We start from the raw sequence: 288,358 nt of genomic DNA, 5'->3' as shown, positions 1-288,358 counted from the left end.
ATTAGTACATCAACGGGGCAGTTGGAGAAGTATGGGAGCGGCCTTTGCCCTGCAGTGGGCGTAACCAGGCTGCTGCTGCTGCTGCTGATGATGATGATGATGATGTCTGGGGCAACACAACAAGGTCAAACATTACTAAGCTTTGTCTACCACAAAAAAGGCTGTGCGTGCGATTAGCAACTCATCCTATGACGAATACACTGAATCCATTTTTAAGAAACTTTAAGTTTGTCCTGTTAACGTACTATTCAACGAATTACTCTTGCAATGCTGCCTTGGGGAAACAAAGCGAGGAAGACACTTTATTGAACACCAATGCAACTTATCCAAAAGCAAAAAAACACAATACTCGTCATAATGCGACCTCGTTCATACCCCGCACACGCACCAATTATGGAAGGCAACTACTTTCCTACTCATTACCGTCCTTGTTAAATTCACTTGGTTTTTCATTATAGTCAATGTGTTCTTTATGTTTCTGCAACAATGATAATTGTCAATTGTATTACATTGCTTTGATTACAGTTCTTCACTGTGTATATTTATATTCTGCTTTTGTTATAGTTAAAATGCTACCTAACAATGTCCGATTGGTGTTTCGAATTCTTTTTTTTTTCTGTGCAACAATGATGATTGTCCTTGTATTTCACTGCTTGAATAACACTTCTTTTCCATCTCATTGCGTACATTTAGGTTATCCTCTTGCCTTTGTATAATGCTACCTATCAATGTCAACAATTGATATTTAGAGAGAGGTTCTATACCTATGATCATTAGAGGATGAAGTGGAATTTGTTGCCGGTGTGGTAATGAGAAATGCTTTTTCCTATTAGCGTCTAATTCAGTGCATTGCAGCAGGATGTGAAGCACGGTAAGTGGCTCACCACATTTATCACACGTGGGTGGATCGCCACCGGACAAGAGGTATGCGTGTGTGCTGTATGTGTGTCCTATCCTGAGTCTGCAAAGTGTTACTTCTGTATGGCAGTTTTTTGATAACCGCGGCCACTTGCCAAAATACGGCTTGATAACATGTAATTTATTTTCTGTTTCTTTATCCCACAAGCGCTGCCAGAAATCCCTTAGCTTTCTTCTTATTGAGTGCTTGAGGTCCATTACAGGGACAGTCGTGGACGTGTCTGCAGCGTTCGTGTGGACGGATGTGGCTAGCTGGTCAGCTAACACGTTTCCCTCTATCTCTCGGTGCCCCGGCACCCAGCATAAGACGATATGCTGCTTGGACGCATATGTGGTTAGTAATGCTCAGTAAAGAGAAATAATTACAGGGTTTTGATATTTCTTGACAGTTTTCAAAGTATGTACGACGCTCAAAGAGTCTGTGTATATAACTGCCTTTGGGATATTAAGTTCTTTAATGTGTTTAACGGCGGCCAATATCGCGTAGGCCTCTGCTGTGAAAATACTTGTGTTAGGGTGCAGAAAACCGTCATCCGAAAAGGATGGACCGACCGCTGCGTAAGATACGCCAGAATTACACTTCGATGCGTCTGTAAAGAAGAGGAGTATCTGTGCTGTAATTCGAGGAAATTCATTCGTATATGCGAGACAGGCGCGCGCTTTGTAACAGCTACGAAAGATATATCATACTCTATTGGTTACCACTGCCACGGCGGGGGCAGTGTAGCAGGGGACGTAAGGTGGTATTCAAGCAGTGGAACCCTCTGACACGCAGTGAGAAAGGCTTTGCCACTGTGGGCCGGTTGCGAAAAAGTTGACAACAGGACAAATTGTTTATGGTGTAATACGCGGGGTGCTGACTGTTTCCGTTGACTCTAAGAAAATACATGAAGGACGAATATGTTCTCTGCAGTTGAAGGGACCATTCATCCGATTCAACGTACAGGCTTTCCACTGGGCTTGTTCTAAAGGCGCCTGTGGACAGGCGAATTCCTAAATGGTGGACAGGGTCTAGCATCTTTAGAGTAGATGGAGTAGCCGACTGGTAAACTATGGCTCCATAGTCTAGTCGTGTGCGTATGAGGCTTTTATACAAGTTCATGAGACATTTTCTATCACTGCCCCAGGTTGTGCGTGAGAGCACCTTTAAGATATTCATTGTTTTCATACATTTATTTTTACGATATATTAAGTTCTGTACAAATGTTAGTTTCGCGTCTAAGATTATGCCTAAAAATTTATGTTCCCTATTTACAGGCAGATGCCCACCATGCACCACAATTTCGGGATCAGGGTGCAGGCCTCTTTTCTAGAGAAAACGGTACATGTGCTTTTTTGTTGGTTCAGTCTGAACCCGTTCTCGTCAGCCCATTTGGAGACCTTGTTAAGACCAAGCTGGACCTGTCGCTCACAAATTGCGAGAGAACTCGATTGAAATCCTATCTGCACATCGTCAACATATGTTGAATAGAAGATGTTACGTGGTGTATGTAGACGAAGAGAATTCATTTTTACTATAAAGAGCGTGCAGCTGAGCACCCCGCCCTGCGGCACTCCAGTTTTCTGCACAAATTTCCGTGACAGAACATTGCCCCCTCGAACACGGAATGTGCGATTTGACAGGCAGCTTTCGATAACGTTAAACATATTTCCGTGTATACCTAACTGTGAGAGGTCTCTCAATATCCCAAACCGCCACGTAGTATCATAGGCTTTCTCCATATCTAAGAATACTGATACGAAAAACTGCCTATGAACAAAAGCTTCACGGATGCGTGCCTCGATACGTATGAGATGGTCATTGGTGGATCGACCCTCCCGAAACCCGCACTGGTATGGGTCGAGTAATTTGTTTGATTCGAGGAAGTGTAGTAGGCGACAGTTGATAATTTTTTCGAAAACTTTGCAGAGGAAACTTGTTAATGCTGTAAGTCTGTAACTTGATACAGAGGAAGGATTCCGTGCTTTAGAATTGGAATTATAATATCCTCCTTCCAGACAGAAGGAATCTCGCCGGAAAACCAGATAACGTTGTAAAGGTAAAGGAGGGTTTTTTGTGTTTCGGAGGGTAGTTGTTTCAACATCTCATATATTACGCGGTCTGAACCTGGGGCGGATGTATTACAACAGGTCAGTGCTGCCTGCAGTTCTTCTATGCAGAACGGTTCGTTGTACGCCATACTTTTAGTACATTTCCTTTGTAACTTTTGCGGTTCTATTCGCGTTTTGTATTTTACGAAGGTTTCGGAGTAGTGCGAGGAGCTCGATATGCATTCAAAATGCGCACCAAGAAAGTTGGCTTGGTCTTCCAGGCTTTCCCCGTGGCTATTTACTAAAGGTAAAGCATACGTTTGTTGCCCGTTAACTTTCTTCACTCTATTCCAGACTTTTCTTTCATCTGTGTAAGAGTCGATGCTTGATATAAACTTTGCCCAACTCTCTCGTCTGGCTTGTCAGTGCTTTCTCCTTGCCTGCGATTTGACATGCTTAAAGTTTTCCAGGTTTTGTGCTGTTGGCGAATCGCGAAGCAGCACCCACGCTTTGTTCTGGTTCCTTCGTGCTTGCCTACATGCATCGTTCTACCAGGGAACACGCCGCTTGGAACCAGTGCCGCTCGCTTGAGTAACACACTTAGAGGCGGCATCAAGTATAAAAGGTGTAAAATATGTGACAGCATCATCTATGGTTATACCGGACATCTCAGTCCACGTCATGTGAGTAAGAGCTCGGCACCGTTCCCAATCGGCTGAGTCAACCTTCCACCGAGGGACCTGCGGGAGAAGTTGATCTTGTACCGTCGTACTTAAAATTATTGGGAAGTGGTCACTCCGATGTATACGGGTTATTAAGCACACTCCATTTAAAATGAGGTAAAAGCGTCGGCGATAAAATGCTAAGATCTATGGCAGAATATGACTTGTTAGCCAGGTTAAAATACGTGGGCTCCTTTGTATTCAAGAGACATGCTCCAGAAGAAAAAAGCAGCTGTTCAATAACGCGACCTCGCGAATCACAGCGTGAATTGCCCCACAAACTACTGTGTGCATTAAAATCACCAAGAATCAGATAGGGCTCCGGGAGCTCATCTATTAATGATTCTATGTCGCGTCTGTGAAGGTGATAATGTGGTGGTATATACAAGGAGCAGATGGTTATGAGTTTATTTAAAAGTACGGCTCGAATGGCCACTGCCTCAAGGGCCGTTTGGAGCTTGAAATGCTGACATGCTATACTTCTATCAGCAATGATCGCTACACCGCCAGATGATGCGACAGCATCCTCGCGGTCCCTCCGGAATGTCATGTATTGTCGGAGGAAGTTGGTATGCTTGCAAGTTAGATGAGTTTCTTGCACACACAGCATTTTAGGTTTAAACTTGGAGATAATTTCTTGGACATCATCTAGGTTTCTTAATAGTCCTCTAACATTCCACTGCATAATGGTATGCATGTTGAAAAGAAAATTGTGCTGTGTGTCTCTAGAGAAAGGAGAATGACGTTACCTTACAGAGCCTTTGTTAGGCCCTGTAATTGGTGTTTTTTTTCTTTTCTGGAGCGGTCAAGAGAGCCTCGCCGCTCCTTCGACGCTACCTGCGCCGTTTGGCTTGGACTGGTGTCCATAGCCTCTTGCGAGGCACTGGACACCCGCTCCAGAGAGCAATGTGTGCGTCGCGTAGACTTTATCTCAAGCGACGAAGTCTTCGTCCCCACCGGGCCGGAGGTCGACAGGACTCCTGTGGCCTCTGCGGTGCCCTGGCTGCTGCCGGAGCTTCAAGAGGGAACTGGTGTGGACACTTTGAGAGATGGCAGGGCAGCGTTGGCTGCTCCCACCGTAGGGGCGGGTGGCGCTAGCCTCGCACGCTAGGCGTTGTCCGGGCTGCCGCCAGAAGCCGTTGTGGTGCCGCCCCCCGTTGCACCATTTAAGCGAAATATGTTTTCAGTGAAAATAACGAGGAGACCCTTTGTCGTGCCTCACGGAATGTTATGTTCTCCGTAAATTTTACGGTAATTATTTCCTTTTCTTTCTTCCAGGCTGGACAAGCTCTGGAGTATGCAGGGTGACTGCCGTCGCAGTTCGCACAATGTACCTCATCATTATTGCAGTCATCAGCAGAGTGACCGGTTGTGCCGCACTTTGCGCACATAAGCTGTCCTCGGCAACCCTGGGATGCGTGACCAAATCTCTGACATTTGAAACAATGTCGCGGGTTAGGAATGTAGGGTCGAACATGAAGTTTTACATAGCCGGTTTCAAGAGACTCGGGTAAAGTAGTTGAACTGAAATTGAGTATTAAATGCTTCGTTGGGATTTCGTTGTCATTCCGTCTAATTTTGATGCGCTGCACATGGATTACGCCTTGGTCCTACCATCCATCCAGGAGTTCTTCTTCATTCAATGCCATTAAATCTTCATCTGATGCTAAGCCTTTGACTGTGTTCATAGTACGATGTGCACTCACAGAAACAGCAATATTACCAACGGCTACGAGGTGTGCGAGTCTGTTGTATTGTTCTTTGTCTTTTAGTTAGAGGAGCAAGTCCCCACTTGCCATCTTTGTTACCTTATAACCAGCTCCAACGGTCTCTTTTAGGCGCTTGGCCACAAGGAATGGTGAAATTGCTCTAGCTTTTGTGGATGTTTGTTCCCAGTGAAGGACGGGGAATTTCGGGCACGTTTCTTTGTTTTTGGGCAAGAACTGCGAGGTTGCGTCGGTGCGTACCCTTTTCGAGGCACGATCAGGTGAAAACGGGTTCGGGGATCCCATAGAAATAAGTGATTTGTTCGGCAAAGGCGTGTGCCACCCACCACGGAGCCCAACCAGGGGACGTGGCAGAACATGTAAACAAGTCTGCACAGCGCAGCAGTATACCGTTACTATAAACCAATATAGTATACGCAAGGTAGGACAGCCACACCATGTTAACCCTTGCCGCCAGGAAAAGTCGAAGTGAATGGAAAAGATGAGAGGACAGAAAAGATTAAAAGTAGAAGAGAAAGACGAAGATGAAGGCAGAGAGAGACAGGAAAAGGCGACTGCCGGTTTCCTCCAGGCCGTCTATGTGAAGCAGAGGCCGAAGGGGTGTGTTGCCTCCGCCAGGAGGCCTTAAAGGTCCAAACACCCAGCATCGGCTCAACCCCCAGGATCCCCCTTTCCCCAGGCGCGGCTAAGCCACGCACGGCTACACGCGGGAGGGTCCAACCCCCATGTGCTCGGGTACATGGTGTCGCAACACATCAAACGCCTGCGGACGCAGACGCCCCTGCGGGGTGCAGCGTACATGTATACATGGGTCGGGAAGGCAGCCCTAACGCTGGCGCTGAACCACTGACACGTCACGATTTATGCGCCGGCCATGGGAACAATATCTGGACAATGCAAAAACAAGCACTGTGCAGTGCAACTTCACAGTGTCATATCCTTCACATGAAAAGACCTATGAAATAGGGCTGCTGCAGAGGGCTGCGGGAACCGGAAGCCCAGTTCTAACGCGTTGATATCTGCTCGACGCTGCGTGCCGTCGCTTTCCAGATTCGCCAGAAGCGAGTCCGCGAAACGGCGCTCGTCCTGTCTGCTTTTAGTCTTCGTCGGTGTCCTTTGGCGCTATAAACTAAACATACGCGAGTTGATGTAAGCGCAGTCATGTCGGGCTCGGTCAGCCTGATTTAGGGGTCTACCCGCTGGCGTGGATCTATTGTAAACGTAGCCATAGTTATATCCGACGCGATGTTAAGTACGTATGTAGCGAAACTGTGTTGTTATAAGTCACGCGGCATCACGCGCGTGTACCCATGTACATGTTCAAAGATGGGCACACGCATGGAAATGGTGATGATTATGATTATGATGATGATGACTTACTGGCACCCTCTTTAAAACGGGGTGGTGACAAATAGTCACCTAGCCTGCTGTGGTTACTGAGTATGCTTTACATGCTTTTCATTCTAGCGTTCTTGTTACAAATCTTTAATCTTTTTTCTGTTCGTTAAGACTTCTCTGTCTAGGTCGTGCCGCTAGCTATGCCTGTAAGGGATCTGGTCCTATAAATCTCTTCCCTGCTTTTTTCCCATCAATGCTCCAAATGACTCTTGCTTATCGCGACTGCTGACCGGTTGATGCTTCCGTCCACTTTAAATTCAAGCGCTTCTGGAAAATGTACGCTACTTACGGATCTGACTGGGTGAAACCATCTACATTCTATTAGGATGTGCTCAGTGGTCTCTTGATTTTTGGTGGAGCATACACATGCCTCCTCTAGTTGCCAATATTTGCTGTGGAATGTTTTTGTCCTTAGACAATCAGCTGGAGCCTCAAATAGCAAGGCACTTCATTTCCTGTTATCCGACTGATTTTCCCTTTTAATTTCTTTCTTCTCAGTCTTGTAAATCTCCATTGCCTTTTTTTCTTTTTTATTCCATTCTTTGCATTCAATTCACTGTCTCTGTCACTTTCTTTCTCATGACTCTTAGTTGTCTATTTACACATACCCTGTACTTGGTTGCCAACTTTCTTGACCTCGTCCTTCGTTCTGTTTTTGGCTTTTCAGGTATGGATACCTGCTAACACTAGCCACCCATTTATTTAGATTCATGTTCCTGAGTCTCTCTTCAAAAATAATTTTGCTCTGCCCTTCTCTGACTTCAGTCGAGGCCCAACCCATGTCTCCCTACAATGCACGTTTGTGATTTAGCCGTAGGCTATCAAAGCCAACCGGCCTACGGATATTTTGTTAATTTACAGTCCGGAAAATATATTCGATTTTAAGCGCAGAATAGCATCTGCAAGCGTTAGCGCTGGCACCATTACTCCTTTCTAGATTCTGCGCACCACTTCATGTTTGCTGTGGCCCCAAATGCTCTGTGTCTCAGTATGGATGAATTCCGCTTCCCCTTTATTTACGAATTATCATGGCGGGGGCTTGAGTCTTTCCTTCATTTATGCAAATAGTGAGGCATTTATATACGTCGTGAGCCGCTCCAGAGCTACCATGCGGTGACACTAGTTAGCGATCACCTTAAAAAAAATGCCATGAACTGGCGAGTAAATCCGTCGCCCGTTGACGTCTACGTAGACGGGAAGGCGCTTCCAAGCATTACCATCTATAATACCTTATAGATATCCAGAGAGCCGGCGTCGTTTTTTGGAAAATTACACAATGTTAAAGCAACTGATACCTAAAATCCTCATTGTAACAAATATACGACACAAAGTGAATGATTCATTTAAGAAAGCTAGCCTTTTTAGCATTTTCATGCATAGTTTTTAAACGTTAGGCTGGCACAAAATTACAACGTATAGCCATCTCACACATCGGCGTAATGATGGTTGCGTGACGTAAGTACATGGGATACATTTTCAGTGGAGCTCGGAGCAAAACATGTTCGTTTGAAAGCTTTTCTCAATCATACCTCCCAGTGGTACGTATCTTTAACATCACCGAACACATTGTGTTTTCACCTATTTCGACTGTTTGCTGCTCGACAAATTCTCAATACTTACTAAGTTCAGTTATTTGTTTGATAACATAATGTAATCCTTCTTTAAGAAAAGACGAATTCACTGGAAGCATGGAAATACTGTCAAAATCCATGACATCATAACAAACCCGTGCGGGGAACTGCAAAATCACATCCACACCTGTCCTTTTTTTTTGTCGCTTCACCAGACCAATTCTCCTCAAATAAAAATGTCTACTTTGTCGTCGCTTCAGCGGACTTCAGTAATACAGCTTAAAATATTTCTTTATTGTCGTTTGAGATATTCAAACCATCCAGTTTACATCGTAGAGATGATATGAAGTGCTGTGCTAACACGTGTCAAACATGATTCGTTCTTTTATGTTACGTCATAGGCAAGCAGCCTATATATATAGTTTGCTGTCACTGAAATAAAAGTTGTGCGTTGATCTTGGGTCGTCTCCGTCACTTCGGCGACTTCGGCACCAGTTTGGACCGCATGTTACGGGACCGCATTGTTTGTGGCATCCGAAATCGGGCGGTGCAGCAGACGCTGCTTAAAAAAACTGAGCTCACACGTGCCCAAGCTGAAACTATTGCCACAGCGGCAGAGACAGCCGCACTGGAAGTAAGCGCCATGACTAGACCTGATAATGAGGCAGCGGTGTGCACTGTAGCGAGTAAATCGCGCCGATATCAGACCTTCACCAAAGATAAGCAAAGCCATACTGAGTGCGCACGCTGCGGAAACTACGATCACGAAGCAAGTGACTGTCCGCACAAAAAGGAGCAGTGTTTTCGCTTTCCGAAGACTGGTCATTTCGCAAGAAAATGCCGCTCCCAATCGGGGCTCCAGGCTGGTCGTAGGCGCGATGGCGTTGCTAACGCAGTTCAGTATGAGAGCGCTGTATCCGAAACGGAGGAAGGCGATATTTCATCAGCCTTCACATTGCAGGAATCACGGGAAAAGAAATCTTTGCTCCAAGCGTTCGGCAGAGTTATCCGCTGGGGTGGCGTGCCCTTGAACATGGTTGACACGGGATCACCGTTTTCTATCATTCTGCAGGAGGTATATCTAAAGCACCGTCTGAGTTAGCCACGCTTATCGAAATGCAAACCCACGCTCAGCTGTTACTTGGGCAAGCTACCCATTGTCGGAGAACTGCACCTGGAAGCCCATTTTTCAGGCAAGACTGTACCTGCCACATTGATAGGTATAGGCTGTTCGGGTCCCAGCCTTTGCGGAACGGACTTAATCCAAGCGTTCTCGCTTTTGCCATCCGGTTTTCTCGCTATGGTTCTATCGACGTCAGCAGATCCCGACAGCCTCAGGACCAAGTTTCCTGCCCTTTTTGAGCCAGGACTTGGAAACATTCAGGAGCCACTTGTGAAATTCCACATTCGAGAAGGCGCCCAACCAAAGTTCCACAAGGTGCGGTCAATCCCTTATGCTCTTAGTGCAAAAGTGGAAACTGAGCTGGACCGTTTAGTTGAGCAAGGCATATTATCGGCCATAGCACATTCTGAGTGGGCGGCGCCAATCGTACCAGTATTGAAGAAAGACGGGTCCCTTCGCATCTGCGGCGATTTCAAAACCACAATCAATGCTGCCTGCATAACTGAGCAGTACCCTTTACCAAACATTGAAGACATTTTCGCGTCCCTACGTGGAGGAGCATTTTTCACAACACTGGACCTTAAGGATGCATATAACCAACTCCCTTTGGATGAGGAGGCGAGGAAGTTGGCCGTGATAAACACTCATAATGGGTTCTTCTGATACAGCCGTCTTCCGTTTGGAGTTGCCTCGGCTCCCGCGATTCTTCAGCGGCGCATGGAAACGGTCCTGGCCGGTCTTCCAGCCGTGCAGGTGTATTTGGACGATGTATTGATAGCGTAACGTCAAGACCGTAATGGCTCAGTGCTCCGGGACGTTTTGCGCAGGCTTCATGAAAGTGGTATCTAGCTGAAGGCCGAAAAATGCCATTTTCGCAAAGACTCAATCGTCTACCTGGGCCATCGCATTGACAAAGACGGCTTGCATCCGCTTGAGAAGAACCTAGCCGCAATACGCGACTCGCCCCGGCCTATGTATGTGAGCGAACTGCGCTCGTTTTTGGGTCTGTTGACTTATTATCACCGGTTCTTGCTACACATGTCAACGATGTTGGCCCCGTTGTATCTTCTGCTTGAAAAAGAGCATAAATGGCACTGGGGAATGGCGCAGGAAAATTCATATCTCAAGGCTAAACAAACACTTCTGAGTTCGTCTGTTCTGACGTATTTCGATCCCAACCAACCAGTGCGCTTGGAATGCGATGCGTCACCTTCGGGTTTAGGTGGCGTAATCTCGCACCGAATTGGGAAATTGGATAAGCTCAGTGCCATCCGTTCACGCACGTTAACACACGCCGAAAAGAATTATTGGCAGCTCGAGAAAGAAGCGCTCGCACTGGTGTTCTGAGTATCAAAGTTTCGAGACTACCTGCTGGGCCGCGAGCTTGTATTGGTCACGGACCACCAGCCACTGGTGGGACTTCAACGAGAAGATCGATCTGTGCCGCCAATGGCGTCGCGATGTATTCAGAGGTGGGCTCTGTTTCTAAGCCAATATAGGTACCGCATAGAGTACATGGCCGGCAAAGAAAACGCCAACGTGGACGCATCAGCCGCTTGCCCGTGCCGATAACAGATGCTTGTCGGTCGGGCACCTTACCAGAATACATATTGTCTTCAGAGACCCTTGACAGTTCATTTGTGCCAGCGGATGCCTTACGGGCGCTGACGAACCCAGATGAAAACCTCAGCGTTGTGCAGCACCTTGTACTGAATGGATGGCCTAAACGCTTGTCACCGTGTCACAGTCACCTTCAACCTTATTTTTGCTGAAGACTGGAGCTGTCAAGCGTGGAAGGCCTGCTCTACTGGGGTCAACGCATCGTCGTAACCTGAAAAGCGCGAGTCTCCATGCTCGCTGAGCTACATCGGTCACACCAGGATGCATCTGCGATGAAAAGACTGGCTCGGACGCTGTTCTGGTGGCCTGAGTTGGATGGTGAGATCGAAAGCCTTGCACGTTCGTGCATCTCATGTGTACAAGCTCAGCCAATGCCTCATCGACAGGTTCCTTTCTGTTGACCAGAAACTGGGACCAAAGGGTCACGGCTCCACATTGATTATGTCGGACCAATAGAGGGACGCATGCTGTTGATAGTCGTCGACTCGCATGCTAAATGGATCGAGGCACTTCCCGTCAGGTCGGCGAACACAGAAGTCACAATCGCGCGGCTTCGCGAGTTGTTCGCTTGTTTTGGCTTGCCGCAAACAGTTGTACCAGATAACGGGCCTCAGTTTGCAAGTCAGCAGTTTTCCGAGTTCATGAATGTCAACAACATAACTCATCTACGTAGTGCGCCGTACCACCCACAATCTAATGGTATGGCAGAGCGCGCGGTCCGCACAATAAAGGATGGCCTTCTTAAGCACTAGATGGTGAACGAACTCGAAACAAAACTAGCGCAAGTGCTGCTAGGCTATCGACGTACCCCACTACCGTGCCACAAGTCTCCTTCAGAGATGCTGCTGAACTACCAAATTCGTTCGCGCTTGGATACTTGCGTCCCTTCTCTACCTCGAAGTTACTCGCAGCCTCCCAGATTCCAGTCCGGCGACCAGGTGTGGGTGCGCAACTTTGGCCAAGGCAGGCGTTGGCGTCCAGGCATCGTCAAGAGCACAGAGGGTTCACGGCTGGTAACGGTCGACACTCCAGATGGCCTAGCCAGGCGTCACTTCGACCAAAATTTTCCGTCGCGTGCCTGTGTCACCCGTGACCCCAAAAGCGGAGGCTCCCGACTCGCTTCAACCCAGCCCGGACAACAAGCATCGGCCGACGTCAGCGCAAGAAGGCCGGTGCAGCCTGGCCACTCCAGAACCAACTGGCGCCGCGCCTGTTCCTTCGACAACACCTCCAACTTCCCTTCCAGCCAAACAGGCTCTCTGTCCCACAAGGCCGCTGGTCTTACGGAGGTCTACCGCCAACGAAGACCCGTACAAAGACTGCAGTTTTAAAAGAAAGGGAGAAGTGATATGAAGTGCTGTGCTAACACGTGTCAAACATGATTCGTTCTTTTATGTTACGTCATAGGCAAGCAGCCTATATATATAGTTTGCTGTCACTGAAATAAACGCTGTTGTGCGTTGCTCTTGGGTCGTCTCCGTCACTCTGTCACCCGCTACAACACTAGAGAATGGAATTATTTGCCTGAAGGAAACATGCACTCTACAAGTGCATCGAGTCTAGGTCAGCACTCAGGCAGCATGGCACGATTAGACGGCAGCATGGAGGCCTTTCGTATAAAGTAATAAATTTCCAGAGAATTCAGGAACTCCTGCGAAGGTTTTCTTGTTAGAATGAGACTGAAGGCAAACGTCTTGCGTTGAATACAATTACTAGCAGAACTATTTCTGAATGAAAGATGGGAGGGGGGGATCACTGATATGAATATACTGGATAAGGCGCTTGCTTTATACTTAGAGAACGCAGGCACGGTGTATGTGTTTAGAAAAAGTTTATTTAAACAAGGGACGATACGATCACTGAGTCACAATCACGGCAAACTGGCACCAGGACGATAAAATGTACAAGAAACGAAGGATTGTATACATGCCACGTTCCCAAAGTAGTGTGCGAGTCCTCACTCATTAACATATAACAACATAGACTCACGGAAAAGCACAGTTATAGTTTAAACGCGAGAGCGTTAAAGGCCCCGTGTCGCAGAAAATCCGAAATCGGCGTCCCGCGTCCAGCGCTTCCCAGCCACGCTACCCAGCCACGCCACCCAGCCATGCAGGCCCACCATGTGGCGCAAGGAAATTACTGTACTAATTGAATTTCTCAAGGTAAAATGCCTAGAAAAATCGTAAAGTACGACTTACAAACAACCTGCAGACATGATAGAGTCGGATTGTAATTTGAATATACGGAAAAACATAATTCTGTTACGCGCAAACTCAAACACAAACCACTTTTAACGCGATAGCGTTTTCCAGCTGCCGTTTCAGGTCTGTCTTAGTAGGAGCGGCGCAGCCCCCTTCGCTCCTTGCACACCATCAAAAAAAAAAAAAGAAAGCACAAAGCTCGCCTTTGTGCATACGTTGAGCGCGCGCGTTTCCCGGGGAGCATTACGATTACATAAGCTGCAGGTGCCGGGAAGCGTGAGAAGTACTCAGGGATCTTTGAATCTTCTAGGAAAATCCTTTACAAAATTTCCCATATACTCACTGTCGTTTCCGCAATATCGGAGTTCACATGCACCTTCACTTTCTCTGGGGACACTGACAAATTTCGTTCTGTTGGCTACCTAGACGTCTATGGAGTGAATTATTCGTGAGATCCCCCCCCCCCCCCAAACGCGCTGCAGAAGTTCCAGCATTTACATTTGTACTCAGGCGCAACAGTCGAGATGATGGGATGTGCAAACAGCGATAGAGTGGAAGTAAGAAGAGGAGTCAGAGAATGTGGAGAGCCGACCGTGTCACGAAACACCCTTGCCATTATTCGCTCTTGACAGCTCGCATACATCGAAGAAGCGCGGAAGAGGGGTAAACCGATGTGAGAAAGCATGCTTCGTTTGGAGTCCATTTCACTAAAGGATCGCTGCCCCTAGACATGACCGAAGTTGCGGACAAACTGGATAAATATAAAGTCAAGGTGCGCTACTATGCAGTAGGGTACGCTTCCCCCATTTTCTGACAAACTCCGGTGAATTTTCTCCAGCAGACAAATGACGCTGGACGTGCTGTCGTAAATGCGCATTAAAGCATCGCCGCGTCAAGAGAACACTACGCAAGCGGCCACCCCGCTATTCAAAACTTCTTTGCCCTTCGCGGCATCTAACTGCCTATGGCATTGCTCGAGGTTGCGGGTTCGATCCCAACAAGGGGCGGCCGCTTATTCAGAGGGGAGAAAGGAAAAATATGCTCATGTGCTTTGATTTAGATGCACAATACATAACCGCGGCTGGAAAAACTAATCCGCAGTCCGCGTGCATCATAATCCGATTGCTGGTTTGGCATGCACAGCCCTGTAATTCGGTTGAAGTATAGCACTTGTGCCACTTTGCCATATGGCGTGTGAGGCAATGGCCCTGCAAACCTTCTCGGGATCTATGAAGAACAGCGCGCAGCTACGCCTCAAGCAAACACGTCTCGCTGTGTATTCTCTGCACTATATATACGCGGACAAAAAGCTGTGGTGCACGCAAAGATACGCTTAACATGAACTACCCGCACTCGCATCGCGCTAAATGCTGAAGAACTTGAAAATTTGGCAGCAACATCACCGTAATGATCGTTAATCAACGCAAACAGCAATCTTCTATTCCATCGACTCCCAGAGTGCGTTGGAACCGCATGATTTTTATGAACACAGAACAAACGAGAAAAGACTTTCTTCTTTTGTAAAATTTTTTTTCAACTCTCACGCCTCTGTCAGCAAGTGAAGTGCATTTGAGATTCAACAGTGGGCCCTGTTCATTCGGCCTATTTACTTTCTCAGTCGCTTGAAGTGACAGTGCAATGCCGTCGTTTAATTGTCAAAAGTTCTCGAGGCGCTGGTTCCCACATGAAGCTGAGTACTCGTGAAGCCTGGGAACGTAGCATGACAATCGGATTTCTCGTCTGTATTGTTTTACCATTTGAACTAGCGTTGGGTTGTGCGAATTACTTGGTTGCAGGCACAAATTTTTCGAAAATCAGATTACTTGCGAAACCCACGCCACATTAATGTTCTGCTTCAAGTGTACCAAGTCCCTCCGTTTTTGAACCCTCTTTTAACAATGATCGTTTTCAGTTGTGCTCCCAGGCAAAGTTACTTCTCGAGCTTTTTAAATTATCGCACTGCATTTCTGAAAATTTCCGGCTACAGATTTGCCGTATATTACGTTATTTAGTGTTTGCACATTGAGTACACCAATTGAAATCTAAGTTAGGTCCCCAGGACAAGATCAGGGACTGCTTTAGAAAAACGAAATTCCAAATATAGCCATGGTTAATGAAACTTGAGGGAGAGGAACTTCCAGTCAAAACAGGGCCTCTAATGTTATTTGTTTGACGCTTAAATATTTGATAACTATACCGTGTCATTTGATCACTACCTACTCCAATCTGTAGCTGTTCGAATTGTCTGTGGGGATTTCGGGAAATCTTGTTCAGTTAATACTGGTAGCCCTATCCGACAATGCAGTGTTACCGTGCCAGAAACAGCATACTTTCCCTTCGTTTCAACGCAGGTGACTGCTAAGCAGGTTCAGCCGTGTCAAAGCTTACCTAGAAAAATGGGAGCGGGGGAGGGGCCATATATAATGCAATAAGTGTATTAACTTCAAGACCTACAGTATACGTTCCTGTAAAGGGGACATTCAAGCCCAAGAATGTTACGTTTCAGCTGAACAGAGTAATTCCAAGCAATTTGTCTCAGTGAAGCAGTAATATTTTCCAAATGTTTGCAGCAACTGAAGCCACATCAAAATAGTGCAATATTTATTGCGGCGCTTTGAAAGCAACAGTAAGAACGAATGAGTTGGCAATATTTACTACGCACTTGAAAAAAGTAGGTAAAAGCTGCTCCTAACTTACCAGAGCAGTCAGGTCTTCGTGTTCTTGCCAAACGTCGGTGAAGAAAGACTCAAAATTGACATCAGGGATCAGAGCGTCCTTGACACATGACTTCACGACGCCCTCTTCAATGATCACCGATACCCTGGAGGTTAAGTCTTTACCTTCGGGTGGACTTGACGCCCGGGGTAACGAAGCTTGCAATGACATTCTTTTCTGTATGATGTATAGGCCGACGCTTTTGCTTTACTAGTTTTGTTTTGAAAATATTCCGTGAATAGGGCTATAAAAATTCGCTACTAGCAGACGCCTCTAGATACAACCTCTGAAAGCGTGACCTTTTAATAGGTGAAAAAAAAAGCTTTTGGTCCACCGGCGAACCTTCTTTGGGAAAATGTAATCAGCGTGCCGCATTTATACAGCTGAAAGAGCCCACCAAAATTTGTGTCTATTTGTCTCAGCCATGTATCTGCAATATTACCAGCTGTCGCTGTCCACAATACGTACTTTATGGACCTTCAAAAATGCGAAACTCCAAATTTGATGCACAGTCTCAATGTAGAGTCTGTTATCTACGCTGATAAAGCGTATAAAACATGCGTTACAGCGCGTAAAGCTTCCTGTCTAACAGATTACGTTATCATTCCTTGGCTGCTCTCCAGCCCGTGTTTTCCCCACTAAGCGTGCATGCCGCGCCAGCAGTATCAGAGCCATGTCTGTCGTTGATGTTGCTATGCGGAAGAATAAAAATTGTTCTAATCATGGCGTGTTTCAATTGCAGGCACAACAGTTTCGAACATACATGTCATCTTCAAATGCCAGCGCATACTAGGTAGCAGAGCTTCCTATCTGTAGAGCAATTTCAAAAGAAGCAAACAAACACTGACACCAAGTAGAACATATGGGAAACTACTTGTGCTTAATATATGAAAGAAAGAAACAATAAATTATGGGAAATGAAAGTGGATGAAGAAACAACTTGCTGCAGGTGGGAATGATCCCACAACCTTCGATCACGTTCTCGTCATGCCTGCAGCAGAAAGAATTTTGTACATCCACCGCCAAGGTGTGCGAGTGGTGGCGCTGGCTAACACTCCCAGGGTACTACTAGGAAGCATAAATACCCAAGAAAGTGGAGGGGGGGGGGGGGGGAGACGGCGCCACGGTAGCTCAATTGGTAGAGCATCGCACGCGGAATGCGAAGGTTGTGGGATCGTTCCCCACCTGGGGCAAGTTGTCTTTTCATCCACTTTCATTTCCATTATTTATCGTTTCTTTCTTTCATATCTCAAGCACAAGTAATTTCCTCTATGTTGTCCTTGGTGCCAGCGTTTGTTGTTGGCTTCTTATGATACGACTAATAAAAATCAGGCCCACCGATTAGCCCCCTTTCTTCTCGTTTATCTGTAGAGCAAGTAACTTAGCGTTCTATAATTGAAACGGAACAGTTATCGTGTCTAAATACAATTTCGTTGCTTCACCACTCTTATCTTTGCGCATGTGCACTTTCCATGAAATTTGCGGCAGAACTCATGTCCTGGTGAAAGAAAAAATTGACGTCCACTCGTATGTAGCAAGAAGCTACAAAGGAGATATATAATGCAAATGTATATTCCTTTGTAGCTTCGTGCTACCTACGAGTGGATGTAAACTTTTCCTTAAAAAATTAAATTATGGGGTATTACGTTCCAAAACCACTTTCTGATTATGGGGACTCTGGAAATTTGGACCATCTGTGGTTCTTTACCGTGCACCTAAATCTAAGTACACGGGAAACTTTTCCTTGCATGAGCGTTCCTGCGCCTTTCGGAATTGCACAGAACTAATTTGCCATATTCAATGGCCTTGTGCTGCGAGTTCTCGTTTACTTCGCTCATAGGCGGCGAGTTTTCATACTTACGGGGGGGGAGGGGCTGTGGCCCGACCGGCTTTCCGAACCCAATATATATATATATATATATATATATATATATATATATATATATATATATATATATATATATATATATATATATATATATATATATATATATATATATGCGCGCTGAAGTGACGGCGTTGTGTGATTGTATACAAGACCGTATAGTAGGCTACAGTTCAATTTGACAGCCTGAGTGCTGTCGGTGATATATTCCTTCGTGTAATTGTGAAAAACGAGAACAAGGTGAAAGCAGGAGCCAACGTTTCGACAAGTGGACTTGTCTTCTTCAAGGCGACATATACTTTCCTCGCCACAGAAGAAAAGCCCACTTGTCGAAACGTTGGCTCCTGCTTTCACCTTGTTCTCATTTTGCTCATCGTCTTGAATTTTCATCTCCCGCCCTCCCCATGTTTTCTTCTAATTTTCGCATACTTGGCTATTACTAATACTGCTTTGTCTTTCTGGCGAAACTGCAGCCTCTTTCTCTCTACATCGCTTTTTTTATGTGAGTCCGAGTACGATAGCTGCGGCCCATGACTGCTGTTGATTCTGATTTCGAGTGAACCCGGCTGGGTCTCATTTCGGTTACTCAGTGAATTATACAGTGTTCCCCAACTACCATGCACCAAGACTTTAAAAAAAGAATATTTCCGTTACTCGAAGAAAACCTAGTGCATATTATTTCCAGTACAGTGGAATAGCCGCCAGTAATTCTTTCGTTATTGAGATGTAATTCGGCAATTGCATTTAATTATGTAACTCCAGAAGTACTGTCCTAATTTTCAAAGCGCCAATGAGGCATATGTAGGCACCCAAAATGACGTCTAACTGAGGTGTTTTGAGCGACGCACTAATCGCGTATTAATTTTTTCTGACTGGTAAAGAAACCCCACGAAATATGAAAAGTATCACCTGACTACGCAGCCACCCACATCATAATGTAGCGCCCTCAAACAAGTTGATTGAATGCAACTGAATTCACAAGTCACAAACCCGAAGAGACAGTGCATCACCTTGATAGTGGTATACGGAAGGAGGACCAAGAGCAGGTTTCGCGGCTTAGCAGCTATTCCTTCCTCTCATTTCTACGTCACAGTTATTATCCCTCCCCCGCAGGGGCATCTGCGTCGGCAGGCCTTTGGTGTGTTGCGACACCACGGACCCGAGCAGACGAGGGTTGGACCCTCCCACGTTTAACCGTGCGTGGCTTAGCTGTGTCCGGGGAAAAGGGGATCCTGGTGGATAAGCCGATGTCGGGGGTTGGACCTTTACGGCCCTTCGGCGGAGGCAACACACCTCTTTGGCCTCGGCTTCAGGTAGACGGCACCCCCGGACTGACCCACACAGGCGAAATCGGTAGTTGCCTTTTCCTGCCTCTCCCTCCCTCCAGCCTTCGTCTTTCTCTTACTTTTCATCTTTCCTATCTTCTCCTAGCTTCCAATTACTTCCACTTCTTCCAGGCAGCAAGGGTTAACCTTGTGTGAATAGCAAACCTAGGTTATCTCATATTTGGTTATAGTGATAACGTACAGCCGGCGTTTGCAGGACCTGTTTTTACAGTCCCTGTAGCGTCCCCTTGTAAGGCTCCACGGTGGGTGGCTGGCGTTATTGCTGAAAATTACATTATTCTATGGCTAGTTCCTTTCCTCACCTTCCCGATCGCCCTCAGAAAAGAGGGCGCACCGAGGATGTTTTGCAGTTCATTGGACGTCAAAGACTTCCACGGTACCAACTTCCCACGGTACCATGTGATTCACTCAGAAAAATCCGATAAACAAGTACGAAACATTTCCCCTTTTCTAGTTTCCAAGTCCTTAACTGATGTCTTTGGTCCAGGCTACAAGGTATCAATGCTGGCAAGTGGTGATCTCCTGTTAGAGCTGCATGATCAGAAACAATACGAAAAGTTGCCCAGTCTAGCATCATTTGGGGATGTTCCATTGACAGTAACTCCACACCGCACTCTGAACACCGCCCGCGGCGTTGTCTCGGATGATGATTTGCTCCAGCTGACAGAGGCTGAGCTCTTGGAGGGCTTCAGTGAGCAGAATGTTGTCAATGTCAGAAGAATTAAGATGAGAAGGGATGGTAAAGAAATTCAAACGAAGCACCTAATACTCACATTCGGTTAAAGTATTCTGCCCGAGTCTGTAGAGGCCGGGTACATCAAGCTCCGTGTCGGACCATATGTGCCAAGTCCCCTAAGATGTTTCCAATGCCAGCGTTTCGGCCACAGTTCGCAGAGCTGCCGGGGCCGCAAAACATGTGCGAAATGCCGTGCCCATGAACACGCCACTGAAGCTTGTAAGAACGCTCTCCACTGTGTAAGCTGTGATGGCGAGCACGCCGCGTACTCGCGGTCGTGCCCATCCTGGAAAAAAGAAAAGCAAATTGTACCAACAAAAGTAAAGGAAAATATAAGTTTCAAGGAGGCACGCAGGCGGGTATCCTACCTGCCCAAGAAAACCTTTGCCGATGTGGCGCGTCAGGGGGCCGCGCTACAACGGTCTCCGGCGGCTGTCCGACCCACACCCAGTCAGGCAGCAGTGACGCCATCCGCCCCCCCCCCCCGGCGGCTGCAGCTAGCGCTGCTACGCCAACAGCAGACGGGGCCATCGAACCCGAAGGTGGGCGCAGTCGAGGCTGCCCCAACCTCCCCGGGCCCTTTCAGCGCTGGCAACAACCGGCGCAGCCAAATCCCTCAGGGAGCCCCATCGACCTCCGGGCTAATGGGCGCAGGGGTCTTGCCCTCCAAGGCGGGACTCTCTCGGGTAACTTCTCGCTCGCAAGAGCACGTGTCCGGCGCCTCACAAGAGGCAATGGACACTACACCTACCCTCAAGGCGCACCAAGCGCCTAAGGAGCGCCGAGGCTCCCTCGAACGCTTCAGAAAGGACAAAACCCCGGTTACAGGGCCTCGAAAGAGCTCTGTAATCTAATCTCTGAAATCTCTGTAATTATTACTTCTGTTTCTGTACACACAGCACCTATTTACTTCCAATATGGGTACACAAATAATTCAATGGAACGTCACAGGTCTTCTTAGGAACCTAGATGATGTGCAAGATCTTATCCAAAAACACAATCCAAAAGTGCTGTGTCTACAGGAAACACACCTAAAACCCCAACACACAAACTTTCTCCGACCGTATGTCACGTTTCGCAAAGATCGCGATGATGCTGTCGTATCATCAGGCGGTGTCGCCATTTTTATTCATAAAAGCATTTCGTGTCAGCGTTTACAGCTACAACGCCCCTTGAAGCAGTGGCGGTTCGAGTTGTTAGCCTAAATAAACCCTTCACCATTTGCTCGCTTTACGTACCCCCACACTACAAGTTAAACAAACATGAATTTCAGTCATTTTATAGACGAATCGCCAGAACCTTATGTTGTTCTTGGCGATTTCAATGCGCTCAGCTGCCTGTGGGGCGACACGTATAGACGCGCGAGGTCGTATTGTTGAAAAGTTGCATTTTTCTTCAGGTGCGTGCTTGCTGAATAAGAAGGAACCCACATATTACTCTCAAACAGAACATTTTCTTCAATAGATCTTAGTATTGTTTCCCCGTCTATACTGCCCGAACTCGAATGGGAAGTTACGAACAATCCGTACGGGAGCGACCAATTCCCCATACTGCTAAGAACATCTAAAGAATCTTTTAAATCACACAACTATTAACAACTATTAATTCTTTTGTTAGATTTAAATAGTTGTTCATCATCCCCGATTTTTGCAGATAGCCGGGTTTCCGTGAGCACAATGACGTAAGCCAAGCATGTGCCTACAACAAGAGAAAAGGATCGTGTTTCCTTAGAATACTCCTAATATTAGTGAATAAAAGACAAACCTGTGTAAGGAGTATTGTGCTGCGCATTGTTAGAATAAAAATGTGTCACTACTGTCAAGCGAAGAGGCTGACGTGCTCTCGTCTGTGCGCAGGTCATGCCTTTGACGAAGTTCACACACGCTCTCAGTAGATTGAGAGCATACGTAGCATTTCTTATTTATTTGCAGTTTATTATATCGCACGGGCAACTGCTGACTACTGGCTTTACCGTAATCAAAAAGCTTTTTTTACTCAAATTTCTGGGTGTCCGACAGTAATATTGATTTATTTATTTCTATTTATTTTCACACTCACAGGACCCGAGGGTATAACAGAGCGGAGTGTTCTAACAATAAATTGTAAATCACAACTTCAAAGGCCGCAATGTCTTCGAGCGCAGCGACGGAGGCGGGGAGGTGGTTCCAGTGACTGATTGTTTGCGGCCAAAAAGAGGCGTGGCAAGTGTTAGTGCGGCATAAAGAAATTTGAACCTTGAGTTTATGATTGATCGGTGAGGACGCGTAATCCGGAGAGATAAAAAGATCGTTTTTAAGTGTTGGGTTGTAGAAGTTCTTCTAGAAGTTTTCAGCTTGCTGTGTGATGAAAGTATAGGCTATTTCTGAATTTGAAAAATAGAAACTTAACCATTCGTGGCTGATATTTCTAGGAACAAATTTTCCCAATGAATGCGCGCCAGATATGCTGTCGTCGCAACTGCTCAGATTCAGGTTTAGTGCGATGTTAAGGGCTGCGCATAATTTCTGCTCATACGGCGCCCACGTTTCTGAAGGACTGTCAGCGATACCGTAGAAGATAGGTTTTATTTGCCTGATCAATCTTCCATCTCGCCGAGACGGTGGTTCAGATTAATAACCTGAGGGACGAGGCTTCCGCATACTTTGTCTTCAGACGGCCGGACAGTGTTTTCAACTGCCGACAGCCTATTGTCAATTTCAGCAACCTGTTGCTCGAGATCATTTTGGGCACGCTTGACCTCGTTAACAGAAGTTATAACACGTCCTGTTTCACGACAACCTTGACATGCAAACCATTTAGCAGCGATAACAGCTCGGTATTTTGTTTCTCGGTATCCTCTTTAGCAGGATTAGCGCCACGATTGAGCTCTACATCACCAGATGTAACACTGCATCACCGCAACCCTTCTTACACATGACTACATTCGTAAGCAAGGCAAAACAACACTTGCGGCAATGGAAGTGACAGCGAAAAAACATGATTTTTTTTGTTACAAAAGAGTTGAGCAGCTAAACCCACTTGCACCAAGAATCAAACAGGATGCTATGTCTCAAAACGGCAAAGGGCATTCCTTAGGTGCTGCCCACGAGGGAGCCATTTTCATCAGCACCCGGCCAGACGTCGACGCAGCACTGCTGCCGACTGTTGACGGCTCAACAAAGAAGCTCCCCTCAAGGTGACAACGGCCACCGAATTTTCTAATTGCGGTAACCGCCGTCAAGGCCTGGCTTCCCGGGTCGCTGCAAACTGACCGTCACGGAGTGCCTACTAATTGATGCAAGGGACCAATGCCGACGACTTCCGTGGGAACTGCCTTGACTTCAGGTTCCCAAATTGCCACGTGGTTGTCTCGTATGCAGCGGCAAACGCGCAGAATTGGAGACGGATTCCTGCGAAACCATGCGACGTCATGGCAGGGATTTTGGGAGAGGTTCGACGGTTATGATTGGGCCGAGACACAGTCATCAGGTTCTCTAGTCTAGTCATCTAGGGAAGGCGACTCTTTTAAATGTAGGCACCTTTGTTGCAGTGAGAGCCTGACGTCTCCGGATGCGTGCACAAATATTTCAACGGCTCCTACATAGAGTGGGCTTCCATATCTGGAGCCAGTGCAAATATGTAAAATAAACCCTTTTTCTTTCGCTCCTACTCCCGGACGTACTCATCCTTGTGCCTGGCGGATTCTTGGCCTAAACGCTACACCAAGCCGGAACAAGGCCAGTCAGGGGTCTGTATTCTTGCTGTTCTTCCATGCCCACTTAACGGGCGCGAGGACTGACAACTGCTCATAAGGCACGTTGGGGATGCACATGGCGATGCCAGTAGCCATGTCCAGGTAAGCTGAAGGTGGTGCTCTACAAAACGCTGTGATCCGTGGAACTGGGTTTGGCCATCTAGTAATGACGCCTGGCAACATGTGATCGTTGTCTCCCTCGGTGAGGGCTGTACCAGTTGTACCAGCTGTACAGAGGCAGCATCGGATGATTCATTCTACGTGGCAGCGATAATCAGTATCTGCATCAAGAAGCGAAAAGGCGTGTTCGAGGTCTGCATTGTTGCTGTTCTTCCGTGCACATTGACTGCTCGTCACTATATGCACATCACTCTCAATCTGAAGTGGGGCATCATACGAAGCTTACCCGATCGCTCTATATTTCTTCACTGAAACAACGCCTCTGGCTTTAGCAAGGTAAGACGAAAGGCATGCGCAGAGGAAGAAAGGTACTGTCTTTGCAGCAAATACCTCCTGTTTCTGACATTTCATAGTGGCAAATTTGAATCCACCATTTTATGACAGCCTCATACGAACTGTTTAAATTAATTAAGCGGATTTCACGATTCCGATAAAATTTTAGTGACATCTGAACTCGAAAATGCTGGAAAATCATATGCACGACAACTTAGCTATCCCTCCTTGTACCAATTGTAGCAAGGTACTGAGCATGTGCTTTACCGAATCCAAATCACGAAGCATTTAGCGTGTCAGAATAATATCTTTGTGTAATTACGTACTGCAGTCACGCAAGATATTAACATCAATGCAGTTTTTGCTCGCAGCTCATCTAACACCAGCTGCAACCACATGTCCTGGATACGAGTAGAGGTCAATTTGCAAACACTAGTGCAGGAAAAGCGGGAGCTTGACGGTCATTTGACATGCTCATTTTGAAACAGCCCTATGTAATTTCGTACTGCGCTGCAAACGCAATCAACTTGAGGGACATCCTTTACAGCGACGCAGCAGCTGTGCATACAGTGCGGCAGAAATAAGGCTCATCTGTTTGATATAAATGTGGACGTAAAGGCCAACTGCAACGAAATTCCACTCTGGCTAAATTGCCTATAAATGCTTATCGTATACTATCAATGTAATCTTGACAAATACGAAGGGCTGGTAATTGTAAATATTTCTTATTAGCAGCCTTTAATTAGAGCGTAAGCAGACGACGCATGCACCTGGCGGCGAGTGGCAGCGATGTGGAAATGGCGATAGTTTCAGAACCGTGCAAGGCTGCCGATCTTTCAGCTGCGCCTACGCGCCTAGGCGCTTCACTCGCTAAACATGCGCAATTTGATGCGTATCTCTCTGGGCGTGCTTCCTCGTTGCGCACGTGATTTGACCTGTTACAAGAAGGCCGACGCATTGCGTGGCCGTCGGATGCTGCAACACGTACTCGAACACGAACGATGGTTGTGCAGTACACAACGCTGGGTAGAGGAAGGTCGAACACCTCTTAGCTGTCCTGGTTTTCAGAGCGCAAGCGTACCCCACGCCGCAGCAGGCAAATGCGACTTGGGCCGGCCAACGCGCATAAAGGATGCGAACTGCAGTTGATGAAGCTGCACAAGCTGTATTTTCACAGCACAGTGACTTTCCCATGCGAGATCTGCTTGGCAAACGATTTCTCGCGATGACTATAACTACCATAAGCCGCAATGACGCACTAAAACCAAAGTTGTATTCAGGAGCGATAGGCTCGAGCGATCATTTGCGGTTTTGCATCATCTTCGACACACTTTACGCGTCTCTACATCGGACGCGTTGAAGTAGACAAACAAAAGCCTTTCTGACACAGCGCTAGGAACGGTGCCAGCGGGAAGCGGATGCTGCATTTGTCACGAAGGAGAACGCGACGCGGCGGCCGTAGTGTAGATGCGGCGGCAAGCCATACACGAATGCAATGCCGCCAGAGCGAACTTGGCCACACACTTTCACGGACGGAGTCTGGCTTGCTTGACCGGGAGTTCACGCGCACTTTGCACCAACCCAAGGCCGGACTACAGTGTAGACGGTAGATTCAAGGTAAACGTACGCATGATAGCGAAGCGGTCATAGAAGCCCGTGCGTCCCATACTGGCGGAAAAGGGGCACGCCACCGCAATCTACATCTTACGGTGCAATGTATTTAACGGAAACGACGCCACGTTCTTTGCGGAAGTGACATCGCATTAAGTGTGACACACTACGACCTCAAAATTAAGCGCTTCCCTTCGCCACGCCAGTAAAACCGCTGCCCGCGATTGGATGTAGCGCTGAGGCTGAGGCAGCCGTCACACCGTCGTCTCTTTAGCGGATTCAGTTAGCAGAAGTACTTACTGGGGTAGGAAATTCCAGTCATAAGCAGCAGATTTGTTGCAGGCCACAAGAACATTGCTAAAATTTAGAAAAGTAAGAGCGACAGGATCGCTACGTACGCATAGCGCTGCGTAGATGGTAAGCGGAGTCGGAAAGTCAGCAGGTACGATGGAAGCGCTCCAATGACGTGGTCGAACGTGACCAACTGCGAACTGAGGTGGTAGCGACGGAACAAAGATTCGATGGTAAGTAAGCAAAGTTCCGAGTCCGACGACCAGAACACCGGGAGCTTGAGAGCGGAGACCTCGGGCTCGCGAGGTGCGGCGCTCACGCCAGTACTTGATCGGGAGAATCAGATGCCGTGGCTTACTGGATAGAAGGAGGACTGCGAAGGCTACGGGACTCGAGCTGCTGCCGGTGGTAGGCCCCGCCAAGCAGCTGAGGCACCCGGAGCACACGATGATGACGCGAAATCCGGAGTTACCAATTTGTGGGATAAGAAAAACCAGACAGACCAGGTGCCACCGGATACAATGAACAGTTTCCGCTAACTCAGGGCAATACTGTGTTCTTCCGTGCGTCGCTCAGTAACCCCTTGTGGCCTGAGCTTGCGCCCAGCGGCACTAGAGGCTGACGGCTGAAGGGGCCCTGTGGCTTGCTACGCTGGAACCCACGGTGGTCAGTACTCCTGTTAGACACGATGACCCCACAAACTTGACCTCATGCCTGCCCTCAAAGCTATAAAATTTTCAAGTGCCTTATTAGGGCCACACTTACGCTGAATTATAGCAAGACGATTTTCTAGTTTGACCCGATTTAGGTGACATGCAATAACATACTAAAAGCTACGGTGCAACATTAGACGGTCACACAAGAATTTCATTGACCTTATAGTTAACCAACGAATGGATGCAGGCTCCCATAAACACCATAACCACCTGAAGGTTTTCAAAAGACGATATGCAGATCATTAAGAAAACTCCGTAGATGGAGTTATGCATTTGTGATAAATATGTTGTCTTACAGCTTATATGAACCATATAGCTTCTCAAAAAGGTGGCCATTTCTTTCAAATTCATGGATGTATGAATAACATCAGCAGAGGCTAGCTGAAAAGTTACCTAAGCGAACATTGTGACAGCAAAATGGCTAATGAAAACCCAGCTGCTAGCCTCATAGGCGTATCAGGTAATCAATAACAGGGGAAGTTGAAACCCCATGCAATCATGTGCAAACTAACCAAACCAGCATTGTTAGCTTGATATACAGGTATACCAGCACCACTCCTCAAATCAAGAAGCTATATCATGCTTCTTGCTTCTCATGCAAGAGAAAATGTAATGCTGCATGGACAAACCCAAGAAATTTGACTAAACACCAGCCCTATACCGGCGAGACCCTGGAATACTGTAAATGAAGTAAATTATTCTCCGCCATACAAAAGACCACCAAAGTGCTTAGCATTGCACTCCTGAAATAAACCCTACCAGCCACATTCTTTACCAAATACACCTCCAACCAAGCCCATTCCATGTCTGGGCCTTGCGCCAGTAAAACCCATATATCATCATCATCATCAACCAAACCGATAACGCACCAGTACACAAATGCTAAAACCAACCAAGGGGCACTAGCAGTCGCAACGCAGACACACACAGACGCGGACTACTGGTCAGAGCTAGAGAACTCTTCTCTTGCTTTACAGTGTCTCTATGCTTCTTTAAAATAAACCAGACTAGGTTACATGAAATGCGCAAACATCACCACACTGTGGACACACAAGGCATATCCAGAGGATATTGAAGGAAGTGTCCAACAGGCATTTTTCACAGGATTGCGTGTAGAACAACCTCACTTTCAAGCACGAAATCAGGATATGCTGTAATCACGTAGCAGAAGGGAAAAACAGCAAATCCCACACCTTTACCTCACTATGTATAATGAATTGCCTGTAGCAGAAGAAAACCCATGAATAGTAAACCATGAAGAACATGAGTTTTTCGTGCAGCCAAAGCACACTCTTTAAGCAAGCAGAAGTTACAACCCTCCCCTTGATTACACGATAGCATCAACGTCAAACAGAGGCAAGTATTCAATATCCCACGAACATGCCAACATTCCAGTCACGCTTAAACAGAACCACATCCTGCGAATGTGCAATATACCAAAAACTACGATTACTACAAGCAGAACCCCTTCTGCTCCTACGATCAAGAGTGGCTGACATTTGTCACCAGCTCAACGGACAAATACCAGACTGCCTGCATAGCTCCTATGAAGATTATCAGTGAGCATCTGTACTTGGGGTTTTGAACTATGCAACCTACAAAACAGCAATGTCTTTCATTGCTTAGCTCAGCATATGACCACCTGCAAAGTGCGATTTATAATTGAAGGGTTTCAAAGCCATGGGATACTATTAATTTCTTACTACTTGTAGAAGCAAGTGGCAAATATAGCTGACAATAGACATTGGGAACAGAGACGTAGGGCAAAAAGAAGCACTGCCTTAAGTCGCACGAGCCCTTGAAATTAGGCTATGCTCTCAGGGGGCGCGACGCAAATTTTACAGAAACGAGCTATTTCATTTTCACAAGGTTATTGCCTCACTTCGATTGAGACACATTACATACACATTGAACACCTATTTGTGACATCAAAATTCAGATATGGCAAAACAGAAAAGCCTTCTGTGCCCATTTATCAGCATCACCATCATCATCATCACCCTATTTTATGTCCATTGCAGGACGAACGCCCCTCCCTGCGATCTTCAATTACCCCTGTCGTGCGCCAACCGATTCCAACTAGCGTCCGTGAATTTCCTAATTTCGTCGCCCCGCCTAGTCTTCTGCCGTCTTCGACTGTGCTTTGCTTCTCTCGACACCCATTCTGTAATCCTAATGGTCCACCGGTTATTTGACACCGCGGTGTCAATCAATACTTCTGTGCCAGCCGCGGTAGTTTTGCGACTGTGGCATTGCTAAAGGTCGCGGATTTGATCCCGACCGCGGGAGCCGTATTTCGACTGGGACCACTTAAAAAACAATTGCGCATTACATGACCTTCCCAGCTCCATTTATTTTAAAGCGAAGCTTTCTTTGACTCTTCCTTCGACTCTCCCACTGCTGCTTCTGCTGCTGCTGCTGTCTGGCACACCGCGTCGGGGGGTGGTTCAGAGCGTGTGCATACATGACAGGAGCGAGTCAGAGAGGAAAGACGACACGAGAGACTCGTTTGGACCTCGTTCGACGTCGGATGTGCACAAAGCTTTCGGGCGCTCCCTGGGCGTCGCCACATTAGCCTCTTGACAGCTGTAATTATCCGTGAGGCCCTTGAAAGAATTGCAGAAACTTCAGCGCTTCCATTTCTACAAACGTGCAGTCCATAGGGCACGTAGATAGAACTGTAGAGAGGAGAAGAGGCACTTACCATACAGGGGGGGGGGGAGCTGACGTGAAAAGACAGAGAAACCCTACTGCTGTACGACCGTGGTTGAGGGAAAACTCGATGAGCTTAAGTTCAAAACACGGTACAATACGTGCCTGTTATTTCTGAAAACTAAATACCATGCAAAGATGTCAAGCGGACAAATTACGCAGAGCGTGCAGAAGCAGAGCCACATTAATTAAAGCGCGCCGCAGGGTCCAGGCCACGCTACGGAAGCGGTCGACGGTGACATCAATACTTCTGTGCCAGCAGCGGTAGTATTGCGACTGTGGCATTGCTAAAGGTCGCGGATTCAATCCCGACCCAAGCAGCCGTATTTCGACAGAGAAAAAAATGCTCCTGCACTTAGATTTTGGGAGACGTTAAAGGACAACACGGTGTCAAAATTAATCGGGAGTCCGCCACTATGGCGTGCCTGACAATCTGATTGTGGTTTCGGCACGTACAGCGCCATATTCCAATTCAAGTTTAATACTTCTGCCACGATGTTAGATGCCACGTGACGCAATGACAATTCTCAACCAGCAGAAGTTATTAAATATGGCGCATAACAACGCTTCAAGCAAACACTTCTTCCTGTGGTTTCTTTGTACTACGCAGACAAAAAGCAGTGGCGCACGCAATGTAACGTTTAACATCAACTCACCACTCTCGTGTTAGTTGAAGTTGAAAAAAGTTGATAAAAGTTGAAGAAATTAAGCTTTAGCCGTCAATATTGTCACCCAGCTATTGCAACTAAAACAGTTTACCACCGACAGATTGGGAAAAAACATCTGCCTTTAGCGATGGCTGGTCCTCGGAGAGTACGCGCGCAACCTCGAACTTCGTCGTTCTCGCCTTAGTGTCCCGTGTCATGACGTGCAAAATTATTTCGCGTCATTGCTCCCCTCTCAAAAGCGACCGGCCCGGTCGCTTCAAGGGCAGCGGGCGCGCACTATGCGCAAGAGTGCCAACGTGAAAAGACAAAAAAAAAGCATACAGGAATGTACACAATGCTGAAGCGGTTTATGAGGGTTGCTTAGCCCTCGCGTGCGTAGTACGGCTTCATCCGTACTACGTGGACGACTTGAGCAAGGGGACGGCGTCGGTTCGAACCAGAATCAGAGCTTTGAGGCACCATTTCGTAGTTCACATCACTGAGGCGGCGTACAACTTCATAGGGGCCGAAATAGCGGCGCAACAATTTCTCTGAGAGCCCACGGTGTCGGATAGGTGTCCACACCCACACGCGGTCGCCTGGTAAGTACTGGACATTCCGCCAGGTCCGGTTGTAACGGTAGGCGTCGGTATTCTGCTGGGTGCGGATGCGATTCCGAGCAAGCTGGCGAGCGTCCTCGGCTTTCTCGATGAAATCCTCAGTGGTGTCATACCTTGTGGTTCCGCGGTCTACCGGGAGCATGGCGCCTAAGAGGGTTGTAACGCGACGTCCGTAAACAAGCTCGAATGATGTAAACTCCGTGGTCTCCTGCACAGCGGTATTGTAAGCAAACGTGACGTATGGCAAAAGTTCATCCCATGTTTTGTGTTCCACATCAATGTACATGGAGAGCATGTCGGCTAATGTTCTGTTTAGGCGCTCTGTTAAGCCGTTAGTTTGGGGATGATAGGCTGTGGTCTTTCGGTGGTCGGCGTGCGCCAGTGTGACGACTTGTTGCAATAACTCCGCTGTAAACGCTGCACCGCGGCCAGTAATGAGTACAGCGGGTGCACCGTGGCGAAGCACGATGTTGTGGACGAAGAAGCTGGCGACTTCAGCAGCAGTTCCCCGCGGCACAGCTTTCGTCTCCGCATAGCGAGTTAAATAGTCAGTTGCCACGATTATCCACTTATTTTGCAAGGATGACGTGGGGAACGGCCCAAGAAGGTCCATTCCCACTTACTGGAACGGCGCCGGAGGCGGATCCAAAGGCTGAAGGAGGCCGGCAGGCTTGACGGGTGGAACTTTACGCCTCTGACAGTCACGGCACGTACGCGCATAGCGCTGAACCGACGAAAATATTTGTGGCCAATAGTATTTTTGCCGTATGCGCGCTAATGTCCTCGCGAAGCCTAAGTGGCCGGCACAGGGATCGTCGTGACAAGTCTGTAAAACTTCCTCGCGCAGTGCCATCGGAACGACAAGAAGGAACGTTTCCTGGCTGTTCTCGAAATTTTTCTTGTACAGGACATCGTTTCGCAGGCAGTACCACGTCAATCCTCGTGAAAGTGGGCGTGGGACAACAACGTCAGCTCCCTCGAGATATCGGATGACTGGAAGCAGCTCAGAGTCTGCAGCTTGATAGTCAGCCATGCGCACCACGTCGATAACACCAAGAAACGGCAAATCTAGCTCCAAGTCGGAGGATGTCAAGGGAATAGGAGAACGTGACAAACAGTCAGCGTCGCTATGCTTATGGACGGATCTGTAGACAACAGTTATGTCGTATTCCTGAAGGCAGAGGCTCCAACGAGCGAGGCGACTTGGCGGGTCTAGTAGATTGGCAAGCCAGCAGAGCGAGTGGCGATCACTGATCGCTCGAAATGGCCGGCCGTATAAGTAGGGTCGGAACTTGCTGATGGCCCACACGACTGCTAAGCATTCTTTTTCGGTCGTTGAATAATTAGCTTCTGCTTTTGTCAGACTACGACTCGCGTACGCAATTACATGTTCTGTGCCATCTTGCCATTGAACCAGAATGGCCCCGAGTCCTACGTCGCTGGCGTCAGTGTGTATTTCAGTTGCCGCAGTGTGATCAAAATGCGCCAGCACTGGAGCGGATTGAAGGCGTTTACGCAATTCGGTGAAGGCTTGCTCTTGTTCTTCCGTCCACGCAAAGCGAACATCTTGTCGCGTCAGTCTCGTGAGCGGTTCAGCAATCCTTGAGAAACCTTCATTGAAACGACGGTAGTAAGCGCAGAGGCCCAGGACCGCTGAACAGCCTTTTTGTCTTTAGGACGAGGAAACTTGGCAACGGCAGCGAGTTTTTCTGGTTTGATCGTACTCCTTGGGAGCTGACCACGTGGCCTAGAAACTTGAGTTCCTGGAAGCCAAAGTAACATTTTTCAGGTTTGACGGTGAGGTTGGCCTTGCGTATTGCGGTAAGGACACTTCGTAGCCGGGCGAGATGTTCATCGAACGTGCTGGAAAACACAACAACGTCGTCTGGGTACACTAGACACGTCTGCCACTTTAGTCCAACGAGTACAGTGTGCGTCATTCGTTGGAACGTAGCAGGAGCGGAAGAGAGACCGAAAGGCGGCACTTTAAATTTGTACAGCCCATCGGGAGTCACGAAGGCGTTTTTTTCAGGGTCACGCTCGTCCACTTCGATTTGCCAGTAGCCTGACTTTAGGTCTAACGAAGTAAAGAACTGAGCATGACGCAGATGGTCCAAAGCGTCATCGATCCGTGGCAGGGGATAAACGTCGCGTTTGGTGACTCGGTTAAGCCGTCTGTAGTCAACACAGAAGCGGAGTGTGTTGTCTTTCTTTTTTACTAGTACGACAGGCGATGCCCACGGACTTGTCGACGGCTGGATGACGTCATCATTTAGCATTTCTTGAACTTGACGCTTAATCGCCTCCCGCTCCATAGGTGACACGCGATACGGATGCTGACGAACAGGCCGCGCCGACTCCTCTGTAACGATCCGGTGTTGCGTAACGGAAGTGCGCTGGACTTTGGATTCCGTGGAAAAACAGCCGGAGAATTCTGTCAGTAGGCCCAGCAGCTGATCCTTCTGTACATTTGCTAAGTCAGCATTAATGTGGATGCGGGTATTCAGGCTGGCGTGAGGTGTTGCATCCGGTGAAGTCACTTGTAACGGAGAAGTCAGCAATGTCGTTCAGGAATGCCACAGCTGTACCTTGAGGGACGTGCTGATACTCATGGCTGAAGTTTGTCAACAAAACTTGTCAGCATTTATGCTATATTCGAACAAGGCCCCGGGCGATGCAGATCTGTCTTTCGAGCAGCAGCGGGATATTTGCCTCGGCAATACCCTCATAACCGTCGAATGCGTCGCAGGTGACGAGGGTCACTACGCTGCTCCTTGGCGGCACCGTGAGGTTCTCGTCAACAATCCTCAAGGCGTTGACATACGTGTCGTCAGTGCTGCTCCCTGCTAAGGCCAGCGCCGTCGAAAACGTTACCCGCGACTTTTGTAAGTTAATCACAGCTCCATTAGCCTGCAGAAAGTCCATTCCCAGAGTTAGGTCCCTCGAACAGCTTGGGAGGATAACGAAATCTCCGAGGTACGTAAACCCACGAATGCTCACGCGCGCTATGCATCTTCCTACCGGGGTTAGCAGAGGGCCTTCTGCAGTGCGAATCTGCGACCCAGTCCACTCGGTAGAAACTCTTCAGCTTGCAGGCACGGTCCATGCTCATAACTGAGGTGTCCGCTCCAGTGCCGATTAACGCCGTTATTTCTTCGTCGTCTATGGGGTCGGGAATGTTCGACGTTACTACCTCTCGTAAGGTGTTTGACTCCGTCTGTACGTCTGCGTCGTTCTGTTTTCGTCGTTGTTGTCGTAGTGGAGGATCTTGCGTACGGTCGTCGTCAGCGGCCTCACCTCCGAAGGTCGCTGAACTCAGTTTTCCCGAGCCGCCGGGCTAGGCTTGCGGCGTCTCAGAGCGCCGCGAGTAAAGGCTTGGCTTGGTGATGGTGGCCTGTAACGAGCCGGAGACGACGAACGGGGCTCCTGCCATCGCTGATCAACATTTCGACGATTCGCGACGAAACTCTCTATTTCCGGCGGCCGCTCACCAGGTCGTGGACGAGGTGCATTTGGCGAGAATCCACGAGCCCCACATGACGATAACGACACATTCTGTAGATGTGTCCGGCTTCGCCACAATGAAAACAAAGGGGCTTGTAGTCTATCGTGCGCCAGACGTCGCTCTTCCTAGTCCTTGCTTCGGCGATGTGCGGTGGGCTGCGAGGCGGCCTGAAGCTTACGTCCATTTGTTGAGTGGGGTGTACCATGCTGCACGCACTTGAGGGTGGCAGACGGCGTACTGCTTCCGCGTAACTCATTTCGGCGTGCAGTCCCTGCTGTGGTGCCTCGTACTGTCCCGGAATATGGACGGCCTGTCGGACCTCCGCGCGCACCATTTCCGCAATGGAAAGTTGTCCCACAGGGGCAGTGGTCGTCTGCATTTTCTGCAGTTCCTCCTTGACGACAGCCCTGATTAGTTCTCGCAAGGCGCCAACGTCGTTACCGAGAAAAACGGCAGAGAGCTCCCTTGAAATCATGGCATCGCGGTTGTTTTGCCTGGCCCGCTGTTGAAGGGCCTTTTCCATAGTAGTGGCTTCGTCATGGAATTCTGCAAGTGTCGTCGGCGGATTTCGAATGAGGCCAGCAAAGATTTCCTCTTTGACGTCACACATGAGATGGCGCACCTTCTTTGTTTCAGTCATCAAAGGGTCCGCACGTCTGAAAAGCCGATTCATGTCTTCTACGTCCGCCGTCACTCGCTCCTTCGGGCCTTGAATTCTTGCCTCCAACGCAAACTCCGGCCTCTCCTTCCTGTCCGCCCTGGCGAAGGCATTGAGGCACTGCCTATGAAATTCTTCCCATGACGTCAGTGTCTCCTCGTGGTTCTCAAACCATGTTTTCGCAGAATCCTCAAGAGCGCAGTACACGTAACGTAGCTTACGTTCGTGGTTCCAGTCGTTGAGGTTAGCAACCCGGTCAATATGGTCAAGCCAGTCGTCAGCGTCCTCTGAAGCACTTCCGTGGAACAGATTCGGCGTCCGGATGTGATTGACGACAATGTGCGATGCTGCAGGAGTGCCAGGATGTGGTTGGTTCGTCATTCTAGTTCGTTCGGGTAGCAGACCGTGCTGTGGCTGGAGTCCCTGGAGACGTCGGCTGGCACGTACGTGCCCAGGGGTAAGCTCGGTTGAACTACTCGCCGGGCTTCACAGCCGGACCTAGGTAAACCTACTCCTTCACAGACTCTAGAAGCTGACTGGTGATCCTGAACTCTTGTTTCCTTGCCTGGCTATTAATCATTATCTTTGCCTTCTGCATAATAATCTTCAACCACATTCTTACACTCTCTCTGCTAAGGTTCTGAGTCATTTATTGTAACTCGTCTCCAGTGTTGCCGAACAGGACAATGTCATTTGCAAACCAAATGTTGCTGAGATATTCGCCGTTGATCCTTACTCCTAAGCCTTCCCAATTTAATAGCTTGCATGATTCTTCGAGCACACAGTGAATAGCATTGGAGAGATTGTGTCTCCTTGTCTGACCCCTTTCTTTATATGTATCTTCTCACTCTTCTTGTGGAGAATTAAGGTAGCTGTGTAATCTCTGTAGATATTTTCCAAGATATTTACGTAAGCGGTCTGTACTACTTAATTACGTAATGCTTCTATGACTGCTGGTATCTCTAATGAATAAAATGCCTTTTCCTAATGTATGAAAGCCATGTAGAGAGGCTTATTGGATTTTGCGGATTTCTCGATAATATGAATAACGACTTGCATGCGAACCATTGTAGAGTGTCCCTCCATGAAGCCAGCCTGTTCCCTTGGTCCAGTGTTGCCCTTATTCTATTTTATATTATCTTGGTGAATATTTCATATATTACTGGGAGTAAGCTGATGGGCCTATGATTTTTCTATACTTTAACGTCCCCCTTTTTGGGGATTAGTATAATGTTGGCATTCTTGCAGTTCTCTGGCACCCTTGAAGTCTATAAACACTTCGTATAGAGAGCTGCCAGTTTTTCAAGCTATATGTCTCTTCCATGTTTGAATAAATGGACTGTTATTTCATCTTCTCCTGCCGCTTTTCCCCTTTTCATGCCTTCCAAGGCCCTTCTGACCTCATCGTTAGTTATAGAAGGTGCCTCTGCAACCTGTTCATTACTGCTTCGAATGGACGTATCGTGGCTCCTCTGGGTCAGTACGGAATTCTTGCGCTGCTTTACTATACCTTCGAGATTGCTGATGATATTACCCGACTTATTTTTCAGTGCACAGATCTTGTTTTGTCCTATGCCAAGTCTCCTTCTCACTGATTTCATGTTGCGTCCATTTGTTACGGTTTCCCTAGTCTTTCTCACGTTATAATTTCAAATATGCCGTATTTTCTCCTTCTTATCTCCTTCTTATCTCTTTATTATCTCTTCAGTTGGACATTTCCATTTTTTGTCGTTTCTTTATTAGGTCCTTTGTTACGTGGGAGAGCTTGCCAATTGGTTGCCTTGATGCCTTACATCCAACTTCATTTGCTGCCTCCGAACCTAGTCTTGTTGCGGTTTCATACATTACCTCTATTTCATCTTCATTTCTCTGTTCTAAGGCTGCCTATTTGTTTGCTAGTAGCAACCTGAATTAGTCTGCTCTTACCTGTACTGCATCTAGGTTGGCCTGTTTCTGTCTGACCTATTTTACTCTTTCTCTCTTTAAATTGAAATGAATCGTAGACCTCAGCAACCTATGATCACTGCACTTTACCTAACTCTTCAACATCCTTCACTATGCTGAGATCGGCAGAAAGTATGAAATCTATTTCATTTCTTGTTTTATCATTTAGGGTTTTCCAGTTCTGCTTTCTGTTGCTACGCTTCCTGAAGAAGGTGTTCAATATACGCAGCTTATTCCTTTCTGCTAATTCTATAAGCATCTCTCTACCGTTCCTACAATCGACGTTCTAGTTGCCAATTTCATGCTCACCAGACTCCTTTTCCCCCATTTTGCATTGTAGTCACCCGTTACTTTAGTATACTGAGTTTACACTTTTTTTCCTCGCTAATTTCACAAGTCTTCATAAAACTTATCTACTTCCTCATTGTCGTCACTGGATGTTGAAGCGTAGGTTTCTACTACCTTTAATCTATACCTCTTATTAAGTGTGATTACGACTACTGCTACTCTCTCATTAATGCTGTAGAATTCGTCAATGTTGCCCGCTATGTCCTTATGGATTAGGAATCCTACCTCGTATTGCTTCTCATCTGGGAGACCGCTGTAGCAGAAGACGCGGCCGTTATTCAGCACTGTATAAGCCTCAGCAGTTCTAATCACGCTAAGGCCAATGATATTCCAAGGAATGACTTATATTTCCTCAAAAAGTCCTGTTAAACTAGCTTTGTTGGAAAGAGTTCGGGTGTTAAAGGGTCAGTTACAATAGAAACTGATCCGCGCACATTAGGTACACATAAATCTAATACAGTAAATACTATTGAAAATGCGTTACGGTCAAGGAGCAGCTTTAGGACAAATTGCCACATGGAAGTTGTCCATAAAAGTTCCAGCTGATTCGAGGAACTAAGTTTATGGACCTGCTGTCTTGCTTTGCGCTTCGCAGAAGCACTGGTAAGTTCAGCATCTTTTTTGCGGGACAACCAGTGTAGCCTTACTCTACAAAATAAAAAATAAGTCATCATAAATATTTTGAGTGCACTAACTTCATAATTGTTCAACTGTGTTGTGCAGAATAGTAAACAGCTTATCCTAAACATTGTCCTGTGCAGCGAGGCCTTCAACCTTCTCAATAAAAACTTGCTTGCAAGCTTGAACAAAAGAAACAAGTGCTGCGAATGGGACTGTTCTACTTGCAAAGTCACCTTCATTGTCTCCCTTCACACTAAAGTGCAGACGCATCTGGCTCCTATCAGAAAAGATGCCATTGTATATTTTCAACTGGCGAGGCTTACACAATGCAGGGGAGTGTGAACTTCAAAATCTTTCATGCAAGCCACCCCACAAAGTATGCTATATTGTTCAGTGCTGCAGGTGATGGATAGTCACTAGGCACAGCGTGAGTAGTCCCAGAACAACTTGCTGTAGCACAGCCGAGAGGTGCAAGAGACCTAGGCCAGCAATCAGGATGAAACACGGAAAAAGCTCCCACATCTGCCACACAATTGCCTTTTCCCGAAAGCTTAAAGAGGCTGCTCAAAAGGAGATGCCGAAAGGCAGCTAGAAACTGCGGGCAATCGCAGTTTGCATTTGAACAACTGTTGGAGCGGATAACAGCGAAACAATTTTGTACTGGGTCCATGTTTAGTAGCCTGTTAAAGCATACTGAAAACTGCAGTTGGAAGCTAAATATTTGCAACGACAGCATCGTCGACTTAATAGTTAAGATGAACCCACGAATCTGGCAGCCGTAGGCACCCAACTAACACAAGGTTTGCAAAAAAGATATGCAGTATCTTAAGACTTCTCCGTGCATGGAGTTCTTATGCATTCCTGACATATTAGGTGTCTTACACCTTTTGTGTGAGCTATCTAGTCTATCAAATGGTGGTTGAGTCTTTCAATAAATCTGGCTGCCTGAACAGCCTCACTTGGGAACGGCACCAAAGTTATCATAGCAAGCATTGTGGCAGTGCAATATTGAAAAAACCTGAGTTGATACTATTACGGACATCTCATAGGGACAGATCAAACAAATTTGTTTATCACTGAGTATAGACATAGAGCGGATCTCAAGGTTGCCGTCTTTTTGATGAGGTTCCTTTAAATATGAACTTTTCAACGCGTGTTGTTGAACCTCAAAGCCGTATTTAAAAAACATATTCCTCAAACAATTCTACAGATAAAAAGAATCAAAAATCAAGAAGATTGGCAGGTTAGTTATATTTATATGACTCCTCAGGTGTGACAAGCCTATAAGAAGCAGTCGCAGTTTCGCCCATAAAGAGAAGCCTCGATTGCGTTAGCAAATTTGTAAACAGCTAGCTACACGATGAAACGATAGTAGTTTTATCGGGCGTATATAGTTGCAAACACAGGCATACTAACTAAATTAAGGAGCATGGTGTCACGCCCGCAAAAGCAAATATGAGCACATCTGGCTCGATGACCGCGGCAGCTCGCTGTCAATATGCTGGAGCGAGGAAGCGCGTTAGCTGCAGCGAGTGAATTGATCTTCTTGCTGCGTCTCGCATTAACGTGAACGAAGTCCCCAAAACGCAGTGCGCGATTGGACTACCTACGTCCTCGTCGCAAATGACTTTCAAGTTACAGCGGCCCCGCCGGGCGGCATGGCCGCCTGGGCAGCCCGGAGTAGAACACGCCCCTACCCCGCTGCACCCTCCCTGGATCCTTGCGCGAGACAGGAGATGGCGTCCTTCCTGCCCGCTCTACACGTTTGCGTGAGCGAAATTGGGCCGAGACTGCCGGCTTACCCTAGCACACTTTCACCTGCACATACTGCACAAGATGCGCGGCGACGATTTCATCGCTCTTGGACTTTTTACGTAACCTCACAGTCACGTGGATGGCAGAAATGGGCCTGGAGTGTCCATACAAATGCTATCGCAATAAAAGGGCAATATTCTGGTTCCCCTAGTCATAGATAGCTGAAACTGGCTCAAGTGCTGTCTTTGCAAGTAAACTATGCCACTCGAACAAGAGCTCATGCAGTGCATCTGCAGATGTCCAGGTCCCAGCAAAAAATATCGCAGAAGCTGCTGTCATTGTTTCGTAATAGCGTTCGCCATCAAGACACGAGCTTTGTTTGCCAAATGTCTCCCTTGTCCACGACGAAATCTTCAAGTCCATCAAACCTTTCAGAGGAGGGGTTGTAAGACAGCTCTTCCCTATGTGCATCTCAACAAACATGATAGCATAAACCTTGTCTGCTTCACTAAGAGAAGCTGTACGCATATTGACCAGCTCAAAGATATCAGGGCAGAATCCAACACTTCAGGGGACTCGGTGAAGCCACATCTGTAGGGATTTAATTGAACGAAGAATAAGCAGACGACTGCAATATTGATAACCCGTAGGATTATGAAATAGCTGGCTACATCGCAGACACAGAGTGGAGACCTCGATGGCATTCCCATTCGCCACCGCCGGGATGCTACCTGTCACCGCAGCGCCGATCATATACTGGCCCGGCCCGGGGCCGGTCCGTAAGCCCATATTCGAAAAAATAAAACCAGCAACCCATAGAGGTTTTGTTGATGTTCGTTGCAATGCCAAAGAACCGGCGCCACAACGACACGCCAGCTTTCCGACGAAGCTTGGAAGCCAAGAATACGCCCACGAAAGACGACCTGATGACGCGACGTACTGGCCACAGGTCAACGTGACGCAGCCGTGATCCGACGCCAAGACCTAAATGCAAAGCAAAACAACGAACCACCGACCTCGACGTGCCTCTCGACGGCCACGAAGTCACTGCTCTTGTGCACCCTAGATCCGATTACTCCAACATCAGTGGATTATTTGCCGCCAAATTGAAGTTAAGACTGCATGAAACAGCCCTGAAATTTGGACATCTTGAGGAGACCTGATAACTCCGAGGAGAACCTGCATGCCAAGAATTACAGTTCATGGCCGGACCTTCCCTGAGAGGTTCGTTGTCCTGCAGCAGTGCGGGCGAGATGTAATTCTCGGCGTTGACTTCGTTAAACAACACGGCGTAATCATCGACCTGAGGTTGAATTCGATAAAGCCATCCACAGACCAAGCGATGCCGCCGGAGAGGACTTTTAGTCGGCGTGCTTGAAGTGTACTTGAGAACGAAGTAAACATGCCGCCTCGTAACAACATCAAAATTTTTGTGTGAGCATAAAGAGCCGCGAACTTCGAAGCCATCGTAGAGAACGAGCAGCACCTGATAGTTGACTGTGAAATCGTCGTCGTGAGGGGTATTGTCCAGTTACGCGGAGAAAAAGCGGAGGCCCTGGTGTCGAAGTTCTGCCTTGAAAACACATACTATGTGTTTGGGGATATTACCTGCAAAAGAAGTGCATGGAACCGCGATTGGTGCTTCAATTTCAGTTACGGCGGCTGACCTTGCGATGGAGTCAATGGATACATGGGCTTTGACTTTCTCCGATTCCCCCCCCCCTCCCCACAGATTTTCCGGCGCTGCATTAATGACTGTTTTTCCATCATCAAGAAGGAATCTTTAAAGCCATTTTCGGCGTATCTGGACAGCATAGAGACATCCACTCAGTTTACAACTTTTCTAGACATGCGGGTAGAGAGGAAAAACGGCTGCCTTTCTTTTGATGTCTTCAGGAAGAACACGCACACCGGTCGCTACGTCAATTATGAGTCTATTCACCCGGCCTACCACAAATGCTCAGTTGCCTCTTCCCTCATACAAGGAGCGCATAGGATTTGCTCCAGCAAAGATGACTGTGCCTATAACCTCTCCAAGGTACGCTGCAAATTTTCTGGTTGTGCCTACCCTGTTAGTTTATTCATTCCGTGGAATAGCGCCCACGCAACGGTGCTTCGTCGCTGGTGGTGCTACGGGGCCTACGCAGCCGTCCCCCACGTGCTGGGGTCAGTGAGGCGTTGGCACGGGTTCTGAGAATATTTGACGTACACCTGGCGCATGGTACCGCCCGTAAGCTGATGCAGGAACTGGTGCAGGTGAAAGACGGGCTCAAGAAAGAAAAGTTTCCAGGCGTTGTTTATAAAATTCCGTGCGCAGCCTGTAACTATGTTTATTTCGGCGAGAGAGGAAATTTTGAAAGAAAGCTAAAAGAATATATGAATGACGTCAGAAAGAAGAATGTTGTCTCCAACGCACTTGCAGAACACGTGGTAACTTCTAATCATGAGGTTGACTCGCAAAAGAAAGGAACTGGTTTTCCCGTCCGTACCTGGAATCGCTTCTTATCCAGACTACAAAAAAAAAAAACACTAAACAGGAATGATGGCAATCTTCCACCTGCGTACGCTAGGCGCTTCGGTCACATAATAAAACGGATATCAGGTCGCTTCCTCTAGCCGCTTTTTTGTGAACAAGGCTACCGTACGGAAGCCGAAATGTCTTGAAGATTTTTAACATTTTCATTTTTGGTCGGCGTTTCTCTGTTTTACCTTTTCATTATGGTGGTAAAATTCAGCTAAGAGTATAAACATCTGAACAAGGGCACGAAGATCGCATACGTTGAGGACGTTGCCAGCGATGCGATCGTCCTCTGCTTCTACTGAAGCTACAACGAGGGTCCAAATCTCCCCTGATATATTATACCGAGTCTCCCCTGGGATAAGCAAGAAAAGCGCAAGGTATCCTCCAGAAATTCAGGGACTGCTTTTCATCGTCATTCAGGTTTGGACAAATACCCGCTGCTATAAGCATCGCAAATAACCAAGGAATCTATCCGGCCACTCCTTCAAAGCCTGCACGGGGTTTCTATTGCGGGCTGCCGCGCGCGCCCGCTGTAGCTTGAAAGCCATCTACCGCGGGCCCGCCAGGACCAGTGTTTTCGCGGCTTAGTTCGCCTTAAAGGGAAGCTGAAACGGTTTTCAATTTCCATGAATTGCTGGGATTGGGAAGAACAGACCTAATAATTTACGGTTCCGAAATTTTTTTCTTCGTTTTGTCAATATAAGGGGCGGAAATCGCTTTCTAAATCACCCCCGCGGACACGCCCCCATCGCTGCCCGGAGCGCCGGGTGAGGTGGTTGCCAGAGGAGAGTGACGCCATTCGCGGGGACCGAGCTGCCGGACCGGCGTGCTGGCATGTACTGGCATGCCTCTTTCAGTCCTGCGCTTTACTGAACGGCGCTACGAGAGATCTGCCGCCGCCGCCGCTCACGTTTGCTTTCTTTTGCTATTTTCGTAAACTGTTCTTTCGTGAAGCTGCCCGTCGCGGCAGCTTCACGTGCATGCTCGCGCGAGCAAATGCCGCTGGCACGCTGCGAAACATAGACGGAAACGCGCGCAGTAATAAATTTTGGAGGCCGGACTTCGTGCGTAGTTTCCAGAGCGTTGCACCTGAGGTATGAAATGAAGTATAGGCTTGCCTAGTGACATTCGATGTACGGTTGCAGTTATCGTGTTTACCACACGGCGGTGCTAAAACTACCTAATATCTTTATGTCAACACTAGCATGGAGCACGCATACCGATTCTTGATCGAGCCATTATCGCAAATTCGTCGAACCATAGTCTGACTATTGCACATATAATACCTCTGGCCATCTCTGGATGCGTATGATAAGCAACTTCCGTGACTGTACCTCGCAGCAATGCATGTGCGCGCTTTGATACGCGGCACTTATGTTCGCGATCGTGTATCAACAATCAAAAAACTACGGGACTTTAGACAAGCAGCGGCAAGGTGCTTGACATCGCGGAATTGCACCCGTGTTTACAATCTAATGAGAAGTTAGTGCTTCGGCATTCTTCCAGCAGCAAGTTTCCAGTGACAGTTTAGCGCATTTTTTCCCGTCATTGGAACGTGCAGCTACATGAAAAAAAAAAACATACGTACCAGCTAAGATTTCCAACACGCGAGAAGGTGCACAAATCGCTCTCGCTGTTGGCACACTCAACATCGTCGTTGCCGCCATTACCGCCGTTTCCGCCATCGTTTTCCGCATCGGCTGTCGGTTCGAACGTGTACGACGAAAATACGAGCTGTCCGAGACAGCCAGAACGTTCCATAATGCTTACAACTCAGCTATGAAGCCAGAACAGAACAGCGTGGTACGCTCTGAAACGGCGGCGCCGACCGGCGACTGCCGCGATTGACGTGGCAGCGGCCCCGACCAATCACGGGCAACAGCGGCGTTCGAGCGATGCCCTGAGGCACTGGTGCGCGTTTTCTTGAAAAAACAGCCGCTTCCGTTTGTTTCCGCCCTTTTTGAACCAGATATTCGTGTTCGGGGGACTCAAAACTGTAGAATGCCGCAGAGAACTAATTTTTTTCGAAATGTGTTTCAGCTTCCCTTTAATGCGTGGGGCAGCGCGAAGGTAAATTCCCTTTCTCCTACTGCCACGCTTCCTCACTACAGCGTTTTGAAGGCGAGTTTCCGTAGTCATCCAGTGAGATGTGTTCATGTTTGCTTGCGCGCACCTGACACTATGCTTGTTCTTTTCGTTAGTATGCCAACTAGTGTATACAAGTTCGCACAGGCGATAAAACTACTATCCCTACTTCGTATAGCTATCCACTAATTTGCTAACGCAATCGATACTTGGCCTTTCGGGCGAAACTGCGACTTTTTTTTTACGTTAGGGATTGCTTTTAAGGGCACTGAAGGTACACTGTACGAACAGCACGTTTTCATTTGTTCACGGGGTACGGAGCTCAGGCATGACTAAGCTTATGCACGGCTACTATTGCCGGTGCTCGGTAAATTTTTTCTCTTCATTTGTCATTCTTCATTTCATTTGTCAGTCTTCATTTGTCAACAAATGTATGGAGCTGTGAAGTGCTTAGGCTGTGTGCTGTCGTATATCGTGCTAAAAACGTAACACGCGTTTTATTGTACTACTGAGAGTGCGTAGTTTTGTCAGTCCATGCTTTTGGTAGATGTTGCAAATATATTTGGCAAGATGGAGAATCAATTAAGGCGTTTTACACTCGCACTGCAGCGCAAAAGGTCAACGTTTGTAAGGTGCTCATTGACGGAAACCATTTCTATGCGTATTCTTCGTCCTTGCAAACGCTTCTTTTACAAATGAAGAGCAGGTTGCACTGTCATGTTTGCGCTTTAGAGCCAGCGGAACCAGTTTGCCCTAAAGGCGTAGGACCACTTCCATTGTATGCAGACACAACAGCGCCATGAGGAAACGACTAGAATAGTTGAGATGCTCCGCGTTGATCGCTCACATTTCTACGCGACGCTCGTGTTATTAAGGCGAATATGTCACGCGCCTTACGTTCGGTCATTGCGGGGATAACATAATCAAATTGTGTAACTGCACAAGCTCGATACACTGCAACCGACCGGTTACAAGCAGGTACACACGTACGCACTTTCGAGCAAAACAAAGACATCGAGTTGTTGAATCAGTAGGTGCTAAGTAGTGCTACACACACGCAAACGAATCGCCTTTCACGTGTACCGGCGAAACTTTGACTTCATCGCGGCCTTCTCACGCCGGAAAAGTATCCCTAGATAACTAAGTCCTCAATCTCATAAATGCAGCAGAAATGACCAGCGAAGCGGCTTATTCTGTGCAAGCTGTGACAGTGTTTTTTTGCCTGTAGGTACACTCATCGTGGACGACATAACTCAGAAATAGAGCTCTGGCAGGTAGAGGAACATCGAGCACCTTGCGTGTACATTATTCGCGGGGCAAAGAGGTCAAATTTTTGTGCTTGTGCATGACACTAAAAGGAGTTTGTCCAAGAAACTAGCCTCAAAATGATTGTGACAGGAAGCAGGCAGCCAAATTGGAGCGGCAAAACAAGTGCTTAGTTACTCTGTCAAAACGCCCAAAAATCGTCTGCTTCTACTAGTTTTATAGCGTTCTGTCGTCGCTCCGAGCACAGCACACAACGAACAAGCATAAAATACGGTAAAAAATTCATTGAAAAGCACCCAATATCAATTTTTAATGTCTCACCTCGCGCAACTCTATCAGTGGAGCCGTGCGCCCTGAAGCGAACAAGCCAAGTGCAAGGGCGTGTGACGAGCGATAGCGCGAGCGGTGAGGAGACCAGGAGAAGGAGAGGCCGAGCGAGGAGGAATGTTACTACCTTTAGTTTTATACAAGGAGCTTTCGCATCCGCACAAGTGAGCGCGTTTATGAGAGGCTGACGGGAGACGTGTTATCCGTGTCTTCCTTTTACGCGGAATCTCTGGCCTGCGTTCTAACTCGCCTCAGTAAGGCCAAATCAAAACGCCTGAAACGTATTAACACGCCCACTTGCCTGGTAGTTCATAACTCGAAGGACCGCTCAACGCCGTTCAATTGTACATTAAAGGGAAGCTGAAGAGTCTGTCGAATTCAATAAGACGCTCATATACGGATGCAGGAACCTTATAAACCATGTAGGTAAAATTTGTTTTTTTTTTTAATTAGGAGCGACCTAATCGTCGGGTAAAATTGCGCTGTAGCTCCGCCCCCCGTCGAATGCCGCGCGCTGCTGCTGACGCTGACGATACGAGCGGAGACCGGAAACCACGGTGTTGTGACGTCAACACTAGTGTTCCGTTCCTTCGCAGCCTATACGCGACCGTGCCTGACCGTGCTTGTTTCTGCGTGCGTGCCATCGTAATCTGCTTCGATCGACCCTGCATTCCTTTGTTGGTGCGTCTGCGTGTATGTAGAGTGGTAGTCAACGTGCGCAGCATCAACTGAAGTGGTGGGCCGATCATGCCGGCTTTCTGTGCAGCCTACGGTTGCACGAACACCAGATGCCGCGACGATGTTGTCTTCCATTACTTCATTACGCGAAAAGATCGGAGCAACGAAAACAAAGACGGCACGAGTGCGCACTGACTGATGATAATTGGTGTTGGAAGGCCTTATTTAATAGACGAACTCGCCCAAACCTGGATTTTGATTTACTGCGAGCTCCTTCGTGTTAGCACGCTGAACGGAAGGTGCATGTTTATCTCCCGCGCTTGACGCAGGTTTCGTCGCAAAGCGCCGCAAATTTTCTATTTGCACGTGTGTTGTAAAACAGCCTCCATGCAGCTACCATAACGCAGTGCAAATGTAGAGTTTGCATGTGCTGGAAAGCCGGCGCACGCCAGGACGCTACGCTCCCCCTTTCTCTCGCGCACAGCGAGAAACCGACCGTCTCACGTAGCCGACGGAAGTCGCCGCCTTTACGACTTCGGATACGAGTAGTGTGCGTGTGGCGCACAGATGAAGGTCACTACACGTACTGCATGAACCGGGAAGCTTTTCACGCGTTTAAAGCGTCGTTGTAGATTGCCGACAGCTTTGCCGACAGCTAGATCACTAGATCGCTTTGCAAAAAACATACTCACCAAAGAGCATTTCCAACACGAGGAGATCCCAAGACTTCGCTTTCGTTCGCGTCGAAAGCACTGCTCGCACCAGCATCGTTTGCTTCTTCGAGAGGCCGGCTCTTCGCAATCGGCTCGTACATGTAGGGAGTAACGCCGAACTCCTCAGAAAAACGCAGTCTCTCTAAATTTTCCATTACCGTCTCATAAAAATGGCTGTGGCTTAGCTAATGTTAAGCCCAGGATGCGAAGCATACTAGCCTTTATTTTAGTTGTTGAACCACTGTTTAGCCTGGTGAACTGCTGTTGCTTGGCTCTATTTGGTTCGGCTAGACGAAGAAACAACTCATGCGTTACTCTGCTTCGCCTTCAAGAGTGGAACGCGACAGCGTTCCCGTCGACCCGCCAAGGGGTGTAAGACAATGGGCTACGGCGCAGCGACTACGCGCCCCGCATTGGACGCGGTGAGCGTCGAGCAACGCAGCGTTCGGCGCGGCAACGAAATGTGCGCCTGAGCAAACGACGCACGCCTGAGCCTTAGAAACAGCTCGTTTCTAAGGCAACACCGCATTCACTAGAGGCGCTTTTGTACCGCTTGGAAGCATCGTACTCGTGGCTCAGTGGTAGCGTCTCCGTCTCATACTCCGGAGACCCTGGTTCGATTCCCACCCAGCCCATCTTGCAAGAGTTGAGCCAAAGCCACCTAGAAACAAGCGCAGCTGCTTATATACCGCCGCGACGCCGCGAGCGAAGGCGCGAGTTGGAGCCCCGTTTCTCCTCTGTCGTGACGTCACGGTGTCACGTGGTCAGCCTTGAAGGCGACACCGCCGCGCCTGAGGAGCTGGGTTGAGCTCTAGTAATATGCTTCGCATAAAAACAGCACCAAACTAGTTGGCACCCCGCTTCATGTGTAGCGGCAGCGGTCGGTTCAGACGAACACTAGTGTTGACGTCACGAGGCGCGCGACCAATCACAGGCGGAATCGAGACGCGCGAGCTGGGCGTGTCCGCTGCAGCACTTTTCGTCGAAATAAAATATATTTGTGCTTTCTTTCGCTCAATTTCGACACGATATTCGAATTCGGAGGGTTGAAAACTATTATGTACAGATGTTCACTCATCTTTTCTGGAAAACCTTTCAGCTTCCCTTTAATGGTTATGGTAAGAAAATTATGCGGATCCCATGCACTGTGGGAATCGATGTAAGCGAAGCTTTCTGTCAGTTTGCTTGGATTGACGATAATTGCCGGTGGTGTTGACGGAGAATGTTTAATTTCTTCAATGTGTTGTGCAACACAAGAGTGGTGAGTTGATGTTAAACGTTACCCTGCGTGCACCACCGCTGTTTGTCTGCGTATTACACAAAACACGTTTGCTTAAGGCGTTGTTGTGCGCCATATTTCATAACCTCTGAGAGGGTTGAGCATTGTCATGGCCTCACATGGCACATCGCATCATGGCAGAAGCATTAAACATGAATGGGATTGTTGGGATGTACATGCCGAAAACACAATCCGATTATGAGGCAAGCCGTAGTGGCGCACTCCGGATTAATTTTGTCACCGTGGTGTTCTTAATCGTGTGCCTACGTCAAAGTGCTTGAGCGCTTTTTTATTTCGCCCCTGTCGAAACGCAACTGCTTCGGTCAAATATACCACCTCTAGCAATGTCATAGCCGCAAAGCTATCGCGCCGGGCACAGAAGTGTTGATTTGACGTGTGGCTGCTTCCGTTGTGTCGGCTAGAACCTACGGTGCGCATTAATTACTGCGGCTCTCCTTCTGCACGCTCTGGGTAAGATGTCCGCTAGACATATTTGCTTGGTTTTATTTTCTAGAAATAGCAGAAATGCAGTGTACCTTACCTTGAACAAGCTTCTTCCAGCGTTTCCTTGCATTCTCAAGTCGCCGTAGTCGAAGGAAATGCAAAGAAAGCTTCTCTTTAAAAGGCATGGTGATATTTTGCGGCGGATGAGTATTTTTTCCAGGGATCCGTGGCAGCAATGAAAACATAGTTTTTTGTGTGTTCTTGTTTTGAGTTTGCTACTGGTTTTCAGGTTTCCTGATGTTTTTTAACTCTTAGATAGTGTGTTGAAGCGGCACGGCTATCCGCTGTTATTTCATTTTATTTTTCGGGCCTGCATGTGTATTTCAGGTATATTTGGTTTCGTAGGATAGAGCATCCTCTAATGCCTCATGTTTCAACACGTGCAACCGTGTGGGATGTCAACTACTTTTAGCCTTTAAATAGTAGCTTGGAAGTGGCAAAGCTTTAGTGTGGGGTTTCAGTGTAGTGGTTTTATTGTATGGTTAGCTGTACCGGGAATATTGGTTGTGTAGGACAGTCTGAACGTGTTCACGTGTTTGAACACGTGCGTAGGTGCGTCGTACTTTAAGTCTGCGCGGTATTCATTGCTTTTCATATATTTTTAGCAGATAATTTGTGACATTTTAAGCATTTAGGTTCTACGCGTACCGGACTTTGCTTGTAGGCACGTGCTCTGAAAGGTTCGGTTCTTGCTTTAGAGAAAGATATACATGTATTTTGGGAGAAAAGTTGAGAGGTCGGCCTGAATGAATTTTCTGACCTACTACTCAGTGTTGGTGGAAGGAGAAATGGTGCATAAAGCTATAAATGAGAGAAAGCTAAGTGCAAGGTATAGCAACATAAAGATAAAGCGTGCAGCATGCGGGGGTCTTTCAAGGTTGACGAGGGTAAGAAGGAGAATGAAGAAGAAATGGAGTCGATCGACAGACACTGTGATGTCGATGTTAGACTAAAGAAAATGAAGGATATACAGGATGAGCTTGTGAAACAGATCAAAGAGCTGAAAAATAAATTCAGCTTGGAGCAAGATGCATGGAATGCAGTGGAACAAAGACTTCGAGCAGCCGAGGAAAAACTGAATAGTGCCGACATCATGAACGGAAATGATAAGGACGATGGAACGCCGTCTCCCGGCGTGACGGCGTTCGACGGATGGTGACGGAATAGGAAGTGTCACAAAGCACGTGGAATGCGTGGAACGGGGGGGCGGGGGGTCGGCTGCTGGAAAGAGCCTCACTTACCTTGAAGCGGCCACAACGAAAAAGCAGGAACAAAGGGGTCAACGCGTCGTGTCAAACCCGAGTCACGCAGAGAGGGATGGCGAAGGGATGAAAGAAGAGGCCTCGGAAGTAGGAGTGAAAAAGTGAGCATTGCCGTCAACTGAGAACTCACTAACTGCTCAGAGGCAATTGTGGAGAGGGTGAAAAGCGACAAAATAGTGGCGGTAGGGACTAGGGTGGACATTGGGTTTTGTCATGGAGCGAGCGAAAGAAAACCTCGCGGAAAATGCTCACAGACGAAACCTTGTAGTACTAGCAGGTAAGCTAAATGACGTGCTAAACAGAAAAAAGGCAGAACTAGCGCAGCGTTTCGCGAAGTGGGTAGACGACTTACGCGAGATGTCGCATCAGGTGCAGATCGTAGTGTGCGCGATGCTGGTGGTGTGTGTGTGTGTGAAAACATTTATTGGAATGAGGTCCGGAGGCTCGACTTCTTAAGTCAAGGCGGGCTGCTCCCACGTTGGCACTGTCAGGCCAAGCCTTTCAGCGACATCATGGGCCCTCTGGACGGCCCTTAGTTGGTCCTGAAACAATGGGCTTTGAATCCTTTTCTCCCACTGTGTCCAATCTTCAACGAGGTTGGGGAGAGTCGCGTGCACCCCGCCAGCATATGTCTGATTCCAATGATGCCATTACAATCGTTACAGTCCATCTTAATTTCCCTCTCTTGATATATTTTATTAATAGTGTACGGTGTAGGATATGTCATCATCATCATCATCAGCCTAGTTACGCCCACTGCAGGGCAAAGGCCTCTCCCATACTTCTCCAACTACCCCGGTCATGTACTAATTGTGGCCATGTTGTCCCTGCAAACGTCTTAATGTCATCCGCCCACCTAACTTTCTGCCGCCCCCTGCTACGCATCCCTTCCCTTGGAATCCAGTCCGTAACCCTTAGTGACCATCGGTTATCTTCCCTCCTCATTACATGTCCGGCCCATGCCCATTTCTTTTTCTTGATTTCAACTAAGATGTCGTTTACCCGCGTTTGTTGCCTCACCCAATCTGCTCTTTTCTTATCCCTTAACGTCACACCCATCATTCTTCTTTCCATAGCTCGTTGCGTCGTCCTCAATTTCAGCAGAACCCTTTTCGTAAGCCTCCAGGTTTCTGCCCCATATGTGAGTACTGGTAACACACAGCTGTTATACACTTTCCTTTTGAGGGATAGTGGCAACCTGCTGTTCATGATTTGAGAATGCCTGCCAAACGCACCCCAGCCCATTCTTATTCTTCTGGTTATTTCAGTCTCATGATCCGGATCCGTGGTCACTACCTGCCCTAAGTAGATATATTCCCTTACCCCTTCCAGTGCTTCGCTACCTATCGTAAACTGCTGTTCTCTTCCGAACCTGTTAAACATTACTTTAGTTTTCTGCAGATTAATTTTCAGACCCACCCTTCTACTTTGCCTCTCCAGGTCAGTGAGCATGCATTGCAATTGGTCTCCTGAGTTACTAACTTTTATCCCCAATTCTTCCCACTCCAGGCCTCTGAATACCTCCTGTAAACATGCTGTGAATAGCATTGGAGATATCGTATCTCCCTGTCTGACGCCTTTCTTTATAGGGATTTTGTTGCTTTCTTTGTGGAGGACTACGGTGGCTGTGGAGCCGCTATAGATATCTTCCAGTATCTTTACATATGGCTCATCTACAACCTGATTCCGTAATGCCTCCATGACTGCTGAGGTTTCGACTGAATCAAACGCTTTCGCGTAATCAATGAAAGCTATATATAAGGGTTGGTTATATTCTGCACATTTCTCTATCACTTCATTGATAGTGTGAATATGGTCTATTGTTGAGTAGCCTTTACGGAATCCTGCCTGGTCCTTTGGTTGACAGAAGTCTAAGGTGTTCCTGATTCTATTTGAGATTACCTTAGTAAATACTTTGTAGGCAACGGACAGTAAGCTGATCGGTCTATAATTTTTCAAGTCTTTGGCGTCCCCTTTCTTATGGATTAGGATTATGTTAGCGTTCTTCCAAGACTCCGGTACGCTCGAGGTTATGAGGCATTGCGTTTACAGGGTGGCCAGTTTCTCTAGAGCAATCTGACCACCATCCTTCAACAAATCTGCTGTTACCTGATCCTCCCCAGCTGCCTTCCCCCTTTGCATAGCTCCTAAGGCTTTCTTTACTTCTTCTGGCGTTACCTGTGGGATCTCGAATTTCTCTAGGCTATTCTTTCTTCCACTATCGTCGTGGGTGCCACTGGTACTGTATAAATCTCTATAGAACTCCTCAGCCACTTGAACTATCCCATCCATATTAGTAACGATATTGCCGGCTTTGTCTCTTAACGCACACATCTGATTCTTGCCTATTCCTAGTTTCTTCTTCACTGTTTTTAGGCTTCCTCCGTTCCTGAGAGCCTGTTCAATTCTATCCATATTATAGTTCCTGATGTCCGCTGTCTTACGCTTGTTGATTAACTTAGAAAGTTCTGCCAGTTCTATTCTAGCTGTAGGGTTAGAGGCTTTCATACATTGGCGTTTCTTGATCAGATCTTTCGTCTCCTGCGATAGCTTACTGGTTTCCTGTCTAACGGAGTTACCACCGACTTCTATTGCGCACTCCTTAATGGTTCCCATGAGATAGTCGTTCATTGCTTCAACACTAAGGTCCTCTTCCTGAGTTAAAGCCGAATACCTGTTCTGTAGCTTGATCCGGAATTCCTCTAGTTTCCCTCTTACCGCTAACTCATTGATTGGCTTCTTGTGTACCAGTTTCTTCCGTTCCCTCCTCAAGTCAAGGCTAATTCGAGTTCTTACCATCCTATGGTCACTGCAGCGTACCAGGATATGTACCTGTTTGCAATAAGCGCAGTGAGACTGCCTGAGCCCTGTTCACTTTTGAATGTGGCAATGGGAATTGCCTGCGTCCTAAATAGTAGTGTTTGGTAATGTCATTGTATGTTATTAAATGATCTCTAGATTCCCTGGCTTGATGGTGAACGGCTCGGTTGTGACTGTCACGGTTAGCAAGTCCTCGTGCCAAGTCATGAGCAACCTCATTGAGGTTTATCCGAGTCTCGTCCACTTTTCCCGTATGCGCAGGAAACTATTGAATTTCAGTTCTCATAATCCCAATGTTCTCAAAAAGTTTAACTGCAACACCAGCTACGTAGCTTTTATCAAAACACTTTATAGCGGATTTCGAATCACTGTAAATGCAGGCCCATTTATTACTCCTGATGGCTAGAGCAATTGCCACTTGTTCCGCCACCATGGGGTCCTTGGTAAAAATAGTGATAGCATCTTGCACCTTCCCTTGATAATTTGAGACAATGGCCGTATATGCTTCTTTACCTTTCACCCAGGCTGCATCAACTAAAGCTGCCAATTGGTTCTGCTGTTCTATTTCCTGCAAGAGTGCTTTAGCTCTTGCCTTTCTCCTTTCGACATTATATTCTGGATGCATGTTTCTGGGGAGAGGGTTGGTTCTGATCTTGTTTCTAACGTCAGCCCTTAATTCTACTTCAGCCTCTATTGGGCTCCTTGATGTATTCAGTTCTGCACCTATTGCCTGTAATATGTTCCTGCCAGCTCGTGATTTTGTCAATCTTTCGTGTTGCGCTAGCTGTTGGGCCTCCGCGATTTCTTCCATTGTGTTGTGCACCCCTAGACTCATGAGTTTGTCAGTTGCAGCGTTACTGGGGATCCCTAGGGCTATTTTAACGAGCTTCCTGAGCATCACATTAAGTTTGTTAAGTTCTGCCTGCTTCCATTTGAATAATCCAGCCACATAAGTGAAGTGACAGAGAGCAAAGGCGTGTATTAGCCTCAAAGCGCTGTCCTCTCCTAAGCCTCTGTGTCTATTGGTAATTCTCCTTAGTAACCTAATGACTTCATCTGTTTTATTCGAGATATGTTGTATTGTTCTATAGTTAGCATTGTTTCCGTCTATGTGATACCCAAGAACCTTGATTGTTTCAACTAGCCTGACTGCGGATCCTTCATGAGTGTATAAGCACACTCTTGGCTCATCTTCCGGAATGTAACCTCTTGGTTTGCGACCTTTTCTGCGATGTTTAAAGACCAAGAGTTCTGATTTGGCTGCCGAGCATTTCAACCCCATGTCTTTCAGTGTGTTCTCTACAACATATAAACTTTCCTGTTATCTGGTCTCTGTCAGTCCTACATTACCCTTGGCACTCCATATGGTTATGTCGTCGGCATATACCACATAATGTATACCCTCAATTTTCTCCAGATTTCTTGCAACCTTGGACATTACTAAATTAAATAGCATGGGTGAGAGCACAGCCCCTTGTGGAGTGCCCCTATTTCCCAATTTCTTAGCTTCTGATTTAAGCTCACCCAGCATGAGTTGTGCAGTTCGATTTCTAAGTCCTTAATCATGTTAAATAGTCTCTTACTTAATCCCATCTCCGAGAGGACGCCAAGTATTGCCTTATGCTTTATACGATCAAAAGCTTTTTCCACATCCAATCCCAAAAGAGCTTTCGTATGCGATGGGCTGGCCTGTATAAGCTGGTGTTTGATCAGCAGCATAGCATCCTGAGTTGACAGCCCGGGACGAAAGCCGGTCAAGTTGTATGGGAGGATGTCGTTCTGCTCAACGTATTTAGTGAGTCGATTTAGGATGACATGTTCCATAGCTTTGCCTAGACAGGACGTTAAGGAAATAGGACGGAGGTTGTCCAGAGTGAGTTGTTTTCCTGGCTTTGGTATGAGGATAGTATTGGCCACCTTCCATTCCTCTGAGTATACCCCTTTTCTTCAACATTCATTGAAATGTTCACTTAGATAAGAAATTGATTCATCATCCAGATTTCTTAATATCTTGTTAGTTATTCCGTCAGGTCCAGCCGCCGATCTACTATTAAGACTGTGAAGAGCCGCCCTCACTTCACTCTCAGTGAAGTCCCGGTCAAGTTCCTCACATATGCCTCCCGTATATTCGGGGCTCTCGTCTTCTTCGTTTGGTTGTTTAAGTGGGAGATATTTGGCTGCGAGACTATCCATGATATCCTTCTGTGTTTTATCTTGGCTTTCCTGATAAACCAACTTAGATATAGCTGTTCTCTTGCTTGTCCTTGTTTCATTCTCGTTGAGCAAGTGCTTGAGGAGGTTCCAGCTACCTCCATGCTTGAGTCTGCCATCAGCCGAATTACAGATCTCATCCCACTTTTGCTTCACGAGGGTCTTCGAATGATCATCAATTTCTCTGTTTAATTGCGCAATTTTTTTCCTTAGCCTTCTGTTAAGTCTCTGCGTTTTGCATCTCTGTAATATAGACTGTTTGGCCTCAATCAGATGCGCCAGCCTGCTGTCCATAGCCTCAATATTTTGCTCTGTCCTGATTTCTTTAGTCGCCTCTTTGACGTCCTCTCTGAGCTGGCTGACCCACGTCTGAAGGGGATCCTGCTCGGCATCTAGAGGCCCCACTTTCCTTCTATTCGCCCTGATTTTTCTGAACTGATCCCAATCAGTGAATTTGAAGGTTCTAGTTTCCTGTCTCGGTATGCGTATGGTTATGTGTATGATAAAATGATCGTTCCCGAGATCCAAATTTGAATTTTCCCAATTGGCTCCTCTTGAGTTGTTTACGAAAGTAAGATCTGGTGTGGAGTCCCTGCTTGTGGACGTGCCACAACGGGTGGGATACGCCGGATCAGTAATCAAGCATAACCCCAGATCCATGGCAAGACTCCATAGCTCCTCTCCCTTCTTTGTGTTCCAAGTGTATCCCCATGTGTGATAGGGAGCATTAAAGTCCCCTCGAATAATGAGCGGAGAGTTTTTGGCAACCGAAAGCACCTTGTTGAAGAGTGCTCTAAACCTCTGTCTCATGTCGTTAGGACTGCTGTAAATATTAAAACAGAAAATGCTTTGCGTCTTACCTCTGTTCCTTTTAAGTATTATCTCAACTAGAATAAATTCAAACCTTGAATGTCTAAGATGAATATCATGCTCAATGTATGGCAACTCTTTGTTAATGAGGGTCGCCAACCCCCTCCCCGTTTTTTGTTTCTACATATAACTTTGTACCCAGTAAGCCTAATTTCGTCCGCTAAGGTTTCCTGCAGCATAATTACTTTTGGCCTGGCCTCAGATGACCTGATCACCTGCCGCAGTGCTGCTTTTTTGTGTTGGAATTCGCGACAATTCCATTGCCACATATTAAATCCATGATTACTGTCCATTGTTATTAGGTGAGGCTGCCTTTCTATTACCCGCTACTTTCCTCTTTGTGATGGCCCCCGACAATCCAGGAATGGACTTTATACTATCCGCCTCCGATGGCAGATACTCATCGTCGTCATCCCCTCGCGTCTCAATTTTCCTAAGTCTTTTCTCCGCCGTTAGCCTCCATTTCCACAATTTGTCCACTTTAAAGTTGGTCGTTTCCACTGTCTCTCTTATCGCTTTAATTGCATCTTTTATTTCACTGACGGCTGAGAAGACTGACTCATCCTAGTAACTCACCGCCCTCTTTTTAGGTGCAGGAGAGCTGGATTCTCCTGGATCGCTGCTTTTGCTTACAGGTCTATCTATCTCTACTCTAGCAGGGCTCGACTGGTCTTTTTTGCGAAGCTCTACTACCTGCCTGGTCAATTCTTCATTGCCTTTTCTTAAAGAAGTTACTTCTTTAATTAATTGCTCTATTCTGGCATCATTGTCATCACCCACAGCAGCCGAGGCGCCCCCAGCAACTCTCGCCATACCTTTTACTTTGTCAGCCCAAGTGGTTCCTGGCGTCGTCTTCTCGCCAGGTATTGAGTCTCTTTGCACGAAGCGCACCTGCGCTTTCCTTGACTTGGAGCGCCTTCTATCCCTGGATAGTGAACGATGCCTTGATCTGGTGCGACTCCTGGAGCGTGAGTGCTCCCTGTCTTCGGGGCGATGGTTGGCGCCAGCTGTTGCGCTTCCGACTGCACTCTTGTTGACGACCGAGTCCTGTTGCGCTCTCTTCGACGAAGTCGTACGACGTAAGGGACTTGAAATCTTTGCTTACAAAACTTGTCACCGGTAGGGTGATCGCCTTCGCAAAATTTACACTTAAGTACACACACATGTTCATCTCCTGGGTTGCGAGTTCCACATGCCCTGCACTGAACAAAGTCAGGTGTTGGACACACATCAGAGCGGTGCCCTTCCCTTCCGCAGGTGAAGCAGACGTCGAATTGCTTCCTGTAGAGGTAGCATCTCACTAGTATGGATCCGTACGAGACAAAATTGGGCACTTTGAGTCTATCGAAAAGTACGATGACCTATCGCGACGTCTTGATGCGCTTGGCAGCCAGCGCAAGCGGGTTCAAGTCATGCACGATGCTTCTTGTTATTATAGCTTGCGAGTCTCTGATGTCCACTCTTCGGATGACGCCTTTGCATGTGGCATGTGGTGCCGCTTCGTATGCATTTGCCTCGTATTCCGCTTCCATAATCTTGAAGGACTTGATTCTAACGTACTTCGCAGCATGTTCGGGCTTAGGTGTGCTGACTACGATGATATTTTGAGTGAAGTTCGGGCAGACAACATCTTCACGGGCCTCCTCTTCCGTTAGGCCGGACGCCTCGATGACTGCGGAACCAATCGTGGTGGTGCTCACCTTGTTCAAATTAAGCCCTCCTCGAGGTCGTATAATGATCTTTCTGTGCTCCTCGGACAGTTGAGGCATCCTCGAAGCTTTGATAATCCGATTCTTGACCATTCCACCGACGGCGGTTCCCTTGACTCCATGCTCTCGCTGATTACGTGGCAATGTGCTGTCCACATCCACAGCCTTTGTGCTAGCTCGTGATCTTCGGCCAGCCACTACTTGCCAGCCGTAGTCGTCCTGACCATTGTTTCCTTCATTTCCAGTAAAATCTTCATCTTCCATTTTTGTATCCGCCATGGCTGCGGTCAGGTGGGCTTACTAGGCCCCAACAAAGGCCCTACTCATCACTAAGGAGCAGCAAACGTTCCGTAAGATTGTGAAAAAACATGCCCCACCTCGAATCTTGGTGTCAGTAGATTCGCCGTCGCTTCGCGGATCCAGTGGTATGCTTCTTTTCGTTGCACTCTCAAAACTGACGAGCCGAGCATGGAAAAAGAAACGGAGCCGATGCTTCCACGTCTGCACTGCTCGGCGCTTCCTCTTCTTCCTCGGTGCTGGTGGTGCCTGCATACGCGATAGTAAGGCACAAAGAGCCGTTGTGGCTACTAATGAGGCTATATGGAGAATGAGCCGAGAGAAAGGTTGTGAGGTTGTACAAGCAAACAGGGAAGTGAAAAGGTATGGTGCTTTTCAACGAGACGTGATACGTACACTTCAATCACAGGCTTCTATGAGAAGTGGGCTGGCATCGTGCTGGTCACGCAGTTTAATTTTTTTTTTTGGGGGGGGGGGGGAGGGAGCATAAGGAGAGGGGCACGGCGCTCAAGAGGCCAGGTTGTAGGCAGTACTGAAGAAGAAGGTCCCCTAGGGGAACTTCAGCCTAGCATTGCCGTCAATAACAGAAAAAGGCGGAAAAGAAGAAAGAAGTGAGCTCTCCAGGCAATCGCCTACCTAAACATGCAGGGGGCAGAAGAAAGGAAAAGTGGTTAGAGATTGTTCTCTATTTAACTGCTTCTCAAATCGGTACGTATGTGGTTACAGAAACACACCTTGTAGACTTAGAAGAGCCACAAATGATTGACAATTATGCCTGGGAAGGGTGCGACAGAACAATATCGCAAATGAAGGGAGGGGCAGTCCGAATACTTAAAGCCAAACAGGCAAGAGTAACGTCAAAATGTAAAGAACATCTTTTGTTGGCAGGCACAATGAGGGGAAAGGTAACTTGCCTGGGCGTAACGTATTTATGGACTGGAAAAAATTGCTAAGAGGAGAACCAAGACTTAGTGGAATGCCTAAGTACTGATCCTATAAGCGTTTCGAGAATGATGCCGAAATTATCATGTTAGGTGACATGAATGCCCAATACAGGATCTGGACGGTTAAATCGACAACAACGCGAAGTCGGTGCTCGATCTCTGTGAGCAACAAAACTTCGCTATCGTACGCGTAAATACGGGGCCTAAATATCATGGTCACGAATCCCGCAACATTTGTGCCTTCAGGTAGCATGTGCGGATTTATTGACCACTTGCCTTCACCCCGAAAGATCACCTACTCATGACACCTGCGGCACAAAGGATGTTCCACATCCACCGCCAAGGTTTCTGAGTGGTGTCGCTGGTTAACGCTCTCAAGGTTAGTTCTAATTGTAACACATAAATACCCAAGAAAGTGGCTGGGGACACCGCGCAGCTGTAGCTCATTTGGTTAGAACATCGAACGCGTAATCCCAAGACGTAGGATCGTTCCCCATATGCGGCAAGTTGTTTTTTAATCCACTTTCATTGTCATAAATTTATGATTTTCTTTAACTCAATTAGTAAGTAATTTATCCTATGTTTTCCTTGGTGTCTTTGTTTGTTGGGGCTTCTCATGATACGAATAATAAAAATCGGGCACCTCGGTTACCCCCTTTCTTCTCGTTATAAAAGGCAATGTGATATCCAACGTCTGCGGGAAGAATGGTGAAAATTTGGGATTGGAATTTAGCCTTAAAAATCGGGTTTTATGGTATTCCATCAAACCAGTCAACAGAGAGTGTCAATAGAGGGTCAGGAAACACCTCTGGTAAAAGAATACAAATACATTGGTACAAGGGTAAACGAAGGCAATAAACACATGGAAACAGGCAAAACAATAAAAGAAAAAGGGGAAGAGAGATGCAGCCATAATGAAACACCAAGCGCTATGGCGATACATTATGTACGAGGTGCTCCGGCATATGTGGAGCGGTGTAATGGCTCCAGGACTTACATTTGTAAATACGATTGTTTCCTTGAAATCAGAGGTACAACTAGGACTCAGTGGCAGCCAAAGATCATTGGGACGCCTCACATTGGGCGCTCACGGAAATATTACAAATGAAGCTGTGCAGGGTGATATGGGCGGGAAAAGTTTTGAAGTGAGGGAAGCTCAGGGTAAAATTTATTATGAAGAACGATTGCAGCTCATGGAAAAGAATTAATGGGCTGGGAGAGTGTTCAGGTATTTGTATTGGAAATGCACTCATTCACAATGGAGGAAAAAAACCAGGAAGCTTACCAGCAAGTATGTGACCTGTATTGTGAGGAACATGGCAACATAGAACGTCAAGCGTAAAATCAGAAAGACTGTGATAATCTCATGGTGGCGGTAATGGAAAAAAAAATCTGCTATGCGTGACTACCTCAGAGGATAAAGCGAAATCAGAAAGAAACAATTTATTATAATTCAAAGGGTAGCTCATTACTTTTCGAAACGAGATCAGGATGCCTTAGAACACGCACTTATAAAGCGAGATACAAGGAAGAAGAAGCACGCGCTTGCTGCGGTAAAGCTAGGCAAACGATGGAGCATGTTTTATTAGAATGTGAGGATATCTGCCAAGCGGTCGATTTAGACACCATAGGCCTCCTTGAAACGCTTGAGTTCAGCTAGAGCAGGGGTAAAGTAATCATGTCCGTAATGGAGATTAGTCAGAGGCGGTTGGAAGATTGGGGGAAGAAATGTAGGCAAACGACAAACAACGCAGGCGCACGAAAACTAAGTCCACAGAAGGGGTTCAGAAAGTTTAGGTATGCGAATTCATCTTGTTTTTTTTTTTTTTTACTTTTCTTTACATAGGTAGAACATTAGGCACTATAATAACAAGAGCTTGAAGGCACAACCCACCACCCCGTTCCAAAGCTCATAACATCCATTCATCTATCTATCCATCCATCCATCCGTTTACATAGAGCTTCTCACTATAATATTTAGAGGGAAATCTGGCGCTGCTGCGCTGTGGTATGCATGGGAATGGCGGTATATCGTAACTTCGGATTGGCATCGTTCTGCGCGTAAAAAGCTATTTTAGCTTTAGTATTACACAAAAACGTATTTTGTTTAACTATAAGAACTTGCTATTGCATGTGCAAACTGCCCCTAAAAGCTGTTTTAGCTTCATTATTACACGAAAACATGTTTTGTTTAACTGTAAGAACTTGTTGTTGCATGTGCACTTATATGATACGTAAGAAGTATCAGCGGGCCGCTAAAGTTGGATTACAGACGACAAGATTCGCGCTCACTTTGAAACAGTTTCTCGTCTGTTCTTGCTTTCTTTCCCTTCGTGATGCATTGCAGGTGAGTAAAGATGCAATTTGCGTGAATGGATATATTTTCTGAAGATTTTACTTTACAAACGCGTTATTTGTCTAGCCATCTCCACGTTTTAGACGAAGCCTCTTACAACACCAGCCAACAGAAGCCTCGCAGACACATATACCGCCACTCCCATGACGGCACGGCGCCCCTTAAGAAACTCCCATAGACGGTGGCACCAGATTTCCTTCTAGGTGTTGTAGTGAGAAACTCTATGTCCATTTACCGGGCTTAAAGTGCACTAAGTTGGGGGAGTGCGTGTCCAACGAGGGCTCCGCGCTGAGGCATTTTTATTTAAAATCCAGATGGCGCCGCCATCGCCTTCTCCTGACCACCACGGCCGCGCGCGGCGGCAGCGTCGGAGTGTGCCGAACGGCCGCGCTCGAACGCAGCGTTGCAGCTATACTCCGTTCGATACACAGCAGTCAACGCTGGGGAAGCTACGCAACAAGTTCGGTTAAGAAAAGTTATCATTCCGCGCGTGCCGCCCATGCTTCGCTGCGCGCCAACAGCGTTCGCTCGCACGTGCAGGCACGTGCGGCTCCTCACGACAGATTGTGACTAAAAAAACGCGAAAGGAACAACAAGGAATAAAAATGATCTAAAACAACCCATAAGCAGCCGTATACCACACTGTGTTTGTTTCTAAGGATTAAAAGTTGTTTAATTCAATACTGAGCCTATATAAGAAAGATCAGCGCTCAATCGTGGTCAAAAAACATCGTACTATATCCCAGTGCGAACGAAGCCACTGCAAGAAGTATCTCTCGCCTCCACAGCGTTGACTGCTATGTGTGGAACGCGGTATAGAGGGGTGCGCCGAGACGTTGGCGCGCCGCCGCCGCCGACGTTTCTTGACTGCGAGATCAGCGCGTCATTTAAATAGGCATAATGATTTATTTTTCTGAGTCAATGCAGCTTCGTTTGAGATTTTGTGTTGTCTTTTTAAATATTTTGCCTGTATCAAGCATAGAATCATATCAGGCAGGGGAGCAATGAATAACACAATGCAAAGAAAAGTAACCCTGTTCTGCACGCTTCTGCTCATGCGTGTGGGATTCCGAACCTTCTCTTCTAATAGCGTAATATGGCGCAACGAGAAGAAACAGCTGCCTCGCAACGTTGTAATCACGGCTTGAGGGTAGTGGGCACTGTATTTGCAGGTAGAATAGGCGATTAGTCTGACAGCGGCATCAACGTTATAGATGCAACTTTTAGCGACATAGAAATTTGTTGCCCTGATGTGTTCAAGATGCCGGTTGGAAGTTTTCACATCATTCCGGCTGCTGCATTCGAAGGCGTTTTTCTACATTTCCTCATGAAAAAAATATTTTGACCAGTATACTGCATGGTGCTGTTTATTTGCAGCATCCATATAAAAAATTCAATGCAACTGAAACCGATAGCCGCACTCAACTATAAAATAGTTTCGACGTGCACGTCAAAAAAGGAATCGTCTTTTTTTTTGTCGGAAATAGTTGTGCATCCGAACAATTCCTGCATTTCTTCTAATCCGCAATTCTTTCATTCAAACTGGTAATGAGTTAACAAATTGAGCAAATTTGTTTTCTAGTGCATCATAACATATCTCAGCTGAAAGAAAGCGTTCACCTGGTGCAGAAAAAAAAGGTATTTTGATTGATTTTTCTTTCAGGGAAAAAGGACGTTATGACAAAATTTACATAATAAGCAAAGGGTGATTAATATTCAGAACAAGTGATTTCACTTATTGTCCAGTCAGGAATGCGCGTTATAGCATCTGCTGATTGGTTGACAGCTCAAAGGCTGAACCCAGCAAAAATTGGTATAAGAGGTCCGTTTTTTTTTTTTTTACGTAAGGCATATTGTAGACACACAATCTCATTCAGAACAAGTAAAAGCATGGTTTAACATATTTTTATTTATTTTATTTAAAGATACCTTACAGGCCTCAAAGTGAGGCATTGAGTAAGGGGGGCAGTACATAGAAAATATATAGAATGCAAGACATCTATAAACCGTATCTGCTTACAACCTACAACCAAAGTACAACTGAGATGAAAAAAGAATTAATTAGTTCATGATTCACTAGGGAAAAGAAGAAAGATAAAAAAAACATAATATAGTAACAAGGGATAAATCACACAGATTGTTTTCAGTGAAGTCGTGTAATTAATAAAAACAGTAATAATGAAAAACAATGACAGAAAAGTCACGGACGCGACATTCCAACGAAACGGTAAACATAGCGACATAACGGTAATAATGCGGAAATAAGCTGTAAAAGATAGTGCAAGTATAGAAAGCATTGTGCGACAAACGTAGAACTTCACTTTTCTTTAGTCATGTATTCATTCAAGGCATCACGAAATGAATCCTAGTTAGATTGGCTTGCAATGCTGTCCGGGAGCGAATTCCATATTCTGATAGCACGAGGAAGAGCAGAGTAATGGAATGCTTTTGTAGACCCGTAAAGGCGGGCATAGCTAAAATGATTATGAAGCCTATGTGACGTGGAGTAGGGTCGTTTCAAGCATGCGGGTGTTCGAGTGGAGTGAAGGAATTTGTGGAACAGTGACAAAAGGGCAATGTCTCGGCGAGTGCTCAAGGATTGTTATGAAAGCTTAAGTTTTATTTGTGTAACACTAAACTGGTAGCTGCAATCGTTTATGCTGAAGTGGCTTGCTCTATTCTGGATCCGTTTTAGGGTTTCAATTAGGTATTTCTAATTACATACACATCTAGAGACTACATCTACATCTACAGACAAACATCTAGAGACTGTCACGTGCGTCGATGCTTGCTTAGCAATTCTAGCCGAATTCACTGACTCTGCTTAATGGAAAAATATCTCATATCAACCGAGGCATAGCAAAAGGGAAAACAATTTCGACTACGACGCAAGAACAAGGCTCTACATGTTCGTGGAGAAAGGACTATACAAACATACTCAACACAGACGCTTTATGATATGTGCCCAATGGTTTTGTTTAATATGTCGGCTGAAGAGCAATATACTTACAAAACGTTTTGTATTTAACTTTCAACACGTCCGTATTCGGTCCTCTCAGCCCTTAGTATGAAAAGGCCAGAATTTCTACCAGTTTAGAAAAGAAGGATGTAGCGCAACGGCTTTTTAAATTCGTCCTTTCGGTTTTCACGCCGCCGGCGCCGCCAACGAGAAGTAGGCCGTGCGCAGTCGGCGTTGAAGATCCGGCGCCGCACCGACGACGACGCCGCCGGTCGACACCGACACGGCGCACACCTCTAGTTACAGCTGCGTTCGAGCGTCGCCCTGCCTGTAACAGCCCGCGCCGCGCAATCGGATGGATCGCCTTTGTAGTTTGCTTTCCTTTTTCAACCTTACGTGCGCGTTTTCACTCTGTCGGGAGAGAACGAAATTCAGAGCTCATATTGCGTAAAAAGGGGGCTAATGCACAGGAATGGGGATGGAGTACAAGAATAAAAGAACCGCGCGGCTTATTTAGGGGTTGAATGAATTGTGGGAAATCTTCGTTTTCTGCCTTTCTCAAGGCGATATATTGAATGCGAACAAACTTTCCGTACAGCCCTAACAACGGCAACAACTAGAAATTTAGGCAGGATGTAGGCCACATCATTCGTTACGTGCAGCACATTTTTTTAAGTGTATGTGTGTAGGTTAATTGTGTGTTTTGTACATATTTACAGAAGAGCCGTTTTTTTCTCTATTTTTATGCGTCATAAGCCCGAGACGTAGTTGCTTTTGCCGGTTCCATTGGTGAATGAAGCAAATTAAACACATTGTTTATATCTGCGTCGATTCAGAAGCAGGTTATAGGTTGTCTACGATAAAAGTTAAGCTGTGAGGGTAATTACATGCTTCGTAGAACATGATTTAAGAAGGGGTTCTAGATCTTTCAAACGTATTTTACTAACCGGGCAGTAATTTTGGCCAACATCATCAATGGAATCAACGACCCACAATGTTTACGTTTTAAGGAAATAGTGCGAATTTTGTGAGTGATGTCAGGCAAAGTTTGATGTCGGGCACCGAGTTTGCGCATGGTGAAAATTGAGTCAAATGCCATATATTGCGAAGGTTTAACATTCCGGGCTTAATTATCAAAATTATCAATAAATACTGAATCCTCTCCCCTTATTTTTATGAGTCAAAAGAGGGCTCTGCGAAGCGCTTGAATCAACTAAAATAGTCACCTTTCTTTTTTTTTTACATTTCATCGAAATAAGGGCAGAGCGTGGGTGATGTGTAGGCAAAATTCAAAGTCCGATTGCGGGTTAATTAGCCATTCTCATTAAGAAAAAAAACGCGTACAGCAGCATTATACACGTATTGGATAGGTAACGCCCGTCGCATCGCATTATGGGGCACCGCAAACTTCTCTAATCAGCTAAGAAAGTGAATCTCATTCATTGGACAGGAGAGGGTATTAAGAAAATGGGTAATAATATAAGTCGCCTCGTTTGGGGCATGTAAACGCAGGCGTAGGTATCGCATTCAGAGAGAGAGAGTGAGAGAGAGAGAGAGGCCGGTTCCACCTTTCGCTGCCGCTGTGTGCCACTCACAGGTGGGATGTGTATCACAGGAAACAGGTAGCTTGTTTCGGACGAAAGGGAATTTGAGCCGCATGCAAATGCTGAAGTTGAAGTTTATTCAAAATAGAAAACGTACACTGCAAATAATGTACAGGCCATCTGAATCCCTAGCTCAAGGCTAGTTGGGATTCACGCTAATTATTATTTACATTCATAACGGCCCCCAATACGACAAAGTATAAATAAATGATACATACATAAATATTCATGTTTAAACACAAGGCAGGGTACGTGTAATAGCTAAAACAAGGGATTTGTATATAGTAACTATACACTGCAAGTGAAACAGAAAAAATAGATGTGTACACCAGCGAGGTGAAAACCCTATGCAGATAATACTAGTGAGCGATAATGGGATTTCAGTGATATTGAAAAAAAATTTGTTAGTTTTACATCCAATGGTAAGCTGTTCTATAAGAGTGCTCCAGTGTTGTTTAACCTTCTCCTTCCATCTATATTATGCATTTTTGGCAAGAGAAAATTTAACAAACGCGAGTTAATGACATCTTAGTTGAAATCAAGAAAAAGAAATGAAGGGGGGGCATGGGCAGGACATGTAATGAGGAGGGAAGATGACCGATGGTCATTAAGGGGTACGGACTGGATTCCAAGGGAAGGTGAGCGTAGCAAAGGACGGCAAAAAGTTAGGTGGACGGATGAGATTAAGAAGTTTGCAGGGACAACATGACCACAATTAGTACAGACCGGGGTAGTTGGGGAAGTATGGGAGAGGCCTTTGCCCTGCAGTGGGCGTAACCAGGATGATGATGATGATGATGATGATGGTGGTGATAATGATGATGATGATGATGATGAATTCACCAAGTTTTTCGAGGTCTGTCATGCTGCTGGCTTTTTACAGCGAAGCTGTTTATGCCTAGTATCTGGAAAAAAATGTGTCCCCGAGATTTGGACAAAAACAAATCATCATGCATGCCGATCCTGGTGATAGTGCAGAAAGGGCTGTAGCTGAACGGCAAATACCACTGAGGGCTCGGGGACATGTAACGCGCCCTTGAACTGCTCTTGTCACGCATGGGACCCACGCACTAGGGTAAGAGCCTGGTGCTGGGCCTGTTGGTACATAGCTTGACAAACAACGAAACCCAGGCTTCGTAGACGCGTACACAAGAGTACAAGAAATGCGAGAGAGAAGTCATTGAAGCTTACCAAATCCAAAAACACGTTCACAATCAGTGCGTGAGCGCACCTTCCTTATCACTATCTTGCAAAGAAGTGGCTTTTTTGGAAAAAATTCCGCCTTTAGAATGTTGAGCAAAAGGAGAACAAGGTGAAAGATGGAGCCAAGGTTTCGACAAGTGGACTTGTCTGTTTCAAGGTATGTCGCTTTGAAAAAGACAAGTCCACTTGCCGAAACGTTGGTTCCATCTTTCACCTTGTTCTGGTTTTGTTCATCGTCTTGATTTTCCATCTCCCGCCTTCCCACTGGTTCCCTGCCTTTAGAATGCGTCATTCCCTGATGTTTCTTTATGTTTTTTATCACTACCTAGCTTTGTATGGCGCATTCACGCGTTGGTTTTCTTTTCTATATCCGTATTCTAAAACGCTATATCCGTATTCTAAAACGCAATCAGCTTGTTATAGTCAATCTGCGGGTCAGGGGGAGGTGTGGATAACGTATTATAATCAGCCGCGCCCAACGACTGGCTTGCCTTACGGCCTGAAATTGTTGGATTAGAAAATGCTGGAACAATTTAATCTCTGTCCGTGTCAGCGTTGCAGTCTCATTATCTTATCACCATCGGAAATCTAATCAAACCTCTTAAACGTATAACTGTCGAATTTCATTGTGTAATCACGACTTATCACAGAAATGCTCGTGAAAATGACCTTGGTCGAACTCACAAAGCCATTTCAATACCAATAGAACACTGACTTGAATTATTTATGAAGACATGTGTCATTCCTGACTGACGATTTCACTTTCAGGCTGTTTATAAATCAGAGCTACACTATTACTTCTTTCCCGGCAGGAGCAAACAGCAGATATTTCGTATTCTGAAAAAATGAGGGCAACTTTTTGGTCATGTGTACCGGAAATTTGCACTGTGTATGTTGCTTAGGTACTTTGAAAACGGTAACTGACTCGTTGCTTTATCCCAATTTTTATGCGCTATACATGGAATTTACTTGTTTCCCCCCGCTATCCTCGGTAAAATATGCGGGGCACGATGTTTATATTTATTTGACGTACGAAACAATGTTCCGAGGGACGACTGATTTATCTTTATTCTGTGTAGGTTCATTAAAGCCTATGTAGAAAGTTACTCATTGAAGCGTTCCCGGGTATCATACTGTCGCTAATCTAGATGTTTTCTAGACTCCAAAAATAATGCACGGGATACGGACATGGCATTCTTTGAAAACAGGAAAATGTTGAGCGAAATGCGTTGTGAAACTTCCACTTTCCTGCTTGAAATGCCAGTGCCGCAGATAATTACTAAACCCTAGTTTTTTTCATGTATTTTCGTGAAATACCTTCAGTCACGAATTACGATCGACCGTCGATAAATGTGTGAAATTTACATAATTTTATCCCAAGGTGGGGCTGGAGACCCCATAAGGAAAGCAAATCAAAGTGGGAGCATGACTGTGCATTCTATAGTGGCCCTTCATAATTACATAGTAATTAAATATTCATTTATAGTACAGTCTGTCATGCTGTATATTGAATCTCCCACTCGAATTACATGCACGGGGTAATTATTGGGCACAAGCATTACGACAAGCGAAGAAATAATCTTTCGCGATTACTACCAAAACGCTCCACTTCAAACGTCCCGTCAAAGATGGTAATGCCTTCATGAAAGCGGTTGTAGAAGCTATACAGTTCACTCAGAAGTGAATCAGGTGTACTTTAAGAGAGCAGAATGTGCAATATGCAATAGCATAATATTCATTGTCTATTCCTTGCAACCACTGCGCAGTAATGGCAATAATAAGTCGCGTTCACAAACGTCTACGCCGTGACTGAAGGGAATATTACGAGATTCGTAGTTTGCTTCTACGGTGTCCTCGGTGAGCTAAACAAGTCATATTGTTTGCATCTAGGGAAAATTAGGGGTATGGTATTGATAAGGTCTAGGCAAAGTCCCAAATTGGTGAGTTAAATGCGCATTTTTCAGTATAGAATACGTATGCAAGTGGTCCATAGCGTTATTGGTCTCTTTTATGAGAGCTGTAAGACTTGGATGGCTGCGCTGGCATAATTACAACAATTGAGGTCAAATTTTGCGAACACAAGGGAACAATACGCTGAATTTATGTGCGATGGTAAGTATGTGTTGATCAAATACAGCGTTAAAAATATTCTGAGTATCACGCTGCTGCTATAATAGCTAAGTTTCCCAATGTCCTAAGAGAACTTTGCGTTTCAGATATTTTACATTTTGAATTAATAGGCAGCATTATAAGTGCACTTTGTCGAGTAGCTTTAACCTTTTTGACTTATTTAGAAGCATTACGAATAATTATTGAACCCTCATCTTTTTTCTTCATACTTTTTCATGCGTGATATACTAGTTTCGCCTAGTGTACGTACCCCATTGAACTAAATGAGGCAGCTTCGTTATGTTTCATGACCGTGAGGATAAGTTAATGGGTTATGTAGAGATGAAGTTCAAAATAGAGGGATTAATTGGGGATTTCACAATAAATTACGTATGAAAGCACTCCAGAGTGTTTGAGCATGTCTAACGAGCGGGAAACAATACACCCACTGCCCTGGCAGAACTATTTAGACCAAATTTAGCTAAAATTGGTGGTGCACTATGGAAGCTGTTTATCAGAAGTTAAATGCGGTTGGATTAAAAAATTCTTATTCGACTGCGAGGGCGTGCGATATGGCCGCTATCGCTTCCCTGTGGCCCGACAAAGCTATAGATTACAACAGGCTTACATTTCGTGCGAAGGGGAGGGGGGACATGATAACTGCAATGTGCGACAAAATTTTTACGTTCCTGCTCGGTTCCGGTTACAAGCGTTGCGAACAATTAATGAGCCGTCGTTTTTCTTTCCCTACTTCCAGGTGTCATAACACGTTCCGTCTTAGTTTCAGCGATGTCCTCGGTGAACTAAAGAAAACATGTTTCTTATATTTGGAGGAAACAAAGGACGCGTTATGGGCAATATGCAGGTAAACTTTGATAGGGGACTAATTATGACATTTACAGTAAATTACGCATGCAATATATCCCGAGCTTTATGAATGTGTTTTGCTGACACAGAATTATCCCGTTGCCCTGGAAGAACTGTGAACTCAACAGGTATCAAATCTAGCGGAAATTGAGTTGGGGGAGGGAGGGCGTTGTAAGTGCTAAACATTGCATACCCCACTCAACAGTTGTAGTTCTGGTTTTCAACAGGTTCTCTGGACATGCACTGTCGCAGAGTCGGGATGGCAAGTCAATTTTTTGTGGGAATATTGCAAGTCGTTGCAAGTCAAATATTACGTCGTTGCGTGTGACCTAGACACATACTATTACCTAAACTAGCGATACATTTATGCTGCAGATTTAAAAACCCCAAGTACAATTCTTTGTTGAATTATTCAAATTGTCGGCAGCAAATGTACATTCTTTATGTGCTCTGTACTGCCGCTACTGGACGAGATCCGGAACCACTGTGAGGCACTCTTTTCCTTTTGTTCTTGTCACATCTTGATATTTTATATAGTTGCAAGAGGTAAATGCAAATTTACATTTTCCGGGCCCCCATGGTTCAGTGTGTGATTGACAAATAGGTCCCTGTCTGTTAAATGTAAATCTAACAAATCAGTTCAAGGCAGTTTCTTTTACAGAAATCGTTATATATATATATATATATATATATATATATATATATATATATATATATATCATGAGAAGCCAACAAACACTGACACCAAGGACAACATAGGGGAAATTACTTGTGCTTAATAAATGTAACGCAGAAACGATAAATTAATGGAAATCAAAGTGGATGAAAAAACAACTTGCCGCAGGTGGGAACCGAACCCACAACCTTCGCATTTCGCGTGCGATGCTCTACCAATTGAGCTACCGCGGTGCTGTTTCCCCATCCACTTTCTTGGGTATTTATGTGTACTAGTTGAACCCTGGGAGTGTTAGCCAGCGCCATCACTCACAGAGCTTGGCGGAGGACGTGGAACGTCCTTGTTGTCACAGGCGTCACGAGAACGTGATCTTTTTTGGGTGAAGGCAACTGGTCAATAAACCCACATATGCTACCTGAAGGCATCAATGTTGCCGGATTCGAGACCCTCGTTATGTAATAAACGAGAAGAAAGGGGGTTAACCGAGGGGCCCAATTATTATTAGTCATATCATGAGAAGCCAACAAACACTGACACGAAGGACAACATAGGGGAAATTACTTGTGCTTAATAAATGTAACGAAGAAACGATAAATTAATGGAAATTAAAGCGGATGAATAAACAACTTCCACCGCCAAGGACTCGCGTGTCTTCCACAAAGTTCTACACCATTCGCGTCAGGCGATGAAATCAGATAACATAAGGTTCGGCGACAACAGAAAGTGGATAGAAGCATCGATAACTTTCCAGAAACTTCGGATACATGGAGGCGCGTCCCGCGCTGTGTGATAACGTTTGTTAGGTGGCGAAACGTGGTCGCCCGATAAAGATAAGTACACGTGTCAATATATATATATATATATATATATATATATATATATATATATATATATATATATATATATATATATATATATATATATATATATATATATATATATATATATATTGTCACGCAAAGACAATAGACGATGTACCCGGCGTCGGCGAGGGAGGCGGTTGAACAAGATGGCGTGCAATAATTTAAGCCGGCGTCCTCAGCTTCTACCTCTTCTACTCCAGCGCCCGTCTCTTGCTGAGCGCGTGTTCCAGTCCCAACTTCTTTTTTTTTTCAGCGCTGGCTCGTGACACCTGGCGGCATTACTCCCCCGCCAAAAGAAAGGCATCGGCCCGATGCTTACTAAACTAGAAGGAGGAAGTGTGGAATTCGTATGATATCGGATTGGCGTCGCCTTAACGCGCGAAATACGGCTTGAGGCGAATAACATGCACTATCTCTGAGCGGTGCTGTCGACGCCGACGCGACGCGGCACCGTCGGGAATGACTTCATAGTTCACTTCACTAACGCGGCGTATCACTTTGTAGGGTCCAAAGTATCTACTAAGGAGCTTCTCAGACAACCCCTGGCGACGGACTGGAGTCCACACCCAGACTTGGTCACCTGGCTGGTACTCGACGTGCCGATGTCGAAGGTTGTAGCGTCGTGCGTCTGTACTCTGTTGCTTCGCGATATGTATGCGCGCGAGTTGGCGAGCTTCCTCTGCGTGTTGAGTAAGTTGCTCGGCGTCGGCAGTAAGTGAAGCGTCGGTGTCGTGCGGGAGCATAGCGTCTAGCGTGGTCTGGACCTCGCGCCCGTAGACAAGACGGAACGGTGTGAAGCGTGTGGTTTCCTGAATGGCGGTGTTGTACGCGAATGTAACGTACGGCAGGACTTGATCCCATGTTTTACGCTGGACGTCCACATACATGGACAGCATGTCAGCTATGGTTTTGTTTAGCCGTTCCGTCAGTCCGTTGGTCTGCGGATGATAGGCAGTCGCCTTGCGATGCTGCGTGCAGCTCAGCTCGAATATGTCCTCTATAAGTTGGGCTGTAAAGGCAGTGCCTCTGTCGGTGATGACATGTGAGGGGGCACCATGTCTGAGGACTATGTGCTCGATAAAGAACTGGGCAACTTCGTAGGCCGTGGCACGTTGTACAGCTTTCGTCTCGGCGTAGCGTGTTAGATAGTCCGTGGTGACTATAATCCACTTGTTTCCGCTGGCTGACAAGGGAAAGGGTCCCAGAAGATCCATGCCGATTTGATCAAACGGCGCGCTAGGTGGTGCGATGGGTTGGAGTAACCCCCCGGGCTTCAAAGACGGCGACTTCCTGCGTTGACACTCCCGGCAGCTTTGCACGTAACGCTTCACCGTGGTAGAAAGTCTGGGCCAGTAGTACGTCTGGCGTACTCGTGCAAGAGTGCGTGAAAATCCCAAGTGTCCAGACGTGGGCTCATCATGGCAGGCTAGGAGAATGTCATCACGAAGGGCGGCAGGTATTACCAATAGATACTCTTTGTCGGTGGCACTCGAGTTTTTCTTGTAGAGGACGCCCTGTCGGAGGCAGAAGGTCGAGAGACTGCGAGAAATATGTCGTGGGATTGTAGCATTCTTGCCTTCTAGGTGATCGATGAGAGGGCGTATTTCGGCGTCCTCGCGCTGCCGTATGATCAAGTCTGATGTGGTGAGGGCCCCAAGGAATGCGCCGTCTTCGTCCATGTCCTTATCGCAAGTTTTGACGGGAGCGCGCGACAACGTGTCGGCATCTTCGTGTTTTCGGCCCGATTTGTAGACGATGGTAACATCGAACTCCTGCAGACGGAGACTCCATCGAGCAAGTCGCCCGGACGGGTCTCGTAAGTTGGCTAACCAACACAGGGAATGGTGTTCTGTCACCACCTTGAAAGGGCGACCGTAGAGATAAGGCCGAAATTTCATGATGGCCCACACAACCGCTAGACACTCTTTCTCGGAGGTGGAGTAGTTGATTTCGGCGCGTGAAAGGGTGCGACTGGCGTAAGCGATGACTCGCTCGACGCCTTCCTGGTGTTGAACGAGTACAGCGCCAAGACCGATGTTGCTGGCATCGGTATGCACCTCGGTGTCAGCGTCCTCGTCAAAGTGAGCGAGGACAGGTGATTCCTGCAGGCGTTGCCGTAACTCGGTGAAAGCTGCGTCCTGCTCATCCGCCCAAACAAAGGGTGTGTCTTCTCGCGTTAGGCGTATGAGTGGTTCAGCGATGCGCGAGAAATTGGCGATGAAGCGACGATAGTACGCACACAGACCGAGAAAGCGGAGTACTGCTTTCTTGTCACGAGGAGTCGGAAAAGCAGCAACAGCAGATGTTTTGTCTGGGTCAGGCTGGACGCCGTCGGCGTTCACGACATGCCCGAGGAACTTCAGCTCTTCGTAACCGAAGTGACACTTTTCTGGCTTTAGTGTGAGATTAGCGGAGCGGAGCGCCTCAAGTGCCGCCTCTAAACGCTTCAGATGTTCTTCGAAGGTCGCCGCAAACACGACGACGTCATCTAAGTATACTAAACAGCAGTGCCACTTCAGACCCGTCAGAACAGTGTCCACCATTCGCTGGAATGTGGCCGGTGCAGAACACAGGCCAAATGGAAGTACTTTAAATTCGTACAGTCCATCTGGGCTAACAAAGGCAGTTTTTTCGCGATCTCGTTCGTCAACTTCGATTTGCCAATATCCGCTCTTCAGATCTATGGATGAAAAATACCTGGTTCGCCGGAGTCGATCTAACGAATCAGCGATCCGCGGAAGCGGATAAACGTCTTTTTTTGTGACGTTGTTCAACTTTCTATAGTCAACGGAGAACCTAAGCGTTCCGTCTTTCTTTTTGACGAGGACCACCGGCGATGACCAAGGGCTTTGGGATGGTTGTATGACGTCATCGTCAAGCATTTCTTTCACTTGTGCATTAATCACGTTGCGCTCTTTCGCCGATACGCGATAAGGCAGTTGTCGTATGGGACGAACATCGTCATACGTGATTATTGGGTGTCTCGTGATGGACGTCTGGCGTACCTTAGAAGAAGATGCGAAGCACTCCTTGAACCGAAGGAGCAACCCACGCAGCGCTTTCTGCTTTTTCTCCGAAAGGTCTGAATTGATGTCGATATTGCTGAGTGTCTGAGCTGGGTTCTCCTTCGTCACAGACGCACAGCATTCAGCAACGTCTGCTATGGGCTCAGCGAAAGCAATAGTAGTACGACGAAATAGGTGCCGATGTCCCTGGCTGAAATTCGTCCCGAGGAGCGCCGAAAGTCCACCTCGAAGCATAATCAGACTGCGGGCTGCACATACACCGTGTTACATACATACATACATACACCGTCACGCAGATCGTCGCATACGACCATTACCATGACACTTGCGCGTGGTGGTACAGTTACACTGTCGGCGTAAACTCGAAGCGCGTTACGTCGGCAATTGTCGCGGTTGTTCGCTGCTCTTTCTGTCGAAAAAGTCACTTTGCGCTCCCGGAGGTCTATAATGGCACCATACTCTCGCAGAAAGTCGACGCCCAAGATAAGGTCCCGAGAACAATCGCGGAGTATAAGGCAGCTGGCAGGAAACGTGGACCCACGAATTTGTACTCTGACCGTGCACATGCCCAACATGCCCAGCGCATATATAATGCGAATTACTATTTCTTGAAACGAAATAGCTCCTTGGACAAGAAATGCGTAGTCTACCGTATGAGGCAGCGAGTAGTTCACTAGATCAGCATTTCTGCGTGATATTTGTGCCTCAGTGTGCAAGACTGCGAGGAAAGATATATCGCACTGGCAAGCTATGTCCTCGGCACCTAATAATGTCCTCGCCACTGAACACTTGAGTTTGTCTGACGAGAAACTCAACAGTGTAACGGTGCGAGATTCTTATCCGTTGCGGTACAATCATGAAATAACGCATGCGCCAAAATGAACACATTGTTCCAACGATTACTGAACCCCCGATGGTTTCAGCGTGCTCTCTGAAACTATAGGTTAATCCTGGAGATGTTTGCAAGCTGCATTTACTTGCTTGACTGGCTACTATCATTTCGTTCGTGTGTCCTTGCTACTTAACTGTAAGCCTAATTTTTTCCAACTAAGTATAGGCAAGTGGAGTGCAAAAAGCAGGTGTACTCTTTGATGTCTGGACGATGTCACTGTCATTTCTTTTTTTTCAACGACTTGAAAAATATTGAACAACACTTGAACAATAAGAGTCCTTAAGCCACTACTCTCACATTTCGTCCTGGAAAGCTGCAGAATGTCACGAACAAAACTGATTTACAAGGGTTTGTTGCTGATAAAAAAAAAGACTGCGTCCTGTTGTGCCCTTCGGGGTAGTGTATCCCACCGCTGCCGACAGTTGTTGCGACGCCTGGTTCTTCAACCTCGACCAACGTAACTATTGGGTAGCGTGGCGTTCTCGGCAGGCTGCAGGGATCCGGTAGACCATGGCAACCAGGCAGGAACGAGACGAGTTCTAGTGCGTAACTTGCACTGTTTATTCCATGATTGGTGAAGGATGTAAAAGAAGAGAATGAAGTGAAAAAGTACATTGCGGGACCCTTTAAATAGGCTCACTAAAATCGCAGGCGGGATATTGCTCACGGAAACCTGATGTGACATGCACTGAGTTCCACGGTGCTTGGCGGCGGCACCGACTTTCCCAGCACGATGTTTTCCAGAGCTAGCCTCCGCTGGTGGCAACCCGGGAGTCCTAGGGATCGTAGGCAGCTGATCCTTTCCCTTTCGCTCGTCGTTGCTTCGCGGAAAGGGCGTCTGGTTGTGGATGGGCGGCGGATCTATTCTCGCAGTTGGCGTCTTCACGAGCGTGCCTCTGCTGGCGGCAGCCCGGGGCTCCTGTCTGGCTTGCGGAAAGCGTTGTCCCCTAGAGTTTGACAGTTCGCGGAAAGGGCTTTCATGCACACACACAAAGGAGTCTGTGAACACTGCCGGGCGTCCGCCAGACCAGCATCCACTCAAGACAGCCATAGCAAATTAGGGATCCATTCTTCGTTTCGCTTAGGCATGCACACACACGAAGGGACCTGTATGTACTGCGGTGCACCTGCCAGACCGGTAACCACTCGAGACAAACACAGCAAATTTGAAATCCACTCTTCGTTTCGATGAGGCATAGTGGTGGAGCATCCTTTTTGCCCGGGGTGTTACACGCCAAGCGTTACAGCATCTCCGGCGCGCGAGAAGGATCCCGTCGCGTAGGGGCCAGCAGCTACTGGTCGAGAGATCGGCGTTTCAGCAGCAGAATTTCCCTCAGGGGTGACGAACCCTTGGTTTGGAGCTGGTAGATTCCTGCGCGTCGTTTGTCAGTCCTTGTGGCGCTATTGTGGCTTTTCTCCCTGGTCCGGTCCGGTGAACTGGACTTGCAAACCGATCTCGCAACTTTTAGTCGCCTGTTTCGGCAAGAAGTCACACCAGAACAGTGCCGGATCCACAACCACAAAACGGCGAGTACAAGGCCACCCTCCCTCAAGATACACCAAGCTTAAAAAAAAGAAGAAAACCTGTTACTGCTTCTCCCATCCCTGTCGCGCGTCCAACCCCCGTGAACACTAAAAACAGCCATTTCTTGAAAGCGTTGAGACGTGGTTACTAAAATCAGCTAATAATCAACCACAACTTGGCGATAATAAAAAAACGTATAAAAAAAGATACCGACGTAAAAATGCCACGGAAACCCGAGTGAGCATGAGGCTTTCGTTTCTCTAGGGGCAACGACTCAGACCGTCGGCCTTGCAGTTAAGCCTACCCTTCTTGTAGCGAATATCGAAGGTGTAATGTTGAAGAGCCAAGCTCCAGCGCAAAAGACGACCGTTTTTCGTAGACATGAACTGCAGCCACGTGATGGGATATTGGTCAGTCTCTATGGTGAACCTTGAACCAGCGATACAGCATGCTAGCTTCTGGACCGCCCATACTACGCAGGCGCATTCCTTTTCCGAGGCTGTGTATGCTTCCTCACGAACTGAAAGCTTTCTACTGGCGCACAGTACAGAGTGTTCGTTTTCGTCATCTCATTTTTGACACAGCACCACCTCCATACCCCGGTCGCTGGCATCACACTGAATAATGAATGGCTTAGAGTAGTAGGGCGCGTTCAACACTGGCTGACTCGTTAGTGCTTTCGTTAGCATACTAAAAGCCTTTTCTTTTTCGTCATCCCACTTGACCGTCTTCAGTTCTGTTTTTCTGAGGGCATCTGTTAAACAACTTGCAATCTCGGACTAACGCGGGATATATCTATACATCTCACGCGGATATATTTATCGTTATTCCCGCGGGAATAACGCGGAAATAACGCGGATATATACCTGGATAATAACCTGCCAAGCCGAGGAATGACCTGATGTCCCGCTTGGTGCGTGGTTGCGGGAAGTTGTATATTGAGGTCAGTTTAACCTTGGAAGGCCAACGATGACCTTGCCCTATTATATGACCTAGCTAAGCTACTTCCGCGGGCCCTAATTGGCATTTGGCAGCCTTGACAGTTAAGTTGGCCTCTCGAAGAGGACACAGCACGGTTCCCAAGTGTTGCATATTGTCCGCCCACGATTAAGAAAATATTTCTATGTCATCGAGATACGGAAGTGCAAAGTCCTCCATTCCTCGTAACACCTGGTCCATAAGGCTAGAGAAACAATAGGGAACATTCTTCAATCTAAAGCTCAGGGCTTTCTGCCGAAAGGTTGCCATCGGGGAAATAAACGCCGCAATGCCCTCTCAGTCAACGGAACCTGCGAGTACCCTCTGACTAAATCGAGCGTGGAGATGAAATTAGCACTGCTAACCCTCTCATGCCTTTCCTTGATATGCGGTATTGGGTAGGTCTGGTCCTTCGTGATTAAGTTGAGCCTGCGGTAGTCGATGTACGGTCGTGGCTCCTTCCCTGGGACCTCAACCAAGATAAGAGTCGAGGTATAATCACTCTCTCTGGGTTCGATTACACCTAGCTCTAACATCTTGTTTATTTCATCGGCCATGACTTGACGTTGACGAGTGGAAACGCGATAAGCCTTCGAACGAGCTGGGTCCGATGAGGTTTACTCTATATCGTGAACGATCGCAGTAGTCCTGCCCGGTGTGTCTGAAAATATGTGTTTAAATTCAAACACGGGCTCCCTGAGTTCAGCCCTTTAGTTGGGATTCAACTCCACCTGCTCTACTAACTTGTATATGGTCTCGTGAATGTCTTTCGTCGACCGGCAGTCGACCGGCATCTCCTCAGGTTGGTTAAGGACATGTTCACAATGACCTCCCTCTGCCGGTAGGGATTAAGTAGATTGCTGTGGTGCACTTGTTGTGTCCTTCGTTTTTCCGGTGCAATCATCTTAATAACATGTCCACACATCGATACACTGAGACGGAGGTTTTTACACAGCCTGCATAATTCGCACATTCCATTACACCCTGTCCTATTACTAGCAGATGACCCCCTAGTGCCATTTCCTAACCTCTTCGACTATTTAGAATACACTGGTTATTTACACCAACTATAATGTAATGCAGGTTTACCTGCCCTAACGTTCTGTTTTATTTTGCCTTGTGAGTGGCGCAGCATGGCCTTAGTTGCCTTTGTGCCATTAAACCCAAAATAACTGACTAATTTTTTCCGGTGCAACGATTGCGCCGTCTCTTTCAGATAATTTACGAATTATGTCAACCGGTCCTTCCCATTGAACCAGTAGTTTGTTTTTCAATGAGGGTTTCAGGATCATTACCTTTTCCCCAACTTCAAAGCGTCGCATTCGAGCCCTCCTGTAGCAGTAATGCTTAGCATTGCTTTGTACCTTACGCATTGCCTGCCCTGCTAATTCTTGAGAAGTGTGCAGTCGCTCTAATAGCTCTAGCACGTATGCCACAACCGAAGGATCGTCTGCCGGGCCTTCCCAGGCTTCTTGAACAATGCGAAGAGGGGAGCGAAGGCAGCGACCGTAAACGAGCTCTGAAGGTGAAAACCCCGTTGACTCGTGTGGTGCAGTTCGAAGCGCGAACCTTGCTGCAGGCAAGCAAACCTCCCAATAGGCTTTGTGCTCATAACAAAGGGCTCACAAAAGCTGTTTCATGACTGAGTGGACTTTCTCTACCTCGTTTGACTGCAGGTGGTGCACCGAGCTATGAATAATTTTAATACAGCACGTTACCAGAAACGTCGAGGTCACTGCGCTCGTAAACACGGATCCTTGATCTGACTTGATTTCTGCGGGAAACCTTACTCGCGCGAAGATAGGCAAACGCGCTTTGACGATTTCCACCGAGCTTAGTTCTTTGAGCGGCACTGCCTCTGGAAATTTCGTTGCGGAACATAGTGCAGTAAGAATATGTCGATAGCCAGACTGCGTCGCAGGAAGTGGTGCCACTGTGTCTATTATGACCCTGCGAAACGGCTCTGTGATAATGGGAAATTTCAATGGCGCGTTAGCCATATCTCCGGGCTTGCCTATCCCCGGGCTTGACAACAATATCAAATTAGGAATCCATTCTTCGTTTCGCTTAGGCATGCACACACACGAAGGGGCCTGTAAGTACTGCGGTGCACCTGCCAGACCGGTAACCACTCGAGACAACCACAGCAAATTAGGAATCCATCCTTCGTTTCGATGAGGCATGGTGGCGGAGCATCCTTTTTGCCCGGGATGTTACACGCCAACCGTAACAGTCCTCATCCGAGAAAAAAAAATGTGGGCTGTCTTAGATTTCAGAATAGCGGCCAGCCGGGCAAATTGGCACGCAAAACGGCGCAAATAATGGGGCACAGAGAAGGAGCACACGACACAGGCGACTGTGTCATGTGCCTGTGACTTCCTCAACTATATAGGCTAGGGTAGGGTAAATGGCTCTTCTTGGTTTCAGCTTTATATCTCAACAACTATTCCATACTTTATTATGACATCTTGCACGTTGAATAAGAATGTTTATGGCCTTCACTTGGTGTAATTTTTTACTGCATCCTTTTTATTTTTTTCGTATTTGAGCCAAAATTTCGGCAGGTTTGTAAAATGAAATGTAGGTTTTCTCAGAAACAGAAATTAGTATGATTTTGAGAAGTTGCATCCTAATTCCAGATTATAGCTGCTTCAATCCGAATCTCAAAAAAGTGAGTTCCTACATTCATCTCACAAGAAAAAAAACTATCGCGCTCACTTGTTACATAGAATAAAGGATACCTTGCAATTAATTTCTTCTTTTATTTCGCAGTTACAACGTAAAATTGTTTTTCAAAGTTTTAGGTTCACACTATTTGCAAGAGATTTCAGTATAATCTTACAAAATTTCAGCGTAGTCGGTCGGATAGTTATCTAGAAACTGTACATCAAGGTTTGAAAAGTTTAAAAAAATTAGAGAAAAACGGAATTTTTTGTCTATTTTGAAAAACCAGGAGGCGCAATTTTTCACGCCGTTGTTAAATGGGTGCGAGCGCTGCTTCGCGCTCACCACTGCATAGTTTTGCTCCGCACAGTGTGCAATATTTTTTAGTAATGAAATAAACATTTTTTTACGTCAAGGAACATGCAAAACAAACCCTAGCGTCCGTCATTCTTTAATACCAAGAGGCTTAGTTTTTAACGCGATAGTGTTATGGAGCCCGTGTCGCAGAAAATCCGGCGATTACGTCTCGCATCGGCGTCCGGCCCCCGGTGTCGGACGTCGTTTCGGCATAAACATTCTCGAACCACCCATAACCAGGCCATCCATTTGACGCAAGAAATTTAATCAAATAAATGAATTTCTGAAGCTAAAATACGTGGGAAAATTGTAAACTACGACATACACACAACCAACAGACATGATAGCTCCCGGATTGTAATTTGACTACACGAGAAAACATAATTCCGCTACGTGTAAACTCAAAGAAACCACTCTTCAAGCGTTTACACAATAAACAGACCGACTGCGGCGTCCGCCATTTGCGCACGCCGGCGGAACGGGGTCTCGGGGGCGACGGAGCGGCGCGCCCGGTTCCTTTCCATACCTCCAGCTAGCGCTTGCCTCCGCCGCAGTGGCTGGATGTTTGTAGTGGACGGACGTGGTTTTTCCTGCGTTCCGTGGCGGCGACGAAAACATAAGTTTCTTCTGCATGCTTTGACCTTGCTTCTGCTTTTGATTTGCTGATTTCTTAGCCTATCAATTACTGGCTAGTTTTCTTTCTTTTTTTGGTGTGAGTGAGTGAGTGAATAAACTTTTATTTGGTCCAGCAAAGTGCGATAAAACGCGCACCCGGCTAATCCCGCGACGGGACTGACAGATCTAGTCTGCCGGCCCGATCGCGGGCGCGCTGGACGGCCAGGATTTGGTCCTCAAAGACGGGACTTCGCAGGAGCGCGTCCCACTCTTCCTTGGTGAACTTCGGGCCCAGCGACCCGCACTCCCAGAGCATATGAGGCAAAGTACCTACCTCACCACAGGCCACGCAAGAACAATTCGGATAAATCTCGGGATATATGCTATTAAGGGACGCCGGATTTGGGTAGGAGTTCGTTTGGTGTGCGCCGGTGTGTTTCGGGTACGTTTGGTTTTGCAGGATAGTCAGAGCGTGCTTTCGCAAAACGTGTTTGAGCACATGCAACCGTGTGGGACGTTAAGTATAGCCTTTAAATAGTACTTTGGAAGTCGCAAGAATATTAGCTAATAGCGCACGATTGTAGTGTGTGCATTAGTATCGGGAATACTGCTTTGGTAGGACAGTGAGAGCGTGGCGGAGTGTTTGAACATGTGTGAACACGTGTCGTACCTTAAGTCTGCGCGGTATTTATTCCTTCTAAATCATTGGTGATAAAAACTTTGCAGCATTTTAGAAATTTAGATTCTGTGCGTATCGGCATTTGCTAGAAGGCACGTGCTCTGAAAGTTTCGGTGTGTGTATTAGAAAAAGCCAAATGTAACACATGGCAAGAAAGACGGTAAAGCGTGCAGTGTGCGGAGGATCTCCCAAGGTAGACGAGGGGACGGATGAGAATGGAGAGGAAATCGAGTCGATCGGCAGACAATGTGATGTCAATGTTAGGCTGAAGAAAATAGATGCTTTCCAGGATGAGCTTGTCAAACAAGTCGAAGAGCTCAAACATGAGCTAAACATGGAGCATGATGCAAGGAAGGCTGTGGAAAAAGGACTTCAAGCAGCCGAGGTAAAGCTGAACAGGGCCGCCATCGTGAAGGAGAATGGTCGGGCCAATACAACGCAGCCTGCCGACGTGACAGGAGAGGGAGCGTAATCATAGCACGCGGAATGCGTGCAACGTGGGGAGGGGGTAGCGAGAAAGAGCTGCACCTACCTTGATGCGACCACAAAGGAAACGCAGGAACGCAGGGGTTAATGTTTCTTGTCAAGTACAAATTACGCAGAAAAGGATGACCAAGGTAAGCAGGGAGAGGCCTCGGCAGTAGGAGAGAGTGAAAGGGGGATTATCGCCGGAGACTCAAACCTGCCAGATAGAGGCAATTGTGGAGAAGGTCAAAGGTGACAAAAGAGTGGCGGTAGGTACATTTTCAGAACGGACATTGGGCGCTGTCATGGAGCGAGCAAAAGCAAAACTCTGAGATAGTGCCCACGGACGCAACCTTGTCGTAGTACGAGGTGGGCTAAACGACGTCCTAAACAAAAAAGGGACAGCACTAGCCCAGCGCTTGGCGAAGGGGGTAGACGACTTGCGCTAGCTATCCGTTCAGGCCTGCAGATCGTGGTGTGCACACTGCTGGAGGTGCCTGTACGTAACAGTCACGTACAAAGAGCCGTAGTGGTTGCTAATGAGGTGATGTGGAAAATGAGCCGAGAGAAAGGTTTCGAGGTTGTCGAAGTAAGCAGGAAAGTGAGAAGGTGTGGTGGTTTCCAACGAGACGGAATCCACTTCAATCACACGCTTGGACGAGAAGTAGTCTGGCGACGTGCTGGTCGCGTCGTTGCTTTTTTGAGGGGCTCACGGGCGATGAGGAGGCCAGTGTAGGTAGTAATGAAGAATGTCCTCTAGAGGAACCTCGGAATAGCATCGCCATCAATAAGAGAAAAAGGGGGAAAACAAGAAAGAGAGCTAGCCATGCAGTAGGCTACATAAACATGCAGGGCGGCAGAAGAAAGTAAAAGTGGGTAGAGATTGAGGAGTAGTTAAATAGAGAACAAATAGGCGTGCATGCGGTTACAGAAATGCACCTTAGGGACTCGGAAGAGCCGCCAGTGATTGAGAACTATGTTTGGGAAGGGTGCTACGGACCTAAATCTGAAAGAAAGGGAAGGGGATTCGGAATGTTCATTCGTCAGGGAACCAAACGGAAAAGAGTAAATTGAAAATGTCAAGAGCATCTTTGGTTATCAGGTACAATGAGTGTAAAGAAAACTCGGCTGGGCTTAACGTATTTGTGGGCCGCAAATAAGTTTAGAGAGAAGAATCAAGAGTTAGCGGAATGCCTAACTGCCTATATTAGGGGGTTTCGAGAATGGGGCCGAAATTATCCTATTACGTGACATGAATGCCCTTATACAACATCTAGATGGCTATACCGTCTACAACGGGAAGTCAACGTTAGATATTTGTGAGCAACATATCCTCTTTATAGTGAATACAGGGCCTAATTGTGACGGGCAGACCAGGTGGGAAGGGGGAAATCGGCAATCAAATATTGATTACAGCCAGATGACAGAAGGAATCCATGATAAGTTGAGAGAAATGGTCATTGACGGGGGAGGGTATAGCAGCCTAGGGAGTGACCATAAACGCAGCATTTTGAAAATGGTATATGTAGTTGCGAAAGAGAGCAAGGAGCACAAAATGGCAAATCGAAATTTGAACGCTGAGCTAACAACAAATATAGTCACAATAGCCAAGGAAGAACTTTGTTGAGCTTCTAAGTATAATAACGACAGAAAAACGGAAAGAAAAGCAACATGCTCGTTGGAAAAGAAAAGAGAAACCAAAAAGCTGGTGGAACAGTGAGATACGAGACGCGATCGCCGAATGACAAAAAGCATCATGAGAGCACAGGCACACAAAAAAGCGCAGATGCCGCAACATGAGATAACCAGTAAATGGGAAATAAACGAGGAGAAAAAATCTATGCTTCAAATACTGGTTGAAGCAAAGATAAAAGGTTAAAGTGAACATAGGTTGTCAGAAATACGTGAGAAAAAGCAGGCTGAACCTAGAATATTTTGGAACCACATAAACTTATTAGGCAGGAAGCCTGGAACAATAGAATAACATTTCCTAGACGAACATGGAAACAAACTGGTAGGGGACTTGGCATTAAATTATATCCGAAAGATAACCGCGGAATCTTTCCAGTGCAATGACGAGGCTTTAGTTGAGGAAAAAAAAAGAGAGTGAAAGAGAACCAAATGGAAAAAGACCTGATGCTGACAAATTTCAACTGGCAGAACGCCGAAGAGAAAATTCCGAAGCGCACAGCCACAGAGCAAGACGAGGTTCCCGTTAGGCTCATTAATGAACAAGGTCCAAAAAGTAAGGAAGCTCTGTTGAAAGCAGTAGAAGAAGGTTTAAAAGCAACGGGAATACAGGGGCATGCAAATTACTCACGATCTACTTTGTTATACTTGCTACACAGCAAACAACGTGGAGGGAAAAACAATATGCTACTAGTGGAAGGTCAACAGAATAGATTTTGGTGTCCGGCTGACACGTTTCGCTACCACAGCCTTTCATACTTTTGTGTGGCACGGTATTTCGCACTCGTCGCGGGTTAGAAACGATACAGAGCGGCCTCCGGCCGGGCAGGTAACGCGGTTCGTTGGACCTAATAATAATTATTATTATTATTAATAAATAATAGCCAGAAAAAACATCGACTTGCAGTACGACCCTTATGTTATTGTGCTGACCAATGGCTGTGTTACGTTAGCCCTTTCCCTACTGAAGGCTGATGCCCGCATGCAAAAGGCCATTCGCTTCAGCAGTGCTTTCACGCACAGAATAGGGTGTGTTGTTTGCGGACCTTATAAAATTAACACTGATATAATTATCCCACATGGTGCCTCGAAACTGTTTTGTATTAGCCAATGTAGCCAAGTCATTAATCACAGCGCTAACGTACGCAACGTCTTCCTTGATGAAAAGAAGTAGCGCGCCGATGGAAACACGACATTCTATTGTCCAAGCGCAAACTATACCGGGACGATAAACTGTGTTCTGCGGCTAAAGAAGTCGTCACCAAAGTCAACATTGTACAAACACCATAGGCACTAGAAATATATCATCGTGAGCTGTTACTGCAGTCAACGACATCGCTAAAGGTGGGCATCGAGCCAGTGGTTAACTTTTCCTCAAAACAGCTCGACCACTGTGGCGTGCAAGCATCATTCAAACTCAAATGACACAGAATGAGCATTATAATTGACAAACGAATCACTATATTAATATTTAAAAGATACTTTATAAGCAAAACTCTCGACAGGAGTGAAAAAAAAAACTTTCTTGCCATGGAAAATCGCGTGACCAATTCCTGCCATCACAGAACCTACAACACACCAAGTGCTGCGCCGCGGCGCCTACTGCATGGAATACGACACTATATCTACGAGGAGGGTAAAGTCACTTTGTCCACGTGTTCACACCGGTCTTATTTAGGTATTACAAAGAGCGGGGAGTGCTTCCTTAAGCCGGAATTCTCTTGCGCGTTGCGGCCGCTAGGGCCATCATAGGGGCGATGGCGAACTTCAATAAAATCGCCAAGCGAGCACCAGAAAGCAGCTGTAATGGCACTTTAAGTGCGAAGAGAGACGATATAAGGGAATTAGTACGCAGGGTACCTACTACTGCCTTTCATAGATTCAACGTGCGTAGGATTACCTAATGGCAGTATGAAAGTAGACCTTTTTTCTTTTTCTAAGAAAGCGTGACTTTGTTTCTTAATTAATACCTGCAGATGGCGCTGCTACATGTAGTTGAAAGAAGTAGAAAAAAGTGTAAGAGATAGACAAATACCAGACAGTTCATGACAAAGTAAAATTAATTCAATTTATAAAGGTAAGGGGGAGGAAGAATTCACTCGCATAGACCGTTGACCATCACATGGGTAATATACAGGCTAGCAATGTAGGCAATCAAATTAAAGCGGCAAGCATGGGCAGAGAATAATGGCTTTTTGGGAAAGCTTCAGAATTGCTTCAGAACAAGTGGGCATTTGAATGATACCTTATTTTTCCTTACTCAGTGAATTGAAATAGCAAGAGTAGAAATCAGACCGTTAAATGTGGTGGTTTTAGACATTACAGGAGCGTATGACAAGGTAGACCGCAACATTTTGTGGGATATTCTGAAAAGGGAAGGCTTTGGCGACGATAGCCTGCAGCTTTTGACAGAGATTTACGAACAAAATAGCGCTTGCGTTGAATGGGAATGGATGAATAGCGAGGAGAAAGCTGATATCAACAAGGGACTAACGCAGGGGCACCCTTTATGCCCACTGTTATTTAGGACGTACATGGTGAGGATGGAAAGGGTGCACGAAGCAAGTAATATCGAGTTTAATCCCTCGTACAAACATGCGGGTGCAGTTGTAGAACAGCAGCTTCCAGGTATCTTTTATAAGGACGACATTGTGTTGCTAGCTAACAAGCAAAGTGACATGCAACGTGTGGTTAATATATGTGCGCATGAATGCGAGAATTTAGGTCTGAAATTTAGCGTTAAAAAATCAGGTGTTATGGTATTCAATGAAAACAATGAACAGACAGTGTCAATTCAGGGCCAAAGAATACCTCGGGTAAAAGAATATAAATACCATGGTATACGGATAAACAAAGGCGACGGACATCTAGAAAACAGGGAAAAACAATAACAGGAAAAAGAAAGAGAAATGCGCTGATAATGAAGCACAGAGACCTGCGGAATTACAATCGGTACGAGGTGCTCCGATGTATGTGGAAAGGTGTAATGGCTCCAGGACTAACACTTGGAAATGCGGTTTTTCATCGGGGGTACAATCAGGACTTGTTGGCAACCAAAGGTCAGTGGGGCGCCTCGCTTTGCGCGTTTGCAGGAAGACTACAAATGAGTATGTGCATGGCGATATGGGCTCTACAAGCTTTGAAGTGTGAGAAGCTCACAGTAAAATTTGATTATGAACAGGGACTGAGGAATATGGAAGAAAGTAAATGGGCTGGGAGAGTTTTCTGGTATTTGTACAGGAAAAGCATTGATTCACAGTGGAGGAAAAGAACTGGGAAGCTTAATAGCAAGTATGCAACCTGTATGGTGAGCAACGTGGCAACAAAGAACATGAAGCGGTAAGTCAGAGAGGCTGAGATAATCTTATGGGTGGCTGCAATGGAAAAGAAACCTGCTATGACAGACTACTTAAGATGAAAAAACGAAATGAGGAAAGAAACAATTTATGATAACTCAAAGGTAAGCTCATTACTTTTTGAAGCGAGATCAGGATGCCTTAGATCACGCACTTATAAATCGAGATATAAGAAGGAAGAAACATGTGTTTGCTGCTGTAAAGCTAGGGAAACGATGAAGTATGTTTTATTAGAATGGGAGGATATCTGCACAGCGGTCGACTTAGGCACCACTGGCCTCCTTGAAGCCCTTGGGTTCAGCTAGAGCAAGGGTAAATATGTCCGCAGTAGAGATTAGTAAGCGGCGATTAGAAGATTGTTGCATGGTAAAGCCCTGAGGTTTAACAATGCACCGTTATATTCTCTACGCCACCATGGTAAGTCAACTATTCCCCTCCTTGGCGAGATTTTAAAGGTTTAAGTGTGTAGGCAGCTCTCCAAATGAAGGAGTACGAAGGCGTTGTCGATGACGATGTGACCAGCGGACCACGGCTTCCGGCTTTGCAACAGCAAAGTTTGGCGTAAAAAGCGCTACTTCCTTAAGAGTGACGTCGCCCTTTATTTATATCTTTATTGCCCTAATGTACACAGTGTGTCATGCTACACAGAATAAACTATGAAGAGGAAAGGACACTTTTCGGCTTCCCTAACATCTCTTGTTGGCGCATCTGTTCTGCTCAATGTACAGCTCCTTGAGGGCTCTGCGCGAATCCTTGTAACTTCCAGTCTGCGGCATGCCGGCCATGAACTGTACACCGCCATGAAGGTGCTTGTGGTGAGCAAAATGGGCTGAAAATAAAGAATAATTTTTTGACTAAGGCTAAGAAATGCACCAATGAACGAGTTCAGTGGTTTGCCTTTCCAACAAATGCGCGTGCAGGAAAACGGAGGGTAATATTATTTTCATTATCAAAATAATCGCTATTGTGGAAGTACTACGTCGTCGCAGCGCAATAGCAGCCATGAATGGTATTATTTCGTCAAAAAACAAGTTTAGAGAGAAAACCGTACGATCGAAAGCAACTTTGCGCGTTACTATTCTTTACTAACGTGCTCTGACAGGCATGCAGGGCTCCAACTAGCACTTCAAAGCATTATGCCAGCTCTGCCGTATGCCCCAGCTAACGCAAGCCAAGCTGATTAAAAAAGGGGGCTACTTGACACGATGATAGGACCAATGGTCTTTTCCTAAGAGTTACCTTGAGCACACGTTTCTGTTATCTGTGATTAACTAATTCATCATCATCATCAGCCTGGTTACGCCCACTGCAGGGCAAAGGCCTCTCCCATGCTTCTCCAACTACCCCAGTTATGTGGTAATTGTGGATATGTTGTCCCTGCAAACTTCTTAATCTCATCCTTCCACCTAACCTTCTGCCGCCCACTGCTACGCTTCCATTCTCTTGGAATCCAGACCGTAACCCTTAATGACCATCGATTATCTTCCCTCCTCATTACATGTCCTGCCCATGCCCATTTCTTTTTCTTGAGTGCAACTAAGATGTCATTAGTTCGCGTTTGTTTCCTCACCCAATTATCAGTTAAAGTTACACTCACAATTCTTCTTTCCATAGCTCGTTGCGTCGTCCTCAATTTAGGCAGAACCTTTTTCGTAAGCCTGCAGGTTTCTGCCCCGTAGGTGAATACTGGTAAGACACAGCTGTTATACACTTTTCTCTTAAGGGATAATGACAACCTGCTGTTCATGATCTGAGAATGCCTGCCAAACGTACCCCAGCCCATTCTTATTCTTCTGATTATTTCAGTCTCATGATCCGGATTCGCGGTCACTACCTGTCCTAAGTAGACGTATTCCCTTACCACTTCCAGTGGCTCCCTACCTATCGTAAACTGCTGTTCTCTTCGGAGACTGTTGAACATTGCTTTAGTTTTTGGCGGAATAATTTTAGACCCACCCTTCGGCTTTGCCTGTACAGGTCAGTTAGCATGCATTGTAATTGGTTCCCTGAGTTACTAAGCAAGGCAATATCATCAGCGAATCGCAAGCTACTAAGGTATTCTCCATTAATACTTATCCCCAATTCTTTCCAATCCAGGTCTCTGAATACCTCCTGTAAACACGCAGTGAATAGCATTGGACATATTCTATCTACCTGCCTGATGCCTTTCTTAAGTGGGATTTTGTTGCTTTCTTTATGGAGGACTATGGTGTGTGTGAAACCGCTATAGATATATTTCAGTATGTTTACATATGGCTCGTCTACACCCTTATTCCGCAATGCCTCCACGACTACTGACGTTTCGACTGAATCAAACGCTTTCTCGTAATCAACGAAAACTATATATAAGGGTTGGTTATATTCCGCACATTCCTCTATCACCTGATTGATAGTGTGAATATGGTCTATTGTTGCGTAGCCCTTACGAAATCCTGCCTGTTTGTTTGGTTGTGTTTGGTTGGTTTGGCTAATTACTCTACATCAATTTTCTCAATTTATAAATACTTGCATCACTGGGCATGCTAGATTGTCAAATTGTGCAAATTGCGCATTTGAAAAGATGACGTTCAAGTATCCAGCTAGCTACATTCTTCTTCCGGTCATTTTTTTCCCGCAGTTCAAGCTTGTGGCGCAAAACGCGTGAGAGAATGCGAACGGATGGGGAGCCCACGCGCTTCACGTGGGCTCTGAGCAGCGCTCTGAAATCTGGTTTCAAATAATCAACGCTACTCCACAGCTGACTTCGCAACCGCAAAAAAGCGACAACGCGATGTGCGTAGCTGTTGGTTGCTTCTTCAGACACGCTAGGCAGCGCATCACGCTGTTTGCTACAGCATTGTGCACCGACTTAGGGTGGCCAGGAGAAATATGATTGAGACAAAGTCAAACAAAAAGAACGAAAGAAAGAAAAACAACAACAGCGGCAAGTGGACGCTGCTCGGTAGTAGAATAGTAGTAGGAGCGGCAAACAGCTATGCGCCCTTGTCACTCTTTTGTGGTCGCCAAATCAGGCGTGAGTAGCGTTGAAAGTGCCTCGAGCGGCCAGTCGCACGGCAGCTTTGCCTGTATCCGCGGGCTTCTTACAAGCTCGAAAAACCACTTTTATGTAACACGTATTGAGCAATAGAAAGCTGTGTCGGGAGTTTTTTCATGTTGCTGTAATATTTTCTCATTGACAATTTGGTTCTAATTGTAATATTTCAAAAGCTGACTATTTATTAAGAGTGATCACGTAATTGTGCGGAATGCAAAAATATAATCTGAGTATCTCCAAGCAAAGGCATACATCACCTTTGTTCTGTCCACCTACGGGGCATTTCTATATAGTTAAATCTGTTTGAATGAGTGTATAATATATATATATATATATATATATATATTATACACTCATTCAACCAGATTATATATATATATATATATATATATATATATATATATATATATATATATATATATATATATATATATATATATATATATAGACAGTGTTCCAGCGAACACTTTCAAAATTCTTTAACAGTAACCTGTGGCAGACATCACAATTCTAGTTCGTGAGCGGGTCTACTCGGAGCGGCGGACGATCGTTGCACAAAAAATTGAAATCGAAAATTGACTAATGAATAAAAATTCACTATATAAGTTTTTAACTGATTACATTATGCCCCATATTAGAAATTACAAATTCTAGCCGGGGAGTTCACAAGGCGGATCCACTTTGAACGAATTCTCTGGACGACCCCAGTTTCGAGATACAAATTCCCGAACTTTGCGGAGAAATGCATTGGCGTTCCAGTTACTTTGCTAAAAAAAAACATCGTTTCTTGCACTGAAGCACACGGGCAACTGGAACGCCAATGCATTTCTCCGCAAAGTTCGAATTTATATTTCGAAACTGGGGTCGTCCTGAGAATTCGTTTCAAGTGGATCCGCCTTGCGAAGTTTGCTGCTGGAATTTGTAAATTGCAATATGGGGCATAAGATACTTAGCTCAATTAAATAGAGAATTCGTGTTAATTAGTCGATTCTCATTTTAAAAAATTGTGCAAGTAGTGTCCGCCGGTTGGAGTAGACCAGCTCACAAACTAGAATTGAGCTATCTGCCACAGTCAACCATTAAAAAATGTTGAAAGTGTTCGCTGAAACACCCTCTATATTCGAAACCTAATGTCAACCAGTGGTCCCAGGGGGACCTATCGGACCTTACTTTTAAGTTAAACTATGACGGGATTTGCCCCCAGCATAAGACGTTCAAAACATACCCCATACGGAAAGCGGTTGTAACTCACTAAGAATGACTTTTCAAAAGTTGGAAGTCTCGCGCATTTGTTAATTTAACCCTCGTTTCTGTGAGCGCTGCAGTAACAGTAGAATGGATGTACATCAACTAGCTCAGTTTTCAAATATAATGCAAAATATTACTCCTTGGACGGTCGGTGCCAACACCTAATCCAGTTTTCTTTTGCGATTGGGAATGTCGTAAAACTCCCTGCTTATAAAAACAATTACGCCTTCTCTGCCAACAAAATCCGAGTAATTTTTTATAGACTATACGACGCTTATCCATTGTCAGTACTTCAAAACGCTCAGCGCATCGCTTCGGTGTTGGATGCAGTGTTCTTTGCTCGTGGCGTTCATCGTGTTAGTGTTATCTTAGGAAACATTGACTAAAATGACTGCCATATAACGCGCTGCCTGGTTTACCGAGGAAACTGCCATCAAATCCGAATGACTTTTCCCTTTCTCGTCTATAGCCGCGCTACCAAATTTGTAATGCTTTCAGCACAGGCTCAAAGTGTCATTAATTAACCCATCTGCCGTCGCTATTAGTGGCGTCATTCCATCCACGTATGCGTCTTCAGATTCTTGGTGTGACTGGAATACGTACCAGCAACAAGCTCCTTCAGCCTGTCGGCCTCGCGCTCCTCTTCGTCGGGTCCAGGAAGGCAGCGGCGGGGCACCACGAATGCTCGAGGGGCCTCCCCGTACTGGGGGTGCGGCACTCCTACCACGATCACCTGTAGCACGTCTGGGTCTGCAGCCAGAAGCTCTTCCAGCTCAGCCGGTGCCACCTGCTGGTCCATGCATTTGATGAGCTCTTTCAAGCGGCCGCAGACGAAGATGCGGCCGTCGGAAGAGTAGTAACCGATATCACCTGCGCTTGCCAAAAGGCATAAGATTCCAGTATCCATGTTTTTCCTATTCCTGTTTTCTTTATTTTTGTAATTGAGTTTAGTGTGTGTCTTCTTTCACTGATTTTTTTTCTAGTACATGAAGTTCTACTGTGGCCATTAAAGACACTGTATAGGCTCGGTAAAATTGTTTAAAAGATGTTTCCGATTCTTTTCGGGAGCCTAACAATCAACTTTAGTGCGAACAAATCAAGCGAATCGGAAGCGTCCCTAAGGCACATTTTATCTCAGTCGTCACTTTCTATGTTAATTTCTAATGATCTTACTCGACTAGACAGGATTCCGTCGCGCCTTCGATTCGACTGAAGTTATTTTGTGGTTTCTTTAAACAGCGCACTCCGATATTAGGTATGACCGATTTTTTGTTTTCAGTGTGATAATGATTCAACAGGGTGTTCCAGTTGAAGAATAAACTTCACAAAATCTTTGGCGGCTTGCAATATTACGAGATCATGTGTGAATGAGGAGGTTAGAGTATTTTTCAATGCGCCTCAAAACTCACAGAAAGCTCACACAGACGCAGGTATACGTACCCAGACCTGGTCTCACTTTAGCCGTTATTTTAGTTTATGGCCGCGGCATTGCTGGAAAGTCCCGCCTTTCATACACATAGCTCTCCAGCTTAACACCCTGAGCGGATAATGCATATAGATATCATACGAAAAACAATCTCTGAGAATGAACACGACACTTACAACCGGTCAATAGAGAGACTTCCTGGTTTGTAAGCGTAAACCAGACTATCGTACCAGAACTTACCAAAAAGCGAAAAAAGAAACGCCAGTTTTGCTAAAATTGGTACTGAACCGGAACGTTACGATATTTTTTTGCTCCGGAGTGCAACCGGAAATTTAAAAAAATCATAGTTCTCGCATACCATCGGTGCATGGTCGGTGTCTTCTTTCATTTATTTGTCGTTCCACCGAGTGCATTACATGCACAATCAAGTTAGAAAATAAATGCGTTTAGTACAATATTATTAGTCACTCTACTGTGGTTGATAAGCATTTATAAAGTTTACAAGATGTACACTGAATGTATGTTAGACTAATTTGTTATATATCACGTTTCGCATTAGACCACGAGGAAACGCCCCTGTTCCTCTTTCCTTTGGAATGGATTGGCTCGACTAGCTACGTGCTTGCGCTCGCATTTCCGAGCACTGATTGGTGTTCGCCTGGTTTTCATACTGAACTTTCAACAGATCGCTCGTTGCTCTCCCTAAAGTAAGGCTGCGTGTCAAAGTAAGCGTCAGCTAGTGCAGAAGTAGTTCGCCGTGCGCTTACCGTGTAAGCACGCCGGAAACACTCATACAAGCAAAGGGTAAGAAAACTGCGTTTTATTTTCTTTTACTTTGTGATGCCCTTTCATAACGGGTAGCGCCGAGCGGTGGCCTCTAACAACCGGAGGAAAGAGTCTTGATACTGGGTAGCCCCGAGCTATACATGGCGTCTAACAAACGCAAGAAAGGATCTTTGCAGCGCACGTGGCCGTTAATTCACTGGCACCATATCCATGTTAGGTAGGACTCCATCAGCGGCGCAGTTACCCTGTACCCGCCGCTAACGAGGTGGCGCTTCACTTTTTCGCAGTAACTTCTATTTTTTGCTTGTGATCGCTGGTGATGGGGCCCACAAGGGTCACGCTGTGGTTGACTGTCCCCCAATGCAATTGAGGCTCGCCCCGGTCGCATCCGATAAATCTGGGATACAGTTCTATGCGCCCCATTCGTCTGTGAACAATGGTCCTCGGTTGAAGATTGTCTGCAGTAATAAGGCCTAGCGTCGCCGCGTCTCGTGGGTCGACCTTGAAAAGTCGCAGCTCCCCTGTGTTCGCGCAAACTCGCCGAAGACCCTTGGTCCACGATATGCAACACCACCGTAACTTTGGCGGTTTAGCTGAACCTTGTCACCCATCATCAGGTGGCCTCGATTGTGCTTTTGCTTGGCGCGAATAAGGCACTCGTGCATTTGCACTATCTTCCCGGGGCCACCGAGTCGAGGTCGGGCTAGCAACTCGTTGCTCACGAGCACGCGGGCGTAGTCCCTCCGGTTGGTGATGGCGGGCCCCGACAGACGAAGCAAGTCGCCGGTCATCTTCTTTAACAGCCACACGTCTACGCTTTTGCTCACGCAGTACGTGAGCCAAATCACTTGCCACCAGGAGAGGTGGACGTTTGAACGGCCGAGGCGGTTAGTGCTGGCCAAGTGACTTCCTTCGCCTCTCTGCGCGTGCAATACAGCGGTACCGTGTAACTGCGACAACTGCGTTCGGCACCTGTTGCACCAGAAGGCAGCCCGGTACCCATTCTGAGTATTCCTATGTAATGTTACCACTTCACCTTCGCAAATTGGTTGGTCAGGATTGAGCCCCAGGTCTTTGCAACTGCCCCAGTACACCTATGACGCCACCGAGCCTGGCCTGGCGCTGGTGCGCGGTGGACGCACAGCGCTTGAAGCCGAGGCGAGCCGAAGCGATCACACGAACTCTTTCTCCGCAGCGCAGTCACACCAATCTGCGCTTGAAAAGCGTAACTTGGCAGCGACGCTGTCCATATAGACGAGCGTCTTCGCCTAACGTCAGTGCACAGCCAGCGCATTGATGTTTTGAAAAGGCGAAAAACGCTGAAACTCTACGTCGGTCATGTATAGGGTAAACGGTCTAGACCGTGATATTCACGTATGCTGCCGCTAGATGCGATGACCCAGGCTGCTGGTGTCGCCGCCATGTTCCCTAGTGCCACTCGAGAGGGGGGGTGGAGGGTGGAGTGTTCGCGATCGTACGAGTTTGGCATGAGTTCACCTGTCAATCAAAAGCATCGGTCACGCACCGCGCGAGGCATGTAACTCTTGTGCGCGCACCCACCACAGTTGGGCCACGTCCTACTTATTTTTCGGCAATAGCGACCCGGTGCTGAGCTGAGAGGCATACCTTGACCGCCGAAATGACACACGCACAACGCACTGTCATCGGTGATGTACTGAGCATCACTATCAAAAAGAAAGCGTTGACTGTCGCTGGCTTGTGCATATATGTTCCCGGGTTGTGATGGCCCCAGAACACTGTATCATTGCCTGCATTGTGGCGACGTAGCGCCCAGCAAATGATTATCGGCACGTCACTGCAGCTGCTTGCGAGGCGTCGATGCGCCGTGGTGCACGACGGTGCTGAGGAGTGTGCAGTGTTCTCTAACGACAACGTATCGCAGCTGTAGTATAAGATGGCTGCTCTGTCATCGGTTATGTATCAGAGCCGCATCATCGCAAAGACGGTCAGCGTAGAGAATCGCTCGCTTTTCTACACCCAGTACGGTGGCATTTCTTCATCACAAGAACTCCGCACTAAACAGTTGCAACACCTTCCTCCGTTCGAAGGCCCATTTCATAACTGCACGCACGAGCCTTCACTTGCCAAAATGAGATTGCTGCGGTGTCGTTATGATATACAACTTCGATCGCGGTTATCTCCAGCAGAGGCAATCCGGAAGACCCGTGCGAGTGCACAACACGCTTAAATACTGCGTAGGTATATGCACAGAGGCGCCTTCACTGGTCAAACGATGACAAGCGATGAATTGTGTCGCTGGGCAGCACGCTCTTATTCGCAATGCATCGCTAAGTCTTCGCTAACACAGATAAACTGGTACATTTTCACTGTGCTGCGTCACTACGGAACCTAGAACACGTTCCGTACCACCATTTCGCAGTGACAGCAGTTGCTCCCGTCTCTACGAATAGAGTGTCGTTTTTTAGTCGGTAGACCGGCGAACTTAATATCCTCAGAGGAGCGCCTGCGGTGAACAGCCATGCCGCGGCGCTGCGTTGTCATGCCCCTAATAAACGGAGATTGGTCATTTTGTGAAAATAATACTGCAGCGCCCTTGCCGAGTGCTCGCCGTACGAACTCTTCATGCGTGCTATCCTCTAGAATGTATCCGCTTGTAAGCTTTCGCGTCACTGTCGTCACTTGCGGAAAAAAGTGCAAAATTTAAGGACCCATTCGATCTCCCTTTGTCATCAGAAATTTATAGCAGTCAAAACGAAAAATAGATACCTTAAGAAATAAAACGTTTATTATTTTATTCTTGTATTTTAACTCATTTAATTGAGAGCAAGTGTAGATGCAAGAATTCTCCTCTCTCTCACTAAAGCTTTGCTTCACATAGATTGAAGAATTGGTGCTGGACGCGCACAAATTATTTGTAACTACTAACTGCGTGTGGGCTGAAGAATAACACCCGTAATCTTTCCTAGCACTTTAGCAGTAGCGCAAAGCTCTTGTACAAAATAAATGTATACTTTTTCTATAAATGTTCTTTGTTTAATCAAATGAACCTGCACCAGTGTTAACCTGCTTTAACCGTTATTTTTTTCACTCCGAAGTTGAACCGGAACTGAACCGTTTTCGCTCAACTGAAACGATTGCTGCAACGAAAATAGTTTTGATTTGATACTCCAGTGTAAACATTCCGGACCAGTGAATGCTTCAGCAGAGCAAAACCACCTGAACACGAGATCTATACCACAGTCCTTTAGTGCTTCACTGGTTATGAATGTTCCGCCGCGTAACGCGATGAGAGAGAGGGGCTGACGCTGCCCGAAGCAGTCACACTGCAGCGCTGGCATAGATCGAAGGGTAGCTTAGCCAGGCAGTAGCCGCTGGAGCTAGCGTATGTCATTCGCCATTCTAGGTGCTTTTGTACTCGTGATCCAGCAAAGTCGCCGAAATTATTTAATTACCGCACCCCGGGGCACCAAACACAAAGGTGATGCCCAGAAGGGGCTGTGTGGTTGGCTGCTTCTGGTCACATTCGCAACGACGAGGTCCAGCTGTTGGCTCTTCCGTCGAATGATAAACAGCGAGAAAATGGAAGGGTGCCAAACCTCAGAGAGAAATTAGTGCTTCTCATTCAGCTGACTGTTCACCCGGGTTTGCGAAAAGCACTTCGATGCTACGGATATTGTTTGTCTCCATCAGAACATCGTAAAAGACAGTTTTATCCCTGCAACGCATTCCCCCATATCTCGCAGCTGAAGCATTTGTAAGAATATTCGATGGGCTTTCTGCCTATACCTGTAGATGCAGAAAATACCGTCTCAGTCTCTATCTCAGTACGATGGAAAGGTTGGCGAATCGGTATAATTGTATACTGTAACAACAACACGAAAAGATACCGAATTGTTAATTGTATTTAAACATAGTAATCAAAACAGAAGAATGAAAGTCGAAGCAGCTCACATCGTATGCGAAGTGCTGATTCCATTATTCAGGCTTCGATATTGCTTTCACACAGAGAACTGGCAAACTTTGACAACTCATTGTGGGGAGAGTACTAAGTGGTGACCCGTGCTTTTGCTTGTACACATGTAAATTATCTTAATTTGATGTTGTGCGTAGGCTACTTATAATATCTTATTGCGTATGGATAAAACCTAGGTGTGAGTCAGTGGTTGGACCATGGCGTGCTATGTCTTTGTGTCGTGTTTTCTTGCACATTTGTTAAAAATGCTCTCTATCAGTATCTTTTGTGATAACCCCTGTTTACTACGTGTCGTAAATTTGCTATAAACTAGCTTGCGCAGGGTCACTTGAAAGCTGAGAAAATTCGTTAATTTGCTCAAGGCCTGAACCTCTTGTTTTCGAACGTATGTAGTTCTTGTTCTGGTAATTTTTCATTGTCCGATGTTCGTAGCAGGGGACTACAAGCAACCCGACGGTTGGCTATCCCGAACATCAACAATAAAGGCTAGTGATTAAGGACTATAGAAAAGAAGAAAACAAATGGAAGAAAAAAAGAAAAAGAAAAGATGTAGGGAAACACAGCTGGAGGTATAGATCAATAAATAACTCTGCCGTGGTCCGTTATACAACATACAGCGTGCTGTATCGGTAGTGCACTTGATGAACATCGATGGAAAGGTAATTGTAGCGGTCGTGCGCGCACATTGTCAATATTGCAGTCCAAAATGGCTGGACGGTGCACATCAACAACAGCATAAACAATAATTATAGCGCGCGATTTTCCTTATATATAAGCACCAAACAAGGCATGTTGCATTTGAGTTGCTGTGATCATAGTGCTTATACGACGCGGAGAAGAAAGGATGACATGGGCGATGGGCTAACATTCAACTCGACGTCCGTACTCCTGGAAATGCATGTCATGCCTTTAAGTATGCTATGTCGATTGGCGTCCGCCAGTAACACTACTTGCGACTTGAAGAAAACTTCCCCATTTTGCTGCTGAGAAGCACGTTCTGACCTCAACATTGAAGTTTTTACTGTGCGCCGGCGCACATATAGAGTGTCCCACGTGACATGTGTCAACATGTAAAGGTGTGCGAGTGCCGTGCAGCTCGACAGAACAGGGGTAACGTTTGCCGTCGCCTGGAGCAAGTTACACTATTATCTGTAGTTCGCCTAAGCAAATAATTAGTTATTATTAATTAATGAAGTTCTGAAATGTTATTATAACAGCAAAACTACCTGTCAGAAAATTGCAGACCATCATGAAAAATTCCCGATCCATCTTTCTGTTGCTCCAATACGGGCCACATAAACCTTTTTCCACGTGTTAAAGTAAGATTGCAGAACACGAAAAAGCGTCACGTGTTTTTGTAGGAGTATTTCAAATTCTTTATCTAATAATAATATATGTAAAATTATTTATTATATTAACTAAATATGTTAATTATACAAAAACTAATAAGTATTAACTTCTTAGCCGAAATACAAAAAATAATGACTTTCTCTAAGGGACAGTAACTAACCTTACCTCGGTTCTGTTCACCTACGTGGCACTCACATATTTCTTAATTTTTGGCCCAAGTTACGTGGGACGCCCTGTATTTAAGAATAGCCTGAAATATCGAACCACTTATGGGCAATATTTCTCCATAACATTAGGCAATCCTTAATATCGCCTAATATCGCCTGTCCTGTAAAATCGCCTGTCCGTTGCCTACAAAGTATTCACTAAGGTAATTGCGAATAGAATGGGAACACCTTAGGCTTCCGTCAACCAAAGGACCAGGCAGGATTCCGTAAAGGCTACTCAACAATAGACCATATTCCCATTATCGATCAGGTGACAGACAAATGTGTAGAATATAACCAACCCTTATGTATAGCTTTCATTGATTACGAGAAAGCGTTTGATTCAGTCGAAACCTCAGCAGTCATGGAGGCATTGCAGAATCAGGGTGTAGACGAGCCGTATGTAAAAATACTGAAAGATATCTACAGCGGCTCCACAGCCACCGTAGTCCTCCATTAAGAAAGCAACAAAATCCCTATAAAGAAAGGCATCAGGCAGGGAGATACGATCTCTCCAATGCTATTCCCAGCGTGTTTACAGGAGGTATTCACAGACCTGGATTGGCAAGAATTGGGGATAAGAGTTAATGGAGAATACCTTAGTAACTTGCGATTCGCTGATGATATTGCCTTGCTTAGTAACTCAGGGGACCAACTGCAATGCATACTCACTGTCCTGGAGAGGCAAAGCAGAAAGGTGGGTCTAAAAATTATTCTGCAGAAAACTAAAGTAATGTTTAACAGTCTCGGAAGGGAACAACAGTTTACGATAGGTAGTGAGGCACTGGAAGTGGTAACGGAATACATCTACTTAGGACAGGTAGCGACTGCGGATCCAGATCATGAGACTGAAATAATCAGAAGAATAAGAAGGGGCTGGGCTGCGTTTGGCAGGTATTCTCAGATCATGAATAGCAGGTTGCTATTATCCCTCAAGAGAAAAGTCTATAACAGCTGTGTCTCACCAGTACTCATGTACGGGGCAGAAACCTGGAGGCTTACGAAAAGGGCTCTACTTAAATTGAGGACGACGCAACGAGCTATGGAAAGAAAAATGATGGGCGTAACGTTAAGGTATAAGAAAAGAGCAGATTGGGTGAGGGAACAAACGGGAGTTAATGACATCTTAGTTGAAATCAAGAAAAAGAAATGGGGGGGGGCATGGGCAGGACATGTAATGAGGAGGGAAAATAACCGATGGCAATTAAGGGTTACGGACTGGATTCCAAGGAAAGCAAAGCGTAACAGAGGGCGGCAGAAAGTTAGGTGGGCGGATGAGATTAAGAAGTTTGCAGGGACAACACGGCCACAATTAGTACATGACCGGGGTAGTTGGAGAAATATTGGAGAGGCCTTTGCCCTACAGTGGGCGCAACCAGGCTGATGATGATGATGATGATGATGATGATGATGATGATGATGATGATGATGATGATGATGATGATGATGAAAAATCGCCTATGTCAGATAGCAAGATTCTAGCTCTTGAGCTGGTCTACTCAAAGAGGCGGACATTACTTGCACAAATAATGGAAGTGCATAAAATACTCTAATTAACAAAATTCTCTAATTATGTACTTAACTAGTTAACTTGCAGCACCTATTGCATTTTACAAATGTAGCCGTGGAGTGCGCACGGCGAATCCACTCGGAATTAATTCTCAGGATGCCACGAGTTTCGAGATATTCCTCCCTGAGCTTTGCGTTGAAATCCATTGGCTGTCCAGTTACGTTAGCGCTCAATGCATAAAACAGTGTTCTAAAAAAGAATTACCGACGATTACGTTACTTCCTAATGCGAAATTTGAGCGCAGCAAATAAGCTGTTTCACCTTTTCGATAGATTGAGGCAAAGAAATCGAGCAACACATGTATGCGCTATCACAGAATTTTTTTTTATTTTTCACACGTATTCCTTTAACAAAGACTCCACTAGGTAAGCTTCTGCTTCGGCGGCACGCACCTCTGGATTCTGACGGCGACGGCGCTGGGCCTCTGCTCTGGCAGCTCGTTTAGCAGCAGCAGCAGCAGACGGAGGACTTCCATCGGTCGTCTCGCTCATGGCTCAGAAAGAACTGGCAGATAATTTCGCAGTGGCGAACGGCAGCGGCAATTTCGGCTCGGGCGGTGCACATATACAGATCCGCCGCCACCGATCTGGCTCTCTGATTGCCACCGCACAGGGCGAACGGCAGCGGCAATTTCGGCTCGGGCGGTGCACATATACAGATCCGCCGCCACCGATCTGGCTCTCTGATTGCCACCGCACAGGGGTTGCATTGGAGGAGGAGCGAAGAAAGGAATTAAGTTCGAGCCGGCGCTTTGACAACCGGAGACTCGCAGGAAGAGGGGGGAGGGGGGCGGCGTGTACACCCAGCGGCAAACGATGGGGGCAGAAGCGCGCGCAGCAAGCGGACAACACGATAAAGGGAGGAGGGAAGAGATAGCAGCGACTGACTGATGCCGCTGACGCCGATAGTGAGTCAACCCCAGCTGCGGAGTTGGTTTCAGGGACAACGCCGCCGATGCCGACACAAACAATATGATACCCTCGCTTCCGCAGCGCTAAGAACCAGGTCTAGCCGTGGGAAGGTGGTCACGTATTCGTCGACGTGCCGGGGCCTACGTGAAATAACCGGCGCGTCGGCAACTGAAGAGCACCCTATCCGCCACACAAGAACAGGGGGGGGGGGGCTTTCCTCCTCTTTCTGCATGGCGGCGACGGTGTTCTATGCAGTCACGTTATCTTGACTCTCTAGCGGCGTCAGCGGCATCCAGCGGTATCAGTCGGTCGCTGCTAGCGCTGGGGGGATGAAAGGGGGGCGGAGCTGGTTACGAGGCCGACGACAACGCCGACGACGACGCGAAACCCAGGAACGGACGCCAAAGAGCTGCGCTCTAATAAGTGGAATGATCGACAGTTCATTTTTAGCGCAAGTTTGTTGGCGCATATCTCGAATATGGCGCGATTCACAGAATTATTTTCACTTGCTTATGCTATGCAGTCTCACCGGGTACAATTGGTAAATCGAAATGTGCTGTAAAATAATGAGTTAAATGCTTAATTATAGTGAATCTTGATTAATTCATGGGTGGTGAACTTGGATTTCTCGAGCAATATTTGTCCGCACTTTCGAATAGAGCAGCTCAAGGGATAGAATTGTGCGATCTGCCACACGGGATATATAAAATTGTTTAATGTCTTCGCGGAAGCAGCCGGTATACTCAACGCTGCAACGCTATAAAGCTAGGCGCATACTCATAAACTTAACTATTAAAAGAAGCAGGGCTCTTTTTCTCCTTCACGTTATACCTGTAGCAGTGCAACAGCCACAATTCGTGTTTTTACTAGTTCACACTACTGTGAGAATCGTGCACAAAGTGCTAGCGGTGAGAACTAGCTTACCGTCTGGACATGTAACTAATCGTTTCGCCAGCAGCGGACACTCGCGTTACGAATGTCCGAATGTCATATCACATGAAAAAGAGTCGGATACCATAAAAATATTAATTCAAGGGTTTTACGTGGCAGAACCACAATCTAAATTATAAGGAACACGAGTCCTTTCGCATTTCCCCCGTGTAACTGCGGCCGCCAAGGTTGGCATCAACCCGCAACCTCTCACTGAGCAGCGTAACGGCTTAGCTAAACAACTAATGCCACCCGGGTTGTCGGCATTACTTGGTACCGGCCCTTTTGCCATTGACTATCATGTCGGAGCCGGGCGCGCGTTTCAGTCAGCACCTGCAGCCTCCACACGCCGGCTGCACAGTCGGCGCATGTCGATTAGCGACGGCGTCCCTTACGGCCGCTTCTGTCTCCAAGTCATACTAAGGCGAGGAGTTTCATGACCAGTAAAAAAGAATTGAAGGACTCTGCCTATACTCTAGAGCCTCTAGAGCTTTAACGTGGTAAAAACTGATTAAAGGACCCAGCATACCAAGTGGAGTACCCCTGGTTGAGCACTTGGTGACTTGGCAACACATTTCGAACGCGGGTTACTTTCTCTGCTTGACCAGTCTGCAAACGTCATTTATAATTCCGTGCAAGATAACTCCGAGAAACGGTATCTATAAAGCAGGTGTTTAGAGCGCGGCACCTAGGCGCCCGTTCCTGCGGCGAGCATCGGCGTAAGCGAGCGAACGAGCGCAACAGCGAAGGATGAAAGAAGAAACGCGGAGCGGGAGTGAAAAATGCGAGCCGCTAACGGCGGAGAGCAATGAGCGCGGTCCCTACAGTAACGAGCGCACGGGAAACTTGTGTCATATGGATCCGCTCTACCGCTCGATGCGTACTCGCATCAGGTCTCATCCGGACCGCTCATTTCGTGCTCACGTCTGCTGGCGTCAGATTTCGTTCGCACTTGTTTAGCTTGCTTGGATTCGTCTCGTTCGCGCTTGTTTTGATTGCCATGCTTTGAAATTGTTGTTTACATTAATCAGCCTAGACCTAGACGACCAGACGGAAATATTTTTGGAGACAGTGCGCCATATCCGAATCTGTACGACAAGACGGACGCTGAATACAAGGACACTTAGGCGACACCCAATATCTTTTTCTGCTTGACTTCGGAACGCAGCGATGCCGCAACAGAAGAGAGCACGCAGTCATATGTAAGTGCCGCGAGAAGATCAAAGCGGACAACCGAGATGCGTGAAATAGTAAGAAGTGAACGGGTGCACGAACGGTGGAGGCACGAAGCGCGATCTCGCAGCGTTCGGGCCAGGCGGACAGCACTTGTGAACTTCTGGATTGAACGAGGTCTTGCCGGGGCAGACGAGTGCGGCAAGGCGCGAAGGGCCATGGAGGCGAGCGCGGACGAGGGTGGTCGAGGTACCAGTTCTCCGGCTGCCAGTGCTCGAGACGCTGGCTGACCTGAGGGCCGGTGGTCCGTGAGCTATCGCATATGAGATGTGCCGAGCAGCGCTCCAGTCTAGCACAGAGGTGACTATGTTTGATGCGGCCCTCACGTGTGACCGTTGCACGGGAGTTGCGAGCGGCGTACGAGCCGGTCACCGAGGCCGCGCTAGACAAAGCGTCTCCTGGCTTCTGCCGCTGCTGCTCCTAAGCGTGCCGTGCATATCGAGAACCACGCTGAAGGGGGCCTGAACGTGTCATTGTTGCAGCCGACGTATGCACGGGGATTCTACCATGCAATGTCGACAGAACCGTCAGCCTCTCAGCACGGGACTGCTTCAACCCGTTCGTTCTCGTGTGCCCTTGTGTGGACACCTGACTGCCGCTACGCGGCTTATTAATTTTCTTTATATTGTTTTAAGTTTTTTTCTTTAAATGTTAACCATAGAACAAGGTTCCCAAACGACAGTGTGTCTTCCGCATCACGGTGCACTAGCAAAAGTGCCGAACAGTCCTAAAAACTACACACACCAACATGATTATGATCAGCGACAAGGGCATCGTCATCTTCATAAGACATAACTCGCGTTAAGAATGAAGGACGAAATGTAAAGCGCCGACCTGTCAGCAAACGAACGAAGAAATTAACCGACGATTCCGGATACCTCCTAATGCGAAATTTGAGCGCAGCTCTATACGTCTTTTCATTCCGCGATATATTGAATGGCGCCTACAATCCGTCTTGTGCGTCACGTTGTAAACGAGTGAAGTGTGGCGTGGCTGCCTCGCTAAACGGGAGATCGCGAGAGGTAGCGCGTGGGTGACACGTGGGCGCGAAGAAGAAGAACCGCCGCAGACAGACCTCCGCTTATGCAGCCTTTGTTTTGACGCGCTCGCTGCGTGCCTTATCGATGGCGTCATCGCTGAACAGACGACGCGTGCTACTCTGGCGCTATCTGGGAGCGATCGTCGCCGCAGATAGCCCCATACAAACCAGCGGCTTCCAGTGGTAAAGCGCGCGGCGGGCCGTCGGCGTTAAAACGCAGGTGCGGCAGAGCGGCCACACCAAATGGCGGCGAGCCGCTGCGCCAGTTCGGTCACAGCATGAAAATCTCGCCTCTTTCTGTAGGTGCGAGATGTCACGTTCTTTTAAAACGCAGCATAGCGCAGCTCTTAAGCGGGAGACACATGGTGCGATTTTGGGTGCGATCGGTCGTACCACCATTCGCATCGGCAACCGCACTCCACAGGTTCTCAACGAAATCCTCCGCACGCGGCGCCGAATCGCACGCCGCGCAGGCGGCCTAAAGCCCCTCAATTTCCCAAAGTAGCGCCATTCACTTCCCTCCTCCTCCGCTCGGCGCGGCCTCGTCGGTGGCGCCGCCGGTGGTGGGCCTGCCGTAGCAGACGACGGCTAACACGCTACGGGAGGAAATCCGCAGAAAAGTTCGTTCGAGCCCTGCGGAGCAGTTTTTTCAATCGAGATCGTTCTTCGCCAGTCGGTAACTGGCCTTTAGAATTTCGTCTTGGAATTGCGGAAGAAATAGAGAAAATTACCATTATTCAAGGAGTATTTAAGGCGTAAAGCGCGCGACGTTGAGAGTTCGTGTTGCTGAAACACGACGCAAGCACGCGGTGTACTCAAACACGCGCGTAATTACCAAAGTTTCAGGTGTTGACAGCGTGAAGGTATGTGTACGTGGTTTCGTAGGTTCATTCACGTACCTGCAGGACACTTTTGTTCGGTCGGCGCGTGAGAGATTCCGGCTGTGTGCGGTCAGCAATGCCTGGCAACAGGGCCGTTTTTTTCATTGCGGGTTGCTTTGGTAATCGTGACGATATATTATTTTTTTTTTACAAGTACTGCTCCAGGAGGGCACATGTAATGGCTAACGGAGGCCTCTGAAGAGCACGTAACATTACACTAATGCAGGCGTCGCAGGGAGTGTTCACATACAAAATTGGCTGTCCGCGATCTTATACCCCCTTGGCATGCACAGGCTTCGGCAAGCCCCATCCAGCCCTGGTTCCAGCTTTGGTGTTCCCGTTGCCGCTTTGGTGCCCTGGAGGCGCCGTCAATAATACGAAATAATGACAAGTTGTTACAACTAGCAAATAAAATTTATTGAAGAAATAAAATCGCGCCGAGGCGGCAACTTCTAAAGCAGCGCTAGCGCGCGAGTATTATGAAACGCCAACGAGGAATTTACCGGCCCACGTACGACTTTACGATCAAAGTGCACGTTAAACATCCCCAGGCGAGCTAGATAAAGTTATCCTGAGCCATCCACTACGACCTCTTAGCTTTAGTCGCTTCGGAACGTTAAAAACGTTAATCACCACAAACCAAATCAATGCATGCGGGCGTACATTCGAAGCTAAGACTGCGTCGTAAGTCATAGTGAGCCTTGCAAAAGCGTCGATAATGTGCTAACTTCTGGTGGAGCCCAAAACACACCCTGAATAAAGTCGCTTTTATGTCACAGGCCAGCTGCAGATGCGTGCATCTCACCGCAAGACAAAACTACATGAAACAAAGAGAGCACATTCGAAAAAAGAAGTCAAACAACGCGCTAAAAACCACGCAGAGCATGAACACACACTTTTTCGAAGCGGAAGGCGTGAACTAGGCTCAAAATAAGAGGTTGTGAGTAGCCGTGGCCCTTACTTCACTAAGCCGTGCGTTCTTTGTCACTTCCTCGAAGTCAGCCCGCCCGATCCTGCGTATCCACACTTTTTGTGTAGCGCCCGCCGGACGGCAAAGCAAAAAACTTTTTGCCCTCGCTGTGTCTGTTGCGGCAACCGAAGGCGCAGCAGCATGGCATCGCAATTATGTTCTCGGCCCTGCACATTCTATTACGCTAACGCACTCTGTCAGTCCGCCTGCCGTAGTTTCGTCGCGCAGGCCCAATAATGGAGGTCGGCGCGCGCTGGAAAGAAAAAATATACAAAAGCGCGGCGCCTGCTCCGCGCTGGAAAGAAAAAAATACACAAAAGCGCGGCGCCTGCTTCCACGTGACACAGATTGGCCAATGGGGGAGCGGATGAGGCTGGGGAGACAGGAGGCGTGGAGGAGGACCCGCCAGGGTGAGCGGGGTGTCGGAAAGATCTAAGAATGGCGCTACTTTTGAAAAATTGAGGGGCTTTAAGGCGGCCAACTTTCTGAATATTGTCGTGCGACTGTCGCATCGGTCGGGCGACGGCAGCCAATGACAGCGCCGGTAGCGCGAACGTCACGGCCACGTCGTAGACCCGACGTAGCGGAGCCGGCGAGCGAGCGCCTCGCCGCTTCGATCATGTCTGTTTTTTTTTTTCTCTGGTCGAAACGAAGGCCTCTTTCGCCGCTGACGGCGGCACATAAATAAGCTGCAATTTGTTTCTGACGCGAAATAACTTACAGAATAAAGTGGCCTCGAAAGCGTGCATGTTATAGCACGTTGTGCGATATAGTAAATCGTTGGCGTGATTTCTAATCGGACGCGGTCAGCGCAGACGCGCCAGCAATCGTTTATACGAAGCTACTCGCCTGACTGGCGTGTTTACTCCTCGCTACTAACGGCACCGAGAAAACTAACCGTATTTTCACTTAAGAGAAACATAAATGTTGAGACATTGATTGTGCTGATGAATTTAGGCGCTTTGCTACGAGCTGCGGACGCATCGGCATGGGCCCTCGGCCTCGGATAGACGGCCGGCGAGCTAGGCCTATACAGTCTCCCAGCGATCGCAAGCTCGCCTCACATGCTCGTTCGCTTCCGTCGGCGCCAATGAAATCAAATGTGCTGCAATTTAAGTGTGAGATAACTTTGTACATGTTGTGCCGACTAACATAAGCGCTTCGTTATACGAGCTGCAAGAGATCGTGTCACAAGCGCCACCGGTGTCGGATTGGATGGTCGAGTGAGCTATGCCTGCCGGCTCCTATAGCCATCGGCGGCTGTCAAAGGAGCCGTTACTGCTAACGCGGCCTTGCGGAAACACGTCTACAGTGCTTCCATAGGCGTGTTTATATTGTCATTGCTTGTTTCAAACAAGAGAGCTGTGCAAATACGTTTGCTTTCACTTTCTGTTCGAAGTTATGCAGCATTCCGAACTTCCACGCAGGGGCGCCGGTTCTGGGTGGAGCTACCCGCCGCTCGGTCATTCGTACCATGTGTCCCGAATCGCCGCATGCGGCGAGTCGCACACGACGCGCCACACGACAGATCGCACGGAAAATCGCACCATGTGTCTCTCGCTTTAAGCGCCCGGTCCTGCGGCGAGCATCGTTGGCGGCGTAACCTAGCGAACAAGCACAGCGAAAGATGAAAGCAAACGCGCAGCGCAGCGAGGGGATGAGAGACACGAGAAGGAAAGTGAAGGGGAGGGTGCCGCGATACCAGGAAGCGGAAAGCGGAGGAGAGTATGGTGAAGACCGTGAGGAGGAAAGCGGAGAGCCAGCACGACTACGCATGCGGTCAGCGCGGAAACAAAGCGCTGGCATGGGCTTTGGACCTATGGTGCATGCGCTACTAGAGAATGCGCTCCGCGCAAGCCATGCGTTCCCGTGCTCACGCTTTCATTTTGAAGAATGAATGACGAAACCGGTGGAAACGCTTTCTCTGCCGCTGCTGCTAAAAGAGCTGCCGGAGCAGAGCCTCCGCGCCGCCACCGAGAGCACTTTTTCCTTCAGAACCAAATTGTTTGCCCTAATATGTAGCGAATTCAAAACACCTAAACAGCTGCGCTCTAAATTCGCATTCGCGAGTATTGTAATAGTCGCTGAAATTTTTTAAGCTCAGAGCGAAAGTGTTGTAACCCATGCCTGTTTGTTATTCTATTAAGAGCTGGTTTGCTTGACAGAAGAACCGGTCGTAGAAACAGTTTTTGTTTTTCTAAAAGTAATTATGATATGCGCGTGAAGCTAAAATACCTACTTTTGCTACCTTACTATATTTCCTAGTCGCCCATGTCATCCCTTCGCATAAAACAATTGGACCTAGCTACTAGTTGGAGTGAAACACAATAACGAATAAATGAAAACGGCATAGCACCTGTGCAAACGAAGCCGTTCTCGTAAGCTTCGGAAGTCTTTATCTCGTTCTTGAGGTATCCCTTGAAAGTGGTTGGTCCTCGCACGCAGATCTCCCCTTGCTCGTACGGACCAACTGTTTGACGACGCTCGGGATGCACTACCTACGAAAAGTCATAAAGCAACGTTAATGCGGTCAAGCCCTACCACACGGCTTTGAATGTCTCGTCCCAGTTAGCACAACTTGGAATCAACCCGTCGTGTACATAGAAAGTTTGCCTTGATCGTTTTAAGACCAAACAGTAAGTTTAGAAGAATCTCTTCGAGAGATTTAGACCGGACAAACAGTGCGACGGAAAATTATACGACGGAAATTGAAAGACCGCCTCTGTCTGATAACGACAATAAACGAATAACAGTAGCAATATCATTTTTCATTTTATTTTGGTGCCCTGTGGACCGGGCAACGTTCAGGCGGGAATTAAGAGACATGACTGAATGGATAGAGGAAGCATGAAATAGGCTAACCGGGCGTGATATCATTCGAGTGACCGCTTTGACCGCTGTCTTTCGTTTTTTAATCATGCCATGCGTAATACAATAGAACGAGTTTGTTTAGGAGAGACAGATTAGCCGCTTTGTCCTAACGCCGAAAAGGCGGCGTAAGAGCAGGGCAGTTCCGTCCTATCTCAAACCCTTGCAACGGAAGGCATCGGTCTAGAGGCGAGGCCTCAGAGCTCAGCAACAAGAGTTTTGCGTCCTTGCTAGCATAGCCGCAAACACTTCTCATGACCGCACGCGCAGATGCAACTAATCGTGAAGTTTCAGCGACTTAACGTGCGCTAGTAGACAAGGCAGATAATGAGAGCCTCCCTTCAAAAAGCAACTTAGGTACCGACTAATAACTTGCAGCGTCCGACTGGGTAAATAATCCCTACGGCTCTTCTAGTAATGCCCCAGAATTTCGAGCATATCGCTTGCGTCTTTGACTCCTCAATTTTACGTACAACTTCGATGAACACACTGACTGAGATGCTGACGGCAGACAAACACATATGCTGGGATAAAATGTGCATAGTACGCTTTCCCCAGCGTTGCAGTGTGCAGTCGTCAGGTACAAGTGTTTTATCAGCCCTTTGAGCTTTTCGTAGTTTCAGAAGCTTGTCTCCCTCAGCGTACTCAGTACTTTTCACTGCCACTCCCTTACAAAAATGACTTTAGACTGTCTATAGAAAGTCTATAGACTTTTCATAGACGACCTTTCCTGTCTATAGATTTGGACTTTTGTTGATATAAAGTCTATATACTGTCTATAGACGAAAGTCGATAAGGTTTCTATTTCTTTTTGTCTACTCGCTGTCTATAGACGGTCTATAGAAAAAGTCGATAAGGTGTTTGTTTCTTTTTGTCTATTTCCCCTCTATGGACTACTTTTAGACGAACGTCGATACAGTGTCTATTTATTTTTGTCCATATACTTTGTATATAGACTTTCTGAAGACGAAAGTCGATGAGATTTCTATTTCTTTTTGTCTACCTGCAGTCTATAGACGGTCTATAGAAAAAATTCGATAAGGAGTTTGTTTCTTCTTTGTCTACTTCCCCTCTATATGGACTACCTGTACACGAAAGCCGATACAGTTTCTATTTATTTTTGTCCATACTTTGTCTGTTGACTCTCTATATTATGGACAATAGTCGACAAGGTTTCTATTTTTTCTCTACTCCTGGTGTATTGAATGTCTATAGAAGAAAGTCGATAATATGTAATTCCGAGTTCCCATACCCCCCGCCCTCTGCGAACGCGATGATATGACACTGGTTCATACACGACGGCACCGCAACCCCGGCGCGGCGGGCAAACCGTGCAGACTGCTAGTCTGCGTTCGGTGCAGCTGCACTGAACGAGGATCGCGGCGGAGCAGGCACCGTCCGAGTCACCAAGGTCTTCCAGGCACCCGAAGGCCCTAAACCTGGCTGCTTCCCGGACGTACACTTCGCGAAGACCAGGTGGTGAAGGTCAGATGGTGAAGATGTGGCAAAGGGCGTGAATAAGTGGCGAAAGCCCGCAGACCAGGTGGTGAATTCACCGCCTCTGAGTTGTCGTGGTCTTGCATGTCTATAGACTAACAATAGACAAACATCGTTAATCTGGGCCCAACCCGTGTACGCTGTAACCAAGCGCAGGTACCGGTGGATAATACATAGCTGCATTTGACATAAGCCACTAAAGTTGTATACTCCTGAGATTGCTGTAGAGCCTATTTGTAGACTTTAGTATACACATAGTGTATACCTCCGCATTTGTTGACCACATATGATCTACGTAGTCGCTCTCGGCAATACCAAGACAGTCTTCACAGTTGTCGCATCACTTTTGCGGCAGTAGAATAACGCAAGCAAAACGCAGATCCGATTGTTAAAATATATGTTATGAACGCCAGCTTCAGATACAAGTGGATTCGAAACAGGCATCAAGCTAACAGCAAAGACACTCGTAATGTTTGTAGCTGACAACGCGGACTTTGTGAATGTGCCATGAACCGATGTCGCGCATGTGGTGTTCGCGTTGTGTGTCGTCCGATTCTCGGATACTTTTCACATTGTCTTCATATCTCGGCTGCGTCACTAACATCGGGCGACTTTTGTTGCCTAATATCCTGCACTATAAACTCATCAAAGTTTCTCATTCACTTAATATAGGTGCCAAATTCTCTGAGCCCACCCAGTATTTCGCCGGCGGTATGCCTGCGCAGCCACGCATATGAGTACCTCAATGCTGTACTGATTGCTTTGACCTATCATCGGAACAGAAAATTAGCACTAACATACGTGCGGGCATCACATTTGGCGGTACGCTGGAAGATATGCTACAAATACGCTGTATTACTTACTCATCGACGCTGGCAATAATGCGTCTAAAACGTCTGAAGGGCCCCGTAACGGCTTTTACAAACAGCGCATTCATGTTAGCGTTCCAGTCTCATACGATAGCCCACAGCGTTTGTCATACAACCTGCCAGCGCATATCCTTCGTCCACGAAAAAAATGCATAACGGAAAAGAAAAGCCACCCGTTCCGGCGCGCATGGCGCGCAGAGAGAGAGAAAGAGACAAAGAAAAAAATGAAGGAGGAAAAGGCGCTCACACGCCTCCGAGCGCGCACGCCCTCCCGCGCGGAGCTCCTGCGCATGCTCGGAGCTCTTGCGCGTGCGCGGCGGTGCGCCGTCTCAGCGAGTGCGCCAGGCACGTAAACGGTTGTGCCGGTGTGCGGTGACTCCTTGAACGTTGCTGTCTGTGTATGCGTGTCTTCTTTGTGGCATCACACGTCAACTACACTGAATGGTAAGCTTTATCAAAGACGTTTTGCGTCAATACCTCATGATTATGTGAGCGCATTTCGTAGCGCGAACCGGCTGCATGTAGCGCAGGCGTCTCGGGTATAGTGTCGGTTTGTCGTTGACATGGTTTGATAACGCGCTCTTGTTCTCGCTTCTACTACACGGAAGGTTTTACGGCGAGCGATCGCTCGGGCTTGTTGATTTTATCATTATAGCTTAGGTGCGTAAAAAAGGTAGTACACCATGTTTTAACTTGATACTGAGCTACCACTAAGCGGATTGTGTGTGTTGGCAGCCAGTGTGGTAGATCTCATTTAGTGGCGCTTGATCCGGCCGCGATGAATGCTGCACCGTATGTGTAGTGAAATTCTCGTGACACGCTTTACGTGTATATCTCGAAATTGTGTTAGCATCAACAATTTTCAAACAGACAGGCATAGTTGAATAACTGCTAGCGTACTCGGATGAAAGGCCGTGTTTGCGGGGCATGCATCAGCAGTGTGTGCGCTGCCGTTTCATAGTTTAAAAGTAGCAGTATTTTTAAGGTTCCTGGCAACCAATCTAAATAATTTTGGGAAGTTACAGCAAGCAAAACACGAGACTTGAAGAAATATCTAGTAGAAATCTCTAGATTCACCCAATCTATTTATATGCAACCACAAACGCTTTTGGAGCATGAAGCCTGCGATAAGCTCAGTCACTTGCAGCTTCGCAACTTAGCCGAAAAAATTAGAGAACAATAAATTAGTCGCTCCGGGAACACCTTTACACGTTTCAAACTGAAGGCATTGCGTTTGACGGTAGTTGGAACATTTGTTTTTTGTCTCTTTTTTTAAACAATTTAGCAGCAGAAGTTATCTTTCCAGCTATATGAAAAGCGTTAAGCGGCTTCCGATGCTTCGGCGTTCTGCAGTTTACGTGCTCTTAATCACAAGGCAGCTGCTGGCGCAGATTCGCATTGTGCTAATCGTGCATGGTATGAAGCCATCGTCGTGCGTAATAAGTGTTCCGGTTTTCATTACTGTTGCATGTAGTGCCGTCGTCTTGGACAGACTGCATACAATATGCGCTGTACAAAAGAAAAAAGAGCCAGATTATCAATTTGGTGGTCTTTACTAAGTAGATAACGCACAGATTATTCAAATAATTCAGTGGGCATTGCATTTGTTCTACCCTTATCAACACACCTAAGAGATCGTAACATGTTTTAGTTGATAAGTAACCTGATCAGTACGCCCCTATTCATGTGCATTCTACTGAAAGTGTGGCAAATGTATTCATCTCGAAGTATAAGAAAAGAGACATTGCATACTGTTCTAAGCGGAAATAAATTGTAGATCTTAACGTAATTGTTCAAAACTGCAGTCAGTATGCTGAGCATGTTCGTTCGGCACGGGCATATTGCATTAACACCTGAAAAATGTGCACAGTCCAGCCGGATATCTTTGTTTCAACAAGTATTATTACAGGAATCGTTTGGGATTCTCGCATTTCTTTTATTTTTATAAGTACACTGTGTGTCACATGAACCTGTCTTAAAACGAAACGCACCGTTGCTGGCACCGGCGACCATTACGGTTGTCTTAACTGCTTATCATACTGTAGTATACCGAAACATCATAATGGTACTGATTAATATTGCCATGTAGTCTTTAGTCAGAGGTAAACAAAGTTAACTAGAGGCATAAGTGATGAGAGCAAATTATATTGAAAACTGCTATTGAACCGTAAAAATAACTAATTGTATAACTCATTGTATAGTTTTTCCTCACATTGTTGCATTTGCTTTACGTGTGTCTCTGTGTCTTCCGTGCTGTACTCGTGTGGCCATCAATTACGAACTTGCCGAAGCCCTTGTCAGCTTTATTAATCAAGGGATTCAAGTCAGTTGAATCTAATACTGCATGTCAAGTGACTGACGTGTTATTCGTTTTATCTAAATATTATGGACTGGCAGTACTTGGCAAGCATTAAACCACAATATTTTTTTTTATTACACTTAAGCTGCAGGCGTCATAGATTGCCAGAAAATTTTCATGAAAACAGCCATGGAAGGCTTGGAAAAAGATCGGGAAATTTTAAAATGGCCACATAGGTATGCTGTCTTGTTATATGTCATACAAAGTTTCCAGAGGATCTCTGAGTTAAATATATTTTTAAAACGTTTCACCTGATAAAAATTGAAGGAAATTGGTTCCATTTATCGAAAAATAAAAGAAAGTCAAGCTTACTGACAAGGCATTTTTTACTCAATATGTGTTTTTTTTTGCGTTAACTAAACGTCCTGAACCTCGATAGCCTAGAAAAAATTTTCATCTTTCAAAGCACCTTAAATAATTTACTGTAATAGAATTCATTCGAACTATACTATCAGTTCTGTTTCCTAGGAGGTGCATATCTGTCGTGCCATGACACAAAGTGCTCGTGTGGTATTTCGGGTGCTCATGTGGTATACCTAACTTGGAAACCTGTTAGCACGCCCAAGAGGCCTCATTACCTGTAACAAATTAAGTGACCATATCGATACAATCAGCCCATCTGCCTTCCGTTGAAGTTATGGCCAATCACCCATTCATTTAAAAGTATGAGAAAGACATTTAAATGTGTATTAAGCAAAATAAATTACAATCTTAGGCATGATACTGTGAATATTCCAGTCACGTCTTCTGAAAATATCCCTCTGCATGGGCATACTTAACTACCAGCCAAAAAAATATGTACGGAGAGCCCAACTGGGTAACGTTTCAGCAATAAATATAGAGACCATTTGCATAAGTACAATAATGCATCATATATGAACTTGTCATAAAAGGGAACATACTGTGGCTGGCACGAGCAGCAGTTGTGACTGTTTAATTGTTCACCATACCATGCAATAAAACATTGTATAAAGGTGCTAATTTGTATTGACAAGCAGCCATTAGTCATAATTAAACCGCATTAAGTATTGACTTAGATGGTTTGAGCGAATATATTAAGCTGTTTATTGAACACACAAAGAATATACACTTGTTATTTTTGCCTCATATTGCTGCATCTACTTATTTGCAGCATACACCTGCAGCACCTTTGGGACTAATGACACAAAGGTCAAGGCCAGCCTGGCGACCATGCTTGCCAAGGAGTAGTGTAAATATTTAATCTGTTTCCATAATAGCATACGACATGAATTTAAGGAATTCATCTATCATATCGAGCAATAAAAACGGTGAATGCATTGCTGGTGCATTTGTTTTATTTTTCGCACTGCATGATTCAGCACTATATAAATTCTTTCTGTTTATGCAACATATATGAAAGTACAGCTGGTTCAGAAGCATTATTAATCTACTAACGGTAATGCATAAGTGCAGATGAAAAGGAACAGGTGCACATGCATGAATACATTCAAAACTTTTTGCTACCGCATGTAAACAAAAATGTAAACTAACTTGTAGATAGCCGCTATGGAGTTATGGCCTTATACACTCTTTCTAGACTTGTCTATAAGATGTCTGAGTATATAGAGTGCCTATAGATTAAAAAAAAATTCATATTTGCTAACAAATGTCTGCAGAATGTCATAGAAAAAAAGTGCATCGGACTATAAAGTTCTGTTTTTTGTAGACTGAAGTCTATAGAATATCTATAGACTATCTATATACATTTGTATGTAGACATTCCATAGACTTCAGTCTACAAAAGTAGAACTGTATATATAGTTCTACTTTTGTAGACTGAAGTGTATAAAATGTCTACGGGACAAATCTCATCTGTAGACATTCTATAGACTTCAGTCTACAAAAGTAGAACTGTAAGCCTATACACTTGTCCATAGGCAGTCTATAGACAGTCTATAGACTCAGACTTCTTATAGACTAGTCTATAAAAAGTGTATGGCCATAAGTCTCTAGACTGTCTATAGGCAGTGTATAGACAGTCTATAGACTCAGACTTTTGATAGACTAGTCTATAAAAAGTATGGCCATAAGTCCATAGACTGTGTATAGACAGTCTATAGACTCAGACTTTTTATAGACTAGTCTATAAATAGTGTATGACCATAAGTCTATAGACTGTCTATAGACAGTCTATAGAGTAGTCTAAAGAAATGTCTATAGACAGTCTATAGACTTCATAGACAAATGTCTATAGACTGTCTATGGACTTTCTATAAAAATTTTTGTAAGGGCTGGAGCCTTTCCCTTAGCAATCCGCGGCCGCTCAGTTTAATGGCTCATTCACACCGGCGACTTCAGGAGGTCGCGCGACCATTTGCGACTCGCGACCAAAAAGCGACCGAAGGCGACTGATGTTCACACCGGCAAGCCCGGCTGAGCGCGACCCGTAAGTCGCAATCCCGGAGATTATCGTTCTCAGCGAGAATTCTCGGATTCTATGGTGGCGTGCACTTTGTATTTGCCGCGACGCGGGAGGAGGCCGGATGTAGTCACATGGAAGATCACTTCCAGTGCGCCGCTGATTAACGCATAACCGGTACATTTTTTTCCGCAATACGTTTTAAGTCTGCTCTGTACGCATGCGCACACAGACAGCGCTTAGTTGCAGGGCATATTCGCGTGGTTTCCTTGCCGCTTAACGTCCTTTTTTCTTTTCGTTCGCGTGCCCGCCGCCTAGTGTTTGTGGAGAGCAGCATGAAAAATACTGTTTTGTTATGACGCGAGGTAGATATATAATAGCTGAAACAAAAAGCAAACTTTCGTTGATGTACGGTATGATCTAATAACATCACATAGAACGTGAGACAAATGTGCACAGCGCTGACTACGAATAACCCAAAGGCCTAACTATATTTTCCATCTGGCGACCTACTATAACAAGGCAACCTGCTACATGGAGGGCAGATCTGCGTGAGTTCCGGACACACTCAGCATCCACTAGTAGATATACTGAAAATATTTCACATGCGGTGTACCACCAGGCGCGCCGAAAACAACTAGCGAGCCAGTGAAGTTGGAGGCACTCGCTTGCTGGTTAAGATAACACACGTGGGTGCGCGTGCGTGAGGGCTTTCTCCAATATAACAGAGACAGTTTTGCACATAGGTGTGGTTGAAACTTGACGGCCTCGTGATACTCTTGGTGAACTAGCGTGGTGTTATGACGTTCCTTAATCTGACCAGCAAGAAGACACCTGCCTTTTCTAAGATTAGAAACGAGCTGAATGAATGGCGCTCAACTTCATCAAATTTGTTCGGAGGAAACAGCAGCCTTGCGTGAAATGGCTTCGTTTCTGTAGCCGAATAATGCACGCCGATGCAAACACGAACATGAATAAGCATTCCTAAACCCTGAATAAAGCAGCAACAAACAAACACACAAGGCGTTGAAACCATAATGCAAAAAAGAGGTGAGGCGTGCAGACAGGACACAAGAGCAGAGAAGTGGACATACGCGTTGTCCGTGTTGTCCGTTCGTGTTGCCCACTTCTCTACTCTTGTGTCCTGTCTGCATGCCTCACCTCTTTTTTTTTGCATTATGAATCCTTACCAACTAGCTCAGCTTTCTGTCGTTCTAAGCGTTGAAACTGGTGCACAGCCTGCACTTGCACACTAGGCGCTGCACGAACTATTTCAGTCACAGAATTAATTATTTATTTAACTGCTCACAGGCTGTTAAGGTCGCAGGAAGGAATACCGGTCACGGCTATACCATTTGGATGGAGGCACTCGTGTGCGTGTATTCTAGTGTCCCGTTGAAGAACTACCGGGGTTCTCAGTAATACCCGAGAGAAACCATCCACTACGGCATCTCTTGCAGACTGGAGTGGCATTAGGGTGTTAAACCTCATCACTGAATCGATCCTGCTTGATCCATGAATATTAAAGGATACCCGGTGGTTTCTGCAGACATACGCGCACAGTGTCCACAAGCACCAAGCCATTACACATTGCCCACAACGCACAACAGCTGTAAAACAAAAATAAAAGACGCTATGCTCTATGGACATCTCTGAATCGCTGTCGTAGCCTATATTTCTACCTGTGCCTCTTCCTGGTTTAGACGACATCGGCACACTCACGTAGCTTGCTTTCTCAAGTGCTTTCAGTAATTTTTCATACCATCAAAGTTCTCTACGCCACATGCCATCTTAATTCGAAACTGCGCTAGGCTGCTTTTGTCTCTCAGACATTTTTGTAAAACTAAATAATAAACCAACTTTTACGTTAAGAACGGCTTAATAACCGAAATGCGTTGTTTACATACGAATAACTAAACCAAAATACCGACCGCATGTTTGCACGCGAAGAAAACGTAAGCCAAAGTGCAATATTCAACAGCACCACTGCTGAAGAAAATGCGATGCACGTGTACATACCAGAAAAAAGAAGAAATATAAAATAAACAGACGAATTAGATGGATGGATGGATGGATGGATGGATGCTATGAGCTTCCCATATGGAACGGGGCGGTGGGTTGCCCCACCAAGCTCTTCTTATTATATTGCCTAATGTCCTACCTGTCTCGAAAAGAAAAAAGCAAAGAATCCCACGATGAATCCCCCTAACAAAACTTTCTGAACCCCTATTGTGAACTTTATTTTTGCACGCCTCCGTTGTTTGTCCTTTCCCTACTTTTCATCTACCTATCTTCCAATCGCCTCTTACTCTACTGCGGACATGTTTACTTTCTCCCTGCTCTCACTGAACTCAAGGGCTTCAAGGAGGCAAGTGATTACTAAATCGACCGCTGGGCAGAGAGAGAGTGCGTAAACGTTTATTTTCAGATCAACAAGATTCAAGTCCGGCGTCCTTTTAGTGGGTCTGGGCACCCACTAAAGAGACCTTGTTTCGAAGGGGCTTCCTCGGCTCGCTGGACGGCCCAGAGTTGTGCTGTCAAGTTCGAGCTGAGCTGGGCAGATATCATCACATTTTTATAAAACATGTTCCATTGTTTCTCTAGCTTTACCGCAGCAAGCACATGCTTCTTCTTCCTTCTTATATCTCGCTTTATAAGTTGGTGTTCTAAGGCATCCGGATCTAGCTTCGAAAAGTAATGAGCTTCCCTTTGAGTTATCATAAATTGTTTCTTTCCTGATTTCGTTTTTTCCTCTTAACTATTTACTCATGGCTGGTTTCTTTTCCATTGCCGCCACCCATATGATTACCTCAGTCTATCTGACTTTCCGGTTGACGTTCTTTGTTGCTGTGTTGTTCACCATACAGGCGGCATACATAATGGTAAGCTTCCTAGTTCTTTTCCTCCACTGTGAGTCAGTGTTACTCCTGTACAAATATCAGAACACTCTCCCATCCTATTTCCTTTCTTCCATATTCCTGAGTCGTTCTTCATAATTAATTTTACTGCCAGCTTCCCTCACTTCAAAACCAGTCCAGCCCATATATATATACCACCCCGCACAGCTTCATTTGTAGTCTTCCGTGAGCATCCAATCCTAGTCGTCCAACTGACCTTTGGTTTTCAACGAGTCCTGATTATACCCCTGATTTCAAGCAAACAACCGCATTTACAAATTAGGTCCTGCAACCATTACACCTTTCCACATACCTCGGAGCATCTCGTACAGAGCGCTATGGCCCTAGCGCTTTGTGTTTCATTATGGCCGCATTTCTCTCCCCCTTTACTGGTCTTGTTTTTCATGTATTTCCATATATCTATTGTCTTCGTTTATCCATATACCAAGGTATTTATATTCTCTTACGCGAAGTATTTCATGACCTTGTATTGTCACTGTGCGTTCGCTGTTTTCATTGAAAAGCATAACACCTGATTTTTTAACGCTAGAGTTCAGACCTAACTTATTGCCTTCATGTCCACAGATATTAGCCAGCCGTTGCACGTAACTTTGCTTGTTAGCTAGCAAGATAATGTCGTCCGCATAAAAGAAACCTGGAAGCTGCGGCTCTACAACTGTACCAACCTGTTTGTATCAGAGATTAAATCCGATATTACTTCTTTCGTGCGCCCTTTACTTTCCATCCTCACCATGTACATCACAAATAGCAGTGAGGATAAAGGGCACCCCTGCCTCAGTGCCTTGTTAACATCAACTTTCTCCTCGCTCCTCATCTCTTCCCATTCAACCCAAACGGTATTTTCTAGTTAAATCTCTCTCAAAAGCTGTAGCCAATTAACCGTCGTCTAAGCCTTCCCTTTGCAGAATACCCCACAAAATGTTGCGGTCTACCTTGCCATGCGCTCCTGTAATGTCACCTTTAACTGTCTCATTTCTACTCTTGATATTTCAATACACTGAGTAAGTATAAATAAGGTATCTTCCAAACTCTTACCTATTCAGAAGCCATTCTGAAGTTTTCCCATTATATCGCCATTATTCTCTGCCCATGTTTGCCATTTTAACCTAATTGCCTGCATTCCTAACCTCTGTATTACCGATGTAATGGTAAACGGTGTATAGGAGTGAATTCTTACTCCCCCTTAACTTTATAACTTAAATTCATTCTACTTTGTCACTAACTGTCTGGTATTCGTCTATCTCTTAGACTTTTTTTCTACTGCTTTCAACTGCATGTAGCATCGCCATCTGCAGGTATTATTGAAGCAACAAAGTCACGCTTTCTTAGGAAAAGAAAGAAGGACTACTTTCATACTGCCGTTAGGTAATCGACGCACGTTGAATCTATGAAAGGCGGTAGTAGGTACAGCCTACTAGTTCCCGTATTTGGTCTCTCTTTACGCTTCAAGTGCAATTACAGCTGCTTTCTGGTGCTCGCTTGGCGAGTCTAATGAAGTTCACCATCGTCCCTATGACGCCCCTAGCGGCAGCAACACGCAAGAGAATTCCGGCTAAGGGAAGCACTCCCCGCTCTTTCCAATACCTAAATAAGACCATTGTGAACATGTCGACAAGGTGACTTCACCCTCCTCCTAGACATAGTTAAATATTCCATGCAGTAGGTGCCGCGGCGCAGCACTTGGTGTGTTGTATATTCTGTGATGGCAGAAGTAGGTCACGCGATCTTCCACGGCAAGAAATTTTTTTTCTTTTTCACTCGTGTCGAGAGCCTTGATTATAAGGTATCTTTTAAGTATTAAACATAGTGATTCGTTTTTCATTCTGTATCATTTGAGTTTGAATGATGCTGGCACGCCACAATGGTCGAGCTGTTTTGGCGGAAAATGTAACCCCCGGCTCGAAGCCCACTTTTTGCAATGTCGTTGACTACAGTAACAGCTCACGATGATATATTTGAAGTGCTCACGGTGTTAGTTCACACGTTCTGTATCGGCCAATAACCGGAAACGAAGAACGCGGTAGGGTTCCGCGAAGAGGGGATGCGGCAGGCTCCCACGCGGGGAAAGAAATGGGATTAGTGGTTGCACCGTAGAAGAGGCGCCGGATCGGCACCCTCACTCGGAACAAAAGGGGAGCCGGTCCGAGCTGAAGCGGAGCGTTCGGGGGAACGTGCGCGAAGACAAAAGGTAGAGGGTGCTTGAGGTCACCGCCACCGCTAATGCCCATGCGCTTCCCACATGTCCCGTCGACCGTCTCGGTCACGAAAATTGGGCGACGCGACGCTGCCTATCCGGTTTGAGTGTCAATGTTTGATATCCGCGCGTGCCTTCTGATCGCCTGCATCATTACGACCAGTTAGCCGGCTACGACCAACGGATGCGTTTGGGTGCGACCGCCATCGAGTCCCAATTATGGTGTCAGGATTTCAAGTGAACCGGCCCGCAGCTGCATGGGGGACCGAGTTTTCTTAGTACGGGCAGGACAGCCCACGGTCCGAGAGACATGCCGTCAATAGGCCGTGGTTTCGTGGAAACATTCTCACAGCTTGCGTACCGGCCTCTTTCAGGAGAAAAGGGGAGGACATAAAGGCGGACACTCGGAGCCTAACGTAGGGAAAAGGGAGATGACACGTGTCTTTAAGCAAACCTATCCCCTGGCAGGTTGTAAAGTGTGTCACTCTTTCCACCAATTCCGTGTGCCGCACGACGGTCGTGCTATTGGTTGCAATGGGTCGAACTCACATGTGTGATTGGCTAGTTTGTAACTCTTTTGTGCAGCTGAGGGTTTAACAAGTCATGTTTTGGTTGTGAGGAGAGAGCAGAGTTTCGGGCTTAGACTTGGACAGATGCCTAGGTATTTCTATAAAGCGTATATTTACCGCGCAACGGCTCTTCGCGCTATCACCCTGCACTGGAATGATCGAGGCGTGCCGACTTCGGACCTTTCCTTTCCTCCTTAACTAAAACACCTTTCCTCCTTAACTAGTGTTGAAGCTACCAGAGGATCAATGAAAATGAAATTAACTGCAAGCGAACCAGTGGGCGGCGTGTAAGCTTGGTGCCCTATAACGTAAAACCATTCCAACATGTTTTTGTTCTAATGTCCTGACGTCCAATTTGTGTAACCGTCGACGCAAGCATCGAGTGGTGACACGCAGCGTTGCCTCAACAGCCCAATGAAATGCTCTCTCAGTTTATAGGTCACTCTTCTTTGCTTCCAAAACGAATAACTTTGCCTACATTGAGCGGTTTTTCTTTTGTATTTGGCTGCCAGGAGGCGAGGAGCACACTCAAGTGGAAAGGGTTTCGATGGGGCCGAGCCATCGCACTAAAAATAGATAAACGAATGAAGAGGGTGGTCCTAGTGTCTGCGGTTGGTCCGGTTTCCCTTACTTAGCTTGCGTTGGCTGGTTGAAAATTGCGGCGACGTGCAACGGAACGTTAAGAATGCCGCTGATACGGATCCTCAGCAAACAATAGTTGGCAGAACGAGGTCGTAAACGTGCCGAAAGTGCTCGAACATGTTACACGGCCACCCAAAAAGGTTTATTATGCGCAAATAAACCCATGTTCTCCGGCAGGCGCGAGTAGGCAGTGCCTGAGCGATCGGCAGCAGCCATCTTTTATTCCTTTCGGGAGGGGGTAGCCTGCAGCTATTCAGAAGAAAATCCAGTTTTGTTCGGCATATTATTGTATCTTTACCGCGTGCACGTCACTTCGACGCACTCAGTTTTCGCGGTTTTGTGACGTCGCGTGACAGGCATGTGAAGCGGCTGCAGACCAAAAACGTTCGACAAATAGCCGAGGGCAAATGTCGAGAAGGCGGAGAATGAGAAATAACTTTTTTTCTTTTGTTCGATATGATCACACATAATCGCTGTGTACACGTCATATTAGATGGGGAGCTATCGCGGTGTTCAGGACGTCGCATGACAAACAGGCGAAACGGGGGTGGTCCAAAAAAGTTTTTTTTTACCAATCGCGGAAGGATGATTGCCGAATTGGAATGGAAAAGTTTGGAATAGCTTTACGCTATAGTGCCCATGCTGATGCGTGTTGAGGCTTGACTCCGTGGGTGAGAAGGCGTCACAGGCTAACCGGACGCGACCGACAAACCATGTGCGGAAACTACGTCGTCACCTCCGCAGGCGACCTACACAGCCTACGCCAGGCTACGCCGCGTTGAAGCCTCGGCTGCGCTGAGACTACCGAAGCGCTCACTATGGGCGCTCGTTAGTGCCATGATGCAGTGCTTTGCTTCACCGCACCTACATGACGGCGCCATCCATGTCAAGGTAGAGCATGTTATACGCGTTCGCGCCGACGACCCATCCGTCACACTATGATGATCGTGGACCGCTGCCTAAAACACTTTCGTGCTAACAAAACCCAGAAATTTCGCGTTCTCACATAGGGTTCGGCGCAAGCGCTTCCCGGTAAAGATTACGGTTGCATAAGCTGCAGTTGCCGGGAAGCGGCAACTGTTTGACCGGTATATATACGCGTCGCTTGTAGTATAGCGCCCCACGCCGCAGATCTTCCCATCGCTGCGGTGATCGGTGCGATGCCTCAATATATAGCAAAACGAAGGAAGCATAGAGCTGCGCTTAAATTTCACATTAGGGAGTTTCTGTACCGAAATTTTTGTGCCACCCCTGAGAACCTGGTGTCGATCGACGCGTCTTATCAAAAGGATTACGTGGATGCCCATTTTTTTGCCAGTGGGTTTGTTTTTCACCTCTGCAAAGTGTTTTCTGCGTGCCACGTAGAAAAGGTGCTAGCGCCTAACTAGCGCTATAGGCTTAGGCCTAACGCGCACGACAAAGTGTAGGCATGGCCTCCGGCTTAGCTGTTGAAGGCATGCAGATCACCTCGGAGGAAGATATCAGATGGATGACAGCCATCACTCGCCGAAGGAGACGTGTATTAGCCGCTGGCGGAAAATCCGTGGCTATAAAGGATACCAACCGTGGCGGGAAAGGTAGTCGCTGCACGGCCACCTCGCAGAACGTGCTTAAGCGCGTCCCTACCGCCTCTAGGGTCCCGATGCTACCGAGGGATCACATCAAGATAATTCTCCACCCACGCGGCGGCCTTGACGTTAAGAAGTTCAGCTTGGTACATGTCTCTAGAGCGCTGGCTATGGCGGCAGCCTTAGCGCCGGAAGACACGACGGAGGACACGTACTGTCCGAACGGCTGTCAAAAAATTTGGTGGTGTCGACTCCACGGGGAAAAAACGCGAGAGCTTACGCCAAGGTAGGCAAGATCCATAGGAAGGATGGACCCTTCAAAGTGGCGGCATACACCGCAGCAGCAGAAGGTACATGCAAGGGTGTTGTTCACGCTATCTACCTTGACATTAGCAACGAGGAACTGGAAACCCTTTTCGTCAATCATCGAAATCCGGGCCTCGTCGAAGTACGTCGGATCAAGTAAACTACAACGGTGGTGGTACTTCTTGAGGGGCAAAGAGTGCCAAAGCACGTTATTTGTGGTAACGTAATCATGTCCTGTAATTTCTACCGACGACAAATAGATGTGTGCTACGGCTGCTGTGAAATCGGACATAGATCCGACGTGTGTCCCAATCCGGCAACTGTTAGAAAGTGTAGGGGCTGTGGAATCACTTCCCCTCCTGAACATCATCAATGTGATCCCAAGTGTGATATTTGGCGTGGCGCCCACCCAACTGGGGACCGAAAGTGCAGTCGAAGGTTCCAGATGCCTTATATCGAGAGACAAAGGCGTCGAAGGTGCCAGCGACAGCAAGAGCGCTATACACAGCTGACCGACGACATTGACGACAGCGACGATTCCGAGCGCAAATGTATGATGCAAGAAAATGACGCCAACTTACGCTCTCGCACGAGAGGACGCTCCAGCTCACGAGGGCGCTCCCGCTCCAGGGGGCGTTCTCGATCCAGAGGACAACCCAGCTCCGGAGAATTTTCTAGTGTCGACTCGAAAGCCCGAGGGCCTGGGGCAAGATCGAGGTCCCGTTCACAGTCGACCCCAAGAGCAACCTGGGCCGACCGAGTCAAGAACGGAGGCCTTGGGAAACCAGGACAACCTACAAGGGCAAAGTCTAGTACTAACGGTAGGGCACAGCCGGAACGTGAGTGAAATCCCCGAATATTGGCATTAGAATCCGAAAATCGGTAATTGAGGCAAGAACTGTGTGTGCTCAGGGAAGCTTTCAAATCATTTAAAGAAGCGTCCGAAACACCCTGTAGTCAGATGTAGACAACGGCTCCGAAACCTTCGGCCGGCAAACCCAAACGTAAAGTCCCCCACCCTGTTCCCATAAGCGAAACAGAGGAGGAAGATTTAGCAATCACTGAGGCAGAGGAGAAAGGAGAGGGTGAGGCACCTCCCAAATCCAAAAAAAAAGTAAGAATAGCCGAAAGGCTAGCAACAATAGACAGGACTCTGGCAAAAATCATCGAGCTATCACTAATCTAGATGCTAGAGTGGGTGGACTAGTAAGGCCCAAAGTTAAGGCAAAGGCAAATGCAGCGGCTGCATCGGCAGTCCACGGAGGCACAAACGGTAGCCCGAGAGCAGACTCTAGAGGTTCGGTAGTCAACCAATGGTATCATAAGGGCTGCAAGGCACAGCAATAACATCAAAATCTGGCAGTGGAATTGTGCGAGTTTCTGAAGGCGCAAGGCTCCCCTGCAGCAGCTCATTAGATCGGCCAGAATGAAGCTGCATGTTATTCTCGTACAAGAAACACTAGCTAAGGAGGATATCTCTCTACTGGGTTACACGTCCGAAACCTTGAGCTTTCCAGGGTGTTGGAGAATAGCGAATCTGGTTAGAAAGGGTAGTTCCTATGAAACTCACGAGCTTCCCAAGTACAAGGTTGGTCTAGAAATAGAAATGGTCGAACTCATCCTGAAGAACAAAAAAGCAGCTAACGTGTTTACAGCTAACGTTTATGGCTCTCTGGCGTATAGGAAATGAGATTTTAAGACACTCTTGGGCCGCATTTCCAATAAGCCAGATAAGCCAGTGGCTGGCGACTTCAACCCTCCCAACAAAGAATGGGGCTATGGACATCAGAGCGTCAACGGTACTAATTTAGCAACCTGGGCCAGTGAGTTAAAATTTGCTCTTATTACAGATGCTAACTTCTACACGAGAACTGGTACCTCCACTACCATAAATACAACCCCGGATCGAACATTCCTTCGGTGAATTTAAGGCTCGGGGGACCATCTGCAGGAAAATTTAGGAAGTGATCATTGCATAATTGAGGTCATCTTACACACGCTAACACCACCACTAAGGAAATATGAGTACTTAGACTGGTATCTCTTTCATAATTTGCGTAAGGAAACCAGCACAGATGGCAAATCTTATGAGGAGCTTCTATGTCAACTAAATGCAAAGATTAAGAAAGCTACTAAAGCAGTCTCAACAGAAATTGAAATCCATAGAATGGACTCCAAGCTAGCTCACATGCTGGAGGCGAAGAATTGCCTTCTAACCAGATGGAAGAGTCACAGACTTAATAGGAGACTTAGAGCCAAAACCTCCCAAGTCAATCGGGATATTGACACCTACGCGGCTCAACGCTCACGTTAACAATGGGACGAAGCTTGCTCGGAAACAGACGGCAGATTGCTCAGAGGAGACAAATGGAATCTTTTAAAGGGCCTCCTTAATGACAAGCTCTCCAGAGGTACTACAAGCCTCGCCATAAACAGACTCGTAAATAAGCAGGTAACTATAGGGCGTACCGCAAGAGAGGTCGCAAACGACCTCGCACACGTGTACCTACCACTTAAAATTGAATATGAGAACGAAGAAGAAATAAGCGAACCTTACTCCGGAATATCGCAACCACACATGGACAGTGACATCACTGCAGCTGAGATAAGGCACGTACTCCTTATTTTAAATGGCAGATCTGCCCCGGGTCCGGATGGCATCACAAATAAGCTTTTGCGAGACCTGCACGATGATGCCATAGTCAAAATCATAGTCAAAATTAACATTTACTGGAGATCCGGCACGGTCCCACCGGAATGGAGAGAGCCCAAGGTGACGTTTATACCGATACCCGGCAAGCCCCTAAGAAAGGAGAACCTCAGGCCCATACCACTACATCCTGTATTGGCAAGGTAGCCGAACATGCTATTCATAATAGGATTGTAGAACACATACAAAACCAGCAGCTCTTCAGGCACAACCTCATAGGTTTTTGGAAGGCATTATTCACACAGGACGCCATGCTCATGATCAAACGTGCTATTATTGACGACCCCAGCAGGGACGTAAAGGGCCTCCTGGGTCTGGATCTTATCAAAGAATTTGATATGGTGGCACATAAACATATCCTAAGTAAAATCTCAACCTTAAACCTGGGATGCAATTTTGCTATTATGTGAGGTCCTTTCGAGCTAATGGGACAGCTCGGGTCAAGCTCGGGATAGTCACAGGCGCTCCGTACAATTTAGGCAACAGCGTCACACCACAAGGTTCGATGTTGTCCCCACTCCTCTTTAACATTGCCATGCACAGGCTCTCGAAGGAATTGTCCAAAATTCCGAGCTTGGGGCACGTCATATACGCTGACGATATCACAGTGTGGGTCCCCAGGGGTTCACTCGTAGCACTAGAAGAGACACTACAGGCACCGTAAACACCACAGAATCCTTCCTTAAGGCTACCGGACTCAGGCTATCTCCTAGTAAATCTGAGCTTTAGACAGGGGACACAAGGTGTCAGGAACCTTGCGCCTTTAGAAACTCTGCCAAATAAAATCACAGACAACCCTGCACGGGTCATACCCAGAGTAGACACAATTAAAATTCTGGGTCTTCTCATTGACGCAAGGAGGTGTAATGCTACGGCCCTAAACCGTCTCACAGGGCAGGCCAACAGTACTTTAAGGCTCCTGGGCAGGGTCTCAAATCGAAGTGCAGGCCTCAAGGAGGACAATCTCATCAGAGCTTATAAGCATTCTTCATCAGTCATGTCATGTACGTTGCATCATACCTGAACTGGGGAAAGGAGAGAAAGCTAAGCTAAACACACTTATACGCTCCGGACTCAAAAGGGCTCTGGAACTCCCACACGGAACGAGTACCCATCTCCTCACCAAGTTACGACTTCCTAACACTCTAGATGAGCTCATTCACGCGCATTCGATGCCACAAATTGCAACACTCTCCAACACTAAGTCAGCGTGCAAAATTCCAGATGAAGTCGGTATACTGCCTCGAGGAGGAGACGTCTCTAAGTTTAAAATACCCAAGGAGGTGGAGAGACAATTACTTTTGGACGCTATACCTAGAAATATTCATCCTGTCCACAACAAGGCAGAACGGACTCCAGGTCCAAATGCATTCTGGGTAAAGTGCACCAACAACAAAGCTCAGCTCTTTATGTCGATACAACTAGTTAGGGATCGGGCAATCGCTACGCTAGTGCCGTGGTTGCTGAGCACGGTAAATTAATAAGCGCGGCGTCACTAAGAACGAACTCAATTCATGTCGCCGAAGAAGCAAGCATAGTACTTGTAATTACAATGAGGAGAAGCCCCACGATTTTCTCCAATACCCGTACAGCTATTAGGAAAAACTCAGTCGGCTTCGTCTCAATGGAAGCACACAAGTTATACACAGCCTTAATACTCATACTTACGAGCAACTGGATAGCTCACACCAAGTCTGGTTTCCGGCTTATCAGGGCCACTCGGTCAGCCCCAATGGCTGCCATCCTAAAGAGCAAGCTCACTCTGTTGTGCGAGAGCTGACATGCCGCGTATAAGATCAGGAAATGCTCCAGGCTGACTGCGGCTCCTACAAAGACCCACTCAAGATCACCTCACACTATAGGGACGGCAGGACGTTTCCGGCACCGTCAGAAGCTCAACCGTGCTCAGGCAGTCCCCCCCCCCCCCCCCACATTAAGAATGGTTCAACCTAAATATTATCGCACACCTCTTGTGCTTAACAAAATTGACCAGGATTTCCCCGCGGAATGTAAAAGTTGTGTACACACTCCGTCTCTATTTGATCAAATGTTCTGGCTGTGCCCCAACCAAAGGGCTTCGGATCTCAACAGTGAGGAGGTCTGGAGTCGGCGCATATCCAGCGAAGTCACCCAAGATCAACTCCTGACCGTCCGGAGAGCTCACAACATTGGGAAACCCTTTGGTGTACCGGACCCTATGTGGGCAGAGCCACCGACTTAGCCTGGGGCTTTTGCCCTCGGGCCCTAGTTTCTCTGGACCAAAATAAAGTTCGTGCCATGCCATGTCAAGCTTTTTTTACATATTCATTTTTTTATAGCGATTCATCCTACCTGAGAAAGAGACAGACGGACGGGTTTTCTTGTTGGGTAGGCCAATAAATGTTTACAGATTTAAAATCTTGGACGAAAACGACGTGCTAAAGTGAGCAACGTTATTCCGCACGACATAATAGTTGTACAAAGGCTTGGACAGGCCTGCCATTTCTTGTGCCAGAAGCAATGGGCCATTACAGGTCAGAAAGAACCAACCAATATATTGCAAAATTGAAAAAGAAAAGAATAAACATTGGGCAGTTTTAGTCTGCTAAAATTATCTCAAACTGACTTGCCGCTTTATTTCGCAGTATTCTGATTTAACATTGTTTTCTGATATTGTAGTACGTTCTGATTGAGTAATCTGATCAAATCAAACAAAAGTCTTGGGAGTCTTGGGGCACCACTACGGCCATTCTAACCCCAGAAGGCACCCTCGTCTGACATCGACTAAAACTCGCGCCACGTTCACGCACATTAGCAGGGTACTTCGTGCTAGGTACATGCGGGACAAGCGCGACCGAGCCCTATGAGGTATGCGCTCTCATTGCGGGCGGGCCCGCACTCTGCGCCCACACTTCGCAAGAGCATTCACACTCGATACGCGCCGCTCTACAGGCGCAAATACAACACCGGAGCCCCGGGTGCCACAATCTTTTGAGGTTTTTGCTCATTACCTGACGCTAAAAGTAGCTACCTATATCGGAATATCTGGCTTACTTTGACCTCGTTGAACGGTAGCGGCATGCCCACGCTCCTAAGGTCATCAAGTTCTGGTGTCGATAACGTGGCGCCCCCGGTGAGCTCCGTCATACCATAAACTGCAAAGACAGACACGAAAATTTTTAATTCAATTAGCATTCTTTGCCTACTTCAACCCTTTTAAGCCTATCTATCTATCTATCTATCTATCTATCTATCTATCTATCTATCTATCTATCTATCTATCTATCTATCTATCTATCTATCTATCTATCTATCTATCCTCTTGCGCCAACACGACGGCCCAAGTTGTCTTCAAGCTAGGGCTACTGTGTATGTGGTCAAGGTGCTGATGCCGTTGTGGTTTTTCCATCGTCGTCATTCCAGCTTCATGATCGCACTTCGTCATGCTGCCGTGGTCACGCCTACTACGCTGACCAGGTGCCCTAAGTCGTTTGATAGATTGAACCACTAGGGATTTGACTGTGGTCGTGATGCCGTCGCAGTCGTTACATCGTCGTAATTCTAGCTTTATCATCTGACTCTCGTCATGCCGTCATCGTCGCGCCATCGTCATCATATAGTTGTCACGCATTCGTTCTCATACCGTCATCGTGATGCCGTTTCGACCGTTCTTCACCACTACTCAAGCTTAGTCATACTACTTTCGTCATGCCGTCGTCGTCATGCATTCGTTCTCATACAGTCGTCCTGATACCGTCGCGGTTATTCCAGCTTCGTCATCCAACTAACGTTATGCGGTCATTGCCGCACCATCTTAGTGACAGAGTGGTCATCATATCATTGTCATCACGCTCATCGTCGATGTGTCCTCATGGTTAGTCCACTGTCATCGCTAAAATTCGTCATTTGACTGTCGTCGTGCCGTCGTCGTTACGCCTCCTACGCTAACACAGTAGCATGAGTTGTCTGATAGATTGAGCCAGTAGGTATGTGATCATGGGCGCGATGCCGTCGTAGTTGTTGCATCATGATTAACCCAGATTCGTAATCTGGTTGTCGTCGTGTAGTCGTCATGCCATCGTCGTCATACTTTTCATGCATTCGTTGTCATACCTTCATAGTGATGCCGTCATGGCCATTCCAATGTCTTCATTCCAACTTGTTAATAGGACACTATTCATGCTGTCGTCGTCAGATCATTATCTTCGTCTCAGTGTCGTAGAACACCATCATCGGTTCAGAAACCTCCACCCATTACCTCCATGTCGGCCCGATTATACTTCCTGCGTCGTTAAATTGAGGCCCCTTGCCTTGTTCATTCTCTCGTAATCATACTGTCGTTATTTAATCATGATTATGCCACCTTTGTCATGCCATCATCGTCCGTTCGCCGTCATCTATTCAGCTTCGTCATCAGGTTGTCGTCATGCTGCTGTCGTCCTACACTCGTAGTCATTACATTGTCTTCATATCGGCGTCATCACGCTGCCCTCACTACACTGTCGGCATTACTTATGAATTGTCATCTCGTTCCTGTCCCGCTGTCGTCATCATGCCGCCTTTGCAATTCCATCTATGTCATTCCGTCTTCGTCTTTCCTTCGTCGAACTGCATCGTCGTCAAGCATTATTCGTCACGCCGTCGGGATCATTGGCGACTTTGGCAAGCGAGGGCCGCAGAAATGTGGACTGAGACTGCAGACATTGACTATTGTATATAGGCGAAGTAGGGAAATTCTCGGAATGACATATACAGATAATAAATAAACGTGACTTCATGAATATCGTGTGTCGCTACCTTGCTTACATGCTAATCGGATTACCATCAACCGTCATCGTGAGATGGGTTCCACCGCAATTCTTTATTACTCATTATAATGCGTGGCGCAATGTGACCAGAAAGAAAAGTGAGAGAGAAGCTCCGTTACCTTATGACGCTTTTCGCAGCTCTCGCAATGACCGCCGCGCCATGCACTTCGGATGCAACGCGCAGGCTCCGCCGTGGCGGCGCTAGATGTCGCTGACTGTTTTATCGAAGGGCTATAGAGGAATCCTGCTGCAGTACACGTGTCATAGAAAACTCGTTTCGACGGTGGCATGCTAAACGCAGTACCGTCGACAGTCATTCTGAGATGGGTTCCGCTGCCTTTTCTGCATTTCAGACACACAAGTTTCTTATTTATCTATACACCTATTTGTCCAGAGCATCATGCGAGGCTAGCCCTGACTTTACCTGCTAACAGTCTTTCTCTTCATTCTTGAAGAGCGACGGCTAGTATCAATAGGTCTTCAGCATACGTATTTTTTTCCTTCTTCCTTCACTGATAACACTTTGATCACTCGCTGTGGTGAGTGCACATTATATATACTTAGGTATTGGACAACAATATTCTACAGCTGTATCTTACGATGTATACAAGTTCGTCATGGTTTTACAGAACAGAGAGCATACAAGGCGGCGCTACTTTCTGCAGCGGACATGCAAGGAAGCTGCTTCAGAATGGAGGACGTGCTTATAAAGGCCCCTAGGTTCCTCGAGCTGTACGCGCGTGAAAGCTTCAGGTAAACCTGCAATGAAGGGCTGCATGGTACTTCTAGCTGCAGTTTTCCGCTAAGCGCAAACTTTCGGTTAAGCTATATTTTAATTATTATAAATTAGACCTTAAAATTTGCTAGAGGATGTTTATTCACCGCATCGCTGGTGTCATTGCGCAATTATGGACCATCCTTCAATACCCGTGTGAGGCGTTTCTTTTGAGCGAATTTTTTTTTACTTGATCTACCAAACGAATTCTTTCATAAGATAAACCGAAAGCCTAACGTTACTGCGCACTTTATGATAGCTACTCTTCCGAACGAAAAAATAAAACTCATTCAAAAGTTAGACTATTTAAACGCATATTTTCTCTATTTGTGGCAACTGCAAGCAACGTCTGAGCTGTTCAGTACATATCGTGCAGCTACAGACAAAAGTGTCACTAGGCGGCAAAGAATGCGAGCGCAGTATCGTCTAGCTAAAGCAACCATTGGGTCACTAAGCGGCAAAGTGTGCGAGCGCACTATCGTCTAGCTGCAGCAACCATTGGATCAATAAGCGGCAAAGTATGCGTGTACACTATCGTCGAGCTGCAGCAACCATTGGATCAATAAGCGGCAAAGTATGCGTGTGCACTCTCGTCTAGCTGCAGCAACCATTGGGTCACTAAGCGGCAAAGTATGCGAGCGCACTATCATCTAGCAACCGCAACCATCATCATCATCATCATCATCATCATCATCATCATCATCATCATCATCATCAGCCTGGTTACGCCCACTGCAGGGCAAAGGCCTCTCCCATACTTCTCCAACAACCCCGGTCATGTACTAATTGTGGCCATGTCGTCCCTGCAAACTTCTTAATCTCATCCGCCCACCTAACTTTCGGCCGCCCCCTACTACGCTTCCCTTCCCTCGGAATCCAGTCCGTAACCCTTAATGACCATCGGTTATCTTCCCTCCTCATTACATGTCCTGCCCATGCCAATTTTTTTTCTTGATTTCGACTAAGATGTCATTAACTCGCGTTTGTTCCCTCACCCAATCTGCTCTTTTCTTCTCCCTTAATGTTACACCCATCATTCTTCTTTCCATAGTTCTTTGCGTCGTCCTCAATTAGAGCAGAACCCTTTTCGTAAGCCTCCAGGTTTCTGCCCCGTAGGTGAGTACTGGTAAGACACAGCTATCATACACTTTACTCTTGAGGGATAATGGCAACCTGCTGTTCATGATCTGAGAAAGCCTGCCAAACGCACCCCAGCCCATTCTTATTCTTCTGATTATTTCCGTCTCACGACCCGGATCCGCCGTCACTACCTACCCTAAGTAGATGTATTCCCTTACTACTTCCAGTGCCTCGCTACCTATTGTAAATTGGTGTTCTCTTCCGAGGCTGTTAAACATTATTTTTGTTTTCTGCAGATTAATTTTTAGGCCCACTCTTCTGCTTTGCCTCTCCAGGTCAGTGAGCATGCATTGCAATTGGTCCCCTGAGTTACTAAACAAGGCAATATCATCAGCGAATCGCAAGTTACTAAGGTATTCTCTATTAACTTTAATCCCCAATTCCTCCCAATCCAGGTCTCTGAATATCTCCTGTAAACAGGCTGTGAATAGCATTGGAGAGATCCTATCTCCCTGCCTGACGCCTTTCTTTATTGGGATTTTGTTGCTTTCTTTATGGAGGACTACGGTGGCTGTGGAGCCGCTATAGATATCTTTCAGTATTTTTAAAACATGGCCCGTCTACACCCTGGTTCCGTAATGCCTCCATGACTGCTGAGGTTTCGACAGAATCAAACGCTTTCTCGCAATCAATGAAAGCTATATATAAGGGTTGGTCATATTCCGCACATTTCTCTATCACCTGATTGATAGTGTGAATATGGTCGATTGTTGAGTAGCCTTTACCGAATCCTGAATGGTCCTTCGCTTGACAGAAGTCTAAGGTGTTCCTGACTCTATTTGCGATTACCTTAGTAAATAGTTTGTAGGCAACTGACAGTAAGCTGATCGGTCTATAATTTTTCAAGTCTTTGGCGTCCCCTTTCTTATGGATTAGGGTTATGTTAGCGTTCTTCCAAGATTCCGGTACGCTTGAGGTCATGAGGCATTGCGTATACAGGGGGGCCAGTTTCTCTAGAACAATCTGTCCATCATCCTTCAACAAATCTGCTGTTACCTGATCATGCCCAGCTGCCTTCCCCCTTTGCATATCTCCCAAGGCTTTCTTTACTTCTTCCGGCGTTACCTGTGGGATTTCGATTGCTCTAGACTATTCTCTCTTCCATTATCGTCGTAGGTGCCACTGGTACTGTATAAATCTCTATAGAACTCCTCAGCCACTTGAACTATCTCATCCATATTAATAATGATATTGCCGGCTTTGTCTCTTAACGCATACATCTGATTCTTGCCAATTCCTAGTTTCTTCTTTACTGCTTTTAGGCTTCCTCCGTTCCTGAGAGCATGCTCAATTCTGTCCATATTATACTTCCTTATGTCAGCTGTCTTACGCTTGTTGATTACCTTCGAAAGTTCTGCAAGTTCTGTTTTAGCTGTAGGGTTAGAGGCTTTCATACATTGGCGTTTCTTGACCAGATCTTTCGTCTCCTGCGATAGTTTACTGGTATCCTGTCTAACGGAGTTGCCACCGACTTCCATTGCACAGTCCGTAATGACGCCCACAAGATTGTCGTTCATTACTTCAACACTGAGGTCCTCTTCCTGAGTTAAAGCCGAATACCTGTTCTGTAGCTTGATCTAGAATTCCTCTATTTTCCCTCTTACCGCTAGCTCATTGATCGGCTTCATATGTACCAGTTTCTTCTGTTCCCTCCTCAGGTCTAGGCTAATTGGAGTTCTTACCATCCTGTGATCACTGCAGCGCACCTTGCCGAGCACGTCCACATGTTGTATGATGCCAGGGTTAACGCAGAGTATGAAGTCTATTTTATTTCTAGTCTCGCCGTTCGGGCTCTTCCACGTCCACTTTCGGCTATCCCGCTTGCGGTAGAAGGTATTCATTATCCGCATATTATTCTGTTCCGCAAACTCTACTAATAACTCTCCCCTGCTATTCCTAGTGCCTATGCCGTATTGCCCCAATGCCTTGTCTCCCGCCTGCTTCTTGCCTACCTTGGCAATAAAGTCGCCCATTAGTATAGTGTATTTTGTTTTCTCTCTACCCATCGCCGATTCCACTTCTTCATAGAAGCCTTCGACTTCCTGGTCATCATGACTGGATGTAGGGGCGTAGAGCTTTACAACCTTCATTTTGTACCTCTTATTAAGTTTCACAACAAGACCTCGCACCCTCTCGTTAATGCTATAGAATTCCTGTATGTTACCAGCTATATTCTTATTAATCAGGAATCCGACTCCTAGTTCTCGTTTCTCCGCTAAGCCCCGGTAGCACAGGGCGTGCATGCTTTTTAGCACTGTATATGCTTTTTTCGGCCTCCTAACTTCACTGAGCCCTATTATATCCCATTTACTGCGCTCTGATTCCTCCAATAGCACTGCGACACTCGCCTCACTAGATAACCTTCTAGCGTTACACGTCGCCAGGTTCATATTCCAATGGCGGCATGTCCGGAACCATTGGGTCACTAAGCGGCAAAGTGTGCGAGCACTCTACAGTCGAGCTGCAGCAACCATTGGGTCACTAAACGGCAAAGTGTCCGAGCGCAGAATCGTCTAGCAACAGCAACCATTGGGTCACTAAGCGGCAAAGTATGCGAGTGCACTATTGTCTAGCTGCAGCAACCATTGGGTCACTAAGCGCCAAAGTATGCGAGCGCACTATCGTCTAGCAACCGCAATCATTGGGTCACTAAGCGGCAAACTGTGCGAGCGCACTATCGTCGAGATGCAGCAACCATTGGGTCACTAAGCGGCAAAGCATGCGAGTGCACTATCGCCTAGCTGCAGCAACCACTGGGTCACGGAGCGGCAAAGTATGCGAGCGCACTATCGTCTAGCAACCGCAACCATTGGGTCACTAAGCGGCAAGCGGTGCGAGCGCACTATCGTCGAGATGCAGCAACCATTGGGTCACTAAGCAGCAAAGCATGGGAGCGCTCTATCGCCTAGCTGCAGCAACCACTGGGTCACGAAGCGGCAAAGTATCTGAGCGCAAAATTGTCTAGCAACAGCAACCACTGGGTCACTAAGCGGCGAAGTACGCGAGTGCAGTATCGTCTAGCTGCAGCAACCATTGGGTCATTAAGCGGCAAAGTATGCAAGCGCACTATCGTCTAGCAACCGCAACCATTGGGTCACTAAGCGGCAAAGTGTGCGAGCACACTATAGTCGAGCTGCAGCAACCATTGGGTCACTAAGCGGCAAAGTGTGCGACCCCAGAATCGTCTACCAACAGCAACCATTGGGTCACTAAGCGGCAAAGTATGCGAGTGCACTATCGGTTAGCTGCAGCAACCATTGGGTCACTAAGCGGCAAAGTATACGAGCGCACTATCGTATAGCAACCGCAACCATTGGGTCACTAAGCGGCAAACGTTGCGAGCGTGCTATCGTCGAGCTGCAACAACCACTGGGTCACGAAGCGGCAAAGTGTGCGAACGCACAATCGTCTAGCAACAGCAACCATTGGGCAACTAAGCGGCAAAGTATGCGAGTGCACTATCGTCTAGCTGCAGCAACCATTGGGTCACTAAGCGGCAAATTATGCGAGTGCAGTATCGTATGCAGATCATATGGAGAGATAGCTTCGTATCCAATGAAACATCCGACCACCCACTTCAGCCTATTCGAGAGCAGAGACGATAGCTTCATGGGTAACGTTGTGATACGCCCCTTTGACGTCGAGAAAAAAAGAAGTGCAAAGACTCTTATGCCATTTCTCATGCTGAACGTAGGTGACCAGGTCGACGATATTATTGATCGATGATCGACCACGTCGAAAGCCCACCATGGCATGCGGGTAGGACTTGAGGTACTCCAAGTGCCACTCCAGGCGTCCTAGGAATATCATCTCCAGTACTTTGCCCCCACAACTTGCCAAAGCGATCGGGCGATATGGTGAGAATTCCATAGGTGACTTGCCAGGCTTCAGCAGTGGAACAAGGCGACGTGTCTTCCAGCTTATGGGTACCGTGCCATCCCTCCAAGATTCATTGTACAGCTCAAGGGGAAGAACGCTTGCTCGCTCACCCAGTTGACACAGAGCTCAGTAGGAAATTCCTTCAGGTCCTGGCGCTGATGTATGGACACACAAAGCTATTGCTGCCTCAAGTTCGTGGATTGAGAATGGTAGATACATGAGGTGATCACGTGCTGGCGGGCAACTACTCGAAGGCGGTGGAATGTTGGGAGCTGTGAGTTGGCTAAATAATTTGGCGTAGAACACCTTTGCCACGTCAATCTCCGGTCTCTTTTGAAAGAGGGCTAGAGCCTTGAATAGGAACCGCTCCACGTGGGGTGTCCAGAGACTTTGCACTGTTTTCCATAGTTGAGATAAAGGCTTGCGTGGATCTAGCAACTCACAGAAAGCAGTCCAGCGTTGCGATTCGAGCTTGTCTAACCGACGCTGCATCTTCTTTTGCGCGCGTCTGGGGGTCCGTAAATCGTCCATTGCCTTCGTGTGTCGGTACCTTCGATCAGCATGTCGTCGGATTGCTCGAAGTCGTTCTAGTTTCACATCAAATTCCGTCAATTTTGAAGAGCGTGTTAGAGTACGCATAGTGTCTTGTGCCGCGCTCTTGATTGCCTTTTTCAAGTCGAAAGATGCATTGGCTTCGCAGTGTTCTTCCATGACAGACTGAAATTTAGTCCAGTCCACTCTTTGGATTGTATCCCGTATTTTCGAAGGAGACAATCCTCTAATCTTGACGTACGTGAGATATGGTCGCTTCCGTGCGTCTCTATGTCCGCAAACCACCTTCCATGTCTGACAAGGCTTCGTGAGACAAAAGCCAAGTCAAGACAGCTACCGATTGTGGAGTCCCGTAGAAACGTAGGACTTCCATCCTTCAACAGCCAAAGTTCATTACTGGAGTAGAAAGATACTATACCTCTGCCTCTAAGCGGTGATCTTCCAACTTCCCCAGAGTGCATCATTGGCGTTGAAGTCTCTAATAATGACCCACGGATCGGCAGTTGAGGAAAAGACGTCTCGTAGTTTTTTATGACCAAATCGACTTCACGTAGATAGGTAGGCCCCCACAACAGTATAGGTAAAATTATTTTCTTTACTGTTAGGCATATATATTGAGAATCCCCATTAGGTGGCACAGGTTGATGAATGTAAGTCAAGTCATCGCGAATAAACGCCAAAACCTTGCTGTTTTCGCCAACAGTCGACGATATAAACAATTCATATCCAGAAAGCCTGATCATGTTCGATAAGTTCGGCTCGCGAATGACCATAATGAGAAACAAATTGGCATACACGAAGTGACGGAAATCGGAAGTGAGCGCTCTGAGTCTGCGGGCATTCCATTGAAAAATAGCTGCTTTTCGGACCTCATCCCTGAAATACAGTGGCTGGGGAGCCATGATCTACTCAAGGGTTGCCAGCACCGGACTCAGAGCGCCAAGTACTTGAAGCGTACTTCTGGCAGAGGTTGTGTGCATGTTGTTTAGCAACACGCGAATGGCATTCATTAACCACCTAAGAAGAGCTACCACTTGCTCATCTGTTTTCCGCGACTCCTTGGATACAGCACCTTGCTGTACTGGGGGCGGCTTTTACTGCGACACTTCTGCCAGATGTGTACGCGTAGGTGGCGGTGATTCCTTTGTAGAGAGAGATCTCGCACTTTTCTCCTTTCCAACATCGATGTTTTGAGTGGTGGAACCTTCAGCTGACGGTGCTGCTTGACGTGTCGGCTTTTGTTGAAAAGTTGATATTTTCCGTCGCGAGGACCTTCGATGGTGACGTCGTCTTCGCCGGAGTTTCTCAGCGCCGTTTTTATTGGTAGACTTGTCTCTCACCATTTAAGTATATTAACCTCTTTCTTGATCTGCGGACAGTCTTTGGAAGAGGCGCAGTGATAACCTTGACAGTTATGACAGTTCAACGTGGTTGCGCTGCAGTTGTCTTCTGAGTGGGGTTCCGCGCACCGAGGGCACACTGCGGTATTTCTTCAAACACCCTTCACGTGGCCAATCTTCTGACAGTTGAAACATTGCATTGGTATTGTCATAAATGGTCGAACATGGTGGCGAAATTGGCCAACCTTCACCTAGGATGGAACCTTTGAACGTTATCTTTACGCAACGTGTGTTACCGAGACGATCAACTTGCACAATGACGTTGTGTTCACTTGCTGGTTTTATGAGAACTCGGAGGTCTGCGTTATGTATTTCATTGTCAATTTCACTGATGACTCCTGGTATTGTGGCACCATTCGCTGGCACGATAGATTGGACCTTGAGGTTACCCAGCTGTGTTACGTGTTGTAGTGTTCAGCGCTCAGGCATTCATCACATGGATCGCCAGTACTTTTCTCCTAACGTTCATCCTGGCATTCTTGATCTCGTTTGGCACGGTGTTTTCTAGATACACAGACAGTACTTGCTTATTGAGGACACGCAGGTTGTCAGTAGCGTTCTGTGGAACAAACGTGATGGAATGAGGCCATCGTTGAGGCTCAGTTTTAAAGGTGGTCGAACTTGAGGCTTAAGATGCGTTGATAATTCTTCGTTTGGCCTTGCGGCACTGGAGAAATCGAAAGCTGTCTTCTGAGGACTCGTCGCTTGAGGCGGAGTACAGCTCTGTGTCCTCGCTTTTGCTCGATGTATTTCCTCGCTACCTCGAACGTTGTCCGCTGGTGAACGGAAACCGAGAGGGTCCTATGGGTGTTGTACATCCATCACCGCAAAGCAGGGGGCGGAAGACCCCACAAGTGCAGTGAGAAGTCAAGAAAAGCACAGAGAAGGGCGAGATGTGTTCCACAAGAGAAGCACTTCGTCTGCGAACTGCGACCGAGCCATGCATTCTACGCATATCCTGGCGCCGTCAGTGTTAGATTTCGAAGAATGCCGCCTCTTCGCAATGCCACAGCTATTTTTCTTTTCCCTATTTTTTTCTATAGTAAGGTTTACTATACGTAGATATTCAAAATGCGGAGGAACAAACCTTGTATGATCCCCGGCAGGCGAAGCTTCTGAACGACACTTCGCAGAACGGATGAGGTCAGTGTACTGCCACCAACAATCACTTTAGTGAGACTGCTGGTATCCACTTGGTCCGTAAGTGGGGAGTGAACCAACTTTTGAAGGATTGTTGGATACAAAAAGGTACTTGTGGGCTGTTGTGCAAAAAAAGGAAGCAATGTTTTAGTGTGAACATCTGAAAGCATGTGGAGTATTTTTTTATAGCTACTGCGACTGTTCAGTTTTTGTCCTCTGCTGGAAGTGCAAGGGGCACGGATTATCTGCATCGACTTTACGACCACTTTTCGTGATCATCACCTGTTTTCGTCACTGTGCGCTTGGTCATGAAAACTATCGCCATTTTATTCTTACTGATCGCCTACTTTCTGCATGCTTTGAAGTGGTAATGCTACAAATGAAGCTAGGAAAAGTAAGGCACTTAATTTGACTTTTTTTTCTTCTGTGCAATGTCACTGGGTGTAATTTTCTTCTTGAATAACTCGAATTTTCAAATATACCCTGTCGCAACTAGCACATATGTAGTCCTTCAGTTGGACTATTCGGAGAAGCGGAAATTATTTGTACGGGAAATCAAATTGCATATTCAATTAACTAATCAAGAAATTAGAACTAATTAGGTTTGTGAATAATTGTGTTGCATGTGTGAAGACGACACATGCAACACAATAGCCTTTATTCGTTTTTTGTCGCATGATGAGTTCCGTGGTCACTCCAAGCACACACTGCTTGTTAGATGACCAGGCTGTGGTGAAACACCCTCAAACATAAAAAGGGTAAAATAGTAGACTACCTTGCTAGCAAACTGAAGCGGTACATTGTAAGTACATTCGCTTTATACCGCCACGATAATACCTTGACATTATTTGAATTTGCAAAAAATAAGCGAACTTGTATTTATGCAGCATATTGTAAGGCCGCGATAACGCGTTGTCATTATTTACAAAAAAAAGAAGAGGCAATTAAAAGGCACGATAAATGTGTAGCGTCTTAAAATGCTACACTAACAGATTAACATTTTTTTTTGCAAAACGAAGGAAGCGAACGATTGAAATGCAAGCACAGTTTGCTGATAGTTGCCTAAACGTGTACACAAGTTCCTCATTCATTTTATAATTTTTCGTATTGAGCTTATGTTATAAAACTTGACACAGAGGTTATTAAATAACAGCGGTGCCTAGCACTTACTAGTTTCTTAAAGCGACAGCGTTGAAATCCCCGTGTCGTAGAAAATCCGCTGGCGGCGTCCGGTTTCGGTGGCGTTCGCCGTCAGAAAAAAAAAAACCCAACGACAACCATGCAGGCCCTCCGGGTGGCGCAGAGGCGTTACAGAACTAATTGAATTTCTCAAAGTAAGATGCCTCAGAAAATTTGTAAAGTCCGACTTATACACAACCCGCAAACATGATAGCGTCGGTGTCTAATTTGATTGTACGAGAAGACATAATTCTGTTACGCGGAAACTTAAGCACAAACCCCTTTTTTTTGCTTACGGGAGTATGAACCATTGAGGAGTCACGACTTGTAGCCTCCGTCTTACGGGGGTATGAATCACTGCTGTGCCCTGCACTGCCGCCGGGATCGGCCCGCCACAGTTTTCTATCGGGCCCCGTGTCACAGAATATTAGGCGTCGGCGTGAACGGGACCCGACAACGCTATCGCGTTCCAGTCCTTAAGGCAACGCTTAAGCCTCCTCCAAATTTTTTACCGCAGTTGGCAAACACTCGTAGCTTAACATATCTTTCCGTTTTGCATTGAGTAATGTTCTTCGTGAGCACAATATAATTAAATATCTTCAGTTTGTAGTGTACCTTGCGCTACATATCTTTCTATGCTGGTTTCGCCTATGCTGCACTATAGCTCACGCTTATTACTGTTCTTTTAATTATGCAGTTGATTTCGTGTTCTTACAGCGAAGCCCTGTATAATTCTACCCTCCCCAATACAGTTTTCTCTCTGGGCAAAAATGTGGGCCGATCCCGGAGGTAGCGAAATAGCGGGCCGTGCCGCGGTGCAGCTGAAGCAGGCTGCAAGCACTCGGCCAATAATAATAATAATAATAATAAAATAAGAATAGTAAATGAAATAAATCAATGAAAATACACTGTTTCAAGTCTATGGGTATACGGGAATCGTTTGTGAACAGCACATGAACTTACGAGCAGGAGGCGTTACCATATACGTAAAGGACAAAATGTATGTACAGCATAATCCCTTGACTCGCACGAGTACAACGCCACCGACTGGTGGGGGGGGGGGGGGCTATATCTGTGCCATACATACGAAAGGCGGAATTGTGATATTCACTGTGTATATATCTCCAGGAACAACCCTAGTGGGATATCGAGAAGTTCTTGACCACGCACTTATTGTGGCTCAGCGGTGATGACACAACCCCTGTGATCATCGTTCGAGATTTCAGTGTGGACATCAAAAAAAAAACCAGAAAAGAAATCGTTTACTCAGTTTGTGCTAGAACAGTTTGGTTTTATGTGCCTAACCAATCGAAGTCACTCAACTACTCAATAACATTCGTGTATAGATTTAACTATGGCCAAGATTCTCAGCAGCCGAAATGGGCCCTCGATCACGATCTCCCTCTCCGGCGCATTCGTCTGCACGAATACGCCGCGCTTTCACTGACCTCAGGAACAGGATGTCACCTAGCCCACGCCGGGGAAACAAAGGCGGCGACCTCCCGGGGTGAGGTTGCAAGCCGTTATGACGATAAAAGCCCCCGTTTCTTTCGACGCAGGACGCTATGAAGCCGACGAGCCGTAACACCTTCATAATAAAGTCTCAAGGGAGTAAAAAAGTCGTGAACAGGTCCCCTTAAAGCATTGCAGGAGGCCAGTTACTGATGCCTGCCGGGCGATGTACGGTGAGAGTCAACATAGGAGGCGCATCTTTCATCGCTACTTTCGTCGTTCTCGTCGCGTGTTGTAAAGCCTTGATTGTTGAAAGGGGCTTTCTGAGGGAGTATGGTGCGGTCATCAACATCCCAGACCGTTCGGTAAAATTTTATCATAACTTTGATCCAGTTGATTGCTTAGAACCACCACGCAACTCATAACGCCTCAGTGATGACGACAGTGCCATCCCGCCTCTATCCTGCACCCTTCTTTTGGTGGCATGCGACCCGCCGTTCGACGGGGAAGGCGTTTCAGACCAAATAGTCCCGCTGTTAGTCATACAAGGTATTTCAGTAGCACGGGGTATTGTCGACGTCGTTAATGAGCACAAAGATTTGTTGCTGACAAATTTCAGCACGGAGCGTCGGCACCTTCGAATGGGCACAGCTGCGGCCTATTTCGACGGTGTTGGAGATGTTCAGAGGTGCTTTTCAATGCTTTAAGAAGCATCTGCACAAGAGTCGGCTCCTGTTCTTGACGTCAGCATTACGTCTGCTAAAGAAAAACGACAAAAACTTTTCGCATTACTAGACGAGTTCCGAGACTGCTTTGCGTCGACATCAGGAGTCGGTCGCATGCCCTCAACCAAGCACCGAATAATCGTTGAAGAGACGGCCAGACCAATTCACCAGAACCCTTATCGTGTGGCTCTAAAAGAACGTGACGCGATACAGGAGCAAGTAACTAGAATGCTCGAAGACGACGTAGCTCAACCTTTCAAGAACCCCTGGGCATCGGCTGTAGTTTTAGTCAAGAAGGACGGTAGCCTGCGTTATTGTGTCGATTATCGCAAGCTAAATCAGGTTGCAAAGAAAATGTCTACCCACTCGCACGTAAGATTACTCCCTCGACCGGCTTCGACACTTTCGTTACTTTTCGTCAGTGGACTCGAAAAGTTGATATTGGCAAATCGGGGTGGACCCGAGTGACCGTGAGGAAACCACTTTTGGGATGCCAGACGGTATGTACGAATTTAAAGTTTTGCCCTTTGGTTTGTTCTCTGTGCCCGCAACTTTCCAAAGGCTCTAGGATACTCTGCTGTTGGGTTAGTGGAAAACCTGTTTGTCTACCTCGACGACGTCATTGTGTTTTCTGCAACGTTTGACGAACACCTGCAACGACTGAAAGTGGTTCTACAAGTCACCCAATCGGCGGGCGTGACGCTGAAGCCAGTGAAATAGCACTTTTGCTTTGAGGAACTGTAGTTTCTTGCTCCAGTCATCAGTGATGCTGGTGTTCGTCCCAATCCTAAGGAAATTACCGCCTTCGCACAGTTCCCTTTACCATCTGACAAGAAAGCTGTCAGGCGCTTTCTGCGCCTCTGCGCGTATTATCGTCGGTTTATTGCAGATTTTGCACGCATTGCATCGCCATTAACTCACCCCCCGAGAGACAACGTGGTATTTGTGTGGGGCGACGCACAGAAGACTGCATTTAATGAGCTGAGGCAACGGCTACAAACACCTCCACTACTTGCCCAATTCGACGAAGCAGCCCCTACGACGCTTCACACTGATACCAGCAATGTTAGCCTGGGAGCAGTGCTCGTGTAGCTGCAGAACGACGCTGAAAGGGTGATTTGCTTTTGTTTACGCAACGATGTTCTTTACAAAAGGAACTTTTCACCCGTTGGATGCCTATGCAGGCAGAACCCTCTCGCGCGAAGAAGCCAATTACTCGACAATAAGGAATGCCTTGCCGTGGTATGGCCGGTTATGAAATTTCGCCCATATTTGTACGGCCGCCCTTTCAACGTTTTCAGTCATCATTGTTCGCTATGCTGGCTGAGAAACCTGAAAGATCCCTGCGCGCGACTAGCGTGCTGGAGCCTCAGGCTGCAAGAGTTAAACACGGCGGTCATCTTCAAGTCGAGGAAAAGACATACCGACTCTGATTGCCTCTCGCAGTCACCGATAAGGTCGACTGTTTCATCCAATGAAGATGAAATGCCATTCCTCGGTGTTCTTTATACAAGCGCCATTGCACACCAACAACGTGAAGACCCTGGGTTGCTTGCCCTTGTTAATTTTTAGACGGACGAACTCTCAAGGCTCCTAGAATTTTTTCAAGAGAACTGTCGCCGTTTTGTTTACGCAATGATGTTCTCTACAAAAGGAAGTTTTAACCCGTCGGATGCAACTATTTGCTGGTTGTACCTGCGCCCCTTCGGACTGAAGTGCTCCAAGCATGTCACAACGAGGTAACTTCTCGCCACTTAGGATACACGAGGACACTGAGCAGAGTAGGACAAAAGGTACTACTGGCCAAGACTCGCCATGGCCGTGAAACATCATGTACGGACTTCCCTCGATTGCCAGAGGCGCAAGTAGCCCGAACAAAACCAGCTGGCCTGCTACAACCGGTTCAGGTCCCACGCACACCATTTGACCAGATCGGAATGGACCTTTTGGGCCCACTTCCGGCGTGTAGTAGAAGAAAAAGCTAAGTTATTGTCGCAACTGATTATCTGACTCGCTATGCCGAAATAAATGCTCTCCAGCGAGGCACAGCAGCAGCAATGGCTCGATTTTTCAGAGAGAATGGAGTGTTGAGACATGGTGCACCAACCATCGTAATCACAGACAGAGGAACCGCATTCACGACAGCGCTTTTAGATAATGTCCTGATGCTAAGTGAAACAATTCACCGCAAAACAGCACCCTACCATCCACAAACCAAAGTACTCACAGAGCGCCTAAACAAAACCCTTGAAAACATGCTTTCCATGTATGTGGATGTTGAACACAAAATTGGGACGAGATCTTGCCTTATATAACTTTTGCGTACAACACTGCTAAGCAAGAAACAACTCGGATGGCTCCATTCAGTGTTGTTCACAGACGAGAAGTACGGATTATGCTGGATTCAATGCCCCCTCACAATGCGATGGCGCTGACACGGATGCAGATGCGTTTACACAATGCGTCGAAGCTGGACAGCTCGCAGGCGTACGCATCTGTCAACAGCAAGACTACGACGCAGGCCGCTGCAATGCTCGCCATAGACCAATAACCTACGAAACCAGCGACAGAGTGCAGGTTTGGACGCTCTTCTCAAGACGAGAAGCTATTAAGGCGATACCTCGAACCGTATCGAGTAGTACGACGCCTAAGTGACGTCACCTACGAGGTAGTGCCAGATAGCCCCTACTGCACGAGGCGTCGCCAACAGCGGCCTGATTCCGTGCACGTAGTACGCATGAAATGGAACGTCAGCGAGTGACTGTGCGAGGAACTTCACACCAATGACCTCCTCTAGCCTCGGGGCAATGCTCCTTTTTAAAGGGAGGCTAATGCCGCGTCTCTTCTGTCTCGACGACAAAGACAACGATGGGAGCTGTAGTAGGTTTCGTCTCGTGCATCGGCCTAGTGGAGATTAGAAGACGAAGAAGTAGTCTCTAGGCTCGACGACTAAAACAAGCTGTTTTTGTTATACGAGTCCCCGTCTCCTATGTTCGTTGCACAGCGGCAATATCAACTTTTTCCTGGCTCCTAAGCCCTTCCCATTCAACGCAAACGGTATTTTCTATGTAAATATCTCAAAAGCTGTATACAATCGTCTCCCAAGCCTTCCCCTTGAAGAGTATCCCCCAAAATGTTGTGGTCTACTTTGTCAAACGCTCCTGTAATGTCTAAAAAAGCCACATATAACGGTCTCCTTTCCACTCTAGATATTTCAGTAGATAGAGTAAGGACTGTGGGGTTCTCCTCCCCTGCTCTTGGGACAAAGGAAAGACAAGACAGTAGTGCAAACAATCACGAGGGCATTTATTGCACCTTTCATACCTGGTAGTCGAGTTGCTATCCCCAAAACATGCCGACGGGCGCGCGACAAATCTAGAAGTCTGATTCACCGCGACCGGATAGCGAGCGAATATGTTCGCCCCATGCTGGATCCCAACGCCTGGTCGTTCGCGCGTACGGTCACGCGAACGGTGGCGCGTTCGAAGGCGGCCACGCGAGACGGTCTCGCAGAAGCTTGGATCGGCGCACGCGCGGCACGGCACGTCCACACTGCTTGCTGTCCCGAAACCAAAGAGGGGTCGCCTTGTCTTTCCAGCACCCAAGTAATCCCACAGCAGCGCAACACTCGCGCCATCTCTCGCACTGCGCTTGTACCACTCCGACCACCGCGGGCGCCAGGCCACGCGGCGAAGCCACACTGCACGAGCTATGCGGAAAAAACAACATATCAGGGGACGCATGAGAGTCGCGCATCCCCACAGGACAAATAAGTTATGATACAGACAAGTACATATTCTGAAGCCATTCTGAAGTTCTCCCAAAATATCATTATTCTTTGCCCATGCTTGCAGCTTTACTTTAATTGCCTGCATTGCTAACCTGTATATTACAGCGATGTAATGGTCAACGGTCTATATGGGTAAATTTTATCTTTCTCCCCCTTACCTTTACAAATTAAATTCATTCTACTTTGTCGCAAACTGGCTGGTATACGCCTGTCTTGTAAGCTTTTTTCTACTGCTTTCAACAGAGCTTCCTTACTTTTTGGTCTTAATTCATTATTCAGCCTAACGGGAACCTCGTCTAGCCCTGTGGCTGTGCGCTTCGGAATTTTCTCTTCAGCTTTCTTCCAGTTGAAATTTCTGCGCACCAACTCCTTCTCTATCTACCCTGCAATCAAGGTCAATCTCAAACATCTGATCTGGTTTTGTCCTGCCACAGCCAGCCTCAGGACCAATCACACCCGACCTCTAAGTGCGGCGTCGTACGACGACTGGGTTGCACTGCAAGGAGACGCCACCAGTGTTCCGCGTACTGTACAGTTGAAACTAACGATGAACGCCGCGCCTTCAACGTGTGCTACGAGCGACCCTGTGCAAAGCGTCCATGGAAAAGTGCCGAGGCTATGCGACGAATACGTGCAGCCGAAGTGGACAAGCGAATACAACGCCGTTTGACCGTCTGGCAGCGATAGCAGAGACAATGCGTCGGCAGTGCGCAGTCGAAACCGACGAGGAGCGGCAGGAACGCTTAGTAAGAACAATTGAAGCGAGGCGTTGGAAGCGTACTCCGTAGTCTCAAGAACAATATCTTTCGGCTGTTGATGCCTTTGATCAGTGTCCGCGTCATCATAGCGCGCAAAAAGGGGTAGAACGAGGGAAAACTAACGCTACCGCATTGCTATCGCAGGATTGTCATTGGTCGGCCTGAATTCTTTATTTTTACCCGTCGTGGGGACGTATTGGGTATGACGTTCCGCTGCTCAGAACAAGTGCACGGGATGGAAACCCGGCTGCTGCGGCCACTTTTCTATTGGTGAAATGCGAAAGCGCCCGTGTGCCATGTATTTGGTGCACTTTAATGAACAATAGAAGTAGAAATCAACATGAAGTCTCCCACTACATGTCTCATAATGATATCGTGTTTCACAACGAAGCTGTATATGGCTTAGTAAGATCTTGATGAGGGCTAGTTGGTTCATACTTAGAACTGAGCAGCGCTTGTCTGTGGTGTTTGTTTCCTTGTGTCCTCGTCTTTTTCGCGCTGTTTCACCTCAGTTCTAAGTATATGGCTAGCCGATTAGTCTGTCCATCCGTTTGTCGCTCTCCTCTCCGTCGTTTGTCACTCTCCTCTTTGTCGAACTCCTCCCGCGCAATCCCATACGCATGCACGAAAAAAAAAGAGAGAGAGAGAGGTGCGCCATTGGCTGCACCAGTAATGACTTCGTTGGACTTCGTCGCAGCTGAGCGCGCGCGCAGCAGTTTCTCTCCGGCTACGAAATGGGTAGGCCACGCACCATACGTACTCCTGAGGAGCAGGCAGCTTTCGATCAGCAAAGTCGCGAGCAGAACTGGGAACGAGCTCCTCTACGCCGTGCGGATGCGGCATCCCGGGCACGAGAACAGGCTCGTGCATTCGATCGGGCGCAAGCAGCAACTGCATACCGTGGATCCGGCAGCCTACCAAGCCGCCGTTAAATGAACTGTCGGGATTAACCCAGTGATAAACACCTGGGCAGCAAGTTCCAGCTTAGCTGGTTAACCATCTGTACGCAGTGCTTGCGCGGTGATTTTATTTTTTTAGAGCGCAGCTCTTTGGCGTCCGTTCCTGGGTTTCGCGTCGTCGTCGGCGTTGTCGTCGGCCTCGTAACCAGCTCCGCCCCCCTTTCATCCCCCCAGCGCTAGCAGCGACCGACTGATACCGCTGGATGCCGCTGACGCCGCTAGAGAGTCAAGATAACGTGACTGCATAGAACACCGTCGCCGCCATGCAGAAAGAGGAGGAAAGGGTCCCCCCCCCTGTTCTTGTGTGGCGGATAGGGTGCTCTTCAGTTGCCGACGCGCCGGTTATTTCACGTTGGCCCCGGCACGTCGACGAATACGTGACCACCTTCCCACGGCTAGACCTGGTTCTTAGCGCTGCGGAAGCGAGGGTATCATATTGTTTGTGTCGGCATCGGCGGCGTTGTCCCTGAAACCAACTCCGCAGCTGGGGTTGACTCAATATCGGCGTCAGCGGCATCAGTCAGTCGCTGCTATCTCTTCCCTCCTCCCTTTATCGTGTTGTCCGCTTGCTGCGCGCGCTTCTGCCCCCATCGTTTGCCGCTGGGTGTACACGCTGCCCCCCTCCCCCTCTTCCTGCGAGTCTCCGGTTGTCAAAGCGCCGGCTCGAACTTAATTCCTTTCTTCGCTCCTCCTCCAATGCAACCCCTGTGCGGTGGCAATCAGAGAGCCAGATCGGTGGCGGCGGATCTGTATATGTGCACCGCCCGAGCCGAAATTGCCGCTGCCGTTCGCCACTGCGAAATTATCTGCCAGTTCTTTCTGAGCCATGAGCGAGACGACCGATGGAAGTCCTCCGTCTGCTGCTGCTGCTGCTGCTGCTAAACGAGCTGCCAGAGCAGAGGCCCAGCGCCGTCGCCGTCAGAATCCAGAGGTGCGTGCCGCCGAAGCAGAAGCTTACCTAGTGGAGTCTTTGTTAAAGGAATACGTGTGAAAAATAAAAAAAAAATTCTGTGATAGCGCATACATGTGTTCCTCGATTTCTTTGCCTCAATCTATCGAAAAGGTGAAACAGCTTATTTGCTGCGCTCAAATTTCGCATTAGGAAGTAACGTAATCGTCGGTAATTTTTTTCCATATAAAACCCCATATTATTTTAATTGTAGATTTTTCTATTGAAACAACAATGGCTGATTTACTTTTGGTGCCTCCCTTAAAGTACAGTTAGCCTGGCGGCTTCCACATGAACCCCTTTCCCGCACCCCTTCCCGCCCCGCACCCCAGGCAAAGCCGTCTGAGTACTGTTACTTCTAGTCTGTCATTAGTGCTTCAGGCAATCTTATTTTTATTGCAACATCCCTTTTAAATGCGTCTATGGCAAGTCTCTTGGCAGTCTTCTTTTTTTAAAGTGAATCTTCCTTTGTGAACTCCCTAGCACCTCTCTTGCTCGTGTGTTTTCGCCAAACAGCCCATATTCGGCAGAGCTACGGCGGCGCTATGCAGCAGGAATGGCTCGCACTACTTCGCCCGCAGCACTGGACGCTAGAGGGGAGAAGCTGGCCTGATCATGCGGATCGTTGTCTGATGGTGGAAGGGCGATAGGGCCGCGACGCGGAGAGCTGCGATAAGACGGGAGAGAGGGCACCGGAGGATATGCCTCACTTTGATGATCCGCGAGCGCAGATTCTTTCTCTGCGAGCCGTAGTGCCACAGTTCGGAATCCACTGGGCCACTAAATTGCCTTGACAAGTGGCCCGGAAGGCAGGTGTTTACATGGAAGCTTCTCTGTAGGTGCCACGGCGATTTATTGCGCTATTTCGCTTCGTTCTTTAATAAAAAGTAGCAGGTTAGCCCGAAAGGCGAAGCATCGATTGCGATAGAAAATTAGTACAGAGCGGTAGGAACCAAGGATAGTAGTTTTATCGGCCGTATAAACTGGTGAACATTCGCTTAATAACTGAATTAACAACCATGGCAAACATGAACACATCCCACTCGATCAGCGCGGACACTCGCTGCAAAACGCTGGACGCTGGTGTGAGCAAGCGCGGCGGCAGCAGTGAGCGAAGTGACCTTAATGCGCTATTTTCCTTCAACGCAAGAGTGAAGAGAACAGAGAGCACACAAGGGGATGAGCCGACCGCAGATATATTTCAAGATACGGTGCCCGCGAGCGCGCGCGGCCGTGCAAAGTACACACTTGTAGGTGAAGTACAAGCCGCCTACCCTGCCACCCGCGCATGCCTCCCCGCGTCATATATGGCGCGCGAGATTGAGCCGCGATCGTCAGTTCCCCTTGCGCCCAGTCGCGAAATGCACAGTTGCTGCCGGAGCAAATCGCCGGCCCCCTCCATCACTCTCGTTTCTCCACGGTCTTTCGCGCGACTGAAGACGGCACGTCTGCTGTACGCTTTCTCCTTTGCGCGCGCCACATTCGGCCGTGTTAGCCGGCTTCCTTCCCATGCTTTCGATCGGGCATACAGCATAGGATGTGCGGCGACGGTGTTATCGCCCTTAGAATTTATACTAAACATCAAGGCGGCGCCGATTGCAAAAATGCCCATGGAGTGCCCATATAATTGCTATTACAATAATTATCATGGTTCTGTGATACTGAAAATAGATTTCTCAACTTGTTCGAATAAAAACACGCAGATAACAAAAATATTATGCAACGCTGCATTACGGATATTCATTTGCATTTAAAAAGTAAAAACAATTATTTCATTTGACAGTCGCTAAATTCAAACGTGTAGACGCCACAACCTCAATACCTCGGAGGACTTCCTCCTGGGTCGCACTTCGTCCTTCGCAAAAATGGCGTCCGCACACTTTCTTGTGTAGTGTTGTTCCGAGCTGCTATTTTACGCGAAAGGAAGAAAAAACTTAGCGTTGAACATGCTTGGAAGAGTACGGAAGCAGTGCAGTAGACGTGCACGAATTCCAATTAAGGAAAGTGCTGCAGGTATGAATGTCAGTGAGCGGACCGTCTACAAGTAGATCTTAGTATGTAAGTGGTCCTGATGCCTTTTCACTGAGGGGAGGCATTTGTTAACGCCACAGGAGATATTGAAAGAAAAAAAAAGGAAAGAAAGTAAGGCGTAGAAAGTAAGGAGAGAAAGAACATAAAACACAGTTTCGTCCCAGTCACAGTCTTTGAGGCCGTCTGGTTGGTCCACATTACAGTACTCCAGGCTCCAGTCACCTCGGATTTCACTAAAGCCAGGACGATCCAATCCGCCAGCCATGCGTTTCCATCCAGCGCGTCCCATCCCAGCCACATCGCTGCTGGCCGGCCGTGATCTGCCGCAGTAGCTCGTGTAGTTTACGGGGTAGGCGTAGCCGGTCGCTCGCTGTCCACTCTTGCGGTAATGGGATGGCTCTAGCTGGACGATGTCTGTCTGGGGTTTTCGGCCAGATTTTCGGCTCGCCAGCCCCGCCGTTCCCACTGTTCTAGCCGGGTCTTCGTAGCCTCGGCGCATGCACCTCGGTCCTCGTCGGTGTGACCAGCCAGCGCCAGGCTCTCTGTCAGGGTGCACGATCGGGGATCTGCGGGAAGCCTCGGACATTGCCGTTAAACGTGGAGGAGGGTGTCTTCTGGTAAGCGCAAAAGCGGAATGTTGAAACCACGCCGAATAGTTCGTGGCGCAGTTGGTTTGTGAGGAGAGCGCCAGTGCGGGCTTGAAACAGAAGGGCGCTGCCTTTATTTCCTTGGTAATGTGGTGATGGGCACGGTTACGGCTTGTGGTGGTAATATAGTGCCAGGCTTTGCTTTTTTGCCTTTTGCCACTGCCGTGCGCGATGTAGTTGTTTCAGGATCATTTATTTCCTTGATGACTGCCTTGCGCCACTCTGTCTGTCTTAGTTTCCTGGCGTTTTGAATTTTGGCTGCATTTCATGTCTAGGGACGTGTATTTCCGAATCCAAGCCATATTAATGTTTTTTTTTTGTGTGTCTTAGGTGTAGGTACACCCGTGAGCAGAAGTATACGGACCAGGGATTGCCCGATAAAGCTTATTTTTTCCTCTGTGTGTGAATGAAACTTGAAATTGAGCACTGCAGTTCAAACTAGGCATTGTGAACTTTCCAGTGTACTCGTCAATTTCAGTTTAGCCTGTTAATTACAAGGAAATTTAGTTTTCTTGGTGACCCTGTGTTTCGTATACTTTTGCTCACTGGTGTACGTTCTGTGTCTGTATTTTGTGCTTGCTATGAATTTGAGTCTTCCGGCGTATTGTAATTTGGACCTCGCCACCCTTACCTCGTACGAGGACCAGCTCATTTCCCCGCTTACTGCTTGCTGCACTTGCAGTGGCAACGCTGCCCCCTATCAGCCAGCGGCCTAGTTCTGTTTGGTGACGCTCTAGGCAATTTATGGTTTCACTGGAGCAAGCCAGCACATCGGCTGCATATGTTGTCACTGGTACGGCTAATCTTTTCCACATTGTGCGTCCAACGGTGTATGGGTTGTGAATGCCTGACCAAGTGCCAGATGCGGCCTTTGAGGCGATTACACCCGCCGTGGTTGCTCAGTGGCTATCGTGTTAGGCTGCTGAGCACGAGGTCGCGGGATCGAATCCCGGCCACGGCGGCGGCATTTCGATGGGGGCGAAATGCGAAAACACCCGTGTACTTAGATTTAGGTGCACGTTAAAGAACCCCAGGTGGTCTAAATTTCCGGAGTCCTCCACTACGGCGTGCCTCATAATCAGAAAGTGGTTTTGGCACGTAAAACCCCATATATTATTATTGAGGCGATTAGCTTTTTTTTACTAATGCGTTTGTTGCGGATCCAGAACGTTTGGTTGGTCGCTGAGAGTTATGGTGAGGTATTTGTATTCGGATGTTTTTTTGATGAGGTTCCCTTGGAGGGTGAATTCGTCGCTAATGTTGTTTGTGTTTATTCCCATACACTGCGTTTTATCAATGCTGAACCTCAGTTGGTCGTATCCCGCAACTCGGGAGCAGATGTCGAGCTGGTGTTGGAAGTCAGCTGCTGATTCAGCTAGCAGCACAATATCGTCGGCAAATGCCTGACGTCGAATTTTGCGGTAGTCTTCTTGCTTGTCAGTTGTTATTGAGGACAGATGGAGGCCTGGTCCCTGGTTGTCTGTTTGGAAGAGTTGTGTGATGTACGAGGTCTGTTAGAAAAGTATCCCACCTTAATTTTTTTTCAAACACCTGATGGATATGAAACAAGCACGCTTGCATCAGCCGACCTTGAACCTTCGTGCGCATGCGCGAATTTCTTCCCGCCTGCCGATAGCGTCAGTCGCTGGGCCGCAGCACTTAAGTGAGGTAGTGCGAAGTGCTCTCGTCGGTTTTTTATTGCAAGGAAAATGGCGGAGCGACTGGAGCAGCGCTACTGCATCAACTTTTACCAGAAAGTGGGCGACAGCTAAGTGGAAACCATTCGGAAGATTGAGACGGCTTTCAGTGACGATGCTATGAGCAGCACAAAGATTAAGGAGTAGTACAACTGGTTTAAAGACGGCCGCACAATGGTGGAGAGCGAGCCACGCTCCGGTCGGCCATCAACATGCCGAAATGACTAAGTCATTGCCGAAGTGAATGCTGTGGTGATGCGGGACCGTCATGGTGGCTATCCGGGAAATTGCAGAAGAGGTGGGCACCACTACTTTTTCAACACATTTCATTATGCATGACCGGAGATCCAGCCATGAAGAGAGTTGCGGCGAAATTCAAGCCGAAGCTGCTCCCGGTGGAGCAAGAGCAACTTCGTGTTGAAGTCTCACAGGACATGCTGGATTCCACAAACAGTGACCCCGACTTCACGACCACCATAATCACTGGTAACGAGCCTTGGGTGTACGGGTACGACCGGAAAATGAAATCCCACTCGTCACAGTGGAAGCACTCCCGCGGTGTGGTATACCACGAGTACGCACCACAGGGTCAATCACCAAAGAGTACTACAGGGATGTCCTCCGTCGCCTACGTGATGCTGTGCGGCGGAAGACACCGGAGTTGTGGTCAACAGGAAATTGGTGCATCCATCACGACAATGCTCCTGTACATTCCTCGCACTTGATTCAGACTTTTTTGGCGAAAAACAAGGCTCCTGTAGTTCAACAGGCTTCTTACTCTCCTGATATGACCGCCTGCGACTTCTAGCTGTTTCTCAAAATCAAGAGACCATTGCAAGGAGCGCGATTTCAGACAAGAGAGGACATTATGGCTGCAACGACAGCTCAGCTAAACTCCATTCCAAAAGAGGCCTTCTCGGAATGCTTCCATCAATGGCAGCACCGCTGGGAGAATTGTTTGGAGTCAGAAGGAGAGTACTTTGAGGGTGATTACATTTCCAACGCTCCAGTTATGACAGTTTTTTATACTTCGGCCAAAGGTCGGATACTTTTCTAACAGACCTCGTATATGGTAAATAGTGCTGGGGACATAGGGCATCCTTGTTTTAGTCCTATTTTTTGCTCGACTTTCTTCGACCTTAGTTCCTGTTGTTGCGTTTCGCCTGCGACACGTGGTTTTGCCGGCGCGACTGCGGCGGGGCGGCAGACATTTTGGCCCGATCGTCGTCGCCGCAACACTCATCGCCAGGTGTTTCCAGGCGCGACTGCGGCGATGCGACCGCCTAGGGATCATCCTCGCATTCCAGTCATTGTGCCCGAAACAGGCGATGCCAAAGCAGGGATCTCGTTCCAGTCATTGTGCCCGAAACAGGCGATGCCAAAGCAGGGATCTCGTTCCAGTCATTATGCCCGAAACAGGCGATGCCAAAGCAGGGACCATCCTCTCATTACAGTCATTGTGTCCGACCGGCAGCGCCACGACAGGGTGCTACGAGATCGTGCTCGACATGGTGCTACGGCATCGCTACGACAGTGTGCGTCACCATTAGCCCATTGTATTTTCACGTGCTCGTCTTTTGAGGGGTTCCTTCTTGCCCTCAACTGCGAGAGTATAAAAACAGCTGCCCCCGGACGCCAAAAGGAGGGCTCCGATTTCTTCTGTTGAGTGAAGTGCTCTCCCGTCTCTCTACTACGGTCAAACCTGACCGCCAACTCTTTGCGATGTTAAAATAAACAAGTTGTTTCGTTGTTACCAGTCGACTCATGCTTTGCCGGGACCTTCGGATGCTTCCAGTTGTACCCCAGGCCGCCAGGCCAACGCTACCCTTGGGGCTTGCGACCCAGGTACAACCACGGGCGTCAGCGCCGAGTTCCCAACCGATCGTACCAGCGGTCCGATCCAAACATCTGGTTGGCAGCGGTGAGATCGCCTCCGACTTCAAACAACTGTCTGCCAGCGGCGAGATCGCGACAACGGAGGCCAGCAGCAAAGAGATGCAGTTGACGGTATGCTGAGCAGCTCAACGACGATCCGGGAGCAGTGCAACGAGCCCTGTGTGTCGACTGGTTGCCTGCAGCGGAACGACTGCGCGGAATTCCTGCCTGCGAGGTTTGGTGAGTGCGGGACTTTCTTCTTCTGAGCTTTGCCAGGCTTTTGTTAGTGTCAGAAACAGAGCTGGTAATTGTGGTTGTCGTTGCTGCCGGGTTAGTTTGCGGCAAGACAATAGTAAGCAGTAGAGAAAGCAGCATTCAGAGCAGCCATGGATTTGAAGTCGTTGCGCAAACCGAAATTGTTGGAGCTTGCAAGAGAGTTGGGTCTGGATGTCTCAGACAAACTAAGAAAACCAGAACTGCTAAAGGCTATTCTTGAGTTAGAGGCTGAGGATGACGAGCTGTCGGAATGCCTTGAGACTATTGAGGCGAGGTCAAAAAGACAGGAGCGCGAACTTAAAGAGCAAAAAGAGAAACAGGAGCGCGAACTTAAAGAACAGAAAGAGCGAGAGCAACAAGAGCGTGACCGTCAACACGCTTTGGAAATGAAGCGTCTTGAGGTAGAAATGGAACGCGCTCGTAATGGAAGTCAGGCACACGGTGCAGGAGAACGAGTATTGTTCAAAATGACTGACCTGATGCGGCCGTTTAAGCTTGGAGAGGACATTGGTTTGTTCCTGGTTAACTTTGAGCGAACGTGCGAGAAGCAGGGGTTCTCTCGGGAAACGTGGCCACAGCGCTTGCTCACTTTGTTACCCGGCGAGGCGGCCGACGTAGTCGCTCGCTTGGATAGAGAGGAGGCAGAGGATTTCGACAAAGTAAAATCGAGTCTGCTAAAAAAGTACCGGCTGTCTGCGGAGGCGTTCCGTCGGAAGTTTCGGGAAAATGAGAGAGGCAGAAGTGAGTCATATACAGAGTTTGCGTATAGGCTTATGTCGAACATGCAGGAGTGGCTCAAAGAAGAGAAAGCGTTCGGTGACCACGATAAAGTTCTGCAGTGCTTCGGGCTAGAACAGTTTTATAGTCGGTTACCGGAGAACGTGCGATACTGGGTCTTGGATAGGCCAGACGTTTGTACGGTGGCTAAAGCCGCTGAGCTAGCCGAGGAGTTTGTGACGCGTCGAGCTCGCGGAGCTAAGGACGGTCAAAAGGGTGAATTTGGCTCGAAGTTTGAGAAGCCGAAGTTCACGCCCATGAGATTAAAGGGGGACACGCGTAGTGAGGATGCGAGCGAAAGCAGTCCGACCAAACGTAAAGAGACGGCGGCAGCCAAACGCAGAAAGCGGTTCGAGATGAGGCGAGCGGGCGTTTGTTATACGTGCCAGAAGCCGGGTCACTTTTCGGCGCAGTGTCCGGAAACAACACCAAAAGTTGTTTTTTTTTCAATAGGCAGCACTGACGAGAACATGAAGCTTCTCGAGCCTTACATGCGAGACCTCCTCGTGAACGGGAAAGAGTGCCGAGTGCTTCGCGATTCCGCAGCTACGATGGATGTAGTTCACCCGTCTTACGTAGAACCCCATATGTTCACGGGCGAGTGCGCGTGGATCAAGCAAGCCGTGGAAGCTCATAGCGTGTGTCTGCCAGTAGCAAAGGTGCTTATTGAAGGACCTTTCGGAGCGCTTGAGACAGAGGCGGCAGTGTCATCTATGCTGCCACCCCAGTACCCGTACCTATTTTCAAACAGGTCCGATCACCTCCTGCGCGAGAAGGGGCTTTTGTTTGGTGAAGCTAGTGTTCAGGCCTTAACCAGATCGAAGGTTCGGGAGCTCGCTGCAAAGGCGGTAGTTGCGGGGCCGACGTTATCAAACAACGAAAAAGGGTCAGAGGCGCAGCAAGCTGATATTCCGAGCACGCCCGAACTGAATAAACTTGAGTCTGTAACGGTAAAGGCGCCAGATACTGGAGAGGAAACGCCCGACACGGGAAAGTTAGAAGAGCTATCTACTGATTTGCTCATCGCGCCTACGTCAGACGGACTTGATAAGTTGCTAAAAGTCAGCCGGTCGGCTTTGATAGCCGAGCAAAAAAAGGATGGCAGCCTGGAAAACGTGCGCTGCAATGTCAAAGAAGGTATCGCCAGGAAAACTGCGCGTTTTGTGGAAAGAGGTGGAGTCCTGTACCGGAAGTATCTAGACCGAAGAGGAGTGGAGTTCGATCAGCTGGTCGTGCCTCAATGCTATCGTCAGGATCTGTTGCGCTTGTCACACGGGGGTTCGTGGTCCGGACACCTAGGAGTTAAGAAAACTAAGGACCGTCTCTTGCAAGAGTACTATTGGCCAGGGTGTTTTCGGGACGCAGACCATTTCGTGAGGACATGTGACACTTGTCAGCGGGTGGGCAAACCAGGGGACAAATCGAGGGCGCCGTTGAAATTGGTACCTATCATTACGGAGCCTTTTAGACGGCTCGTTATTGATACTGTGGGACCTCTGCCGGTAACAGCCACGGGGTACAGACACATTTTGACTGTGATCTGCCCAGCGACAAAGTTCCCTGAAGCAGTGCCGCTTAAAGAACTCAGCTCAGTTGAGATAGTCAATGCACTACTGTCCATATTTGCGCGAGTTGGTTTTCCTGCAGAAATTCAATCAGATCAGGGCACAGTGTTTACTAGCGCTTTGACGACAACTTTTCTCGAAAGGTGTGGGGTAAAGCTGCTACACAGCTCAGTGTACCACCCACAGTCGAATTCCGTTGAGAAGCTCCACTCCGTCATGAAGCGCGTGTTGAGAGCGTTGTGTTTTGAACATCGAACTGACTGGGAGCTGTGTCTGCCTGGGGTGATGTTTGCTTTAAGGACCGCGCCGCATGCGGCTACGGGGTTTTCGCCAGCTGAACTGGTGTACGGTCGCTCGCTTCGATCTCCGCTTCGCATGCTTCGAGAATCATGGGAAGGTAGGGGCGACGACCCAGTCGTGGTGGAGTACGTACTTAAGCTCCTCGAACGCTTAAGAAGGGCACAGGAGTTGTCAGGTGAAGCAATGACAAAGGCCCAGCAGAGGGCCAAGGTTTATTATGATCGGACAGCCAGGGCCCGTCGTTTTGAGGTTGGCGATGAGGTCATGATATTGCGCACATCGCTAAACAACAAACTAGACGTGCAGTGGGAGGGCCCAGCACGAATTGTTCAGAAACTGTCGGACGTTAACTACGTGGTAAGTCTGCCAGGAAAGCGGAAAGCACAGCAAGTTTACCACTGTAATCTGCTCAAACCTTATAGACAACGGGAAGCAGTGGTGTGCATGATGATAAACGTTCCTGAAGAGCTTCCAGTCGAGCTTCCGGGACTAGGCTCAGTGACGAACAGGGAAGACACCGGTCAAGTCATTGGTGACCTTATCAGTAAAGCACCGCTGTCGCCTGAGCAGAAAACCGAACTACACCAGCTATTACAAGAGTTTCAAGGTCTGTTCTCTGAGAGGCCTGGTAGGACTTCTGTACTTACTCATGATATAGAACTTACCTCCCCAGAGCCAGTACGATCCAAGGCGTATCGGGTGTCACCCCGCCAGAGCGATATTATGGAGGCTGAGGTAAAGAAAATGCTACAGCTCGGTGTTATTGAGGCAGGTGAGAGTGATTATACCTCCCCTTTGATTTTAGTTGAGGTACCGGGCAAGGAACCTCGTCCTTGCGTCGACTACCGCAGGCTTAATTCCATCACTAAGGATCAAATTTATCCGATCCCTAACATCAAGGAGCGCCTTGAGAAAGTTAGTAGCGCTCAGTTTATTTCCACCCTAGATCTTGTCAGGGGTTATTGGCAGGTTCCACTTACAGAAGAGGCTAGTAGGTATGCGGCGTTCATTTCACCAATGGGAACATTCCGTCCTAAAGTGTTGAGTTTTGGTTTGAAGAACGCGCCATACTGTTTTTCAAGTCTCATGGATAAAGTGTTGCGGGGACAGCAAGAATTCGCTTTACCGTATCTAGACGACGTAGCGATATTCTCCGCATCCTGGTCTGAGCATATGACACACTTGCGGGCAGTGCTAACCCGCCTGCGCGAAGCGGGCTTGACAGTAAAGGCTCCTAAGTGCCAGTTAGCACAGGCCGAGGTTGTCTACCTCGGTCACGTGATTGGTCAGGGTCATCGCCGCCCCTCTGAAATAAAAGTGGCCGCTGTGCGAGACTTTCCGCAACCGCGCACCAAGACCGATATTCGGTCGTTCTTGGGTGTCGCCGGCTACTATCAGAGGTACATCCCTAGGTACTCTGATATCGCGGCTCCCCTGACGGATGCTCTAAGAAAGACAGAGCCTCAAACAGTCGTCTGGGACGAGACCAAGGAAAGAGCTTTTAGCGCCCTAAAGAGTGCCCTAACAAGCCAGCCTGTGCTACGATCGCCAGACTATACAAAAGGGTTCATTGTTCAGTGCGATGCTAGTGAGCGAGGCATGGGCGTTGTACTGTGCCAACGGGAAAATGGAGAAGTAGAACACCCCGTCCTGTATGCTAGTCGTAAGCTGACCAGTCGTGAGCAGGCGTATAGCGCCACCGAGAAAGAGTGTGCATGTCTCGTGTGGGCCGTTCAGAAATTGTCATGCTATCTAGCCGGCTCGAAGTTTATCATTGAGACGGATCACTGCCCTCTCCAATGGCTGCAGACCATCTCTCCCAAAAATGGCCGCCTCCTGCGCTGGAGCCTCGCTTTACAACAATATTCCTTTGAGGTGCGTTACAAAAAGGGGAGTCTCAACGGTAACGCCGATGGCTTAAGTCGAAGCCCCTAACGTAGGAATCAGCCTCAAAATTGTTTGTTACTGATGTTTTCTTCCTGAGGCAGGATTTTTTTTTTTTTAACATATTGCTTTTGTTTAGTGTTTCAAAGTGATGATATGCTTTCTAGTGCAATTTTTCAATTTGTGGACGCGTTCTGAGTGATGCTAGACTACTGTAAGGAACTAGGCAGTGGTATAAAAAGGGGAAAGAGCCTGGCAGGGCTTAGTGAGGGTTGTGCCGTGCTTGCTGACTGAGCGGTTGAGTTTCAGCGTAGTTCTAACGCTTGCCGGGAACGAGAACAAAAATGTGAACTCTCCCGAAGTCACTTTGCAGTGTCCCGTGCGAACCTGAACGAGAGAACGAGGCCTTCTCTGTGCGCTGCGCTCAAGAAACGTCGAGGGACGCCCGACTTCGGTTATGAGCATCATCGAGCGACATCCCTCCGGACAGCGGATGCAGTCCCCTGTCCATCGGGATCTCCTTCCCCCGGCGGGGCGGTCTGTTGCGTTTCGCCTGCGACACGTGGTTTTGCCGGCGCGACTGCGGCGGGGCGGCAGACATTTTGGCCCGATCGTCGTCGCCGCAACACTCATCGCCAGGTGTTTCCAGGCGCGACTGCGGCGATGCGACCGCCTAGGGATCATCCTCGCATTCCAGTCATTGTGCCCGAAACAGGCGATGCCAAAGCAGGGATCTCGTTCCAGTCATTGTGCCCGAAACAGGCGATGCCAAAGCAGGGATCTCGTTCCAGTCATTATGCCCGAAACAGGCGATGCCAAAGCAGGGACCATCCTCTCATTACAGTCATTGTGTCCGACCGGCAGCGCCACGACAGGGTGCTACGAGATCGTGCTCGACATGGTGCTACGGCATCGCTACGACAGTGTGCGTCACCATTAGCCCATTGTATTTTCACGTGCTCGTCTTTTGAGGGGTTCCTTCTTGCCCTCAACTGCGAGAGTATAAAAACAGCTGCCCCCGGACGCCAAAAGGAGGGCTCCGATTTCTTCTGTTGAGTGAAGTGCTCTCCCGTCTCTCTACTACGGTCAAACCTGACCGCCAACTCTTTGCGATGTTAAAATAAACAAGTTGTTTCGTTGTTACCAGTCGACTCATGCTTTGCCGGGACCTTCGGATGCTTCCAGTTGTACCCCAGGCCGCCAGGCCAACGCTACCCTTGGGGCTTGCGACCCAGGTACAACCACGGGCGTCAGCGCCGAGTTCCCAACCGATCGTACCAGCGGTCCGATCAAAACACTGTAGTGTCAGATAGTTGTGCAATTCGTGCAAAGCAAATCTATGCTTTCACATTCTAGTCCAATGCCCAGTAGTTTCTGCCAAAGCCTCCAGTGGGTAACACCGTCATAGGCTTTTTCAATGTCAAGGAAAGACAGATATAGCGTTGATTTTTTCTTAATTTTCATTTCTATAGCCTGGGTGAGAGTGAATATATGGCCACTTGACCTGCGAATTGGTCTGAAGTAGTTTTGAAATTCTGTGAATATGCTATTTGATTCACAGAATTTTTGTAGTCTTCGATTGGTGATTGCACTGAACAGTTTTTGGACATTTCCCAAATATAAATATCGGGCCGTAGATATTCTAGTGGTTTTCCTTTGCCCTTATGTATGAGGGTCACTCATGCTTCTTTCCATGCTGGTGGGATTTGACTTGAACCAAGGACGCTGCTGATGTAGTGTCGGTAGTCCTCTTGCTTTTGTCTTTAATGCATTTAGGAATTCATTGGGGCCATCATCGGGGCCTACTGCTTTTGGGTTTTTGAGATCACTGTGCATTGTTTCAATTTTTTTTTGGATATTGACCTGAGTATGCTATGTTCTTTCTTTCTCCTCTTCATCTTATCAGTCGTTGTATTTAAAGGAGGTGGTGTGTGATCTTGTGGATTGTCTTGCAGTGTGGTGTCAGGTATGTTTCCATCTCTTTTTGTGTTGTCAAGTCTAAAGGTAATGTGTATAGCAGTGCTTATCATTGCAGTGTCTTTTGGTTAGAGGGAGTCGACATACATCCTGAACCTTTGACTGTAATCTTTTCGTTCCTTTATTATAGGGCTTTCTTGTTTCTTGAAGGTGGTGCCAACTTTGCTGGCTACCAAGTGTTTAACCTTTTGTTTCTGGCTTAAGTAGGCTTGCCATGCATTAGCTTCTTCAGTGGTTTCCTTTTCATTTGTATGGCGGTGCAGTCTGTATATTCTTTTGCATTTTGATATTTTCTTTAACTTCCTTGTCAAATCAGGGTGTTGGGCGGGACCGGGTCAACCCTTTTGTCTTGCCAAGGGTTTTGCTTACCACTTATAGGCATTGTTCTGTGAACTCTTCATAGGTTTGGGTGCTTTCTATTTCTTCTTCTAGTTGTGATTAACTCTTCCAATTTATATTTATCTCTCATCTTCTAGTGTCTTGCTGTGCGTGTTGTCTTTTTCTTTTGTGTGGGAGGTGCAGTGGTACTTAAAAGTATTTTAATTCTATTGTGGTCGCTACCACAACTGCCTGTTTTGTTTTGGTCAATGTGCATTGATTTTATTAGGATATGTTATGCAGTGGCGTGGCTCTTGTGTAACACGTAGTCAATGGCTCATTTTTGAGTTTGTTCTGTCTATGTGTAGGAGGTGCCTTGGCAGAGTGAGTCTAGGTTTGCTATGGACAGGAGGCATTCTTCCACTAGTTTGCGGAAGCCCACTGCATCCTTTTCGTTGCCTTCAAACTCCATTATTAGGCAGTTGAAGTCGCCCAGGAGGAAAACAGGGTGTCCACTCTATTTTTGTTAGATATTCTTAGTGATTCATTCATATCGCTTTCTATTCGAATATGCATCTTCAGATGCTGTAGCTATGTATATCACACATAGATATACGTTGCGTTTTTCTATTTCTAGTTTGACCCACATGTGTTCTTTGCCGGAGTTTTGGTACTCTGCAGTATAGATTTTCTTTGTGGTTTGTGCAAGGAATGCAACCCGTCCCCCACAATTTATGCCCTTTTTTTCTATCTTGGCAATAGCATAATAGACCGCTGTGTTTATAGCGATCCTCGTCATTTCTAAGGAGTTAGCGCGTGTAAATCAATTTTTCGGTGGCTGATTTGACACTGGACTTCTTCCCATTTCAGTCTGCTACCACGTTGCATGCTTAGCAGGCAGATGGATAGGTTCTTTTGTTTGTCTCCTGATATTAATTTGTGTTTTCTTTTTGAGTACAGTAGGTGTTGTTAGGATTTTGTCGAGGGTTTGAGATTCTGTGTGTTCTCCTGGCTAACTCGATCCTATTCAGTGTGGTTTACAGGCGTCTTCGTGTTCGGCCAAGCCTTGCTGTCTTCATCTTGAGTAGCCTGTTGACTGTGTTCTGTTCTGCTGTCCTTTTGTGTCTGTTAGGCAAATGGCAAGAATTTTTGTTGGTTGGCTTTAATGAGGCACTATGCCAGTGGCGTCTTGTATGGCCTAATTGGCCAAGTGCTGTTGACATTGCTTTCAACTGTCCTCATTGCCCTCTGGTCTGTTCCACTGGGGTGTATGGGGTTTTGTGGTGTGTTTGTGGGTATTTTTTCCTTAAAAAGGAGTTATGTTTTGGGCTATTAGGGAGCTCATCTGGTCTCCTGCTGCTTCAGTATAGTGGATGTCGTTGAAGTTGTCTTTGTTGGGGTCATCCCCCGTGGTGAGAAATTCTACTTTGGGACCGAGTGAGGCACACACGTTGTTCATTTGTTGCTTCCATTTGCAACAAGCTGCTTCTACTTGGTGGCCTCGTGACTTCAGTTCTGGAATGGCACGTATGACATAGGGCGTTGGGGTTCGTTTTTGGTCAAGGATGTTAATTTGTCTGTGAGGTGTTCTGTGGACCTTTTTAACTCCTGTTTCACTTAATGAATCAGCAGTACCAACGTGGATTGCTAGTTGGAGTGCGATGTTGGAAGAGTCTGCGCGCGCAATTTCTCCTTCAGATCGAAGGCATGTTTCGTGCACAGTTGTTCCCAATCTGGTGGCTATGCCGAGCCTCTGGTCATTGATTTTCTCGTAGAGGTGTTTTTTTTTCAGTCGATGAGCATTTGAGTCGCCAAGCACCACTGTCTGTAAGACTGCGGTAGGCTATTGCTAGGTCGCTCTCCTGATTAGTTGCGGGTCGGGTCTTTTCTTTAGGAATTTGGTAGGGGTCGTGCGGTGCTGTTTTACTGTATTTGGTCCGTCAGTCAGTCAGTCATTCAGTCAAGAACTTTATTGAAGTCCTGAGGAGTTTCAAGCCGTTGGAGGCCCCACGCGGGGAACTCCTCCCGCCGAAACCGTAGGCGACCCCCAAGTCGCTACGGGAACGTGGTGACGCTCCGCCCGTTCTTAGGCCCTCTGGACGGCCTTGAGTTGGAGTGTGAGGTCCGGGCTTTTGAGGGCTTCTTCCCATTCGGGCTCACTGGAGCGAGGGCCCTTTGGTAACGCGGTACATTGCCATAGCATGTGCGAGAGTGAGCAATAAAGTTCTGGGCAGTCTGGGCAATTTGCCGGGATTTCGGAGTTGTAGTGGCTTAGTACGCCTCGTGACGGATACGAGTCCGTTTGTAGCATTCGAAACGCAGCCGCCTGCGCGCGTTCGAGTTTGGCGTGTGGGAGCGGGAATTTGGTTCTGCCTTTGCAATAGTGGTAGGTGATTCCTTGGTAAGTGAGCAGCGCGTCATTAAACTGAATGTGCAGACCCTCGGAGGCCGTGGGACTGTCGCGCCGTGCAAGTTCTCGCGCACGGTCGTGGGCCGTTTCATTGGGGTTAGCTTTTTGCTGCGGGTGAATGTCTTTCCCCATGTGAGCGGGGAACGAGGAGAGGCACCGTTTGCTCTCTTTTGAGCTCGCTAGTAGTACACGCGCTGCTTTGTTAGATACATTGCCGCATTCGTAGGCCGAATTGCGGCACGCGAGTCCGTGAAGACATAAGTAAATGTGGGGTCTGCCATGGCGATGGCTACGGCTATTTGTTCTGCGCTGGTGCTCGTTTTAACCGACGCGGATGATCGTAGCGTTCCGTTGCCGTCCACGACTGCTATTGCGAAAGTGGATGTGCTCCCGTACTGGGCCGCGTCCACAAATGCGGTGGCTTCACGATCCGCGTCGATTCGGTCGAGAATCGCGCGGGCGCGGGCCCGGCACCTACCCACGTTGTGTTGTGGGTGGACGTTTCTGGGAATCGGTGAGACTTTGTATTTGTCTCTAATTTCGCTCGGTAGGGTAATCATGGGTAACCCATGGAACCCACTTTGTTCCATGGGTGTGCACTTGTTTCTGGTTCCTCGCTCTCTTTTGCGGTATGACGAGGAACTAATAGATGGCGCTACCATCCGGTGCGACACTCTGGCAGAGTGCCCTTTGCAATTCTCTTTCTCCTTTGTATATATCTTGAAGACGCACGCCTTTTTGGTGTCACACCGAATGTGGAACGAATTTTGTACCGCTTCTATCCCAGCAACTGATCTCGCTACGCAGTTGCAGTCTGGGTAGATGCGGCCGCCACCTGCGCTTCAGCGCTCGTACCTAGCAGACGACAAGGCACGAAAGGGCACCATTGTGATGTGCGCCCCCTGAATGGTCGAAGAAGCCTCTAGCTTCCACAGTGCTTCCCGTAACAACCAAAGCAGAGTATACGTAGAGAAGTGTCTTGACCTTCGTATAGTTTGTGCTACCTATTCAAGATTTCGTCAGTTAGCGCTCTTGTTCATGTGACATGTCTTGGGAATTTCAAATTTGTTCTTGTATAAATTATGTCTTTGTTCATTTATAGAATATCTCTTCAGAACCCCCCTCGAAATTTGCTATGGAATGGTTGGGCAGCTTTCATAAACACAATATAATTTAGCAAGCACATAATCAAATACACTGCAACAAAATTCCGTACGACACATGAACCTGGAATATATGACCGTCGATAAGAATCAAGACAAAATACTGTTAAAGCACAACAAGAATGTTAAGGCAGGTATAGATTAGCAATCATCATTCTTTTGAAACAACAGAAATTGAGAGCCTTGTTGCAAACACATGCAACCTTGCAAATGGTAACTTGGGTTCTCGGATGATTTTGTGTTCAGTGAAAAAACTTTGTACCGAGCGCAATACTACGAGTACAAGGAAAAATACTGTTTCCGCTGTTCATATTAAACCAGCGCCAGGTGTACTGATTGCACAGCTGCACTTTTCATAGAAGGTTGTTGCTCGTTATACGGTATTCACACATGCGACTGTACATACCTTATATTTTGCGATGGCTTTCACAATTGCATCGGCCTCTGTCGAAGGAATCAGAACATTCTTGCAACCACATCCGAGAGCGCAAAGGCTTAACCAGAATCCACCGATGGCAATAATCGGTGGTACGCAGAGAAACACGTCGGTTTCTTCAAGCATCAGAGGGCTGGCATGTCTGAAAAAATGAAGCAAGAGCATGTCCTCGTAGCTGCCTAATCATTTTATTTCTTAGCTGCATTTTCCCAACATAAAGATACCCCACGATTGTTTAGTGTTTATGACGTTCATTTATCAGCGCGAGCCCGGAACTGGAACCTCTGGCCAGGGCAACCACCTTGTAATGCGGGTGAAGTACAAAAGCATATCATGTGGAAATCATATCATGTTGGACAACCGTGAAAGCATATGTGAAAGCATATCATGTTGCGCTACCGAAATTAAGGAAAATATTCCAGAGTGCTCCGCTATACAACGCCTGTTAAAATTCCTCGATTGCAATAAAAGCTTATGCACCCTGTTCTGCTATACAAGCTCAGGAAACCGAACTGGTTGAAAATAATCCGGAGCCATCCACTGTGGAGTTGTTCAGAACCAAATGAGGCGTTTCACGACATTAAGCCCCGTAATTTAATTTTTGGATTTGAAACTAATAAAGTTGTTTCATATATGGCTTTATAGACGGCCCTTTACGAGTCAAATGGTTCAAGTAGGCAACCGAAATAGTCTACGTCGCGTGGGCTCCATGTCCATGATGAAGCAACGGAGGTATTCCCTTACGGAAGGGATACGTCGCTGGTAATTTCATGGAAGAAAATAATTCGACGTCTTGCGTGGCAAAATGAAGGCATGACTATAAGGCACACGGTATTGGTAGACGTCGCAATAGTTTTGACTACCTTTATTTTGTTTTTTATTGGGCTAATGCTAATTAGAGGAGTTGCATCCGTTTGCTTAGAACGGCTGCCCCCTTTTCCTTTGTCAATACTGCCCAGGACAAAAAAACTCAAGAGAAGTGTAATTTTTTCAAATAATTCCAATACCTAAATAAAACAGAACGTTTAACACATGAAGAGTAAAAGGGCTCTTTACCGTGTGCCTAAATCTAAGTACACTAGCGTTTTCGCGTTTCGCTCAGATCAAATTGTGGGTGCCGTGGCCGGGATTCGATCAGCAACCTCGTGCTCAGCGTTATAGCCATTAAGCTACACCGGCCGGTGCTAGCTGCATCGAGGGAATTAACCTTCTGACTGTTTTCTCAAAACGCATGTTTATTTGATTCCTCACAAAACCAATCGTAATGGGCCTTAGCGTGGCGGGTGCTGCAGTCTCAATAGATAAGTTGGTATATTGTTCGCAAATACAGCAGTAGATTGAAGGGCCAAAACTTATTGCAACGAATTCTGTGATTAGATATGGAAAGCGTCAGTTGAATTAGAGATATAGACTGAAGCTTTTTGTTTTAAATTGGATTCAGTAAAGGCGTACATTTGCGAAGAGCTGTGGAGGTTCACGGCAAGCTAAGGCGGATTTTAACGCATGCAGCGCTTCTGTTCCTCACGACTTTCGGACGAATCAATGCCGCATGGAGCTTTTGGGTGAATCAAGGGGTGGGAATGCAGACAATAGCTTGTACAGTGGACTCTTAATTGTCATCGCCGCTTTACCAAAATTACCAAGTGAGTGCGGTGGATTTTAGTTTTTTCACAAGAGCTTATCAGGAAAAAAAATGTCCGCTTAAGCTGGACCCAATGCGTTTTCACGCTGGAAAAAATTGCTTAGTCATGTCCTTTTCACAGGCGAAAAGTTTCTTACCATACTATGCGAAGATCAACGCAGAATTTTCTTTGTTGTCATCCGATCTCTTTTTGCGTGTGTGAAGGGTAAGGTGTAAGCCCCACTGCCTGCTGGAAAATTCCCGGTTTAGTCGTCACCAGCATGGATAAGCTCATGTGAAACGTTTCGGTAGATTTTTTACATCAACTTGTGAAAATGGGTACATCCTTTACGCTTACTGTATGTTTCCTGGACGTCACACCAGGAAACGTCCTTTATGTTTCCTACATGTTGAAATCTGGCCATTGCTTTTATGTTTCCTTCATGTGCCCGTTCTTTATGCATCCTAGATGTTGAACTGTGCCCACTTCTTTAATGTTTCCTTCATGTGTGCCACCTTTCTTCACCATTTATGTGGTTCCATTGGAAAAACCCTGTATCCTATGTAGACATGCACAGACGAAGAGCTTCCCTGTGCCGATTTTATATTTATGCACATTTTGTGAGTGTTAAAGCTTTGCGTTGGTTTTTATTATAAGGTTAGTGTTCTCTAGAATATGCAGCATACTGAATGGACCTCTGCTTGGGCACAGGCATTCACGCAAGATTGTATTATAACAATAATTTTAGTATAACACTTGCAGTACAGCTTGTGCCTTTGTACCTGAAGTGTTGTTGTTCTGTATATAGTCACGTTACTATCTATACCACAAAAGCTATTTAATCTAATCGAAGCAGACAGATCCGGTCCGACACCTTGACTGAGAGTGCGTCTTCGTCGTCGTCGGCCTCAGCTTCTGCAGAAGCGGCAAACCGTTACACAGGCAGCTGTTAGGCACGTTCACACCGAAGGCGGAGCGGCCAAAGCGGGCAAGCGGAAAGCGGGCAAACCTCCACGCCAGGCGGGTAAAAGCGGGCGGAAAACGAGGCACCTAGCCCGAGCGATCACGGACCGATTTTGTCCGCCCGCCGGAGCTCTCCGCTTTCCCACGGCCAATCAAAACGACGACGACGGTGGCGCGGTGACGACGCTCGCGCGCGCGTTGAGTACAATAAAAATGATGTTTATTTGCATGGACGACCGGTGCCAAGAGATGGCGACACGTGTGCCACGAAAATGCTAGATGCTGCGCCTCCTCTGCGGCGCGGGCCGCCAGGCAAGCCGTCCGGCCTGAACAGGCGCGCGTGCTCACCGCCTAGCTGCGTTGAAAGACCGCTTGGCCGCTTAGACGCTCCGCTTTCGGTGTACGCTTGTGCCATTATCCCCTTCCAGAAAGCGTCGTCTCGACGCTTCAAATGCGAAACGGTGAAAATATGATGCAGATCTCACGCACTGCGGGAATCGATGTAAGCGATGTAAGCTTTCCGTGCTGGATGCTTTTAATGACGATAATTAGCGGTAATGTTGACGGCTAAAGTTTAATTTAATCAACATTTAAGGCACGTTCCCACCGAAGGCGGAGCGGCCAAACCAGGCAAGCGGGCACGCTGGCAAACGGAAAGCGGGCAAGCCTCCTCGCCAGGCGGGTAAAAGCGGGCGGAGAACGAGGCGCCGAGCCCGATCGATCGCGGGCCGATTTTTTTCCATCCGCCGGAGCTTTCCGCTTTCCCGCGGCCAATCAAAACGCCAGAAGACCACAGACGCCGGTGGCGTGGTGACGACGCTCGCGCGCGCGTTGAGGACGGACGACAGCTGCCAAGAGATGGCGACACATGCGCCACAAAATCATTAGATGCTCCGCATCCTCTGCGGCGAGGGCCGCCAGGCAAGCCATCTGTTCTGAACAGGCACGCACGCTCACCGCCTCGCCGCGTTGAAAATCCGCTTGGCCGCTTAGACGCTCCGCTTTCGGTGTGAATGTGCCCTTAGGCTAACGCGAGAATGGTGAGTTGATGTTAAACGTTAGCTTGCAGGCATCACTGCTGTTTGTCAGTGTAGTACGCAGAAAACAGAGGAAGATATGTTTGCTTGAGGTGTTGTTGTGCGCCATATTTTATAACCTCTGAAAGAGTTGAGCGTTGTCATTGCCTCACATGGCACATCGCATTGTGGCAGAACTATTAAATTTGAATTGAAATATAGAGCTGGTACGTGTCAAAACCGCAATCGGATTATGAAGCACGTCGTAGTGGCGGACTCGGGAATAATTTTGGCACCGGGATGTTCTTTAACGTGTCCCAAAATCCAAGTGCACGTGCGTTGTCTAATTCGCGCCCGTCGAAATGCGGCTGCCGCTGTTGGAATCAAATCCACGACCTCTAGCAATGCCATAGCCGCAAGTCTACCGCGGCGGGGAGAGAAGTGCTGATTTGACCGGTCGACCACTTCGGTACTGTCGCCTGGAACCTTGCGGTGCGCTGTAATTAATGCGGCTGTGCTTCTACACGCCCTACGTAAGTTGCCCGGTTCACATACTTGCATGGCGTTTTTTTTCTTTTCAGACATAGCGGCAACGTACTGTACCGTACCTTGAACTTAAGCTTATCCAGTTTCTCGCAACCGCTGCCGTATAGTAGTAGGGTTTCCTTGCCGTCTCACGTCACCTACCCCCTCCCTTTGTACTGGAACTGGCTCTTCTCCTTCCTCCTCTCGACAGCTCTATATACGTCCCCTCTGGCCTCGCACGTTAGTAGAAAGGGAAGCGCCGCACTTTCTACAGTGCTTCTGAGGGAAATCCCGAACAATTACAGCTGTCAAGCCACTAATGTGACGACGGCCATGGAGATCAAGAGGGCATTGTGCACATTCGATGTGGTGGAGTGAAAACGAGTTTCTCGTGTCGCCTTTATTCTGACTCGCGCCTGTCATCTATATACACTCTCTGAACCACCCTCCGATGCGGTGTGCGCGACAGCAGCAGCAGCAGTGAGAAAGTCGAAGGAAGAGGCAAAGGAAGCTTCGCCTTAAAAAACAAAGCATATGCACGGCAATACTGATATAAAGTTTGTAAAGTAGAAAGTGCCACAGCACACATGCATGATGAAGGCAAGTGGAAATGCGAATTCTCGGAGTTAGTGGAATGAGCGGTATATAGTTTCATCCTCGAAACAAGCACAACATCCGTAGGATGCACGTGACGGGATCGCCGACTCGTGTCATCAGACAGAACTTATTAGTTCACCTCGCTGAGGTGACGGAGGACTCTGTAAGGGCCGAAGTAGCGGCGCAGTAACATTTCCGACCGACCGCGTTGGCGAATCTGGGTCCATAGCCGAACTTGGTAACCCAGTTGGTATACAACCTCACTATGGCGAGCATTACACCTCTGGGAGTCTATGGATTGCTGATTCTGGATTCGCCCCCGTGCAAGCTTGCAAGCCGCGTCTGCGAGACGGGTAAATTCCTCCGCGTCAATGGTAACATCGTATTGTTGGCGGAGAGTATGGCGTCCAGCATGGTGGTTGCCTCGCGGCCGCGGAGCAATCGGAAAGGAGTGAACCCAGTAGTTTCTTGAACAGAAGTGTTGTATGCGAATGTAACGTAAGGCAAAACTTCGTCCCAGTTCTTGTGTTCGCTGCCAACATACATGGAAATCATGTCAGCGCGATTGTATTATTTAACCTCTCCGTAAGACCGTTGGTCTGAGGATGGTATGCAGCGGCTCGGCGATGAGCTGTGCCAATTAGCATCATGACATCTTGCATCATCTGAGCTGTGAAAGCTGTACGACGATCTGTAATTACTACTGCTGGTGCGCCATGCTGAAGGACTATGTTGTGGATGAATAAGTGCGTAACTTCACAGGCAGTGGCTCGCTTGAAGCTCCAGTTTCGCAGTATCGAGTCAGGTAATCATTCGCAACCACGAACCAGTGGTTGCCAGCAAAAGACTTAGGGAAGGGCCCCAGCAAGTCCTTTGCAGATTTGTTGAAATGTTTGTGTTGGTGGTGTAACAGGCTTCAGGAAACCGGCTGGGCGCTTAGGTGGAGTCTTTCAGCGCTGGTAGTCGCGGCAAGTTTTCACGTAATGCTTAACTTTCGCAGCAAGCTTAGGCCAGTAGTAGCGTTGTCCAACTGGGAACAAGGTGCGCGTGCATCCGAAATGACCTGAAGAGGGCTCGTCGTGGCAGGCGAACAGAACATCGCCACGCAGCTTGGATGGAACGACAAGGAGATGTCCAGTCGCTGATGTGTAGAAATTCTTTTTATAAAAGATAATGTTGCGGAGACAGGACGAAGATGGTGAACGCGTGAATGTTCGTAGAGGATGCGAACTTCGGCCTTAAAGATAGTCGACAAGTTGCCCGAGTTCTAAATCACCCAGCTGCTGCCGAGCCAATTCAGATATATTGACAGCGCAAAGGAAACGACCGTCATCAGCAACACCACTTGACACCGTTGCAAATGGAGTGCACGAAAGACAGCCAGCGTGGCTGTGCCTCGGTCCAGACTTGTAGACGATTGTTACATCAAATTTTTGAAGACGAAGAAGTCCTGAAGGGTCTTTTGAGATTGGCTAGCAAACAAAGGGCAAGATGGTGGGTAACCGCTCTGAACGGACGACCGTATAAATGTTGCCGAAGCGTAGCTATCGCCCAGACGACAGCTAAGCATTTCTTTTCAGTGGTAGAGTAGTTCCTTTCTGCAGAGGTTAAGGTGCGGCTACCATAATCAATAGCACGTTCAACGCCATCTTGCAACTGCACAAGGACTGCACCGAGGCCGATGTTGCTAGCATCAGTGTGTAGTTCAGCGTCGGCACCTTCATCAATGTGTCCAAGTAAGGGCGGTGTGTGGATGCGCCGCTCAAGCTCGTAGAAGGTGACTCTCGGCTCCAGACCGCAAACAAACGGGATATCCTCCTTTGTCAAACGAGTGAGAGGTTCTGCGATCATGGAAAAATTCCCCACAAAGCGTCTCTATTATGAGCAGAGGCTCAAGAAACGGCGCACGTCACGTTTGTTAGTTGGTGGTGTAAATGCGGCAAAAGCCACACTCTTTTCCGGGTCTGGCCGAACACCTGCATTAATAATAACGTGGTCGAGAAACTTCAGTTCCTGATAACCAAAATGGCATTTCTCAGGTTTTCATGACAGGCCTGCCAATCGAATTGCAAGAAACACGGACTTAAGTCGCTGCAAGTGTTGTTCAAATGTCTGAGAAAAAAAACGACGTCGTCTAAATTGACGAGACATGATTCCCACTTAAGACGTGACAACACTATGCCCATCATCCTATGAAAGGTCGCGGGAGCTGAACATAGTCGGAAGGGCAGCACCTTAAATTCGCAGAGGCCGTCAGGAGCTACGAAAGCAGTCTTTTCGCGATCTCGTTCATCAAGTTGTATCTGTCAGTATCCGCCGCGCAAATCCATTGAGGAGAAGTATCGGGCATGTCGAAGACGGTCTAGAGAGTCCTCTATGCGGGGAAGAGCGTAGACTAGAGGTTTTTCGACAAGACAAGAAGAGGGAAGAGGGTTTTTCTGTCCCCCTGTTCAGTTTGCGGCAATCCCCACAAAAACGATGAGTGCCAGCCTTTTTGACAAAAACAACGGGCGACGCCCATGGGCTGGTTGAGGGTTGAATTACGTCGTGGTCTAGTATTTTATTTGCTTCACTTGACAACGATTCGCCTCTTGCTCCTTTTTTGACACGCGGTGGGCATGCTGGCACACGACATGTTCGCTCGGTTCCGTTGTATATATAGGGTGCTTCGCGATGGGGCTCTGCGTTACTTTTGACGTGGAGGCAAAACATTTCACTGAACATGCATAAAATACTTCGTATTCGCTCTTTCTGTGTGGTTGACCGCTCAGGATTTACATCCACTGTACTGGCAACCAGGGTGTCACTCTTTTTGGCGGTTGCAGAAAGCTCAGCAAGCGTAGGACCTATTGCATCCCTAATATCTTCAAAGTGAGCAATGGCCGTTCGCTTCGCCAGGTGTTGGTACACGCCGCTGAAGTTCGTCACTAAAAGTGCAGAGATTCGGCAGTTCAGTTAATAATTCCCCGGACGAAACAGACTTGCCAAGCCAAAAGCACCGACAGGTTTCCTTCAGCGATACCGCTACTAATATGGTCGCAGTCGCTTTCAACAGTTACGAGCATACTAGTTCGCGGCAGCAGTGTCACAGTGTCATGAACAAGACGCAGTGCTGTCTTCCGGACATTATTATTTTGCAGTGCCGGGGCACAGTTCTCGGAAAATGTGATAATCAGCTCCCGAAGATTGATAACAGCGCCGTGCTCGCGAAGAAAATCCATCCTAAGGATGACTTTCCGCTCGCGCTCGCGCGGCACGATAAACGAAGCAACGTACGTTGACGGGCGGATTTGGAGCCTGGCGGTGCACCGCCCAATCGGTGTCAAGAACTGACCACCTGCCGTCCGAAGACTTAGTCCGTGCCATGGTGTCGTGACTTTTCTCAGTACAGCAGCTAGTTCAACACACATAACAGAATAATTGGCGTCAGTGTTCATGAGGGCAGTGACCAGGTGGTTGTCGACTTGGAAGGGGATGTCTACGGAAACACTTTTGTAGTCGACAGCATGCAGTGGTAAAAGGGAATCGTTGGCGCGCGGCTGGCGTATCGGGCAACGAGAATGTTTTATAGATATGTCAACTGCGGCCCCACCCCCGGAGGTCGCTGCCTATAGTTTCTCCGGCGTGGGCTTGGGCACCTAATGGATCGGCCCCCAACGCCATGTGCGAACGGCAAGTGTTGGCCAGGTGACGTAGAACGTCGAGGTGGTGGAGAGCGGGACTGGCGACGCGGAAGAGTTGGGGGCTGCTGGCTTGCCAAGTACTCGATAATAGCTCGGGGACGCTCACTATTACGGGGTCGACGTGCGTGTGGGCGAAACCCACAAAGGCCAATCTAGTGGTATGTGCACCCGCGGTATAGGTGACCTGCTTCACCACAATGGTAGAAGAGTGCCCGATTACCTTGATTGCGCCCAACGCTGGATTTCCGCAGGGCTCAAGGAGTGGTGTGCCGTCTGTTGCGTGGGAGGGCGGGACGGATAGCCGACTGCTGGCATAGGAGGTCTTAAGGGTTCGGCGTACGTCAGGAGAGGGGCTGCGACTGGCAGTGCGCCCAGCGGTTGTACCAGCTGCCTGACCTCTTCGCGAACCACATAACTTAAAGCAGTCACGTGGGATTGAGGAGAGATTTCATGAACTTGCTGCAACTCCTCGCGTACAATACTGCGCCCGAGCTCCCTTAGGGTCTTCAAATCAGGGGTGGCCATGGACGACGAGAGAGATGTGAAGTTGCCTGGGCGCTCGTACTGCGACGACGGCTGCCGTAGCATACGCTCCATCGTCGTTGCGTCGTTGAGGAATTTGGCTACGATACCTGGTGGGTTGCACACTAGGCCTCCGAACAACTTCTCTTTCACGCCCCGCATCAATAAGCGTACTTTCTTTTCTTCTGTCATTCCAGGATCAGCGCGCCGGAATAGCCGCGACACGTCCTGAACGAACATGGCGACACTCTCATTTGTTCTTTAATTCCCGGAATTGAGAGCGCGTTCTGCTTAGTCCTTCCGGTCTGAACTTCCGTAGGTATTGCGCAGCTGGCTACGAAATTCTTGTCAGGTCGCCAAACTAGATTCATGGTTTTCGAACCAGATGCGCGCCGAATCGTCGAGGGCGAAGTAGACATACCGGGGCTTCCGGTGATCGTCCCATTCATCACGTTGGCAAATCGATTGTAGTGATCTAACCAGTCCTCAACATTCTCGAATTCGTCACCGTGAAACAACCTTGGGGTTCGCCGCGTGTTGAACATCCACAGAGCAGGCGGAGTAGTGTTCTATCCAGGCTGGCTACTCGTTGAACAGGTTGTCATGGTTGTACACTTTACCGAGAGAGGGTCCAGTTCTGGTGGCAGCCCTAATTGTCGTCGGCTGCGCCGAAGGTCAGCATCGAAGGTGTCGCGATCTAAGTTGGGAGCTTCCTGTTGGTCACAGTGCATGGAACAGTTTACCCTGCACCTCCACCAGTGACGGTAATATATATGTATATGACAAAAACTGTTAACATTAATCTAATGGAAGCAGACAGGTCCGGTCCGACATCTTGACTGAGAGCACGTTTTCGGCGTAGTCAGCCTCAGCTTCTGCAGAAGCGACAAATCCACTACACAGGCAACTGTTATGTTCGTGGCAATATGTTTTGCTCATAAATATACTTCTTAAAGGTTTCTCTGAAACTACAAGTAGTTCATTGAATATCTGCATGTTACTTTGATGTGCCACGTGTGCTTACAGCAGACATCTGGAATGCGGTGCTTGGATTAGAGCTCACAGGGTGCCTGAAAAACAAAGCAAAGAAAGGCGAAACTTTTTCCCTTATGCAATAAATTTTATATAGGCAAGAACAGGTTCCCTGTATGCACACAGCTAATAAACATGCAAACGACAAAAGGTAGTTCATAAAACGAACATGAGGGCAACATTGAAGGCTTAAACTAACTGTTGTTTGAAACAAACTGTGCTGTTGCTATCTGCCCATCAAGTCGTGTACGAAACTGTTTTTAATTTTCCTCGGTAGTCTTAGTGATACTCCGCACGCGTTGTTAACTGTAACAGTCGCACGTGAACGGTGGATGATAAGAGTGGCAAACATCTAGTGTGAAGCATCGCTTCAAAATAGCACACCTTATTTTACTACACAGTGCTGCAACTCACTTCCTTAAATTACGATCGCAAGAGCTGACATCATGTTCTTCAGATGCAAATAATGATAAAAGCCAGCCCCTGATTTATGTCTCGATTAAAAAAGAAACTTCGCTGTTGTAATATCTGCCTATACTTGTCGCGCAACATGAAATACAACTACGCTACCTACCTCCAACTACCTCCAAGAACACAAACGATGCAGACAGGTTCTCGCGAAGATGGACTTGAAACTAAACTGTATCTATGAAAAAATTTTCACACAAGCGAATATCTGCTCAATCGTCAAACACAGCATTCGCGCGCTCACTCGCGCTGCCCACGACAAATCGATATACATTACACGCGTAACCTGTGGAAATGTATATATACGGAAGAATTTCTTGCAGGTAAACTACCGAACAAACAGTAACTTTCAGCATTTACACATATGTTTGCCAATTCAGTCAAAACAATCAGCCGTGGTAACATTGACTTCACTGCAGAAAGCAAGTACGCGATAAAAATCGATATATTTCACAGAAACTCCCGTGAAACTGCTTATTAAACGAGCACAGCAATATGAAAAACCTACGCTCTGAAAGCGCTCTTTTCTCGTTGCACAAAGCTTATTAGATGAACCGCAAGCCACAAGAATGCGCGCAAGAGCGAGACTTGCTTACCTTTCAAGATGTGAAGTCATCCAATGCTCCTTTGTCTCGCAGGCAGCGTGGCACCAGCGCTCTTTGCGGCGCAAACACTGTCGAATCGCCGATGAACTCCAACACACATGCATAAGGCTACAAACGCCCTCAGACTCCTTAAACGAGTCACTCACAACAAGAGTGGCATGAGGGAAGACAGCCTTATTAGGTCGATCCACTCCTTCGTTATTCGCCATATTGCATACTTGGCAGCTATGCACAAATGGTACAGATGCGAGTGGGATAATATCAATATAATCATCCGTAGCGTGTACAAGATTGCACTCGGACTGCCCAATGCCACCAGCAGCGAGAAACTACTTCAGCTTGGATTACACAACAACCTAGATGAGGTGGCGGAAGCGCAGGTGATCTCGCATCTCGAATGACTCACCACCACTAGCAGGGGAAGACACAATTTACAAACGGTAAACATCACGTACTACCGTCAACATAGCGAGAATGCCGAAATACCAAGAGAGATACAAGATCTTGATCCAAGTAGCCCTGATACCAAGGAACATACATTCATCTTGCAACCAGGGACGCAGAAAGGCCAGGGTCATAACACGGCTACGGAAATATCACACGACGACAAAGAGAAGATTCACAGATGGAGCTGGCTACCCGGACGGCCAACGATTCGCAGCGGCAGTCGACACCGACGGCAGAACTACGCACACAGCCAGTATCAAGACCAGACAACCCGAAACGACCGAGGAAGTGGTCATTGCCCTTGCTATGGCTGACATAGAAGCCCAAGTTATCCTGAGCGACTCGCGCAAAGCTGTCCGAAATTACTCCAAGGGAAGAATTTCGCTCGAAGCTTTCAGGATTCTCCAAAGCACAGCTCAAGCTCGGGAAACCCCGATCACCGTGATTTCTTCCCCGCTTACATGGGCGCAGTCTGTCCTAAACGTACCAACCTTAACAAGACGGCCCAGTCCGCTGCACCCGACATAATTGACCGTTACGGAACAGCCTTCGAGGTTGACGCCGACAAGGACAGCTACAATGAAATAACTAAGGTTTTCTATCTGGGGCGACGAAGTTTCCCTCCGCCTAACAACAAGTTATGCATAGCCAAAGCGACCACCTGGCAGAAACTAGAGACTGATACTTATCCGAACCCGCTAGTATATTATAGATTCTGCCGTGAGATCTATCACGACAGCACCTGTAAGGTCTGCGGTTTAGAACCTGCTACACTAAAACACATGCTCTGGGAATGCGAGCCAAAGACTAAAGGCATTAATTCTGATGCTCTCACGGCGATGTGGGCCGATGCCCTGCACAGCTCCACGCTCGCTGACCAACTCTGGGCCATCCAGCAGGCCCGCGAAGCGGCCACTAGACAAGGCCTGGACGTCCCGATGTGGGAGACCTGAGCCCGGGTCATCAATCTGCAGGACGCTCAATAAAAGTTTTTACCAACCAACCGACGCCTTTGTTCTTCTCCTCAGTGACGCTGCGCACTGCACTGCCTTCGCGCTTTCCTCTGAAAAAGCAAGTTCGTGGTGAGAAGGCAGTTAGAGGCTCTCACGTGGCTCGCCGCCGAGCCAGGCATTTAGCAGAATTACTGCTTCCGAGTAACGCCTCGGAGCGCTGGTGTTGCGGCGCGCTCGCGTAATCATGCGGCTATTTAAATATTTGGCACGTTTTCTTTATCACGCCGAAAAAATAATTAGGCGAGGCATAGCATACTGAAAACAACTGAATCGAATATATTAAAGCAGAATTATTATTTTTATATAACAATTAGCGCCCTTAATTAAGCAATTAAAAGTTGGTAATTATTATCATGCAATTTTTCGATAGTTCAAATGTGGAAAATGATCCTCCTGGTGTGGTATACCGCTGCTGACAGAATGTCATTGGTTGCATCCTCGTATACTTTATACCTTATTTTGAAGAGCTTTGCTAACGTTAGCTGGGACATCCTGTAAATGTTAGTGAGTATACACGGTATAACCGATAATTAACCTAAAAGCTTTATATTCCTTGCGCGAAAGATTTTTTTCTTTTTCTTTTTGTTTATCCGCACCATATTTGCTGCACGATTGTCCTTCGGTAAAATACGGCGTCCACTTTGTGTAAGGCGCGTCTGTTGACCAGGTGTTGTCTAGACAACCGGAATAAGGAGGTTGTCCACGTTGACAACAGCTGCTCTGTGGCGTAAAATGCATGGCTACTTGATGCACAACGCGGTACCGAGAGCTGAAAAAAAAGAGCAAAGATTGCGTCGACGATTCGTGCATGAAAATACCGAATATCAGTTTCCTCACTATTCGACGAATTCATAAGAAATTCTAACGCGTTCGAATTTTTTACAGAAGTCGCAGTTTTGTCTTGGGAGCGAAGCCTTGATTCCGATAGCAAAGGATTAGAAAACAACACACAGCCAGGCTCGTAGTTTCATTGGTCGTGTAGATTGCAGTGAACATTTGCTCACTAATTACGTTACTATGCATGCCTGGTGCCATGCGTTGCTCGGGCGAAGATGAGCAGACCTCACTCGATAACCGCGATCACTCCTTCTGACAACACTGGCACGTTGAAAAGCGGCAGCAGTGGTGAGCGAACTGCCCTTCGGTCTGCCTCACGCTTCAAAGCGAAGTTTAGCGACACGAAACCATCATCCATCGTTGAGCATAGCCTTCGTATCCAGCGCAGGTTACCTATGCTTTTTGGCCTCATGGGACATGTAATGGCTTCGCATTTATAACAGCACTAAGTGCTAAGCAATGAGAAAAATTCGGAGAGAAACGAGATTTATTCCCCACTTTTTGTAAGCTTTTACCAAACCCATGTCCTGTGTTTATGATTGACGAATTTGTATGGCGGGCGGGCCATCCGAAGTGCTTACAATTTCACAGCCGGAAACGAAATCATTCGATGCCACAAAAACAACGAAGACAGACAAAAAGAAATCCCAGGTGTTCTTAGCTATCGCCTCAGAGACGCGAAGGCGAAAACGTTGTAATGCCTACTGTAACTCACCTTAATCCACCCTAATCCACAAACCTCCTTAATCCACCTTAGTGCACCGTAGTTTGCCTTAATCCACCTTAATCCTCTTTTATCTTCTGTAGCTTACTCCACCGTAATGCACCGTAGTGCGCCCTCCTTCCTTCTAATTTTTCTTCACCCAGATTATTCCACCCTAATCCACCATAACCCTCCTTACTCCACCTTAATGCACCCTGATCTACCATAATCCATTCTGATCTAACTTAATCAGCCTTAATTCTCCTTTATACAGCTTAATTCACCATAATACACCTTAATTCACCCAACTCAACCTTAATCCTCCTTAGTCCACATTAATCGACCTTAATCCATTCTAATCCCCTTTAATGAACTTTAATCCGCTCTCACCCACCTTAATCCCACCTCTTATCAATCATGAATTAACTTTGCTAATGAATAATGATCTCTTATACGCGGCTGGACATGCTTTGGTTCGCTTCCGGCCTTCCTTGGATCACGTGATATTTTCTGCATCTCGCAACGCGACCTTGAAACGAGATTTAAGGCTTTCGCCTTAACAAATAGCCTACAAGCCTGATTCGCAGATCAGATGTCGACGATTGCCGACTTTGTTTGCCGATATCATTGTGCATTGAGTGCAATTTGATTTTATGGGCACAGGTTCGCCTAATAAAAATTCACCGACGATTACGATACTCCCTAATGCGAAATTTGAGGGCAGCTCTATACGCGTTTTCATTTCGCGATATATTGGGTGGCGCGGACAATCTCTCTCATGCAGCATGCTGCAGACGCAAGCTGCTACCTCGCTAACGTGGAGGGCGCAAGATCCAGCGCGTGGGTGACGCCTGGGTGCGATTCTCAGCAGCCGCCGCTGACAGACCTCCCAGATGACCCAAGCTGCTCTGTGCCATCTCTTAGCCATCGTAGCCGGACTACGCTTTTCTTTTCACCCTTTCGACGTACCCTTCTCCTTCGCTTTCCTTCTCGCAACTTTGATCCCCCGCTGTGCTCCGCGCTCGCTTTCATCCCCCGCTGTGCTACGCGCTCACTTTCATCTTTCGCTGCGATCGTTCGCTCGGTTACACCCGCGTTCGCCGAAGGACGGGCGCCTAAGAGCTGCGCCCTTAAAAGAAAAGAAATAGAAGGTTTACTATTGAACCTATTTTGTACAATACTATATGATATCTCAATAAGCTGTAGGTGAACGGTGTCCATACGAAGCAGAAGGTATGGAGAAAACCACCCTCAAGACACGGCAAGTTGCGTTTCACCAAGGTCTACCGGCCCGCGCACAAAGCGGAAAGAGTTGGTAGTCATCCGTAGCTTCCAATAAAGAAAACTACAGTTATGCACGGCTTCCTAGTAGCACGCGCAAGAGTTTGCCGGCAGTGCCTACGAGGCTGCAAGGCTGCACCCTACAGCTGCAGAAAGGTAAACATTCTGACGGGAACACGAAACTCTGCTATGACTTGCGGACTGATGCATGTGCGCATGCTCCACCCCCGTGCTTTGGTTCATTGCCACGTTTCGTTGACCTCGAGTATACGGCAAGCCACGTGTCTGCGCGCACGACCATGTGTGCGCCGTAAGCAGACTGCCGAAGACAAGCGATGAAAAAAATCTCAAGGCGAACTATCAGTTTGTCGCCTAAGACCAACCCGAACGTGCGCATGGATGCAGTGGCCAGCTCAAACAAACCCTACATGCCATACTTATGACTAAACTGGGCCATTACATGGGAACCTATTTGCGGATGGCGTCACTGCAGCGGGAGATTTGGACGCTTCTTCAGATTTTCGGACTTCACGGGCTTTTTATTCGAAATGAGAAAAAAGAGCCACGCAGAAGACAGCGCGAGCTGGACACAATTTAAATTGATGCGTTCAAAGTTTTCCAAAGCATAGTTTAGACATAGGCCGTAACTATAATAATAAAAAAGCTAGGTAATTAATCACCAAAAAATGAATTAACTGGAATCAATGCAAAAAATAGTGAATGCTTCTTGAAGTAGCTGCCAACAACATACAGTTAGCTTCCTTAGTATTGAAGGCTTCGCTTTTTGACTTTGAACGTCTTCCGTTACTGTCAGAACAGGTGGTTGCTTGCTAAAGCGACATGTAAGGAAAACATTTAACACTACTATCGCTTATATCTTTGCAAAACACACGCCTCTTGATTTGGCGTAGTTGCATAGAAAAACACGAAAGCCCTTACTCGATCATGCATAAGTGACGTGCACAAATGGCGCAGTTGTCACTCCAAGCATTACGCAATCGGAACTAACTTAAGCCTCTCGCTCGGTGTTCAGAGGGGCGTAAGTCGGCAGTATGTTTGCCAATCCAAGAGCGAGTGGTCGCGTTTCAGAGAGGTCACTCTGCCATAGTAGGTATAGTCAAGACTCAAATTGGTGCTCATCAGACGTTGTAAGGCTTAGAAGTGTGCAATTTGCTGCAGAAATTTCGCGCTTGCTGGGCTATCGAATCGGCGTTCAACACATTGGTACCAGAAATGGCGTGAGAGACTCGAGCAGCAAGACAGAAGAATGCGAAGCCTCGTCTTACTGCTTTGACAGCGGCGGAACGTATATGTACTCTATAGGAAAAGCAAGCGCACGAGTACGAACAATGTACAAGTGTGGCAGGCTCGCGCGGGCAAGGCAGTCTCGGGGACAAGCATAAGGGGGATCATTTCTATACCCTATAGTGCCTAAATACCCTCTGCAAAACAAATGGGCTCACTACGAATAGGCAACGAGCAGCATTTGAAAGTTAGACCCTAAGCCCTGCTCTAGCTGTAACATAGGTTAAGGAAAGCTTCCTAATGTGGTAATAAATGTAAGTTGTATCAGAGTCCTTCCATTTTTTTTTCTGGTTACGAAACTGCTGCCTCAGTTTCATAAACAGCCAGCGCCCGCCGCTAGAGGCGCAACCGTGCATAAGAGGGCATGCGAACGACGCTGGTCCGCTGTGGTTGTGTGTGGGGCAGCCTCGGCATTCTAGCTTTCTCAACTTCCTCAACCGTCGCTTTAGTTTCATGTAACTATTTTTAACATGGGGTATTCTTAAATTGCTGCCTGAGCGCGTCTTCTGCCATGATATGAGTGCCCGGGACGAAAAAAAAAAAAAAGCCGCTCATAACAGCGCTTGCGTCAGTCTCAGACCAAAAGAAAAAAAAATCTGGGATTTTAAGAGCCAGAACCACGATATGACTATGAGGCACGCAGTAGTGAGGGACTCAGGATTAATTTTGACAGCCTGAGATCCCTTAAAATGCACCTAAATTTAAATAAACGGGTGTTTTGCATTTCGTCCCCGTCGAAATGCGTCCGCTGTACACGGCCGGGTGGTTTCGGTCCAGATTTCTTCATCATCGCCGTTCGCCTGAACAGTTCGGTGGGCTCCACGTTTAACATTTGCCTGAGATTAAACACCGCGCATTCGCAACAAAGCGCCAGTGGTCCCACTTATCACCAGATGCAAACATATGGGCTGTTGCACCCCCGCATCAATTCTCCGTTGCGCCAACTCTCCGTTGCGCATAGCGCCAGATTGTTCGCCGGGCACAGCTGTTCACTTTCTGTTAAGCTGTGGCAGAGAAGGACTGTGACTGTGGGCAGTATGTTATAAGGAGATCAAAAGAATGAAATTTTTATTGCAAAGGGCTGCTACCGTAGAATACTTAATGACAAAGAAAAGGAAATTGAGCTGCTCCGTGCGCTTAAGCTTTCTCTGCAAAGCGATGCCATTTCTGAATGAGATTTAGGTAGGATTAATGAAAGACAAATTGCGCTACTAAATGTCTTTGCTGCGGCTTTTAGCAACGGATTAAGGCGAACGTGAAGTGTTAGGACCTACCTGCACAGTTGAAACTAGCTGTATTGTAACTAGGCAATTGCCTTAGCAAGCAGTCGTTTAGAAGCGTCAGTAAGCCCAGCACTTATTCACGCTGCTCGTGGATTCGACATAGAAACGACGAGACTAGGTATTTTGGTTCTTAATGCGCAACTATTTACAATATGTTAAAATGCTGCAATCACCAGTCCTAATATTCTTATCATGGTCGAAAAATTAAAAAAACTTTATAATTCGATTAAGAAAAGAAATAAAACGTGTTCGTGCAAGAACAACATACAAACACGATCATTTATTTATCATGTAAAATAAGCGGAGCGAAATACAGACAGCACAGAGGCGTCCGGTCACGAATGGTCCACCATTCACAATGCAAGAAGTTTGTTAAAAGCATGACACTGATATAATAAGCATAAAGAAATAACATCAAACGCCAGAGATACGCATTGGGGGGCAGGAAACAAACACAGCAAACGAATGGCAATAAATACAGAATGCACAACCGATTGTTTCTATAAACAAGAAAGTGTAAAGCATAAGCATTTCATAACACATGGCAAAGCAACTCAAAAACGAACACAAGTAGCCACATCACAAATAAAGCAATTTTTTTAAATGGCTTCTTAGAGATACCACCATTCTACTTCTTCAGCTGTTACTTGCAACACGTGTTCGGCATCGTTGTACCAGCCCGCCACTTCAACTAAACAGCCCAGCACTCGAAAAATGGCGGAGCACTTGCACAGAACACACCCGATCACTCAGATCACCTCGCACTGCGCACTCGTTTCAGTGCGCGAACGATGCCCCGATGCCTTCTGTGGCACAGTGGCGCCGCGTCGCGGCACCTTTGGGCAGCATATGAACCTCTCCCATAGCGTGACGGCGGAGTTTCGTGACCAGAAAAACATGGAAGGACTCTGGTTGTATATTTGGTTCCGCTATTTCTGTACCCTAGTGCACATATGCGCTCTGCAGCACGCACAAGACGGCCCACGTACCCCGCTACGGTTACGTCCCCGATGAAGCCGCGATGGTTGCTTTTCTTTTTCTTTTTTATTTTTTTGCAGACTTGGTGCATTATAGTCTGAAGACCATATATATCGATGCTTTAACATTGTTGGTTGCCACACTCAAGCGACGAATGCGGTTGATGTCCTACCATGGCAGTAATGCCTACTTACGCATGATTTGATTAATACTTTAACACTCAACCGTATCATACTGATATTATGATTGCGTTTCTTACTAAACTAGCAGTAAAAACGCCACTACTACGAAAGGCGCGCGTTTTTGCAGTCCGATTCTTTGTACCTCAACGGGATGTAACTAATTGATCTGATGTTACGATCGCTAGTACTAATACTGTACACGCAGACGGAGCACAGGGAGCTTCATATGGTTGTAATTTAGGTGCCCGCCGTTTCTCATTACAGCTACATACAATGCGAAAATGTGGATCATACACATAGATCATCAACATAGATCATAGATGATAGACGTGTACCATGCAGCACCAGCGATAACTTGCGTAGAATGTTTAGTTAGGATTTGCTCAGTGCTTGCTTAGAGAAAGTAAAGCAAACCAACGACTTTCTGCCTGTTATGGTAACTGGCTTCCGCGACGCCATGCTGGTTGCTGCAAAAGCGAGTTAACGTGTAGCATATAAAACTACGATGGCTTACTCCCTATTCTTAACGTTGTTCCTTTATCGGAAGCAAGTGAAAAAAAAACACTTCAATGAGGACGTCGTCGACACATCTCATATTTGGGTTTCAAGGGCTGTAAATGTACCACTTAAATAACTTTTTTATTTCTTTTTGTTCAACAGTTAATTGCTACAGAGTTTTTCTTGTCTCCTTTTTAGTCTTGGCAGAAAGTTAACCTGTACATTTCGGAGAGAGGCGGGGAGGGGGTAGAGCGCATTATTATATTTCATGTGAGCACTGTTTATAAGTTGTTGCTGTAAATAGAGCACCAACAAAGCACCTAAAGTGGTGGGGAAAACCCGCCTTCTTTACTTTAGCAAGCCCGGGAGATTCAAGCGAAACTCATTTGCAGCCGTTTATGCACACATGCAGCCGGACAGGCCGCCATCGGAATCTCAACCTGGCAACGTTAAACGTTAGAACGCTATCTAGTTAGGCGAGTCTAGCAGTGTTATTGGAGGAATTAGAGGGTAGTAAATGGGATATAATAGGGCTCAGTGAGGTTAGGAGGACAAAAGAAGCATATACAGTGCTAAAAAGCGGGCATGTACTGTGTTACCGGGGCTTAGGGGAGAGACGAGAACTAGGAGTCGGATTCCTGATTAATAAGGAAATAGCTGGTAACATACAGGAATTCTATAGCATTAACGAGAGGGTGGCAGGTCTTGTTGTGAAACTTAACAAGAGGTACAAATTGAAGGTGGTACAAGTCTATGCCCCTATATGCAGTCATGATGACCAGGAAGTCGAAAGCTTTTATGAAGACGTGGAATCGGCGATGGGTAAAGTCAAAACAAAATACACTATACTGATGGGCGACTTCAATGCCAGGGTAGGCAAGAAGCAGACTGGAGACAAGTCAGTGGGGGAATATGGCATAGGCTCTAGGAATAGCAGAGGAGAATTATTAGTAGAGTTTGCAGAACAGAATAATATGCGGATAATGAACACCTTTTTCCGCAAGCGGGTTAGCCGAAAGTGGACGTGGAGGAGCCCGAATGGTGAGACTAGAAATGAAATCGACTTCATACTCTGCGCGAACCCTGGCATCATACAAGATGTAGACGTGCTCGGCAAGGTACGCTGCAGTGACCATAGGATGGTAAGAACTCGAATTAGCCTAGACTTGAGGAGGGAACGGAAGAAACTGGTACACAAGAAGCCAATCAATGAGTTAGCGGTAAGATGGAAACTAGAGGAATTCCGGATCAAGCTACAGAACAGGTATTCGGCTTTAACTCAGGAAGAGGACCTTAGTGTTGAAGCAATGAACGACTATCTCATGGGAACCATTAAGGAGTGCGCAATAGAAGTCGGTGGTAACTCCGTTAGACAGGAAACCAGTAAGCTATCGTAGGAGACGAAAGATCTGATCAAGAAACGCCAATGTATGAAAGCCTCTAACCCTACAGCTAGAATAGAACTGGCAGAACTTTCTAAGTTAATCCACAAGCGCAAGACAGCCGACATCAGGAACTATAATATGGATAGAATTGAACAGGCTCTCAGGAACGGAGGAAGCCTAAAAACAGTGAAGAAGAAACTAGGAATAGGCAAGAATCAGATGTGTGCGTTAAGAGACAAAGCCGGCAATATCGTTACTAATATGGATGAGATAGTTCAAGTGGCTGAGGAGTTCTATAGAGATTTATACAGTACCAGTGGCACCCACGACGATAGTGGAAGAGAGAATAGCCTAGAGGAATTCGAAATCCCACAGGTAACGCCAGAAGAAGTAAAGAAAGCCTTAGGAGCTATGCAAAGGGGGAAGGCAGCTGGGGAGGATCAGGTAACAGCAGATTTGTTGAAGGATGGTGGTCAGATTGTTCTAGAGAAACTGGCCACCCTGTATACGCAATGCCTCATAACCTCGAGCGTACCGGAATCTTGGAAGAACGCTAACATAATCCTAATCCATAAGAAAGGGGACGCCAAAGACTTGAAAAATTATAGACCGATCAGCTTACTGTCCGGTGCCTACAAAGTATTTACTAAGGTAATCGCAAATAGAATCAGGAACACCTTAGACTTCTGTCAACCAAAAGACCAGGCAGGATTCCGTAAAGGCTACTCAACAATAGACCATATTCACACTATCAATCAAGTGATAGAGAAATGTGCAGAATATAACCAACCCTTATATATAGCTTTCATTGATTACGAGAAAGCGTTTGATTCAGTCGAAACCTCAGCAGTCATGGAGGCATTACGGAATCAGGGTGTAGATGAGCCATATGTAAAGATACTGGAAGATATGTATAGCGGCTCCACAGCCACCGTAGTCCTCCACAAAGAAAGCAACAAAATCCCTATAAAGAAAGGCGTCAGACAGGGAGATACGATATCTCCAATGCTATTCACAGCATGTTTACAGGAGGTATTCAGAGGCCTGGAGTGGGAAGAATTGGGGATAAATGTTGATGGAGAATACCTTAGCAACTTGCGATTCGCTGATGATATTGCCTTGCTTAGTAACTCAGGAGACCAATTGCAATGCATGCTCACTGACCTGGAGAGGCAAAGCAGAAGGGTGGGTCTGAAAATTAATCTGCAGAAAACTAAAGTAATGTTTAACAGGCTCGGAAGAGAACAGCAGTTTACGATAGGTAGCGAAGCACTGGAAGGGGTAAGGGAATACATCTACTTAGGGCAGGTAGTGACCACGGATCCGGATCATGAGACTGAAATAACCAGAAGAATAAGAATGGGCTGGGGTGCGTTTGGCAGGCATTCTCAAATCATGAACAGCAGGTTGCCACTATCCCTCAAAAGGAAAGTGTATAACAGCTGTGTGTTACCAGTACTCACATATGGGGAGAAACCTGGAGGCTTACGAAAAGGGTTCTGCTGAAATTGAGGACGACGCAACGAGCTATGGAAAGAAGAATGATGGGTGTGACGTTAAGGGATAAGAAAAGAGCAGATTGGGTGAGGCAACAAACGCGGGTAAACGACATCTTAGTTGAAATCAAGAAAAAGAAATGGGCATGGGCCGGACATGTAATGAGGAGGGAAGATAACCGATGGTCACTAAGGGTTACGGACTGGATTCCAAGGGAAGGGATGCGTAGCAGGGGGCGGCAGAAAGTTAGGTGGGCGGATGACATTAAGACGTTTGCAGGGACAACATGGCCAGAATTAGTACATTACCGGGGTAGTTGGAGAAGTATGGGAGAGGCCTTTGCCCTGCAGTGGGCGTAACTAGGCTGATGATGATGATGATGCACACATGACCGGTTCTGTCCTTTGTGACCGAACAACTTTTCTGTATAGTACCTTTATGTACTTTTGTTTATGAATAAACTCAAACTTCATACTAAAAATGGCGTCGCTCTTACCGGCACACTATAACTTGGGCGATTATGTTGCGGTGGGTAATCTGCACGCCCTTCGGCAATCCTGATGAGCCGCTAGAGTAGATTATCGCCAACACTGCGTCTGGATTCAGATTGAGGGGCGCTTCGATGCATTCCATAGAAGACTGTGTGAGCTCAGACAGCATTCGTGTTCCTTCGTAAGTTCCCGTGGTAACGATGACACTCTGTGAAAAAAGAATTTGGATTTCGGACACAACCTCGAGAAAATAATCACAATGAGCTCTGTCTTGTTTTTATTGAAATGAAAATAAAACATAGATGTAGTGAACCTATAATGGTGACATGCACTAATTTTGACATAATAGTGACAATAAAGCCTTTAAAGTATTGTACAAAGAAAAAACCGTCATGGTGTTCAAAAGTCTCGAGCATAGAGTCCTATGCACTCACGACACTATAGAGATAAAAGGCGACGATAACTTGTTTCACACTGAGCCCCTGGATATCCGCGTTTGCAGAGCTCCAAACACATACAAGAGACTACTATGCAGTCTGATATGAGCAGCTTACTTTCAGTGTTTTTGTTGAGTAAGAAACGCGCACTGTACAAAAGGGCGTGGTCTATTCATTGTTGTTGCTTTAAATTAGTCTTTGTGACCTGCCATCTTGATTTGCTGTCCTCTTTATTTCTCCTTGTTCTATCTCCAACTTGTTTTGTATCCCCTCTTTCCTAAAGAGCAGGCAGATGGTTTGCCCCTCTCGGTGGCAGTTTCCAACCTGCTCTTTTGCTATTTCCTTCCGTAGTGTTTGTATATGTGTGATTTAATCATATCAAATAATAATATTACAATAATAGTAATCATCAATCAACTAATTATATATTAGAGCACACATGAACAGCTAAGTGGCCTTCTTAGGGCGATACATTACTTATGCAAGATAAATGTACACCCAAGACAAACGTGGAAGACAAAACAATGTAAGATGAAGAAACAAATAGGGGAACAGAAAACAAGGAGGCGGTCATATAAAGGAGTTAATGAAGGAGTTTCAGAGTTAAACTCTAAAATATGTCAATACAGGAAGAACACATATTACGTGTTGTTTTTCTTTTTTGCAATTGAGCCATAGGAGAGCCTAATTCAACAAGGCCGCGCAGAAAACGCGGAATGTTGCCTTGCATAGTTTTGTGGCAAGAAAAATTGTACATGATCAAGAAGCTTTGGGCAACGCATGATGTTATGGATGGCGTTACAAAGGAACCGAACGTGTGATCTAATACGTCTTACTTTTAGAGGTGTGAGCATAATTGAGAGGGCTGGTCTATGGTTGTCAGAACGGGCAAAAACGGTGCTAGAATATAGATGTCAATTTATTATGGACGCATTCAACGAAGTCCGAATTAGATGTGCACTATTCGCACCAAATCACAGAGGCATACTTTAGTTGTAAAAGGCACACAGTAAAATGCAATTTCAGAAGGGCAGCAGGGAAGTGGAAGTCGTGCAACATACGATAGATCATACTGAAAACTCGGAGGGCACGTTGTTTCACATATTTAGCGTGTGGACAGAAGCAAAGCGTGTTATCGAAGTACATACAAAGATGTTTCATTTCATCGACTCTGGCTAATGCGGCATCCCAAATGGCGTATCAAAATTGCTTATGGTGTGTTTTCCGCAGATTTCCTAATACCATAGCTTTGGAAGCATTTAAGAGTAACCTATTGTCTCTACAGCTTGTTCAGAGTGAGAAAATCTCTTTTTCGAGTTCAACACAATCGAGAACACTGCCGACGGTCTTAACTAGCTTTAACTTTTCCACACATGGAAGGAATGAAGAGTGTTGAATTGCTGACGAAATGCCATTTATGATAAGTAGGAAGAGATGAAGGCCAAGAACGGATCCTTGAGAAACTCCGCTAGTCACTTCATAGCTAAGACAACTCTGTCCATTAATGCCAACGAAGCACACTCTATTGCTTCATTAGATAAATAGGTAATCAGATAGCAGGGCAGCAATGGAAGAAAGTATATCCATTTGCGTGAGATATGTAATGAGCATTTCCAGGGAAAACTAGATCAAATGATTCCCTTAGGTCAAAGTAAAAGAATCTCACTGGCCCCTACTGTGTACTCTCTTTGATGAAACTAAAGCATTTGATGTAGTTTCACATGGCCGCCTCATTACGAAGCTCACTCAAATGGACATTTATGACCCATGCTTTCAGGGGGTCATATATGTGACCAAGTTCGTTGTTTTGGAGCACTCTGATACAAATGCCTGCAATTAATCTATTAAAATGTTGGTAACACTAACAAAAATCAGGGAACGTAGTACAGAGTGAAACACTTTTGACGCAGCGCAGATGATATATATAGGCCGGCAGATAGTAACTGCACTTCTAGCAGCCTATTTGTGTATGAGCGCTACCCGTGCTACCTTTGAAGCGATGGGAAACGTACTAGATTTTAGGGAACCATTGAAGATGCTTGTGAAAATGGGGACAGTCATACTTTCATGCGTTTTAAGTGGTACGGGAAGGATGCCTTCAGCACCACAAAAGAGGGAAGGTTCTAGGTGCTTTACACACTTCAAAACAATGTATTCATTGACTGACAGCGGACATACCGTACCAGACAGACAACAACGGATACTTGAGGTAGAAGCATCTTTTGTAGCAAATACAGAGCATAAATGTTTTGCAAAGGCACCAGCAGTGTTTGAGACAACATCGATATTTTCATCACAACGACATACATGTTCGGTGCTCTGTTTAGGAGAGTGAGAGTGCACGTAGCTCGAGAAATATTTTGAACTACATGTCATGCTGGCTTCAACACAATCAATGTGGTGGTGGTGATCATGGTTATAATAAAATTTGCAAACACAACGAAAGAGCCTAAATTGAGGTTCTCATTTATACTAGGCCTGTTTTTCCCACTTTTTTGTTGCAGGGCCTGTCAGTTTTATTTATGTTTTTAGCTCTTTTGAAAACCAGGAACGCAACTTCGATGTTTTGAGCGTTTTGTGAATATGTGGATGCCATTCTCAGTGACTCTCGTAAACAAACCAACCTGTTCCTGTACATCAGCTGTCCCATTTATGTACGAATAGTCGGCATTTCCACGACAATGGTACCAACCAACTTAGCCTCCAAGAGAAAATTTGAAGCGGAGCTTCGTGTTATGATCGGATGCAATGTTGCGTTTCTGTGCTACCAGAGTAAAAGAAACAGTTAAAGGTGGCTGCAACTTATCTGGCGCAACCAGATGAACGTCTATATGCATAACGAAAACAGTATCAACATATGTTAGACAAAAATCTAGAACGTTGTAACACCAGATCTCAGTGAAGTTTAGCTGTTGCATGGAATTAAATTAGACAAAGTAAGCAAGTAGCGCTAGGTCTTGAGAAGAGTGCAACCAATTATGGCAGAAATATTATTAATCCATAAATATCAGGATACATTAATGTCTCAAAGAACACATTGTGGTTATTAGGCAAAATTACAACGGTTTTTATGGATGCCAGGATAAGAGCAAATGTAGCAGGTGTAACGTAAGGTCCCACATAGAAAACACCAAGCAACAGAGGTTCACCACCTGGTCAGGACACGTCCATCCAAACAGACTCATCATCGCACTCAATACCCAAGCGACAGACACACTATACCACGCTATAAACTGCGATAAGGACAACACCACCCATCTGCTTCCCGGAAGAGTTATGTCTATCCCTACGAAAAACGTTATAATACGGAGAAAAATACAAAGCAGATGCTGTTTGAGGTAAAAGCCAAGTTTCGCTTAAAAGCATTACTTGAACTTAAACTTAGTGAAATTACTTGGACAATACTATAATTAAATTACTCATCTCTATTTATGCACAACCAGAGAAAGCACATGATAGGCGGGCCTAAAACTTAATGGCTTCTGTGACTAGGCCTAGCAGTGTCGACAACGGCGATAAGCTATTATAATCAAATAATACTGTAATATCAACATATTTTTATTATACTAAGATATTCTGTCCTTGTTTCCTAATAACTACAACAATAATATAATTTGTTCGATTCTTCGAAACGGTCTTAACACTGATTTGGCTTATAGTAAATTGTATTTGGAGAGCCAGCGCCAAGGTAGCCTATTCTGTAGTTGCATCGTGAATTACGTGTGATATACAGGGTGACCATTTCATCCAACAAATTAAGGGTGAAGCAAGCACCTTACCTTCACTGACGCAATGCCTTCGCAAGCCTTTTTGACCTTCGCTGCTTCCTTTCGGTCACAGACAACGAAAATTGGTTCAGAGGCAATTAGCTGGCGTTGAACTTCACCTGTGAAAAAAATACAAGAAAAAAGCAGTAGTTGGCAGTGCGCAAATATACAGTTGCATCCTATCTCTTCTACCTTTCCGGTGAGCATTTAACGAGCCAGAAAAATCCTAACGCTACTTTTCTGATGGATGTCAGTCAGAAAGACTGCAGAGAAGCCTTCCTACATGCTTATCTGGTTACATATTACGCAGAAAAATTTCTGCGTTGTTAAAGATTACTTACTAACAGTGATTGGGTCTCCCGGTTGCTGAGGCGCCGTGGGAAACGAGTTCGCCGGCGATGGTGTTCAGTTAGCAGTTGCAGATAGAACGTCGTAATATATACTGTTGCCAAGGGCACATGCAACAAGAATATTTCGCGCGATTGCAGAAGAGTTAGCGCTCTCCGTGTGAAACATTCAAAGTTTTCAAACCAACGCAGTGCACCCCGTCTACTCTTTGCTCTGCATTCGCACGCCATCTAGACTGCACCGATGCATGGCAACCCGGCTTTGTCGGATGAACGACTTTGAGGAAGTCTATCACTGTCCACATCGAAATGGCTGACAAGGTTACATATGACGTCTGTCGTTTCGGGAGAATAGTTGAACATACTCTAAGAACAGCTTACACCCTTTGGCGTGCCCCTTCTGCCACACAACGATAATCGTCATCTGCCTTGATGCGTTTCCTTTCTTTAACGCTGCAAGCCCGGAACTTTCCAGTAACGAACGGCACACGCGTTATCAGCATAGAACAGTTTGCACCCTTTGGAGTTCCCCTTCTGGTAACGCGCGTGCCGTTCGTTACTGCAAAGTTCCGGGCTCGCAGCGTTAAAGAAAGGAAACGCATCAAGGCGGTTGACGATTATTGTTGTGTGGCAGAAGGGGCACGCCAAAGGGTGTAAACTGTTCTTAGAGTGCATAATCTTTGTGACTTTGAAAATTGTGAAAAACCGACCTCATAAGCCATTGCCGTAATGGGCAGTGAAGGCATTGCTACAATTTTTAAGAAAAACAAACCTGCAGAAGTGGCTTTAAAGTTGTGAGCTGTTAATTGTGATTCCGTGATATAATGGTTTACTGTGATCGTGAATGAATGTATTCGTGTGGCTGTGTTTTCTCTAGATTTCTAGAAGAGTTGACAGTTGGGCTAGTTAGTCGTCCATATTTGAAGTAGTAACTTAGCGCGATAAAAACACGGAAACAAAAAAAAAACCGGACAAGGACAAATCTATCGATTTCGTCCTGCCTTCCCCCCCCCCCTCGCCAGTGTTGACGCAGACCGAATTTTGTGCTCTATTTGACCCTCTCCTTGTCGTTCTCCCTTATTTCATCTCTCTCTCTCTGTCTTTCTCTATATAATACCGGTTCCAATTTGATGTACCCTTTCTATGTATTATTTGCAGCATGTGCCTTTTTGCGTGGCCTAATGTCCTATATTTTGTTTACGCGTATCCCACACTTCGAAATGTCCCGTTCAAGTAGTCGCAAGCTAATAAATAAATGACATGTCAGCATATTTTGTCCCTAATTTGTCATTTTGCTTTGCTTATGCATCCTGGCACTGTTCCAATTCTAAGGAAAATGTGGTGGTAGTCGGAGCAAGCCTTTCACCCCCCCGCCACCATGGGATTTCCTGACATATTTCAGCTGTATTTCTGTGTTCTCAAATCTTATACCACGGCTCGTTTATTAAAACTTATTTAAATAAGTGTTCAAATATTCCAACTAACACTCAGTGCTAACTGTAGCATTCTACTTCAACACACCTTAAAAAAGACGCTCAGCCTACACGCCATGTCGTACAGTCAACGTTTTATTCAAAAGGTTTATTTAGTGAATGCAGCAAAGAAGAGTTTTTTTTTTTCACCATGAACGCAGGGTTTCCTCTTCGCTGTGGGCTTCGCATATTTACTCTCGCTGACACAGTGAACAGAAAAATAAGAGATTTCATATTCTGTTCTCAGGTACTCGCCCTTGTGCCAGTCCACAAACCACCACCATGTATTGAGGCTGTCATTATGTTATCCAAAAACACTGAACATTCTTTTAGCGTATTCCTCTTCTTATTTCACTGGTTCCATTAGTGCGCACTGTCTTTGCTTTATTTCCATTTCCTCAGTGATGGTTTGCATATAACTCGTGCTTCTACGCACGTTTCATAAGTCATTACTTATATGAAGCAGTTGGGAATAACCAATTGCACATATCCACTGTGTTATGTCTTGTGAATTAGGGCTTTAGGGAGCTTCAAATCGATTCACTCAGCTCAATTGGTAGAGCATCGCACGCGTAATGCGAAGGCGTGGGAGCGTTCCCCACCCGCGGCACGTTGTCTTTTCATCCGCTTTCAACTCCAATAACTTATAATTTATTTATTTCAATTAGTAAGTACAAGTAATTTCCCCTAAAGAAAAAATACAGTATTTTGCACTGTCCGAAAGGAAACATGGTCGCTATGAGAGCAATCATTTCTCGATATTTTGCACTGAACTACGCCTCCAGTAAAATAAAAAATTACCGACGATTACGTTACTTCCTAATGCGAAATTTGAGCGCAGCAAATAAGCTGTTTCACCTTTTCGATAGATTGAGGCAAAGAAATCGAGCAACACATATATGCGCTATCACAGAATTTTTTTTTTTATTTTTCACACGTATTCCTTTAACAAAGACTCCACTAACAGTTCTTGACAGTCATGAAGGAAGCTTTGTGGTCGGAGAAAGAGACTGATATATGTTCGACTTGGTACACCAATGCTTGATTCTCAAAGACGAGATCTATACAAGTGCCTCGCGAGGTTGTCACAGCCGTGGGACGCGTTACGAGCGAGAGGAACGGGATGTTCTCCCGCATAAGTGTTAGGAAATTGCTGTTTGTCTTTATGTCAAGCCGCCACCGATCTGGCTCTCTGATTGCCACCGCACAGGGCGAACGGCAGCGGCAATTTCGGCTCGGGCGGTGCACATATACAGATCCGCCGCCACCGATCTGGCTCTCTGATTGCCACCGCACAGGGGTTGCATTGGAGGAGGAGCGAAGAAAGGAATTAAGTTCGAGCCGGCGCTTTGACAACCGGAGACTCGCAGGAAGAGGGGGGAGGGGGGCGGCGTGTACACCCAGCGGCAAACGATGGGGGCAGAAGCGCGCGCAGCAAGCGGACAACACGATAAAGGGAGGAGGGAAGAGATAGCAGCGACTGACTGATGCCGCTGACGCCGATAGTGAGTCAACCCCAGCTGCGGAGTTGGTTTCAGGGACAACGCCGCCGATGCCGACACAAACAATATGATACCCTCGCTTCCGCAGCGCTAAGAACCAGGTCTAGCCGTGGGAAGGTGGTCACGTATTCGTCGACGTGCCGGGGCCTACGTGAAATAACCGGCGCGTCGGCAACTGAAGAGCACCCTATCCGCCACACAAAAACAGGGGGGGGGGGACCCTTTCCTCCTCTTTCTGCATGGCGGCGACGGTGTTCTATGCAGTCACGTTATCTTGACTCTCTAGCGGCGTCAGCGGCATCCAGCGGTATCAGTCGGTCGCTGCTAGCGCTGGGGGGATGAAAGGGGGGCGGAGCTGGTTACGAGGCCGACGACAACGCCGACGACGACGCGAAACCCAGGAACGGACGCCAAAGAGCTGCGCTCTAAAAAGGATAATTATGCAGGTTCAATTGGTATCTTCGAATCCATATGGAGAAAAACTTCAGTGAAGCGGGAAATGGATCGTCGGCGTCCCTCGCGCGCTTTCACTGGCATATACAGCATACGAGGCGCAGCGATGTTATCGCACTTCGAGTTTATGCGGCCACCGCGGCGACGGCAACAGCAAAAATGCGCCTGGACTGTCAATATAATTGCTATCGCAATAAAACTCAAGTATCAAGTTGACTGTAACTTAGCAATGACAAGCAGTAATCCAAATATGCACAGTGCACCTGTTAAGTAATCTAAATGTATGTATTGTACGCCACTTTCAAGTGCGCCACTAATTTGTCAGTTAGGATATTAAAAAATCTCGAAATACATAACAATTTCGCGTAGCCTGTAAATTCATGTGACCACTTGAGATGGTCTGGCAGATGCAGTTTACAAAACTACGATATCTGTTTTTGGTGCAGAGTTATGAATTTGTAAGCTTCCTGCTGATGTTTTTATTTAACTTGCTCAGCTTGGGCGACTATCGTAAGAAATACCAGGTTTTACATCAATTACCTTCTACCCAGAGTTTCTAAAGTATGGCTTTCTCTCTGAAGTGCAACGAAATGCATGCACATTGTTCCAGCGGTTGTTTCATAATAGCATTCCTTTATTTTACATATATTTCTATAGCGCAATAGAAGTTGGTCCCAAGCAGAAGCTTCCTCTTGCTGTCACCAAACGTTCTTGTTTATGCAATACACCTTTACCAATCTATACCGAAATGCGAACACCAAGTCAGGCAGATGCACTGTGTGTCGTGCGGCACAGCGATATCCCGAGGACGAACGAGATATATGATGCTTGCGAACAAAAATATCTAAGTACACGCAAGAAATCTATACCCATCAGACGATGAGCACAAATTAAGAAATGCACAAAGTACACAGCGGGCGGGTTTCAGTACCAGCTTTTTTGTTAGGCCTTCAATATTCAACAAGGGGCATTTTCACTGATAGAATGCGAAATACGAATCCCTTATACATCTATTTCCGTTTCTCTTGATGTGCTACGCTTCTACTATTTCCCTCGCGATGGCGTTCTTGTTTTTCCCAGTAATCTATGTGTCAGGGGAGCACGGCTCAATCTGCAGAAAACGCGATGCGCGGGCAAGTGCGCGACTTATTTATTTCTAAGTGCTAACGCATGCTCGCTTACACGGTCGTTTACACATCGACCAGTTAGTCCTACGCAGGGCTTGCCACTTGACAGAAGCATACGAGATACCTCACCTATGGTGCAATGAACGCAGGATATGCTGTCGTTCTTCCCACAACCTTTCCTCTTTATCGCGTGTGGTATATCGCATTCCTCTGTCTCGTGGAAGGCCCTGTATTGGACAAACTGGCCTACGCTTAAATCACCGTGCACGGGAGCATGCGTTAGAAGTTAGAAATAAAGAAGGTGCGCGCTTACTCATGCATGCACTGTGCTTCCTCGAAGAATCAGACGAAGTGATTCTTGTAAAGACCACTGTTCCTTCGCGCTGAAGTATTTCCGGCTTTTTCCCGTGTTTTATTGGAAGGCGCCGCTCCCATTGCCACGGCAATGGAAGTGGAGTCGGTAGAATGCCGGCGCGACGTGACTGCTTCGGCAGGTACCGGCCCAAAGAAAAATTGCCCTCCTAGTCAAGCTGACAGCGCGGACAATGTGTTGTACTCCTGCTCAAGCGATGTCGCCTCTGATGACGAAGGCTTGGAAAGAGTGGCACAACGGAAGGCCAAGAGAAGAAACATCAGCGCACGGTCTTCGTCAAGTAAGTCGACCGTCATGCCACAGCGAAGGCCATCGGCGCACACAATTCTTTTTGTGCCGGACACACCTGCCTACTACCTCAACCGCCTTAATCGACAAGCCATTTTCGTTTCTCTGGAGGCTCTTGTCCCAGGAGAAATCAATGATATCAGAATTAATACTCGAAATAATGTCCTGGCTATTGATGTCCACAACCGAAGCGCAATCAATGCTTTGATGGCAGTAAAGCTCCTGGGCAACATCAATGTCCATTACCTCATTCGTAGGACCACGAAACCACGGCTGGTGCTGTTTATGATATTGACACAACGATTAGCGACAGCGACCTGCCAACTTTAGTGAAACCTGCAGCAGGTGGTGTTGCCTTACTACAAGCTCGGCCCCTTGGCAAGTCGACCTGTGTAAGGCTCGTGTTTAAACGTGACTGCCTACCATCACATGTAAAGGTCGGCCACTTTCGGCAGGTGGTACGACCTTTCGTACCGAAACCACTTCAGTGCCGAAGGTGTCAAAGAACTGGACGTGTGAGTGCCGTCTGCCGAAATACAACGATATGCCCACGATGTTCCGAACAACACGACACTGACACTTGCCGTGAAAGAGAGCTCAAGTGTCCAAATTGTCAAGGTTCGCACACCGCATCCTCAACAGACTGTCCATGCCTAAAGAAAAAGCAGAAAATCTTGAGAGACGGATCATCACACAGAGATGCTTCTGCAGCGATAAAGCGACATCGCTCCCGGAAACGAAAGTCTACGAAATCCTTTTCCAGTTCAAGGGAAATGTCTTGTCCGGCAGCGCCACCTCCTGTTTCATCTGTCTCCAGTAAGACCACGAATGACAACGACAAAAGCGGCCATGCTATTCATGCTTCATAAACTGAAGTGTGGCCAGCACTGCTGAAGACATGCCACGTGCCAGAGCCACAGCACATAACTCGCCACTTAACGTAAAATGTCACATCAGTTGACCAAATGCGAGACAAGGATTGACAAGTGATTGCTATGCTCAAATCTCTCACGAACGTCATGCGTCTACTACTGACAAACATGGACACTCCGGCTGCTCGTAGCGCACTGCAAGTACTGGACGTGCTGACTCCAGTACTTGAAGGCATCGTAAAGCACCACTGCCCGGCCCTCGCTGCCCTTTCACAAGGAAGTCAAGAAAGCATCGCTGTTGCAGTGGAAGGCCCGTGGTCTCAAATCGAGAATTTCAGATTTTAGACACTTTGTCTTAGAAAACCGTTTTCCCATCCTCGTAATATGCGAATCGAACGTGCAGAAAGTTTTACGCATTTCTGGCAATGAGGCATTCATGTCCTCTTCCTGTGGTGATGTGAGCAAGGTAATTGTATATATTAGGGTTGATTTTACATACGTGTTGCAACCAGTCCCGCCTCACGACGACAACCAGTACGTTTGTTTAATTGTGAAAACGAATAAGCTTACGTTCACACTCGTCGCTGGTTACATTGCTCCTTCAAGTGCCTTCGACTCTAAACGACTGCACGACGTGCTATCAGCGACACCCGGCGCTACGATTGTCACTGGAGATATTAATACTCACCATCCGCTTTGGGGAAGTTTGAAGATGGACTCAAGGGGAAGGAGAGTAGCATCTTTTGCCATACAGCACGACCTTTACTGCCTCAACGATGGTAGTCCGACATATTTACGCGGGCTCACATACAGCAGCTGCCTAGACTTGTACCTGGTTTCACAACGTCTTGAAGAAAGCGTGAAATGGTTTCCAGACATCGAATCAAATAGAAGCGACCACATTCCGACGTACCTGACATCTAGGGACTATATAAATGCTCCTCCACGACACCGCGGCAAAAATGAGTGGTGGGCGTTTCGGTCGTACATGGAGTAAGTATGTTAGCAAGGGAACCATTCAAGTACGGAACACAAAATTCAAAAATTCATGCAAGAGGCTACGCGTGGTTTTCAGCCTTTCCCGAAATATGCAGAATTTGAAGCAGACCTGCAGCGACTACGAGCAATTCGCCGGCGGGCTGAAAGAAGATACAGGAGGACTAAATTCATCCATCATGTCAGAGAGGCAAGGCGGATTCAAAAGAAGGTTCAACGCTGCATTGATGCACTACTACCTCAAAGATGGAAACGTTTCTGTGAGTCGTTGGATCCACGTCAGCGATTATCTCAGATATGGAGAACCGTGCGTGGACATCGCGTATCACCGCAATAACGTGTTTCTTTCAAATCCCTCGCTTTGTACCAAGGTCGCAGCGAAACTGACATTGCTGAAGAATTTCGCTCAAGACTTGCCAACTTGCAGCTCCAACGCGCACTTACACCATGTGCCACCCTTCTGCCTCGGGATTCCCGCATGGATGTAATATTTTTGGTGGAGGAGCTTGAAGCGGCACTGGCGACTTGCAGGCGCTCTTCGTCACCTGGGCCGGACGGCGTTATCAATGCGGCACTCGCCAAACTTGGGCAGAAAGCACAACTCATGCTGCTAAACCATTACAACATGTCTTGGCACGACGGTTTGGTTCCACGTGAATGGAAATGCAGCCCCTTGGTTCCCCTTCTCAAACCTGGAAAATCAGCGTTAGATTCGTCATCGTACCGCCCCTTCGCTCTGGGCAATTGCATAGGGAAAATAATGAAGAGAATTATTTTTACGCGCCTGGAATGCTACCTGCAAAATTACAACGTGTACCGAGATGCTATGGCTGGCTTCCTGCATGGGCGCTCATCCATAGATAATGTCATCGATTTGGTCATGTTTGTTCAACATCAAAAACGTCTGAAATGACTCAGTGCGGCATTATTCCTTGACATAAAAGGTGCCTATGATATATAGCACATTATGCCATTATAGAGGCTTTGATTGAAGCCGGAATCGGTGGCCGCACTTTTCAGTGGCTGTGCAGTTATTTGACCGACAGGCATTTCTTCGTGATGATCAAAGATGGTGCCACGACTCAACACCAAACATTCCATGGAGTACCGCAAGGCGGAGTGTTGGGAGCCCGACCCTATTCAACCTAGTGCTCGTTGGCATAGTCAGATGCTTGCCCAACACAGTTAAAGTATGAATCCATGCCAATGACATTTGCATTTGGGCGTCTGCTGTAACACGACTACAGGTACGAGCACGTCTACAAAAGGCATCTACCTTTACAGCACTGTACTTGCGAAAACAGAACTTAGAGCTGTCTTCAGAGAAATGCTGCCTTGTTACATTCACTCGGCAGGCAATGAAGTGCTACTCTGTCAGTATCAATGAACAAGCAGTTCCAAATGCACGGATACACCGCTTTTTAAGGGTAATTATCGGCCGCGACCTATCATCAAGCCCGCACGTTTCATACCTAAAGAGGAGGTTAATGACAATAATACATCTCCTACCATTTCAAGGCGGAAAGTCATGGGCCAAAGCGGTGCGGTCAATGCTGCAACCTTATAACACCTTGTTCCTCGCTTTCGCAACATTCAGCCTTCCTGTGCTTGGTAACACCTGCAAAACAAACCTGCATGTACTCCAGGGACAACAAGCTCAAGCCCTAGGGCCGTGTCTCAGCCTTCCGAGGTGTGCGTCTACAGCGGCAACTATTGCCATAGCTCTCAGAGCGCATTTCAGAACGCATATTCGGTACGTTGCCCGACTACCTTCTCACCATCTTGCCGCTCTACCGACAAAAAGGCCACACGCAACTTTCAGTCGTATAATTGTTGCCATTCGTGCCTCATTGTCATCGAACTACATACCTGCAGCAAGACCATCCTCACTTTATGGTGCCTTCACTGACCTGGAATGCGCTTCACCATCCCAGGAATCTCGAAGAAGGCTAGCATGCCGTCATTTGCCCTCAAGCAGGCTAGCATGCCGTCATTTGCCCTGAAGCAGGCCACATTAGAACTTTTACATGAGGTGCACAGTGGCCGCGTACACTTTTACGTCGATGGCTCTGTCAGATCTGCAAGTTCAGCTCCTGCTGTGGTGATACCAACAAGATCCGTCAAAATACAGCTAAAAACGTCACATGTATCATCAACGACACCTGCTGAACTGGTAGCCCTGCGTGCGGCTCTCCGTCTCATTCAGTAGGAACCACCCCATGCATGGTCACTCTACTGTGATTCCAAGGCATACCTACAGAGTGTACTCTCAGCACTGCGCCATGGCTCACATGAGCAGCTCGTCGCAGAGATCAGAGAAGTTCACCATCGCATAGATAACGAAGGACACGATATAATACATCAGTGGTTGCCTAGACACTGTGGCATACATGGCAATGATAGAGCAGACGCAGCTGCCCGATGTGCCCATGACGGCGTGAACTGCGTTGCCATTCCTCTTTCGAGAGCCAACGCAGCGAAAAACCTTTCCGTACTTGCACATGACCTGACATTCGCTCAATTGAATTCATCCGATTTCACAAGTGCACGCCTTCATACCCTGGACCTTAATTTATAGCTCCGTATTCCTCCCGAGCTTCCACGACGTGACTGCACCCTTCTATTCCGTCTATGGCTTGGAGTAGCATTTTCAAATGCGTACTTTTTTTCTTATCGGAATGGCCAAGAGCCCATTTTGTGACTTCTGCGGGTGCCACGAAACAATTGCGCACCTTCTTTGTCAGTGCTGTTGTTTGGACCCGCAAAGAGCAGTCTTGTCAGCCACCCTAGACAAACTGGACAAGCGCCCAATGACAGAAAACAAGATCCTTGGAACCTGGCCTACGCGACCATCAGCGCGATCCGCTATGAAGGCGCTGCTGCGGTACTTAAAGGACACTGGACTTTCTGACAAATTTTTACTACACTGTATGACGTGGCATTGTACGGTGACACTGCGTAACACTGCGTAACACTAGGAACGCCTTTGCGGGCTGCGTGGCAGTGCCCCAGGAAACAGTTTTTGTGTACGTGCGTGTCTGTGTGTAGGTTTATTTAAAAAATTTTTTTATCCTGCTCTCCCTCACCTATCGCATCCCCTTCGCCTCCTCCAGTACAGGGTAGCGAACCGGAGGTAATCTCTGGTTAACCTCCCTGTCTTTCCTTGGCCTTTCTCTCTCTCTCTCTCTCTCTCCCACATAGACGTCGCTGAAAAATGCAAGAACACAATTGAAACGGAAATTTTAGACGCCTAGCACATAAGAAAAAACGGATACAGGCGTATAAGTCAAATCTGTAGCTTTGTATGTAAGAAAGCGCCATGCCGGATCTTGTTATATGAAGCCTGCAAAAACCAGTATGCGTTTCCTTCCGGCTGAAGTGGATAGCTTTCGTTGGCTCGTTCGGTCGTTTTCGTGATAGGTGCGTGGTACGATGGAGGTCGCACTTGGGCTAAGGAAGGCGACGGAAGCTGTCGAAAAAAGGCCGAGCACTATCTGCCAACCAAGTTGCAAAGAGAGGTGGAGAGAAAAACTGTAGGGAAGGAAGGGGCATTGTGCTTGAGCTCTCGCGTAAGCGAGTGGCGGGAAGGAGGAAACGGGGGGAGGCGCACTGTCACTCGCTAGGTTGCTCACTCGTTCGCCGCGGGAAAGTGAAAGTGCGCGTGCTTTCAGGGAACCGGGTGGCGGGGAGGAACCGGAGGGAAGAGGACGGGAGGCAGGCGGTGAGCAGTCCATGGAGGACGATCCAGGGGACGAGAATCCATCGCAGATTCTTCCCCACGAACTATACACAGCATACGCATGCGAGCGCTCCGTCGAACGCCAATGGCGTTGACGCCAACACAGCAAGGAGAGAAAGAGAGAGAGATTCTTGGTTTGGGAAGGAAAAACATGGGATAAAGTACAGCGCAACGCGTTCGCTCACAATGGATGCCGTGAAGGAACAACAACTACTCCGGCAAGGCGCCAACGGAAAGGTTACGTGCGCTCGAGCTACTGAGTTGAGGGTATTGGCGGCACGGATATACACTCTTAGGCAAAATTACGCCCTTTTGCCACACAATTATAATCGTCATCTTCTTGTCCGCATTTCCTTTCCTTAACGCGGCGAGCCCGGTACTTCCCAGTAATGAACGGCATGCGTGTTATTAGCATGACATAGCATTCCCGACAGGGAAGTAGCGGGCGCGGCGTTTTCAAGAAAGGAAAAGCAAGCAAGGTAGATGAAGATTATTGTTGTGTGGCAGAGGTACACTCCAAAGGGTGTAACTTTGCCTAAGAGTGTAGGGCGGCGGGTCACTGTCGCTGGCTCGCCCGTTCGGGATATTTTTTTTTACATTGACAATCGTCAAGGATAGTTTCTGCATAACTTTTTCCTGCTGTCTTTTGGACCTGCGCATGTATTTGAGGTTGTATGTGCAGTACATACAGACGAATTTTTAAGGCCTAAGAAAACAGTAGGTTGTGGCGCTCGTCTTGCATACTTCGTCTACATAAGTGTTAATTAACACCCATCGTATAATCACTATGTGTACCCGCTATCCAAGCAAAACACACTCCTACGATGTTGCACCCCTTGAGTCACACTAACACTTTTCTATTATCGAGTATTGGCCTAGGATTAGGATGGGCTCATACAGAGTGGCGCATACCAAACGGCCAATAAATTGAGTTGCGCAAATATGAGAAATACAAAAAATATAAGAAGCAAATTAAATATGCGCAATTCCAAAAAAACTGTCGTAGTTTTTCCCAACAGGCGAAGCATCCATTGCGATAGCAAATTAGTAGACAGCAATATACAAAGTAAGGACAGTAGTTTTATCGGCCATATAAACTTCTAAACATGGCCGTGCTAGCCAAATCAACAAGCACGGTGCCGCGCGCTCACAAGCAAACACGAACACATCTCACTCGACAACCGCGGAAACTCGCTGTCAGAAGGCTGCAGTGAAGTGCCACAACAGCAGCGAGCGAGTTGACTTTCAAGCTACCTCTCGCATCAACGCGAACATAAGCCACGAAAACACAGCGCGCGGCGGACTCTGTCTCCGTTGCAGATAGCTTTCAAGATAGCGCAGCCAGGGCGCGACTTTGCAATTGCTAGGAAGCACAGCGGGCCGTAGCATTTCAGGAATTGGCTGACGCTTGTGCACAAACACGAGTAAGAGCACGAGCGAGAGAGAAAATCTAGGGCCTTTTGTTCCGTAAATATGTGACTTTGCCTAGGTACTACGTAGAAGTTTCTTTGCTCGTTTTGTATGCGTTTGTTCCTAGGAGTGCCGGCATTGTGGAATGAGGTCGCGCGCTGGCCATGTCTATGCGCGAGTTTGTGTAGGCTCCGACGCTGACTGCCGACGCGGTGAGCCAGGTGAAGCATGGTCCTCGAAGCCCCATTTGGTGATCGCTATGCCTCCTGCCAAGCCTAATGATGACACAGCCCATAATCAAGAGAAGACAAAGTACCGAATATGATATAGAGCTACGACATGCAAAGATCAGTAATTTGGAAGCTTCCCACCACGCGACCAATTACGTCACACCATTTGCCCAAGCATCACCCGTACGCAGCATGGTACCCCGAAATTCTGGGCGACAAATTTAGTACGCCCCTTTGGCCACCACGCGTAACTCGAACATTTTAACAGCTCCTTCCTCGTCAGCGTACATTTTAAATTTTCACGATGTGATGATTGGTTTGTTGATTTCATTACTTCATTAGAAATGAAGGTCACAGCCCTAGTTCGCGGATAGCGCTTACGCGTTTCATTCGCTTCATGGTGCAAGGGTATTGTGCTTCGACGGTGTGTTCATGTTTTGGGCGTGTGTCACTGTTGCTGCGACAGTAGAATGACTTAAGTGGGTGAACGCTATATTGCACTGATATCAACTTCTTCAGGACATCAGTTAGTTTCAATTGGTACGTAACAGTGGCCATGGAACCCGAAAGATTTTCTCGAATGAAGCCGGACTTGTCGCTTCGTCGGAGAATGTCCTGTACGTTATGCCAGTGACGCCATTCGAGTGTAGGGAGGAATTCTTGGCTGCAGACCGTTTTTGAATGGCGTTACCACTGCTTCGCACCCGTTACTTCCAGACGGCCATTCGCAGGCGATGTTCCAAATTCCTGGACATGTCACTCTAAACCGTAAGGCTCTCGTACTGCATCATACTGTTGTAATTTCGCATAGTGGTGCTGTTTTCTTTATATTGGAATTTCAGCGCCAGAAGTAGACAATTGGACAGACATAAAGGAGACTACATCAAAGAAGAGTTGCTTCTTTCCCGGTTCTTTAGCCGCTTTATGTTCACACAAAACATTTCAAAAAGTTATGAGATGGAGCCTGCTTATTTCGGCTACAATATAAATATTTCTTATTGGTAAGCAATGGAATAGGTAGACGATGCAAAACGTTATGATGTCACTGCAACATTGTTCAATGATTTCAATGTACCATCGCCACCACCACATTTTTTTTTCTCTTTTTCTGGCTTACGAGACCTCCATTAATTTTAACACCGTCGCTTCCACAAATCGAGAAGTGTTATCTTAGCCGTCGATGTTAACTCATCTTTTTCTTCCCTTTAAAGCTGAATAAACCACTTATAGCCGTCAATAAAAGAACAGTTTCCTATACGCCCAAAAGAACAAATTAACCAAATTGTTCTTTAGGGAATGAACAGTTTCGTCATTTTCATTTGCGTTTAACGTGATGGAATAAAAGAGGCTTATGGAACACTTTCAAAGAAACCTGGAGTAGCCTACACCGATTCAGGGACGTAACTAATCGGCTTTCTAATTTTCACGCTTCTATCCTATACAAGTGTGCCTACAGCTTTCTTCCTGGGGAAAACGTTTCTTTCTTTCTTGGGATAAGAATTATATAGGCCTTTCAGGCACATTTCCGCCGCCGTCGCCGTCGTCGTGATGTTCCGTATAAAGTCGAAATGCGATAACATCACAATCGCCCGCCGTTCGCTGTGAGTGCGAGTGAAAGCCTGCGAGGGTGAGCCCAGGATGGTGGCTCGATCTCGCACGAGCAAGGGAGGAAGGCGGGAAGTAAGGGAGCCGTTTCCATTGCGCGCAAGGTACCGGAGTGCGGAGGCGCATTCTGTTCTGATGGCGGCTGCATATGGCGCGGCTGAGCGCGGCCGTGCGGGTCCTATCTTGAAAGCGACTTGTGGTGGGCACTAATTTTAGACCGGCCGACGGCTGATAGCTTCGTGCGCGCTGCGTTCGCGCCGCTAATTGCTCGTTGAAGCGAAGCAGCACCTAGGGGAGTTCGCTCACTGCTGCCGCCACTCTTCCTCACGAAAGCATTTTAGGAGTGACTGTTCGGAGGCATCGAATGAGATGTATTCATGTTTTATTGTGCGCGCGTGGCACCGTGCTTGATAATATAGTTAGTAAACGAAATTTTACAACTGTATATGACCGATAAATACAATATCCTTACTTCATATATATCTCTGTCAACTTACAATCACAGTCGATACTTCGCCTTGCGGACGAAAGTGCGACTCTTTTCTTTTTTCCTGCTGTACTTCGCCTCAACAGTCTCGTTACGTCTTGCTTACGTATTTGCATTGCTGCAATTTCTTACTATTCAGTGACAATGCTGAACTTAATCCAGGAGTTACAGCGGTTCCACCGACAACCTCGTAAAAGAAAAACGTGGCTAATACCATCGCCACAAGTCAAAGTTAATGATGAACTATTTCCTCTCCAGATATGCATGTCCTTCTCGCGCCCTTTAATGCTGTCCAAAAACTTATTTCATAGGATATTGCTGATATGAAGAAATTTATTTACCTTCCAGTTTGATGCCATTGATTTAGCACACTCTGACAAGTGTAGCCATGAAACTGCCTCACTTAGAGAGTCAATCGCTAAACTTACTTCTAAGTCCAGGTATGTATGAAATTGTTCACGTCCGAACAATATGCTTTTTTCTACGGTGCCCTGTAAATAGCAGATGGAAATGCCGAATTGTTGCTGCATAGAAATACTCAGGCATTAATAGAGTATCTTACAAACAGTGGCGACGTATTGACATGTGTCATTGTGCTGGTAGACCGGAAGATGGCTGACCGCGTGCGCTTTAATGAAAATTACAAACCTAATCGTAATCCTAAAGATATAGGTAATAAAAACACCACGAAGCTCATAGGGTCTAGTTTTCAGAAAGTAAGAGATTTGTCGTTGAAACTAAGAGACGCAAGTGCCCCTTTTCGAGGTACTGGATTCAGAGTGACCTTGCACTGCTGTCTTGGCTGCGTTTATGACCTAGAAGAATGAGGGAAACTGGGGGGCCTGATTTTTATTTATTTATTTACAGCCGTACAAAGCAAACAGACAATGATGCCAGCGGAAGCCATAAGTGTAATCATTTGTTATGTTTAACTGAATTTTTGAAATCAGAAGGAAAATTAAAATGAAAGCGAGTGAAAATACGCTTTCCCGCAGATGGAAGCCGAAGCCACATCCCACTAATTCCGCCTGCGATGCTGCATTCCGCCGCTCGAAGCTACCGTGGCGACCATCCTCTTGCCACCTTTGTCGAGTATCTCACGGCATGTACAAGATTACCACTGCAAGTTTTAGGCAATACCACTCACGGTCCTGGCGCCAGATGGAGAAAGTCTTCTCCCCCTAAAGCCTAACAGGCAAATTTTGTTCATTATTTAACACCAATTACCTTAAGACAACGTAAAGATACTTGAGAGCTTTTTCGAGTGGCCGCAAAGCACAGAGTTTTCTCAGCGCACGAAGCTTGGCTTCATTTTTCTTTCGCAAAATGTGAGTAGGCAATTTTTTTTCATGAAATAATATCAAGTTATTCAGCTTTCTTTGAAAAATTAGCATATCCCCCGCATATGTTGAAATTGGTTACAAGCGATAGTTTCTTTGAAGTGTACTGACATGTCTTCACTTCTACTACTCTTCAGTATGGCTAAATGCTTCTCGCACAACGAACGATGTGGCGCCATTCTGCTTCCTTCACGTATTTCTCTACAGTCGGCTGCTGCCGTTGCAGACTTAATACTTGCATGTTCTTCCGCTTGTCTACTCGGGTACCTATCCGGCGGCCTATACGCCTTCCAGGGGACTGGCCAAGAATGTTTAAATATACAGTGCCACATACTGAGTTGCACATACCCAGTGTGCTCAAGTTACTAGATACCAGTAAAACACTCGGTGATGCACATAGCCAAAGACTGCTTTTGCTGTCTAATTTGTTTCTGCTCGTAGGGTATATATCTATCGATACGTGCGAAAATAAGATCTATAGTTGAATGCAGCGCCGTCACTGTGTATCCGTTTCTCTCTGCGTCCTCGTTCAGTCGCGCCTACGCCCTCAATCATGGATTCAAACCAAGTAGCCCGCCAACGTGTTTTAATCAAAGACCCAAGTTGTCCATTTGGTCAAATACCCAGCGACACATACTCAGTGACCCAAGTTGTATACTCGGCAAGGCAGCAATTGCCAGCACTCGACAGGCGGAAGGAAGGAACGAGGGATGTTTTTCCAGAAGATGTTCCCTTTAAAACAGACCTGACTCAGTTCCCATTCCTGAAGAACAGCAGTGAGAACGTCAGACAAAGCAGATGCGCTTACCGTGAGTGTGATTAGTCTTGATCATATTGGCAACGCCACCAGCAAAGAAAGTCCCGCACATGGTAACCATTAACTCGTAGCTGTTGGCACAGTGGAAACCAACAATGTCGCCGGTGCGCAATCCGAGCCTGCGGAGTCCAGCGGCGATCCGACGGCAACCGTCCAACAGTTCGCCGAAGGTGTACTGAGCGCCAGTCTGCATATCCACCTGGGACAGGTCGCGGTAGAGCTGTCAGCACAATAATACCTCCGCATTTTTACACTACAAAGCCACATTTGGCTGACCTTACGTAATCAATTTCAGGAAAACGCTGTGCGAGACAAAGGTGACGGCGCCCGGCCCACTCCTTCTTATAACCTCTGAATGTTTTCCCGGCATAGGCGCCGAGTTTTCGGTCCCCGAGGCATTATGCAGGAAGGTCCGAGTTGGCGAAACTCGGTTTCTTCCGAGCTATCGCGAACGCTCAAATAACTGATTCGACAATCAATCGGGAACACATGGCATACTTATATTTTAGTCGTATGGGGAATTCCTCTATGGGGAGTAATAGCCGACTTGGAAAGGCGTGTTCCCGTATGCCAGTTGCTTCATTCCACCAGACGGTTCAAGCAAACATAACAAAATGGATTGATTTCACGGAATTTTGTTATAACGTTAATTTTACAACAGAAGTGCGTGCAACAGTTTTGCGCATGTCGAAGAATATAATTTTTACTTCATCCGGCATATGGTATATAAGCACCACCAAGCTTCAATTAAAAGAACGGCATCTCTGGTGAAGCTTTTGCGAGTCATGCGAAGTGGGTGTTTTCCGTTTTCTTTTTTATAATATGGGAGCCTCACATGGTCCATCGGCGACCCCGCCGTCATCAGAAAGCAAAAAAGAAAGGCATCAGAAACTCGGCACACAAATTACATCATCTTATACGTAAAAAAAGCCGCAGTTTCGCCCGCAAGGCGAAGCATCGATTGCGATAGCAAATTAATGCACAGCAATACGAAGTAAGGATAGTAGTTTTAATGGCCTTAGAAGCTTGGAAACATTCGCGTACTGTAACCGAATTAACAAGTATGGCGTCAGCGCGCACGAGCATACATGAACACATCGCACTCGATTACCGCGAACACTCACTGTCAAAACGCTGGTCTCAGAAAGCGCGGCAAAAGCAGCGAGCAAAGTGATCATGGTGCTTTCTATCGCTTCAACACAAGAGTGGCGATAACACAGCTCGCACAAAGGTATGAGCTGTCTGCAGATAACTTTCAAGATACGGCTCGCGCGACCGCGCGCGGCCGTGTAAAGTGCACTCTTCTTGGCGGAGTCAAAGCCGCACGCGCCTGCCTTCGTGCTTGCCTCCACATATGGAGCGCGAGATTGAGCCGCGATCTTCAGCCTCCGTGCGTCCGGTCGCTAAATGCGCAGTTGCTGCCGGAGCATAACGCCGCCTCCTCCCTCCCTCCCACGGCCTTTCGCAAGACCGAAAACTACCCATTTCCTCTCCGCTTTCTTCGTTCACGCGTGCCAGATTGAGCCGCGATAGTCGGTCTCCCTCGCGTGTTTTAGAGCGCAGCTCTTTGGCGTCCGTTCCTGGGTTTCGCGTCGTCGTCGTCGTCGGCCTCGTAACCAGCTCCGCCCCCCTTTCATCCCCCCAGCGCTAGCAGCGACCGACTGATACCGCTGGATGCCGCTGACGCCGCTAGAGAGTCAAGATAACGTGACTGCATAGAACACCGTCGCCGCCATGCAGAAAGAGGAGGAAAGGGTCCCCCCCCCAGTTCTTGTGTGGCGGATAGGGTGCTCTTCAGTTGCCGACGCGCCGGTTATTAGTTGTCCCTGAAACCAACTCCGCAGCTGGGGTTGACTCACTATCGGCGTCAGCGGCATCAGTCAGTCGCTGCTATCTCTTCCCTCCTCCCTTTATCGTGTTGTCCGCTTGCTGCGCGCGCTTCTGCCCCCATCGTTTGCCGCTGGGTGTACACGCCGCCCCCCTCCCCCCTCTTCCTGCGAGTCTCCGGTTGTCAAAGCGCCGGCTCGAACTTAATTCCTTTCTTCGCTCCTCCCCCAATGCAACCCCTGTGCGGTGGCAATCAGAGAGCCAGATCGGTGGCGGCGGATCTGTATATGTGCACCGCCCGAGCCGAAATTGCCGCTGCCGTTCGCCCTGTGCGGTGGCAATCAGAGAGCCAGATCGGTGGCGGCTTGACATAAAGACAAACAGCAATTTCCTAACACTTATGCGGGAGAACATCCCGTTCCTCTCGCTCGTAACGCGTCCCACGGCTGTGACAACCTCGCGAGGCACTTGTATACATCTCGTCTTTGAGAATCAAGCATTGGTGTACCAAGTCGAACATATATCAGTCTATTTCTCCGACCACAAAGCTTCCTTCATGACTGTCAAGAACTGTTAGTGGAGTCTTTGTTAAAGGAATACGTGTGAAAAATAAAAAAAAATTCTGTGATAGCGCATACATGTGTTGCTCGATTTCTTTGCCTCAATCTATCGAAAAGGTGAAACAGCTTATTTGCTGCGCTCAAATTTCGCATTAGGAAGTAACGTAATCGTCGGTAATTTTTTTTACTCGAACATGCAGCATATGACGCGTGGCGACTGTGTTATCGCCTTTTGACTTTATACGGAACATCACGACGATGGCGACGCTAACGGCAAAAATGCGCTTGGTGTGCCCATATTATTGCCACGCAATATAAGAAAGTGGCCACTGTGCGGATACCACCCTCTCCCCCACTGCCACTTATACAGCCCCGTGGGCGAGCGCGCTAGCCACAACGCCGCTAAACCCTGCGCCACCTCTGCAACAGGCGAGAGCCACGATATCCTTCGAGAGAGAAATATAGAGAGATAGAAGGGAAGAAGGAAATACCTTCGAAGCTGTGCACGTGGTTGAGCTCTCCCTGGCGGATGATTCACTATATTGCGCACCATGTACATGAATGTTCTTTCGGCTCTAGGCTGCGGCACGTCCATGCTCGGCGTAACAAACTGCAATCTGGACACGTTCGACGCCACCGCCTCTCACCATTTCGCCAGACACCGGAATGGACTTGGCATTCGAGAACACGCCACGCACAGTGCACGATGCAAGGTACGCATCGACATACTACACCGATCCCAATGCCATGCTAATGTCAATCAACCCCGCAGATGCCGCCACAAATAACATCAAACGCGCTTCAGCTACCCGTCGGACGACGACTACGACATCGCCCCAGAGTATGGGGTGGAGTTTGCCCACACATCGATGAGGAAATGTGGTGTCGACACCATAGCGCCTCGGAAAAGTAGCGTCATTGCTTGGCAAAGTAGTGTCATCGTGATGAAAAAATGGCTGTGGCTTAGCTAAGGTTAAGCCCAGGATGCGAAGCATGCTAGCCTTTATTTTAGTTGTTGAACCACTGTTTAGCCTGGTGAACTGCTGTTGCTTGGCTATATTCGGTTCGGCTAGACGAAGAAACAACTCATGCAGGCGAGCGCACGAGCTGGGACCCGGCTATGTAGCTACGCGGCCGCAAGCGAGCGCACGAGTTGAGCCTCCGCTTTTGCAGCTGTTATGACGTCATATGGTAGCTACGCGGCCGCGCGCGGCGCAGCAAGGAAGAGCGTGGTTGTGCGGCTAGTATGCTTCGCATAAAAGTGTCGTTATCGAGAAAGAACACTCAACGCAATGTTCGTGAAACACTAATGAGAACTCCACAAATAGAACTCAGCTCAGAGTTCGCAATATGGCCGGTTTGTCGTCTTGCGTTGTTCAGACCTCATGAGCAGCGAAGTTACGATCGATAACATAACGCAGCAGCACCAAACTCGGCAACATTTTGACACAACACTGTACCGGCCTTCAACAACCATCCAACTTGAAAGGATGCAATCATTCGCAGGAATTCATGCAACTGGCTAGCTTCACTGTGCGATTTTGATTGCTTTTGTTTAATGTGTTATCAACTCTCCATAAATAAAGGTGTTTTCCTGTATTTAACATGTGTGCGTGTGTTTTGCAGGAGTTAGAAAGAGAGAAGCAAGAAGCAAGGAAAAGCCTGAATGTTTAGACCGAAGTATTTTCTAAGAATACTTACTGCTTTGTAACCAAAATAAATTCAATGCACTCAAGTAAGTTCACTGCGCAATTACCTTTTAAAGTGAAGGTTATTGCAGGTGCATGAAGGATACAAAGTCTGCAACACATTGAATGTTTATTGGTTTCCGTGAAGAAAAGAAAGGTAAATCAGAAGAAAAATAAAAAGCTTGAAATGATGCTTATCGTTCAATAAAACTTGCACGGAAAAAAATTAACGGTACTGTTTACTCCCAGTCAAAGGGTGAAATATGCTATTGCAGAAAATTCATTACGATAACCCGCTGTGGTGGTGTAGTGGCTTTGGCGTGGCGCTGCTATGTACGAGGAGGCGGGTTCAAACACCGGCCACAGCGGCCGCATTTCGATGGGCACGATATAGAAAAAATGACGAACCCTTCCCGTATACCGGAAAATGGGGATAAGCGAACCTTGTCCTGCGTGCACCTGACCTTCGTCACGGTTAAGTAACCGACAGGTAACGGTGCCGGATTGCTTCCGCCTCCCGCTCCCTCAGCTCGCGTGCGTCTCGTTGCTGTCAGATTGCCTGCACTCGGGCAGCTCTAACGGCTGGATCGGTGCGCCGACAGCGAGCCCTTTTACGGGCGAGTTCTCGCCGCCGGTCGTCGAACGCTGCCCGTTTCTCCGGGCAACGCACAACGCGTGGGCGGCCCATCCGTTTTCTGAGACTGAACGGAAACGAAGCCAGCACAGCACGCGCGAAATCATTTCCTGCCTTTTCCGTTCCACTTTGGTACGCCTCATAGCCGTAGAGTGGTTTTAGCACGTAACACCTCAAAATATAGTTTTAAAAGTTATTACGATATATAGTCTGCACGTTCTCTTTGTTAGCTTGATAAGTCGTGTCGTCTCGCAGCGGAAGTAACAGAACCTACCTTGAAATGAGATAATTCACTGGGAAAAATGCGCGTGAAAGCCGGAACCAACAGATTGCAACTAAATGGTCGCATGTATAGAGCTCGCGGACACGATAGTAGGGAAACTAGCCCTTAACAGCTTCACTGTATAAATTCACCGACGATTACAATACTCGCTAATGCAAAATTTGGGCGCAACTCTATATGTGTTTTCATTTCGCGATATATTGGCTGGCGCGGACAGTCTCGTGCGGCATATTGCAATGGGAGCGAAGTGTGGTGCGAGTGCCTCGCTTATCGGGAGATCGCGCGAGGCAGCGCACGGGTGACGCGTGGGCGCGATTCACAGCAGCCCCCGCAGAAAGACCACCGCTCATGCAGCGCTTTGCTTCCGTGTATGGTATCGGTGGCGTCATCGGTGAACAGAGGGCGCGCGCTACTCTGGCCCCATCTCGTAGCCATCGTCGCCGCAGAGCGCGTCTTGCCTGGCACTACGATTTTCTTCTCACGCTTTCGGTGTACGCTCCTCCTCCGCTTTCCTCCTCGCGCTCTCTTCGCTATCCCCGTCTTTCATCACCCGCTGCGCTGCGCGGTTGAGGTGTCCTCTACTGAGAGACCAGTTACTTCGCTGCACTTTACCCCAATTCTTCCACCTTCCCATCATCACAAGAATCTCCTTTCACCCGCTGCGCTGCGCGTTTGCTTAATCATCCTTCGCTGTGCTGGGTTATGTACTGGGTACGCCCAGTACACCGACGCCTACGGTCGTCGCAAGAACGGGCGCCTAAGAGCTGCAATCTAAAATGAACACAATTGCTCACATTTCATTTTTGTATAGCTATAAATGACCACCTCACTAAAGCGTTCTTGGCATGCTATCCAGCATGTACGTTGGGCGGACATATTTATTTAATAGACATCGACCAATTAAAGGTCGTATAAGTTAGATAGCGCATTTGTATCACATAAGCTGGATTTCACATAGCAAGGATTACTCATATGAAACTAGAGGATAATGCGCTTGCTTTGAACTTTGAAAACGCTGACATGGCATGTAGTTATTGCAGAATGCTGGACAGAATTCCCCATCGCCTAGCTCACATCAGCGCAATCTCTCAGCTCACATGTACCTTTACATTCTTTTGACACACTGGTAAATTTTATTCTGTGGACATACCCTGACGTTTGTGGAGAGAGTTATGTATGAGGTCGCCGCACAAAGACAGCAGGAGATGCAGCGTTTACATTTGTACTCGTGCGCAGCCTTCGAAAAGGGATGTAGAGATCGTAGTAGAGCGGAAGTGTAGGGAGGCAGCAGAAAATGGAGAGAGGCGACGCAGTGACGAAACGAGAGAATACCAGTCTTGCCATTATTCGCGCTTGACAGCTCGCATACATGGGAGGAGCGCGGAAAAGGGGAAAGCCGATGTCAGAAAGCATTCTTTGTCTGAGGTCCCTCCACTAAAGGGAAGCTACCACTAGACACGGCCAAAGTCGCACAAAGCTGCATAAATGTGAATTGAAGATATGTTAAGATACACTAAACTACGCTTGTGCCAATTTCTGACAATAAACGCCGGTAAAAATTGTTCAGCAGACAATTGGCGCTGGACGTGCCGTCGCAAAGGCTCATTAAAGCACCGCAGTATGAAGACAACACAACCCAAGCGGCCGCCCGCAATTCAAAACTTCTGTGCCCATCGCGGTAGCTTAGTGTCTATGGCGTTGCTCGGGGTTACGGCTTCGATCCTAACAAGCGGCGGCTGCATTTGAAATTAAATGAAAAACCACTGGTGTACTTGGATTTAGATGCACATTACAGAACCGCAGGTGGTAAAAATAATGAGCAGTCCAGCAGTACTGCGTGCCTCATAGACGGACTGCTGGTTTGGCATGTAGAGCCCTATAATTCAGTTAAAGTATAACGCTTGTGCCACTATCCGATATACCGTGTGAGGCAGTGACACTGCAAACCTCCTCGGGAGCTATCAACAGTGGCGCACAACAAGGACTCAAGCAAGCACGTCTCTTTGGTTAATTTGTGTAATATATACGCGGACAAACGGCAGTGGTGCATGCCAAGTTAAGTTTAACATAAACTCACCGCACTCATATTGCATTAAACGCTCAAGAACTTAATAATGTGCCGACATTATCGCCGCCAATCATCAATCAATGCAAACAGCAAAGAAAACTTCGCTTACATCGACTTCCACAGTGAGTGGTATCCTCATGATTTTTGTGGCCAGAGAAGACATGAGAAAAAAAAAACGCTTTTTCTTGCAAAATTTTTTTTCAGCTCTTTGTCAGCAAGTGAAGTGCATTTCCGATTGAACGGTGGGCTTTGTGCTTTCGTCTTATTTATTTTCTCCATCGCTTCTGATCACAGTACAATGACATCGTTCAATCGGTGTCAAAAGTTTGCGAGGCGCCGGTTCTCACATTGTTGACACCTTTGTACCCACTAGTATTCTTTTGTTGTGGTTGTCTGGTTCTTTTGTTTGTATAGTGACATGAGCTACACCCGATTGCCTGCTGTAAGAATAGAACAGCGCTTCCCTGCGCCGACGGATTCCCCGTACCCCGAGACTGTCTTCAAGTTTACTACTTTGGTTGACCTTGTCGGGAGGGACATCTAGCCTGTGGGAAGCTGGAAGAGCGGACCGAGGCAGAACAACTTGGAGGAGCTGGTGTGCAAGCTTCTTATAAGGGCCACTCTGACGAGATCTTCAGATGTTAAAGCAAGTGCTCTTATTTTTATAACTGGAACTTGGAGAATAAACGACAGTATATATATCAAACGGCAGCGCCTTCCTGCACGATCGTCAACATCACAACAACTAAGTACTACAACACACATGCGCCTGAATTCTTGTGATGCCTGGGAACGAAGCCTGGCAATCGGATTTCTCACGTGTATTGGTATGTCACGTGTATTGGTATTGTCATCATTGCAACTAGCGTTATGTTGTAAGAATTAATTGGATGAAGACACAAAGTTGTCGATAAATCAGATGTCTCGCGAAACCTACGCTCTATAAATAAACTTTTCACTTCGACTGCACCAAGTCACTCGGTTCTTGAGCCCTATTTTAAAAATATTTTTTTTTTCAGTCTTCGTCAGGTACTTTTCATGCTTTATATTATATTGCAATGCATTTATGAACGCTTTCGGTGATAATTTTGCCCTATATTACGTTACTTAAATGCTTGCACACTGACTGCGGGAACTGAAAGCTATGTTAGGTCCCCAAATCAAGGTGAGGCACGGCATTAGAAAAACTAAATTCCGATTTTAGCCATGAATCATTATAATTGATGGGGAGAAGCTTAGTCGAAACAGGGTCTGAAATATTCACTTGATGCTGAAGTATTTGACCACTAGTCTGTGCCATTTGATCACTGCCTTCTCCTGTTTGGAGTTCTTTGAGTGATCTGTAGGGATTTGGGGATACTTCACGCATTTAGTGCTGGCAGCCTTATCCGAGAATGCGCACTGCCACGCCAAGAACTGCATACTTTCGCGTCGTTTCAACGTCGGCGAATCCTAACAAAATTCAGCCGTGCGTCGTGTTCTCGCTAACGTAGAAAAACGGGAGGGGGGCATATATAATGCGATAAATGTGTTAAATATACGAAGTGCCCATACGTTCCATAATGTGAACATTCCCCAGTTGAAAAACACAACAGGAAATTTCAGTCTGTCGTATTTTGGGACGTTGTTGCTGTAGTTGTGTTGCCTGTAGTTCTGTTGTCTGTAGTGTGACGTCCTGTAGTAGAAAGTTCTGTAGTTCTTCATCAATATTTAATTAAAAATTGACAGAGACCTCCTTAAGGCTATATAAATTTGTTAGTACAATAAAGAAAAAAAATAAAACAATTAAAAAGAAACGTCTCCATCGAGGATTCAAACTTGCAACCTCACGATTCCGAGCCCGGCATCTTACCACTGCACCTCTCCTTTTTTTTCTTCTTTTGCCCTGCGACTGCTTTTTATTTCCTTTTTTTACATAGCAGGTACCATGCACGGAAGCGTTCTTTCTTTACAGCTTTTCTAACACACACACACACATACACAGAGAATTGCACATCTATATGAGTATTCATATTTGCTGCAGGCGCTTCTCCCACACCTGCCATCGCTTGCTAAACTCATCTTCGCCACCCAGTAGCGAACTTGTATACGCAAAAGCATCACAAAAGTGCGTCCACGCAGGTTTTGCGTTTTCTAGAGCTAGGATGTAATCAGTTCGGGATCTCCAAATTGCATACAAAGCTAGCACTAACAGGGTTTCAACACTGTTGTTATTTTTGTCATCTTCCAGTGTCAGATATTTTACTGCACCACTCCTCACATGTCTTTCGAGTGTACAGTTTTGCCATGTCAATAGTACGACGCGCTGATGTTTACATTTGCATTTTAAGAGCCAAGATCCGCTATCACTCCACCGCGTCCACTGCCGCATCTCTAGAAGAGAAAAAGTGTTGTTACCATCGACAGGTACTATCGGCGTCAAATGAAAGTTGAACAGCGGAGCGCGTGGCCCAAGCACAAGTTAAGATATAGTGCGCGCCGTCCAGTCATCACCGTTGACAGGCGCGCACATCCGATTTGGCCGCACTGCGCGATCCCCCTCTAGTGACATAATTTCGTTTCTGTCCTGGTTCTTACGTTTGAAAGGGAGGATATAAAAAATAAAAACAAAGCTAAAATATTGCAGTTTACGGCGAGTCTTGTCGCACAGATCGCCGAAGCCACAAGTGCTGTCAGAGCGTTGCGCGTGGTGCAGTTTGCACCGTCATCGCAAGGTAGATTCGCCCGCGCGGCGCGGGCAATGACGGTGCAAACTGCACCACGCGCACCGCGCTATTCGCGCCGACAGCACTTGTGGCTTCGGCGATCTGTGCAACAAGACTCGCCGTAAACTGCAATATTTTAGCTTCGTTTTTATTTTTTATATCCTCCCTTTCAAATGTAAGAACCAGGACAGAAGGGAAGTTATCTCACTAGAGGGGGATCGCGCAGTGCGGCCAAATCGGATGTGCGCGCCTGTCAACGGTGATGACTGGACGGCGCGCACTATATCTTAACTTGTGCTTGGGCCAGGCGCTCCGCTGTTCAACTTTCATTTGACGCCGATAGTACATCGTGAAGTGCTAGAACATCAATAGTGATGTACGATATCCATATTAAATAAGAAATTCAGAAATAGGCAACGGTGACTGTTGGGGTTGTTACTGCTAATTTCGACAGTTGTCTCTCGTTCTTTACACCTTTGAGCGCGCACATAATTCGTGTGTACAATGCAAAATAGCTACATAAACATTCGTGGATGAGTGTTCTTTCTGACAGCATACTGGTTTCTCACCGCAGCGCTGTACCAGAATAATGAGACCAGAGCGAAACGGCTTTTCACGCAACTTTGAGGAACAACCCGAGACTTCCTTTTCGCTTCGCAAAAGCTTATGCAATATTTCTGGGAAATTAACTAATGTGTCAGTGTAACGGCACGTGTAAGTCCACAGGCCTGTGTGCCACATCTTACCAAATAAAGTAAAACGGATACGCAGCCATTCCCGCACATGATGAGGCCAGTATGCCGTTGCTGGTGCCTCGTCGTAAGGCACAATTATAACAATTGGCCACGTCGATTTTAATACCGGTGTCGGTGCTATCATCATTGCCGGCTTCAGAGAAGCACGATTGAATACCGTGCAAGAAAGGAGTACAATGTACACCACCAATGCGAAAGTGACATACAATTTTAAAGCGTCGCGACGGAACGCGCTTCTGTCGAGGCGTCAGAACTTATGTCGCTGCGACAAAAAGTAGCCCATTTCTGTGTAGTCCCGACAGAGAGTTCCTGTTGCGACGTCAGAAACGCTGTTGCGATAAAAAGTTGTTGTTGCGACTTCATACACTCTCCTGGTCGCGACAGAACGTTTCTGTTGAGGCTACAGAACTCTTGGTCGTCGCGACCGAGTGTTTCTGTTGCGACGTCAGAATTGCTGTCGTAACGTCAGAATCGCTGTCACGATAGAAAGCTGTTGTGACTACAGAACTCTTGTTGTCGTGACCGAAAGTTTCTGTTGCAACTTCAGAACTCGTCGTCGTCGTGACAGAATCTTTCTATTGCGACGACAGAATTTCTGTCGTAACGTCAGAATTGCTGTCACGATAGAAAGCTGTTGTAACGACTTCAGAACTCTTGTTGACGCGACAGAACGTTTCTGTTGCGACTTCAGAACTCTTGGTCTTCGCGACAGAATGTTTCTGTTGCGACATCCGAATAAGTGTCGTAACGTCAGAAATGTCTGTCGCGACTGCAGAAACATCAGGAACTTCTGTCGTACAACAGAAATTTCTGTACTCGCGACAGAAATTTCTGTAGTTGCGACAAGATTTCCTGTTGTCTTCTTCAACTGGGTCAGACTCCAAAGTGTTACGTAAGTTTCAGATGAATAGTGTAATTTTCAGGGAATTTGTATAGGCGAGGCACTAATATTTTCCAAATGTTTTCAGCGACTGAAGCTACATCAGAATAGCGCAATATTTTGTTTCGATGCTCTGAGAGCAAGAATAAGAGCGAATGAGTTGGCAACGCTTACTACACATTCGAAAGAAGTAGGTAAAATCTGCTCCTCACTTACCAGAGCAGTCCGGTCTTCGTGTTCTCGCCAGACATCGGTGAAAAAAGATTCAAAATTGGCATCAGGGATCACTGCGTCCTTGACACACGACTTCACAACGCCGTCTTCAATGATCACCGATACCCTGGGGGTTAAGTGTTCATCGTCGGATGGAGTTGACGCCTGTGGTGAGGAAGCTTGCAATGACATTTTTTTTTCTGTCTGTTGCAAGGCCGAATCTCTTCCTTTCGCAGTTTTGTTTGGAAAACAATCAGAGAACAGGACTAGACAATTGTGCGCAACTAGACGCGTCTAGCTACAAGTTGCGAAAGCGTGGGCTTCTAATAAGTGGAACGGGCGGTGAACGCATAGATAAGTGACACGCCAGACGCAGCAACTTACATGCACTTGCTTACTGCCCACTGAAGAACCTCGTTGCTAAAAGGCAATGAACCTGCCGCAGCTGTACAGCTGGAAACGCGCACTAAAATGCTCACCCATTTCCCTCAGCCACGTATCCGAAATATTACCAGCTGCTGCTGCTCACGTACGTATTTTGTTGACCTTCAAAAATTCAAAAGGAAAAATTTCATGCACAGTCTCACTAGGAGAGCAAAGTATGTACGCTGATAAAGTGCACCAAACAAGAGCAAAAAGCTTTCTAACTCATACTACCATACCTGAGCTGCTCTTCAGCCGTCGTTTTCCCTCACAATGCGTGTAGCCTACGCCAGCAATATCACAGGCACATGTGTGGTTTAGGCCAACAGAAAAATGACAGCTTGCTCTAATCATGGCGTGTTTCAAATGCAGACACAACAGTGCCTAACATATACATGTCATTTTCAAGTGTCAGCGCATATCACTTAGCACAACTTCCCATCTGTAGAGGAAATAACTTCGCACTCAATATTTGGAACGGGAGGGTTATCATGCGTAATTGCATTTTAGTTTGTTCACTACAATTGTTCACTACATGTTGACTACATTGTGCAAGGACTTTCCATGACAATTGCGGCAGAGCTCATCTCACTATGACTATCGACGGTAATGCAAAAAGCAATCGAGCATTCCAGCGACAGGCCATATTCCTGAAGCCACGTTCACTTCAGTGTACAAGGTAGATTGTGAGAAAAAGAGAGCCTCTTTATTAGAAAAAACAGAGAATTATGCCGGTGCATATACAATTGCTGGCATGCTACTCTGTATAGGGAAGGGGAATGGAGTTAAAAGATTCGAGAGGAGAGTAGAAGAAAAAGGGAATAAAAATAATTATCAAATGTGTAAGTGGACCTGATACTAATATTTACAGGTGACATGGCGCGTAAACTTAGGCTTGCTTATATGAAATGTTCAATCTTTGAAGCTTTCGTATTAGGCCGGTTTCTGACATGTATTTGAACAATAAATCTAAAACCCGCCGCTGTTTTGAATGGCCAGGCATTGGACCTAAGATGCTGGGTAATGTTAACGGATCGTGGCAAATCATGTCCATTTGTTCCTCTAAAAATTATCTCTCGCCGCGATACGCGGGCCATTCTAATAATATGTGCTCCATTGTCTCTAAATTGCCACAGTTAACACAGTAGGGGTTTGTGGTGAGCCCTATGCGGTACAGATAATTGTTCGCGTATGCCACGTTCAGTCGTAGACAATGGTACAATGTCTCTAAGTGTCGAGGAAGTGGTCGTTGAATTTTGAGTCTCATTCCTGGGTCAATATAACGCAGGAAGTTATCTTAGTGAAGCGGCAGATTCCACATGTGGTCGTTTTCTTTAAAAAATTAAATTATGGGGTTTTACGAGCCAAAACTACTTTCTGATTATGAGGCACGCCGTAGTGGAGGACTCCGGAAATTTCAACCACCTGGGGTTCTTTAACGTGCACCTAAATCTAAGTACACGGGTGTTTTCGCATTTCGCCGCCATCGAAATGCGGCCGCCGTGGCCGGGATTCGTCGTTTTCTTAACAGGCATATTTTTGCCTTGTTTAAAGCGTCGGCTTTTGTAAAAAAAATGTTCTTTTGAAATTGCGGTATTGGAGTAGCTTTCAGGCAGCTTCATGCGCTTTTTCATTTCCGGAAATGCCGGCATAGCCAGGTATCCACTAGAACTTGATGCAATGCCCAGCAATCTTAGCCTTGTGGTTAAGATAAGCAATGTCAAATGCTGCAGGTTGGTTATTACAACGCTTGTGCCTGTTGCACATAATTGTAGGGTTGCTTTTCAATCTGTGAAAATCACCCATATCCTGGTGGCTGCTGTCGAAGTACATACACCAGGGCCTCATAAATACCATATAACTCTACTGAAGTAGATGATGTCGCTAGCTCGAGACGAAACGAGAATCGTTGCCGTATACAGGGAACAAAAAGTCCGCACGATGAGCGATGTGGAGTTGTAGAGCCATCTGTGATAATGTGCGTTGCGGCTGCGTATTCCTTGTGCATATATTCGAAAGTTATCTGATAAGTCCCTGGTTGAGACAGTTTCATTTCGCACTGATTCCAGGGATATATGGTGCGATTTCCTGTGGGGACAGTGACCATGGTGAAATGTTTTGTGGCATAATTTGTGACGCCTGAGCACGAATCGAAATAGATATGCTTCTGACGGCCTGTCCAAAGCTAGATGTAGCACGGTTTCTAGACATATCCTTTAAAAAGTGGGTCTTCGTATGAAAGACGTGTCGGAGGTGAATTCGAAGTGTCTCCAGCGAAGATAGAACTTCAAGAGGCAGGCATCCAGCTTCTGCTACAGTTCCTGAGCGGGACGACCCTTTCGGAAGGCCAAGACATACGCGAAGGCAGTCGTTCAGTGCTCCAAGTTTTCTCTAGCTTGCATGGGAGATATTTTGTGCAGGATCAGGAGGTAATACCGTAGTGTTTCGTCGACGTAGGCCTTATGGAGGAGCACTATTGATCGACAGTGGCTGCCCCAATGTGATCCGGCTAAAAATCTGAAAAAGTGCGAAGCGGAGAAAATCTTCTCATTCAGTTTTTTCACTTGAGGCGACCATGTGAGGTTCCTATCGATCGTCATTCCAAGAAACCTTTGTAGGGTTGACTTATGGAAGGGCACGACCACCCAGCACTAGTGGGTATTTTTCCATACACCTCCGCGTGAAAGCAGTAGCAACGCTTTTGTCGCGGGACAATTTCAGACCCCCTTGGATTTAGGTAGGCCGATATATTTGCCAGCGTTCTCTGGAGCCGTTGCTGGTGGTACTGCGGGAAGGCGCCGCGCTCAAAATGCAAATTGTCGTCCGCATACAGTGTGGTTTTGACGCCACGGGGCAGGTTTCTTCCCAGATGTATGAGGACTAAATTACATAATACCGGGCTTAACACAGCTCCTTGTGGCATTCCCTTCTCGACGGCATAAAGTGCCATGGGGTCATCCGGGGTACACATTAAAAGTTGCGTCCATTAAGATAGTATTCAATCTATGCGTAAAGCCGTCCTCTGAGACCAAGGGTTTGCAAAGCGTCAAGTATTGCTTTATGATAGACGGAATCACATACTGCCCTAATCTCCAAAAATAATGCAGTAGGTATGTTTCCACAGACCGATTCCTCTTCAATTGATGAGACCAAGGCAATAACATTATCGATTGCGGACCTATTTTGCCGGAAGCCATTCTTTTCCTCCGGGTAAACTTTTGTAGTTTCCAGGGGCCAGTTTAGTCGTTTGTGAATCATTTTTTGAATAGCTTCCCTGCGCAGCTAAGCAGAGATATGGGCTTGAAGGAGGCGTAATTTGTCAGATGCTTCCCTGGCTTCAATATAGGCATAACTTTCGCGAGCTTCCATTTCGTAGGAACCTCCTCAGTTATCCATGAGGCGTTATAGTATCCTAGAAGGCTTAGGCGAGATGTGTGGCTTAGATTTGCGAACGCTTCATAACTCACACCGCCATGGTCAGGTGATGATTGCTTGCTTGCGTCGCCGGTTGCTGCTGTGAGCTGTTCCATTGTAAATGGTAATTCTAAGTCAAGGAGGGTCGCTCGAGGTGGACTAGGCTGATGACTTGCAATTAGCCGAGAAGGTTGTGTCCCGCTGGAAAGGAGCCTACAGTACTGCTCTGCCACCTCTTTCAGGGATGCGCGCTCATGTAATGAGAGGGCAAAAAAAGCTGATGCAGCTCTTTGCGAATGCCTCTGACGACTCGCCAGATTTTGCTCAGCGGTTTTCGTATGTCCAGTGTCCCACAAAAGTCCGGCCACCCTTTTCGGTTCAGTTTGGCGAGGTAACGCCGAATATGTCTTTGTGCCAATCGAGAAGTTATGAGATCTTTGATATTCTTAGTACGTAGAGCCTTCCTTCCGGCACGCCTTCAATTGCCACATAACATTTCGAATTCCTCGTCGTTAGTAGTTACATTAAAATGCTTAGTGGCAAACCTAGTACTTTGTTTGATGCAATGAGCTATTGTCAGTATTAATTCTGCATTCATAGTCGAGGCTGCGATCGCTTTGTCTATGGCTGCCTGTGTAGTGGTGGTGATGAACTTTGTTGAAAGGGGGAAGGGTAAAGAGGGACGTGGCTGAGGGTTAAGGCTCAAGTAAGGCCCTGGGCCTGCTTGGCCTTTTCCGCCCAGTCCACCAGTTCAAGTTGTCGGTCGACGTCCCCGGAACTGAGCCAGGCTGTCCAGTCAGTCTCGCTGCTGACGGGGGGATGATAGAACGGGAGCGAGGTGCATTCCCACATTATGTGTGTGAGTGTTCCTGTTTTTGAACAGAGCCTACATTTGTCGCTTTCCCTGCCCCCTGTGATTTTGTTAATGTATTTTGGGTGTGAGTATGTATTTGTCTGAAGTCGCCGAAACGCGACCGCCTGTGTAAGCTTCCCAGTCTAGCGACTTCAGTTTCACTTTTCTGGGCGAAGTCCGAAAATGAAGGCCAGAGTTTAGGATCGGGTAGTGACCACTACCTCTAGTCTCGAAATCAGTACACCATCCGAACATAGGGGCAACTTGACTTGATGCGAATGTGACCTCAATGCAGCTAACTGTCTTCGGATTTTTCACGTATATTATACTGCCATCGTTCAAGGGCTCTATATTTTACCTTGCAAGAAGCTTCGCCAGCTTAGAACTCCGAGCACATGTATTTGAACTGCCTCAGGTCTCGTTATGTGCGTTAAAATCACCACACATAATATGCTGAGATTGAGCGCTTGTCAACAAGTCTTCCAATATTGACACGTCGAAAGGTGATCCTGGGGTGCTATGCAGGATGCGCCGAGTTTGGCGAAACTCGGGATCTTCACGAGCTCTGGCGACACCCCAAGATGAAAGCACGAATGGTACCGAGACACAGTTTATCTTTCGACAAGCCTCAAGTTTCATTGGTTTATCTAGATTCACTCTGGCTGGCTATCATTCCTTGGGCGTTGCCTTCTGGGCGGTCGACTAACTGGGGCTCACGTGATCATACCGTCGGTTCATGGTCGTGCCTTCTTTCACTTGTTTGTCGTTCCACCGAGTGCATTACATGCACAAGTGAGTTATAAAACAAACGTATTTAGTACAATATTATTAGTTAGTTTAACGTGGTTTAGAAGCATTTTAAAGCTTACAACATGTACACTGAATGTGCATTAGACTAATTTGTAATTTAGTACGCTTCGCATTATACCACGAGGGAACGCTGTGGTGGCGTCATCACATCCATTCACCGGGCGAGCATGGCGGCTAAGCATCGGAGGCGCCCAGTGTAAACAAACTCGTACAACGAGCTTGCAGTGCGCGACGTAGTGATCAGGCTCGACGATGACCACTATTTCTTGGATAGTTCTGTTCCTCCGTGAGCAATCTTTCCGTGCACCCCGAAAGACTGCCAATAGCTTCGGCGATTTTACAGATCGCAACGCGCACCTACTGTTCACGGCGCAGTGCTGAAGAAACAACTTGTCCGGTGCTGCTTCTGCGAGCGTCACGAACATTACATAGTGTTACATTACATCTTATATAGCTACGATGCGACAAGGAGGTGGTATCGACGATGGATCTCGCTACCAACACAGTGAAGGAGACATCGACAAACTGCAGATAAGTATATTTCTACTGTTTGATGTTTAGCATAATAAGAGTGCACGGATTAAGTCGCTTTCGTAGTAACGATCTGAATGTCCAGCAGTTTAAAGAAGGCAGTGAAAACCAATGAGTGTTCGTGCTTCTACATGCAAGTGGGCCCGCGAAAATATGGAAAAGATGAAGGTAACCTTCACTAATTTGGTGAGTTAACAGAAATTCATGAGTGACATTAAGCCCGCAAAATTTATGGAAGAGTACCTTTATCCAGGTGAAATATCAATAGCAGGTACTGATATAAAGCAGGAAACTTATACAAAAATTTCACGGGTTGAACAGCACATTGAAGGCATTACCGAATCATGATCGCCACGTTACCGATATCCTTGAAAAAAGTTTAGAATCATTGTATTCTACCGGTTATGCAATATGGGACATAAACCTGGAGGTCAACAAAGAAACTTGAGATGTCAATGACTGTGCAGTAAGCGAAGTAACAAAAATTGTTGGAGATAGCATTAAGGCAGGAAGACAGTGGTGTAGTAAACCGTGGCAACTGATATGCTAGTTGAGATTAAGAAAAAAAAAGGAATCAGCAGGTAGGCCATGCACGTAATCGATCACTTGTTACCAATTCATAACAGGTGATTACATAAGCGTGACAGAATGGATGTCAAGGAGAGAGAACTACAGCCGAGGGTGGTAGAAAATTGCGTAATGGGACGAAAATATGATGTTTGTAGGCATAGGATGCAATCAGCTCGCATAAGACGGGATTGTAGGGTGAGGCATTTGTTTTGCAGCGATCAAAAATAGGTTTGTGGTGCTGACAGTAGAGACTCGTGAAGGTGCAGGGCCACCTTAGCTGCTGGCACACTAATCAACATGACAATTGGCTCTGAAAAAGAAAACCCCAGTTATGAAAAATAAAGCAACGTTGTCCCAACGCATTGTTTTATTATGCATACTACACTAGAGGTGTCCACAGTTAAGGGAACTTAGTACTAATAGTGCAACGAGCATTTTTCTTTGTAAATAATGGTTTGTATGCGGCTGATTCATTCCAATACACTTTTTTGCAGCAAAACATTCTGCTCCTGGAGGCACTCAACCGCCTGGTGGCAGTAGGCGAGCACCAGGCACGTGCTGTTGAGAGTGTGCCAGAGGTCCAGAGGGCTGCTCTGCAAGAGTAGTATTGGTGCCCTCACTGCTCTCCTGTCGAGCCCACAGAAGGCACCTTATAAAGGAGCTTTCAGTTTAATATTTTGTTTATTATTCAAGAACATGAATAAAATTATTGCAGTAAACATAGTGATGTGCATATTAGGAGACTTGTAACATGCATTGGTGTCCCTTCAAAATAGGCAAAAACATAAGACAACCTGTGCCACTCTTGGACCATGTAAATAAGAAATACACTAATGCAGCATACACGTCATTGTGCTGTTTGTTCTTTCTATGTGCAAGAATACAGTGCATGTTGATTAGCCACAAGATGAACAGTGTGTGTAATTCACAATGAAGACAGGAAACAGCAGGAGCTTAATAATGCTATCACCTATAGACTGTGCATATGACTGCAACACACCCCGATTCAAATGTGCCATTACATGCATGTTCGATACCACATATTCTTTAACATTGTCTTTTAATTGCATGTACTATATTTCACACATCTTAAGCCCTTGCATAGCACACTTCTGATGTATCCATTTCATAGGCCAAATAATTGTACACTTTGTCCTTTTGTGATGTATAAAAAGCAGCATCCTTTACAGTCAGAAAAAACTTCAGAAGACAGGAAGGGCCCCGCCCAGATGACCAAAACGCAGCAGCCGATTGCCTCCACGTCTAAAGAAATAGTCCCTCTCCAACGAGCAGGTATTAGTCTGTCTGGCGGCACGATGTCAGTCTAGAGTGCGTGCCCATCGGTGCAGGCTTGTGTTCACCTGCCTTAAAGTGCAGATTCCGCAGCCTCCTAAAGTTGTATCCGACTATAGAAACACGTAATGCCTTGCACCAGTTACATAGACTTCTGCAACTTGATAGCACACAATGATCAGGAGCAGAAATCTATAAAGGCATCCAAGCAAAGCTGGCTGGCCACACTTCCATTATGAGGGGCTGCAAAAGGTCTCGCCAAATATTCCCATGACGTCCTTGAAAAAGAGGTGGTGTTTGGCACTTCTTTAGAATCAAAAACAGATTACAGTGAATGTTGTGTAGCACGTCAAAACAAACTGAGCTTGGTTGTCTGCACAGCATGTAATGGGAGGTTGTGCTTCACATAGGAAACAAACTGCTCTGTCCAGTACAATTTTGAGGCCAGTATGGCACCTATTATGTCAACAGTGTCTATATACAGATTACACTTTTCACAGGCCATTGATTTCACCATGATTTTGTATGATAGTTCTTTCAATCAGTGCTTGTATAACATGATCAGGTGGATTTGAAAGCAAAGCTTTGTTTGCAAACCTTCCGACTTCCATAATTGTGTGGCAACGCACTGGCATGTTGTCGAATAGCTCACACTTCCTCGGTCCTGCACCAAGGAAGCCCAATGCTCTATTTGAAGTTGGATCGCACAACAATTCAACGGCACAAAAAGAAGAGTAACACACACAGCAAAGCATTCTGCTGTGTGTATTTCTCTTCTTTGTGTCCCGTCGAATTGTTGTGCAATTAAACTTCAAGCTACTATACCAATACACCCAGTCTTCAACATCACCAATGCTCTAGTTATTAGGCCACAATGGTGCACATATTTGAAATTTCCCAACACAAATTAGCTCTCCAAAAAATCGCAAATGTTAAATTTTGCAGCACAGGTTTATGTATGCACGTGCCATATTCTTTACCACTAAACTCACAGGAATCAAAGGGGCAAGCATTAACCAGTCTTGCAGCAGCAAGACTGGTTAATGCTTGCCCCTTTGATTCCTGACACCAAAGGAAATACAGTGTACGTTTAAGTAAAGGGAGTGCCGGAGGGAAAGGTGTGACAGCGAGGGCTTACAATAAAAATAATGGTTACGAGACATGTTCAATGCCAATATACGCTGCATGTCGCTCAGCCTACTTTGGCATTGCAGCAAGTGTTTACTCGTTTGAGCATATAACGTTTTGTGCAATCATTGCTCTAAAGCTGTACAAATGGTCTATTTGCTCTGCAATTTTATTTTTATCATGGTGGGTTAAAGACGCACTTTTCATTGGCATCTGCACCACATTTCTCCCGATGTGTAATTTTGCCTTGGTGGTTCATGACATCATGTACAGAGAGTTCTGCAGAGCATTGGATGTGCATTATTCTACTGCTTAAGAGTCAGAGCCCTATTATGAGACGAAAATATACAATTTATCCATCCAGAATAACGCCGCCCCTCCAAAATAACAACATACACTGAACCTCTGGCACATGCACCATAAAAGGGAATGGGGGGGGTACACTCGCGCAAGATACTTAGTCTGCTAACTTCGAGCGCAAGCCGCTAGCGTTCCACTGGAATATAGTACATGTGCGGAAGTGTTTGTTGGTGGACACCGCTTGTGAGACGATTGTTGGCGAAGCCACCGCTGCTATTGCGAAGGATCACGACGTTGCGCCGTGAAAGAAGACGACACCGGCAGTTCCAAAGCCAGGACGGCCTCTACCTCAGGGATGCTTTTAAACGATGGACTGGTACGGAGAATAGCCTTGATTGCTGCGAACATCATGGTGAACCAAGCTCCATGCTCATACTCCATACTGCTACTCACACTCATACTCCATATTCCTACTCTGCCACGTACGGGAGGATACAGGACGTTCCTGTCGAGTACTCGCATGACGCCTCAAGGGATATTTCAGCGAACAAGGAGTCATATTTGCTAAAAGGCAAGTTTTGCACGTCCCAAACAAAGATGGTGTGGTAACGGAAACCCGAAGACGCTCGCTCATCCTGGAATTCTCTAAGGACGCCCCTTTACCAAACCGAGTGTCACTTGGATTTAATTGTGAGACTTTCGCTGATTCAGTTATGTGCCACATACTCCGACATTATACCACTTGTTTGTGGCACTCGCTAGCGAAGTTCTCCCATGAGCATGAAGTTATGACGACTGTGTGACGCTGACGCAATGACGATGGAATGTGGAATCAGGAATGATATCGATGGATTGACAAGTCGTACAAGGATGAAGACATGACGACAATGACACCTGGATGCTTAACATTATGACGATTGCACAACGACGACAACATGACGAAAACGAAATGAAGACAACGAGATGATGAGGATGTGTGACGACGACGGCACGGCGACAACCAGATGAAGAATCCAGAATGACGACGATCGCACGACCAATTCGGCATGATGACGACGGTATGATAACGAATGTGTGATGGAGTCTGTGTAACAACGACGCAGTGACGACGATCGCATGTACACAACGGTATAATCACTATTAAATAAAGACAGCACGATCGCGATAGAACGACGAACAAGGAATGACGTCGACAAATGTGGTACGACGACGCGGCATCACGACAATGGAACGATGATACTGAAGTGCAGAGAATGGCGAAACGACAGCGTGACGATGATGGCATGAGGACAACGGTATGACGACGAATACATGACGACGACTGTATGACGACGATGCAGTGACGACGATGGAAAAACAGCGGTATGTTGCCATGTTACCAATGGGATCATGATGAGTAAATAACAATGACGTCACGGTGACTGCATCACAAAACCTGTATGATGACGATTGATTGACGACGACATTGAAGCAATGACAGGACGGTATTATGGTGATGGCATTACGACAACGGGATGACGTTATAAGTAATGACAATGATAACAGGACAGCGTCACAAGGAATCACACGACTAGATCTCTGTGACGACGATGGCGTGATGGCGAAGTTATGACGAGAGTCGAATGTCAAAGCTGGAATGACGACGATGTATTAACCACGACGGCCTGAGAACCCCAGACCTAGTTGCCCAATCTATTTGGACCACTGGGACTTCAGAGAACAACTATTACGTGTACACCTGATGAGAATGGAACCCTGACACTGTATATAAGATACTTCTTAATGTATTCCTGGAAGCCTATCATTCTTCGTTTCTCTTAAAGACAGTTAGAGGCTCAAAAATACAGGAAACCATGAATGACAAGAAAATTCTTTCACCAAGTTAAAAAAAAACGTGACTAGTTATAGGCTGAAATATGCAGGAAACCATGGATGACAAGGACATTGTTCCACCAAGTTAAAAAAAACGGGACTAGTTATAGGCTCAAATATGCAGGAAACCATGGATGACAAGAAAATTGTTCAACCAAGTTAAAAAAAAACGTGACTAACTACTTAAATAATTCATCAAAACTAAAATGTTTAAGGCACTTGAAGCGTTTAAGGAATTTAGAAACTTCATTACAAAGGAACTACGGAGGGCTAAGAACGAATATCTATTCAACCAATACAATACGTCTGTAGGACTTACGGATAACGTTTGAAAGACAATGCTAGAAAAACTGCCAGCAGAAACGATTAAAGGGGCCCTGAACCACCCCTCGGGCTTTGCGAAAAAACACATTCAGCGGATGGTACATGCTGCTGTGAACATCTCAGCCGAATTCCGCACTCTTGCGCGACGCGTGGGGTTCACAAGCGGAGCGCGAAGTCGCCTTTTTCTAAAACGCTCTCGTTTCAAAAGAAGCCAAACTCTCACTCTCTTTTGTGTGCTTTATTGCGTCATAAAGCACATTCCCTTAGATGGCTGCTATTCGCCGATCGCTGACGCCAATCAAGAAGGGTGTTAGGATAGGTGCACTTGTTCCTACTGTTACCGGGGGTATTAATTGACACAGTTAACTAAATGGGCTGAAGTATAGCTGAATTAAGCGAAAACGTCACTTTAAATTTTAATATGGATGACGCACATCCGGGCGAAACCAACTGTCATCTGCTGACGCTCAGCCATGGCTCAGCGGCGCGCAGAGCAAGCGCGCCCGCGTACGTCCGAACTATTTTTAACCGCACTGCCTTTTCAGCATCTCCGCCTTCATGCCTCGTTTGTTTCCAGTGGTTTTGAACGCCAGAAGTAGTCTCAAACCCTACGAAGTTTATGATGCGGCACTGCCGCTTAGTTCCATCGCGGCGGATCCCGTGCTGGTCAGTGCGCATGAGCATAATACAAATATGAAAGCGAGTCCATTGGTGACCAAGGCCGGTGAACGGCACCTCATGAAACCTGAAGATTAGAGGAAAATACTTTTTCGCCAACTATACAAATCTAGAATAACACACTTCGATCAGCGTTGCGCTTGTGAATTCGCGGATCCAACGGTAAGGTCGCAATTACAACCCGATGTCGACTGTCAACTCATTAGCCGCAATTTTGTTTCCAGTAGTGTTCTAAGTACACGAAAACGTCTGTATATCACGAGCACACGCAGACGCACACGACCTTCCATATCGACAGAGTTAAGGTTGTTGACATTACGGCTCTCCTAACGCCGCTTCGATCGCTGTCATTGTCCCGCAGCGGCAAAAGTGCCAAACGCGACCTCCTAGGGCCAGTGGCAGGGACCTGCCAAGGTTAAGGGAAGCTATCTTCTCTCCCTAATTAACCTTGAGGTGAGGTTACCATTGGGAGCTCGAGCAGCCATACATTACTTAATGCACAGCCTGGGGAGGCTCCGCAATGCGATAGTTACCTACGGACGTTGCAGCGCAGTAACTGCATGTTCTCCGATTAGTTCTGTGCGACACTAGTCTGTTTCGGCGCGCGTGCGGCTGCCTTGGAGCTGACTGTATCTTCGGTTTCTTCCGATCGGCTCAATTCGACAGAGGTGAATTTTACCCCGGAGATTGCGTCGCCGACCGAGCGCGCTAAGCGTCCATAGCTATTTCTGGGAGCAATGAGTAAGCGAGATGCGCCCTGCCATGTCATCGGGTGCAAAACCAGCGACAGAAAGTCTGTGAAGTCTCGGTATTGCTGCCTCAAGATGACTCCTTGCGGTCTGCTTGGCTACAGCGCATTGGCCTTCCTTCCGCGTAGGCGCGAAAAAACGTACGCGTTTGCGGTAGGCACTGCGCACGTGATGCCTTCCGTTACGATCCAGAACTTCTACAGGGCACGGACGCCAGTTGGACACGTTTTCATTTGAAGGCAAATGCGCTGACGACGTTGTTCCTTCCCGGCAGACAGGTAAGCGGAAACTTCATATTTCTCATTCCTTAAGTCTACCAACATGTAGCAATACGATGGCAGACTTCTCAAGCAGCTGCAGTGGAAAGTATGCTATAGTTTTCCAGATCTAATTAGTAGGTCCCAAGCATTGGCGCATGGACACTGCAGCAGACATTCGGGTGTTTCAGATTTGCTGTGTAACGTATTGGTGATCGCAATAAAATAACCTAATTTCAGTCCACTTATGTTACGACCATTCACAGTATTTCTTTAGCTTCAGAAAGCTTTAACGAGGCAGAAATCAAAATTGTGCCTTAGTTCAAACATTCCGAGATGCAGTACTACTTACATGACAGTTGCATTGTTCAATGTGCTAATAAATAATAATAAACTAATTAAGTTGAGGCAAATGTTGCAACAAAGTGACACAGGTTGGTGCTTCATGCATGCCAGCATAGTAGCTCCTCGCCCCCTACCCCCCCAAAGTAAATTGGCGTTTCAGATTGTATTTTTCTGAAACTCATTCTTTGTGCTATGGGGAGCAAGACTGTACAACATTACTTTATGTCATGAGATAGTTTAGGTACAATTGGCTATAAAAACACGCTACTGTTGGTTTATTTTTTTCAAAATACATGTGGTTTTGAATTGTTCCGACATGTGGTATAATGCAATAAATTATAGGCTAATTAGAATATTGTAATATTGCAATAATCAGCCAATTCAGATTTGATGTGTCATATAGTAAATGTAGTCTCTAAAAGGTAACACAACTATATTTCTATTCTATTTAACACAGGTGATTTGAAGAGTCTGGTGCCGTTCATAAACACTCAGTAGTTGCGAGGGGACTGCAGCTGAGAGTTGTAGCCTGTTTGCATAAATGGTGTTCAGTATTCATAAATTAATTTATGGCTACATCAAGTCATTGTTGATTAGTACTAGCAGGGGCCTTCCATGTTACAGTGACACATTTTCACAGCGCAACAATCCGCTGCGCAGAGAACCTCATCGCCAGATCCCCAGTGCAGCTGCACCTTGCGGTCCACAGGCGGAAACTTCACAGGAAGTGAGTTAGAGATGTCAAATTACCACAAGTATAACTGATCACTTGATCCACAGGTTCAGCAGGGCATTGGGGCCAGTGAATTGCATCCGACTGGAGCTGGTCTGCAAGTTTCCTGTAAAGTAAGATTATTGCCCTCACTTTACTAAGCTCCTATACTAAATCGTTCTGTGCTGTGCTTGAAGCAAGTAACATATTATGGGTTCAGATTTGCAGATGCAGATCCCCTCTTGTGCTATGCACTGTAGCAACTCAGTGTGCTGTTGCTGCCAGCACTGTTGCTACAGAGACCTTACACAAGGGGGTGTTAAAAAAGATGCTGGAAAGCTTACACCGCTTGCTATACAAGGACACTTCTGATGCAGGGCATCACCACCCTCAGTGAAAGTGAATGTTGCGCAGTAATTATGGTCTGCATAATTCAAAGACGAGCAATATTTACAATCCTTGCATATCTCCTGAGCAAGCTGCAACTCTCGCCTGAGGCATTATAGCAAAGCAAAGGTGAAATTTGGTCGTGCTAGAAATTGTGCAGGTATAAGCTTGCATCCGTTTTAGTGGCACAAATACAATGAGACTGATGCACTTTTACCAGAGGGTCTCTATGTCTCCTTAGTCATCAAACAAGTGACTAAAAAACTGATGCAGGTAATTATGTAATCAGCAGACCACAGCTACTAGCTGATGAATGGATTGTTAATTAAATGCGCTGCTCAATGTTCTACTTAACGTGGCAATCATGTGGAATGAGATACATGTTCTGCAGTTGCTCAGCACAGTAATGCACGAAATTTTGCAGCCGCGCAGGTGAATCTCGACATCTCTCCTTGTAGAGATGTAAGTACGCAGTCTGAAACTTGTGACGAACTCACGGATCCAGCTAAATCAAGTTCCAGTGATCCAGCATGCATTCCATCACCATCATGGAGGTTCGAACCAGCACGAGGTTCAACACCAGTGCCAGGTGCAGTAGAAGTTCAAGTTCAAGTTTATTGTTATTGCATGCACAAGAAACGGGCTTACATATCATATACAGCATCCGGTGGTCCCAGAGTGAGAAACTGCCAGGGGGACCTCCTATCATTACTGGGTACATAAGAGTATTAGAGCAGCAAGTAGATGGCGAACAAGCAAACAAAACAAACAAGAGATGGATGCTACGGAACTTGCAACTACTTTTGCTGAGATCGATACAAGCTACCAGCCATCCTTTGATGAGAGCTTTGTAAGGTACAATATTGTAGAATTTGTGATCTTGGGAGTGTGAATGGTACAAAGAATGTGAACAACCCTACAGTGCAACATTAAGCTGGGATTTGCAATCTCCAAACTAATAAGCAGCACAGGGTATTTTATTTGCAATCTATAGTACACTGTTCAGTGCCTGTCAAATGCCAATGATCTTAACCATGTTATTTCACACTGGCATGCAAACTGGAAGTTAGAATACAAAGCTGCCACCGATTATTATAACAAAAACAGTGTGCCACAAGACTTTTTTAGCCAGTAGTTTCCTTTATGTCAGCATATAAAATTTCCTGCACCAGGTTAGCGCATTGCAAATAGCCAACGGTGCATAGCCAACTGTGCCTGAAAATTGTAGCGTTAATGTAAGTCACACAGATGCCTAAAAATAAAGTGAAAGCCTGCATGTCCTTCTCGATGGAGGCATTTACCTACCACCAAAGATGCCATTGCATCATTTGAGTACCACCTGCAACACAGGACTATAGCCAGCAGTAACATGTACTTTGGGATTGTAGTGTGTCAGCATGCAAGACTGCTTTTAGAAATACACCCCACTTAAATATATATATATATATATATATATATATATATATATATATATATATATATATATATATATAAGGCGGCAGACAAAGGGGATCGTAGGAGTACTTCTTGGGCTAGTTGGGGATGGACAGCTATAAGACAGGGAGTGCAAATTGACACACAGAGCAGACATGTCCGCTTCCTCTCTGTGTGGTTAATTTTCACTCTTCTAATAGACAAAAGGGAGGCTGGAGTTGCTATCAAAACGTCATCTGGATCCTCAGCTCCGACATGAAAGGCAGGGGAGCAGTGTGACTTACATTGGTTGATGCAATGTGCAATGGAGAGTCTTCACTGCGGTAAATGTAGCTCGCCTCCTCCGAGGATGCTTCTTCTTTATTTATTTATTGCTGCTATGTCTCCACTATTATGAAGACCTTTTTCAAGTTATCTGCTGCTCAAAAACTTCCAATGTATATTAACTAAAATTTTACAAGGGCCTTGTAAAGCTAATGCGCACAAAATGTGCTAAATCGAGTCACATGGCTTACTTCCCAAGAGAAACAGTAAAGTATTCATTCTAGTGCATGTTACACTTAGGCTGCCTTATGCATTTCTGTGATAACTTTGGCATCTTCATAATTTACAGCGATACGGAACCCGCAGCAATTCCCAAGGATGAGCGCAAGTTTCTGGTTTTCCAGAGCAGCTTACAGGAATTCCTGTCACATTGCCCTGTGTGCCATTCACCATGTGTGAACAGGTACTCTGTGCTGGGTACCATGTTCACTGTAGAATCTTGTTTCCCTTTCCCTCAGCCTTCAAGAAGGTGCGCATTTGCATTTTTACTCCCAATCGAACATGTCTTGTTATAACTCAGTTGCTTCTAACAATTTCGGTTTTCTTTCTTCATTTTTGTTGTTTCTCATTCCACGCATTCGAACAGCACAACTTCTTATTCCTTCTTTCGCGGGAAGGTGGGCGTGCAGTTGTTGCCAGCAACTGCTTGCATGTTTGTATCCGCTTACATTTTTGGTCAGCCTTGCTTCTAAACCAGTATCAGTTTCCCTATGTTGTCTCAGTCTGACAACACCATCCTCAGCCCCTCTTTTTTTTTCTCCTTCCTCCCGTTTTCTTCGACATTCTCAATTCCACCTACTTGGTGCACCAGCTTGTTCTCCTCCTCCTCCCCTCATCAAGTGAGAGGGAGAGCAAGTAGATAAACACCGAGGTAGGCAGTTGTTGTCCTAACCTAGACAAGTTCCGTTGTCGAAGCGTTGGCTTCAGCGGCATGTCTTGTTGTACCATAGTTTGCGACTTTAGGTCTCCATCTACCAGCCAACCCTTCTCTTGTTTTGAATAGAAAAATTTTATCGAGTTCTTAACTGGAGTGTACGCCCAAACAGAAACTACCGTTTTATCACGACATGGGCCAAGCACACAATTGTGCCCGCAGTTTTCTGGCACTGTCCACTGCAGGTACCCTTGTACGATTTTACTGCGTGCAGTATGCACAACCTCCATGTATTCTTCAATGTCGCAGTAGTTTATTATACTAAACTGCAGTGTCGCTTTAACGTCCCACAATAGTTTTGTTTTTGTGCCTAACGCTACCTTTTTACATACCCAGGAATTCTGCACATGCATTTAGTTTCTTTTTTCGCCACCACGTGGCGTACCGACCTTAAAGGTTTGAAATTTGCGCCGCGACGTATTCCATGACGCACAACTAAAGAAAACATAATAGAAAGAAGCACACCCTGAGACTGTTGCTTCACCTCGGCACTTGGAAACGAGCACGCTTATGTATCAGCCTTATCTTGAAGGCAACCTGCTACTTGCTCGACGTGCAGTGAATCGACGATTTTGCTAGACATCTTGCCAAAGAGCTCGACGGCATTCCGGGTGAGATGTCTGGCCGAGGTAACAGCTCCCGCCAAGCTTTTGTTGGGTTCCCTTTCTTCGTTGTTTTTTTCTCATTATTTGTGCATGGCTGCGGCTCCGGGCTTCCGTATAGTCAGCGTTATGTTTCGTGTGTTTTCTAAGAACCAGTGTGATTCAATAAGAGGAAGCTTTAGCTAGGGCCCTTCTTCGATGCCGGCTGCTCAAATACATGTAAAACGCATAAATTATTTTATGCGAGAATCGCTCAACTGTTCAACCGTTCAACCAATCTGAATGAGAGTTGTTGTATTCAAGAAAGAACGTTAGATCACAGTGGTCGCTGCAATAATAATTTTGGTTTGGGCCATGACACTATTGACAAGAATTATTGGAAATCGGCAAATCCGCAGAAAAAATAGAAGTACGAAGTTTACAAATCTGTTAGTACGGATAAAAACTGATATCGCATCACTCTAAACTGCATTCCTTGGAGGATCTCAATCGCGCAAATTAGATGTATGAATTTATAGCTTATGTGAAGTTGTTACAATGTCTGTAAAGACCTTGCGAATGCCATATTCACGAGGGAGTGATGTATTTCAGGGTGCCATATGATATATCACTTTTGTCCGCATTAAATGAAATATTAAGTGCAGCTTACAGAATTCCGATATCGCTTTTAGTTGCTGAGGTACAGAGTCGTATAATTCGAGTATTGTTTCTTAAAATTTCGCATTTTTTTAGAATTTGAAGAAGTGGAAGCTACATAAAAATTCGCTTTCTTAAATCTCATTTTAACTGTTTCTTGCAAGTGCAACATAACTCATGAATTGCGGTGCAGTGGTTGTAAGAAGAAGGGATTGCTGATTTACCATAATGGAGCTAAAGCTTCCCGTTAAGTTAGGTTTAGAATAAAATTTTTGCTGAGAGAAGAAAGACGGGTGGCGTATATACATTATGGCGGCCGCAGTTCAATGGGGGGCGAAATGCGAAGACACCCGTGTACTTAGATTTAGGCGTACGTTAAAGGTGGCCAGGTGGTCGAAATTTTTCCAGATTCCCCCGCTACGCTGTACCACGTAATCAGATTGTGGTCTTGGTACGTAAAACCCCATAATTCATTTTTTTTATTTACAGGATGTACAGTAATTTACCGTAATCGATAAAGCCAAGCCTACAGCAAGCTAGTCATTGACGCGTTCACTTTTTCAGACCTAAGCTCGTGCTCATCTTCCTCAGTTTTGTGCAGAGCTGCGCAACGTATTTCCACTTCGCGTGGGAGCGCCGTCCCGTTGCTGTTTAGGCAGAAAAGGACTGGTAGCGTTTTAGGCGGTTGACCTGAACGACGTGATGGGAAGTCTGGATGGAGTGTGCAGTAGGTGCGACTCGAGACCTCTCGTAGGTTACGTTGGTTACCTGACAGAGGACTCGGTAAGGCCCGGAGTAGCAGGACATCAGTTTTTCCGAGAGGCCCAAACTGCGGGTGGGAGATCATAGAGGGATAAGATCCCCGGGAATATAATCGGCGTCTCGGGGACTACTCTTACAAATGCTTTTCCGCTTGTTCTGAGAAGCACAAAGGCGACGGTGAGCAATTCGGCGTGTTTCTTGGGCTCGAGCACTGACATCGCTTGTATACCGAGACACGGACTCTTGAGCGGTAGGTAGTATTGTATTAAAAAGCAGCACCGCATCTCGGCCGCAGAATAAATAAAATGGCGAGTAACGCGCAGTGTCGCGGGGTGATGAATTGTACGCGAATATGACAAATGGGAGAGCAGTATTTCAGTCACGATGGTCACCAGAAACATACATGAAGAGCATGTCTGTTATTGTTCGATTAAGCCGCACCGTGAGGCCGTTCGTCTGCGGATGGCATGCATTAGCAAATTTTTGCTTGGTAGAATAAGAACGGAGGAAGTCGCCCACAACTGGATGGATGGATGGATATTCTGAGCGTCCCCTTTGGAACGGGGCGGTGGGATGTGCCACCAAGCTCTTGCTATTATACTACGTAATGTCCTACCTAAGTTAAACAATAAAAAATAAAAGAAACAAACACTATGAACTCCCACACCCAAATTTTCTGATCCCCTATTGCTAAGTGTGCTTTTGTACGTCTCCGTTTTTTGTCGTTTCCTCACTTTTCTTCCACCAATCTTCCAATCGCCTCTTACTAATGTCTATTGCGGACATGTTTACTTTACCACTGTTCCCACTGAACCCAAGGGCTTCAAGGAGGTCAGTGGTGGCTAAATCGCCCGCTGGGTAGACGTCTTCACATTCTAATAAAACATGCTCCATAGTTTCCCTAGCTTTACCGCAGCAAGCACATGCTTCTTGTTCCTTCATATATCTCGCTTTATAGGTGCGTGTTCTAAGGCATCCCGATCTCGCTTCGAAAAGTAATGAGCTTCCCTTTGAGTTATCATAAATTGTTTCTTTCCTGATTTCATTTTTCCCTCTTAAGTAGTTGCTCATGGCAGGTTTCCTTTCCATTGCCGCCACCCATATGATTATCTCAGTCTATCTGACTTTCCGCTTGACCGTCTTTGTTGCTGTGTTGCCCACCCTACAGTCCGCATACTTGCTGGTAAGCTTCCTAGTTCTTTTTCACCACTGTGAATCAATGTTTTTGCTGTACAGATACCTGAACACTCTCCCAGCCCATTTACTTTCTTCCACATCCCTCAGGCGTTCTTCATACTCAATTTTACTGCGAGCTTCCCTCATTTCAAAACTAGTCCAGCCCATATCACCCTGCACAGCTTCATTTGTAGTCTTCCCGTGAGCGCCCAATGCGAGGCGACCCACTTACCTTTGGTTCGCATAGAGGCCTGATTGTACCCCTGATTTAAAACAAACAACCGCATTTACAAAAGTAAGTCCTGGAACGATTATACCTTTCCACATACCTCGGAAGACATCGTACCTATTGTATCCCCATAGCACTCTGTGCTTCATTATGGCCGCATTTCTCTTCCCCTTCACTGTTATATTGGCAGGAATGACACGGCTCCGTGAGCATGTTCCTTACGGCCAGATGACTGTCGATTTTTATTCACATTTTTTTTTCCGAAGGCAAGCCGTTTAAAGTTGAAATGTCAATGTGGCAACGAACGTGCGCTGCCGAAAGCTTGCTTGGTCACAGAAACAATACACGATTGAATGATAGCGCAGATTTAGCGCGTCATTGCCTTCGAGACATTGTGCTGCCACAGACGGAAGCAAGATAACGAAATTGAACTGCTTAGCAACTTCTTACGGGGCCGTGCCAGCCAAGAGCAGCAATACTCACGTCACAGGCGCTTTTTTGTCGGTTTCGCTTTCAGAAACAGATAATGCTACAGATGCAGTGTCATTCGTTCTTGTCATTTAAACACGGGTTTTAATGGCCTCCACATCGCGTTTGTTTCCAAGAGTAGGTGTAATCAGTAAAACGTTAGCTCGCACCCGCAAGCACACAAACACCCTCGCAAGCACACACACGCACTGCACTCTCGCTCCCTCGCACGAGCACACACTCTGTTCCTCACAGGCATTCACACGCTCTCTTCATCGCACGCATCGCACGCACAGATATCCATGCGTACACACGAATACGCGCACTTATGTCCGAAAGCATGCATGCTGAAACACGAGCACGCACGGTCGCACACGTGCACATTCACACGCCGCCATGCATGCGCCGCAAATAGGCAAGCGCATACACACATGCACTAACACGCAGATGCACGCACACACACGAGCGCTCACAGATGGATACCCACAGTCGCATGCTTATGCAAATACGGAGACACTAGCACGCGCACAAACGCTCTCTCTCCCTCGCACACACTATCTGTCTCCCTCGCACACAAACGCACTCTCCATCACACGCACGCACTCTCTCTGCATCCGTCATACACACACACTATACATCCATGCCTGCAGAAACACGCACACATTTGTTCGCAGTCGTGCATGCTGGGGACTGAGGGCCGGGGTTTGATTGTTGTGTTCATATAGGAGGTTGTGGCCAAGTACTGCACCAGGGTGGCCCACCCTGCTCTGGTGAGGGAGTGCGTTACCGGTTCTGGTCACCGGGATCAGCACACACTCCAGACCAGTTTATGCAATTTTATCAACACGCGGGTTTGTTTTTTTTAATCCGGTGGAAAATTGCGCGGCACCGGGATTCGAAACACGGACCTCTTGCACGGGAGGCGGGTGTTCTACCGCTACGCCACGCCCTGCATAATTTTCCAAACACTTGAAAAATTATGGACCGATCAGCTTACTGTCCGTTGCCTACAAAGTATTTACTAAGGTAATTGCAAATAGAATCAGGAACACCTTACACTTCCGTCAACAAAAGGACCAGGCAGGATTCCGTAAAGGCTACTCAACAATGGACCATATTCACACTATCAATCAGGTAATTGAAAAATGTGCGGAATATAACCAACCTCTATATATAGCTTTCATTGATTACGAGAAAGCGTTTGATTCAGTCGAAACCTCAGCAGTCATGGAGGCACTGGGGAATCAGGGTGTAGACGAGCCGTATGTAAAAATACTGATAGATACCCATAGCGGCTCTACAGCCACCGTAGTCCTCCATAAAGAAAGCAACAAAATCCCAATAAAGAAAGGCGTCAGGCAGGGAGATACGATCTCTCCAATGCTATTCACAGCGTGTTTACAGTAGGTATTCAGAGACCTGGATTGGGAAGAATTGGGGATAATAGTTAATGGAGACTACCTTAATAACTTGTGATTCGCTGATGATATTGCCTTGCTTAGTAACTCAGGGGACCAATTGCAATGCATGCTCACTGATCTGGAGAGGCAAAGCAGAAGAGTGGGTCTAAAAATTAATCTGCAGTAAACTAAAGTAATGCTTAACAGTCTCGGAAGAGAACAGCAATTTACAATAGGCAGCGAGGTACTGGAAGTCGTAAGGGAATACATCTACTTAGGGCAGGTAGTGACGGCGGATCCGGATCATGAGACTGAAATAATCAGAAGAATTAGAATGGGCTGGGGCGCGTTTGGCAAGCATTCTCAGATCATGAACAGCTGGTTGCCATTATCCCTTAAGAGAAAAGTTTATAACAGCTGTGTCTTACCAGTACTCACATACGGGGCAGAAACCTGGAGGCTTACGAAAAGGGTTCTACTTAAATTGAGGACGACGCAACGAGCTATGGAAAGAAGAATGATAGGTGTGACGTTAAGGGATAAGAAAAGAGCTCATTGGGTGAGGGAACAAACGTGAGTTCATGATATCTTAGTCGAAATCAAGAAAAAGAAATGGGCATGGGCAGGACACGTAATGAGGAGGGAAGATAACCGATGGTCATTAAGAGTTACGGAATGGATTCCAAGGGAAGGGAAGCGTAGCAGAGGGCGGCAGAAAGTTAGGTGGGCGGATGAGATTAAGAAGTTTGCAGGGACAACATGGCCACAATTAATACATGACCGGGGTAGTTGAAGAAGTATGGGAGAGGCCTTTGCCCTGCAGTGGGCGTAACCAGGCTGATGCTGATGATAATGATGATGGTGCATGCTGAAACTCCAATAACACACGTTAGCACGCATACACGTTCACACGCGCCCACGCATGCACCGCATGGGCGCGCACACACACGCAGTCGCGCACACACGCCGCGAACGCTCACATACGTTCCGAACGCTGACACACGCATACACGCACACGCGCGCATGCAAACGCAAATACGGAGGCACACGCCCGCGCACTCATACACAGAACGAACACGCGCATAGAACCTAGTATACCAAGGCACGCTCAAGACATGCACACGCAAAACTACTCTGTACCATCTCGGCTGCTTCTCAAAGACCTGCGCGTGCTAACAGGCTGCATAACACTCCCTCTACCATAACCTTCACAATGCCAACTGTAATAATTCGCTTTATGGTTTAAATTTGGCGCTTCTTCGAGCCAATGTGCCCTCTGGCGGGAGGGTGCAAAACGACTTCCTCCTGTCGTGGGACTTCACCGCCCCTCTCTGACCTGCTTTAACTGCTTTAACGCACCACCAATGTTCCGACTAACTGCCAAAAGGCGTATGTTGTTAGATGGGACTACCCTCTTGTTGTAGTCAGTTGAAACTTTTTGACCCTCGGCCGATATTCTGCAATATAATTTAGAAAAAAAAATTCCCCATGAGTTACACTTGTGCATTGCTGTGAAGTTCCGAAGGAGAATGTCCAGAATTCCTGGACCTGACTAATGCATCTGCAACAAATGGGCATGTGTTGCAAGCGCTAACTCCTCCTTCTTGCTTCATTTCTCCTATGCTGTCCTGCGCCGTAATCCATTTTCGCCATCTTCCGAGGAGGTGACGAAGCCGATGCAATGATGGGAATAGAAATGCAGACTTCTTTTGCAATGCAAAGTTTCATGTTACGTTGCTCGTCCTGCCAATCATACTAAGACTATCGCCTACTGGGGATGATACGATGAGTTAACTCGTGCATTTGCTGACCAAAAGTAAATGGTTCACTTGTGCTTATTGTCCCTCCTTATATGCCATTCCTGAAGAGAGGTCTGCAACAATTTCCTATCAGTTTTGTTGTTTTTCCACTCAATGAGAGCTCTCCACGAACTGTAAAATAGTCTCTGGAGCTCGCTGCTGTGCAAGGATTGGTCCCTCTTCCTTGGGCATCTTCACTTCGCCTATACGCAGAGTTTCCACGGCATGCAACAGGCGTGCTCATTTGTACACCTCTTTGCAACCTTTTCGAACTTCTAAATGTGCCACGCTTATTTCTGGGGTGGCCACTGATGAGCAGCAGTAAACCGTTATTTTTACTTTAATGCAGTGCGTACGTAGGTAGCGTCCTTGTCTATCTTTTGCTTGTCAATTACATCAGCACTGACCAGGTCTAGTATCGTCGGATGCAATTGCTCCCTGTACCATCCACTAAAATGTGGCTTTTATTCGCTGTAAACTGAGCACTGATGCCGTCCACTCTTCTATGTGTTACTTTTCGCTAGCTCTCCGCTGCAATCAAAGTGCTTGCATCGTCATGGGGCAATGTTTTGGGATGGGAGCGTTCAGCAGTATCATCCTACTTCTTGGAGCCTAGCAGTTGAAGCACATGCCTGTTAAGTGGTGGACTTGTCCTGGAGCATACCTCAGGTACTTCTAGAGCCTCCAGTGTAAGTGTTATTGAATCTTATACGAAGTGTGACAGAAATGCGTCGACAAAGCAAGTGATGCCGTGGCATTGCATTGCTTAACATCACCAACAGTTTATTCAATACCCAGTTCTCGGCAATACATGGCCTTGGCAATGTTGGTGTGAATGAACGGGTGCTAGCTTCCGCTGTCTAGCATGACACAAACCATGAGTCGGTGTCCACATTCCGCAAAAACGCGATCAGCCTGGAGCAGCACAGACTTTGGTCCTATCGTCACGTGGTAGTGACGGTAAAGAAAGCAGCCAAACTGGAAAAGACGAAACTAGCGTTTTATTGGGCGAGCTTGTGCCCTCGATACAGCCTACACTCAAAGAACGACGACAGCGGCGAACACAGTCAGCGATCTTCGAAAATCTGATCAGCGGGTCAAGCGCGTCGGCTTTCATACATCAGTCGTCGAACGTTCCAGAATAATCGCTGGGACCCGCATGCTTTCCACAAAGTTCTACGCAATTCGCGTCGCGCATACGTGCAATCAGATTACACAAGGTTCGGCGACGACAGACGGCATCGATAACAGAAGCGTCGATAACATTCTAGAAACTTCCGATACATGTAGACGCGTCCTGCGCTGAGCGATAACATTTCGAGGACGGTAAAAGCGCTCACCCGTAAAACATAAACGAGTTCACGTGTCACTATGTCAGTTAGTAGAGTCAGCCCAGACACAGGAAGCTGCGCACTTGCACTGGGTGTAGCGGTCCTTGCGACGGAGCTTAACAACTCATAAAGTACTGTTAGATGTCTGCGTTGGCACTTGTTGCATGTGAGGCCTCAGGAAACTGTGCAAAAGTGAGCGACATGATCCAGTGTTCCGCAAAGGCATTGCACAGCCTGGTTATTTCTCGTTGGCGGAGATGTGTGCAGTACGTTCTGCGATGGTGTCAGTGCTGCTGTCACAGAAAAGGCAATGAGTATGTGGCTCTGTGGATTCTGTCACTGACAGAGCAAACACACGTGGAATGCTAGGTGCACATCTTGACATTGTGCTCAGGTCATCATCCTCCGTGGTCGAGTGGCTGGTTTGCTCTGCTGACTGTTCTTGCATGCCTTCCTCCTGCATGTCGACCTAAATTCGCAAAATGAACAAAATGTATTTTGCATAGTGCGTACCCCCGGGCCTTCGAGCATGCTTATGTGGAACCACATGGTGTCGTGCAGCAGGCACCGCTTCTTCATGTCCTTCGGCGTCTTGACCGGTTACAACGCTAGGAGGTGGTCGATGCATTCATTAACCAAAAGTTCCTTTTGACCGAAGCGCTCTCTACATTGAGACGTTAAAAATAATGTCAAATAAAAAAACACCCCTTTTCCATCTCGCAAGAAACAATATTTCAATTTGTCGGGCTGCTTATTGCTACACTTAATGTGGAGCAATAAAAGCAAACCACATCCCACCTTTCAAATACTTTCTTCTCTCTTTCTAAGCACATCTTCAACTACTTTATTCTTTCTATTAAGCATCCTAAATTGTGGAGCATGTTCAAGTGTAATAAAAAGCCACATACCACTGAGAAATACAAATGTTAATGTAATGAGAACTAGAAAGCAAGGAATGTCAAGCAGTCTCAAACGATGCCTCTGTTACAACATTTTCTTATATTCTATTGAAGCGTCAGACGTGACCAATTATCCTTACATTTCAATGATTCCACCTGTTTTTGAAAGGAAAAATTGTCATCCATATGCATGTAGCATAAAGCTACAAAGGAAACCAATCGGGGTAAAGTTGCATGACAATTGTCCCTTTCATGAACCTTCCTCCACTTTACGTGATTCCACAGCACTGGTTTGCCAGAATCCAGCTGTTGTTGACCTTGCAGAGATTCAAGATGATTCATTATTTAAAGATGTCATGGTGTGATATTCGCCAGATCAATTTAATGTTCTTGAATAATGCTGCTAATAATTCATCTATATGTCGTATGTTTCAGCCAACCCATACCAAGTTTTAAGAAATTCGTGTGTGCGTTATGACGATGCAAACAACTTAATATAATTCACTGTCCTCTCGTGTAACTTGGATTACTTTTTTACTGTAAGCTTAGGTTTTAGCAACAATTTTAAAATATTTGTTTAAAAGCAAGATCCTCAATGAAGCGGTTGTAGCGCTGATTGACAAATATTGTTACGGGGATGTTAGGAGTATAAAAAGAGTGTATTTACAATATATATACAGGATGAGTCAACGTAGACAAGGTGGCTGACCACCAACAACACGCACTAGCCCGCGTCTCGCGATCTTCTTCTTCCTCTGTGTTCTTTCATCCTTCCGTAACAGGACCCCCGCGTGGTAAAGCGCCGTCTCGGCGCATGGTAGGCGAAGCATTGCGAGCGAAGTATGGCTTCAGCCGTGCAACGTTCACAACGTCAACAGGTGCCGGACTTGAGGATGCATCATACTGTGGCACCGAAATCTGGTAAGTTACGTCGTTAACTTGATGTAGGACTTCATAGGGCCCTGTGCAGCGAGAGAGAAACTTCTGGGAGAGGCCAACCCGATGACATGGTGACCAAAGGAGCACCCAAGCACCTGGCGCGAACTTAGCATCACGATGGCACCGGTCATAACGCCGTTTTTGTATATGCTGCGAAACTAATAAACGAGATCGGGATACTTCACGTGCCTGTGAGCGCGATCGAACACTTCACGAGCGTACTCAGTTGCTACATGTGGCACAGAAGGGAGGATGGTGTCAAAAAGCAATGTGGGGTCGCGACTATGCGAAAGATATAAGCGTGAATATCCTGCGGTGTCATGTCGGGACAAGTTATACGCGAACGTCACGTAGGCTAGCGTGGCGTCCCAGTCGCAGTGATGGTTGGAGACGTACATCAACAGCATCTCTGTGATTGTTCAGTTGAGACGTTCCGTTAGACCCTTCGTTTGTGGGTGGTTGGCGGTGGCAGCTTGTGCTCAGTGGTACAAGAGCTCAGGAGGTCGTCAACAACTCGAGACAAGAACGAGCGGCCGCGGTCTGTAAGTAACTATCGAGGTGCACCATGGTGGAGGATAACGCCATGAAGGAGAAAATCGGTGACCTCGGTTGCGCAACTAGTCGGCAACGCCTTTGTTATCGCGTAGCGTTTCGCGTAATCAGTAGCGACGGCGATCCACTTATTCCCGCTAGTAGTCGTCGGAAAAGGACCAAGCAGGTCAAGGCCTACGCGATAGAGCGGTTCAGAGGGAACTTCAATTGGATGGAGTAGCCCGACAGGTGGCAGGGGAGGTTTCTTCCGGCGCTGACACAATTCGAAAGTTGCGACATAGCGACGCACGGAGTGGTAGAGACCCGGCCAGGAGAACCGGCGTCGTACACGGTCGTGTGTACGCAAAACTCCAAGGTGTCCCGCAGTCGGTGCATCGTGAAGTTGTTCGAGAGTGATGGACCGCAAATGACGAGGAAGGACATGGAGCAACTCAGGGCTGTCAGGGGTCAGATTCCGGTGGTAGAGTATGCCGTCATGCAGCACGAACATGCGGCACGTGCCGTCAGTGCTGCCAGATTGCACTCCGGTGATGATGGACTGTAAGCAATCGACGCGTTGTTGTTCAGAGCGCATGTCGGTGATGACAGTAAAAGCCTTCACGCAGGTCACCCGATCATGCGCAGCAGGATCAGGGGTATCCACGGGGTGACGAAAGAGGCAGTCAGCGTCCTTGTGGAGGCGTCCAGTCTTGTAAATGACAATAAATAAAAATTCGTGGAGCCGCAAAGCCCAGCGACCAAACCACCCTGTCGGGTCCCGCAGGGAAGGCAGCCAGCAGAGAGCGTGGTGGTCTGCAATAACCGAAAACGTGCGGCCGTACAAATATGGCAGGAACTTGGCGACCACCCAAACAAAAGCGAAGCCCTTCCGCTCGGTGATGGAGTAATTTCTCTCGGCAGGTGACAACAGGCGGCTGGCATAAGCTATCAGGCACTCTGTATCATTCTGTTATTGGACGAGGACAGCGCCGATGCCATGGCCGCTTGCGTCAGGGTGTACTTCAGTTGGTGCAGATGGGTCAAAGTGGGCAACTATGGGGAGGGGTAGTCAGAAACCCGATGAGGACGGCGAACGCATGAGCCTGCTCCGGGCCCTATGAGATTAGCGTGTTCTTCGTTAGAAGATCTGTCAAAGACCGAGCAACGTCGGGGAAGTTTTTGACGAAACGGCGAAAGTAAGAACACAGGCCGACGAAGCAGCACACGTCAGAAGCAGAACGTGGCACAGGGAAACTGCGTCCGGCGCGAACTTTTTCCGGGTCTAGTTGAACACCGGATGCGTCAACCAGGTGTCCTAACACGGTAATCTGACGGCGTCCGAATGGATACTTGGTGTAGTTCAGTTGGAGGCCGGCTTTTCGGAAGACCGCAGGAATGGCAGCGAGTCGGGTAATGTGGCTGCCGGACGTGGGAGAAAAAACAATAACGTCGTCAAGGTAAAAAGACAAGTGGTCCACTTGTAGGCCCGCAGAAGAGAGTCCATCATATGTTAAATCTCGCAGGACCATTGCATAGGCCAAAGGGCATGACTTTGAACTGATATAAGCCATCCGGCGTAAAGAAGGACGTCTTCTCGCGGTCGATTTCATCAACTGAAATCTGCCAGTAGCCGGATCGAAGATCAATGGACGAGTAGCATTTAGCTCCTTAGAAGCAGTCTAAGGCGTCATTGATGCGTGGTAGTGGGTAGACCGCTTTTCGCGTGATCTTCTTTAAGTGGCGATAGTCGACGGAAAAACGCCAGGTACCATCTTTCTTTTTCACAAGGACGACAGGCGAAGCCCAAGGGCTAGCTGATGGCTCGATGACCCCTTTGCGGAGCATTTTGTCCAATTCTGATTGGATGACTCGACGTTCAGCATGCGATACGCGCTAGCGACGCCAACGAATAGGATTCGTGTCTCCAGTGTTTATGCGGTGGTGAACAACAGATGTTTGGCCTAAAGGCCTGTCGCCGAAATCAAAGATGTCACTGTACGATTCAAGCAAGAGACGTATGTCCGTGGCCTGTGCCGAGGTGAGATCAGGTGCAATCATTTTCGCCAGGTCATCCGTTAAGAAACCAGAGCTTTGAGCTGCAATTGGCGCTAAGAAACCACTCTCGGCATTGAGACTTTCACTGCCAAATTCGGAACCACTAGAAACGCTGGCCAAGAACATGCCGGCCGGAATCACTTGAGGGCACAGGCGAAATTTCAGAAGCGGTAGAACGACTTCGTTATGACTAACCGTGTCCAGCGTATGCGGAATAGCAACGTTCCGTTCCAAAAGCACGTCGACGATGGGGTGAAGCGCATATTCACCGTCAGGAACCTGTGGCGGAGCGGACAAGCGACGTAAGTAACGGCCTCGGATGCCAGACGCTCATCGCTAAGCGAGAACAAGTTCGGCGGGGCGGTGCTCGGAGTATGGGCGAGTTGAGGCAGCTCAAACTGAAGAACGCCGGTCGCACAGTCGATGAAAGCAGAATGAGTGGATAAAAGGTCCAATCCAAGGATAACGTCATGAGGGCAGTTGTCGATCACAGCAAACAGAACAGAAGGAGGGCGGCCGGCTATACTTAAACGCGCAGTACACATTCCAAGAACAACCAGCACGCCGCCATCGGCCTCACGAAGCACTCGGGCAGCTGCTGAGGCGAGGACCTTCTTTAATCTTCTACGTAGGCTAGCACTCATCACAGAAACATGGTCTCCAGTGTCGACGAGTGCTTGGACCGGTACGCCGTCTATTTTAACATCAATTACGCTTCTCGTAGTGGGCACAGACAGAGAATTTGCTGCAGTAGTAGGCAATGCAACGCCACCTCCGAGGGCTGCATTTCTTAGTTTTCCAAGAAAAGTTGAGGCCAAAAGCCACAGGGGACGAAAGGCGACGTGGCTGCGTCGAACGGGAAGATGGGCGACGTGTTTACGGTGAGCGCGACTGGTGTCCGCGCGGCGATGGTGAGCGACTGTACCACGTGTTCATAGCAGAGTTGTCGGCGCTGTTGGACTCGGCGGTGGGCGAAACAATGCGGGCATTTCCATTGAAACTGCTCAGGTTGGTCGGCGTGCGAGGTGTTGAGGGACATGAGTTTCGACAGTATCGGGCGACATGACCAATGCGGTGACAGTTGAAACCTATCGGCTAGTCGTCCGCAGTTCTCCACTCAGTAGGGTTGCGATAGCGCGGATAAAAGCGTTGGGGTGGAGCGAAAATAGTAGAATGTCGTTCGTTAGCTCTGAGATTGGCGACAGCACAGACAGAATGGAATGCAATGTTTTCAATTTCTTGGCGAACGATGGCTTTTACGAGGGGAACCGAAAAAGTGATAGCATCAGGGCTACGCGAACAGAAAGCTGCCGGCGCCATCGCGTCCAGTTCACGTCGAACGATTCGCACCACATCCTCTGATGGGGACGCATGCTGCTGTGCGGGTTGATCTACACACGTCGACGCTGGGGCAGTATTGGGAAGTCTGGCGAATGGTTGCAAGACGCGTCGGCTTTTTGCCTCCTCAAATTGTCGGCACTCTTTAATGATGGCATCAACTGTAGAACAGCTTTTGCACATGAGCAGACTAAAGGTGTCGTCAGAAATGCCGTTGAGCACATGCCCGACCTTTTCAGCTTCTGTCATGTCACGATCGGCTTTACGACAAAGTGCCAGCATGTCCTGGATGTACAGGACATAGGACTCCTTGGGGGATTGGGCACGGGAGGTCAGTTCCTGCTTTGCGGCAATATTACGGCCGGCTGGTTTGCCAAACAACTCTGTCAACTTCTCTTTGCATTGGTCCTAGCTGATGAGCTCCACTTCGTGGTTTTCGTACCACACCTTTGCCGTGCCTCGTAGGTAGAGCAACAGGTTGGCTAGCATAAGCGTAGGGTCCCATCTGTTGATTCCACTCACGCGTTCGTACATAGCAACCCACTCTTCAACGTCGGCGCCATTGGTCCCGCAGAAAGTTCCAGGATCCTTGGGTGGCACAACCACAACTAAAGGCAGCAGCGACGCAGGTGGCGACGGTGAAGTTAGAGGCGGCAACGACGCTGATTACGCGTGTTCACCTTCATTCATGGTGCGGACGGTAATGAGACGTCCACTGCGGAGTTCGGTTTCCATCCGTGGTACTCCGCGTCTCCCACCAATATGTTGAGGGGATGTTAGGCGTATATAAAGACTGTATATACAATACATATATACAGGATGACTCACCGTAGACAAGGTGGCTGACAACCAGCAACACGCAGCAGCCAGCGTCTCGCGATCTTCTTCTTCCTCTGTCTTCTTTCATGCCTCCGTAACAATGTCTAAGTAATTTCTTTCTGTGGTGGTAGCTGCTCTGCTCGAGGGTGGTAGTTTTGGCAAGGTGGTATTCCATGGATGTTTAAGGCTATCAGCGCAGCTCAGGACGAGCAAAAAAGGAAACAGGTAGGGGTAATCAAAGGGAACGGAAAACAGGGTGAGGCTATCAGCGCAGCTCGTCCTGAGCTGCGCTGATAGCCTTAAACAGTTATGACATACCAACTCGCCCAAACTGCCACGCTTTGGTATTCCATGGAGTCTTCTTGAATTACCACAACTCGGAAAAAGTGAAGTAGTCAAGACGCACAGAAAATAAAAACAGGGGAAAGAGGGCTGCTAAAGCACCGTCTTTCTTTATGGACTGCAAAGAAAGTGCGCGAGGTTTGAAGAACTGCCACATGACTAGACGCTTGCACAAAGCAACATTAGTGCCCTCAAACAGGCTACCAACAAATGATCAATGCTGCATGCAGGCCGAAGGCAGGAATAGGCTGCATGTCTGCAAGTCAAAGTTATATGCGATGGACACACCTGTTGCCTTTAATACTTCACTAACCACAGTCGAAACCTCCTTGCCCTTTACGCTGTCTGCCAACAGCAAAACGCTAACAGAGCTTGAAGAATTGCCATGCGTTACTTATCGCATAGCCCATGGCTTCATTTATTTCAGCAGAAAACGTATTTCCACAAACGTGGATGCTAAGGCCATCGTATTTGATACATCTCCGTTTCTTCAGGCCTGTTTATGCCTTCGGTCTGCGTACAGCATCGATTATTTGTTGAGGGCCTCAATGTTGCTGCATGCTTGCCTAGTCATGTGGTATTTTTCAAATCTTGCGCACTTTCTTTGCAGGCCGGAAAAGTTCAAACTACAGCAAATCAAGGAAAGAAATTATTTAGATATTTGTCAATAGGCTTTCCAACCTCTCGGTAGAAAAGTTTGCGTTTAAGGCAATACTTCAACAGTTAATGAAGCATCACTGACATATTGGTCCATTTCCATGTTTCTGTCGTGCCATGTTCCTCTTCACAGCTGTGCGAACCACACCAGAACATTTGCCATTATCCTTGCTATTTTTTTCATTTCGGAACTACCAGAATCAAACCACTGTTTTCGTTTTATATCTAAGAAAAAAACAACGCTGGATGTGCATCACATCACAACACTAAAAGGGTTAATAAAGTATTGTTAATTGATTCCCTAAGCATACGGTAAAAGAATACCGAGTTGCCCAAGAGTACATTGATCAATACTAAATTGCATTCTCATAAAGCACACTGGTATTTTCTAAAGCTGCGCACGAGTCAGCTACAATATCCTGCATTTCATTATACCTTTTTACCCGGTCCATTGAGTGCTTGTAATTGCCAGCAGAATGGAAGGTACGGAAAGTGGCGCCTATGTTGAAATCAGGTAATGAGATTACTGAGTGTGTTATAGCCTAGCATACAATTTGTTACTGCCTTGCTTACTATAAATACTGCACCATTCCTTTTCATCGTTTTCCTGCCTGCGTAGAAAATCGCGTAAACACGCCATGCCTGTCCATTTCAGCTCGACAGTCCTTAGAACAGAAATGTTTGCTCTTACGACCTCTTCCTTCATTATTTTTCACTTTCCTTGATACGCGTTGGTAACGTTCCAGATGATTACTATAAGGCTGTTAATTCTCCGGGTCTTTATTTTGGAACTGGCAAGCTCAGTGCCTGGAGTTTCCCCAGAAAAGTCCTAACGCACGGTCAGACTAGATACAGCCCCGAGAACTTCCCCAGTAACAGATGAGTTGCTTTCAGACCTGGAGACCTCATCCTCCAGCAACATAGCTCCCTTTACTATGTTCCAGCTTATGGCGTTTTTTGGCAGTAGATAAGGGCGTAGTTTGCCACTTCTTTCTCGCTCACGGTGTCATAGCTGGTAAAACAACGCCTGTGAGTATCTGGGCACCAGCTCGGCCAATTTCGCTCATCTTGACCTGGTGACAGTGCTGGCTACACTGCTGCCTGCAGTCAGGATATTCTATTTAGTCTGGCCCTATCCTTAGGGTCTCTCTAACAAAGGTGCCCCTGCCAGTAGGTGCACTACTGATGGGTGGCATACATGTCCTTCCATCACATCGAGATAGAGATATCATAACCAGCACAATATTTCTGTTCAGCAATCAGACCTACGTAACTTAGGGGTGGCATACGTGTCCTTCCATCGCATCAAAATAGAGACATCAATAACCAGCACAATATTTCCGTTCACCAATCAGACCTACGTAACATCTGTAAGTAGTGCTCACAATGGCTAATGGTTAATTCTATACCCCAGTAAATGTAAAGTTATGTCAGCCTCACGTCTTCCTAACCTACGTACATCGTTCAGCTACAATATTACCACAACTGTACAAATACCTTGGAATTTACATAAGCAGTAGTCTTTCTTCGTATAAACAGATTAATCATATTACTTGTGATGCAAACTCAGCCCTTGGCTAGATACACAGGAACTTTCCTGGGCTCTACAGCATTTGGGGTTATTAATGCACACTAATAATAACAAACTCGAGTCTGTGTTATCGATGTGGGGTGCTGGATAAGTTACATAAGCCGATGTCACTAAATATGCTCAGAACAGATCAACTTACTTTGCTTCCTCCAACTTGTCCTCTACAGCCAGTCTTGTTTTAATGTAGACAGACCATCTTGTTCTTAATTTACTGCTTTGAAGAATAATTTAATGCAACTCTTTATTCCAGAAGATATTTCTTTGAAATCTCCAGCCCTAAAAAAGGAAGCGATTTCAGAGCTGTCTGTGTGCCATCACATCTTGACCATGCAGTTTCTAGTCCCTCCTCATAAACGAAAGTTCTACTTTACTCATTCCTAACACTCTCGCGGAATGGAACCAACTTCCTCCCTCCATCACCTGCACTGAAGATGTATCGTTGTTATAGACTGCTGTTAGGGAATACATATTGAGAGATTTCAACTAATATATTGTTCCATAAGTATTCTAATTCGTTGTTTGTGCGTGATTTTTATGCTAGTTTATTGCACCCACACCCCCTGGGCCCTGACTGTATTGAAATAAATAAATAAAACTGCACTTTATGAGTCATCCCTTTGCACTCCAATTCTTCATATAAGCAAGTAGTAGGCCTCGAAGGATTCTGAAGGTACACAGATGAGAATCCATAATAAAAAAAAACCTCAGCAGTTCACCAGCGTTGACTGTGTGTGCACACCGTGTTCATTAATAATCGTAATCACTATTGAGGAAATTCAAAATGTACAATCTTCTGCAATGACAACAATTAGGAATGAGTACACCAGACAATACAAACACAGCAATTGCTAAACCACATGCTTCCTCTTGATTTATTCAAATTAGTAGAGGTGTGCGAATAGCAGTTTTTGGAGACGAATCGAATATGATAGTGCTAGAAGTGAATCAAATGTAAAATATCTTTCAAAATAGTTTGCAAACAATGCACAACCTTCTTTCCAACAATTTTCATATCTCGGTATTCACAAAAAATGAAAATATACTATCGGCACACCGCACATTATAATCCATGCTTTCTTAAAAGTGCAAAAAAACCATTAGGAGCAACTAGAAATTTTCCGAAAATCGGGGCCTTCCGAGCATATGTGATCTTGCATTATAGTACAAAGATGATAAAGGTGACATTGTACATCAACTTATTATATGTGCATACCTTCGCAGCCAAAGCAGATGTGCACTGTCTGCAACAATGACAGCGTGAGAAAAAAAACACTATCAAGCTCAAATGGTCATAACAGATGGCGACGCCATTGTATAAAGTATGTTGCAGTGAAAGGCATCCTGATTTAATCGGTTGAGATGACAAAGGTGCTGGATTTCTATAGGCTACCAACAATAGCAACTACGGAATGCCGTGTCTTGACAACATTTTACTGCGAGTGATCGTGTTTAGCTGCAAAGGTATGGTGTTATCAGCAATGCAATGTGCTCTAGTAAGTCACATCCTCTGTGGATGGACAAAAGTTAGATTTTGCTTCAATTTCATGCTTGATTGTGCGCAGTCGACAAAATGAAGTATGAGCAAAATATTTGCATTTTCGGTGGTGGCTATTTAATTTGATGACCTAATCGAATAGTGACTATTCGTTATTGAACAGTGAGTATTCGTTGCGGGGATTTAAGCAAATTGGACAATGTTTGATTCGTTATTCAAAAGTTTAGAGTATCCCCACACCCCTACACGTGCCACATATGTCCATACTTGTTCAAGCCCAATTCATAGTGCGGGGTACATAAGCCGACATAAGATACAGATGGGAACTCTTCCCGCATTCTCGCTACAACGCAAGCAGGCAGCAACACTCGGTTGTGTGGTCCAAGCTTCGCCCATATCCACCGGGTGAACAACCGATAGGCCAAGAAGTGGTATTCTCTGTAAGCAAAAAGTACGCATGATGAAGCCAAATCAACAACATGCTTTGCAGTTCTTACTTGTGGATTTCCCCCGTGACGTTGGTGCCATTTTGTGTCACTTCCCAGAACATCGCTTCTAATACTGCCGGGTTCAAGCAAAGGCTTGAAAAGTGTGCATGTCGAGTTATGTAGTCGTCGCTGGCTTTTTCAGATCTTCGAAATATCTCGGCAGCATATGTACTCCACAGTGTTTTCACTCGCCACACACAGCCCACAGGTACACCAAGTTCATAGCCACGCAACAAGATATTGCTTGAAAGTAAGCGGTGTTAGGGTTTTACCAATGTAACTACGCGTTGTCGTCCCGCCCATTTGTCAACCGCAACGCTGCTGGTATGGTTGGCGCTCATTAGTCAGAGTGCAAACAGCAGTCGGGCAGCTGGTCTGGCCACGCTATATGCTTATTAAGACGCACACGACAGTTCAAGCACAAACGACCCGCTTGGACATAGCTTACTTAACACTCTGTAATACAACAGTACAGCTGCGTGCCATTGCGGCGTAGCACATATTCCTGCAGCCATTACCCACACGGAAGCGTTCGCACGCAAGTCTCCAGAAAACGATGAATTTTGTACAAGACCGCGTCTGCGAAGCGAAGCAAGCAAGCGAAACCGGCCACATTTTCAGCGTCTAAACTTTTGTGCCAATTACAACAGACGTTGCAAAGCACACGGTAAATAGCAACATAGATGCGAAGCTTGAACGCATGTTTCTCGCTCAGTAAAGGCAACGTAGTACAATGATGATGTAAGCTTTCACGTACCAATTCATGTCGTGACCGTCGCGTTGTGCAGGTCCTTGAGGCTCTGGGTCGTCCGGTTCCCGAGTTGTACACCTTCGAGGCATTGCGAGATAAGGGTCGAAGCCCATTTCGCTAGTCATTCGCTCAATGCGAGCACTGAGCGCGGGATCCACCGCCGAGCTCTTTTAGGCGCGCTACTGATGTAACTACGCGCACTATTGCAACAGGCCGCGCACAGACGAGGTTACAAACATCGGTTTGGCGGTCCAGAACAATGAACAGTAGAAATCGCACCAACACAGAGTGACAGCCGCGTGCACTGAGAAGCAGGCGACCGGAAATACCATGTTGCCAACATCACCCCGCATCCGGTAATTTGCGCGAAAAGTTGCAGCGAAAGAAAAAACACAACAGTGAAGCCTGGTGACGTAACGCCGTCGGCGGGGCATCACCATAGGATCCGCCTCCCTCCGTCGGAACGGAAAACGTTGAGGAGGAAACAGGACGATAAATATTCCTATCGTGATGTCTACGCTCCTGCCAGGTCTTTTAACAAAATTATTTCGATTATATGTTCCTGGGGGGTACAAGACTCGTCCGAACGTGCTTTTCAGGCTTCAGAGAAAAGTGGTTCAGGGCCCCTTTAGGACTTTGCACGATAGCGTAGTGCAAACAGGTAGTGAATTGGCGAACAGGTTCAATGATTTCTATCTATCTCTCGGTCAATTGTTAAACGTTGTTGCAGATTTTAACTATACAAATTTTCGCATTGAACAAACATTACTTCTTACGCCGGTTTCCGAGAATGAAGTTGCTCGTCTTTTATTAGATTATGCAAGAGTAAAGCGACTGATGTGTCAGAGAACAAGAAATTTATTTGCAGAAAGGCAGAGAGGCCGGCCTGAGCTATAACTTGCTCTTGCCTGCTACTCTACACTGGGGGAAAGAGACGAGAAGGGAAAGGGCTGATGAATGATGATGATGATATAAGGAAGAGATGCGTATATACAAATTCAGAGCTGTAGCATCTCTAAAGCCGTGCGTCCTGCCCAGTGGCTTGGAGAAAAGCTACAGCGGCACTTGCTATTAGGGCTGCGCTGTTTACATTAGGTCAAGGACCTAAAAGAAACTGGTCTGATAGTGACCTCTTATGGATCTTTGCAATGGAAGAGACCAGTTGCTGGTCGTTCTTGCACGTACGCGGGACACGCGCAAAATATATGATCAAGTGTTTCTGGCACCTTACAGTATTCACAGTTTCGGGTAGTGTCACTGAAACCTATCATATGTCTATAACAGTTGGTGAATGCAGTGCACCATGCTCATTTGGCTTCTTTTGAGCTTGTGAGGTATACGAAATTTCATTTCTTCTTCCCATTTGTGTATTCGCTTGTGTCGTCCATCAGGTTGGGTCCAGTGTTCCAACGTACGGTTGCGTATTACGCAACGAAGTAGAGCGTTTGTGTTTGTTCGTGAGAACGGAATGCGTACTCGAGAAGCATTATCGAAAGTAGTTTTCACTTCAGCGTCTGCCTGTTCGTTTCCTATCACGCCACAGTGTGAAGGTATCCACTTAAAGGTGGCATTGCGGCCATTTCATGTTGCCTGGTCGCGATGCTCTGTATTTTCAATAGCCATGGAATAATATGGGCCCCGTCTGAGGACAGTCAATCGTTTGATGAGCTGGCTTGCAATCGCAGATTATCGTCCATGCATGAGGAGGCTCATCGGAGAGAAATTGAAGTGGCTCCCGGATAGCAACATGTTCTGCGGCAGTTGATGTTGATCCATGGTCTAGCTTAAACCGCCGAGCGATGAACATATGTCGAATGACGAAGGCTGCAGTAGAAGCAGATGGTGTGACAGAGCCATGGGTATACACGTGTACGGTATCTCCGTGGTCTGCAGAAAGGTACAACAGGGTAAGTTGCTTGAGACCAATAGATGGATGAATTTTTAGTAATTCCAGGGATCTGCAATGTAACGAAAAGTTTAGGCAGAACCCACAGGGGTATTCTCGGAATACAGGCGGGAGAAAATCTTGATGGTAGAGCACTCTGATGACACGATAGAGTCCTTGAAAAGCTGGAACCTGGGTTAATGGCAGAAAGCGATGACAGAGGATGATGCCTGTGTCGGGTCAACATGCGAAGATACACGGTCGTCCACTTCCAATTTGAACACGGCTCCGGGCGGCCGGCGAGGCCGGCGCTCCACGGAGCGCCACTCGTGGGCGCCGGGGTAACTAACGCGCCGGCGCACTGGCAGTCACAAGCGTGGCCGCAGCCGCGTCGTCTGCTACAGCGCGCCTGCACTAGTGTGTGCTGGCGGCTGAGGACACGCCAGTGGCTGCCAGTGCGCCGGCGCGTTAGTTACCCCGGCGCCCACGAGCGGCGCTCCGCGGAGCGCCGGCCTCGCCGGCCGCCCGGAGCCGTGTTCAAATTGGAAGTGGACGACCGTGTACATTCGAAAAGGCTCGCAAAGCAAGTATACCCCAATAGGACAAGCACGAGCTTCCGCTATTCCACACGAGCTTCCGCTCCGATAGCGGAGCTTCCACTTCCGCTACCGTGGGAGGCCCAAACATGTGCGCAATGTTTGAGCATGAATGCTCTCCAGCATGCGCACACAGCTAAGTCCCATGCTTGAGAGCCGCCGGCATGCTGTACCTTATATACCCTACGAATATTGCTTGACACAATTGGAGTAATGACGACCCCTAGGGGTCCAATCTTGTTACTGCAACGACGCGAAGCACATGAACAAAACTCTTCAGCTTTGACTTCAATGTGGCGACGTGTCTTGACCAAGATAATTCCCGGTCTATGACTAAGCCAAGGAATCTGTGGTGTGTAACAATAGGTATCGCTACTCCGACTGATGTGTCAGGTATCCAAATACAACCAGGGAAACATGTAATTCACGTTCTGGCGGCTTTTCTAAGAGATATTTTCAACCAAAGTTTATCATTAGGAATTTTTCCGCGTGACATGCAGATCGCCAAAATGACTGCAGTATTTTAGAAAAGGGGACAAAAAGGAAATAAACAACTACAGGCCACTGTCCATATTACCAGTCTTTTCTAAAGGTTTGAAAAATTAATCTTACAGCGCCTGTCATCTTTCGTCATCGGGCGAGGCAACGGCAGCGACAATATTATGCTCATCCCCACTCTGCTTTGTGTGCACTCTTTCTTAATTCTGCCTTGCCGATCGAGTGATCTACAGCGCTGCGCCAGCTGTTGAAACTTACGGCCTACAATCTGCCATACGTGCTTCATGGAAACCTGATCAGCACCTGGATAGCTTCTGTCTGCGCCTGGAGGTCCCTATCTCCCATGGGGACGATAGTCGGTCTAACTGCACTCTAAGAAAAGTTTAGACTTTTTGAATCGTATCTTGCCACACAACAATAAAAGTAATCTGTCTTGTCCGCATTTCCTTTACTTAACGTTGCGAGCCCGGTACTTAAGGCCGATCCACACGACGGAGCAATGCCTCTTTTGGACCGCGGTCCGCGCATCACGTGATAGGACGTCACCTGTTCGTGCAGACCGCCGTTGGCCCGCGCAAGGACGCGGCCCTCGCGGTCCAACAAATCGCCGACGCTTTTCCCGCTTCAGTTTTGGCGGCGGACCGCATGCAAACCGCGGCAATTTTGGCGTAGCCAACGAATGTTGTCCGGCAACAGAGTGTCTTCAGCCAAATTCAATCTAGTTTTCGGCTCAGGAAAAGCCAGTCGTTTCATGTACGCCGTTCCGCCTACACGTGCATGCAGTAGATATATTTTTTAAACACCATGTCCTCTTGGAGTGACCAGGAGGTTTTTTTATTTTGTATTTTGTAGTTCCCGGCTTTGTGGGTCTCGAACGGGAACGATTACAATGATAACGCGAAAAAGCGTTAGTGTAACTGGTTGGTCTGCTCTGCCGTCTGCTATGGCGGTCCGCCGTATGGTTGTGCTCTGCGCCGGAGCAGACCGCGGCGGGCTGTGACGTCGCATCACGTGACCGATCGGCCCGCAGACTTGCTCCGTCGTGTCGATCGGCCTTAACCAGTAAAGGCCGATCCTCTAAACTACTCGTAATTTCAGACAAACCTTTACAAAGTATAGTCAAAACTTTTTTTAAGAATGTAAGCGCTAATACAACCTGATCTTTCCATCCAAACATTAAATTTCATATTAGTAAGAAAGTCATAACTAGAACAACAGCAGAACTGCAGTGAGGAACCTACAATGGTACTCTAAGTGTTATACTGAAATATTCTATGAAGGCCAATTAGTTTGTAACTTTAGAACGAATTGGCATGAATTTCTGTGCCATAGGAGTGTTCCAATCCGTATGCTGCATCATGTAGGGAACAGTAGCCTTACAATGAAAACCAATGCAAAACTTTAAAACTCAGAAAAAGTGCATAAATATAATATGGGTACAGGGAACTCATCTATGCATGTCTACATAAAATACAGGATTTAATCACTGGGCCACATAAAGGATGCATAAAGGTGGGACACACGAAGGAAACATAAAAGCAGTGGCCAAATTTCAACATGGAGGAAACATAAAGGAGGGTAACATAAAGGACGCACAGAGGAAAGACACATAAAGGAAACATAAAAGCAGTGGCCAAATTTTAACATGGAGGAAACATAAAGGACGGTTACATAAGAGATACATAACGGGAGGACATATGAAGGAAACGTAAAAGCAGCGGCCAAATTTCAACATGGAGGAAACATAAAGGGCATTTCCTCATGTGAATTCCGGGAAACATACAGTAAACACAAAGGACATAACCATTTTCATAAGGGAGACAATCTCATGCTCCTCAATGATGTTCCTAAAAAAGCAATCGAGCTCGAATAATATACAGTCTGTATACAGTACATATTGCATAGTCATTCCAGCCCCGTTTGTATTTATCTCAGAAGAACCTAATTTAATAATAATGGCTGGCTTGCAACGGCAGCGGAACTTCGGCCAAAGTGAAACAGGCGTACTGCAAGCATGCTCGCGTAATCAAATAAATACGGCCGTACTCCGCGCACAACGTTCATACTCAGCCAACTCACAATTATAGATTATTCAGCTGTACGCCCAAGCAAGGATTTACGGAGTCCGCGCTGCCATACTTCTACCCCTGCTAATATCGACACAGCAGTGACTCGTACTTGTGGTCAGCGCGAAAGTGACAGGGACAATAGGAAGAGACAAGCAACACGGCGCTGTTTCTTCGGAGTGCTTGTTCGTTGTTTCCGCGTTGCTTTTGCGCTGTTGCTAAAAGTACCATGAATCGTAACCAACTCGCCCACTTTGCTATCTCGCTGCTGCAATCACACGCAGTTTTTAAAAGAAAGGCACTTTTAGCATCGACCACCGGTTCTGCATTGGTTAGTGAGCGAACTTTGGTGTATAATTTGCGTGAGAAGTACAGAAAAGGTTTCATGACAAGGCCGAGGGCTGAAAAAAATAGCGTCGAAAAAGCAACATGTCAAAAAGTGCTTCGAGGACCACGGTTTTGAGGTGGAGCAGTGGCAGCGTCTCCCAATGTTTAAGTTTTTTTTTCAGTTTAGAGTATCAGAAACGTTACAGATATTCAATTTCACTAGATTCTTTCCAACTAGGCGTTCTGAAAGTGAGCGGCAGCAAACTTTCAGAACGCCTAGTCCTGAAACCAAAGAAACCTTACGAGCGTGATATAGACACAGTTGTAACGTACGTATTAGATATTTACGTGTAATGAGGCTATCATGAAACCAATATAACACCGCGAACGGCTACTTAAATGGTAGGTTGTATATTCATATACGCTCGCAGCAAAGCGGCGGATTGGCCGCGGAGGCGTCCGCCTCTTATTGCCTCTTACTGCGCGTCGTGCCACCGCGTCTCCAGGCGCTGCGCAATTGTTATTTGTCGTGAGAGATAATTCGCTGCATGAGGCTTTGATGTACTACCTATGTACTCTTGATGGCGCGTGGCCGTCAATGAGGCCAAGATAGATAGGGAGGGGGAGGCAGGCGCCCGCCCCCCATTTTTGTTTTACTTTGATACGCCAATAGTTAATACATCTTTCAGGTAGATGATCTATCTGTAGCATATGTAAAAAGATAATCACAGGGCGCACTCTATGTTACCTGGATGTGCACTCGAGGGAGTACACAGCCAGGTAACATAGAGTGCACACACAGGTAACATCTTGCTGGTAACACAGGTAACACACATATATATATATATATATATATATATATATATATATATAAATTAAGTAGATTATGTCACAAACTGCAGGCGAAACGGAGCATCTGCAAGAGACGCGCCTGCTATGAGAACCGTCTTAAAGATTCAAACTACATTTGATAGCCTAGCTGGCACAGAGCTTTCATGAAATTCTTGCATATTAGGTTAAAAACTTCACAGTTTTGCATCTGACTTGTACCTGGAGAATAGCAGGTTGAAAAACTATGACATACTTTGTATATTAAGAGAATCCATGGCATGAGGCACTATATATACACCATCCTATTTAATGGCACACTCAATTTTCCGCACTATATAGCCATAATTAGTGCCGGTCGGCATGTCTAGGTTGAAGGGGGCAAGCAGCGCCTCTTCCCTGAATCTGCCAGTGACTAACACACAGTACAGATAGATGTAACTATACTATTTGCAAAAGATATGCTCACTGCGCACATTCTGCTACACACGTGCACTCAAGTGCACATGTAGGTAACATAGAGTGCAGGATATAGATTAATGCTCTATGTTACCTACGTGTGTACTGAAGTGCACACCTAGGTAACATTCCACCGTAAACACAAAGGGCACATCCTACAAGAATTATAATAAGGGTTGTTTTCTTGCGGCAAATGAAAGGATAAGTCAAGATTTAGTACTTACAATGACTCTGCTGAGTTTATCAATGGCAGTCACACAATACTGATCGATCTGCCTGTATTATATATACAGACAGTTGTTATGTGCACTCTATGTCACCTAAATGTGCCCTCAAGTGTACACTCAGGTAACACATACTGCACATTCAGTTAACATCCTGCCGTAAACATAAACGACACATCCTAGAAGCGTAATAAAGGTAACTTCCTCGAGGTATACGTTAGGATGAGTAAACACGTGGTACACACAAAGTTGGCGTCCCGGAGGTCACACAAAGGAAAAGGAATCATAAAGGCCACATAGGGCACGAGAAGCAAACATAAAGGAAACATAAAGGCAATGCCAATTTTCATAGGGGAATGTCCTGCTGGGTATTGGGACCCGCCATATCCTCAGCTTGACCTGCCTTCTCAATTCCCGCTGCCGGCATGACGCCACGCATGCAGCTCCTGCCTTGGAAATATCGAGCCTTCCCCGTGGCCGCACGACGATCTTAATTTCTTCTGCAGGCATGGCGGGCATGCGAGCCGCCCGAATAACTGCGGTCCTAACGTTTTTGTTGAATTTAGGTTTCTGCTGAGTGCTCGGAGTATCGGTGCGAGGATTCGACTCGCCCTGCATTGCTTGCAGGCGTGTTCGGCTCGTGTGCCCACCGTTGTGCAGCCATCCGGGCGAGGGTTGAAATTCCTCGGGCATTATTTCTTCTCCTTCAACATGCAGGCACATTTGGAAAACCTGGGAACCATGCGTCGAAGCGGTGCGGGACCCTCCATGTTCTGAAAGAACGAAACTAATATATTAACATCGCAGGACGAGCTAAACTGTTGGAACTGTTTGAAATAATTATATAACACATCAGTAACTGAGTCGTCATCAGCACGATTGAAATCGTGAACAGTAATTAAATACGACTAGATGCAGGGACGCTAAAGGAAAGGGACACTAGTACAGCTTTGTGTTACGACAAACCATCTACAACTTCGCATTCATACCCGTCATCAGGAAAACACGCACTTACGAACACAAGGTGGAAAACGGCTGCCCCTCGGGTGCTGCAATCAACAATCTGCTTTATATAAAATGAAAGTGAAAAATCGATCAACTCGTTGCACAAAAGGACATCGCGACGAGATACAGATGCACTTGGCCAGTCTATACGAGGACCATTGAAGTCGCCCATTAATATAACATTAGCAAAAGCGTTATGTTCGTTCATAAAATTGCTTAATGTATGAAGGTCTTAGAGGGTGATCCTGGAGGGCGATAGAAACACCAATTAAAAGAGTTTTCTTATGAAGATTAACCTTACACCAAACTGTTTAAAGCTCATCAGGCCCTTCAATCACCGAAAAGTTGAGGTCAGACCGCAGGAATAGTGTCACACCACCGCCTCTTCTTCCACCTTTGCGTTTATTCTAAAGTACAGCAAAACCGGGTGGTGATATATCTGAGTCCCAGATTTCGTCATGTTGCCACGTTTTGGTGACTCCGACTATATGAGGCGAGCAAGTTGTTGTTAAGGACACGAAACCACAAAATTTATTTATTAAACTTCTGGCATTAGTATTCCAAAGCGAAAGGTTATCACAATAATCTCGGCGTAGTCAATGTGAACTAGCTCGTTGAGCAGTTGGGTTATCCTTTGAAGTATTGATCAAGGTTTTGGTACTGTCATCGCTGGTGTATTTCCCATTGTCATTGAAGGCATGATCATAGCGCAAACGGACTGTCTGAATCTCATTCCTGTAAGAAGTGGTAGCTTCCAACAGACTTTTTCTGATGGAATGTACACGAGCCAAGAAATCTTCAGCTATATGAATATCAGTGCCTTTCAGTTTAAATGCATTCTTTAAGTACAACCAATTTCCTGCCGTAATTCAGAAGCTTAATGATGATGGGACGCGGTCGAATGCCGCTTCTTTTGCCTATCCTACGGCACCGTTCGATTTGGGGGCATTCAATTTTTAGTTGTCCTGTAAATGATTGTGAGACCTTGTTAAGGAAAGCTTCGTTAGTTCTTCTGTAGGTTGAGAAACTCCATGCAAAATAAGACTATTTCTGCGTGATCGGTTATCGCGATCGTTCTTTTAAGACACAATTTTTTTACTGTGCCTTTCAAAGAACGGATTTCAACACCGATAGTATTATCGCTGGAAGTACGAAAGGTCTTGCGGAACGTCTCAACGAACACCCACTGAGATGCTGTCGATGTACCTCGCCGACGATCACCGCCACTGGGACGTCAGACTGGCCTACGTGACATTCGCGTATAACTCGCCGCGACATGACAGCCCTATCCCCTATTGAAGATGCCTTTGTCTCGCAAGGTGTTCTTAATATGATCCTGAACCTTCATACGAAAAAGAGCTGCGGCTAAGATGAGGTTCCCAATGATTTTATGCGGCGTTATTGTCTTTGTTGTCGTCGCTACCTAAGCCTCATATTTAAGAAATTACAGCCAACTAGTATAGTCACTTCGTCATGGAACACAGTAATAGTTATTCCGTTACATAAATATAGCGACAAACAATGTTTGTTCAATCACAGGGCCATCTCTCTAACATCCTACTCGTGCAAAATGTTGGAACACATACTACACACACACTAAACAATTTCTCACCCTTAAGGGTGTAAAAAAGGGTGTTCAACAGATTTACATCCCACTGCACATCCTTCCAGCACCCTATTTGGGCGGGAGCACCCTACGAGCAGGCCGCAAAGGGTGCATTTACCGGAAGGGTGTAAACGAGGGTGCCAGAAGGGTGCTATAACTAATGGGTGCTGAAGTGCTCATAAGCGTGTACAGTAGGGAACAAAATTTTGTGGACCATATGATCAGCAAACGAAGCGGATAGCTTTTAGAGGTCGCCCGGTTAGCCGCCGCTGCCTCACCAGTAGCCTTGCCAGCGTAGCGATCGGCTGAGTGGCGGCAGCGTCTGGCCGAGGTGAAGGTCCAGAAGGCATGGTGCGCAAGCTCACTATACTGTCGGCTGTGTACGGCACTTGGGGAGCTGAAAGAGCAGCATTTTGGGCTTTCACCACTTGTGCGGCCTCCAGCCAGCGGTTAATAAAGCTATTGGCTTCGTTTGCGGAATACGTGGCCCACAAATATTTGTCTTCGACTGTACATGTAGTGTAGTATATTTGTTAATGTACGCAGGATACAAAGAAAGATTTAAACTAACAGGACCACGGGAACACAATAAGGCTTTTGTGCAGGACAAATATTTATTTTTCTTGCAAAATACGAGTTTATGTCATTTCTTACCTTCAAGAATGCATTGTAATTATATGTGCATATTGTTCATGCTAACTTATAGCAGCGGCAAATACAAGTGATAAATGTTATTGCAGTGAAAGGTGTAACTTCTGTTTCCAGACATATTTCAGAGATTCACAAAATGTAAAAAAGCCGACATCTCAGTCATAGCTGCACGCGTCATTATTGAGGTTTCACAAATGAGTCCCAAGAACAGTTGTCACTCGAGAACTAGTAGGGTGCAAGTTCTTAACTAAGTTGATAGAAGTGCGATTTACAACTGAAGTTAGATAAAGCAGTTAAGTGTTGCAGTTTGCTGTTATAGTTTTTCACAAGAAATTCCTGTTACTTGTTTAGAACAATGAATGGCGTGTGCTTACAACACTTCGACCATTGTGTTCACGCATGTACAACGGCTCTATTTCAGACTCCGAAAATGAAGTTAGAACGCTGTAATCGTCTGTGGCACTAACAACATACACATGAAAGTGCTCATCGAAACAGACAGTCTCGAGCAATTTAGCCAGAACAAATATCAACTTGTTTACATAAAATAGTTGGCGCACAAGCAAAAATTCTGGCAGACCATCTTCTGGAACACTTTTGACAAGGCAGCATCCTGCACTGTATGCCCTGCCATCAACAGTCACAGATTTGACAACCGTTGCATTCGTGGACACAAGATTATTCACAGTTATGAAATAACTAATACAACAAGGTAGGTGCTCGCATAGCATGCACCTCACGCCTGTATTACGGGCAGTTGTTTTGTCATCACCTGCAGTGAATAAAAAACTCTGCAAAAACTGGTGCCTCATGGCAAGACTGTGAGAAAGATTCTTCCAGTTGCGTATTTTTCGACTAATATCTTTAAAATATTGGTGCTTTGCCTCAAAACGCATTGCCCATAGCAGCCTGAATGGTCCGAATTTCTCTATGTGCGAAGGGTAGTGTATGAGGTAATGCATTTTACATGGAAGTGATACTGACAGAAACAATGCTTTGAAGTCAAGACAAAAGAAATGAATCTTTCTTTGCAAGTAGGCAATATGTGCAACTGGAATTGTATGACTCATTACACTGCCAACAATTTCTCGGACAAGTAGGTAAAGCTCCCAAACTGCATTGTCTGAAGGGACGCTATCCCCAACAAAGAAGGTTAGGTTTCGAAATAGGCAAAATACTTCTGTTGCTGACCCCTTCAAAACAGCTTTTCCTAGAAGATATGGCTTAGAAATGGGCTCTGGTTTGCTGCCAATATCATGAGGATCATAAATCCATTCTGACATGCTTTTGTTCAAATCACCAAGTGAAAATAATCGTTGTTCAATTAATGAAGACATTATATGCCGCAGTGCAAATTGTATGACTCCTTCAAGCAGGCCATGCATTATACCTGGTGGAAGGTGTAGCGTCGGATCAAAGCCGGGGCACAAAAGAACACATGGCTCCTTGACCCCACACAATGACGCAGTCGGCAGCCCTGCACTCAACATACTCAAGTGGTGTTTGTGCCCTTTCGTCGAGCGAAGCACAAGATCACCTTCTAAATACTTGTAGTCAGTTTCGTTCCGCACAGCCATGTTGTGCCTACAAATTCTTCCTTGGCTGAATGTGCTTTTGAAGCCTACAATTCTATGGCTAGACAAATTGTCACCAGTGAAAATGAAAACAGATGCCTTTACCAGGTTTCCGTTCACAGTTATGCCGTGATTTGCTAGTATCCTGACATTTGTGATGAATGGCTCAAGAATCTTACAAAATCCATAGGTGGCAATATGCTTATCTTTGACAAGGAGTAAGAGATGAATACCTGACAGTGCTGACCACAGCTTCACATCAAAATTTAGCACTGAGACGTAGACACCAGTCATTTTACAATTTCCTCTTTTGCTGTCTAGTGGATTGCACACTTCAAACTCATCACTGTACAACTGCAGGCAAAGTTTACTGTTATCACCTGCAAAGTAGTCATGGTTTTCAAATGCACTTCCATCAAATACCGAATGCATCTAACCATCTGCTACAGGAGTAGCTGCTACGCTCATTTGAAAGTTGTAAATGTTCAAGAATGCACTTGAGCACTTCACAGAGAGGAACGTATTCCATGGTGTCACCTCCATGCAACACTACCGTACGGGATTCAACAAGTAGAAAATGTGCTTTCCAATAAGTTGTCCGGCCAGATCTTGCCCGTAGCTGGTCAAGTTGCTGCTTGCAAATCTTTTCTATGTTGATGGCTGGCTCGTCTTGAAGTTGTATCTGCCGATGGTGTGCGATGGTTTCCACGAAGTCAATAACATCATTGGCTAATTTGTGTACAGTGGCTTCAGGTAGCCGCCTTCCTTCCTTCCATCTGAGAAGTAGTGCCGCCAGTTGATAAGCATAGTCACTTGAACTGCTGACAGAGTCATGCTGTTCGGCCTGCACATCTACACACTCTGGATCTTCTGCAGGTACATCAGATGCTGCATTCGTAATTCTTCGTGCCATCCCTAGCCGCAAAATGTCACGGGGGCGCATTCCTTCCACGAATGCAGCATGTTTTCGGTATACGTGCTTCTTGTACGAAAAAAAACTGACGAAATGTTTGCATGCAGCCACTCAAGCCGCACACCCAATTTGTTTCATGGCCATGGTTAGTGCGCAGGTGCCTAAACAGTGTCCTTAAGGAGAATTGGTGAGAGGCACACCGTGGGCAGCGAAATAACCGGAGTCCTGTCATCTGAAAAAAACACAAATGTTTGATTTTAAAAATACTCCTTTATGGCTTCTACACACTATCAATATGACTTGCGAATGTAAACTCCAGTCGATTTTGTGGAATGAATCAGAAATCTTCACAAAGTTCATTATTTCAAGGTATAAATTATTGTTAGTGTAACACAAAGCATAATCGTGGTAACGATCAGCTAAAACAGTGCTGAGAACGACGAGCAAGGTGTGCCTGACTGCCAAGTGCACCTTTATTTTTGTAAAAGCCGCATAGCATGAAAGAACGAAAGTGAACACTTCCTGTAACATTCGCTCAATAAAGATATGCAGATCATGGGTGCGGGTCCTACCAACGGCATTTGCTTACCTTTTATACTTATCAATAGATTATGCTTCAAGTGAACAATTATTCCACCAGGAACATTCCCCTATGTTCTCATTCGTTGCAATGATGGCCGACTTTCCTCATATGCATCTACTAACTGCCGACAAAGTTCGTCACACAAATCTCCAAATGGTGTTGCAAAACGTAACGTTATCGATCTAATATTGAAGCTCACATCATCGTTGTACGCTAGCACATGCACGTAGTTGTGATATTAGTAGAATGATGCGGAATTTACATCTATTTTCACTGTTATGTTGTCTAGCAAAATGATTTTACTCGTATTTGCTCACACACAGGCCGAGCTGACTTTATTTTCAAGTCACACTGTCGAAACTCCTGTGTTCTACCAAACTACCAATGCGAGGCGCAAAACTGACTACAAACATAGAAACCGAAAGGCAAGAACATAAGTGAAGATACCATCGCACTTGTCGTCTGCCTCCCAGTAATGCCGGCATACAATCGCTGTCGCACTCACCTACCACTGTTTTGACCATGCTTCTAGTGGACAAGTACTTTGCAGATCAAAACATTTTAATAAAAACCAAGTGTATCTTGTACTGTAGGCGCCATGCTGAAGAGACAGCGGTGCTGATGAGCACCTAGCTGGCTTTCGGGCTAGGCTAAGCACTACCAATTCAGCCCCAGCACTTTCCGGAGTTTATTGATCGATTATCTATTAGCTATTCATCAGCTATCCAAGACATGGCTACTTTTGGACTAGGCTAATCACTACAGAGTCATCCCCAGCATTTCCTGGAATGTATTATTTGTCGATTATCGATTAGCTATTGATTGGCTATCGCAAGGTATTGGCCACGTTATTAGGCTAGGCTAAGCACTACCAAGTCATCCCCAGCATTTTCCGGAATTTTCCGGATTAGCTATTGATTGGCTATCGATTGGTTATCGATGACTGACTGTGCTTAAGTAGTCCCATCCATGCTTAGCTAGACTTAGCCAGGCTCAGCTTCGCTAGGTCACAGGGGTATGTGCCATTGCGCTTCGACCCTTTCTGCACTACCGCCAGGATCGGGCCACATTTTTGGATTCAGCAGACACATTACGCCTGGCTTAAACAGCTCCTCTATTAAAATGTTCCACGGCGTTTTCTGCGTCACCATTTCATGATGAGACATTCAGGCCGGTTAGCTTTTCATTGCACTAAAAATGGCCACCGTGAAAACCATTGTCAGTCCCTTTCATAAGGGCTTGCAATTGCCTCCGGTATGCGTGCGTCTATTTGTCGTACAAAAATCCCTCACGTGACCTGATCCTATGTGGCTAGGGACAGCATCGTTTAGGGATATTTGAGAAGACGCGATGCTGGCGCCGAGCGACGCCGTGGCGTGTTCGTCCTCGGCCTGATCGTTCTCTGGACCGCGCGTTGTTCAACATTGCTCATGTGATCGTACGTGCGTTGCTTGTGTGTTGGATGTAGGTTCTGTGTTACTTGGCAGAAAGGCGTGAGTAGTGGCGGTGCGGCAGTGCGGCTTTGGCCTCGGTGAGCTCTGGCACTACGGAATCTGCGTTGGGTGACCCGTGCTTTCTTGAGAACCCGACAGTGGTGACAATTGAAATATCCCAGTGGCTTAGCGCCTCGGCAGCGAAGTTCTGCGAACCACGATGTGGCGTCACCGTGTCTGACTTTGCTTAACAGACATCGAGGGATGTGCTGCTCGCTACAAGTCATGTAAATGCAACTGCGTCGACCGCCCACTGTTCAGCGCTGAATGTGTGTTTGGTGTGCTGTGTTTGAAACGAGTGGTGCAGCCGTGCAGCTGAGGTGGCGGAGGAGCAGAGTGGCTTAGGGGCTCCGTTTGCGCGTTCACAGACATGTGCTCCCGTCTTGGTCTCATTAGCGGCTATCGCGGGACTGTGGTGTGCTAGCTCCTTGCCTAGTATGAAGTTTACGACGCTAACACACAGCATGTTCACGTTTTTCCGCGCTATATGTCATTTGCATGATGGCCGAGTTGAAAACGAGACATATGTCTGTGTTCTTTGCATTTGTATGTTGTAAATTACTTTCTATTGTGGAAGTTCTGGGAGTCTTATTACGCAAAGAGTGCAAACGTAAACATAAACACATATGTGTGTCTGAAATTTTGAATTACCCATAATACCCTTTATGACTGATAAGTGGGCTACACGGCCTGTGTGAATCAGCTACCGTATGTTGTGACGCTCTTCCGTGTGGTAGACTGATGCATGGTGCGCATTTATTTCTGTACTGTTGTAAAAACCATTTGTTTATTCACTCAATACAAATGTACGGCTTCTTCGCCGCAGTACAGTATAGTTACGCGGTGAAGCATACTAAAAGTGGGAGGGGGCCGCTATCAGTCTTGATAGCGGCCCCCTTGATAGCTTGTAGTGCCACGACTTGTAGTGTGATATCGGTAGGTTAACTTCACAACTTCAGTTCCCTGACATAAACACCCTAACCCATTTTCTTTCGCCCAAGAAATTTTCTTTACGTTATCCGGGTCCATCATGCCTAGTAGATAAACGCCCTGTTGCACAGCTTTAAGAGACTGGCTACTCATAATGAAGGCACCTCTCTTTGCTAGGATATTGAACCTTACTGTAGTATTTTGCAAAATAATCCGCCGTGATACTTCCCCTAAAATTTTCAGGTGAAAAGCTCTTTATAATTTCTTACCGTAATCTCACAACATGGTAATGGTATGTTCAAACAGCTTGTTGCTGAGATTTTCTCCTTTGAACCTTACAGCTGATGCCTGAAGTCCTTCATAACCTGTACTTCCTCATGATATTGTATAGAATTAGGGTGCTTGTGAAATCCCTGCGGGTAGTCCCGACGGTATCCATGTATACTTTCTCAACTTCTTCACCGCGCAATGTCCCCATGACTGTCATATCGAACGGCCTTTCGTAATTTATGAAGTGCATTTAGTGTACTTTTTCATATTCTGTAGGCTCCAGAATTGCCTGAGTGATGACATGGGTCTGATTCTTTGCTGAATATTCCGTTGAAGGTCTGCCTGTTCTTTGGGTGATTGAAATGTTCCGCAGAGTAAATATCTCATACAGCAATACCGTACGCAAACTAATAGGCATTTCTCCTGTTTATGATGTCTCCTTCTCTATAGGATATTGTTACGGGAAGGAAGAAGCGTGCGTCTATTCACAGATGACTTTTAATGGCTGAGCCAGCAAGCGTAGGGCAGCGATAACACTAAACTTTCCTTCGTCGTCTCCAATGCCACCATCAGCATCCTATTTTTCCCACATTACCGACTGACGCAACGAGCTGTGGAAAGAAGAATGATAGGTGTAACGTTAAGGGATAAGAAAATAGCTGATTGGGTGAGGGAACAAACGCGAGTTAATGATATCTTAGTCGAAATCAAGAAAAAGAAATGGGCATGGGCAGGACCCGTAATGAGGAGGGAAGATAACCGATGGTCATTAAGAGTTACGGAATGGATGCCAAGGAAAGGGAAGCGTAGCAGAGGGCGGCAGAAAATTAGGTGGGCGGATGAGATTAAGAAGTTTGCAGGGACAACATGGCCACAATTAGTACATGACCGGGGCAGTTGGAGAAGGATGGGAGAGGCCTTTGCCCTGCAGTAGGCGTAACGAGGCTGATGATGATGACCGACTGCGACATCACCCCCGTCGGAAAAAGCACCTAATTTGTGCGGCTAATCGCTCTGAGGAAGGTACGGTTTGAGACGGCTGACGTGGATGATGTCAGAGAGAGGTGAAGGCACCGTGGCATCCAGCGGAGACACTTCATATGTGACAGGGGTCACCTGGCGAAGGATGCGGTAAGGGCCATATTATCGCGAGAGGACTTGCTCCGAAAGACCAACACGTCGAGTTGGATACCAAGCTAGCGTAAGAGCACCTGGTTCGTAGTCCGCGTCGTGATGGTGCCGGTCGTAACGGCACTTCTGGCGTGTCTGTGAAGCAGAAAGACGAATTCGGGCAATCTGGCGTGCTTGGGCCGCTGTGGCTATAACATCCCGAGTGTGCTCTGTTGGCGAGTCGAGTGTGGTAGAAAGGAGAGTCTCGAAAGGCAAAGTCGGCTCACCGCCGAAGATGAGATAGAAGGGTGAATAGCTAACTGTGTCGTAGCGCGAGGAATTGTAGGCAAACGTGACAAATGGTAGAGCAATGTCCCAGTCGCGATGATCGAAGGAAACATGCATTGCTAGCATGCCAGTTAGTGTGGGGTTCAGGCGTTCGGTAAGACCGTTAGTTTGGGGAGAGTAAGCGGTAGTAAGTTTGAGTTTAGTAGCACATGATCGAAGTAGGTCTTCTATGACTTTGGCAAGAAAGTATTTCCCGCGATCGGTGAGAAGATGACGAGGTGCACTGTGGTGTAAGATAACGTCGTGAAGCAAGAAATCAGCGACGTCTGTAGCGCAGCTTGTCGTTGGGCTCTAGTAATGGCATAGCGAGTTGTATAGTCCGTAGCGACGGCAATCCACCTATTTCCGTCATTTTATATAGGGAATGGTCCGAGAAGAGCAACGCCAACGCGAAAAAAAGGGACGGTCGGTATATCGAAAAGCTGCAGCAGACCGGCAGGCGGCACAGCCGGTATTTTCCGGCGTTGACACGGCTCACACGCGGCAACATAGCGCAGGACGGAGCGGTTGAGACGGGGCCAGAAAAACCGTCGCCGAATTCGGTCATAGGTCCGCGTGACGCCAAGGTGTCCACCGGGTGGGAACGTCGTGCAGTTGCTGCAGTACAATCTGTCGAAGATGAGACGGTATGACGGTTAGGAGCTCGGGCCCATCAGGGTGCATGTTGCCGCGATACAGGATGCCATTTTGTAGCACGAACATGTGAAGGGATGGGTCAGACGGATCAGAGAGCAGGCGTTCGATAATGGGCCGTAACGATTCATCGCGTCGTTGTTCAGCGCCAATGTCTTGCAAGGCAGAGAGCGAAAGAACGAAAATCGGTGCGACATCCACTAAACCATCAGGTACATCCACGGTATGACGAGACAGGCAGTTGGCGTCCTGATGTAGACGACCCGACTTCTAGACCACAGTGCAATCGGTTCCTGCAGTCGTAGGGCCGAGCGACCGATGCGTCTGGTGGGATCCTTGAGGGGCGAACGCCAACAAAGAGCGTGGTGATCGGTTGTAACTGCAAATGGTCGACCACATATGTAAGGTCGGAACTTGCCCACCGCCCAAATGAGGGCGAGACACTCACGCTCAGTAATCGAGTAATTGCGCTCGGCGGGAGAGAGGAGGCGGCTGGCGTAGGTGATAACGCGGTTATGCCCACATTGGCATTGAGCTAAAACTGCGCCGATGCCGTAGCCACTGGTGTCAGTGCGGATTTCTGTCGGAGTGGAGGCGTCAAAATAGGCGAGAACAGGAGGTGTGGTGAAGAGCGTGATGAGCTGCGAGAAAGCAGACGCTTCTTCAGAGCCCCAACAGAAAGGAACGTCTTTCTTCAGGAGGTCAGTCAGGGGACGAGCAACATGGGCGAAATTTTCCACAAAGCTGCGGAAGTAAGAGTAAAGGCCAATAGAGCTGCGAACATTTTTGCACAAGTTGGTACGGTGAAATTCTGCACAGCAAGAACTTTAGCGGGGTAGGGCCGAATGCCTGACGAATCGACGAGATGTCCGAGCATGGTTATTTGGCGGTGACCGAAGTGGTACTTGGACGAGTTGAGCTACAAGCCAGCGGTGCGAAAAACAGAAAGAACAGATAAAAGTCTTTCAAAATGAGTCGCAAATGTGGAAGACAATACGATGACGTCATCCAAGTAGCACAAACAGATGGACCATTTCAAACCAAGCTAGAGCATGTCTATCATCTGTTCAAAGGTCGCCGGTGCATAGGACAAGCCAAAAGGCATTACCCGGAACTGATATAGGGCGTCTGGTGTGACGAATGCGGTCTTTTCACGGTCCATTTCACCCACGGCAATTTGCCAATATCCAAAGCGCAGGTCCATAGATGAAAAATAAGTGGCGCAGTGGAGACATCCAGAGCATCGTTAATGCGGGGAAGTGGATATACATCTTTCTTATTGATTGTGTTTAGATGGCGATAGTCAACGCAGAATCCCCAACTGTTATTCTTCTTTTTGACGAGAACAACAGGGGAAGCCCTCGGGCTGGAAGACAGTTCAATAATCCCTTTGGCGAGCATTTTGTAAACCTCGCCCTGGATAACTTGTCGCGCAGAGGGCGACACCCGGTATGGGCGTCGGCGAACAGGCGCGGCATCGCCGGTATTTATACGATGCTTCACGACCGTGGCTTGAAACAAAGGGCGATCGTTCAGGTCGAAAATGTCGGAGTAGGACTCGAGGAGGCCACGGAGCTCTGCGTCTTGTTGGGGTGGGACGTTCGGTGCAATCATCTTTGTAAAGTCGTCGGTGGGGGCAGGTGCAAAAGGTGCAGAATGGGCATTGGTCGAAAACGGCGCAACAGATAGAACGCAAATGTGGCACTCGTGCGACGGTGACAACGTGGCAAGAGACATGCCTCGAGGAAGTTCTTGTGGGCACTGTCCTAAATTTAGGATGGGACGACATGTGTGATTGTCCGCAACAGAAACAATGGTGTGTGGCAAGGAGATATTGTGAGAAAGCAGGACTGAAGTCGCGGGAGTAAGGATATGGTCTCCGTCAGGCACAGGAAGGAAGACTAAAAGAGGGATGCAGGTTGCTGCTAGAGATGGCAGGCGAATAAAATCCGCGGAACAAAGCTGAGTTGGAGCTTGAGCAGGAAGGTCAACGGGAACAGGTAGGGGTAGGTCAACTTGTACAACACCGGCTGAACAGTCAATCAGAGCAGAATGGGCGGCCAAAAATTAGAGTCCGAGGATCACATTGTGAGGGGAACGTCTGAGCACACTAAACAAAACGGACGTGTGGTGACCGGCCACATTGACACGAGCAGTACACATTCCAAGCGCAGCCGGTGTTCCACCGTCGGCGACCTGGAGCAGTCGAGTCGGAGCAGAACTACTTTCTTCAAGCGCGTTCGAAGCTCCGCACTCATAATAGAAATTTTGGGCTCCAGTGTCGAGTGCTGTAACGGACAAACTATCCACGTCCACGTCCAGAAGGTTCCGATCAGTAGTCAGGGTCAGCAGAGCAATTTCAGGCCAGGGTTCAAGAGCAGTGTCACCTCCAGGAACTGCCCCAGCTAATTTCCCGTCGGAGAGCGGCGACGGTAAGCTGGGGATGGAGAGCGACGCAGCTGGGGCGAAATGGGAGCGGCGAGTATGTGGTGATGGCGAGCGGCTAGTCGCGAGAGCTCGAGCGTTGTCAGGTGCATCTTCAACGTCAGTGGAGAGTGATGGCGGGCGAGGATTCACTGGGGAGCGGCGGTAGGCGGGAAAGCTTGGTCGAGAGTGGGCTGGCCAGGAACATCGACAGTGGCGAGAGATGTGGCCCACATGTCCACAGAAAAGCAGATGGGTCTATCGTCATGTGTGCGCCACTCGGCCGGGTTGCGATAGCTCGGATATGGACTGTATTGGCTACGGTGAACAGGGACAGAGGCAGCAGACGAAGCAGTCAGGACGGCTGGCGGAGCAGATGGACGAAAGACCCACATTGGCAAGTCCTTGCGAATGACCGACTGGATTAGAGACGCAAGCGGCCGGGAATCGTCAAAGAACTGCGTCACTGGCGTGGCAGAAGACGCTGCTTCGATTTCTCGCCGGACGATACGTACGACGTTCTCGCAGGAGGTGGGCTCACATGCTGGACAAATGTCTTCGTACGTCTTCGATGTCTTCGATGAAGCTGCGGTATTGGGTAGACGCGAAAGGTGTTGAACTATGCGGCGACTTTTCGCTTCTTCAAAGCGGCGACATTCTTTAATGATCTTATTGACTGTTGTTATGTTCTTGTAAACAAGCAAGTTAAACGCGTCGTCCGCGATGCCTTTTAAAACACGGCTGACCTTGTCTGCCTCTGCCATATTGTTATCCACTTTGCGGCAAAGAGCGAGGACGTCCTGGATATACGCCACGTAAGACTCTATGGACGTCTGTGCACGGGTCCCAAGGTCCTTCTTCGCAGCACGTTGGTGGCCGACGGGCTTGCCGAACAAATCTTTAAGTTTCTGTTTGCACTGGTCCCAACTTGTAATCTCTTCTTCGTGTGTTTTGAACCAGACCCGTGTGGTTTTCTTGAGGTGGAATATTATATTAGCCAGCATAAGCGTGTTATCCCACCTGTTGTGTGCGCTGACCCTTCGTAATTCTTCAACCAGTTATCGACGTCAACTTTGTCAATCCCGGAAAACATGCCAGGGTCTCGAGGCTGGGCCAGGATGACCATCGGTGGCGACGACGGGGCCGTGGTTGAACTCTCTCCTTCGGATGAAATGGCCTCCAGGTTACGTCCGCTGCGGAGCTTCGTCTTGCGCAAGTGATTATCCCGCACCTCCACCAATAATGTTACGGGAAGGAAGAAGCGTGCGTCTATTCAGAGATGATTTTTAATGGCTTAGCCAGCAAACGTAGGGCAGCGATAACACTAAACTCTTCTTCGTCGTCTCCAAGGCCACCATCAGCTTCCTCTTCTTCCCACATTACCGACTGCGACAACATCATTATGTTGTCTATTTTTCGACGTCTGTCTTACATTTCAGACATTGCTTTTCGAGTACTATATCCCCCGCCATCTTTCATCTCATAGAATGTTGTTCAGCTTTTTTCCTGGTCATACCCTGCGAAGCCCTTCTATCCCCATCCTTAATTGCACTCATACTTTCATTTATTCTTTTGAACTATGTTTAATCATCGCTACATGGCTGCTCCGCGTACTGTGCCGTTCAGTATACGTACACTGTCTATCACAAAAAGCGTCCTTACCACAATGTCACGTCGGAATGCGCCCCTTGCCGCAGATATTATGTAGTGAATAGTAACACGCACTGCCTACGCTGGTGTTTACATTTCACGAATTTAACAGAACACGCGAGAGAGAGAGAGAGAGAGAGAGAGAGAGAGAGATAAAGGGGACAGGAAAGACAGGGAGGTTAACCGGGTAAGGTTTTGGTTTGTTACCCTGCATTGAGGGCAGGGTGAAGGGAAATCAAAGAAGGAAAGAACCGCGGAGAGAAAAGGCGATGAAACGAAAAAAAAAAGGTAGGGAAGGTCGGGAAAAAAACTGAGAATCAGTCTCTCCAATAGGCCACTGCAACGTAAAAATTTCAAGAGTGCCTTCACTATCTTGTGGTGTGATGACTGTATAGGTCGGCGTTCCGGGACTGTCTACTCCGAGAACGGCCGGTCGGCAAGACGTGCCAGCGTGGTCGCGAGTGACTGCCAGTGTGCGCTGTATCGGGGACAATGACAAAGAACGTGTTATATAGTTTCCTCGTCGCCGTAGTGGTTACACGCAGCACTATCCTCCCATCCGACACGGAAAGCAAACGACTTCGTAAAGGCAACGCCAAGCCACAATCGGTAAAGTACCGTTGTCTCGGGTCGGGATCATTCAGGAGGAGGATCATGTTGCCGACAGGGGTCCAGTCGATGTAGACGTGTGTGCTGAAAACTTGGTGCGCTCCACTACGATTGTAAGGCATCATAATATGGAAGCACTCGAAGTTGTGATGCTGCATCTGTTCTCGACAGCGGTATTGGCTCCTGCACGCCGTCATCAGGAGCAGATCGAGCAGCTTCATCGGCCTGTTCGTTACCCATTATGCCACGTGGCTAGGGAGCCACTGAAATGTGACGTCGTGTCCTTGCTCGACGAGGCGATGAAGGAGCTCTCGGATTTGTAGCACTAGTAGTTCGTTGGGACCATGGTGTAAAGCGAAAAGCAAACAACGTAGAGCTGTCTTAGAGTCGCTGAAGATGCTTGACTTCTGAGGTGGTTCCTCTTGAATTATGCGTAGTGCGCTACAAAGAGCAGCAAGCTTCGCGGCTGTCGATGTAGTCTGATACGATGTCTTGAACTTCAACATGGTGACAGTGAATTACTGATCCTACAGAACCGTCCACTGCGGTTGAACCATTACTGTGTATATGGGTATGATCGTTGTATTGTTCGTACAGCAAGAGCAACGAAAATTGCTTGAGAGCTGATGATGAGAGTTGCGCTTTCGTTCGAATTAAATTTTACGCTCCACAAGTAAAAGCTAAAGTATTTGCTAACACTTTAATGCAAAGCGCTTTCGGTGTTCGCTGCTTCTTGAGCGCTGAGTAGACATTGTAGGAAGAAAACACTGTACTTAAAGTCACTGTGGCATTCATTCAGCTCTGCAATGTACCTCTTTTGTCGGAATTCTTTATGCTTTAGCCCAGGTCCAACTCAGGCGGTTCGCCAGGCCAAATCTTCGGTTGAAGAGAAGCATATCGGCTGTATCTGGGCACACAGTGACTGACGAAGCCTGATATCCCGTTATTGACGAGTGTTGCCTATACAGGCAGAAAATACCAGAAATTTTTTTTCTTTGCTCAGTTTTGGTTTGAGTACAAGATTTCTGACTAAATGTCTTAAACAAACACTCAGCGACAGAGACCAAGCACCATTTGTTGTCTTAGGGCAGGGCCGCTATTTTGTAGCGATGCCTTATGCCTTATTTTATGCTATTCTTATCATCCACCACACATGGCCGCCTGATCCTGCTGATAACGTGGGCAGACCGTCGCTCTGACCACTGGCCAACCGCGAAAAGCCTGAAAAAGCATAGAATTGGAAAAGGCATCGCTACAAAATACCAGCCCTGGAATACAGGACCAAAAAGAAGTTTGGCATGCGGCTCGCTTCCTTTTGACAGCGCGGTCTGGAAAGACAGATGGACGGAAGATCTGCGGCTGCAGCGGTGTCACACACGTGATGTAATGCAAATGAAACGTACACCTATGGTTCACATATGACAACACTGCCGGTACAAATGCCAAATAAAGCCATTATTGGCTTGAGGTGAAGCCCAAGTCCAGTTTTAGGCCGGGTGTTCTTCGTATTGCTGAAAAAGTTCCCTCAAAAAATTTAATTTTTTCGTTATGCTTATTCTCGATTATTATTTATTATTATTCTTTTTGAAAACATACATTTACCAGGAAAGCGAAAGCAAGGAGCAGGCTGTCAACTGCCACCGGAAGGGGCACAACGCCTGCCTACTCTTCAGAAGGGAGGTGATAGCAACACAGAAATGGAAAATAGCAAGGAGAGGAGCAAAGAGGAAAGAAAGAGCAACAGGTCAAATCTAAAGGAACAAAGTAGAATACACAATACAAATTGCACACAGTAGGGCCGGTGACTGAAAGTCACGCAACTACAGAATGGTAAATAGAAGAAATAGCATCAACGCTAGGATGCGTTGTGTACATTTAATTAAAGAATGAACACTTGTGCCAGGTATTTATTAGCGCCCCCAATCAAGCCTTATTTGTGCATTTGAGCAGCAAGAGCCTTTTGCTATTGATTTTGAGTACAAATCGAAAAAATAGAAGCGTTGACATTGCCACAGCTGCGGTTATAATAGTTTCGATCATGCTGTCGCCTGAAGTCTGTACGAGTGAATATATTAGCGTTATCTCATGAATAAAATTTCAATGAAGAGCCTGTGATTTGCACTTTATAAACGTGCCGCTGTGTGCGGTAGTTTGTCAGGCAAGATTGTTGCGATAGCAACTAAATGGACACTCCAGGCACATTCTTGCCGTCGCCGTAATGTTCTCTATAATGTCCGAGGGCGATAACAACGCCGCCGCGCGCCCTATGCTGTATGTGCGAGTGAAGGCACGTGAGGGGAGCCGACATTTGCGGCTCAATCTTGCGCGCGCGAGGGAAGAAGGCGGAGAACAGACGCGCCGACTTCCGTCGCGCGAAAGGCCGTGGAAAGATGGGGAAGGGAGGGGACGGCGTTAGTCTCCGGCAGCAACTGCGCATTTCGCGACCGGCCGCAAGGGGAACTGACGATCGAGGCTTAATTTCGCGCGCGAAACGATGGAAAGCGGGGAGGTAGCGCAGGAGGGAAAGGGCGTGCGGCTTCTACTCCGCCAGCAACCGCGTACTTTGCGCGACGGCGCGCGGTCGCACGCGCCGTAGAAAGCGGTCTGCACACGGCTCGTGCCTTTGTGCTTGCTCCCACGCTTGCTCACGCCAGCGCTTTTGCAGCGAGTGTCCGTGGTCATCCATTGTGAGGTGTTCATGTTTGTCTGTGCGCCCTGACACCATGCTTGTTAATTGCCTCCCCCCCCCCAGTAAGCGAATGTTGCCAACTTTATACGACCGATAAAACTACTATGCTTACTTCGTATAACTGTCTAAAAAATAGCTATCGCAATTGATGCTTCCCTTTTCGGAAGAAACTGCGACTTCTTTGTTTAAAAATGCAAGAAAAAATTGAGTGATTTTACCATATACGTCAACAACTCGTGTCACTCTTAAGCTACTACAACAAAATTCATAGAGTTTGTCGACAAAGCAAACCTT

The 288,358-nt window shown here is 46.9% G+C and overlaps 2 protein-coding genes and 1 non-coding gene across 3 annotated transcripts; 1 reads left to right on the top strand and 2 right to left on the bottom strand.

Moving 5' to 3' along the window:
* The first annotated feature begins 17,149 nt into the window (after positions 1-17,149).
* TRNAP-CGG (transfer RNA proline (anticodon CGG)) lies at positions 17,150-17,222 on the top strand. Its single transcript has one exon. It is a non-coding gene; the product is annotated as a tRNA-Pro (tRNA).
* Positions 17,223-88,553: 71,331 nt separating this feature from the next.
* LOC142571121 (uncharacterized) lies at positions 88,554-225,506 on the bottom strand. The gene is made up of 10 exons (XM_075679708.1): positions 225,051-225,506; positions 213,426-213,633; positions 196,389-196,495; positions 192,178-192,380; positions 169,210-169,381; positions 142,019-142,190; positions 131,432-131,532; positions 109,875-110,016; positions 92,865-93,131; positions 88,554-88,808 (listed from the first exon to the last, which is right to left on the bottom strand). The coding sequence occupies exons 1-10, from the start codon at positions 225,237-225,239 to the stop codon at positions 88,666-88,668; spliced, it is 1,704 nt and encodes a 567-aa protein (XP_075535823.1). The 5' UTR covers positions 225,240-225,506; the 3' UTR covers positions 88,554-88,665.
* A 13,853-nt stretch (positions 225,507-239,359) lies between these two features.
* On the bottom strand, positions 239,360-275,325 carry LOC142570213 (uncharacterized). The gene is given in 3 exon segments (XM_075678918.1): positions 239,360-239,433; positions 274,139-274,859; positions 274,861-275,325. Coding segments are annotated over 3 exon segments (1,260 nt in total).
* Between the last annotated feature and the right edge of the window lie 13,033 nt (positions 275,326-288,358).

The sequence above is a fragment of the Dermacentor variabilis genome, chromosome 1 (genome assembly GCF_050947875.1).
Source record: "Dermacentor variabilis isolate Ectoservices chromosome 1, ASM5094787v1, whole genome shotgun sequence".
NCBI lineage: Eukaryota > Metazoa > Arthropoda > Arachnida > Ixodida > Ixodidae > Dermacentor > Dermacentor variabilis.
This window is presented reverse-complemented; position numbering and strand designations above follow the sequence as displayed.

Bases quoted from the DNA above. Each gene is read 5' to 3' on its own strand.
- LOC142571121 (XM_075679708.1), bottom strand. From the start codon at position 225,239: ATGTCATTGCAAGCTTCCTCACCACAGGCGTCAACTCCATCCGACGAT. The intron at 131,533-142,018 runs GTTTGTTCCTCC...CTGTCTTTGCAG, and splicing joins CCTGCCGGGGATCATACAAG to TTTATGGTATGACGGAGCTC. The intron at 88,809-92,864 runs GTACGTATTCCA...CTTTATTTTCAG, and splicing joins GCTGAAGGAGCTTGTTGCTG to CCCATTTTGCTCACCACAAG.